The sequence below is a fragment of the Sebastes umbrosus genome, chromosome 3 (genome assembly GCF_015220745.1).
Source record: "Sebastes umbrosus isolate fSebUmb1 chromosome 3, fSebUmb1.pri, whole genome shotgun sequence".
Lineage (NCBI taxonomy): Eukaryota > Metazoa > Chordata > Actinopteri > Perciformes > Sebastidae > Sebastes > Sebastes umbrosus.
Window position 1 is genome coordinate 26,363,904 of NC_051271.1, and position 263,129 is coordinate 26,627,032.

Here is a 263,129-nt window from a genome sequence, read left to right on the forward strand (position 1 = left end):
ACCATAAATCATTTACAACATACTATTTACATACCATTTACTTTTATGGTACTTTTTTCGACATACTATACTATGATTTTTTTTAATTTCGACATACTATAATATGATTTTTTTTTATTTTATCGACATACTATACTTTGCCTTTTTTTACACATACTATTCTATGACTCTTTATTTGTTCGACATAATATACTATGACTTTTCTTTTAGATATTATACTATGACTTTTTTTGATGTCTTCGACATATTAAACTATGCCTTTTTTTCGACATACTAAACCATTAATAAAAAGTTCCTTGAAAAAAAGTCATACTAATGTAAGTCAAAAAAATTCCATGAAAAAATTCATAATATAGTATGTCGAGCATTTTTGTGAGACCAGGTCGTGGGAGCAGATTCACCTTAATCATCAAAGAGAGGAGTCTAGAGAAGAGGAGTTTATATAAAGGCTGGCTGTGTTCTGTTCAGATCCCTTTGGACTGAGACCATGCTGCCACACCAGCGAATTGTTTGTACAAACCCTTTTGTTTGAGACCATGCTGCCAACCCAGTAAGTTGTTCACAATGATTTTGATAATTTGTTTCAGACAACATATGGTTTATATTCTGAGTTATTTAAACATATTCTCTATCTTGATTTAATCTGTGTATCCACCTCCTCAATAGATCCTGGTATTGTTCTGGAGTAGTGTAATATAGGCCACTTAACCTGTGAGCTAAAGTCAGACCGAGTAAGTAAGGCAATCTCTTAATTTTGAGTGATTGGATATTTTGTTAAATGATATTAACTTATGTTTTTTACAATTAGGTTCCGGATGGAGAAAGTTAAAGTATTTCACTCTTAAGAAGCTGATGCATTAATAATGTAAGATGACATGTACCTCTTATTTTTATTTCTAATTGTGGTAAGCATGGCAATATATTGATTTCATTTGTTTATTGTGCAGAAAATCATCAACCGCACTATCGTCATCCATTATCCATCCTTCATCCTCCACCCATTATCCTCCCTGAATAAATGGTTAACTGGCTGTTGGATCCTGGTGTTTAATGTGCAGCTAGAAGTCCAATGATCCAGTATTAATACTCTCTAACAAGGCAACAATAATCTAATTTAGGCATAGATTAAGTTTTTTTCAGTCTATGAGAAGTTACAGTGGTCTATGTGTAAGATAGTGCTCTATAAACATGAAATATAACAAATATTGGTAAAAAAAAGTTTCTATTTTTTCTTAAATGTGTTTTTATTATTTATACTAAATTTACAAGCAATATGATTTTAATATACGGCTTAATCTGCGTTATATCCAGTAAGTGCCTGGTCGATAAAGACAAGAGGTATGTAGAAATGTTTGAAAAAACACCCATGCATCTAAGGGTTAAACAGATCTGTTTTTTCCAAGGAAGCTCATATTTTCTTATAATTTGTTTTCCAGGAAACTTCCTGGGTCATTATTAGGAAATTACAACCAAGAGGTTCCCAGTTTCAGAAGGATGAATCCATGGGAAACATGTGTTTACAGAGGTATAACCATTTAGAGAATGAGGAATTGGAGTGCTCAGTGTGCTCGGGGTCTATTTTAACTTACCTATTACAAAAAAAGCTCTCAGTACTAGAGAAATGCAGGCAGCTCCAATAATATTAAGACTTTAATTCACCAGCAGAGGGTGGGGTTTCACTGGAGCAGAGAAATACCATCTGTCATTACATATCCTGTAGTACACAGGCTATGTGATAACCACTAAAACCTGAATCAATGACTGTAACAGGATTATTGACAGATGTGAAAAAGGCATGGCTGTATATGATCTGTGATCAGGGTTGAAAAGAGAAGTGCAACAGCAAACATAAAAATGTCCCGGGACAGCACCATAATGCAAATTACTACGCCTTCATGGTGTTAGTTATATGACGTTAAAATTATTGGTCTAAATGATGACAAAAGATGTATATGTGAGAAATGACGCATATAAAATACAAATACTCCGGACAGTTTACTTCTATGATTCTCAGTAGTGTTTGCATGTGTATTCTCTGAATTATATTTTTGTAACTGAACTGGGGCTGATCGATAAAAGTATTCAATCGCAATTAATCGAATTATTCTCCATAATTAATGGCAATTAATCACAAATTGATTGCACATTTTTATCAGTTCAAAATGTACCTTAAATTTGTCAAGTATTTAATACTCTTATCAACATAATATGCTTCCTTTATGCAAATGTATGTATATATTCATTATTGGAAATCAATTTACAACACAAAACAATGACAAATATTGTCCAGAAACCTTCACAAGTACTGCATTTTGACTATGACTTGTCCAAAACTGCATGTGATTATCGTAAAGTGGGCACGTCTGTAAAGGGGAGACTCGTACGTACCCATAGAACCCATTTTCATTCACATGTCTTACGGTCAGAGGTCAAGGGACCCCTTTGAAAATGGCCATGACAGTCTTTCCTCGACAAAATTTAGCATAAGGTTTGGAGCGTTATTTAGTCTCCTTCCCGACAAGCTAGTATGACATGGTTGGTACCGATGGATTCCTCAGGTTTTCATATGTGTGTATATACAGTGGGTAAAATAAGTATTGAACACGTCACCATTTTTCTCAGTAAATATATTTCCAAAGGCGCTATTGACATGAAATTTTCACCAGATGTTGGTAACAACCCAAGTAATCCATACATACAAAGAAACCAAAACAAATAAGTTCAGAAATTAAGTTATGTGTAATAATGTGAAATGACACAGGGAAAAAGTATTGAACACATGAAGAAAGGGAGGTGCAAAAAGGCATGGAAAGCCAAGACAACAGCTGAAATCTATCAGTAATTAGAAAGCAATCCGGCCCCTTGTCAGTGCAAATTAATATCAGCTGGTTCAGTCCCAACTGATGGCCTATAAAAAGGTGTCTCATGACCAAGGTGTCACACAAGAAACATCTCATGATGGATAAAAGCAAAGAGCTCGCTCAAGACCTTCGCAACCTTATTGTTGCAAAACATCCTGATGACATTGGTTACAGACGCATTTCTAAACTTCTGAATGTTCCAGTGAGCACTGTTGGGGCCATAATCTGGAAGTGGAAAGAACATAATTCCACCATAAACTGGCCACGACCAGGTGCTCCTCGCAAGATTTCTGACAGAGGAGTGAAAATAATTATCAGAAGAGTTGTCCATGAGCCAAGGACCACTTGTGGAGAGCTTCAGAAAGACCTGGAATTAGCAGGTACAATTGTTTCAAAGAAATCAATAAGTAATGCACTCAACCGCCATGGCCTGTATGCACGCTCACCACGCAAGACTCCATTGCTGAAGAAAAAGCATGTTGAAGCTCGTTTAAAGTTTGCTGCACAACATTTGGACAAGCCTGTGAAATACTGGGAGAATATAGTCTGGTCAGATGAGAGCAAAGTTTAACTCTTTGGATGCCATAATACACACCATGTTTGGAGGACAAATGGCACTGCACATCACCCTAAAAAACACCATACCAACAGTGAAGTTTGGAGGTGGGAACATCATGGTGTGGGGCTGCTTTTCAGCATACGGTACTGGCAAACTTCACATAATTGAAGGAAGGATGAATGGAAAAATGTACCGAGACATTCTTGATAAAAATCTGCTGCCATCTACCAGGATGATGAAGATGAAACGAGGGTGGACATTTCAGCAAGACAATGATCCCAAACACACAGCCAAGGAAACTCTCAATTGGTTTCAGAGAAAGAAAATAAAGCTGCTAGAATGGCCCAGCCAATCATCTGACTTGAATCCAATTAAAAATCTATGGAAAGAACTGAAGATCAGAGTTCATAGAAGAGGCCCAGAGACTGTTTGTGTGGACGAATTGGCCAAAATCACACCTGAGCAATGCATACGACTAGTTTCTCCATACAGGAGGCGTCTTGAAGCTGTCTTTACCAACAAAGGCTTTTGTACAAAGTATTAAATAAATATCAGTAAGCATGTTCAATACTTTTTCCCTGTGTCATTTCACACTATTACACATAACTTTATTTCTGAACTTATTTGTTTTGGTTTCTTTGTATGTATAGATTACTTAGGTTGTTACCAACATCTGGTGAAAATTTCATGTCAATAGCACCTTTAGAAATATATTTACTGAGAAAAATGGTGACGTGTTCAATACTTATTTTACCCGCTGTATATATGCATATATTTAGTTTCATGTGATACCAGTATCTTACACACACTGCCTGCACACCAAGATGACAAACTCACACATTTTTGCGGTATCTTTACATTTTCAGTCACTGACCCTGATTTAGTAGATGTGAAATGGATTCAAATATTAATATTTTTTTGGGAGAGATGCCAGATAGTGTAAACAGTGACATTAACTGGATCAACTTCTGCTCTACATGAAGAGCTTTAAGTTTCAGCACTACAGGAGAAGTCTCTTTGAAATGTTGGCAATGAGGATTTGATGCAAATTGTAAGTGAAGTAAAAATGATTTTCATACTTATTCATTGTTACATTTAGCTATGTACGTTCCCTTCCATGTTTCTTTTTTTTTATATATATACTTTAAAGTTTTGTTTTCTATGATGGAAATGTGAGGACAGCAACCTAAGAATTTCACTTTAACATTCAATCTGTTTTCTGGGAATTTTGCCGAAAAGCTTTGATCATTTTTTCATCCCGTCAGCAAATGTCAGAATACTTTCCCAAAAGGAAAAATCTAAAAGACAAATCCATAAGTGATCAAATCTCAGTTAAATAAAAATGAAAATGTTATTAATTTTTTTTAATTGAATATCAACTTCACAAATTCTTAATTCTCAAAATATTGAAAATTGAGTATCTGTGTTTTAAATAACAAAACATTGTTTTTACAGAAAATCTACATTAACGGTTTAGTGAAATTGAAATATAGACGTGCAACACATCATAAACTTGTAAATATTTATCGGTTTATTACAGTTAAAAAGATGTATGTACATACAGAACTTCACCAAACATGGTCATTTTTCACTCATTTGCAAAGTAGCACTCTGCAGCTAGTTGGTTTCAGGATAACTGTCTTACAATGGGGCGGCATTGATTAAGTTTGTCATTTACAACCAAGCACACAAATTTTTCCTCTTTTTCATTTGCCAAATAATACTTAGTAAAGGCATATAACCAAAATAAAACAAAAGAAGGATGCTTAGTAAAACAAATTGTGGTTGAATTACAAGTCCAAATCCAAGCTCCTGCTGCCAACATGCGGCTTTGTATGTACACAGGTAGAAACACCTCCGACTGGATCTTGGTCACTGTGGTTAGCAATGAAGACTCACATAGAGGTAGTCATGTCTGCATCTGCTCGTCCAGTCAAGAGACAACTGACCCAAAAACTTTGCTTTCAACATCTGTTCAATCCGTGGACCCAGATCCCTTTACCCACATTAAAGAAATAAAAGAATAAAAAGTGATTATCTGTCTTTGTTGATTAAATCAAACGGTCATAAAGGTTTTGCTTGGTGCACATAAGGCAGTCAAGTAAATGTATGGAGATACTATAGCGGGGGTGTGTGAGTGGGTGGTTTTTGTGGGGGTGTGATTCAGGTAGGAGAAAGAGCGCGCGGCTTCACATTAAAAGGGCCTTTCCACCAAAAGTGACTTGGTTTGATTACAAAAAGCGGACATTTATGTAGTTATGTGCTCTGAAGATGAAGAACATGTCATCCTACAACATCGGCCTGAATTATCTAAAAAGTCGTGTCCGAAAACAACTCCATTTCTGAATAGATGTGGTAAAAAAATTTAAGTTTCAACAATCTCAGACTATTAAAGTCGATGTCACATCATTTTATTTCCCCTGATCTTGCAATCCTATTACTCAAACCTGATATGACTTGTGAGAAAAACTTATGAAAACCAAAAACCATCTTGGTAATTTGTGTTGAAAAAGCTCTGCAGTTGCAGAATAAAAATGCCAGTCAGTTTTGGTGGAATTCCCCTTTAATGCCAAAGACAAGTGACACGCAAGCTAATGCACATCCACTTGGTAGCATAATGGCATTATCTTCCATTGCACTTTGTCTTTTTGTAAAACTCTCATCACATTACAGATTTTGTAATACTGAGTCTACCGTAACGTCAGATTACTGTACAGAGTAAAAGGAAAAATAAGACAGAAAGAAACTAGACCCAAATTTACATTGTAATGACCAGTTGCTTGTCATCAAGTACAGTCAGTGGCCATAGACACAAGGAATAGCCAAACAAACACATTAAAAAAAGACCATTAAGGCTGCTTGTCAATGTAGATTAAGTAGGATAAGCATTGCCACACAATGCTTCGATACCCTTTGCAATATACAAAAAGGGAGCATTTGCAGATACACCAAATAGCCACTAAATCCAAGTTCTCTATGCAAAATCGCCCGATTCTGACCCAGACAAATCATGTCATATGTGTTCAACATGCTTGTTTCCTGTACAAAATAACCAGGCAAGAAAAAGACAAGTTGTATGATCCAGAATAAAAAGCAAAAGGAGCAAAATGACTTTGATTCTGCGATGCTCTCCACGGCCTAAAATCACAGACGATAGAAAAATAAACACCAATTATACTCCAATTATTTTGGATGCACCAGTATGCAATACGTCGTCATCATTTTTGATCCAACAAGTCACACCTTTAACTGAACGTCTCAGTCGGTGATCTCCATCTCCTCCACAGCACATTAAAACTACATTCCAGGATCCGATAAATGCTCACCGGTCGATTAGCCCAGTTCAGTTTCTGCCCCACCTCCCGTTATCCTCCGCGTGTTCACACACTGGCATTCTCAACCTTGCAAAATGGCACATGAAAAAAGTAAAAACAGAGAGACTGAATGTAAAAATGGGTCACAGCACTCTCGCTGCATACCTAATGCACGTCTCACTTTTGAGTACTCGTTGAAGGCATTTTTGACACAACTGTTTACAGCTAAAAGTAAATACACAAAAAAAAGAAAACTTCCAAAGCTTTTATAGAAAACCCAGGAATGCAATGCCTCCGGTGTGTTGTTGAGCGTGAACACAGAAAGCCCTTTTTACAATTTTTTTTTGTCTTTTTCCGACAGTCTTGTACTGTAACTGCGTTAAGCTCAAATATGCACCTTGTTGTGTTGTCTCATCGTTGTGTCCAAACGATTTGATCTGTGAGAAAACCACCGGGCCTGACGCCAAATCGAAAAGGTCAGTGGATTTGTCCCTCGTCAGGTTTTCGAGTGAAGTCTGTATCAGTGTTGGGAGTGGATCGTTTTTCCCGTCTCCTGCCCTCCCCGGCTCCCCCGTCTTGTACAGCATATGTTTCAGTCCACGAAAAGCAGCAACAGGTTCTGCTGGTAAATTAGAAGCAGCGTACATCGTTCCCCCGACCCAGCCCCACCCCGAGGTGAGCTGTGGCGCTCTCGTCACTCAGGCCTCCCGTGGAGGAGACCGAACCACAGCCCACTAAAAACACACCAAGCTGCTGCAAAGAAAAGTAGACCCACACGTTTCAATACAAAACAGAATCATGATTGAATATAGAGCTGGGATGCAACACATTTTTCAAAAAGAAAAAAAAAAAGTTTGGTTTGATTACCTTTCGTTGGGATTTTTAATGTACAGTCACTTGAAATAATACTAACTGAATACACATTTCATCATTTAGAAAAAAGAAAACACTCAATGTAAATTGATTTAAAATAAACAATGCTGATCTGAACTGCAATAAGCCATTTCACTTGCAATGGAGAAAGCAGGATATGGCAATCTTAAAACATCTCATAACCACACGGACCCTTTTACAGTTCAAGAGAGCAAGTTCCTTTTTAAGATTGACAGGATAAAACTTCCCCAAAGAAAGTTTACTAGTATATTCTGAGCCCGCTAAACTCAACATTTATATTTAATTGATACAAATTTACATGATAAACCGTTTGTTTAACAGATAAAATACTTTATGAAACAAAATGCCCCCATTCAAAATAACCAATGAGAGGCTACTGTGTGTTTTTCTTAATATAGAGGATGCCAATGTCTTTTTTCAAAAGTGCATAAGAGCAGCAGCATTGCTGGGACAGTGTGGGACAAAAGAAGATATATATATATAAAAAAAAAAAAAATACGAATCTAAATCAAGGGAACATTTTCCATCATGTAATAAAGATTCTTAGGAGACCCTGTCAAAAACAAAAAAACTACAGAAAAAATGAAGGATATTAACAAAAAAAGGAAGTGTTACCTGTCAATGTTTTATTACCAAACCTTATCGGATACACTCACCACTTGCTCAAGAGACCCAGATAACGTCTTTTTTAAAAATGCTTGATATGTTGGTCAATGATCAATTGAATGACAGCTATGCAGCCCAACACTGAAGATAATATCAAACCAGTAAACATAACTAAAAATTGCACTCAAGGCAACAACCAGGATTTTGTGTACATATATAAAAACATCTCCTTATCATTTATCCCATCACCTGTGTAGGTTTGATTTTTTTTCAATACCTTTTTGTCACACAAAAGCAATATAGACGGGGGTCACAGCACCACCCGTTTTGGAGAAACGTCCAACTTGCTTTTTTTTTTCAAGCATGTATGATTGGCATTTCTCATATGTATACATTACTAGCTTAATGTTTAACAACTACTGCTGCTATTTGTTAAAAAGATCTCCAATCACCCTATTTTACAACTGATATCGCTTGCTTTAACAAATTAATGCAACAGCAAAAAGAACACTAAAAATAAGGAAAAACTAAAGTAAAAACAGCAGTAATAAAAAAAAAAAAAAAGAATTATTGAAATAATTTATATCTTTGTATTCTCATGGACAATTGTGTTTAGAAATGAACCACTGGATCACTCTAAACATAGGCACAGTTTTTAAACATAAAAGGTAAAAAAAAAAAAAAAAAAAAAATACAAAAAAGAAATTATAAACACGCCATCATTAGACCTTTGTTCTCTATGGTCAAGAAGCAGTTAACATAAGTTATCTTGAGCGAAGGTGATGTAAAAAAAAAAAAAAAAAAAAAGAAAAAAAAAATTTAATATCAAAAGAAAATATAACAAGATGTCGAAGTTAAAATTACGGCAGCAGCAGTAAATGTGAAGTTCCAAAGACTTTTTTTGTTTGTTTTTGCATACAATTGTATCCTTGCTCACATAATAGATGCTTGTAATTACTGTAAATACATTGGCAATGGGAGCACGGTTTATATGGTTAAAAGACTTGCCACTTAGCTCACAGTTACTCAATATATATAACTTTATATATCTTCAGTTTTGGCAAAGAGATGGAAATATTTTCCTCTTGTATGATTCGGAATGAAACATGAGCGGGGGTGGCTGGGGTCCTAAAATGACCGTGATAAACTCTGGAGTAACACAGAAGTCTAGTCTCCAACGATTCGCCTCGTTTCTGCCCAAGGATGGTGAAAGAAACATTTTCTTCTTCTTCGTCCTCCTTGTATTTGCCCCCGACACTGATTGTGGCGAGTCTGTTTTCTTTACAGTGTATGATACACGTAATGGGGGCAGGCAGGCGAGAGGGCGCAGAGCAAAGTGGAGGGTTTGGAGTTAAGTAGGATTGAGCTGCTCTGGGCTCAGACCATGGCACGGTATGGTCCCTGCATCTTGAGGAACTGGATGATGAAGGAGGGGCCTCCCGCGACGATCTGGGGCGGCAGGTGGCTGAGGGGACAGTTCTCGATGCTCATGATGGACAGCTTGCTGCAGAGGGCCAACTCGAACGGGAGGCTGTGCAGGTTGGGGTTGTCGTTGAGGTACAGTTCCTCCAAGTTCTCCAGTGTACCTGAAGACAGACATCAGTTACTGTTAGTTGAGCCATGTACTGAAGCAGGTGCTGTCGTCCAGGGAAACAGGGTCTGAAATCAACAGCTTCCGAACAAAACATTAGAGCTGACAGGGCTGTTCGATATGCTCCTGTCGACCAAATTCTCATTGGTCAACAATCCCTGGTGTTACTTTAAGAAGAAAAGGGCCTCTTTATCCACTATTTGTTTGGGGTGGGAGGGACACGTGTGTGTGTGTGTGTGTGTGTGTGTGTGTGTGTGAGAAAGTTCATGCCTTTATTGAAGGGTTACCTGTTTTGCTGCTATTCAACAATTAAGAACGTGATTTTAACAGTTATTGCGACCAGATTTTCCCACTACTGTGGGGGGGAGAGAGAGAGAGTGCTCTGGACCGCTCCAGTTGTAGCTGCTCCCGGCGGGAGGGGCACCAAGTGTGACCATATCAGAATTGTCATATTATTTAATCTAATAAATAGCTTAATCATTTCGTTTATAATATAACTGCAAGCACTACAACAGCTTCGGCTGCTTGTTCCATTTTCGGAAATCACATGAATGTGCAGAAGCAGATGAATGATTTTTCTTTCATAAAGTCTTTGCCTCGGACAGACTCATGGCCGTTTTCATTTTGTTCTGAAGATTGAACCCGCGCTCTGCTGCCACACTGGAGACTGGAGTTACCAGACTTATGTGACTTCACCAGGAGGAAATCCAGAAGCATGCGCTCCTTCTGCACCGGCACCGCTCTGTGACCCAAATGGTCACGACGCACTACAAGGTCTCCAGTCCATCAAAATTACTTCTGATTTTTCCGTCATTGCTAAAAAAAATTCAGTCAATGACGGAAAATATTCGGGCACCGCGACCTGTACAGTGACCTATGACCACCAAATTCTAATCAGTTCATCCTTGAGTCCGATTGGATGTTCGCACCAGATGTAATGAAATTCCTACCGGCTTTCGGGAGATATCACTTTCACGAGAATGGGACAGACGTGATGTCACAGTGACCTTGACCTTGACCTTTGACCTTCATAATCAATCAATCAGCTCATCCTTGAGTGCAAGACGTTTGTGCCAAATTTGAACAAATTTCCTCCAGGCCCTCCTGAGATATCACATTCACGAAAATGAGACGGACGGACAACCCAAAAAAATAATGCATCTAGCAACGACTGTCGCTGGCGTGGAGGCATAAAAACACTGTAGCGGTCCAGTATATATAATGGCCTCGGGATCACAATGACGATCGGGATGATGTTTGAAATGAAAGACTAGTACTGGTACAGGTTACTGAATGAAGCGTGTGCATGTTTGGTGGGAGGGGCTTAGGACAGAGAGAGGAGAGCCCAGCTTTAAATGAGTTAGTCTTTTTCATAAAATTAATTTTCTTTAATGAATATACTGTAACTCATCAATTTCGTTAACATAAATACATATAGGTGCAGACTGAGCACTTGCCGTGTGTGAATGTTTGTGAGAGAGAGAGAGAGAGAGAGAGAGAGAGAGAGAGAGAGAGAGAGAGAGAGAGAGAGAGAGGTGGAAGGTGGACTATTGCATGCAATGTTTTTGTATTAAGTTATTAATAACTTACTCGTAAACACTGCTTGTCACCCGCCTGTCCAAACCAGTGATATTTTCTAGTACGTTTACCCAAACCCACCTCACACATTACTACTACGCAGCCACCGCTGGAATCTAATTCTACAAATAGTATTTTACTGATAATATTAGTGTAGCCTGATCTTTATCTGCAACTGTACAGAAATGCCGGGTTTAAACAAAATGAATAGACATGCAAAAAGAAAAGCTGTGCAGCATTTGAATGTTGATTTATAATTCAAATGTCAACATTATGAATTAAGTTTCAAACTATTTTATATGTCATACTAAAAATGTATTGAGATGTGGTTGGTTCTAATGGCAACCTAAACACCACCAAGCTGTGGGTGTTATTCAATTCTGGGTCCAGTCTGAATACTCTAAAAATACACCCACCTTTAGCTTCTTCCTCCACCCATTTTAATCTCTGGCTTAACTCTTAACCTCAGCACCCTAGCCATGCTGGACCAATCACTCGGAGGAAGGGTCAGAGGTGGGACATACTGTTAAGCTTTTAAATCCCAATGGTTAAGTTTAGCTTTTATCAAGGAAACAATGTTACACTTAAAATTAAAAAAAGCTACAACTCGTTTAAAAAAATTAGATTTTAAAAAAGGAGGCACCAACTTTTCAAATATTGTTGATAGCACAAATAAAATAGATGATGGTACATATTAGAGGTTAGCCAACTTGTGCCTTTTACTAAAAGACTAATTACGTGTCCATGAACATACAATGTGCAGGTCATACATGAGTTTTACATTATCACTACAGAATATGGAGTTGTTTGTTTTGATTAATATTTTACTCTGTTTTTGTGTTTAATAACACATATTTTGAATAATAATCAGTTTTGACAGAATTGTGTGCCAAAATTCAATATTATGGTTTTAGTCCAAGTAGTAAGAAAGTCCATTTCCATTTGTCTCCTGGACACACAGTTAATGAAGCATCACAGGATCAGCTCTGGTTCCCCACCATCACTGAAGGACTCTGTCCTTTGTGGAGTAAAGTAACATTTTTCTAGCCCTCAACAGATTAACTGAGCATGTTACTGATCCAAGTAGTTGGAGGTTTGAGGGATGTACTTACCAATCTCCTCTGGGAGGTGTTGCAGCAGGTTCTCCCCCAAACCAAGATGAGTCAGGTTGGTGAGGTGGCCGATGCCTCTGGGTAACGTGGTCAGCTGATTATTTGTCAACACCAATTTCTAATGAGAGAGTAAAAGCACAGTTTATAATGTGTTTAATAGTTGTTATTTCCCATAGCAACAGAGATACTACAGAATTCTTAAAAAAAAAAAAACTACAACAGAGACACTCAAGTATAATGGAGAGAACTGCATTTCTGGAAAACTTACCTGTAAATCTTTAAGATAAGCAATTTCATTAGGTAGAGATTCCAACTTGTTCTCCTCTAAGTCGAGCTCACGTAGCTTTCTCAAATTCCCAATACCATGTGGTAACTTCTTGAGAAGATTATTGGACAATATTAACACCTGTGAAGAGAAACGTTTTTCACAATAAGAAACAGGTCTAAAATGACAGTCGGGCATCACGATACAAGCAATGAAGAAATCACTCCTGACAGAGTTATCACATCTTTCTCACAAAATGTCAAATAACCCATGAAGAAATTGGAAAATTTTAAGTCAAGTGAAACCATGAAAATTTAAAAAAGAACAAAAAGGTATGTTTCTCAGACTGCACTGCACTACTAATGGAAAAAAGTGTGTTGTACTTTTCAGACACATTGGCATAGCCATTTTTTCAGCCAAAACTCAGGTTACAGGAGTTTTGAGGAAATAGGTCTGTGTAGTAGTTATTACCCAAACCCAAAACTTAATACCATGAGTGAGAGTTGCTGAATAAAGCCCATGCCCCATGTTTGTTGGATAACCATTAGCCTCAACGATAGGGATGCACCGATCCCACTTTTTAGGTCCCGATACTGATATCGATACCTGGGCTTTGGGTATCGGTCGATACCGAGTACCGATCTGATACCAGTGTTTAATTACTAAGCTGTATGCATCACTGTGTGGAAGTAATTGGGATCATTCTTTTATGTGTAAGGCAACATCAGGCTGGACTTAAACATCGCTTTCCTAACTTTGTAAAACAAAATGTGACAATTAAATACATGGATACAAATTTACTGAATTGTTATTTGTTATTAAAATAATAAATCGGACTTCAGCAACTTGGTAAAAAATCTTCAAAATTAACATGAATTACAATTCAGGAGTAAACCTTTTTAATGCAGCAACAAATTGGTCAAAACTTAAACAGGAATTAAAATTCCAGTATATAGTGTATAAACATTGAATTGAATAGATCGGCCCCATTGTCACCGATATCCAATCCAGCTATTTTAGTCAGTATCGGTGAATCCCTAATTCACACACAAGATAAAGGTTGTAATGTCTGGACATAATGGCTCCAACACTTCTATTCCTAATTACCATTTGCACAAAATCTACAATTTATGAAAAGAGACTTTCTACTTCTTCATTAAACTCACTGGGTAATGCAGTGGCAAGCTTATTTCCTACTATGTGTGAATGCAAGACTCACCTCCAGAGAGACTAAACCACAGACGTCCTCTGGGATCTTGGTGAGCTGATTGGTGGCCAGGTTGAGCTCGACCATGCTAGTCCATGTGCCAAAGTCCAATGGCAGAGATGTTAACTGGTTGTCCTGAAGAAGACAATGGCATACCTTTATTAGCAAAATAAGTGACAATTCAGAGGGTCAACACAAGGACAGTGCTGTTCAAGAGGCTGAGTAGACCAGTGCACTGTCAACTGTGTTACCTGGCACCAGGAACCAATGTTTCCAGAAGAGATCCAAACTACATCCAGTATGGACTTACACCAAGTAACAAGTTACTTTTTACTTGGTGTATGTCCATGCCTGGCTTAAGGCCAATACAAACTTTGACAAAAGGTGCTGTTCAGGCAGCCTTAGTTCTTAACAATTGAGATAAATATGAGCAAATAGATGTTTTTTTTGTTTTTGACGTAGTTTCACTTTACAGTGTTGAATTTAAGTGGCACAACTGGCATTTAACACACACACCAGGAGATGCAACTACCTGTGTACTACATGTAAATGCAGTATTTCATTTCAGGATGAAATGAAAGAACAGATTCTCACCCCAGCTTCAAAAAAAGACGCTCTACAAAAGTATACACAACGTAGCTTCTTTAAAATAATGAAAGATGCATCATTGGACCGTTTTCAGTTTTAAGTGTACGATTATATACACTGTTCTGCTATATTATTCACCTGCATAGTTTTTGTTTCTGATACAGTATAGCTCAGGTATGACAAGAAGGTCCAATTCAATCTCACAGGCATTTTTCTTTGCTGAAGATATTTTGATGTCACAGCAGGAAATTCACAGGCGCAAATAAAAAAAATCATGATGGCTGAATTTAGCCGCTTCAGTTTCAGGGTCCTGGTATTGTGCATGCTGGCTCACTGGGACACTTGAATAGAACAGAGCCATCAATAATGTTATTAGTAATCACTGTGTTTTCTATTATGAAAAGTCAAAATGTCTGCTTTGAAAAGGGCCCATTAATAACAGACTTTGATATCGTATGATGCCGTGATCACACTTGACTTTTGGCAGAAAATAAAAGTATCAAGCATACAAAATTTGTGTTGTTTCTACACCGTTTAGAAAATCAGCTGACTTAAGAATTCATGTCACTAATTTCACAGACAAACATGCATATATACCTTCATGTTAAGCTTGCTTAACACTTTGGCCCTGGAGAAGATACCAAAGGGGATCTTGTTGATGCGGTTGTGCTCCATGTTGAGGGAGTAGATGGTGGAGAACTGGGATGGTCCGCCCACAGGGTACGACTGGAAGCAGTTCCTCGCCAGTGTTAGACTGGTCAGGTTGACCAAACTTGAAAGTAGGCCCTGGTCAAGCACAGCAAAAGACATATGATAAGGAGAGGACTCTATCACTATAGGCTGCGATTTTTACTCCTGGTGCACTAGTAGACCTTGGTCATACACAAGAATTTAACGGGATTAGTATTATGCAAGGCAGACAATAGGTATGTTAAATGAGTGTGAATTTTAGAGCACAGGTACAGAGAGCTTGAGGCTCCAACATCAGTTTGTTGTTTATCAAGTTGTTTTTGCATGTTCAAGAGCATCGCAGGACATAGTTGATGTTAGTATAATAGAAATTAAAACGGCAAGTGATGATTATTATCATTATTAGTTATCATGTAGCAATTATATTTGAAATGTCACTTTATTTTTGGTTGCACTTACCTCTGGCAACACCGAAATGTTGTTGTTTTCAAGGTTTAGCTCCTCCAGTTCTCGACATTTGGCTAATGATCTTGGGATGGCTGACAGTCTGTTGTATCGCAGACCTAAGCGATTTATGCTTGCCAGGTTGCCTATAATGACAAAAGAAAAACATATTTATAATAAACTTACCTTTATCATAGACAATAGCTTTGCTTTGGAATCCTAAAATGAACTTAAATTACCTATAGTCTCTGGGAGGTCCAAGAGCTCATTGTGCTGCAGGTCGAGGTTGGTGATCTGTGTGCAATTCCCAATCTCCTTCGGTAGGTGTTCCAACTGGTTATGGGCAACATCCAGAGTTATGAGGTTGCATAGCTCCCCTGCAGAAAGATGCACACCAAATTCAGATATTTAGCTAATTCAAGATGACAGCACTTTAAGTACCCCGCCCTGTGCTATACTGAAAACATCCATTCATTTATCTCATCCCCTCTTTACAAAGTCAGAATGACACTGGTGCATAGCTTACAAAAACAGACCAAGTTTTATAGCCAGAATTCTCTCTTGCAGTACAATTAGACAGTGCACAAGCTACAATGGGCAGTTGGATTCATGAACAGTGAGATATGTTTTACTGCTGGAGCTGAATAAGGATGTGCACTCAATTACTATTGGTGCTAAGGCCCAGCATAGTATAAGAATATTGTACTGAACAGAATAAGATGTGCAAAATACAGTATGAGCACAAGATGACCTGCACTCTGTGTGGAAATTAATATTAGCTAAATGCTTTGAACCCAATGGTATCTGACTACCTCTCTAAATTATTTGATTTCTCGTGGCCGCGAGGCAAAAATGTTGGCTTGCCTAAATTTGAGGAATTTGTTTACATATAGGTTTCGCTCACCTATCTCTGCGGGCAGCTGTTTAATCTTGTTCTCACGAATGCTGAGCATGGTGAGCTTGGATAGGTTTCTGATGTCCTTCTCCACTGTTGTGATGCGGTTGAAGCGCAGGTACAGCGTGGTAAGAGATGTCAGCCGGTAGACGACAGCCGGTATCTCTCTCAGCTTGTTGTGCCGGAGGTCGAGCATTCGAAGCTTCTTAAGGGAGTCCAGGGAGTCAGGCAAACTGGTCAGGGAGTTCTCGCTCAGGGCCAAAGTGACCAGGCCTGATAGGCAACCCACCTCAGCTGGTAGACTCTGCAGCTTGTTGCTGTATAAGTAGAGTTCAGCCAGCTGCGTCAACTCCTTAATGGAGGTGGGCAGCATGTGAATGGACCGTTTAGATAGGTCCAGTCTCATTGAGTTCTCCTCCCGGCACTTGTTGAGCTCTTTGATCACCTCGGCATTGCTGGACTTCTTGCGCGTACCTGGTGCCGGGTTTGGCCGCTTTATCGTATTGTCAACAGAGAAGGCAACACCCGGTGTTGAGCTGCTGGTGTCCTTCTTTCCTTCTTTGGCATCTTTCCCTTTGGTCTTCGTTTCTTTGCCACCATCCTTGACTAAGCCGGCTAGAGCCTTAGCCTCCTTTTCCCTTTCTTTCCCCGCTGGACCACCTTTGGGGTCCTTTTCTTTCGAATCTTTTTCTTTGCCTAAAGTACTACTCATGTCGACGTTATCGGGCCTCCTGCAGAGTTGCTCATGGGAGTCTCTCTTGTCAGGTTACTTATTTGGGAAAAAAGGGACACAGACAGCCAAGGAGGCTTTTAAAGAAAACATCCCTGTACAGACCCACACATTTATGATTATCCCTGAAATAAAGGCCTTGTGATCCAACGGTTTTTTGGATACTTTTGATACTTTGTTCCTTTGTTAAAATGCCATGGGAGAAAAAATCCTTTGAAGTAGCTGGACTGTGGCACCCATGGGCCACATGCTTAAGTGTTTGAACCGCGTACAATCCCAGGACCTTCGGATATAAGTTCTTTCAGGCTGCAAAGGTCATCAAGGTTTTTTTTAATCCCTCGAAGATTTGCTGTTGGGGAAAAGAAAAGGAAATTTAGTTCACATTTAGAATTTAATTTCTACACTTTACAGACATTGTCAGCATTTTGAATTTCAACATTTGAGTGGTCTGCCTGAAAAGTTTGTGGTCTTCATATTTGTCACTTGTTTCTAATATTTCAGACATCTAACAATAAAATGATCCTAAGACTCATCCTTTTTGTTTTCTGCCAATTTACAGAGAGAAATAAACTGATCCGTCCCAAAAGGAACACATGGAACAACACAAATTTCCATCTGGATTTTCTGTCCTTTTGCATCCGAAACTTGTTACGTTTCCTACTAAAAGACACTGCTCACCACAATTTATAGTAAACAGGGTCTTCTTTTGGCGAACACAGATCAGAATATGATTCCACTGTTAGAAAGTGAGGAGGAGAGTGGGAGGAAAATGCAAATAAACTGCCTATATGAGATCAGAATCCCTCAGCTAAATGATAATAATAATAATACAAATAATATGTCCTGTATATTCCCAAATATATATTTTTATTTCCTTCTCCAATGCCAATCATACTCTGCTCAACTAGGCAAATGGAAAAACTTTGTGATTTTTTAAAAAGCACCAACTTTAATAATGTGATTTTTTTTAAAGTGACACTGATATGATTTGGCAGTGTGACAGTCTTAAGCTTCATGCACTAGATGATTTGCTACTAAGCAAATGTTTGATTGTTTTGCTAGAATGTAATGCATATTGTCTTAAATATATACACCTGTGTACCTTTTATTTAGGCAGCAATTGCATAGATTTAACTTTGCTGAAAATGTTTAGTGAATAAAGTGACTTCTTGCCATCAAGAGTGACCCTCCACCATCATCATGAAAAAAAACTTGACAAGCTCATCTGCGAAATCAATCATCACAAAATAATTTTTGATGGAACAGTATTGGCTATGTTAAGGCCAATTCTTTTCCGATCTGTTGTTAGTTTACTCTGGTAGGCAGCATTCAAAACTTCTCCACTTCAATCGGCTAAAAAACTGGTACTGCACAGCAAGTACGATGAGTGTGTGAAATCAAACAGCAATAAGCAGTTTCAAATACAAAAGACTGACGTTGTGCAGCAGTAAGTGATGCGTGCAGGGACACATCATTGGCAATTTCTTCGTTTGGGCCTATTTCAGCAACATTTTGCAGGTGAACCAGACCTTTAAAGAATTGCTGTTAATTGAAAAATGCTTGAAGAAAGTCTGAAAGAGAGCCTGTCCGAGTTTTCCTACCACAGCAAATCCACTTCTGTCTCTGCAGATATTATGCACTATAGGATACTTTACGAAATATTACAAATATATTTGACTAAACTATCATTTGAACTAATTTTAAGTTAGGCCTGCTGTGGGCCAAGGGAGCAATGTAAGCTGCATTATGTAGAAAGAAATTCACAAATACAATAAAAAAATAACCCCTAATACCATGACAATATTCTTCCTTATTCAAGAGACAAAAAAGCAAACAATTCAACAGGTTTGGTAGGTTGTCAGTACCACGATGTGCCAGTCCAAGCAAATCTGTTGAATGTACTGAGAGCATAACCTCACACCAACTTACTCCTACTAAACAAACATGGCCCAGCGGGTGTTGACATTACTGTAAGCCTACAGCCCCACCTAAACATGCATTTAGCCATTTAGCCATTCCCTATAAAGCCTGTAACGCAACAATCACATTGAATATTTATGTCTCAAAGACTGACACAAACTGAGCCAGAATGTCTCTGGCAGAATGTCTCTGTTTAGTCTCTGTTGCTGTTGTTCCTCTGTGACTTTGTAAAGCTTTCCTGCACTAGTAAAAGCTAAGCCATGGCAAAAAAAGAGAGGCAGGTTTGGCTCAGGATCAGAGCTAAGTGAAAAGGTTAGGACTGCTGAGAGTAATCTTTAGAAGTGGCCTTCAAAGCATGAAGTCCCCACAACAACAGGTCATATGACCTTTTGAGAAAAAGAAATGCTGGGTCAATAGCAGCACCCCTAACATGACAGAATGCTTGACAGTGTGTTCTGTAAATAAAAAAGGTATCCGCTGCTCTTTCAGACCATCATAAATAAGAGGGTGAACATCAAACACTGACTGTAATGGGCATACCTGTGTACAAAATTATTATTAACATAAAATGAGAATAACCAGGCCAGCCCAACTGCTGAGGCCATCTAAACCAAACTGTGCAAGCAACTTCCTTTTATGGTTATACTCTCTATGTCCCTGCCCTGGTACATCATAGGGTTCATAACAAGCTGCATGTAAACATTATCTGTATGGATTTATCTCTGTATTTAAAGACTTGACGTTTTCTGTATAAACCTAATGAAAGACCAAACAAGACCAGAAAAGTTTAACATCCAATTGAGCAAGACCATTTCCTGGTTATTTTTTACTATTTGTAATGACATTCATGACCACTGCATCAATATTGATAATTTTTGGCAAAGAAATCAAGCTCAGTAACCCATGACGGAGCTCTTGGTCATTGTTTGGCCAGGTCATGAGAACAATAATATTAACCAAAACAAAGCCGGCACACTCTTAGCTGCATCTTTTAAATACATGCATAGGTTTCTGCAAAACAGAACAGCCAAAAGCATTGGATACTGTCAGTTATACGGGCCAAGTGCTAAGACCAAAACTTGCAAGCATTTAATGAGTTCCATTAAGTTAATACTACTCATTTCGTAGATATAAATACGAGATTCAACTCATATACAGCTTCGGAGAAAAGCTAATGCATGTCCATCATCAACACTAACACAACACCACCATAAAGTGCTACTACACACTTGGTCTTCATTGCACTTGCAACCCACATAGAGACTAATGACGTTTCCATTAAGGATATCATGGGCCCATCTGACAATGCTAGTGCATTTAGGCCTTTAAGCATAACTATCAACTGTTCCCTTGCTTTTATTTGTCCATTACAATGCCTTTTTTGATTAATGAAGAAATATACCCATGTTAGCCTATCAGAGAATACAATAAAGCAAATGTAACAAACTGAAGTGCTATGATATGACAAAATGTACTATAGATTCGACTTCAGGAGATATCTAAATACCAGCACATGTGTTATTACTTGACATTGTACTACTTCCAAAGTACAAGAAATTACAAACAAAGGTATAACCTGGTATGTCAGTAAAAAATGGTTATCCGTGTAATATTTGGGAGGGTGGGGAATAGCAAACCAGAGGTGAGGTGGCAGCATCTGACAATGCTAGTGCATTTAGGCCTAAGCATAACTATCAACTGTTCCCCTGCTTTTATTTGCCCATTACAATGCCTTTTTGATTAATGAAGAAATATACCCATGTTAGCCTATCAGAGAATACAATAAAGCAAATGTAACAAACTGAAATGCTATAATATGACAAAATGTACAGGAGATATCTAAATCCCAGCACATGTCTTATTGCTTGACAGTGTACTACTTCCAATGTACAAGAAATTACAAACTAAGGTATAACCTGGCATGTCAGTAAAAATGGTTATCTGTGTACAGGGTCTGAAGTTAACCTTTTTCCTAACCTGTCACAGTGACAGGTCACTGAACATTTCTACCGGCCACTCAATTTCTTTGTCCTCCACTTCTGAAATCAAGGCAGAACGCTTTAGACTTGTAAACACTGAGTCAGTAGTACCAGATCGTAGAATTATGGAATCTATCATGTAACCTTAATGCATGACTATATGTAATTTAGGCTTTAGGGTTGCTTTTTAAAAATAATATTCCTTAATAATGGGGAAAACCTGTCTGCCATGGTGGCAGGTGACCTGACATTTTTTACCTGCCACAGCCAACATTTACCCTGTTCTGGCAGGTGGCAGGTGCTAATTTCATTCCCTGTCCGTGTAATATTGTGTTGGGGGGATAGCAAACCAGAGGTGAGGTGGCAGCATCTGACAGTGCTAGTGCATTTAGGCCTAAGCATAACTATCAACTAAATCCCCTGCTTTTATTTGCCCATTACAATGCCTTTTTGATTAATGAAGAAATATACCCATGTTAGCCTATCAGAGAATACAATAAAGCAAATGTAACAAACTATGAAGTGCTGTGATATGACAAAATGTACATGAGATATCTAAATCCCAGCACATGTGTCATTGCTTGACAGTGTACTACTTCCAAAGTACACGAAATTACAAACAAAAGTATAACCTGGCATGTCAGTAAAACATGGTTATCCGTGTAATATTGTGTGATAGCAAAACAGAGGTGAGGTGGCAGCTATCAGCTAACGTACTGCTAACACAGCACTCCAACAGGACGCAGCTAACAGTTAGCTTGATGTGTGCCGATGACAAATCCTTAGAAACAGATTACCGAGAAAAAACCGGTACCAGGTCGAGAAGTCAAGTCGCCTTTTCGAGATTAATTTACACAATAAGGACACCTAGGGGGAAACACAGCAGTGTTGGTGTCACTGGTGTGACAACAACAGTGAAGTCAAGTCAGATGTATTTAAAACAACATGAGCTGTAAAGTGCTTTACAGACATAGGAAGAATAAAAACAGGTCAACAGAGCAGACAACACAATCACACACATCCACAGACAGAGATAAAACAAATGAGTAAAAGACTGTTATAATGAGCATTAGAAAAGGCCAATTAGTAATCACAATTCAAGTACATTAAAAAGCCAAAGAAAGGAGAGCTGTGCTTTGTTAAAGACTCTGTAGATACTCAGCAGTGATATACTGTTAATGCTAAACGTGACGTTGTGACTGGTAACCAGCATCAACCAACAGCAACGTCACCTAACTGTTAGCTAAACCAGCTAAACAGTGACTGTGGAAGAAAATATCTACAATACATATCTCTAATCTCATCTTCAGAAAGAGGAGAACACACTGGCTCAGCCTGCTGAAGACGAGCTGACAACAAGGCAGGAAATAAAAGCAGCTAAAGCTAAAAGCTAAACGTCAACAGCAGAGCTAAACGTCAGTTGATGCTAACTCAGCTAGCGTCAGTTAGCTAGCGAAGTTAGCATCAAGCTAACAGTATTTTATCGATATAACGATTCAAAAGAGAACATGTGACGGATGATATGATAATAATAATAAAACAAACTTCTATTACTACGCGTTTTATACCATGCAAAGGGTGTGGATGCTCTCCTTGACATATGTTACTCACATCCAGTGGTTATCTTTGAGCTAGCTGTGTGTAGGCCTGAAGCAGAGCGGCTGTCGGACCGTGAGTTGGACCGAGCGAGAGGAGAGATCTGCTGCAGCCAGCTGAGCTCAAACCGGGCAGCAGAAAGAGACAACAACCCGGTGGAGAGACAGTCTGATGTCTCCATGTGCCACTTAACACACACAAGGTGCTAACTAACTGTATACATGAGCCCCCGTGTCCCCGTGTTATTGAATATGAGCGGAGGAGAAAAAGAAAACAGTGTGAAAAACAGCACAGCGGCCATTCCGGAGCTGAACAAAAGAGTGCGTTCATACTCACCAGCCGCAGGATGACACTGTACCGCCACACACGCTGCTAACGAGGGACTGGCTGAGTGTGTTGTCTCTGGTGGGATGTGTGACTGTGCTGTGTGAGGGGTAAAACGTCCACTGTTTTAATGTGGTATTAATATAAGTGTTTTACCTTCAGAGGTGTGACTCCGCCATCCTTGCTGCTGCTGCTTCCTCCTCTTTTCCTACACTGCTGCTCTCTCTCTCTCTCTCTCTCTCTCTCTCTCTCTCCTCCTCCTCCTCCTCCTCCTGCCACCAAACTGCGTCATTCACACGCCTAACCAATGTTATCACGAGACTTTGAAATACAATCACATATTCCTGGATAAACAATTGGCTTCATTTACATATAGAGTTTACACAAGTAAAGGACTTGGTTTGTTTGAAATCTTAATAATACGAAGAAGAAATAATATGTATACTCCTTTACAAGTAAAAAAAATCCTACATTTAAAATTGTATTTAAAGGCCCTACAGACTGGGGTGGATTAATGCACAGGCCGGCCTGGGCTGCAGCCTAGGGGCCCCAGATTAGCCAGATTATTTTTAATTATTTAAATGCACTTCAATAATAATAATAATAATAATAATAATAATAATAATTATGATAATTATAATAATAATAAACTAGGCAAATGGAAAAAACGTTGTGATTTTTTAAAAGCACCAACTTTAATAATGGGATTTGTTTTTAAAGTGACAATGATGTGATTCCTGCCACCAAACTGCGTCATTCACACGCCTAACCAATGTTATCACGAGACTTTGAAATACAATCACATATTCCTGGATAAACAATTGGCTTCATTTACATATAGAGCTTACACAAGTAAAGGACTTGGTTTGTTTGAAATCTTAATAATACGAAGAAGAAATAATATGTATACTCCATTACAAGTAAAAAAAAATCCTACATTTAAAATTGTATTTAAAGGCCCTACAGACTAGTAAGGCAAGGCAAGGTAAGGCAAGGTAGCTTTATTTGTATAGCACATTTCAGCAACAGGGCAATTCAAAGTGCTTTACATAAACATTCAAGAACATTGCGACAAAGTGCAAAAGAACATTAAGACATAATTAAAACAGTTATAAAAACATAAAAACATTAAAAGCACCAACTTTAATAATTGTGATTTTTTTTGTGACAGTCTTAAGCTTCATGCACTAGACGATTTGCTACTAAGCAAATGTTTGATTGTTTTGCTAGAATGTAATGCATATTGTCTTAAATATATACACCTGTGTACCTTTTATTTAGGCAGTAATTGCATAGATTTAACTCTACTGAAAATGTTTGGTGAATAAAGTGACTTCTTGTCATCATGAAAATGTAAAAATCCTACATTTAAAATTGTATTTAAAGGCCCTACAGACTGGGGTGGATTAATGCACAGGCTGGCATATAGGCTGCAGACTAAAGGGGCCCACGATTGGCAAGATTCTTTTTAATTATTTAAATGCACTTCAATAATAATAATATTAATATTAATATTAATATTAATAATAATAATAATAATAATAATAATAATAATAATAATAATAATAATAAACTAGGCAAATGTAAAAAACGTTGTGATTTTTTAAAAGCACCAACTTCAATAATGTGATTTTTTTTTTTAAAGTGACAATGATGTGATTCCTGCCACCAAACTGCGTCATTCACACGCCTAACCAATGTTATCATGAGACTTTGAAATACAATCACATATTCCTGGATAAACAATTGGCTTCATTTACATATAGAGCTTACACAAGTAAAGGACTTTTGTTTTTTTCAGTTTTGTATGAAATCTTAATAATACGAAGAAGAAATAATATATATATACTCCATTACAAGTAAAAAATCCTAAATTTAAAATTGTATTTAAAGACTCTACAGACTTTAAGGCAAGGTAAGGCAGCTTTATTTGTAGAGCACATTTCAGCAACAGGGCAATTCAAAGTGCTTTACATAAACATTCAAGAACATTGCGACAAAGTGCAAAAGAACATTAAGACTAATTAAAACAGTTATAAAAACATAAAAACGTTAAATATTAGAAAATAAAAACAAGCTAAAAATAAAAGCTAGGATCAAAGCTAAAATAGAATATAACACACAAGAGTAAAAGTTATAGTGCAGTATAAGATAATTATTTGATTTGAGAAAAAGCAGCAGCAAACAGGAAAGTTTTAACCTTTGATTTAAAAGAACTCAGAGTTGGAGTTGGTCCTGCAGTTTTCAGGGAGCTTGTTCCAGATATTTGGTGCATAAAAACTGAACGCTGCTTCTTCTGCATGTTTAGTCCTGACTCTGGGGACACTAAGCAGACCTGATCCAGATGACCTGAGAGGTCTAGATGGTTCATAACATAGCAGAAGATCAGAAATGTATTTTGGCCCTAAACCATTAAGTGCTTTGTAAACCAGCAGGAGTATTTTGAAATCAATTCTCTGAGAGAGACAGGGAGCCAGTGTAGAGACCTCAGAACTGGACTGATATGATCCACTTTCTTGGTCTTAGTGACTGGGGTGGATTAATGCACAGGCTGGCCTATAGGCTGCAGCCTATAGGGGCCCCAGATTGGCCAGATTATTTTTAATTATTTAAATGCACTTCAATAATAATAATAATACATTTTATTTATATAACGCTTTTCAAGAAACTCAAAGACACTTTACACAGTTAAAATGATCATAAAACAAGGACATCATAAAAATATAAAAAACACAACATTAATCACACATTAGAAGCAGTTCCACAAAGGTGAGTTTTGACTTGTGAATTGAATGTGGACAGGTTGGTGCAGACACTGATGTGTTTGGGGAGTGAGTTCCAGAGCGAGGGGGCAGCTATAAGGAGAATGCTTTGTCCCCTTACTTCAGAAAAAAAACAACCTATTGGCCCATAAGAAACATTAAAAGCAAATGAAGCAGGGGTAGATACCTTATCAGCTGACCTTATGAACCTGGCCCCATGATGTGACCAGGTTCATAAAGACAATTTGGTGTTCAAATACTACATCACTACTGGACAGAATAGTGGTAAAAGGAAAATATGATCACGGAGTACAAAAACAAAAAGCACAACAGCTGAAAGACACACATCTATACTAAAGAAAATCCCTAAATCCCTATATATATATATATATATATATATATATATATATATATATATATATATAAATAAAATATATATAAATCCCCAAATAGCCCATAAAATAAGGAATAATCCCACAACATTATTCATAATTCATATTCAATATTAATTATTATTAGTAATTCTCAGATGGATATCACTGTTTGTTGTGAAGATTTGCGAAGATTCAAATAATCTTGAATATTTCTCACCGAAGCTTCAAAGCCCAAAAAATGGTATTCGGGACAGCCCTATTATTATTATTATTATTATGTATTATATCATTGGAATTATGCAAAACTCTTAGTTATAAACAACCATCCTGGTGATGATCGTGAGGTGTGTTGTTGTGAGAGCCGCCTGTAGGTGTCAGTAGAGCCTGTAGAGGTCAGTAGAGCGCTGTGGCGGAGATAGAAAGCGAAGAAGAAGAAGGTCACGTGATTCTGGCGGAAGCGTTGGCTTGACAACCGCTGTAATCTCTTCCTGGTGCTAAAGGTAGGATTATCAAATCATGTTTTTATTTGTTTAACGAGGTCACAAACAACAACGGAGACATATTACACCGTATTGTCAATTGACTATATTTGTCTGGTAGTTTGATAGAAGCATGACTTCATAGCTGGGCCTGTAACTGTGTCGTTAAATGCCCAACCTAGCTACCTAGCAACCAACCTCCGATTTGTACTTCACATTAACCCAACGACCTAGTCAGTCACCTTAATCTAAGGTTAAAGGTAACATACTCTCGGACTAACTAAGGCAACGTTAACGCTGTCGTTACATCTAAAGCATCTTGTGGACATTGGGGTGTAGAAACGTGAACATTCAATGTGTTGCAACAGCTGAAGTTCACAAATACACCACCAACAGGACAGCACTGATCAAATACACCACCAACAGGACAGCACTGATCAAACACACCACCAACAGGACAACACTGATCAAACACACCACCAACAGGACAGCACTGATCAAACACACCACCAACAGGACAACACTGATCAAATACACCACCAACAGGACAACACTGATCAAATACACCACCAACAGGACAGCACTGATCAAATACACCACCAACAGGACAACACTGATCAAATACACCACCAACAGGACAGCACTGATCAAATACACCACCAACAGGACAGCACTGATCAAATACACCACCAACAGGACAACACTGATCAAATACACCACCAACAGGACAGCGCTGATCAAATACACCACCAACAGGACAGCACTGATATCTGGGTCTGACATTAACCTTATTCCTCACCTGCCACTGTGGCAGGTCACTGAACATAGTAATGTTCAGTGACCTGCCACTGTGGCAGGTCACTGAACATAGTAGTGTTCAGTGACCTGCCACTGTGGCAGCTCACTGAACACTTCTATGTTCCATGTTTTTTGTCTGCCACTTCTGATATCTAGGTATAACGCTTTAAAACTGTAAACACTGAGTCAGTGGTACCAGACTGTATAATTGTGGAATATATCATGTAACATTAATCCATGACTATATTTGGTAACGCTTCATTTTACAGGTCTGCACATTTCATGGTAATTAGGTGATAATTAGCAAGTAACCTATTTGAAATTTCTTTGGAATTACTGCCAAATTACCCCAATATTTACCTCAAAATGTATCAAAAATGACTTTATTATAAACATGATTTAAGAATTATATACTAAAATAGTATATAATGGTTAAAATAGGGCCCTTGGGCTTGAGAAGCGGCTGCTCTTCATTGGATGAAGACACTTCTGATCAGCACAAACCTCACCATTGTGTGACTTATTGTCTACACAAACTTAACCTGGTAGCTAATGTCATGATTCAAGAAGTTTTTCAAGAAATTTCAAAGAAGTTATTTGCTAATTATTATCTTTTACCAGCAGACATGGAACTAAAGCAAAACAAATAACTTTGTATTCTTTTCCTGGAAATTATTAAATAAATTACCAGCTATTGGGAAATAGCAGACCTGTAAAATGAAGTGCTACCATATATTTAATTTAGGCTTTAGAATTGCTTTTTAAAAACAATATTTCTTAATATAAGGAAAACCTGTCTGCCATGGTGGCAGGTGACCTGAAACTTTCCCCTGCCACAGCCAACATTTACCCGGTATTTGGCAGGTGGCAGGTGCTAATTTCATTCCCTGACTGATACTAAATTATTTTTTCCTCTAGGATGGTCGTGTTATCTGTGCTCTACAATAGTCTAACTGATATAACTGTTATTGATATATACTGACATGTAACTAAATGATGATATCACCTGGTTGCAAACCAAATTTTATTTCACAATCCTCCGTATTACTGAACCTGTAATATTATCAATGTGCATGTAAATAAATTTATGTTTAAGCTCAAACTAAGCTTGTACTCCAATCTTGCCTGAATGCAACCTCTCAATTTACTACTTTCTTGTAAAGTCAAGTCAGATCACCAATTGCTAAGAAAACTAAGAAATACCCAGCAACATTAGCAGCTATCTGGATGACCCCACAGTGTCATTTTTAAATCTTTGGCTTCTCCTCTTGAGCAGAGCTGCTTGCATTACACTGCCCATAATACCTGGGTTTCATGAATCTATGTCACATAAAACACGTTATAAGTGTATATATTATGTATAATGTAATAAACTAATATGTTTACTGTACCTTTCAGCAAGCACTCAGAAGACACAATGCCTGAAGTCAAGTCAATATTCAGAGAAGTTCTGCCTAAACAAGGTTTGTACCACAGCAGTTAGCTATTTGGACAGCAGTAGTTACAAACAAAAGGCTGTTTGTGGAGCTCAATACAACATGTGAACTGTTTAGAAATGTGCAAAAGCTTGCAAAATTAGTCAGTGGGTGCTCTGTGCTGTGTGCTTGCTCTTTTACAGTCTCTTTTACAGTCTCTTTTATAGCTCAACACCATTGGCATTGTTGCTGTATAAACAGTTATATAATCTGCATCAGTACCATAGCTGAATAAAAAGGTAGTTATGGTGTTACAAGTTTAATGCTTTCTAATGGGTACAAGCTGTTTAGTGACAGCGCACCAGATGTGTGAAATGTCCAATGTTTTCAAGCAGCGAAGGTGATTGGCAAAAAAAGACCATCAGTACAATAGAAATTAAAAACATTGGCAGGCAATTGCGTAACAAGTTACAACTGAGAGCCTACAGATGTTAACAAGCCTACTGATGTAACATTGGGCCCTTCTTTAAAATCCTTTGGGTTGTAAGCTACTAGAATGACACAATTTTTACTGCAGACCTGTTTGGCACTGATGCTCTCACAGTTGCATTTCTTTATTTAAAGTGTTTGTAGGTAGGTAGAACATTTCTCACTGCTAATGTGCGAGAGGCTTCTGTGAAAAATAGCAACAATCCAGCCAACTCTCATTATCTTTCCATTTAAGCCAAGAATAGTTGATGAGATATTAGCATTTATGTTGGAGTTCAGTGCGTTTTTTTTTTTTTCTCCTGTTTTGGCAACATTCACAGGGCAACTTTCCATGGAAGATGTCCCTACCATGGTTCTGTGTAAGCCAAAGCTGCTCCCACTCAAATCAGTCACCCTAGAGAAACTGGAGAAGATGCAGATGGAGGCTCAAGAGGCCGTCAAGCTGCAGGAACTGGCAATGAAGGAGCAGTTGCAGTAGACGCCCAATGGAGGATTCGTAACAGCAGGAATGGTCAAATTGGCAGAAAATTCCTTCGGATGGATGGCACAAATCCAGAGTTTTCACGCACTGGTAGAATAAGTATTTGCATGGACACTCAAGTGCAATGTCAGGAAGTGACTGATGTTTGGCTTCGTAGAGCAGATAAGCTAAGGAGGGAGTTGTCACCCGAGTTTAACCACTCCTCAACTCTTGAAAGTTTTACTGCTCACTAATCACTGTGGAATGATCTACTGCATGGCATTAGTAAGGATTACATCTATCGCTTGTAAGACCTGTGTACTTCTTCAAACTCTATTTGTATAATTGCATCTGTTATTTGGTAAAGTAAATGATGGTGAACAGCTTCCTTGTTGAGTGGATGTAGGGCAGAGCAATTGATGTGTTAGATCAAAGAGTGAAGTTGTAACATGTAGTTAGTATTGTGCGTTGATATAATGTGATATTCACGAAAACAGTCTTTAGATTATTTAAGTGATTTAATGAACAAACAAGGAGCAATACGTGGTACATTTCACTCACCAGTATTCCCCAGATATAAAAATAAACACTCTAAACAACACCATTTTGTGAAGTTACCCAACTGGTATTTGTCTTTGCACTGTACTCATGTCTTGATACCTTCAATAATGACATCTTTGTGTAATTTAAAGGGTAGAAAGAAAAAAAAAAAGCCAACAAAGTATAGAAACAGCAGCTAGTTAGGGAGCCAGTATTGCATTTAACCAACGTGCTCCCCTTTCTTTATTTTTTTAATACCCCTTTATAAAGCTTTTGACACAAACCAGTCATCTCTGTACAAACACTGCTTTCTACAAAAACACAAAAGGAGTGGCAGTGAACTCAAGAAAATACTGTACAAAACAACATGGAATGACTGACACTGCGAGGTGTGGCACTTTAAGGGTTAGCTTATGTAAATGTTTATATTGAAACACCTTGAAGAAAGTGATCTACTTCAGTTTCAATCAAAAGTGCAGTTGTTGTTTTGTTTTTTTTAAACCTCACCTCAATTTCAGAAATGTACATTCTTTTGAATGTTAAAAGGGGAAAAAATTTATCCAACTATTTTGAAAAATACGCAAGTACAAAAGTAGCTTTTCTTTTCAGGAAATCTGGCACATAAAAAGGGCTCCTCAGTAACTTTCAAGTTTGACAACACCACCGTCTCCCTCGCTGACAAATCTCTTCCGGCCTCTGACAAGAGACAGAACATATTCAACATTACATACAGTAACAACAACGAAAAAAAAACAGGAAAACACATCTCAGATGTGTGTAAGGTGTATGTCTGAGAAACCCAGTAGCGTGCACTTACCGACAGGGACAAAGATCTCTTAACTTTACGTCAATGATTCCCATACTGAAGCTCTGGTCAACAAATTGCTCCAGGATGAAGTATGCACGAGGGACATCAATGTTGATTTCAGCAATGTCCATATAAACTCTCTCATAGCCCTATGAAAGAAAAAAAGACACTGTGTATAATACAGCTTCTTCTAACACTAACAAACAAACGAGCTGCTGCTTGGTGAAATAATTATGTGCAGTGTATAATTCAAACACCAGGTGGCGCCTTACCCTTCTCATTTGGTCCACAGTGATGACGGAGGACACAGAGAGCGACTTGAGTAGCTGCAGAATCATTTTCAATGTTTTCTCTCCTTTGGACTCCAACACCATCACTATTGCCTGAGGGAAATAGAAATATTCACAGTCTTGTATTGGTACTCAAAAACCTTTTTGGTACTATCTACTAGAAGCACTTACTGCAGTACAAAACATACAGTTATTTGATCTACATATTTTAGTTGAGACCAAGAGGTGTTTACACTCCTCGATGGGGATTAAAAATTTAAATAGATAAGTGTTGTCACTTGAACACACAGTACTGTCTAGGTAAAGTATACACATGGTCCTTCTGTCTCAGTTTAAAGAGTTTTTTCTTATGTCTAGACACACCTGCTATGTGATGCTTTAAGGGAAGACTGACTTTGTGCTGTTCCGCTTCAAACTAATGCAAAGCATTTACCTCATAGACAAACTCATGGTGGAAGTGGGGAACTTCCAGGTCTCTCAGGCACCTCTCAGCCTCCTTGGTGTCTCCAGATAGGATGTACTCCTTCAGCAGTAGGTTCATCTGACAGCACAGAAAACAGGAAATGATTATTAACTGAAGATGTGCCAAGGCTCTCTAAGCCAAACGGATGTTTATGAATCATGGGATCACACCCAATAATCTTAGAAATCCCCTTGCGAAAAAACAGACAGGTAGTAAGCCAGACAGATACATTGATACCATAAAAAAATGTGAATGTAGTAATGTTTGTTGAGCATTTGAGAAAAAGACGTGAAGACCCTGTTTTCCTCTAGGGGTGCTGCATTGAAATAACTTCTTTGAAATGTACAAAGAAAATGCTGCATATGTTTTAATCTGTATGCTGTTAATTTTCCCAGCCATCAAAATGTATTTCTTGTCTACCTTGCCTTCTTCATGGTGGTGAATTTACTGAACCAGCTTTATAAACACAAAATGCTAACATTTCACACACAAAAAAAAAAGAATTCTCCTGAATTTTGGTTGGAAAAAGTGTTATGAAAAACAACAAGAAAATACAGAACTGAATAAACAGAAGATACTAGACTATTGCCCACAAAGAGCAGGTCTACTACTGGTGTCTTCTGAAGTCTGCGTTATGTAATCTACCTCTTTGATGAGCTGTTTGACAGGTCTCTGGCCCCCGCCTGTCCCCCACAGGTTGTCTATGCGTAGGCCACCCATACTCATCTTCAGCAGCACCGCTGCCCGGTCTAGTGATGCTCTGCAAGATAATAGAAACAGGCAAGGTTTGTGGGGCAAAGTTGTCACACTGCAACACTGTCTTTCATCAATAGATTCTGTACCGTCTCATCTCTCCTACCTGCAAGTGATTACACTGTCTCTCCTCTAATATACAAAAAACATTCAGTGTTTCGCATGTTTGTTTCACCTGTGTTGTGGGTGCTGTGGCTTTGATACAGAGCCCCTTTCCCGAAAGAAACCTTTGTTTATCACATTGTTGTACTCACTGAGAAACACTTCAGGTAGGGCTTGATTTCTATATGTGATCTAGAATACTCACAAGATCTGTTTCCTTCACCTTTCATACATTTCTACTCTTGTTTACATTAGGGCTGTCAACATTAACGTGATAACGTGTTAACGCAACTTGTGATTTTTTGTTGTTGTAGCGGGCTCATTTTTAAAGCTAGAGTGAAGATACTGGCATCATATGAAACTAGAAAAACCTAAGGAATTCATTGGCACCCACCATGTCATAGCTTGTTGCGAAGGAGGCTAAATAATGCTCAAAACATGCACTCAATTTTGGCAAGGAAAAACTGGCTTGGCCCTTTTCAAAGGGGTCCCTTGACCTGAAAACTGGTTCTATGGGTACCCTTAACCGATAATCACATGCAGTTTGGGGCAAGTCATAGTCAAGTCAGCACACTGACAGCTGTTGTTGCCTGTCGGGCTTGAGTTTGCCATGTTGCAATGTGTGAGGGTTTCTGGACAATATTTTTCACTGTTTTGTGTTGTTAAATGATATCCAATAATAAATATATACATTTGCATAAAGCAAGCATATTTGCCCACTCCCATGTTGATATGAGTATTAAATACTTGACAAATCTCCCTCTAAGGTACATTTTGAACAGATAAAAATGTGCGATTAACTATGGACAATCATGCGATTAATCGCGATTAAATATCTGTATCGATTGACAGCCCTAGTTTACATGCATTAACACACACCTCAAAGACAGCTTCAGATTCTCCTGCACTTTCTTACCTTCCTTCCTGAAGTGACCACTCTTTATGCTATATTTAATGATATGACTATTACATGTACACACAATCTCTATGATATTGTTGACTGAATACCCTCTCATCTTTAGGGATTCACTATAATCCCACTCACACAAACACTGACATAATATCTAAGGATTTTCATGATAATAAACAGGAAACTAAAAATCACAGCAACAGCAGAGCTCTGCCAACAATAACATACCTTGTGTATTGACAGTCAACTCTGCCTTTGTAGCCCTCAATGTAGCTCTTGGACAATATTTCGTCGCTGACAGCGCGTGCAATGAATTGGCCCACCAACTGGAAAACGAACAACACAAAAGAGGGGAAAAAATGTAAACAAACCAAAACAAATTGCCTAGCACCGTGTTGAACATGGCAGAGTTTGATAGAAACTTGATTCTTAGACCTGTTATTCTTTCTACTAGTCATAAAGCAGGTCCTCTTGTTTAATAATGTAAGTGAGTTAAAGGGTGACAGATGTAGCCAAAAGTTAAGGGCCTCATGTTCTTGGATGACTGACACTCAAAACACCTTGTTTTTGCTAATTTTTGTTCATAAAGACACTGACTTTTGTATGGCTCACTTTTCTTTTTTTTAAATCTGGAAATGTATTTGTATTTGTTATATAGAAAATACAGGCCAAAGCCATTTTCAAAAATTAATAATGCCATTTTTTTATTCCATTACTTTAAGGGCTCTGTCCTCTTAATGCAGTAAATAGAAAACATTTTTTTTGCATGAGAATACATCAAATTTAACTCCTTTAAGTATATTTTAAGTGAAACAAACAATGCTGTTGCACATTACTATGTCACAATTACAGGCCCCGCAAAAACACTGACATAACAGATGACTGGCAGTGGCCTCAGGGGCACGTGTGTGTGTGTGTGTGTGTGTGTGTGTGTGTGTATGTGTTAGTGCTTGTTTACAGTAGTGTGAGCACATGATCTAGGGAAACGAAAGAGCTGGCTTTGCTCTTCTGGCCTCCACAAAGCCTGGCGCTCATCACTGATCATTGTTCCTGTTCAGACAAGAGGCAGCTCCGTCTCATTTGACCCGTGGCTGTGGCTAGACTGGCAGGCACATGAGGAGAAAGAGAGGAGTGTGTAGTGTGTGTGTGTGTGTGTGTGTGTGAGAAACTGAGAAAGAGAGAGTGAAAGGGGTAAAGGGAAGGAGGTGGGGGGCAGGGCAGAGTCACAATGCCCCTTTAAACCCGCAGAGAACTGTGAGAGTGGGACAGAAATGACTAGTGAGCCCCAATGAGACAGTGGCAGGGGGAGTTGTTGGGGGAGGACGACCAAAAACCCTTTGAGCGTCCTTTGCTGAGCTTGCATTTTGCGAGAGCAGACAGACAATGGACAGAGATCTCATGTCTGTGCAGGCTGAAAAGGAAAGAGCTCAAATATACACACCCACGTCACGTCAACCCACAGTGTTGTTCCCCCTCTGCTACACCACAGACTGCGTCGAAAACACACCACCTCTTGTCTGTTTACTATAATGGGAGTGACATATATGAGCCAGTTCTGCTCATCAGTTTGTTCAAATGTCCTGGTAACAAAAAGTCACAATATCCTAAAACACAAATGGAGAAATAATATACGATAGGGATTTACTGAAGCTCCAGCGACGTGCTTTATTGTTTGCATTAAAGCTGAAGTAGGAGACATTGGAGCAACTATGATTAAAAAAAGCTATTTTTATAAAACGGTCACTATATCCTGACAGATAGCCAGCTGTCAGTCACTCGCGAACTCCGACCAAACGGTCAAACTAAGCCGCGCTCATCAAATATGAATCAATATTATGTTACGTTAATGCCTATTTCTCGCCTCAAATGTTTTCAGAATCATCTTGTAGTGCACGGTTTAGCTGTAAAATGAGAAAAGTTTGTCACATGGCAGCCATTGCGAAATTTCTTGAAGGAACGCCAAGTTCCAGTCACATGACCGAAGCACAGCCAATAGGAACGCTCTCTCTCTCTGAAATGACCTGTGATTGGTCAAAGTCTCCCGTCAAGGGAGAGTTTTTAAAGCCTGAAAACAGAGCCGTGAGGAGGTGCAGAAGTCTAGTTTTCTCTCAGAACACTTGAATTAACATATGCTGAAAGGTTATTATGGAATTTTTGCCCAATGATGCCAAAAATATACTGCCTACTGCCGCTTTAAATATGGAAATGTGTCAGCTAGAGCAACTAACCCATACCCCTCAACCGTTTTTTCAGTATTATAGTTTGGATTTCTAAGTTAATACCCATCCTGAATTCACAACAATTTAAAGTCATTTAAACGCGCGCGCACGCGCGCACGCACGCACCCACACCCACACACACACACACACACACACACACACACACACACACACACACACACACACACACACACACACACACACACACACACACAAGGCACTAGGGCTGTACAATTAATCAAATTTCAATTACTATTACAATTTGGCAGTTATTTTTTGGTATTCACGACATTGTAAGTGGAAAGTTTCTGAAAGCTCAGAGTTCACGACTTGTGATGTGTTTGTTGACGTTGTCAGAAATGGCGGAGGCCATGGAAGGTAATTTTTCGGTGCGTTATAAGTCGTATATTGTTTTTCTTCGTAATTTTAGGATAAGTCTGAGGTATGTCGGAAGTTGCTAATAGAGCTATGGGTGTACACACACATCTCCAGACCCTCAGGAGACTCACCTGCGGGGCTCCGGGTGTATCCAGCACCAGATCGGGCAGCTCTAGGAGCAGTTTGTCAAAGGAGTTTTCCATGTCGCTGTGGGACAGCACCGGTCCACACAGGTCAACCAGCAGCCTGGAGGTGAGCTCCCGGTGGCTGGCTTTGGCCTCCAGGGCCAGCGACACAGCCAGCGAGGGCACCTTGCTCTGCATGGGTCCCAGGTTCAGTTCTGCAAGCAGCTCCTGGATGTGGAGAGAGACGTTAACTTAGTTAATGATTGTGTTCAAATCTTTCAGGACTTTCTTTGTAGATTTCTGTTTCTGTCACACGCATGAGCATGTGTTTACCGATACATGGTTGTTTCCTGCACACTTACCGCTACTTCATTTGTGTCTCCATGTTCAAAGTATTCCTGCACTATGGGGGTGACCGTCTTCTCAAAGTCCTTCTCCTCCAGCGGGGGAACCACAGTCTCATACACACAGTTTTCCTGTCAAAACACAATCCCATTTCAGGTCTATTGTTTGAGATTAAATAAGGATGAGCTGCCATACATGCTGGTACTTTTATCAGGCATTAATATTTACAGTAAATGACTCACTTGTATAGTTTTTGGTATTTATAGGACAGATTTACATGACATTTGTTATTTTATCCAGCGTACAGACAAATAATAGGAAAAACGCACAGTATGATGCAAGTTAGTACAGCAACGCTGAAACTACACCTTCAACAATGACCACATAACAACAAAGTCTCAACAAAAATGACACATAATGAGCTCCACATAATGTTTTGTATTGCAGGCTGTGCATTGGATTGAATTAGAGTTTCATGATGATAAAACAGGAAACTAAAATCACGTTAACGGCAGAGCTTGGCCAACAATAACATGCCTTGTGTATTATTGTGTATTCGATTTTTTGCTATTCCAAACACTTGCATGATAAAGATGTACAATGTTAACATCACAGTCAGTACCTGAGCTTCGTCATAGTTGGGGTCTTTCTGATCTACCTCCTCCGGTTCATAAACTTCACCAGATCGGCCCCACACACCTTTTCCTCCAGCCCCACCTGCGGACAAAGGCAAGTGACAATGTTAGACGTGACATCTGATAACATCACAATCACTCATTTTAAAGCAATCTGGTAAAAAAGCAAGGCCATGAGCAGTGTCATTTTCAAAATATGTAGTGGCACACATTTCTGGGTTACATGAAACATGAGTTGTTTTGTAAAAAAAACAAAAAACAAGCTTTTGCTTTTATCTAACAATTCCCAATTTGGTTACTATAGAAAGAAAGTTAAGCTGCAGCTTTTGGAAGTGTCAGGTTCTCTGAACATGATGTCCCTGAAATATAACTGCTGAAATACTCCTTCACAGCCTTTTCAAAGCAGACATCATAAGAAGGTGGGGTGGTGAGGGTTACAGAGTATGAGGTCATATCTCAAAATATTGAGACGTCAGAAACAGAAAGCTGATGCTGATCTATAGCAGGGAATCTCAAGAGTTTTTCTAACATTTAACAGATTAAATCTCATGAGCAATTTAAGGTCAAACACCCACTGTATGGTGCTAGTTCCAGACAAATCTTCAGAATCCACTCACTAATAGCCTGACCACCCCCCATGCTGTGAGAGGGCTGGTACCCCCACTGGTTATTTTGTTGTCCTCCTGACCTCCAAACATCATTGGAGACATTGTTTTTCAAATGTGTGTGATATTTTCATTACAGGCCTTGCACTATCAAGTCTCTTTGATTCATTTTCAAGTGTAGGTACAATTTAGAGTTGCAATGGTTAAACGATTAGTAGTCAACTATTAAATTAATTCATTTTGATAATCAATTAATCGGTCATTTTTTAAGAAAAATAAAGTCAATTTCTGGTTTCTTTACTCCTCTATGACAGTAAACTGATTATCTTTGAGTTGTGGACAAAACAAGACATTTGAGGACGTCATCTTGGGCTCTGGGAAACACCGATTGACATTTTTTTTTTTACATTTTCTGACATTTTTTTAGACCAAACAACTAATCGATTAATCGAGAAAATACAGATTCAACAGATTAATCACCAATTAAAATAATAAAATAATATTTTTAGTTAGTTGCAGCCCTAGGACAGTTCTAAAGTCAAGAGGGAAAGAACAGTCAAGAAAAGTGAGATGCATTTTGACAAACGATCAACCAGTAGGCCTTTAACTTTACACTGAGTGTGCAGGCAGTTGCTTGGTGTTTTAGTCAGAACCACACAATATATTTTAACCAATGATGCTCTATGTATTGTATGATCTCTGTACCCAAAAAAAGAAACCATAAAAATTCTCTTTGAGACTTCCTTATCTCACACATCTCTCGGCTATAGTTTATAACACAAGTTAGACCTCACAAAAGTCTTGTCCAGTGCGGCCAAAAAATGTAATACTATAGTTGTTATAATAATAATAATAATAATATTACTAATGTTATATGGATCACTATCTGTACGTGTAATCTGTACTAATACCCATGCTATTTTTTTAAACCCAAGGACAGAACATGCTGTGATAAAATCCCTCTATCTGGGGAGTGACGCCTTTGTATGTGTACACTAACAAACATCTGCTATGTCTGAGGTCAGCACTATAACAGATTGAAGACAGTTTAAGATGCCCAATAGCAAGCAGCTTGTGTAACATGCTTTAAAACCTCCATTAGTCCCAACCAGTATGTGGAGTATAACATGCCACTATATTTAGCACGGCCCACATTGGTTATGCAAAACCGTTCCACTTCAGCATTTAACACATTGCTGACACTAGTTTGCTCTCGCCAGAGACTCTGCACATCCACTGCATTTGTCTTTCAAAACTGCAACGCGTGAACTTTTAATGTAGGAGAGCTCAAATAACAGGGCTCCACTGGCGTGACAGTTCTGTTATGCAACCAGAAAAACGGACAGACATCGTGCCAAGAGAAACTCTACTTCCTCTAGTTCCACTGCCCATGGAAGGAGCAAAGAGACTGAACTGTACTGCAGTCTAGAGACTTAAATCACTGAATAAATACCAGCAGTGAGAGACAGCTGGACGATCAGAACATGATGACATTTGCTAAATTCTGATCTACTTAAACATTTGTGATGTGTCAGTGTTACTTTTAACAGTTTGGAGCCAGGGAAGGCAAGTCGTAGGAGCTATCCTTGGTTTGATGATTAAATTGGATAAAGAAAGTAAGTCATTATGCAACATCAACTGAATGCCTAATGCTGTTATCAGTAGGGTCACATATCTATAGCTATCACTGTGTCCTTCAGCGACACAAAAACAGATAGCAAATGTCATACACAGGGTAAACAAATGCTCCATAAACCTTAGTAAGGTAACTTTACACTCAATTTCCCTTCAAATAACAGCCAGCTGTCTCCGTAGGCACAAATGGCTTTCCAAAAGGTGAAATACTCAAAAACAATTCTGGTAAAGTTCTGCTAAACACAAAGATTATTATTTAACCTTGAATGGAAATTTACGGAAAAATGTGGTTGAGCAGATGGTAAGAAAGATAAGGGTGCTTTTAAATGTGTGTGACCTGCTCAAAATCACAGAGCCATTTGTGTACATGTTAATTGGTTTATGGCTGCTTGATGGAGGGCCACCAGGTGATGACAAGTAGGTCGCACAGTGATGAAGGCCTTCCCTTTGAAGCACTGAACCACAGCTCTTTGATTAACTTTTACTTGCCTGTGGTAATGACCAGCAAAAGGTTATCCTTTGAAAATTTGAGAATCTGAGACATTTGATCTCTTTGGTATCTATGCTGACCCAAATGCTTCGAAGCTTTGACGGTTGCCATGGTATTCGACCTCAGAATTAGTATTTGAATGCTTTGTGTTTCATTTTTTTTAATTTTCTATACATAAGTATCTAATAATAATGTTTATTACACGGCTGTGTTGAATACTCGATTCTGATTGGTCAATCACGGCATTCTACAGTCTATTATTTCTTTATAGCAGACTGCTGCTATGCATAACTGACCGTTACTATGGGCGCAGTTCTGATGTCGGACTCTGGCAGACAGTTTTGTGCCAAATTATTGATTTCTTAACTAAGTAACTGTGTAATAAGCGGCATAATGTACAGCTAGTGGGTCATTTTTGTGAACTAAACCCCTTCTGGGCTCCCCATCGGGGTGCGGCATCGCCCTGTCAAGGTTTATTTCACAATAATTACCGGCTCGCTGTACATTATCCCTTACATAAATCCCAAAATACCAAATGAAATAATGAAAAATCCCACAACGTTATTCATATTCAACATTAATTATTAGTTAGTCTCAGACAGATATCGCTGTTTGTGTATGTATAGAGGTACGTGTGTGTACAGTAGTGCAGTTGCAGCACTCTACCGGGCACTGAAACGGGGAGATGGAGACAGGTAGACAGAAGAACATGTAGTTTGACAATCTGCTGCTCCGCGAAGCTTCGAATACCTTCAAGTATTTCTCACTGAAGTTTCGAAGCTCAAAAAATGGCATTTCGGACAGCCTTATTGGTATCACAATGTTACATGATAACTTAACATTATCATGCCGTCATATTTAAAATAACTGCTCTTCTTCATCTATTGAAATGTTAAATGTTCTCACCTTTCTTTGGCAGACCTCTGCCCTTGCCCAGTCGGGACTTTCTGTCCAGCAGCTTGCTCTTAGGGCTGGTGGGTGCCACCAAGGTTCCCTTGACCACGTCCCCGTTATCGCTGAGAGAGTCCCCCCTGCCGGAGTCCCTGGAAGAGTTCTTTCTCAGCCTCCGCTTGGCCTTCGCCTTGAGACGTGCTTCGTGGATGCTGTTGCTAGACGAGGACAGCCAGTTGCCATTGATCTCATTTTTGATGTTTTTGTTGACAACCGATCCTGCGTTGTCTTCCTCTCCAGATACAAAGGAGTCACTCAGGTCCTCCGCCTCTGTTGGATTTCAAGGAAAAATAAGGGAGAGTTTATGTTGACAAACTATGAGGAAGTAGCTATTATTTGCAGAACAGATCAGGGAGATTCTTCAGCGACAGGCTGCTCCATCCAAAGTGTGTGAAGGAGCGCTATCGCAGGTCCTTCCTTCCTGCAGCTGTCGGCTCCCAGTAGACCACTTACACACCAAAAACTGACAATAACCTGATATTTTCAGGTGGAATTTCATTCATTCATTCATTCTCACTGTGCAATATCATTTTTCCAACAATTTTGTCAATAGTCCGTTTATTGTCAATACTGTATATACTGCTCCTATTTTTATACTCCCTTCTATTTAAATGGTTCATATGTTGTTACACTTTGTTTAGCTCTTTTTTACTGTGTTAGTTGATGCATCTTGTTTTTTGCTCTATCCCCTTTGCTGCTGTACACTGCAAATGTCCCCACTGCGGGACTAATAAAAGGAATATCTTATCTTATCAGAGCTGATGCATGTATTTTTCTTTGTTGTATTTATTTCAGCAGGGGGCCATGTGCAAATACAATAAACTGAGGAAAAGATGCTTTATGTCACACTGAATTATACTACAGTCAACTTCTATCTGCAATCACCCGCAAAATGTAGGATGAGCAGCAGAATTAAAATCAATGCTTAAATTCACCACAAAACCTGCAGGCAGTGCAAGAAAATAACAATAACAATCACTTCCGCATGAAAAAGTCCCAAAGTGCCCCACACATCACACACATCACACACATCACACACACACACACATCACACACATCACACACAGCAGTTTGAGGCATTTATTAAATCACACTTACCAACGGGGTTGTTGTTCAGCCAGGCCTCGCAGTCAGTTGCCATGGTTTACAGTAGAAAAGAGGTTTTGCAGCAGAACAGTGCAAAAATAAGAGTGTCAAATGATACCTGCAATGTTTAAGAAGAGAACAGACATGTTATATGCTGACACAAGAGTTAATAGCATGTCCAGACATCCAGACACTCTGCAGCTCAGCAGCCTCCCATCCCCCCATCCATTCATTCATTCATTCAGTCAGTCAGTCTGTTGATCAACAACGACGAGCTGGTGTTAGCTTTAACTAGCTTAGCTTAGCTTCCACTGTCAACATAAAGAGCTGCGTCAGAAGACCAAACTACAGACTACCTAACTGCACATATAACACGAGTACTGCTCACACACATTATGTAAATATGTACAGTAATTAACCGTGTTTATACACCGCTGACTCGTTTATCTGTTGTTATTAGCAACAGTTAAATAAACCGTTATTATATATAACTGCTAACTGTCTGCTAAGCTAACTCATCTTTTAGCTTCAGTTAAAGGTAAAAACAGTTAAATCAAAGACATTTGTTATATGTCTTGCTCTGTTAAATAACTCACAGTATAAATATAAATCACTGACCGTCTGTTGCGTCCAAAGCTTCAAACTCTCTGACACCACCAGTCCTCCTCCTGTTGTTGTTTTTGTTTTATCTACCCAGCAACGCGAGCACGTAGGCGTGTGTACTCGTCCTCTGATTGGCTGGGGGTGTGTCGGGTTTTTAAACTGAGAGCCAATCAAAATGCACCACGGGATTTGTCTTCTCGCATGTTCCGTGTAGTTGATGTGGTTGATGACGTGCGTGCTGCCGCCTCTCTGTGGTGCTGCTGCAGAACACCTCCTCCTATGTGAGGGATGTTATCATCACACTCTGCTTCATTAATGATGATGATATATGATAATGATTGATTGACTCTGTCTAAATGATCCTGATTTGTTCTTCTGGCCAAAGCATCTTTTCTACTTGTGCAATTTTGTTAATAGTCTGTTTATTGTCAATACTGTATATACTTCTCCTATTTTTTTTTATATTTACTTATAGTTAATTGTTCATATTTTCTTTCACTTTGTTTAGCTCTTTTTTTTTTTTTTTTTACTGTGTTAGCTGATGCATCTTGTTGCTGCTGTACACTGCAAATTTCCCCACTGCATTACTAATAAAGGAATATCTTATCTTATCTGATCTTATCTTATATTATCTATTTTATTGTATTTGTTTTCTTCCTTTATCTAGTGTAAAGTAGTTGATATGTACATTTATATAGAGATTTGTAAATACTGTTTTCTATCTAGTGTAAAGTAGTTGGTATGTATATTTATATAGAGATTTGTAAATTGTGTTTTCTATATAGTGTAAAGTAGTTGATATGTACATTTATATAGAGATTTGTAAATACAGTGTGTTCTATATAGTGTAAAGTAGTTGGTATGTACATTTATACAGAGATTTGTAAATGCAGTGTTTTCTATCTACTGTAAAGTAGTTGATATGTATATTTATATAGAGATTTGTAAATACAGTGTTTTCTATATGTTGTAAAGTAGTTGGTATGCACATTCATTTGTAAATACAGTGTTTTCTATCTAGTGTAAAGTCTATCTAAAACCTATCTATCTATCTATCTATCTATCTATCTATCTATCTTAACCATATTCTTCACTTAATATGTTGTGTAACCTTACTGTGTGAGTAAGCAAGCAGACTGCATGACAGTGATTTTAATAAAAAATACAATCCCTTTGGACAGGATCAATATTAAATGTCCAAACAAACAATAATATTTAAACATCTATGTAGTTTTGGCGCACAGATGTGTTTTTTTGCCTCAACACTTGGGGGAGCTCTTTTACAACACTCCCTCTCAAGTCCCACCATAAACTGGTAACTTACAGAAAATGGATGGATGGATGGATGGATGGATGGATGGATGTATCGTGTACTGTACCCTGTCTGTGTCATGACTGTATTACCATTATTCACCACATAGCATACACAATATGTTAGACTCTACACAATGTTCATTTGAGGAAAAAAATACCAGTTGAAACAAGTTTAAAATGTTTATTCACGTTTGTTTGCATCAAAAATCATATGAAAAGTTTGTCAAAGAAAGCAACACTATCGTTGATGTCACAGGATCAGTATTCACAGTATACAAAAACAGAGTCTGGCTTGATAATCCCTCTGAACAAATCACTGTAACAGGAAACACTGCATGATTAACTCTGATAAATTAAACACATGGTCCAGTTTAAGGTCTTCAATATTTAAGGCATTACAAATGTCGGCAAATATGACTGAGATTGTTTTATTAATTCAATCCAACATAAAACTTCAAGAAAATAAATAACTTTTTCATAGTTGCATCATTATCAATCCAAATGATTTACATTTTTACCTGACAGACAGATATCGTCGTGCACAAACTGGCACAAGATTAAAGAAAAACAGCAAAAAAAACCCACATATAAATAAAAATGCAATGTTGTGTAATAAGCTATACACTGAAATCTATTAAATACAACAAACCTGAGAATCTGCCTCAGTTTTTTAACTGAGTAAAAACATTCCATGGCACATATTTCAAGTCATTTTGCAGCTGTTAATATATCATTGTTGCAACATAAGCCCATACTGTAAAAATGTGTCTTCTCAGTAATTAGACATTGTTGCAAATATATTTCCATTCCAAAACTAGAAGTACCACCTCGCCGTTGTATGCTTCCGCCTAACAGTCACATTGCAGTTTACATCCATGTCTGTCCAAAATGTCATCACTACGTAATTTTATCCTGTTAGACAGTTGTGTGAAATTGTCATAATTAGCATATGAAATTTTTGAGTTATGGCCAAAAACGTGTTTTCTGAGGTCACAGTGACCTTTGACTACCAAATTCTATTCAGTTCATCCTTGAGTCCAGGTGGACGTTTGTGCCAAATTTGGAGAAATTCCCTCAAGGCGTTCCTGAGATATCATGTTCGCGAGAATGGGACGTACGGACGGGGAGGCATAAAAATAATAAATATATTTTATCACACACAATCCAATGAAATAATAAACTGTAAGAAAATTGATAAACCCCAAAAAAAGAAGTTGCAATTAAATATTGTAGCCTCAGCTATGTACAACATTGAGAAACTTATGACTGGGATTGTATTCAAGACTTCCAAACATTCCCTCTCCCAAAATATCAAAACCAGTGCAATTGTCCACATACTCTAGCTTCCATGTGTCACATAATCCATGCTGTAGTAATCCATAGCCTTGCACCAACAGTACACATACATAAATCTTTCTTCTGAGTTTGCTTTACGAGTCGTGAGAGGTCAAGCTGGTGTCACTGGGCAGCTGAGGGTTCAGCAAGTACCCCCGACATACTCTCCTCTGCCAGATGGGACAGGTACTTCTGTGGACGAGTGGAAGAAAAGAAAAGAAAAAATTACAATCCAAAATATATCTAATATCTATATTTTATATACTGTATATTAGGGCTGTCAAACTTAACACAATAACGCGTTAACGCCACTCATTTTTTAAAATTCATTAACGCAATCGATCTTTTGGAAGTTGTAGCGGGCTCAGATTTAAAGCTAGAGTGAAGATACTGGCATCATATGAAATTAAAAAAACTTAAAGAATCCATTGGGAAGGAGGTTAAATAACGCTCCAAAAGTTATGCAAAATTTTAGCAAGGAAAAACAGTTCTGGCCATTTTCAAAGGGGTCCCTTAACCTGAAAATGTGTTCTATGGGTACCCACGAGTCTCCCCTTTACAGACATGCCCACTTTATAATAATCACATGCAGTTTGGGCAAGTCATAGTCAAGTCAGCACACTGACACACTGACAGCTGTTGTTGCCTGTTGGGCTGCAGTTTGAGCATTTTTTTAATGCTAAATGCAGTACCTGTGAGGGCTTCTGGACAATATGTGTCATTGTTTTGTGTTGTTAATTGATTTCCAATAATAAATATATACATACATTTGCATAAAGCAAGCATATTTGTCCACTCCCATGTTGATAAGAGTATTAAATACTGGACAAATCTCCCTTTAAGGTACATTTTGAACAGATAAAAATGTGTGATTAATTTGCAATTAATCGTGATTAATCATGGGCAATCGTGTGATTAAGTAAAATAAGTAAAGTGTTTTCTCCAAATTACAACCAAAACTAAAGACCTCTGTAAGGATGATTTGTGGCAGCTACACTGAGATTAAATATTTATTTTTCAAGAAAGGTCAGGACAAGACAGCAGCATCTTGATAAATGTCAGCATTGTAGTCAAACAACCAGCCGGCCAATTTTTTCCACGCATGTTGGATTGTACTAAACATTTTTTTAAAGCTACTTAAACATTTTTGTCAGTTGAGTGATCATAAGTGCATGCACCAATAGTCAAAATGCTTTTTGAAAGGATTTTCCACAAATACAATTATGAAGTGACAAATTATAATCATTCAAATTAAGATATTATGTATATGAATACAAAATTAGCGATTACCAGCTTTAGTCCCAATATTAGCACTAGCCCCCAAAAAGAAATGTTGGTAAAACCACATCCATTTAGCTCGACTCAAATATCATCTGAGAATGGGAGCCTCGCTCAATAGTAGCTGATGCTGAATTGATAATATTGTAAACAATAACTTACAAATATCTGGAAACTAATATGTACTGTACTTCTCTGTGTTGAAGTTAAACTATGTAGATGAGTGAGTAAAGTAAAAACAGAAATCTATGATCAACAAAAACTAAACACCAGAACACAAACACAGAGAGCTTTGACAGACAGCACAACTGTTTAAAACTGTTTGAATCGCTCCTCCTCCAGCCGGCCTCAGCTGTGCTGCCGGGGACGAGAGAAACGCAAGATGGCTCGATGCTGAGTGGCCAACAATCAGAAACCTTATACAGTTACAAGTTTACATACATGCAATGTGTATGTTTGATCACGTGTGCGTGTCAATCTGACTGCATTTGTACATTTTCTTTTTGATTAATCTGCTGATTCTTTTTTTAATGAACTGTTTAGTCTATAAAATGTCAACAAGAAAGTATTAAAATTGCTTTGTTTTGTCCAATAAATTGTACAAAGCCCAAAGACGTTTCATTTAAACTCATATAATCTAAACGCAGCAATTTTTGTTTTAGCATTTTTCCTTGATAAAGGATTTAAAAGTTCATCAATTAGTAATATTATTAGTTTATTAGTATATTCACTGTCTTTTGCAGTCCTGTTTAGAAAACGCCATTTTTATTTAACATCTAAGTAATTTGATTTAACCCCAAAATAAGACAAAAATAAGATGAAAGGCAGAAAAGAAACTTAATATACTGTAACACGAATGTGCTGAATGTATGTGAAGTCACCAACCCAGCAACAGGTGGTGATCTTGCTACCAGACCACATTGACTATGGACAACAACAGCAGTGCCCTCAGTACAGTGGAGTACGCGAGCATACAGATTACAATTTTTGATACTACATTTGATAGCATAAAAGATGTGAAAGGAAATGCACATGCAAACGTGTTGTACAGTATATGTACATACAGTATATACATGTCTGCAGAAACACCTGGAGGACCTGTGTGTCACCGTGCAGTGTGTACCTGTAGGTTCCTGTAGTGTACGGTGCTGCGGCAGTGAGTGGTCTTCGCCATCTCCTCGCTGTTGTAGAACAGTCCGCAGAGTTTACAGTAGAAGCCGGTCCTCGGCACGATGAACTCCACTCCTGTTAGACAGCGAACACAACTATTACACATCAGTCCCAGAAATCAGCACTTGACAGATGAGGGTCCTCACAATGGGGGAATACAGTGATAGATACATCACAGTTGCTGCCATTTGTCTTAGCTTTAAAATTACATTTGTTTTCACTGTATCCAAATTTTGAAAGTTAAAATATCCTGCTCTTTTTATTTACTGTATTATTGTTTTTTTTGGCATTCTAGTTTATTCAAATCGACATAGAGAAACTAAGGCAATGGCAGGCTAAAAAAATATTTTTTAACCGGTCTGGGTGAAAGCCTCATTACGCAACTCGTTTCTACTCCAACCACAACATACATAACAGGGACAATATGATTGATTCTAGTCAACATAAAACGTTTATTTTAATTTAAATTATTAGAATGAAAAAGGGACAACATATTACTGAAAGAGATTAAGCCAAAATGAAAACCTTTAAATTTACATTTAAAGGGTTTTATTGTTTTTAGATATGAAATATAATTCAAAGGAAACTCTATATGAACACACAGACAGCAAGAAAACGTATCTAAAGGCTAAAACCATGGAATTGGATGTTAAAATACACATGAAAAGTTTCCAGAAAAACATCACAATCTTATTTTCTCACATTTTGAATGAATTAAAGAGGGTATAATCATTTTTAATTTAGGTTTTATTTTTTTTACATTTCGATTTCATTGTTGTTTAATTTTATTTAGTTTTCAGAGTGCATTTGCTAGTTTTAGTTTAGCTTCAGTTTTTCAGAAAGGTTTAGTTTTAGTTTTTTTATATTTAGTTTTAGTTTTACAATAGTTTTAGTTTGTTTTTGTTGGAGCCAGCTATAATGTAGCTACATATACAAAATACATGGTTGGAGAACTGTGTAATGTAGGAATGGCCATAATGTTTAATGTTTAATCTTCGTGCTACCTTAGTGAAGCAAACGCAGCATAGCACCGTCTCCTGGAATGTCCAGTCCGTTCAATTTCTGAGGTTCAATGTCACAAACGTTGACGGAATTTCATGGTGTCTCCTTTTTTTACCGTAGTGATATAGCAAACAAAAAATAAACTGAAATGAATTTGTCTGTTTTAATTTTTTTTTATTTTTTTACTCAGGCAATATAGTTTCAGGATATAATTTCTATTTAGTTTCATTTTACAAAAAATATTTTTAACTGCTTATTTTAATTTTAGTTTCAGTTCTAGTTTACTCTAACAACCCTATTAGGCACACTATTTTCTTACTTAATGTTTTTTGCTGATAAGATGAATACCCTTTTACAAAAAAAGGTGTTATTTTAGTCCTTTAAAAGCACACTTTTCAGGTGAGTACCAAGGTACATTTCAACAACGCATATCTGGCAATAAAAAACAGAACAAAACGGCAACAACAACAACCAGATGACTCATCAGTGTTAAATTTGTCTCGGCCATGCTATCAATGGACAGTTTGCTCTGGACACACACACACACACACACACACACACACACACACACATTCTCGGGGAATCATACATCAGAAATAACCGCGCTCATGTGTCCGTACTGTGGTCTATTGTTGTTACACTGCTTATGTAATTCTCCATGCAGCCGGCCCAACGCTGGCCATGTGCTAGGCTGTGTCATTCCAGCCCTAATGATAATATAAATACCCATGTCTCAGGGGTGCATTTCACAACCTGCTCACGGAAATAGGTCAGCAAGTGGCCAAGCAATTCCAGTCAATTAGAGTGCTAATGCAACAGGTTGTCAGTACGCTTACTAATGGTGTACGTGATAACACTTTATCTTTATGACTAAAACCACAAGCTCAAGACTCAATGAACTTGTCTCTGTGACAACGATTAAATATAGAGCAGTTAAAGGACTCTCGGACTGGGTTTAATTCAGCCAGAGAAATCTGACACAGTTTTTACATAACCTGATAATTGCTGCCATCATCAAGGATCTCAAATATAGTGCGTATAGGTCTCGTTTTCAGTGTATTTTAAAACATTAAAGTTATAATCAGAGTGATAATAAAACGTGTCATGCTTACCCAAAGGGATGCTGTGTTCACTGAGAGCTTTGTCTTGCTCGTGGGATGGCGAGGGCGCCTCAATCTCTGTAAAAGGCACAAAAATTATGAGAAAAGGACAATCATGATAATCACAATTCAATATTTTAATCGATTAACAGCCCTAATATATATATATATACATGTATATATTAGGGCTGTTAATCGCGATTAATCGCAAATTAATTGCACGTTTTATCTGTTCAAAATGTACCTTAAAGGGAGATTTGTCAAGTATTTAATACTCTTATCAACAAATATGCTTTTTTTTTTCAAATGTATGTACTGGTATATATTCATTATTGGAAGTCCATTAACGACACAAAACAATGACAAATATTGTCCAGAAACCCTCACAGGTACTGCATTTAGCATAAAAAATATGCTCAAATCACAACATGGCAAACTCAAGCCAGGCAACAACAGCTGTCAGTGTGTCAGTGTGCTGACTTGACTATGACTTGCCCCAAACTGCATGTGGTTATCATAAAGTGGGCATGTCTGTAAAGGGGAGACTCGTGGGTACCCATAGAACCCACTTTCATTCACATATCTTGAGGTCAGAGGTCAAGGGACCCCTTTGAAAATGGCCATGCCAGTTTTTTCTCGCTATAATTTAGCTTAAGTTTGGAGTGTTATTTAGCCTCATTCGGGACAAGCTAGTATGACATAGTTGGTACCAATGGATTCCTAAGTTTTTTTGGTTTCATATGATACCAATATCCTCACTCTAGCTTTAAAACTGAGCCCGCTATAACCAAAAAATTGCCAGTCGCGTTAATGCGTTAAAGAAATGAATGGCATTAAAACAAATTAAAACACATAATTATCGGGTTAACTTTGACAGCCCATATACTGTATATACACACACACATATAATATGTATTTTGACACAAGTTTAGGACATTACATGACAGAGTTGCAGGAAATATCTGAAAATATTTCTTTTGGGAATAAAAAAAATACATAGCTGTTTGCAACAATCATTCCTGCAGGCAATGTATATACTCTATAGTTGTACATTACACTTAAAAACATCGAAACCTCTCCTTTAGGGTGCTTCATGTAACTGAACACTGAATTTCCACTGAAAACTTCTGTTTTGAAAAGTACCTTTTTTAAGAATGCCATCCTTGTGTTGAACCCCATCATTGATTGTTTCCGTGACCTGCCCTACTTCCAGGGATTTGCTGTCCTCTGATACGTGAATGTGATTTTCCATTAGCTCATCTGATGGCCCACTTTTGGTTACTTTATCCTCTAAACATGTGTCCTCCAGTGCAGCCTTGAACTCCTCACTGGGGAAGTTGCTAAGGTTAGTGATTGGTAGCTCAGGAGCTGCTGGACTGAGTGTCTGGTCTTCAGGACCGGTTGCAGTGAAAACATTCCCTGGTTTCTCATTTACAGACATTTCTGCCTGGTCTCCAGCATCCTCACCCAACTTTTCCAGGTTAGACTTCTCATCAGATTTCTCCTGCAGCGCTGAGGAGGAGGAGGTAGGTGGTAATATATGCTCCTCTGCTGCTTCTTTCTCTGCAGACTGTTTGGGGCAGGATACATACTCTTCCAGCTCAGAAAGGTCTGGCTCTATTATGGAATCATCTTCTCCTCCCACTTCATCTACGGTGACCAGTTCCTCCATGTTCTTAGGATACCAACACTCTTCATCAGTGTCATCTCCACTTTCCCACTGCTTCACCTTAGAAAATTGATCAAGAGAAGAGCTGTTAATACTATTGTCCAACAACAGTATTGGTAACCTGCAGCTTTAAAAGGGATAGTGCTTTTAAGTGGGGTTGTATGAGGTACTTATCCATAGTCAGTGTATTACTGACAGTAGATGACGGTCGGCACGCCCCCAGTCCAGTGTCTACATAAACAGACAGTAGTACTACTACTTTACTGTAGTAAACTGGAGCAAAGTAATGTAATCCAAACTGGGGGCGTGCCGACCGCCATCTACTGTAGGTAATACACTGACTATGGATAAGTACCTCATATAACTTCACTTCATAACACCCAAACTATCCCTTTAAAGAGGGTGTACACATGTTTACAGTTAACCTGTGGGGTCAAATAAGTGCCAGTGAGTTTGAATGTTTAATAAAGATCACAATGCTTACTCACAGTCTCTCTTTCTTTACTACATTCAGTAGACTCTTTAGGCACATTGCTTTGCTGAGGTGAAACAGATTTTTCTTTTGACCGGCGCTCCTGGAAAAAGAAATGACTTAGCAGCTAGAAGGATGTAAAACGTAAAGCAGGCATACAACAACAAATGATATATATTTACAAAAGTTACTCACAGTATTTTCAGTAGCATTTTCTTTCTCATGTTTTTCTGCAGTGATTTGCCTCTTGCTCGTCTTTTTGCTCCTGTCCCTGCCCGGTGAACCCTGCCTTTTATCGTCTAGTGTCCTGCGAAGTGGCTCCTCAGTTATCTCAAACTCAGAATGCCTCGGTCTACCGTGGTAGTCGCCGCCATCCCTCCTCTTTGGCTTTGTATCATGCCTTTGGTGTGGAGGTCTGGGCGGCTTGTCTGACTTGTACATTTGTTCCTTCATGTAGAAGTCGTCCTCCATGTTCCTGTAAGAGTTGAAGGACATGCCTTGAGGGCTGCCTCGTGGGTGCCAGTCTCTGTTGCCCCTCATCCCTTCACCTCCTCCTCCTCCTCCTCGTTCATCTGCAGATCTCGAGCTGATATGATCCAAGGGTTTCTGGTAAGCCTTCCGACGGTCAGCTGCCCGTCCATTTGGCCGATCGTCATCCACACTGCTCCCATTCTTCCACAGGTCACCCCTCTCCCTTTCGTCCTCACCCCTTCTTGAGTGTGATGACCAATCCCAAGAGCCCCGACGGGGGCCCTGGCCATTGCTGCCTCTCTCCGGACCCCTGCATGAAGCCCCCTGGGGGCTGTGTGCTGAGCTGCATGATGTGAAACTGGGGCTGTGGGAATGAGGGCTCAGGGAGCGGCTGATAGGGCTGCGGGAGCGAGCTCTCTCTGGCATGTAGCTGGAGGGAGATGACAGGTAGATTACATGGAGAAATCCTCTATGGCCCTGATTACACAGACCACAGAGCAGCCTGGGGTGGCTTTTTGTAATTGTTTTCAATGAAGCGCCTTGCGTTTTTACAGGAGCACCCTGAACGCCTCGACTTGAAAAAAATTCAACTCAGAGCAGGAAAGCACCCGACGTCATTAGCATTTTTTTTCTCATTGAGGTGACTTTTGCTGGATACCCGGAGCTATATAACATTAGCACTCATTCAGTTGTTGCCTAGCAACAATTAAAAAAAGGACGCAGAAAACTGAAAAAAAATCTCTGTCTGATCGGGCAACAAAAAGGCAGTGGCGTCTCGGGTATTCCACCTGCAAAAACACGGGGCCTAAAGCTGCACTTTCTGATGTAATTTCAGAGATCAGAAATATAACAATGTATCAGCATATAGTAATTATCTGTGACATTTTCACCTCGATGAATTTCCATTTTGCTTTCCTCGATTAGTGACTCAAAGAACTTCGCTACACAAAAAAAAGCATTTGGGACGGAATGTAGAGAGAAAAGTTGTCTTACTGTTCATGTTCTTGCATCTCATCCCTTTCACGCTGAGAGGCGATATCATGGATGATCAATTGAAGATCTTTACCTGGTTTCTATACAGAAAAGAAATTCACATTTAGTGATTGGCTAACGCAGCCTATAACCTGCTGTACGCTTTGTTCTTCGGTCTTACCTTGAGCTGCAGCTCCTTGTACCTCTTAGACATTCGTATGAGAAGTTTCTGACTGTTAATCATAGCTGGAGTGAGTTGGTAATATTGAACCATGGCCTGGGCTGCTTCAACATACGCCATCTCCAGAAATGCCTGATGGGAGAACAGAAAATTGCTATAAACAATAATCCCCTTCTGACAGTTATACGGTTTCTCTTGCATCTGCAGAAGCATGTTTCACATCTCAGATGTCAGACTGGATTCATGTGAATCTTTGAAAATTATCATGACATGGTATCACATTTCATTACCACAGTAAACCACAGTCGCTCAGTCCCTGTAACCAATACCAACATCTTAGTATGAATGCTTTAAATATGATAGGGGGTGATATTAATGTGGAGTTCAGTTCTGATAACTGAAACCTTTGAACCTGAGTGAGCTGTCATGTACTGGTAGTTAAACAGCCAGTAAGTTATGACAAAGTGCATGCTATCACATAACAGCTGCAGCAGAAAAAACAAGCGGTTGATGATCATAAAAATGCACATAGTTTATCTGGTGATAATATGTGAAAATATTCACAGGATCAACACCTTTTATGGAGCTCATCAGGACAGGAATTTATTGATTTATATGAATAACAAATAATGGTTAAATAATCATGTTCTTGTACCTGGTGGGTGGAGCGCATGAGGATGTAGTTGGTGACTTTGCCAAAGGGTAGTCCCAGGTTGATGACATCATTCTCTGTGCAGCTGCCTTCGGGGAGGTTGCAGATGTGAACGACTCGCCCTGCTGTGGCCTTTCTGGGTGGAAATGGCTGCAAATAAAACAGTTACAACAATGAATATATTGTTTTAAAGTATCACACAGATCAATGGCAAAAAAAACAACTATTGGACATCTGAAAATAACTGTTGTTGAATTGACTCAAGAATCTTCATACCGGTGTGTCAACATTTAAACATTCAAACTTGCACCAATCCAGAATCAAAATAACTTCATCCTGCTTACAGTGACATTAACAACATGAACAGTATATACTGGGCTAGTCATCTGGTTTTGTTCAGTGGTTAACTTTAGAGACAGGACTTGTGAGATCTTGCGTGCAATGAACCCATCATTTGTCAAGGAATCTAGTTGCAATGTGTAAGCTAACTGCTCCAACCACAGCGTCTCCTTTCCTATTTCTACATGGGTAACTAAAACGAGATATAACACGTAACTACGACAGTTGGGGAGTTTTAAAAGTTTTTTTTTTTTTCACTTTTGACAGCTAGGCTAGCAGTTTCCCCCTCCTGCTTCCAGTAATTGTGTAAAGCTCGGCTTAATGCTCGACTGGATACGCAAAGAAACAAACGCACTTCCATGTGTAGCACATCAGAGTCAATCATACCGTAGGAAACTAGTCTGTCTAATATCAATGTAACACTATAACATAGGATGTCATATCATTTTCCCTCCTGGATACAACCCACCTCATTCCATCTATTAATAGTTCCTTGGCAGCGGTGGAGCGGCGATAATGAAAGTTTATTTGTCTGGATTTAGAGACTTGTCAGCTGACTGGCCCCAGATATTTCACACATTTGACACAAATCCCTCTCGGCTGCCAACTATAGCGAGCTGCATTGCTTTCTTAACTTAAAGGAGAGTGGGTGAATGAGCAAATTATAGTATATAGAGTAAATCATATTTTTCTTCATGGAGACACACAGCGGGCTGCAGAGAGACAGTACAGAGATGGTGAAACTAATTTAGTCTGTTTTGGTTTTAGATATTGTATTATCACAATTTCTGACAATGTATTGCTTTTATTATTATTATTAACTTTTTATAGATTTATTTTAAGGCAGATAATGTTAACAGTTTTTAGTCTTCCTTTCTTTCTCTTTTATATTTCTTATTATTCATCCATTTTTTCCCCAGCTCAAATATTTTACACCCCATCTTTTCACACTCCCTATTTATCCTCACATCTCTGTCTTAACCTGCATCTTCCCCTCTGTAAACTCACAACCACCATGTTTGTCAACCTCTATCTCTGTCCGAAGCAGAATTTAGAGAACAGACATGCTAACATAGATAATCTAAAGGACTAGCTCCATCATAGCAGGGACTCTGGATGCTGTGGTTCAGAGGCATGTGGAGAAGAAGACTAGCGTCCATCATGCATCATGTGCACCCTTTTAGTAGTCGTTTCACCTTTCCCATTACTTCTCCTGAGCAATAAACGTATTACATTTCTAACTTTAAAAATTGCAAAGGCAAGTACCACTGACTGATTTAAACTGTCTATCTTTATTCATCATCAAACTAGCCAGTAGACATACCGTTTGACACCTCATGTTCCCCCTAACATCACTGCGGAAAGCGGTTGTAAATCAGCGCGTCATATCTCGGAGTCTTATTTCTGCAACCATTGTGCTGCAACTGCAAGTTTTCCATTGCCCCTCCTCCTCTTCCTGCTTCTCTGGCTGACAGACCTGACAGACAGTCCCATGTGTGGGACAGTCTGGGGTCCTAATTCCACCTCGGACCAGCAGCCAGGGTCTCGGTTTTTACAGGGGCTTTGTTCAGGGAAAACCCAACACTAACATACACTTCACACTGGGTCCAATAGCCGTGAAGTGTAGAGTGTATAAAGTCACTTGCATGTCGAAACATAATCAGAGGTGTGTCAGTATTCAAAACATACATGAAGCACTGATCACATATAATCCATAACTAACATGTGATTGACTGTGACTCACAGAAACTTAGTTCATAACAATATTTTTTTTAAAGGGTACTTTTGGCTAACAGAACTCTTTTACAAATCAGATACTCAACATTTTGGGCAGTTATTTCTATTCACAAATATTAATATTAATTAATGTGCTGCTAAGGAGATGTAAATACAAAGGAGAGAAGGTCATTTTTTAATGTGTTATGTATGGTTAATTGTGATGTGTTTTGTTTTTTGTCTGATGTGTCTTACTTGTCTGTTTGTTTATGGTAACAGTATATCTATTGTATGTGTACTTTTTCTCAAATTGAGCTGCCTATGGATGCAAAATGAATTTCAGTGCAAACTGACAATAAAGTTGTATCGTATCGTATTGTACAACTTAATGGTTTCTGGCCAGCAAGCTGACATCAACAGCTTAAGGTAATAAGAGTGATAATTCTATCAACAGCCCTGTGCCACCACCAGAACACTTAAAGGTCAGCGCAGGTTGGGCTCAATAAACAGATCCAGGAATAGGCTGTTTATGTCTTTGGAATATTAGAGAGAACAAGAGTCTTGCTCACTGCACTAATGTCTGAAAGCTCAGACAGTTTGACCGCAGCACTGGTATCACAGTCGAGGTTGGCTCAGGCTTTGAACGGTAGCTGTTCCTGTTAACTGCGAACCAGCACAGAGTTATGCACGTCATTGCCTACTCACAGGACAGGGAGGCACACTGACGGGGCCTCCTTTAATAGTCTATTTTGCAGATGGGACTTTTAATATATGGAACAACAAAAAGAAAACTATAACAAAAAAAAAATAAAAAACACCTTAGCTCAGGGGTCGGCAACCGTTTTTGTTATGAAGTGCCATTTTAAAATGTTTTTGTTAATCATTGTGCCATATCAACATTAAGGTTAACATTAAAGCAGCAGTAGGTAGAATTGGAGCAAATATGATTAAAACAATTATTTTTATAAAACGGTCACTATATCCTGTTATTTTACAGCTAAACAGTACACTACAAGATGTTTCTGAAAACATTTGAGGAAAGAAATAGGCATTACAGTAACAAAATATTGTCCATTTGATCGGAATTTGTGAGTGATTGACCGCTGCCTCCGTTGAATGAACAGCTAATAGGAACGCTTTCTCTCTCAGAAATGACCTGTGATTGGCAAAAGTCTCCCGTCACAAGCTAAATTTTTTAAAGCCTGAAAACAGAGCCATGAGGAGGAGCAGAAGTCTAGTTTTCTCTCATAATACTTGATTTACAATATGCTGAAAGGTTATTATGGAAATTTTGCCCAATGATACCAAAAACATTCTGCCTACTGCAGGTTTAACTTTAGTTGAAATATATCCTGTGTAATTAACATTTCTGTATAATGTTGGCTTCATCACACTTCCAAATTTTACTTTTCAGTTGTCCTTCTAAATGAAGCATAAAGAAAACAGGAAAAAAATACAGCACTTTTTGTCCCTTTAATGTATTTTCCCATAAATCTACTAATACACTGCAGTCAACAGAGACATTGGCTATACCTGCCACCGCGTGTTCAGACATACAGTATGTTCTGTTGCTAAAATACTCTCAACACCGTGACCAACTGAACTAAGGCCAAATGGTGTAAAGGATAACAACCCTTTCACACTGCAGAGTGCTTTCCTGTTTTCACTGACAGCGTGCTGACTGACATTAGCTGGAATCTCTCCTAACGACATGTTTGTTTATTTGTACAAAGCAGGATCCATGTTGGAGGATCCACTAGAGATAGTCAGTTTGGTTTCACAGGTTCTCCCCACGTTCCTACGCATGGCGCCCGCACGCCGATCCCCCAGATCGCTTTACCAATCTCTCACCAGTCTGAAACGCTACACCGCTGCCTGGGGGTGTGACCCGGGGGTCTTAAGGTCTGTGCTCCTGACTGCGGCTTGCTGTAATCCTGTGCTTATCTCTGTTAGAGTTCTCTTATCACATGAAGCTACTGTGTTACCTCAAGCTGGGCTGCTGTGAACTGCAGTCCAAACTAAGGACTGCTGTGTATGTGCAAGCATGCATGTGGTATGTTTGTATGTGGTATGTTGCTCCGTACAGATTGTAGTCATTTTTGTTTATTTTGATCACGAAATAAATTTTGAAATGTGCGTGTTTACCTTTTCATTGTCATGTATAAGCATTCACAAATAAAACCGAAATAAAAAATAAGCTCATAAATTATCATTGCGTGCGGTTGTGTGTGTGCATCTGTGAGAGTGCTCTCTGTTCAACACACGGATTTAAAGCCAGTAAAACCCCACCTGTTCTGCTTCGACAGGTGTGTGTTTATAGCGACCAACATTAGCTCATGTACCGCAGCCTATAAATATTTTCCCACTCGTACCATAAAACTCTTTGTCAATAACCGACCAATGAAGCATATGACTTTCACATCACTGAGTTCAGGCTCCTGTTAAATTGGCTCCCCTGACAACGAAGAAAAGAACAAATGGCTGATAAAAAAACAGCAGAGTCACGCATGTTTGTTGGAACGGAAGAAGTGGTTTTACTGTGGAGGGGATGTAATTTAAACAACATGGCTTCAGAATCTGGAACAGCCCTCGTCGACCGTGATTCAGTTTATTTATATAGCGTCAAATCAACCATAAAATTATTTATTCTCACATCTCAAAAGCCCGTCTTTATGAGGCCTAATTTGTCATGTGTATTTTAATCTTACTCTTCACTAGACAATTTTAACTTTTTTACTATATACTACGAGCTTTTGTTTTTCAGTTTCTTATTTGATCTTTATAAATGCATGTAATATTTATATATATTCTTTTTTGTGCATTTTACATTTCCGTGAAAATCCCCAAATGACACGAAATATATCAGGCTGAAATACAGGTAAAACAATGGTTATAAATTGATTCATGAAACTTTTTGGTTTTCTTTTAATACTATATTAAATATTAATCAATATTAAATAGCCTTGCAACATAAAAAAAAGGCATCCTACGTGTTTTATAGTGTGATTAGTGTAAGTGTATACTGTATACTGTGGCTTCAGTAAAGAGCTGATGTATTTTTTGGACATAACTTGAACATTTTCTGGAAGGGTTGATAGGGTATGTTTCAAAACTGCAGCTAAAATCCCAAATGTTATGTACAGTGTGTACGGTATGTATCTGTATGCAGGTATGTGAGTGATGAATTATGCCCGCTGACTGTTGAAAGCTGCGCGCTGGGCACCAGAGACGGCTTACCAAAGGTTCGCGGGGGCTAATTTTCACCTCGCTCATCATCTGCTGCACTGGGCTTTTCAAGGAACCTGCCTTAGTGATGGACGCCTATCAACAGCTGCTGTTTTTCAACCCCAGTCAAGAGCCAACACTATTGGAAACCAACTGTAGGGCAGCAAGTACTGACAAATAAGCTCTTGGGAATACTCTTATTCAATTGGATCCAAAGACAAAGTGATGAGATAAACATTGACCTTGTTTTCTTCACTATTGGTAACCCAACAGATTCTTACAATGTATTATATTTGCACTGTAATCAAAGTCTTAAATTTGAGTATGTTTACAGATAATGTAGCCTAGAAGAAAATAAATACTCATAAAATGAATAGTCTAAAACTTCTAAATTAAACTTCTGTCTATACAATATGGATAAAACGTTCTGGGCTAATGCTCATTCTCATCTCTTTCTTTTTGCCACGTGATGTCATGCAAGCGTCACCACAGCAGCTCTTCAGCAGCCTATTCAAATCCTCCATGAGCGTAAAGTAGAGCAAAAAAGATTAACACTTTCAGTTAGCTCTGCAGTTACAGTACATATGTGTGATGTAGCTGGAGCATTCGTCTGTACAGAGCTTATGTGGACAGCTGCTTTAACATGCGTTAACATGACACAATTCAATACACTGCTGAGTTGTGTCCGGACATAACAAATGTTAACAGTAGGACACACTTACAAATGTAAAATGTGTGTGTCCCTGCCTTTAAATGGAGCCATAATTATTTGCAATAAAAAGTATGATAATGCAGCATAGAACACATTATAAAATCCTAAAGTGTGAATAATATATGAATACAAATTCCCCAAATTAACATTTCTATACCTCATCTTCCTCAATACAGAAGCTATTTTGTCACATATCTCAATTTTACAGATTAAACTGTATCCAGGGCGTGGATAATTATTAAGTGGTAAAATAAAGATATTTGAAAAATCTCGACACATAGTTTCTAGACAACATATTAATGACAAAGTTTGCCAGGCTATCCAGTTGAGTGGTAAAAAGTTGTGAAGCCCAGAGACGAAGCCTGCTGTTGGCCGCAGCAGCTGTCAACGAGAGGATCTGGGTCCATTCATTCCACACCATATATACTTTTTCCTGCTGCTGAGCTACAAATTCCTTAAAGATACATGGAAGAAATGCAGTATATAGACCTTTTCAAACATTCTAAATGGACCCTTTTGTATTTCCTGTTGCAATGTTTGTTAATGTAGTAGCTGACAGGAATTTAACTTAGACAGGAAGTAATTTTGGCAATGAAAAGGACTATTGGAAATTAGTAATTAGAGATAAAATATAATAACACATCATCTTACTCTGCACCAAAGAACACCAAAGATAACTGGCCCTCCGAGTCTGTTATTGCAGCAGTCATTAATGAGTAAAGTATTATTCATTAATCACATTTAAACATTTCCATGAAACAAGATATAATCAAGGTATAGCTGGTTTCATGTTCAAGGATGACAGCTGTTCCTAATCACTAGCATTCTTTATAGCCTGCCACATAATTTGATTTATATGTCTAGGGTAAACTCTGATAATCCTGAGAAAACACCCATACATTTGTCTGACCTTTGACTCTGGCTGGTGTGAGGCGAATCCTGTATCTGACGTGGGATAAGTCTTCATGGCTGCAGGTGGCAAGTATGATGCATTGGCTCCTGCATCTGTGGAAACAGTTTGAAATTTGGATTTAACATTGTCCGCATACATTCAACCTAGTGTGGGATAAAGTTACATTATGTTGACTTGTTGACAAGGCTCAATGTTATAAATATACAAAGAGTGTCTTTCAAATCATTATTAGTTTGTTTTCCGCTTTTTATTAGTTTCTTTGTTGTATAATTATGGAATCTGAAAACACCAGGTTGGAATAATAAGACTCAAAGCATGCATCAGTTCTAAGAACTGACATCTTGGAAGTATAGCGATGCTCTATTGTGATGTCAACATACTCTCGGGTTCTAAGTTATACCCTATGTTGTTATTTTTCCCCACAGAGGATTGTTGTTTACAACGGACAGTTAAATAAAAGTTTGGGGGTACTACTATAATATTCATACAAACGTTAAATCAAGGTTTATTTTAAAATTCTAAAGACAAGATTTTTAAACTTACAATTAGTTGAATGTGTTGTAACTATAATGATATGGCTTGATTTCTCAATAATGGCCCATGATGCTGGCTTACTACTATACAACAGTTGTGTCCACACTTTTTCATTCTTATTTACAGCTATTTTTCACCAACTCCGAATACTTAACTGAAAGAAAAAGAATCAACAAAAGGTTACATATGAAATGGTAACCACGGTTTGCTGAGTGATCTCTCCAACTTCAGGCCGCTGAAAAAGGGTTAGGCGAAAAAGGCTCTTTCAAGCTGTCTGCAGCCACCCACAGTATTCATACATTATAGAGATAGGGTAGATAGATACTATCAATGTGATAGAGAACAGGTGCTCAGTGTGTTTCTGTGTAGAAAAGCACTACACATGTGTCATCAGCTCTGTGGGTTTGCTGTTATAATATGTACACCAAAAGTCACAAACCCCTTTGGCTTAGTGTTGTGGTCCACCATATTTTAGATATTCTAACAGCATACATCAATGTATCAAAATACACTGTGTCAAGTTATAAAAACTTGATGCCTCATGCCCTCACGTACCTCTAAAAATACTGCCTGACCTCCATCTATCACTCTGGTTCACATATTCCAGCGATCAGAAAAACATCGCTCTAACATCGGTAGCAAACGGAGGCACTCGTGGTGTCAAATGGGTTATCCTACCTTGACTTGCAGCGGAGTAGACCATGGAGTTCGTCCCTGCGGGGTTCAGACTTCCATCAGAAGGCCTACCGACAGCGTAGTGAACAGCTCCAGCCGATACCACCGCGGAGCTGCAACAATCAGAGAAGGCTGATTTTAGCTGCCTCTCCTCTGCCTTGCTCACTCATATCTTATGACAGAGCTCATATTCATAGAAACATAAGGCAGCTGTATATAGAGCAAGGAAAAGCAAAATAAAATGCTTCCAACACTCAAGTGAGATATTTTCTGTGAACTGACCTAAAGCAAAAACAAACACCCATTAAACACAGCTGGTAAGCGAGAGGAAATTACCCAACCACGGTGAAGGTTAATAATAAAAGCAAACATTTCTTTTTTTTTTTTTTTTATACATATAATTGGTGGAAAATCAACTAAAAACAAAATAAACCGTGTGAAGCCATTAGTTTTGTGAACAATCACAACTTACTTTCAACACTGTCCTGTGAATTTTAGAGTTGTAAATAACTCACCTTTCATTTGTGTACAAGGTTCGGTTCTGCAAGTGTAGTTTTCCCTTCACGTGCTGGTCCCAGTCCTAAAACACACACAAGCACCATCCAAACATAGTCTTAGACAGCTTGGAAACACTGGTAGCTCACTGCTTGCCCTCCGATGGTAGGTCTTACATACCCCTTGTATAATCTCATGGCTGAGAGCAATTAAAGAGACAACATCTTGGATTAGTTAGTTAGGGGCTGCCCCACAAATCAAAACATTTAGCTACAGTATATCAGCTATTTTCAGGCTGAAATGCCCATTTTCTCATCCAAAGCAAGGACATAGAGTGCTCCAGGGTATTTTTGTAGGCCAACCAGGAAGTTAGCATCAGCCTCGTTCCCTCGACAAAAGGGTTTTGGATTATTGCAGAAAATAAACTCTGTGGCAAACACACGTTTATGTTATTACACGTTTTGTTCAGCAAGATAATCTTCACAAATGAACACCACTTTTATGATTTTTGAAGTGTGAATGCAATCGCCAGAAGTAAGAAGCTAAAGTTAGGCTATAAACAAACTACACCACGGTCGAATGAGCGTGAGTATACATAGCAAGTCTGTAATGGTGGACGTTTAGTAGTCTCATTCAGCCCCTTATTAGCAACCGCATTTTATAAGACACATTAAGGCTTCAAAATTCACAGTCGGGGTATTTATTGATGCATTTTATGTCATTGAACAAAACGTTAAAATCTCTTCAGCTTGTGTTAACCACGGACCTTATTTCAGGCATCTAACTGTGGTGTACTGCGAAAACTACAAATTGCCCAAAACAGAGCTGCAAGACTAGTCTTACATTGCCTTAAGTATAGTGACATACTGTAATAACAGCATTTATTTTACTAAACCCGAGTTTTTATACAGTCAAATTACCAAATGCAGGGACTTTCAGTCATTTCACTAGAACAGCAGATGATGGCCAAATCATGTTACCTCACCCAAAATCGAATGCCTTAAAAAAGACGGTCATTTATCGTGCCATCAATCACTGGAATAGCTGCCCTCTTTACATCCGTCAATCCTCTAATAAATCCTCATTCAAATACCATCTAAGAATACATTACTTGCACAGCAGATCGATAGTCTAGTGTTGGTCATGTATGTTTTTCGTTGTTTTTCCCTGATGATGGGCCTTGAGGCTAAATGGTTGTGGATGATGTGAATGAATGTGAAATTGATATATATGTTTGGAAAATTTGAATGCTATTAGCGTAACACAAATATGATGTTGTACAGTATATAGTATGTACTGTATGTGATAAATGTAATGTACTTGATTTCGGATCCCAGGAAGACTAGCTGGTACCATTGGTATCAGCTAATGGGGATCCTTTTTAAATAAATAAACTAAAAAACATTAAAAAAAACCCATTAACTTCGAGATGAAGGAAACGGAAGTGCTAAAATGCTAACTCATTTCCGGGTTTTAGGACTCATTCCTGTAACAATCTATTGCTGTTGTTAGAAAATCTGATGAGCATCAAATCACCTACACTACATGGGGATTATAGTGCCTGCTTGTTTAATTACCCATTGTCACATGAGCTCTTGTTCTATTTGAGGACACTACATGGGGAATATATTGCTCGCTTGTACAATTCTCCATTGTCTATTATTAATTAAGGTGTGGGCTGAAAAATGTTAGACTTACAGGTGAATCGTTCTGTTTACTTTCAGGTGTTCTACAACTACAGCTATGTTTACATTTACATATAAGCATTTACTGTACATTTTGACTGATCAGTACACTCACCTTGAGGTTGTAGACCTTCTTGTCACAGATGCTACACTGGTGTGGCAGTTGAGTGGGTGTGACTGCGTGGTAATCATTGACTTGGTAAGCCTGAAGTGTCCTGGTACCTGAAGATAGTGTTTCCTCACTTCCATGCAAGGGCTGGTAGCCCCCAAACCCCTGCGTGCCACTTGAAGCAAAAGAGGAAACCCCACTAATGGGATTGAACTTGGGGTCAGGGGTTGGCTCCTCCGGGTTATACAGTTCCGTTCTGGACCGAAGTGGCTGCCCAGCTGCTGTCCACACATTGGCAGCATTAGAAACCGTATCCATCTTTCCAGCGTGACTCAAGGTAGTGGGGCCTTTCCATTGCTCCTTATGCCCGGTGGAGTTATAAACATTCATGTTCTGCTCATTGACACTAAACCCAGCTTGTTGTCCCTGCATATCATGCCCATAGAAATCTCTCTGAAAACCAACATTGTTCATGTTTTTTGCCTGAGTGTTAATCACTGTGTATTGTCCATCACCAGCAGTGGCTGACGCTGCAGATGTCCCCCCAACTAAGTTGTACTGAACACGCCTGTCAGTATCAGAAGGGTAAGTTGACCCTGATGTTTTACCATACTCCGCACCCTGTTGGCCCACTGTGCCCCCTCCACCAGGATGGTTCAGTCTCACATTCCCTTGGTTTTGGTTGAATCCCCCGCCAACCAAGGCACCCAAGGCTGAATTTGAAGAGGAAAAACCTAGCACACCCGTGGGGAAGGCACCTTGAGGGTTCCCAACCATAGTATTCCGTAGCTGATTGAACAGGGGTTGAGACATGGCGACATTGGAAAGAACCTGATTGAGAACAGAGGCGGTATTGCCCCCCTGAGCCAGTTTCAGGCGATGGAGGGTAAGCTGGGCCTGGAGCTGAGCGAGCTGGAGGCTGGCTGGGGTCAGGAGGAGCTGCTGGTTCTGCTGCTGAAGCCCCGCCTGCACACCGCCTGCCCCTACCTGGAGGCTCTTCTTATCAGCGCTGTCCACAGGCACCGCACTGATGCTATGGGGGACAAAAAAATAGACATCACATACCTCAGAAATCTCAAAGGGCAAATCCACACACCATGTTAGATGTCGCACAATAGCTGAGAATGTAGCTAATGTTTGTGTTTATGATAACAAGAATGCTCCTGAAGTGTCAATCAATCCTGTGGTCTCATTATAAATAGTGTAATGCAGATTGAGTCCGCCACTCAAGTTTGATAGACCGCAACCAGTTGCATGAATCAAGCCAATTTAAACTGTAGGAAACATAAATGCAGAGACAATGCCAGCAGGAACCAATGGGACTGAGTGGTGCCAGCAATATAAGTCATGCATGTTTATTTTGGAACTCAGCAATTAATGTTAAAAACATTTGTTTACTGGTTGAACAGGAGGTATGGTATTATGGGTGGTTGAATTGCGGAGGTAGAGCAAGTGTCTATTAGACATTTTAATCACAAATTAGACACACTTAATACTGTCTACAAGGAGAATTAGTGGAGGGTGGTTTTCAATTTTCAATTACTAGGTGAGAAAACTGGCATGGAAGAGCAATGAATGGTCATAATTGTGAATAGTATGCTATCTTAATATTGAACAAAAAAAAAAATTTAATTGTTCTGCTTTCAGTTAAGTCCACACTGTTTTCAATCATTACACCATTTCAATACCATTACTGATTGCTTATGTCACAACTGTGGCCCTGCATACATTTGAGCATGGCTGGAGAAAATGTTTATGCTTCATGCAGACATTGTATATTACAAAACTACCAAACAATGACCACATTTGTACAGTTGGAAAGGGTTAATGAGCTTTAATATGAGGCTCTGCGAACTAGCAACCATCAGCAGCTATATTACATTAGCTACTCCCACTAATCATAGAACTAAAGAAAAAAATATATCACTGGCATTACAAAGACACATTTACTCGGTACTCCACTGCTTTCCTATTCTTGTGGACATTAGCTGTGAGAAAGTTTCAGCTCCCCATATTCACACAAGTCTGTTCCTCACAGCTAGCATCTGCTAAGAAGGCGAATCTTACAAGTGATCAACTAGCAGATGGACCGGCAGTTGGGCACAGCCATCAGCTGGTTGTCAGTCCTGCTGGGTTTAGGATAAACTAAAGGAAATAATCAGTGCCAAGAGGTATTACTCAGCTGGTTGCTGTTATCTAACTTAAAAACGTGTTTGTTTATGGTAAACAAATTTATTTTCCTTTGGTTTTATGGCTGACGAAAGTAGCTAGGAAAGATGGTTATGTCAGCTGAGCAGAGCAATGCGCCCAGAATATCTTATATTTTATAATTTCATAGTTTCTTTTTTGTACACATGCTCTGGTAAGTCACCATCAACCACTGCCCATGAGCTACAGTACGGTAGCTTCCGCTGTATTGTGTGAACTACAGTGTGACAGTGAGAAGTCTAACTATGGCAACTCTGTTATATATGTGGTGGTGCAGGAATGAGTCCTAAAACCCGGAAATGAGTTAGCATTTTAGCACTTCTGGTTCCCTTGTCTGGAAGTCAATGGGTTTTTTGAATGGGTTTTTAGTTAGTTGCCTGAAATAAAGTCTGTGGTTAAAACAAGCTTAAGAAATTTTAATGTTTTGTTCTACAATATAAAATACGTCAGTAAATATCCCACTAGTGAATTTTGAAGCTTTTATGTCTTAAAGAAGGCGGTTGCTAACAAGTGGCTAAATGAAGCTACAAAATGTCATCACTCCGACACGTCCGCCTTTACAGCCTCATTGTATTCTCACGCTCATGCGACCGTGGTGTAGTTAGTTTATAGCCTAACGTTAGCTTTTTACTTCTAATGATTATCTAACGAAACAAAACTTGTAAGTATCATAAACGTGTGTTTGCCACAGAGCTTATTTTCTGCAATAATCCAAAACCCAATGGAAAAATCCCATTGTTTTTTTGTCGAGGGAACCCATACAATTCGGGGTTTGCCTACAAAAATACGTCATCCATGCACCACTCTTCTTCTCCTTTAGTGTTTGTTGGCGGTTGGCAAACCAACTTAGAGGTGCAAGCCTTTGCACCACTCTATTGAACCTGCTAAAGGGTACTATGGTGTAGCAAAAGTTGTGAGTATTAGGCTTCTCAACCCCTGTCCGTCTCCTGGTTTCACAAATATGATATTTCCAGATTACTGACAAGTAAAATCCCCTACTAGGTCAGTGAATTCCGAAAGAGACAATTCATCCTCAAGTTCTTCTCTAAGACCATAGAGATAAGTAGACAGTAGCCCCCTCAGACCAACCACTGTACGTTGTGTCACTAGACAGGCACATTTACCATGGACAGACTCACTGAATCTGCTCCACTAGTCAGTCTTGTTGCTCTGGCTACCTTTCTGGCTCTCTCACTATAGTCTGTTCAAACCAGACCTATCACATACTGTATATGGCAATGCAAACGCAAGTTAGTTAGTGAGAAATAACTTTCATGTTGCAAAATCTACAACAGCTCTTGCAGCTTTTAGTGTGAAATTGCATCACTATAACAAGCATACAGTCAAAAAGGCTACACAGAAGGTCAAGGACATTTTTATTCAGCCAGCTAAGTAGCTGTTTACACACAATATTGTAAAATGATATGACAAGACCAATTCTTTAAGCTCTGCAATCTTTTGTAGTTCAAACGTAATTCCTATGAATTCTAAACAACATGTGGAAAGTTATGGATTTCACCTTCCACAGAGAGGTCACTGCACATCTACCACGGACCGGGTGGTGTAACATAATTTAGATTTCTTGGACAAAGAGAGAGTAGTTGATGTATAAGAGGGACAGCTGTATAGAGCACGGCTCAAATATCGAAAGGTTAGCTGCCCAAGCGCCTATTTTCCTACTGCTATACTGTTCTGTACACCAACTTCATACAACCCAAACTGCTAATAGAACCACTTAGAACCACATCACCGATTGGTGCTGTGACCCTGTTTGACTGGCCTGCCCTTTTCTGATGATTGCTCTCACATGCTGTCTAAACTTAGTCGACTCAGCTATTCATCACATCATCTATGTTAAGCACCTGACACTGCCCTATCTAGAAACTGCTCCTACCAACCCTGCAAAACGTGACACACCAATCAGGTTAGACGAAATCCCAAATTGTTCTAGAACAAAGATTTGTCAGCCAGGAAGTTTTGCATGCAGAGACACTGATACAATGAATTATGGTTATTTGCAGTGGTGGAAGGTAACTAAGTACATTTGCTCAAGTACTGTACTTAAGTACAATTCTGGGGTACTTGTACTTTACTTGAGTATTTCTATTTTCTGCTACTTTATATTTTCAATACAATTCAGAGGGAAATATTGTACTTTTTACTCTACTACATTTATTTTTAGTTACTAGTTACATTGCAGATTCAGATTAATAATACTAAATATAATCAACAAATAAATTAATGTATTATTCTGGACAAAGATAGCCTATTTACTGATCGCTGCTACCCAGCAGTATCTAGATTAAAAAACAAGTCCCTCCTTTACCAGCTGGTACACTAAAGTGTTGAACACATTAATGCATTAATAATTATAATCCAAGAATATGTGTTATTTTGAAATGGGCCATTCTGCATAATGAGTAATTTTTGTACTTTAAATATATTTGAATGCTAATACTTTCATACTTTTACTTAAGTCAAATTTTGAATGAAATATTTTACTTGTCACAGAGTATTTATAGACTGTGATATTGCTACTTTTACTTAAAATGTCAGAGTACTTCTTCCACCACTGGTTGTTTGTGATCATGTTTACACAGATTCTTCTTTAAACGTTGTACTGCACATGTGGAGAGATGGATTATAAACAGGTTGTGGTTGTCTTTTTTAAATATAGAGTAAGAAGACGAGACATTTTCAAATATGAATTTATGCAACTGAATCTTCCGGAGTATTAACACCTCCAGGTCTGTCTTGCTACTGGCTGGCTTATGTGGTTGTGATGTGGTCTTGCGATTACGTTGCCACATCATAAAATCATCATATAACAACCATAAGTCATACTCTAAGCCAAACTGAGCTATAAACTATCCTGCTGTAGACATATGGTTCAGAAATCATACCCCTGAGATTGAAAATGAAAACTCGTGGAAACAATGTAAGTTTTGATGACTAAAAAACCTAAATGCTGTAACTGACTTAAGACATGATATTAAAATATTGTGTTTAATCATAGGTTTTTAAGGTTGTGCAATTTCAGTTGATTTCTATCACTCAACTTCAACGTGGTGTAATGGCTGGCAAATAATAACAGCATACCGAAGCAATTCTAAAACCTTAATAAAACCAATAATACACAATTAATTTAGAGACAACAGACACTAGATTCCATGTCTGTAGTTCTACATCACAATGACTTAGTTACAGCCACATAACTTTGCTTTCGGCATAGTTCAACTCTGAAAGAGACTAGGACTCACTTAAGACTTTAGGTTCTAAGACTTGGCAGAAGTCTGACATATACAACTTCAGATAACAAGATCATTTTGAATTTTGCGGGACTGAATACTAAAACAATATTATCATACAATAATAATATAATATTTTAGAGTAAAAGTGGATCCACTGAAGTTTATTATTTTTAGTCTGTAAAGCACCATGTAAACCTTGTTTTGGAAAGGTGCTGTATAAATAAAATGTGTTATTATGATAATTTTATCACTTTCATTTACTGTTGCCCTATCAATTTCACACATGATAACATTGCAACACAGATTATATGAAAACTAAATTTAGGGCAACTTCAGTCATTAAAAGTGTTGCTAATATGAGAGCTGAGTGATCAGTTTGTTTGCACTTATTCCTATTAAGCACTTTTAAGCAAGTTTTATACAACAAAAAGTTTATTATTATGATTTATAATTAGAACAAAGGCAAAATCAAAATTGCTGCCAAAAGTATGTGCATTAAGATAAAGGATCACATGGGTGTTTTTGCATGGTTTAGGTTTTATGGATTTGCGATACATACAATAACAAAAAACATAAAACAGACCTATATTAAAATCACATACCATAGTCTAAGGAGTTAATTAAATGTAATTATGATAACTGACTCACTTTGGACAATTGACAGTTCCAAGTTTCACTGCCGATTGTACACACTCTTAAGTGAGCAAGCATGCTGAGAGATACACTTACACCATTCCAGCTTATGACTCAGAGCTATAAATACTAGAGCTGCCCTCTGCCATCCAGACACACAGTGTCCTTAATAGACTAATATGGACTTTTGGGCTACTGGCACAGTGTGCTAGACACTTCAAACTAATCTTGTGATGAAGATGGGGACTATAGGTGTCAAGATGGATGGCAACAGAGTTGCTAATTAAAGTTTGCTAATACAATTATGAAGAAAATGAGTCCATGCAACAGTCCACACAGTCACATCACCTGGCCACATCCCTACTACAACTGCAGTGGAATTGATCTCTTTGAAAGAACATTATTGACCTTTTGTTATTTACATTTCAGGATATTCACTACATTCATTTATAATAACAAAGAAAAGTTCAAATGCGTTGTTAGAACATTTGTTATCAGAAAGTACCAGAGAGAGTAGCTAAATATGTGTAGTACCTCTAATGTATGTAGTAAATAATACAAAAAATAAATTGATTGAACTCAAGTGACTCAGATATTGGGCAAAACTGACAAAATCTGCAAAATCAAGCGTATTGTTTGGTCTCTGCATTTGGCCAGAGAGAGCAGAGTAGCCACGTTATTTCTGCATCAACTACTCTTTTTACCATACGCTTCAAGTGGGAACACAAAATGTTTTTTAAAAAATGTCATAACTGACATGTCAATTGTTGAGCAACCCAGACAGCTTACGTTCAAGAATGTTTGTTAATTTATTTAATTCAGGGGACCGGAGCTGCCATTAGGCTTTCAGTAGCAGAAAAAAGCAAATTATTGAAGAATGAAATCTGTCAGCAGTCAGTTAGATGAAGAAGAAAAGCAAATTTCAGAGACACATAATTTAAACTACATAAAATACACCTTAAAGGGGCACACAAAAACATAAATGTTTTTAGGAACTCTTCGTGGAAAATATCAAATTCAACAAACTCTGTGTTGCTTGAATCAAAGTCTATTTAAGTGTGCAAGTTCCCATTATTTTCCAATTCTGTTACACATCTCTATTGTTGCATCAAAAAGAGAAAAATTTTGCAAATATTTCATAACATTATGCATGAGATCTGAATATGATATACAGATCTTATTTTTGGCCGTGATGTTTTGACCCTTCTTTGTTTTTTTTTACCTTTCAAATATATTGCCAGTCTATGTGTAACTGTTGTCGTGCTCTTCGGGTCTGAACCCTTGACAGCCGAAAAAAAGTCTCTCACAGTCAAAGCCATGTCATAGCAGAGCTTATTAGCTTCATGTGGTCATTTAAAAACTCCTGCACGTAAATTTTTTTATAAATATACACACCTCAGGTGTTTCTGTTTTGTTTCACAATTCAATTTAAAAGTAATAAAATGCATAAAGCACGAAGAACAGGTTCAATAAAAAAAGCATGCAATATTTGTATTATTGTAGTGAATGTACGACATCCACGTTAAAGTAGGGAGTAGTAGAATTTGTGTCACAGCTCACAATTTAACCTGCAGCTCACGAGGCTTAGAAAGAATAATAGTATACTGTAGGTCAAGTCAAGTCAAATTATCTATAGATATCTTAGTTTCACACAAGAATGTACATTCGGTCTTTTGACCCGACTGAAATTGTATTCTTTCTGATTTGTCTCGGTTTATTTTGCCCTTTCTGTCTCAGCAATGCGACTTCTGCTGTTGCTACTTCTGCCTGTCCAAACTTTTTTTTCCTTACATTGATCAAGTATCCACTACAAGAACATGGGAAAGTGTACATTTTACCCTGCTTTTAAGTGATAATGTGTAGGCTTCTACATTGGAACTCAACTGGACCTCAATTGGAACAAGTCTAATGATCAATTTGCGAAAACACACCTAGAAATTAATTTTCAATTTAGGAAAAAAATTAAGTATCGTGGAAAAATGGCCGCGATCATTGAAATTACTTTAACTCCTGTCTCCTCCCGAGACTCGGCTTTCTCATGCAGCGCCCAGGCGCAGGTACAAAGACTGACAAGAAAATGTGATAGTCCTATTGTCCATCAGGAACCCTGCTGAACACATGCCTTAATAATTAGAACAACAAAATATTTGTGAAATACAACTTATTGATGTCATGCATCAATAAGAGATAGGGTAAAAATTAAAGTCTGTTTACATTGAGAAAAACAACTCTTAAGTATCACAAGACTTTACAATCAACAGACTAAAGGTAACTAAAAGTAAATGTGAACATTATTACAGACGAGAACCATTGCTGCATCATTCAGTTTGCCAAAAAGGAAATCATTTGGGATTCAATACAGTCTAAATGTAAATGATAAACAGCTGACATCAACATCAATAGATATTGATGGATAATGGTTTCCTATCATGTATTAAAAGCTTTTAGGACACATCAACTAATGTTAATGTTAGACATGCATTAATATTGCTAAATACAACTAGTCTGAAACATCTCTCTGCGCACATCTCAACAAATGTTTGCCCTGTGGCCTAGCAACACAATATAAATTATGATGACACTTTATGCAAACTAAATCAAATATTTTTCAGGAAAGTTTTGAAAAATAGCATTCTGTTTTGAAAGTCTAATTCTGAGCCACATTGTCCTCGCCAAGTCCAAAAAAAAAAAAAAAAAACACACACACACACACGCACTTTCACAAAGATCACAGGCAACTCCGTAGTCATAACAAAACGCCACATGGGCCCAATTCGTCCACAGAGCCTCACTGGAGGAAGTAACAAATTAGAGGAAGGATTCAAGTCCAGTCCAGCCACAGAATAGCCCTCAACTGAGTCCAATGAAACATCCAACAAAATATTCCACAATGTCCAAACACACTGCAGCTCCGTAGACGGCTATAAATCCTGCCTCTTTGCGGATCCCCCAACATAGTACAGCTGACAAGACTTACCACCTCATACACTACGCTACAACAGGCTTCTACTGAAAATCACACCTGGAGGTATTGCACAAACACACCAACCTTGACAAGACAAGCAGCGGAGGTCCAAGTTACACCTCTGACACTAAACTGACTGAGTGCTTCTCTGTAGCCTGACCTCTGCCCAGCAGCTGTGACTGACGTATGTCTCTACCCTCTATCATGACGACTAACGTATGACTAACACATGTACATTAGCATAACATCACAGCTAGTGGTCTTCACCCTACATGAGTTACGCTGCTCCCCTGCATTACTGACCACTGGACAGGGAGAGGAGACATATGATGAAAAGTCACAAGTGGTCAGCATGTGTGTGTGAGGACAGGGGTAGACCAACACAGGGAAGTATTTACAGAGAAGGTCTTGGGGTAATGCTGTGCAATCCTCAAGCTGCTGCTTCCTCAGCGGCAGCAGTTTGATCCACACAAAGCTTAATGTAGAGAGTTGTCAGGTTAAGTAATAGAAAACAGCAAAATGTCTGATTACTACTGACATACTACTCCATCTAGGGCTGTAACTAACGATTATTTTTCATAGCCGATTAATATATTGATTATTTTGTTTGGTCTATAAAATGTCCGGAAATGGCGAAAAATGTCAATCAGGTTCCCAAAGCGCAAGATGACGTCCTCAAATGTCTTGTTTTGTCCACAACGCAAAGATATTCCGTTTACTGTCATAGAGGAGTAAAGAAACCAGAAAATATTCACATTTAAGAAGATGGAATCAGAATTTTTTTAAACTTTTTTTTTTAAAACAATTACACAAACTGATAATCAAAATAGTTAGCGATTAATTTAATAGTTGACAACTAATTGATTAATGGTTGCAGCTCTAACCACATCCATCTTTTGTAGTATCATATGTAAAACATTAAGTCAAACTCCCCATCCCTCCTCTCAAAGCTGTATGAACTGCATATTCTTTAAAGAACACCAAACAATATGCCACTCAGAGATATAGCCCTTTTGGTTTGTGAGGCGATATGGTTTTGATGGATTCTTTCCCGGCAGAGATTTTCATTTTTTCCTGAGTGTGTCTGGTGATGAACGGAGACAGAGCATAAAGTAATGTCCGCACTCATCTTGGTCACGGCGAACTAGATGACGATTAGGCTTTAAGCAGTGGATTTTGTAGCTTTGTGGAAGTGTTTTATTGTACTCTTGTATTTATTTTATTGTAAGGGGCTTCTTCTGTACTTTGGAAAAATACTCTATCACCAACTATTCCAAAAGGGATAATGTAAAGGAGAAGAGTTCCCAAATGACACAAATCTATCAAGATATACTGGCATCATAGGTTTAAACAACTACAATAAAAAGTTAATGTGAAATGTATTAACTTGCAAAACATGAAGTGTTTGAATCTAATTTACTGACCAAGGTTTTATGTGAGATACATGTGCACTTCAGACATTCCTGTGCGTGTATCAAGTGTCAAGAAGCTTCCCTCCATGTAACTATATGCTACAATTATTTTTCTTTTGAACATTTAACAAATTCAAAAATGAAAAACAGATTATTTGATATACCAGAATTTACGCAAATAGAAAAAGGGTATTTTTTAAGCATAATTAAAAAAAAAAAAAAAATCATTTACAGTGAAAGCAATCAATAAGTAAACTGTTGAATGACTAAACAAGATACTTATTATTCCTATGTTCATAGTGTAGGAATATTTAACCTTCAACAGGGACATGATTTTAAATATCACATTAGGTAAGCTGAAGCTATAAACTTGTTTGGTAGGTAAAGCATAATATTGACGTCCAAATGTTTTTGTACAACCACATCTCTAACGACAATACAATTACATGAACATATGCAGTCGTTCTGACTTGACTGAAAGAATTAATTGTTAAAGGTACGTCCCTCATTTCAGCTTTCTCTTTAGGATGCTGCCTGAGGGAGCGCGGCAAGCTTGAAACACACTGCAATCAGAGTAGCTGCTATTTTAAACCTTATTTGTGTGTTCTTTATGTCCCTTACTAACTGCATTGTGTGAATAAATTAAGCACATTCAATGTTCTTTTTTTACATTGAAAGGATTTTCTCCTTTTTCATGTGTATAAAAGGATATGAGGCCGATTATTTCCAATTCAATATAATAAAATTACCAAAACAAAATATCTATTACATTTGTAATTAATTTCCTTTTCACTTTTTTAATATACCATTCTATAAAAGTGCTGTTTGGATTTATCACTCCTCAATTAAAGACGGTAATAAAATATAAATGTAAAATACTTTTTTTCCCCTTTCATTATTTTTTTCTCCATTTTCTTATTGTATGGCATGTAATCCCATTGGCAAAGCAACCTTATTCAGAATTACAAAATACAGTCTGTTGCAGCCAATAAATAAATAAAAACAAGTACACACTGTAAAACAGAATCAGTATCCCATGAAAAAAAATATCTCAAAGCAAAATTAATTTACGCCTACAATTTCATAAATTATTCTGCCCTCTTCTATGGAGCTCCATCTGTAGATTTTTAGCAGCTTTAAATGAGCGCTTTACCTAATCACACAAGCATTTAACTCCGAGGGAGGTATCACCCTGACAGATTTACAGTAACTCCATCTGTTAGCATCACACCCAGTCGGCAAAGAGAGAACAGGCTGCTTTTTTGCCAATACCATACGATAATCAAAAGAGATATCACCTGAATATATTATTATTATCATAATTATTTTTATGGTCACTAATACAGTGAAATGATTCAAACATAGAGAAAGGGGTACGGTTACATCAATAACAATAACAATCAAGCCTGGCCAAGTTTGATGCTGCCATACAGATAAGCGTCCACTGTATTAGTAGTATTTTTTTATGTGGGCTCACAGGAACTACGACATGGTCTGTCCAGTACTAATAATGATGTTAGAACAAATCAAATATGACCTTGTATGACCAATGTATGATTATAATTAATACATAATTATGTATGTCAGGTTATATTTTCATATCTACAGTTCTGAAATTGAGACTAGTAAGATATCTCACAAGAGCTGAGATCCAACTGACAAATGCAATAAATTATATTGTAATCACACTGTTTTGTTATATGTATTTTAGTTTGCATTGTTTAGTTTTTTAGTTTAACTTGGGAAGTTTTTTAAGCTTTTGGAGCTTGACATTATAAAACCGTCCTCCATTGATGAGCAGCTGTAAATGAAAGTAGGTGTTGGTGGGTGGATGTAAGAGTTTTTGATCTGAAACTACAGCTGGAAACAGAGATTTGGAAACCAGAAATCTTCAGTCAGTCACTGGTGTTTACCAAAAACTTTTCAACTCCTTGTTGATTTCACTCTTTTCTTTAAAATTTTATTTTATTTTTTGTTTATTTGTATTTGTTGTTTAGCAAATCTGACACAGTGTGGTAGGATAGGACAGACTTTATGATCACGGGAAGAGGGGAAAAGCACCCACACATACAGCATAGGTGTCTTTCAAAACACTTTTTCCATGGCCCACTAGGTGGTGCCACATATTGCCACAACTGTCTCCAGGAGGTCTGACAGGAATGTATCAACCTGCCATATGAGGGCACTGTACTTATTTTGATCAGCAGTCCAGCCTGCTAGAATGGGAGTCACGATGCTTACAAGAGATATTTTATGCTAATTCCTTATACATAGTTGACTAAACCTTATATATAGACAGAGTGCTCATTGCAGACAACAAATGCAAAGGCAAATGGGAGAGAGAGATATGCATACAAGCTCACATGAACTTCAGAATATGTGACTCGAGACACAAATCAAGAGGAGACCATCTTCCCAATATGGCAAAAGCAGTTACTGACATTCAAGAGCCTTAATTTAACTTTTCAACAAATCAGACACGTAGCCGCGGCCTGCATAGTCAACACATAGACACCATCATGCCATGAGAGATGGTTTCATGGGGCGAGGTATGGGTGAGGAAGCAGGGTCAGCTTGCCTTGCTCCGCATTTGGCACAGTTGCAAACGCAGTTGGTTCCTGATTTACGGCACCATAGCAATGGGTGAGGTATCTGGGCCACAGAGACACAGGGACTGGCCCCCCATGACCACCTCGAGGGTGGTACGTCTACAGCAAGGCATCACTTTGATTCATACCATGTTTCTCTGATGATGCTTGTAAAATGGTCAGATTTATGCTCTGAATCAGTCACGGGGTTTTATGAAGTAACATCAAAAGGTAAACTAAAGTTTGTGAGGTAACAAGAATCGCATATACCCGGCCTTGGCATATCACTGTCAAATAAACCTATAAGTTTGCATGCCTGACATTAAGTCACTGACTGAATCACACACAAACACAAGTCAGACCAAGAGACTTGAAACTAAACCCTGAGAGGCTACACTGGAGACACATTTTTCTGCATTTCTCTGTCACATGCACATGGTAGCTGGTGATCTTGTTTCAACCATAAGGACTGCGTAACACGGGATATTGGGGTCACAGAGAAACATACAGGTCAAAAGGAACCCTTTGACCTGACAGCTGCCGCCCAACTGTGAAACTTTAAAAGCATTCAAAAAAGTATGTCCCCTCGCAGGAAATCTGCAATTAGTCTTTAGAGCTATGCTGACATAGTGCCCACGTGAGGATTTAAGGGTGACACCTGTTTGGGGCATATGCTAGGAAGTAAAATATCACTGCAAGCTTGGTGATTAACCTCTAAACCAGCAATGCTTTCAAATGTAAACCATACATTGTAACACCACCGTTTTTCTGACAGATTATCAACACTTGCCCCTCTTTTCTGGCCTATCAGGTGTTCTGTGGTCAGTTTTTAATGCAAGAGTGCTGACAAGAGCTAAGAAAAGCCCTCCAGTTACCTGGGTTCCGCTGACATTGAGTGTCAAACTGGGTGCTGAGAGCTGGGGGCCAGGTGACTGAGTCGCCGAACAGTTTCCTTGGACTTTGGACAGAGAGACATCAGAGATCCATCTGGCTTGTCAAAGTTGCTGCCGGCAAGAAGAAGGATGGCGACCGCACATGCTGAAGGGAAAGTCTACACTTACAGCAGCTACTGTTACAGCAGCCACAAGTTTCACAAAAGAACAGTCCCTTAATCCAACAGTCAGTCAAAAAGCTCAGGAAGAGGGAACTACATAAAGGGAGAATTGCAGGAAAACGGTGAGTCCAAATCAGGTAAAAAAAAAAAAAAGAAAGAAAAATATTCTTTAGCAGGTTAATGCTTAAGTTGGATTTGACGGAGAAATGTTTGCCGGGTAAGGGATTTCAATTTCAATCATTTCCCAATTTGGGATCAATAAAGTACATCTATCTATCTATTTAAGCACAAGAAGCATCACAAGACTCAGAGGTAAAGTAACATGACGAGTGGGGGAGGGATTGTGTTGGCTTTGACAACTGAGTCTGACCAGCCATTTTTCTTGCTGCTCTGAAATAGTTATTTATAGCTGCTGCCTTGGTGTAGACAGTAAATTTATTTTTCACTAGCTGCTGCTGTGTCGTGCGGTGACTCAATAAAAGTCTATCATTTTTGTTTATGAAATTCTGCAGCTCCAAATATAAACATATAAAATGGACCATTACATTTTCGACATGCTACTAGTTCGTTCTATTCATGAGCATCTGCGGGGCAGAGTAAGGAACACCTAACTGGAGTCTTCCCTGACAGCGGTCAGCAACATCGGAGCTATATTGGTGTACAAGGTGACGTAGCGATGATTCCCACAACCCCTCCTTCAGTCCTTCTCCCCCTTCTCATATCCCCCTCTCTCTCGCCACTCTTACCTCACTCTCCTCCATCTCTGTCCAAACAAGTATTGCATTTTACCATCTGTCACTGCCGTCATGATTACAAACCCAGTTGTGTTGTCCCACTCACTGACTTCCTAGCCAATGGCAGTACAACTCCCTTCTCACCTCCCATCATTTAAAAAAAAAAAAATACTTCATTGCCCTTGAGCAGTAATCAGGCTATATAGCCTTAGGGTTTCCTGCTCTATTTTGATAATACGTATGTAAGGGGAATTAGTAAAACTGCACATTTTCAAAGCAAATCAAGCATACAGTATTGAGAGTAAACAGTCCAAGCCCAGCACCACTGCGACAGGTGGTTGAACATGATCGCCAAGGGAAGCCCTGTGGTTCAAGAGACTGTACGGGAAACAAAGAATCGCAAATATAATCCCTGCAACAGCAATCAATGCAATATACACCAAATAAGAGTGTTTTCTTAAAGCTAGGGTTGGTAATCTTGAGATACTAGCAAGAGTACGCTAGATTTTAAAAATGATCTAACTGAGAAACCCAGTGTTGCCAACATAACATATCATAATGCATGTAAACAACGAACATGGCTATTGTTAGGACTCACCAAGTCAGCAGCTTGTGGGAGACTCAGGTGACACGCAATGAGAGCACGGGCAGAGTGTGTGCAGGTAGGTAGGTAAACAGATAGGTAGCCTATTGCAGTTCTGCCACAGCCACCGGATTTTTCTTTTTTTTGTTAGAGCATTTGATTTACTGATTGTTGTCGGGATGTAATGTTATTTTCAAGAAATATAACAAAATCAACCCTAGCTTTAAGGCATAAAATACAACATACAGTAAAATAGTAATTTAAATATTTGTTTTGAATGACGCCCAACTTCCACATACTCCCCTAACATTGGATATGACATAATATCATGTCCATGTGCATAATAGACATGTTTCAATTTTGTCAAGTTATCAGAAGGAGCATTAGGTTGAATTCAAAGTGAGGGGAAAAAGAAAAGAGGACAAAACTCTACATGTCTATTGTATCGTATATTGTCCTCAATTGTCATGGGATTTTAAGGGGACAAAATAGAGTGATCTGCACTGAACTCCTACTTTGAAAATTACAGACATAGTAGAATGTGTCTACTATTTTTATGCATGTTCCTTTGGTAATATTAGTCCCATGCAACCAGGCCTTAAGGAAGACAAAGAAAGACATGAATGGCCTATTGTTGAGTCCAATAAAAAACTTCAATATCTGGCACATTTATGTGAATCAATGTTATTTGAAAAAGCAGAGATGTTATGAGGATTATAGAGTAAATAATAGATTGCTAATGCTAATATTTGAGAATCTGTTGATGGATGTCCTATGTTTGTTTCCTCTAAAGCTGGGGACAAACCAACCCGACATCAAAGAACTAGCAGCGATGAAGCCCACCCGTTGAGTTGCCTTACGTCGCCTTTGTCTTAGCCAAAAAGTTGCACTTGAACACACCGCAAAGACTACAGCCGACAGCCAGTTAGCACGGACGTTCTGCGCCTGAGTGAGATGAAATAACTCTCCCTACCAGCAGGCGGCAGTAGTCTCTATTCGTCATTCAAAAAAGGGAAACTGGAAGACGGAGGACTGAGGATATACAAGCCGCTGTTATGATACGTACATGAAACAAAGCGGCGTTTCCCGACCATTTTCACACCACTCTCACTCACCACTTAGCTTTATTACAGACAGCTATGTCGTTTTGAAAATATCTGTGTATTGGAATGATCAGATGAGATAAAATGAAAAATGAGAAGAACCTTTTGTGTTTTTCCTCTTGACTTTACTCGTTGGCTTGCTTTTTTTCTCTTCTCATGCACTGATTCGTTTAAGTTGAACAGCCAATCAGAGTGATTTCTCTCATTGATTGGCGGCGCCGCCGATTCAACATGCTGAATTAGCCGAAAAACCTCCAACACGGGCAGACTAGAGCTGGTGGTGAGGGACACACCAAAAAAACTAGGCCGATGGACGCTCACCGACAGCCCCAACCCAACTGTCGGCTTGGTGTGTCAGGGCCTTAAAATGCCTAACTGTCCAGTTAAGATGGATTCCACCCAAAATGTGTTGGGTATATTTCAGCGATCATTAATTAACAATGAAAATGGATTAATATGGTTGTCTCAAGTGTCTTGGAATGCTGAAATACAGTTTCATGGTATCACGTTAGCATGATAAATCAATAGGCACACCACAAGCCAAAGCAATGTCTTCGAAGTGAAGATAACAGATGGGTGAAATATTTTGGGAAAAACAGCGCACGCACACACATGGTGGACCCAATACAGGTCTCACAGAGACAGGGAGGGGACTGCAGCCATATGGCTCAACATGTCTCCTCCCAGGAAGCTGCTGGCATCGCAGGCTGCTCAAATAGTCATTAGTAGAAATTACCCAAACAATGAAAGCAAGTGAACTCTGCAACTTTTCCAACAGCTGCTCTGCAGAACCCCCGAAACGACGAATAAACAAAAGAGGGGAAAAGGGAAAAGGAGAAAGTCGTCCAGCGAAACCCCAGTGTAAGTGAGAAATCCCTCTCAAAGCCGGTGGACAGAATGGGTTGGCTATGCCCTAGAGTAATGACCAACAAGGGATTTCTCTGTGGAGCCTATTCATTGAAATAATACACACTCATAAAATAGAAACCATAAAATAAGACTATTCCTTTTGTGTTTGACAATTTTATGGCAGTATCAGGATCTGACTTTAGTTTCATGAACAGACAACTCTAAACTAAACCAAAAATTAATTAACATTTTTCCAAACAGCATCTGAGAATGGGGAGACCAGAGCTGCCAGGCGTAGGGGCAAGCGTATCAGATCTGAAGAAAAATGACATGGTATGATTTGACTTATATGTTCAGAAAGTGCTCATGCATTATATGGAAAGCATTCACACTCTCTGTGCAAGACAACACACTGAACCAATCCGACATAGAGAAGTTTTATCTTCAGTTTATTATCTTTAATGGGGAAACGGGCAAATCCACACACTGCATGTAAGCAGGAAGGTTACTGCCTCTATATCTTTAAAGTGGCCGTGTTTCCATTCAATTGTCAAGCGAATTTTAAGTACAAGTACTACAAGTTTTATCTAAAACAATTTGTGCTACTCAGAGAAATGTGGGAGGGAGAGAACAGATTCATATCATCAGTGCAATTATTGCCAATTACTTAATAACGGCTATCTCAAAGGGAAAGTCAGAAGCCACCACTTGTGCCCTCCCAACTCCCTGAGGTGCAATTGATCACCTGGGAGATTTATCAGTCTTCGGAATGGGTCTTGACCTTGTGCTGACAAACAGAGACCTTCTAGGCCACTTCCCTCATCACACTGGGTATTTTAGGTGGCCCATTAGCATGCCTGATTTCTAATCGGTTCCTCATACTGCCAGGCATGACTGCATTGCTCTCTCATTTTCTCTTTCTGTCTGTGCATCTGCACCCCTCTCTCACTTTCTCTCTTCCTGTTTAAAGTGTTTTTTCTGTTTCACCCTCTCTGCCTTCCAACCTTTTTCTTCTCTTTAGCCGTGTCTCTGCAGACACACACAGACACAGACATCTCTTCATCCGTCCCTGACACTCCCTGATAGCGGAAGTAGTGAGGCTGATAGCAGAGGCCAGGAATAGAGGTTGATGCAACACTGTTTCTACCTTGGAGCCAGCACCATGAGTTAATGTTGGAAATGTGGAGTTTAAGAACGCAAAGTTGTCTTAACGACATAGGGGAGTAATCTTATCAACCTCAACCTCTTCAACTTCCCAAGGACGCCCTCGTCCACGGCCTGATCCCCTTCCCTTTTTTCAGTTTGCCCATGCCCACTACGTCACTAAACATTGACATATTTGGTATCGCAGGATTCAGGAAGTCCTGGTCTTTGCAAGAAAATTACAGTAGTGACCAACTCATTCTTAAACATTTTCTCACAGTCTGGAGGACACAGACGACCCATCTGGGCTTCCATTCTTATCTTTTTATTTATTAGTTTTTTGTAATTTCAGCATTTTACGACATTTTATAGGCTACTGTAATATATATTTTTCTTATTTTTCACAATAAATCTGCTCCATTTGGGGTCAAAGGTATATTTTGCATTGGTGGCGGTTATTACATAGTTACGCACATTGGTTTGAGGTAATACCAAAAACTAAATGAAAAGTTGGAAATCGCAAATTTTAGCTCTATCGATGAAATATATAAAAATGTAAAGGAAAAAACACCTTTAATGCCTCAGAATATCAACTGCTACGCTTGGATCTTTTCATGAAAAAACACAGTAGAATGGTCATACTTTGCTATCTTCTTCAAATTGAATTTAGGTGTTCACTGATGGTGTGCCTACAGCCCCACACTGTATTTTACCTGTACAGACAATGCCATAGATGGTTATTTATACTGATTTTCTTTTTAATATTATTATTTTATACGGACAAAAATCTTACATTTTTACGAACCTCAGACGCCCACTGCTCTGTTTCTGTATCACCTCCAGGTTTTCTGACACCTTAACAGGAAACTTTAGGGGGTTGTCTTTCTGGCAAGACCTCATTCATGCATATAGTCCGTTAATTTGGGTATGTCATTTTAGGTGTTTTTGCTCCAAAATGGGGGGTCGGGGTGGAAGAGCTACAAACATGCACAAACTATGTCCATGTCAACACTAAGCATGATTTTAGCTGTTGGTCTGGTTAAGTAGGTAGGTAGGTAGGTAGGACAAAGGATATCAAACTAGCGTGACACAACTAATTCCGGAAAATAAAAAAATATATATTTGTGTCTGTTATTATTATTGTTAGTTGGCAAAAATTCATCAGTCTCAAACACGATCGTTTATCATTATATGCTTGTTTTGTCGGGTATGAAGACTAGAGAGGGTGAAAAAGTCCATCATGCTTGCCTAAAGTTGGATGGACTACACCCCTCACCAAAATCAAAGCACAACAAATGCAAATATGCAATTACATTCTGTAAACGTTTCCGACATGGGTTGGACCAAAGAATAGGTGTGATCACATCTCTATGCAGTCATATAATCCAGTGTGGGTACGTTTACGCAGGAGAAAATTAGAGAAAAGGGATGCTAATGGAGGAAAAACAACAATGTGTGAAAGACTGAAAGAGCAGGGATTAGTCAAGTGTAATGATAAAATGAAGAGGATTTTACTTTCACTCATTTGCAATTAACCTACATGACCAATGAACTGTAAAAACAATTAAAACACTGCTATTAAAGCTAAAAAGCTCAAGCAATTTCAATAACAATTACTACCTTCACCAAAAAAAAAGAAAAAAAATCAGATTTGCTTGTTACATTAACACAATGATGATGCATGACTTGTCCTAGTTTTCAAAGTAACTGTTTTAGTGTTATGCAAGGTTTGTGCTCACTCACTCCCACAAACCTTTACATGACTCACCACTACACACAAAATACACTAAATTGTGAACCCCTGCTGCTCCACACTTTGACGCACTCAATGGCACTTGAATTTGAGAGGAGGTTGACCAGATCAGACTCTTGCAATCGAGGGAGGATGGCAGACTAAAGGTAGATTTATGCTTCTGCATTAGAGAGGCACATACACATTTCTGATTACTGACCAACTGTGTGTAAATGCATGTTATAACCATGGTATTGCACAGTACATAAACACATTCTCTAATTTCCTTTTCCTGTATATTTATCCAAATAACCTGGAAACTTTCTTTGATGTTGAAGGCAGTCGATGAAACAACATTTGCAACACAAAGATGCTAAGCTACTGTTAGAGGGATGCATTGTGAAATTATCTTGATTCTTTAGTTTTGAAAACATACTTATAAACAACTGACTGCCATTAATTATTTTGCTATTCTGGCACAGAGAGTTTGGCAAAGTGCCATGGTTTTTGATTACAGTGAAGATAATACAAAGTGGGCTTGGTGACAGATTGAGTGTTTCTCACTGGAGGCAATGTGGTCTCATGAGAGTCACTTGTCTTAATACCATCCTGCTCAGCCCATTCAACTCTAATCCCTGAATATAAATCTGTTCCAAAGTCCTGTGGGATCCCACTGGTGTAAAATCTGGGGCTAAAGTGCGAAACAGTTTAAAGGGACTGTTTTTAACTTTTAAAGCGTATAAATGTACCGGGTCGGGACACATGCGCGCTCGCATATGCGCTCGCGTGTGGCCGGAGTCTCTTCTTCTCTGCCTGCTTGCCTTTAAGCAAAATCCTTGTCTTTCTTTTTCTGTAAAACAGTTTGAAATGTTTGATGACTTATCCAGCACTCAGAGGTGTTCATCTAATCAAAATCAAATGAGACTTTGGGCAACTAGCTAGCCACACCGGTTATATAAAACTGCATATCACTGTTTGTGGATAATAGCTAAAAGGGCTATATGGAGAGACAGGAAGAGATGTGTCTGGATTAGTGGGCAATAACTTTAATTTAATTTCCAAAACAATGTGGCTGAGGTCTAATTCATTCAAGGGAAACTTTGACAATTTTCAACCGGCTGGAGTTGGAGGTTTTTTTTTTCTGGTGGGTGAGCTGAGAGCTCGGGCGCTGGTGGCATGGAGGGAGGGCCTGCACCGTTCATCTGCATGTAAGTCCAATTTGTTTTAAGCATGTTTTTCACTAGCCAAAATTAGCATCCCAATTAATATCACAGTTAAAGTGAATTATGGAAGCAACTTGCGAACTAAGCTAGCGCTAACTGGTAATTTAGCATTTGCTATGCTAATGGTACCTGGCCCCGCCTGGCCTCACTCTTCCCCAGCTCCACCTTCTCATATAAATATGGTCACTTTTGGCTCCAAAAAACAAAGATGGCGACAGCCAAAACGCCAAACTCAGGGCTTCAAAACGGTAGTCTAGAAACCAATGGGTGACGTCACAGTGACTACATTCACTTCTTTTATACAATATATAACCTGGACATAGGGTGCTGTTCTGTAAACAGGACTGTGAACTATGGGAGCAGTCCTGTTAACCTGCTTCCTCTGTTGACAGATGGACTCCACAGTGGATATCAGCCATTATTTCTATACAACAACACTGGTGTAGATTGGAGTTGCAATTGCTGAGTAGCATATACCAAATACACCTGCTGGTAAGATGGGAAGGGCTGGAGGGTGTGTTAGGGACATGTCTGATAATTTATACACTGTCTAAATGGTGCCCTCCAGACAGCATATTTCTGAATGTGACAGACAAAGAGCAGTCTCGACCATCTACTGCCTCAGCCCAGCTTTCCCTTTCACCTCAGAAGGGGGAAAACAAATAGGAATGGGTCAAAAAGCAACATGAGCCAACTCTATTGCCCTAACTGTCTAACTTAATACCTCCACAAATCACCAGGCTTCTTCAAATTGCCACTCATTGGCACATATGGTCAAAAGCGTATTGAAGTGTGAACAGTGCTGATAAGCCTTCATCTGCTACATGTTTATGAGAGTCTTATACATAGAGTGTAATACTTAGGTGAAAACACAGAGGCAGTTAATTAGATTGAGTAAGACTAATGGTGGTAATGGCGTTCCTTCTATGTCCTTGTGGGACACTGCTGACCCCAGACCTATAAATCTAGGTCTGTTAGACAAGCAAAACGAAACACACACAAAAGCTTGTTTTAGGACCTGGACATGTTGCTTTACTACCCAAACAACAAACAAGTCAGTTTGGTAATGCTTTGCACAGACAAGATAGACATGTAAAAAAAATAAACTGAATAATCGAACATAGTCTGGAACCACTATGCACGATAAACTATTTTAATGAAATATCTACATACCTACTTCTAGAAATACCAGACTACTGAGTCCAATGCTGCATTCTTGTACTGCATTAGGCTAAAAATGCACACTTCCAGAAAATATGCCAAACTTATCTTAAGCTGAAAAGGTCTATGTGTTTGCTGACTGAAATTTACCTCCAGGAGCAGTCAACCAGAGTTCAGTGACACAAGCGTTTTCAACTAACACTACTTCTAAAGTAAACTGAACTCCTCCAGGCTATAAGCTGTTATATTTACAAGGACATGTGTCTATATAACATTGTTGAGAATCCTAAATTTGGATGGATGACATTGACCTGGATCAAATGGGCTTGGATAACATGTCGTAACACTTTTTAATACTTCAAAGTTTATGTATTACAGTACAGTGATTTGATAGTGGATCAACTTGTGTATAGCATTGCTCTGATGAAAATATGGCTTGGTGACCTTTATGAAAAAGTTGCCAAATGGCTGGGGATAAAACGGTTAACCTTGTGGCCAGATTATACTACTGAGGAAATACCAATGTTTTATCACCTTCACCCTTGGGTCACATATTCCCTTGATTTAAAAGCCAGCCTACCACAAACAGACTTGCTTACCTAAAGCCAAATAACATTCCCTCTTGTCGTACTGTTAGGTGTGTATCAATGTATTTATCAATGATATATGTAATATATATAATATATGTAAAATCTTAACACTTGACAAAGTTACGAGTAGGCTTGACATCATATTAACCATTTGATACAGCTAAAGCCAAGACCAGCTGGCTCTCTCCCTATGGGAAGATAATTAAAAGCCCCGTGGCCTGACGAACACACAAACATCTCCCTGGTCTAAAGCTCTGCCACTACCTACCTATTGATGTCAGGATGGATGAATCCTATTTCACTAAGTGATCATTTATCTGGTGATTATGAATAATTATAGGTAGGTCATTATCACCCCCCCGCCTTCCTTCTGCCTGTCTGGTATTCCCTCTCTTTCAGGGTCGAGAGCCTGAGCCTGGCATCTCTGCTATTAGGGACCTATACATAGCCGGCCCTGCTGATGGGATGGCGGCCATCTGATAGTGATAGAATTCAAGCTCTAATTCAATATAATCGCTAACAGTCTAGCTCTTTCGATTTATGTAACCAACTCATTTCAAATCCTAAACACAAATTTAGAGCAAATACTTAATTTATAACCGACTGTATCTGCGTCATGTGTCTTCTATCTGTTTTTCAGTCCGCCTGCCTCCATTCCTGTCATAAATTCTTGAGAAGGGATTGTATTTACAGAGATTATCACCATGCAGTAATACAAATTCATTGTTAGTAATAGTTTGTGCCAGATTAGTTTACAGGGTGTTACCTCTATAAGCTCCCACAGACATACAGTAGTAGACATACACACACACACACGGCAAACACAAGCACACATGCTAGTGCTTCACTGGCTCATGCCTTGGATATTTTTTATCCAACATTATTGCTGATATATTTTGCTCAATATACTGTACAAAAACAAGAAATATACTATTCACTCTTGCCAAGTAAGTGTCAGTTCAGCTCACCTACAGAGGCGCTGCCCCACACAAAACTCCTAAAGAAGCCTACATTAGTCTCATGTTTTACCTGTAAGCCACAATTAACACCAGAGCTGAGAGCGTTGGAGCAGCCAAAAGACACATGCCAGAGTGTTACGTTTAGTTGCAATCAGATGTGCAATCAAATTGGCAACTCTAAATAGGGCTGCTAGGAGGTTCGTTTCAATTGCACAGTTTAGAGTCCGAGCGAGTGTTTGAAATACATCACTCCAGAATTTTTCAAAGGTGGGGCACAGCCTGTACGGAGAGATGCATTGGTTGTGGTTAGGTCATTTTGAGACAAGACTCACGATGTAAAGTTTACAGTCTGCCACGCTGTTGCTTCTGCATTGTTCTGTGTACAATGACAGAGCTAAAAAAAAAAAAAAAGTGCAGTGATTCGACTGACAAAATGTGAGTTGACTGGGTCTTCAAAACCGATGACTCAAATCACTGACTTTTAAGGGGCAGCGCTCAAAAAAAGGTTATTGAATTATATAAAATATATATAAAAAGATAAACATTCGAAAAGGTTTTTTTTTTTGCTGAAAAAAAGTTTCATTGAATTGTAGAATGTGACTTTCTGTCCCCTCTGAGACGACGCAGATGATTCACGGAAGGCTAAATGTACAGCATGAAGCATTAGATGGTGTTGGCAAACCCATAGATCCAAAGGTCCTTTAATTTGGCAACAAAATATAATTCGGACCCTTCTGTGTGTGTGTGTGTGCTCTGCACCTGTGTGTGGCAGAGGTACTGAAAATTAAATTTCCTGTGTTCTGGCCCGGTCACCGCGTGGACGAAAGCAAAATGCCTTTGGGGTGAGCACACGTGCTACAATCTCCCTGGCCTCAGCTGTTGGTGCCGGCCTAACAGAGCAGAGCAGAGCGGCTGTGTGAGACTTAAAACAGGGGGTGGGTTTATGTGTCACTTAGACAACCTTACTGTCCTACTATTAAACCTGGAGGGCAACATGCTTTCTATACATTCCCCAAAGGCTTTTACCATGGCGTTACAGTTTATACCGCTACAGAGCTGAGAATAAAAACGTCATAAAAACATCTGAAATCCAGTTGATTTAGTCCCTCTGCATTGAATTAAAAATTTGATTGACAAAATATTAGGAGAATATATGACATATATAAATAAAATAATATATGCAAAGCCTCCCCAGGAGGCATCAAATCATTGTATACATTTTGTCAAAAGGATAAAACGAAACAAAGCCCAAGAGCTTATTTTCATTGTGGTTATAGTTAAGTAGGTAAGTGTGTGTTTGATGTTAGTGTTTGAGTCAAACTCAAAGCGCTTTAAACTAGTATGTCAACATTCACCCATTCACACACACATTCAGAGGCTGCCATCAGGGTCTAATCTAAATACTCATTCACACACCGATGGCACAGCCTTCGGGAACAATTTGGGTTTAAGTGTCTTGCCCAAGGACACATGTGACCGGAGTAACCGTGGATCAAGCCACCGACCTTCCTTTTGGTGGACGACCTGCTCTACCTCAGAGTCACAGCCGTATACAAGCTAGGGATGCACCGATCCAACGTTTTGAGTCCCGATACCGATAGCGATGCCTGGGTTTTGGGTATCAGCCGATATCGAGTACCGATCTGATACCAGTGTTTAATTAATAAGCTTTATGCTTTTTGTGACCTCTGGACATACATGCCCACCAACTGTGGAGCACGACCTTCTGTCTGCTTAGAAAAATAACTGGCTCTGCATGGCGAAGTAGACTCCAGGCCCAAATAGCAGGTTGCTCTTCTTCATAGCATTCTTTAATACTGTCCCCTCAGCTCAGCAAGGTCCTCTGTGTTGTTGGTGTATAACATAGAAAATATGAAAAAAAAGTAAATATTGTGTACTCAACTTAGACAGAAATGAAGCAACTACAAAATATTTTCTTTTTTGCCTAGAGAGGTTAAATGTTTTTACTGTGAAGCAGTAAAAAATGTCAGTATGGGCTTTTTCACACTTGTGTCAGAAAAGCAACTCTGTGTGCGTCATGCAAAGTAGCAGCAGCATTTAATCCTCCATCTTCCCTCCCTTTACTATCTCTTGAACAAATACCAAAAGCATCTGATTGACAACAAAGAGCAGAGGCCTCCTACTTATGTTAGCCTTGTCAGAAGAAAATAGCACAGCAGTGGCAGTCTTGACAAGATCTTAAAACAGTGTCTGACTCACGTATGAGTCATGGAACCTAATGTGGGAATTAATCACGCTGAATTCAAAGCAAAGAGCCCACGTACCCCAACCTATCTACACTACAGTACCTAGTACACATAGTACCTGATCAACAGAAAAAATGAAAAACTTGAGAAAAACTCAAGTGGACATTTTTGAGAAGGCATGTTTTTTAGCTGTATGTTAGCCAACTCCATCCTTACATTGCTGCTAAAAAGCCTAAATTTGTTTAAATTCATTTTTCAAGTGTCACTAAGAGGGGTAGGTATACGGGATTTACATATTTGAAAAATTATCCCCCTTTCAAATAAACACGAAATAAAAGACCCAAGAAAAGGAGGTTCCTGGCAAATCGGATAACTGCTCTAGACTACATCAACTATAGAACTTCATTTACTAACCTTGGACTCAGTTTTGATTTCAGGTAAATAACCATATTCATTTAAGAAATGATAGATCGTCAAGAATACCCCGTGTCAAAACAACACGGAGGAAAGCCTGGTCCTTGCTGTAATCACATATCGCTTCCTTTTATCTCAAGTGCAGACAGTTATCTTGACCAAAACGAGAAGCTTAGTTTACATAGCTTAGTTCTATTGATTTATTATTAGTGATGATTTATGAGATAATGGGAGGGAATGGGTTTAACAAAAGATGGCATCTAACATAGTAAAGTGTAAACCATAATTACATTTCATCGCGGAAAAAAGTTTAAATTGTTTTCTTTTGTTAAAATTAAGACAAAATATTTTGTTTAAAGTAGGGCCCCCATCATCCACTTCCTGCTTCCAGTTGTACCAACGGTCCTCTTTCAACACTGAAAAAAATCCAATGGGGGCACTAGTCCGTTACGGTCTGTCATTCACCCTGGAATGAGTGACTTCTGGTTTCCATTAATCCAACAATGCGTGAAGTTGTAAATGCCGCGTGAGGAGTAGCTACGCCATATGGTTTGGATGTGTGCAAAATTGTTGTGTGCCATTTCTAAGATCTTCGTATGCTTCTGACCTTAGTGCTATTAGAGTCCAAGGGGCTGGCACTTTGATGATAAATGCACAAAAATATGGGGTCATCTAATGTCCCTGAGAATGAATGGGTGAAGTACTACAGTGATATAGTTTCCCTTTCTATCTCCCAAAAAAAGTCAGCCAATGGAAAATTATGATAAGGTTTGTTACTCTTATAATCTGTAAGGAAATTAGTAATGATCAGGGCTGTCGTTATGTAAATTTGGACTGAATGAAATCAAAGATACAGACAAACACACATGAATTGAAAAAAAGAAAAATAGCACTTGAATATGTGTCTCATTTTAATATGAGTCTTGCAGCCTGCACTTAATATTTCCCATGGGGCAGTGCACTTCATTAGTTTCATATGAACAACCCTTTAAATTTAGATTGTGCTTACACCGTGACCTTTAAACTCAGCCAGCTCATATAATTAAGCATTAAGGACTGGTAAGATAGTGATGAAGAGCTGATCCCTGAGGACTTGATTGATTGTCTCCTATAGTTTCAGCTAAGGTCAACTCCTGCTTGATGTTCCAGGGAGTCAAAATGTCACAAAGTAAACAATTTTTCCCCATAGTTATAACTATACTTTCAGTCTAAAAGTAGATAAAAAATGAAGATATGTGCACTGACAAATTATTTCAGTGCAATAAAGTAAAACTCACTATGGAACAATATTGAAACTATCGGCTATTGTGCTAGACATTACAAACATTACATCAAAGCTTCTCATTTTATTAATATTGTACAATCTGACATTTTTGCTAAATCACATCAGAAGAACATCACGCCAACTGAGTCACATTACAGCTTCATTTATGGCGGCCCCAGAACAAAACCCTGAAACTGTGATGATTTCAGGATTAACTGGTGTATCCCACACAAATCTGTCCAAATTACATGCAAATCTATATTTATATCCACAGATGGAAATATTTGATAACACTCTTTCCTCATTGCTATCTTTTAACATTGATACAGTGTAAAAAGACATTTAAGCCTCTTTAACACTGTCCATTCCCATTGTTCCAGATAGTTAGCCCTACTAAGTCTACCAACTCAACGCCTGTAAACCCTTTTCCACTAGAACACAATACTGTATGCTGCAGGATCAGAACCACAGACAAAAATCTACAGTACTGGTGGATATTTGGGGAAGTTTACAAAGGAAATCTGACATCACCAGGTTGCACAATTTCTGGTATAACAGTAAAAAGAAAGCCAAATGACAAATACAAAATTGATTTCACTGTTTAACTGTTCTTCGATGTATGCAAAAATACAACAAACCAACTGATCTAAGCAGAAGAGTTACAGCACCTTTAAATAGGGATGCATTAATCCAACTTTTTCAATCCGGAAACCGATAGCGATACCTGGGCTTTGGGTATCGGCCAATACTGAGTACCGATCCGATACCAGTGTTTTTATTAATAAGCTGTATGCCTCACTGTGTTGAAGTGACTGGGATCATTCTTTTTATGTTTAAGGCATTACAGGCTTGACTTAACATTGCTTTCCTGACTTTGTAAAACAAAATGTAACAAGTAAATACACAGATACAAATTAAGTGAATTCTTATTTATTATTAAAATAAATCGTACACCAACAACTTGGTAAAAAATCTTCAAAATTAGAATGAAAAACAATTCAAGTGTAAAACTTTTTAATGCAGCAACCAAGTGGTCAAAACAGGAAATATAATTCCTGTATATATTGTACATAGTATGTAATTAAATTTAATATATCGGCCCCGTTGTCGCCGATATCCGATCCGGTATCAGTGCATCACTACCTTTAAAGCTGCAGTAGCCAAGATATCTATTTAAAAATGAACCTTGTATTTAACTATGTATAACTCTTGTATTTTCTCCCACCATTTGAGGGGTGTCACCCCAAATCCTGGATATGGTGGAGTTTTCTTTATAATCATATTTTACTGACCGTATGCTAAAATGGTTTAAGAATATGCATTTAATAGTTTTGGAACAATTCAAACTCAAAGGTTACGAAAGCTAGATGTCACCAAAATTAGAAACGCAACCCTCCCCAAATAAATGGCTAAAAGCGTTAGAGAGCTGTGTTACACGTTAATGTTTTTTCTGTTATGCTTCATCACTTTGAATTATACACAGAGATGTTTATGTACCTGCCTCCAGAATTTAATTTGGGCCAATAAGATCAGTTCACTATGTCTAAGTTGGAGGGAATGGGACCTTCTTCTTCTCACGGCATAATGTTGTGATTTAAGCTGATGTCATGGGTGTTTTTTACATAACAATCCTAAACTAATTTCCTGATGTAATTACAGGATGCACGTACTTGACTTATGTCACCACGAAAGAATACGCCAACATGGCCCTGGTAACTATCAGGCCTCAGAGGCCCCTGCCTGGTGCCATGCAACTGTCAGCTATTTAACATCAAGATTAGCCACAGTTGCTGCCACGTGTCAACACAGCAATGAACACATGCTTAAGGTGGTGGTGGTGGAGAGAGGTGGTAGTAAGACTACAGAAGGTGACACGATAAATATACAATTCCTGCAAGCAAAGGGGGAGAAAACTATTCTCACCTACAAATAAGGCAAGAGCGTAACTAATCTACTGCTTCTGTAGCTAACTGTTCTGATTACAACTGATGAAGAAGATAAGATCTGGTCTCTGTGAGGGTGTTATGTTAATATCACAAGCATCCTCCTTATGATAGTTCAAAGTACATTTTGTAGGAGGCAATAGAAACATTGTTTATACACTGTCTTTCCTTTTCGTACAACCACCTCGCCTGTATGGGTAAAATTATGAACCACTGTTGAGTCGCAGGATAAAAAAACATCTGCTTTTCTGACACAACTAAATTAAATCCTCACTGCAATTATTTTGCTCAGCCTTATTCAAACAAATTCCATGGATTTCAAAGGAGACTCGCAATGTCACAGAGCTGTAAAGCCGGCTATCTAATCAGTCGCCACATCTAAGTCCAGACAAACATTCGGGCAGAGCCATATGAGGTCCGGGAAAGCCCGCCAGATTAGCTCTTGTTAATGACCTTCGGTGGGATAGGACTTAAGCTCTCACTTCACCAGTCAGGTTAAATTTACCTGTCGAGATGTAAAATCACACCTCCTGCTCTTGGCAGAGATTCAACTAATAAATATTATTGGCTTAAGAAAGTAGAAAAGAATAACTGCACAATCAGTGACAATGCCACCACAGTTTTTGTTTTCAGTCAGCCGTCGTTATCCTTAGAAAATTTTAAAAGGAAATTATCATCACATTTAATTCTTGATGTCTAATTATCTTTTAATATGTTTAGATATATTTTCTTTTTTTCTTTATTCTCTGTACTGTTTTTTAATGTATTTCAATGTTTATATTGGATTGTTTTCCAATGTTTGGTTAGTTTTTCTGCTCATTTTGTGTGCTTCTTGTTGTTGATTAACTTTTGTTGTATATTTTAAAATGATGTTAGTTTAGTTCTTTCTCCCTTTTTTGTTATTGTTTTTTTTCTCTCCTGGGGTTGGGGTGAGGTCCTTTGTATAAGCCTGTGGCATCTTGACCTCTCCTGACACATTTCTTTTTTTTTTTTCATTGACTGGATTTTCTGCATTTTTATGTGTGTGCAAATAGTGGATAAATAAATAAAATTGGGTAAAAATATATATAACCAGGGGGTGGAGTGGAAATTTGAAAATAAATGTGTTCTTTTTTTATAATATGGTCATTACTCAATCATTACTTATCTGTTCCCAATGCTGTTGAAATTGGCATGAGACACAGGAGTGACTTGAAATAACTTACAGTTTTTACAACTAGCCACAAAAAGAAAAGGCAACATCTAAAGGATTTATTTTATAGGGCTTTACAGCAAAAGGCTGCCTTTACAATCGAGTGTCAGAAAGGCAATATAACAACGTTTGGTGCCTTCAGGTTACATCGTGAAATGAAGCCGCAGCTTTGCTGTCTCCACAGTTCCAGAAAAAACTCAACCCCGTAAAGACAGAGCGTGACCCCCAATAAAGCAGAATAAATGACAGAAATGTCCAACTCAGTGGGATTTACCTTTCCTGTGGCATTTTCACACATCAGTGTGCTGATGAAGAACTACAGGGACTGCGGTACAAGGTAAAATTTGCTTAGACAACTTTCCCTACATGCCGCCAGAGTGATAGAGTGAGCAGGTGGGGAAGAGCGGTACAATGAGGAAAGAGAGATAGGAAAAATAGGGAAGGGATGAATGCTCATGTGGAAATGATGACAATAACCACGCTTAACTAATCTCTTTAACCGCAGATCTGTTGAAGTACAATCCATCACAGAGTTTTCATCACCAAACCAAAGGAAAACCAAGACTATAACTCTAGCCACTTGGATCTTTCAGTCACATCATTATTTGTCATATCGTTGTCTCTGTCTAGCTTTAACCATACAACTTCCCCTGTTTTAAGTGTAGACACTGGTTCACGTTCTTAACAGTCACAGAAAGTGATCAAAGTGTATACGGACATGCTAAAGCAATGTCCAATGCAACATAACTTCTATAGGTAACGCACATACAGTAGATTGTCTTTTTAGAACGAGCTGTGCCTATAAAGTGACTACCCTGTATCTTACCCTGGCCTTGTATTATCTGCAGTTTATCCTGGGTAAAGTGGTATTTGAAAAAGTATTAAAAAGTGTATTTGTTTACTTGTCTAACTGTAATATTAATCCTGATGCAACATGTTATTTTTTAGCTTACATCTCAGATTCTGCTTTGTACTGTGGACTTCTACTTATTATATTAATTATATTCAAATTATACATGCACAGAAATGACAGCAACTTGGATTTAATATTTGATGGCCTGTTCAAAGAATGAACAACAAAGGAAAAGTTTTTTTTATCACTTAAGAGCAGAACCAAAGCACTTAAGACCACAACTTTTATCCTGTAACAGTATCACTGAGTTGCGGTCTCAACACCTGTTGAGACGGCAACTGATTACATCAAAACTCTGACTCAAACAGAAAAAAACAACAAGGTCTTTGTTATTCACTTAAAATGGACATTTAGAGAGTATTCAAGAAGCTTGTCCCTCAAAGCAAACTGCTATTGCACATTTTATGTTTAATGCAACTACTCCCTCTGGGCATATTTGATCTGACTTATTATATTGGTTTTGTTATATCTAAATTTGACTTACTATGATCCTACTCTTTGACTTTGTATTTCTATTATTGTTACAACTTTCTGTTTATTTTGATTTGTTGTTTGTTTGTTACTTATTTTATAATTGCCTATTTCTACCCATACAGCACCTATTGTACCCTTAATTGTCCAAAGCCTAGACCACAGTATCTCTCTTTAAGAAAAACAAACTCATTTTCAATAGGCTGTTTTTAAGGAGTTTTGCTTAGTAAGCTTGGGCTGGGACAGGAACCATTGTTACTGCAACGTGGGCCTAATAATATTGGACTATATTTATGAACTTGATGTAATTAGAAAGTGAAAAAACATGTATAGGCCTAATGTATTACACAGCAGGATAATTCAATTCCACGCTCTCTCGCATGAGGCAGTGCTGCATTTCGTAATCTATTCATTTTGGAATTTGTGATTTTCCAATACTTGTTTAGTATCTAACGAGCATTGGAAAATTTTGAAAACAAGAAGGGTCAAAGGATGGAGGATGTTGTATGCTGTACAGATTGTAAAGCCCATTGAGGCAAATTTGTGACTTGTGATATTGGGCTGTAAATAAACATGTAACCCGGTGTATATGGCTTTGAGAAGTTGTATATTAACAGACCTTTAAACATAAATATTTTCTCAGAAGAAATCTGATTGGCTAAAGCAAAATCGTAGAAAACCCTGCTGGATATCAGGTGTGGCAGCACATCCTTAGATGATCTAAAATAAGCAGCAGACTGAAAATCCATGTAGGGACTGCTGTACCTCCTTAATTTGTTGCTTCGCAAGTAATCCAATTAAATGTTGCTACAACAACACGTTCACACAAAATAAACTCTCGCAATTTGCTCTTATTCAGTGTCACTCCTGGGTCCATGACAAATCTTTGACCAATAAAGCTTCCAGTAGCATCCACTATACACTACACTATATAATAAGGCTGCAAAGGACTACACTGTCTTAAATATTCAATCTTTAAGGCAAATAACATGTTTGTCCCCATCACTGTTTAGTAATGTGGACAACAATACTAATTAATAAAAGGAGAAAAAATAACCATCCAGCCCTCACTTAATACACAATGCTGCAAAGCACATTTTTGTTGGATTGCGGTTTAGCTGTGAGATGTATTAACTTATAACTTCACCCAGCGCTGAGATACATATAGCGAAGCTGACAGACTGAACGTAGGGTCTTGAAATATTTTCACGGCAAGAGGCCCGACTTAAATGACTTCACCAGATGCATTTTTGTCTTAGAGACATTACGTGGTAATTTCCCAATTCCGAATTACCATTATTTTATTTACTATATTTATTATGTTTTAAAAATGTTGCCAAAATCTAAAAGTCGACAAGGTATGGTATGATTCACATGAATTTGGTGGTTCTATGCAGTACATCGTGAAAAAAGTATTTTGTATAATCATTTTAATTTACCTAACAGAAACAGATTTGTATTGATAACCACATTCACTTAAAAAAGGTTGCCTGTGTTTAACTAAACTATACAGATTCAATTATGTACATTGCTGTATTTTGAGAAAATACTATGTATTCCCCTGTGGGTAAAGATGCTGATTTTAAGATAGATAACAGCAGCAATTATTTCACTTACTGTTATTAAATTTACAAACACAGAAAATTTAAAAATCTCATGTGACAAGTGTCCAAACACATATGCACTTGTAAAATTTTTGTATTCATATAGCTTTTAAAAAATACTCATAGTAATTATATGTTATTCTCCTTCAAGTACACAATGCATGTAATAGCTGTAAAAATGGATAATTAAGATTGAGACATGTCCCAAATGTGTCTCTTTATAAAACAAAGAGAAAGCAGATAAAGTTAAGAATATGAATTGTTTTATTAAGAATTTATAGCCAATTAACATTTGCTGTGTTTACATAAAACCCAGTCACAATTTTTAGGTACTTAAAACAAGGAATAAATTAACGAATTAATTGTGCAACATTTATTAGTTGCAAGGATGTTTATGAATATTAGTGTATACTACTTAATAGAGGAGTACTCAGGCCTGTCTTTACTTATACACAAACATCTGTATGTTACATACCACTTAACATTTATTTAGTTTTAAATAAAATGAAATACTACTTTATAGGAAATATCCAAATACTAGTTTTAGACATGTAATGCAGATGTACGTTTTAGTGACTTATAATTCAGACCAGACACACTGCGGGAGATTTCATGCGGGCGGACATTCCAGCACATATATAATCCATCTTCCAGACATACTTCTCACCACCACAGCTACTTTTGGAGGTTAGAGTGTATTCATGAATGCCATCACCCAAATCCCTGTGGAACAAATTAATTTTTCATGCAGCCATGTGAGCACCAGGCATGTGCTTATACTGTATACACCTTCTGATATTGTGGCGGGCAAAACTTTCTCTTACCTCTGCAAGAGTTCACTCGTTGCCTCGGGGGGGTATCCGCCACTTTGTCCTTTTCCCAGCATTTTTGTATGGCCTCTCATGACACTCTCAGAGCTACTTGTTCGATCCCAAGCTTGCTGCATGGCAAAACAAACTCCCTAGCACCACCTGCAGCTTTTACACCCCTAACTTCCCCAAACACCCCCCTCAAAAATAACTACCACAGTCCAAAGACAGCAAATCCTGATGAGTCAACTTTCTCTAGCCTGCTGTGGGTTTCTCTCCCCTTACTGCATAGACAGATGACAGAAAGGCCAGCAGGAGGGAAAAGACCGGCTGCTGAGCACTTCAGCAGGGGCTCTTCCACTCAGCTACTCCTGATCGACAGCAGCAAAGGCAGCAAAGCGCCTTTTAGCCTCTTCTCTCCGGCTCCCTTTAAACTACGCAATGTACTCTTAAAAGACTTTCCTTCACTTCCCCTTTTCTCTCAAGTGTCAAAAGATGGGAAAATCAGATCAGAGCCTCTGCAAATGGAAACAGGAGGTTGACTGAGGGAAGTTTAAGAGGGAATAACAGAAGAGGTGGGCTCAGGGGACGGCAGAAGGGGGGTGAGTATAAGGGGACCAACTGGGAATCCCTGCCCGGGGCAGCTCCACGCGGCACAACAACAGGGACAAGAAAGTCCCTCCTGCCACAACTGATTATCACCTCAACAGTCCCACACAAATACACACCCACATACGACCGCAGTTAACGCAACCTCACTTAGTCTGGCCAATGAAGGGTTGCACTGGGGTTCTGGGAATGCAATCAGTCACTCAGTAGGTGTCGGGATCAATTTAGCTGCTGAATCATCAGAAGAGTCTGGTCTCCAGCTCCTGGAACACCATGTCAGATTATTCACATTTTGTAATGGCCTGGCAGTCTGAGGTTTCACATCTGTGAGCCAAAAGGTAGGGCGTGTTTGGTAATAAATCAGCATTAGGGGAAGAATAGTACTGAGTGAGAGTACATCAGCAATCCTTGAAGGATATACCACACCTCTAAAGGAAGAGACAGGATCTAGCTTGGTGTTGCCATGTTGGATTTTTAAATTATTTATCTATTTTGGTTGGATAGTAAATTGTCATTTGGCAAGGGGATTGATAGTATGATTGGGAGCATTGACTGTTTCCAAAGGATTAGTCTGAGAATCTGAGTTGTCATGTCTATTTCCAGAAACTGAAACTCTGTCCCCACGTAGAAACATAATAATTTAAACAAGATATTTGTTTAAAAAGGATTGTTTGACTTAGGATTTACAACAAATTGTAACACATTTTAAAGGTTAACCAGATAAGATGAAAAAATAAAAAGATGAATAATAGCAAGGATAGATAGATTATCCAGCTGTTCACAAAACAAAGACATTTGGCTACTTTGCTTTAACCTAGAAAAGTAGTGTAAAATCAATGAATGAATTTTACAAAATGTTCAAATGTGAACACTGTGTCCTTAGTTCACATAAGTCGCGCATTCTTATGGTGTAATCACTTCATAAATGTACAGTGATGAGAGGGGAAAAAGAAAGAGGAACTGGGGGAAAATAAAAAGAACTGGAGTTCCTGGTGATCTCTGAGATCAGTCAGAGTCTGAGCTCACACACACACACACTACACCCAAATGGTTGGTGTGTATGTTGCTTGCTACCTTACAGCTAGTGGCTGCATGGGGAAAATAAACAGACTAGACGGCAGTCAAATTAGAGCAAATAAGGCAAGACAAAGAATTTGCTTTGCATTCTGCCTGAACACAAGTTTATGGTCTTTCTGTGTTCAACTGTGTTATGTATTCCAGAGTTACTGTCTGCTATAGAGGGACATTGTTGATCAGCTTAAATCTCAGCTGACTGCAGACAAAAGCACGCTGCCTCTCTCCCGGCAGTGCACAAGGACCTGAATAATAAATCATGGTAAAACAGAGGGGCAATTCTTTATCAACCAAGAGAGGATGCATTCTGTCTATCTTCACATTGTCTGCTTCAATGATGAGTGGCAAAAATCAAAACATATCTGATGGATTCCTTGCTGACAACCACTTGGAAACTCGCTACGCACTGTGTGATTGCAAGCACGTGCATATGCGACAACTCTACATAACAATCCCCCCACTTATTTTTGGCCCTCTGAGAAAGCAGATACCACTGTAGCATGAAGGGGTTTCTATAATAGTGCACGTCTGAGTGACTCAGTGTTGAGCATGGCAGTAACAGAAAGTGAATTATTAAATTAAACTGTTTGTCCAGTGAATCTCCTGCAATCTTTCAAAACCATCAAACTCCATAAAACAAAAGTTACCTCCACAAATGTTCTGAAAGGATGTTTCTTGTACAAACAGTTTCACAGTTTCTTTCTCGTACATCACCATCCTCTGAAATTAAAAAGAATATGAGCTACTGCGCTGTAGCCGCAGTAATTTAGGGAATGGCAAAACGTTTTTGAAAGCGAACACCTACATACACACATAAGATATCGCTGCCGCTAATTCAACCTTTAAAAATGATCACAGTGACACCCATGTGAAAGAACTTCACAATCGTGCGTGTGAGTCTGTGTGTGTGTCCATCTGTGTGCTGGCTATGTAAAAATGCTGTCTAGTTCTAATCATTATGGTATTTGTAGTCAATCAGAATGTCAGTAAAGCCTTCTCACTACTCTAAAAGTGTGCCATTGAACCACATTTCCCACAATTCACCAATGCTGCCTCACCAGCTAACATTAGTGCGGTCGTGTGAACTGAGAACATGCTGAGACGTGATCCGTCATATTCAGTGAGCCAGCTGTGGTTGAAAAGCCGAGTGATGAAAAGTAATTTTTAATGATTGAGAGTGTCGGCAAGAGGCCTTGCTAAAAACTAACCAATGACAAAGTGTGGAAGTCTGAGTCACAGCTTCTCACCACTCAGAGAAGCCAGGTCTTACAGATACAGATCTCATCTGCAAAAGGATTTTCCTGAAGCTAGGAGTGCAAACTCTTGTACTTTATTCATTACTGAACATATTCATTACTCAACAATATTTGTCTGTAAATGTGTTTTAATTTGTTTCAGTTTTTCACTTATTAGTGCGTATATTGAGGGAAAAAAAGCCTTTTACTTTTGAAGCTTTGTGTTTTTTATAGGGCTGTCAATCGATTAAAATATTTAATGGCAATCAATCGCATGATTGTCCATAGTTAATCGTGATTAATTGCAAATTTATCAAAATTTTTTTCATCTGTTCAAAATGTACCTTAAGGGAGATTTGTCAAGTATTTAATACTCTTATCAACATGGGAGTGGGCAAATATACTTGGTTTATGCAAATGTATGTATGTATATTTATTATTAGAAATCAATTTAAAACACAAAACAATGACAAATATTGTCCAGAAACCCTCACAGGTACTGCATTTGCTACTGCAAAAAATATGTCATAACATGGCAAACTCAAGCCCAACAGGCAACAACAGGTGTCAGTGTGTCTTAATAACTTTGGAGCGTTATTTATCCTCCTTCGCGACAAGCTAGTATGACATGGTTGGTACCTATGGATCCTTTAGATTTTCTAGTTTCATATGATGCCAATATCTTCGCTCTAGCTTTAAAACTGAGCCCGCAACAACCTCTGAAAGATTGATTGTGCTAATGCGTTAAAGAAATTAGTGGTGAAAGAAAACTAATTTGCGCTAACGTGCTATTATCGCGTTAACTTTGACAGACCTAGTTTTTTACATTTGAAATTATGAACTCTAAATGTTATGAGAAATTCATCTTTTGAAGAAATGTAATGTTCAAAAGATTTATGTCAGTGCTACAGAACATTTGTGTATGCGACAAAACATCCAACTATCTTCTCCAACACTCCTGATACATATTAAAAATAGGAATGTACAGCCCTACTAGCTAGACCTGTAGGTTTTATATGACGGGACAATTTGGCTCTGTCGTGTGAAAATATATGATTAAATTTAACTGCCTGAAAAATTGCAAATGTCGGTATGAAAGAAACATTTGGCAAATAATCATGGCAGACTTTAAAGATATGAGGCCAGAACTTTGTATGTGTGTGTATGTGTGTGTGTGCTTAAGCTTACAGTGTGTCCCCAAATTGGTATGTGTGGATTTGAAAGCAGAACAGTATATCTTACCATGCATGCAGTCATTATCAGGAAATTAAGCGGTATTTAGAGTGTCTCTAGTTTTACGGGGATAAGGGAACAGGGAAATGGTTTGTCCCTAGTGCTAATCTTGTTGGAAGAAAAATGTAATGACACCAAAACCTCTCTGTATCAGTATCACCATTGTATTTTGTGGTACAATAATTCAGTGAAACAAAGACAACCATAATAATCCATACCATTTGCCAAATGCCGAAGTTAAGACTGTGCTAAGTAAGAACTCCCTTTCCAGGCGATCAGTTTTCCAGAAAATGGTCTGGGTGCAGCTGAGAATGCCACAAGAGAGCTGAGCATTCCCATGAAGACGGGAATGTTTATTTTGCAGTGGATTTAAGCTGACATGTGTGAAGTCATTAAGCGGGCTTAGTCTGTTAATTAAAGCCATTCTAATATTCTACCTTTAGCCTCATTAGAGCGGGACCTCTATGTCGAGAACTGAGCAGGCTATAGTATGTGCCAAACCAAAGCTCACAAATTCATTCACGAACACATGTGACACACTTACATATACACTGAAGGTCAAATGTTGCTATGGTCATTGCATGAGAAGAATGTATCTATTTCAGCAGGCCTCTTTTATAGGCACACCAGCTTGCACCAATGACATACAGAAACATACAATAGTGTTTATCTGGTTTTGGGTTAAAGCTCTTTAAGATGATTGTATTTTTTTAAATATAGTTTTTGTGAGCATTTACACAATCACAGAAAACTCAAATTCACCATTTATCCCATGCCAAGACAATTCTTAGGTTTCTTGTAGGGCTGTCAAAGTTAACACGAAAATGCAAATTTGTTTTAACGCCACTAATTTCTTTAATGCAACCGGACAGTAATCGATTTTCAGAGGTTGTATTGGGTTCAGTTTTAAAGCTAGAGTGAAGATATCCAGAATCCATTGGTACAACCATGTCATACTAGCTTGTCGTGAAGGAGGCAAAATAATGCTCCAAAATTGCACAAAATTTTTGCAAGGATAATCTGGCATGGACATTTTCAAAGGGGTCCCTTGACCTCTGACATCAAGATATGTGAATGAAAATGTGTTCTATGGGTACCCACGAGTCTCCCCTTTACATACATGCCCACTTTATGATAATCACATGCAGTTTGGGGCTAGTCATAGTCAAGTCAGCACACTGACACACTGACAGCTGTTGTTGCCTGTTGGGCTGCAGTTTGCCATGTTATGATTTGAGCATATGTTTTTATGCTAAATGCAGTACCTGTGAGGGTATCTGGACAATATTTATCAATGTTTTGTGTTGTTAATGGATTTCCAATAATAAATATTTACATACATTTGCATAAAGCAGCATATTTGTTACTCCCGTAACAGTATTAAATACTTGACAAATCTCCCTTTAAAAGGTACATTATGAACAGATAAAAAATGTGTGATTAATTTGCCATTAATCACGATTAACTATGGACAATCATGCAATTAATCACGATTATATATTTGAATTGATTGACAGCCCTATTTTCGTGATATCTCGTTAAAGGGTGTGCAGAATTTATTGGAGGTTTTTATGTCCTACGCTGCTTGAAATAAAACATTACGTCACTTCTCTCATATCATGAGTGCGGCAATTGATCAATTTACAGATCTGTCCAACCCAAGAACATGCATACGCCTACAGCCAGGAAGACATAGTCACAAGCACACAGTCAAAAATATTCATCTAAATTACTATAAAAAAAAACTTTTTCAGTACACACATTGATGCCCTTGTGGCTAACCCAGACTTCAGAGAAGTTATGACCAGCTATCAGCATTTGGCCAAGGATCTAGAGAACATATGACCTCATAAAACCAGCTTAAAAAAGGAATGAGGCACCACCAATCACTGACAACAACAGCCTGTAAATTCCTTTGACAGCAGTCGCATTTTTTTATTGTTGAACTAAAATTACACAGTGACACACAGCCGTGCCACAGCATGCAGAATCGCTATCGTCCAATCATGTGACTGGCTTTATGGAGGACAGACAAGAAAAAAAACAGTTTTAAAGAGCCGAAAATAGAAGCAAGTTTATAAACAGTTAACGTTTTATAGACCTGAACGACACTGACACCAGCAGTGGAACCTGCATCAGATCCTGTGTCAATGGATTTAGTCCCAAACCTGAGAAGCTTTAAACAGCTGAGATGAGGGAAGAGTTTGTTAACACGTTCACATTTTATAGACTTGAACAACCCCTAGACTAGCTTGCAAATAAGTGGTAAGTCTTTTAAAAGATTGAACAGATTCTTGTAATAAAATTGGTCTTCTATGCGTAAATACAAATTAAACTGGGAATTTACAACTTCACACTTACCTTAAAATTGACATAATAATCCTTTGATGGGCAAAGGCGAGTAAAGACAGCTTACTCAGTCGAGGTTCCTGCCAGGGATGAAGAGTATCATGACATTATTCTAAAGTATAAGTACTACTACTTGTCTTAAATATAATATATAATAATAATATAGTTATTATGTTAAGAAAGTAGCTCTGGCTCAAACTGCATTCAGTTACTTAGTTACATTTCTATGAAATCATCAAAGTGGAATTCTGACAGTAAACATTTCTATATAACTCTGTCAATCATCCCTCACTAATTCACAGATCTGTTCTCTATAAAAGAACTTTCTAAGAACTTTAATACTAGTGTCATGGAAAAGATGTTAACAACAAACTTAAATGACTAAACTGTAGAACTAAAGGCTACTCTGTAATTTTCACCTTTCAAAGCTATTGTTTAAAATACTACTCAAAAGTCTACTTAACGGTGAAGGAAAGTAGAAATTCTGATTTCAGAATGCACTAAAGTAGTGGTGAAAATGCCTCTCAGTTATAACGACACTACTTATAATTGTTTACTTATATACCACACACATATTATTAGCAAATCTATAGAAATCACTTACTGTGAAATTTAAGCCTTTAAAAGTAATATTTTAGAATAATAATCTACAGAATGATTAAATTAAAGGTTGCCGTTATGAAATACCTGGTATTGGGTAGGTCTTTCCCTGGAAAAATCCTGCGTCGTTGAAGACACTCAGCCTTTTTCTTCATTTCAAATTTCATCATATCAGTTTAGAGATGAACAAAGAGCCTAATATTTAGCACCAGCAGCCATAGACACCATGACTGATCACACACAGATTCATTCTGACTCTCAAATATGAACAAAAGAAATTTCATGACAAATGCCACCCATGTTTTGTTTGATTGACAAGTAACCTGTGGGAAGTGCAAAAACACAACATCACTAATGGCTTAGTACTGGAAAATAATAACTAAATCTTAAAGATTATCACCTCAAAATATTGCTCATAATTTTAAAGCAATTTTAGAGAGGGTTGTAAATGTAAATCACAGAATAAGCCAGCTTTTAAAACAACACTGATCTTTCTCGAGCATGTCCCACTTTTCCTCAGGCCAGCAGCTTGGGTCAGGTAGTGAAACCAAGGGCCAGATTGGCTGGTGACCTTTGGTTCCATGCAGTCTGAGCCGGGGCCCCCTGCAGGGCTCCAGCAGCTCAATGGCAGACCAACAGGGGTTAATGAGTGTCTCCCTGTCAGGCAGATTGATGTCAGCTAAATAAACATTAGCCCACTCTGAGAAGACCCCTGGAGTCAAAACTAATATTATTCTTTAATTTGAATCATACTCTGTATTTCTATCCATATGAATTATGGGTGTATTCAAATATAATTTAATTTAAGCTTCATGCTTATTTAGACAAAATGGTGAGAAATCAGATTAATCTTGGAAGGTCAAAAGCTTACTTTAACACAACAGTCACAGGTCAATATGGCTAATGTGTGTCTATGTGTCTAAATAGCTAATGTAACTAGGAAGGATAACCTTGGATGGGTCATAAGACTTGATAAATACTCACCTAGACAGTTACAGGCTGCCATGGCTAGTCTGGCTAACTAGCTAGCTTACTAGCTACATGATATTGGACAGTCAGAGGTTAACTAGTACTTATCTTTTTTAAGCTTGCACTTACCTAGACAGTTATAGGCTAGTGTGGCTGACTAGGAAACCTAGACAGCATTACCTTGGAAGGTCAACAGCTAGCTAAATAGTTTGCCAAGACACGTATAGCCTGGTGCGGCTGGACTAGCTAAGAGCTAACTCACTACCCAAACCTACTACAGACAAAAGGAAATGTTAAATACAAAAGAACTGTGTGAAATACTTACTGCCAACAAAGCCACGTAACGTACGGGACACGAACTGCGGCCTCCTGGATGAAAACCTTGTGTTTGATGGACCGATCCAACTCTCCTCCAGCCCATCCGGTGCGTCTTTTTCGCTCTTTATAACGTCACCACCACAGCACTTTCCCTGTGCGTTTACAGTTGCCGCGGATGGGTTTACATTGTAGTTAATGGAAAGCCTGGTGCTTCTCCCACCGCCGCAAAAGGCACCCTTTCGGGAATGTATGCCGACGGCTGTGGCAAAGCGTCAGTATTTGACGCCCTGGCAATGAGAATGATGGCCGACGCGGAAACGTGAAAACGCGAATGGCCCTATACAGAGCCAGTGTTTGGTTTGTCCTTTCTGGGCTACTGTACTGTACTAAACATGGCGGCCGGCTCCGTGAAGAGACCCGCTCCATATGTAGATAAATGTTACGTTATGTTTATAAAAAGCTCATTCAAAGCCAACGAAAACACAACAATTTGTATTTTCAGGTGATTATACACTAAAGAAAACATACTAATTCATATTATATTATATTTCTGCCAATAGATCCCCCTAAATGCTACCGACTGTTCCTTTAGCAGGTAGGGATGAGTAAATAGGAAGCACACACAGTCTACATTTTACATAACTGTTAGAAAGTCAACAGTCATCTGTGCAGTGGGACAATCAAGCCTGATAAAGCACAGACAAAACGTGTTGCTCGCTCTTCCACTTGCAGAAAATGTTTAAATTAATAATTTAAAGGGACTGTTTGTAACTTCTTACACGTATAAATCAATCCGGGTCGGTGTCCCATGCGCGCTAGCGTGTGGCTACGCTGTCCAGACTCAGACTCCAGCACAAACTACACGGAAACACCAAAACCTCATAGTTATATCTAGTGAAGCCCGTCTGTTAAACAGTGTTGGCGGCGGTCGCAGGACGCAGGGTAGACCGTAGCTTTGGACATTTGTGCAGAAATAAATGCTGCAGCTCCTCCAGATCAACAGAGGTTTTCCGTGTCTTGTGAAGTGACGGGGCTCCGCAACGAGAAACGTTATCGTCTCTGACCGGGTGCCGGTGTCTCCTGTTTCCTCTAGTCGCGGTCGGGAGGCTGAAGCAGGAAAAGCCAACACTAGGATCAGCAGTGATTCATGGAGAGACCTTCGTCTGGTCAGCTAACATTACTGCCAAGCAGGTGAAATATAGAGTGATATTGTGGTTTTAGCTGACGTGTGTCGCCTCACTGTTTTGAGCGATGCTCGTTCATGTCTATGTAGAGCGAGCACAAGCACGAGCCCGACGCTGACTTTCATTGACTTAACGGCCACAAGTATCGCTGTTAACAAGCATTTCTGATTCTTACAAACAGTCCCTTTAAATGTGTATCTATCTATTAGAAATGAGTTTTTAAGTCAGTGTTATTAATTAAACTTACCCAGGACTTGAATTCATTTCTCCCCAGAGTCTTTTCCTCGGCATGACTTACCTCTCATGAAACAGGTCAATTGATTATCTGAGGAAAAAATAACATTGTTTGGTTAATGGGCAGCTTCATTGTTCAGTCAGAAATGTAATTTTAACTCACCTTTAGGGTTTAAAATGTAGCCATTGTTTATTAGCTACCTGGCTAAGTGTCTGACCATGTGTCCTAGCTTAGCATTAGCGTTAGCAAGCTAGCTACTGCAGTTATGACGTTACAACAGGTAAACTAAAGGTACAGAGAATAGAAAATGTAGCCTGAGTAATTCAGCATATCACAACAAAGTGGAGGAATTCGACAAATTGTCTCTTAAGTGATTTAAATATGATAACTGGAGAGTTTAGAGTCAGTTAGTTACCTTGAGTTAAAAAGCGACCAGACGTCGTTACGTCAGATTCTGAGCAGTTGACGCAACAGAAGCGTCATGCTGCGTTCACAGGAACACGGAAATGTGGGAGTTCTTGCGTATTACATATTTTATCACATAACATTGTACTGCATCAGGACTTAGAGGACATTTGGGTTTTCTCCAATCTATAAACTAAACTGGTATTTAATACGCCAACTCACCCCAACCAGGAGGTTACATCTCCCTGGTCCCTTCGTCAAAACGCCGATGGGATTTTTTGGTTTATTGCAGAAAATAAACTCTGTGGCAAACAAATGTTTATGATACTTACATGTTTTGTTCAGCAAGATAATCTTCACAAATAAACACCTCTTTATGAGATTCTTGAAATGTAAATGCAATCGCCAGAAGTAAAAAGCTAACGTTAGGCTATAAACAAACTACACCACAGTCGCATGAGCGGGAGTATACCAGTATACACCACGAGGCTGTAGGTCAGGGGTCAGCAATCTTTACTATCAAATGAGACATTTTAGGCAAAAACAAAAACAAAAAAATCTGTCTGGAGCCACAAAACATTTGATCATTGTGATGGAGGTAACGCAGCTGTAATATTACAGAGATAAAGTCATAACTTTACAAGAAAAAAATTCGTAATATTACAAGAATAAAGTCATAACTTAATGAGAAAAAAAAGAAAATGACACGTAAAATTACTACTTTATAATATTATGACTTTATTCTCATAGTACTATGACTTTTTTCTCTTAAACTTATGACATTATTCTCATAATATTACGACTTTCTTTTCTCGTAAACTTCTCACTTTATTCTCATAATATTACGATTTTTTTTCGTAAACCTATGTCTTTATTCTCATAATATTATGTCTTTATTCTCATAATATTATGTCTTTATTCTCGTAATATTATGTCTTTATTCTCATAATATTATGTCTTTATTCTCGTAATATTATGTCTTTATTCTCGTAATATTATGTCTTTATTCTCATAATATTATGTCTTTATTCTCATAATATTATGTCTTTATTCTCGAAATCTCCGATTAATTTTTTTTTCCCTCAATGTGGCCCTAATACTCCATCGTACCATAGACCTACAACAATGATAAATAAAAGTAAAAATGTAAACAAAAAACAGTTATTCATTTCCATTTTAAAAAATCCCCAGGGAGCCACTGGAGAGGGGCTAAAGCGCCGCATGTGGCTCCGGAGCTGCAGGTTGCAGACCCCTGCTGTAGGCGGATGAGTCGGTGCGATGACGTTAAGTAGTCTCATTTAGCCACTTGTTAGCAACCGCCATTTTTAAGACACATAAAAGCTTTAAAATTCACAAGTGGGATATTTACTGACGTATTTTATATCGTAGAACAAAACGTTAAAATCTCTTCAGCTTGTGTTAACCACAGACCTTATTTCAGGCATCTAACTAAAAACCCATTAAAAAAACCTATTGACTTCCAGATGAGGGAACCGGAAGTGCGAAAATGCTCATTTCTGATTTTTAAGACTCAATCCTGTAGCACTCTATAACTCAGAAATATATATTATTATTTTTAAATAATGCTGACAATAATTCAACCATAATATAATAATGTGTGAGAATGATATAATGAAGTCACAGCCAGGGGTTAATAATACATGGGGGGGGGGGAAACTAACATAAGGTGGCCACACACCACCACTAAAGGCTCATACTTTTAACTCTATTAGTCAGGAATAAACTGTGCTTATTGAGATATAACTTAATGAATGAGATTATTTTTCCGCAGAGCAATAGGATGCCCATAAAACCACAACTCTCATCAGTGATCCTTTGCTTGGCAGCCTGCAACTCATCTTTCACCACCATGTTCAGGCTCCAGCTCAGGCTTTGGGACAGTAACATGTTTATGTAGGAACTTTAACACAGACCAGAATCACATGTCGGTGATAGGCAGCGAGACAAGCAGACAGATGACAGACCGGCTGATCATCTGACAGGCAGTTAAAACAGACGGATATGGAGACGACTTTGGAGCAGCGAGAGAGTCGGTCAGCCTGTCAGGCCTGCGTGGCAGATGGACCACCGTGAAGTGCAAGGACAGAGAAAGTCTGTTCACAGGGTATCCTCCTCCTCCCGCTCCTCCTCCTCCTCCCACTCTCCACTGCAGTTAATAAGCACCTGTTAGACAACAAATTAACTTGTTGACTGTTAAAAACAGGACAGTTTTATGCCTGTTTTTATGATAAGGAGTTTGATTATGGGAGCTATATTATCTGTATTACTGAACTCCGCATTCTGATACCAGAGGGCAGAAGGCCACGTGGATGGTTGAAAAGATATGGTGTTTATTGTTTGAGAGTGGAGTGAAGAGGGGATGCCAAGGAGAGAAGGGCGAATTCGGTAGTGGAGGAAATCCAATACGGGGCGCGAAGAGAAGGTGTCATCGTTAAAAAACAAAACTTACAAACCCACTTACATTGACAGATTTCCAAGCAATGATTTAAGAATGACATCAATTTATATAGGATATTATTTGGTATATTTTACAAATTACAATCAGAAGGTTTAGAGGAAATGTAGCCCTGATTGCCCTGAATGCTTAATTGGTGCATGATTACACTAATTTAACTGGCCATCTGATTGGTAAAAGGGCTGATGGGTAAAACAATTATCAACTTAGCCTTCAGCCTATACAGTCGCTGTAACAATTGTCCAAATTACTACTAGTGGCGCTTAAAAAAATGTATAGCTATTAAGCTACAATGGGCCAAAGACACCTTAATTTCCTCTTAAAACCCCTGAGAGCCACAGGATGTAGTAGGTGCAGTTTTAGAGTTATAGAGTGAAGATACAGATATCATATGAAACTAAAAAACCTCAGGAATCTATTGGCAGCTTGTCGGGAGGGAGGCTAAATAACGCTCCAAATTTGGGCTGCTTTTGGCATGACCATTTTCACAGGTGTCCCTTGACCTCTGACCTCAAGATATGTGAATGTAAATGGGCTCTATGGGTACCCACGAGTCTCCCCTTTACAGACATGCCCACTTTATGATAATCACATGCAGTTTTAGGCAGCAATCATGTCATTTTATGAAAGCAGTATAAATGTTATTTTTGTCGATTCTAAAATGTTGTTTGGATATTTTTGCATACTGGGGTCCCTAAACAGTCTTGGAATTGCATACATTTGGTATCACTGTAAAGCTGAGACTCTTGTGGATCCAAAAGTGACCCATTTGTCTCTAAATAAGCTTCAACAGACCAGAAGATATTTTGACATGTCAGAGTAGAAAAAGCACTAAAATGAATGATGGCTGATTTAGCGGCTTCAGTTTCAGGATCCCGGTATAACGCATGGATGGGCTGCACTTGATTTTATGGGATGAATTGTCCACCATGAGCTTTTACTTTTGTGTACATACAGAAGAGAGAAGACATGTAGGATGGAAGGACGATGGGAATGAACCGATATGAAGCACAGGTATTCCTGATCCTCATCGCCTGTCAGCTGACTTGGCGACAGATAGCGTTGCAGGGTTGTTAATATCTGGCAGCCAGAGCAACAGATCTGCTCTCAGCTGGCAGGCCCAGAGGGATGAGGTGAGTATATGACACCAGGCTCACTAACTTGTTGGCACCAGTTTTTTTTTAACCACCTGACTTTGAGGTTAGTGTGGTTCACATTTAATAGAATCATAAAAACATCATGTGAAGATATTATGGGTGATAACTTTGAACAACAGTGTAAAAGGACAATGTCATGTTCTAACATTATCTCCGTTCGTGACTTCTTGTTTTTATGTGTACCTTGTTTCTTTCAATGTTTGCTGTTGGATGCAAAAAACATTAATAAATGTGGTAAGTTACATAAAGGATACCAACATTCACTCTAATTAATTCAACCAATTAAATCTGCTTTACATTCTAAAATACAGTACATCTGGTAAAAGCACCTCTTTACTGTATATACATAATCTTGTTATTTTTGTATATACTGGTGAGTTTCTAGCACACATCAATAAAACACCAATACTTTAGGATCTATATTTTATATCTGAAATCTGTCTTTCAGCTGGAGAGTGTGTTGCATTGTACAAATCATTATGACAAAATGTGGGCATCCTGTTGGACACCATGTAACAATGATATACTGGCCTGGGTTTGTTTTGCTTATAAAAATGAATAAACAGTGTATAATATTGCATCTCAGGCAATTGAAGCTCTTATTCAGAACGTCGTCATCAATCATTGCCATTGTGTAATAAACTTATGACAATCAAACAGGAATGGAGAGGTGCCATATAAACATGTAAATTAGTGTTCCTTCCACCCTGGGGTGTAAAAATGTAAATAAATGTTCCTTATATAACAGAATAATGTGCATGACAGAGACATTCGCAAAGCAATAACAGCTAAGAAGTGAGATGGGGGGGTTGTTATTTCTATTTTTCACTTCAGAAGTGTGAATTAGTTGTGGAGCAAGCTGTTGGAGAGCAGTATAGCAGAGTGTGATGTGAAGCAGGTCTAGGGAGTATCATGTAAAAATACACCAGTTATCTCCCTCCGACAGCAGGCCACAAATCCGTTTCTGCTTTAGGTGACATCTAACAACATAACTGGTGTAATACAGTAGAGTACAATTATGAAAGTCCAGTTGCGGGTACTTTACTTTTTTAAGGTTCAAAACCTCTGACGTAAAGTACCATGTGAGTCCTGGTGAATACACCGGGCAGAGATGCTCTGGAGGTCTGCGGTATTGCAACAGGGATCCACAAATCCATCTGAGGAGGTCACCTTTCAGATATAGCGCCAGTGCAAGGCGATGTTACACCAGAATGACAGCCACGTTATGTGTGACATGTGGGATCTCCCTGGGCACTGTGATTACACAGGATCATTGATATGAAAAACAAAATACAACGGAGGTGTAAAGGCTGTGTAATGAGTGTCGCTGTCCTTGTTGCCACACAGTCGCTGACCTTGTGTCCACTGTTCCTCGACACTGGCTCTAAAGCTGGATAGTGTTTCCTTCCCTATATATTTCAAGACATTTTAGGATTAAATACAGGCACAGACGTGATATAGAATAGGTCACAAAAATACAGAAATTATAAAAATCAATATGAGAGAAAACAATCATGGAATATGAGGACAATATTTGTAAATACAAGTAAAAAACAGGATAAATTCAGAATATATTTGCTATGTATGCATTTTTTAAAATCCTTTTCAGCAATACAATTAAAGCTTAATTTTCTAATAATTATCCTGTAAAATCCTCTTAAATAATGCATCATATATTCCCTCACCTTGCATACCTTTTCTCTGTATAAATGCTTCTTTGACCGTGTGAGGATGGCAGGTATCAGTGACACAGCACCACCTAGTGGTCTTACTAAGTGGGATGTAACACTAGCAGTGTTAGACAGTTTATTTTTTAAATCTTTTATTATTTTTGTAAATTTTCTAGTTACATAAAAATACATTTAAAAAGCAGAGTTGAAACTAGGTGCAACATATGAGGAGTTTAATCCCAAACAATATATCCAGTAAGGAAATAAAGAAATGATAAATTACAACTTGGCATTCCAGAAAAGCGCAACTACTTCTGAAATCAGGACCCAAATAGATATGGTTATTATCCATCACTGAATCACTTCTGCTTTTGATGAGCTGTGTTGATTTCCACAATGGATATCTGTTTTTTTGGAATTAAACCTTTCATATATTTAAATGACCCAAAAACAGGAAATTACACAATACAGTAACAACCATAAAAAGGAACCACAACCTTTAAACATTTTAAGCCACGGGGCTGGTTATGACAGATACAAGTTAGCATTGTTTCATGAGTATAAAGAGTATACATTACAGAAACCTCAAGAGTGAACAAAACCTCTGTTTCCAAGGGTGGCAACAAAAACAAGAATCCAGATCAGCTTGAGAGCCTCCCGTCTCCACTGAACTTTAACAATCTTCATCTAAGTCATATCAAAACAGGCTCAACTGTACACAAGAACATTTGCTTTCTGAAAAGGTCCTGAAGGTTTGCTACCTTTCAGAGCGTCTCTGGCACTTCGCATTTCAAATGACAAATTACCAAATCTCAGCTCAAAACTATTGTTTGCCAGAAAAAATGACACACTAACACAAAAAGGTTGTGCTCTCTTCAGGACCTCTTTACACAAAATTAGTTTATTTTTCAGTGTAAAACAACTACACTTCTGTTTGTCTTCATATCCAGCGTGGTTGCTACGCACAGAGGCGATGCAGGAAAATGAGACAAAACATATGTCCCCTGCATGCAGATTTTCAAAACCACATTTTTCTCAAAATCCGTAGTTTTATCAGTGGAATGATGTCAAAAGTAAACAGTAAATACCAGTAATTTAGAGCTGGGGTGTCAAAACAGCATATCCAATTACATTTCAACTTGGAGATTTTCTGAGAAGTGTAAGACTTCTGCTGATTTGTTTATCTTTAACAGAAAGACAAAAAAAAGACTGGTGGATTGAGTGAGATATTTCTGTCTTTGGGCCCTATTGAGGAAGGTTTCAAGCTACGCAGTGCACTGTAGAGGCGGAGGAGGAGGATGATGAAGAGCTGAGGACCATTAACCATGGGTGGTGTCATCCTCCACAAAGTCTTTGGCCTGCTCCGCGGTGATCACATCGATGTGACTCACCTAAAAACACACACACATACATACACACAGTTAATGACCAATCAATGCCTCCATGTTAGCCACTCTGACTAAGCAGTGATCAGTTATGTTATGAAACCACAAAAACTCAAGAGGAAATATTTTCTTTTCACAAAGGCAGCCAAGCAGAAAACCAACCTGACCTGCGGGGTGAAATTGTGAATCGACAGAAAAATAGTGGACTGACAGAAGAATCGGTTAACGGCAACAAGGGACCGCTTTGACAATTGTGGGTCTGTTCAACCTTAATTTACAGGAAATAATGACCTTCCTGTGAAGACGCTTGTGATGACAAATCAGAACAGAAAGGTGGAAAACTTACTGATTTTTTTTCTGTTCACATTGATGAAATTAAAAACAAGTGCATTTGTTTTTTGAGAAATATCGTGGCACTGTTAAGATCCTCCACAACGTGTCTGTGAGAGAACCTCTTCAGACAAGATTAAAACTTGAATGGTCCTTGTGGACAACTGAGCAAATCCTGTCCTTTAGCAGAAGGCTCACCTTGTTTCTGAATTTGACGCCGTAGAACTTGTCGGCGGACTCGAGCAGCTCAGGCCGGAAGGTAGTGGTGATGAACTGGGCGTGGCCTGCCAGCTCCACGATCATGTCTGAAATGGGCGTGCAATACAAAGAGAAAAGAGATGATGACTTTCTTACATATGCTAAAGCGTTCTCACAAAGAATGGAATTTTCTGAAAATATTTTACTTTTTAAATAAAAAATATTTATCAAATACAACTTCACCACAAGCAGCCACAAATTGTCTGACACAATAACAACAAAACTGATCATATTAAGATTCATGAAGATAGTATTTACAGTAGCCCTGTGGTATAGATTGTATAAACCTGTACAGATCAGGGATGTAAGGGTACACAGAAGTCACAGTTCGGTTCATAACCCGATTTCAGAGTCTTGAGTCAAGAGCTTGCTGCAAGTTCAGCAGAAAAAAACCCCAGAAATACACGAGGATACGCTTTTATTTTGAACAGACGGTCGTGAAAGTGTCAAAGACTAACAAAAAAACGGACACAGGCAGCATTTTGCCCACTGACAACTATGGTAAACTATTTTCATCATAAAAATAAGGAACATTTCAACCACTTCTGTATCACACTGAACAAATACTTTCCCAAAAGGCAACAGGTCACAATAGACCATAAAACTGAAAAGTATCTCTTTTGCTGTGAAATTGAAAATGCGAAATAAATATAGTTGGTTACAGTGATCAACCGATACTTTGCCTCGTGGACCATCTGCTTTCCGCCTGGATACCTGAAGCTGATGCTGCGTGCACATTGAAATCATAACGGCAAAAAGAAAGTAATTTTCTCTGAATAAAAAACGAATGAGCACGGGGAAAGCACCTGTTGTTGAAGCCGCCCTCGTCAAGTGGATTGATAATGCAAGGTCACGTAATGCCCCCAAAGTGAAAGTGAAAACAAAGTGACGATCCTCAACCAGCTCTGCAGCCCACATGCAGACCGGCACCCGTCATATTAATCATCTGCTTATAGTGATTAATTTGACCCGGACAAACGTGATCACTATAACCTGTTTCCACTGTAGAATAATAAAAATAAAACCTGTGCATTAGGAGGAGTGTTGATTGGCACATCTGGGCGATGCCATCGAATGGGTGTTACAACAGTGGAGTAACGCCGACACACCGTCCTCCTCTTATACACTACTCTCTCTTTGTTGTAGCAAACCGGGAACCTGCTGGCGTATCTTCCAGCTCATTTGCCCTCGACACAGTGTGACTGACTCACAAGCAAATCAGCTTGTTGTGCTAACCTCAGCACATGTTGCTAACGGCGTACGGCTAGAAGTTTCTGGGCGGCCTCGTGCTTGTGAACTTTGGTTCCGCATTACGTATAGTGTATTCTGCGTGCACCGGACCGTGACAGTTCGGCAAGAATATACGAACCATTACAGCCTTAGTACAGATGTTTCTATTGTTCTTGCTACTCAGTAAAATGTATTCAATTTATGAGATTCTCTCAATTCCACTAGCATTTTACCTGAGACAGCCTTCCTGTGCTGGGCGTCGAGGGCCTGGTCGATCTCATCAAACAGGTAGAAAGGAGCGGGGTCACACTTTTGGATGGCAAATATCAAGGCGAGAGCCACCAGAGACTTCTGACCTCCAGACAGCTGCTGCATCTCTCTCATCTCACCCTGCTTCCCTGTGAACGACACCTACACAGGACAGGGGAGGTGGCGTGTTAGACACGAGGCAGAAACCCACAAAGAGATTTGTTATTTTCAATTAATGGTTTCATTATTATTAGATTCTCTGTTTTGGGACGGATGATCCAACAGATGACCAGAATGCTTTCAGCTGTTCTGACAGCTTTGATAATGATAGATAAATTTAGCGTGAGGAGAATCGGGTATTACTCATCGCATTATCAGCTTCACCTTGGTTCGGCTGTGTGGGGATGGATCAGGTGTGTTGACCAAACTCCAGAAATACACATTCACGTTTCCAGGACAAAAAGCTCAAGGAAACTCTCATACACTACTGGAGGGTACACTGTGATTTCATTTTAACGCTTACCGTAGCTCAGTGTGAATTATACCATGTGAATAATTCAAGAAATGCACCAGAGACCTCACTTTCTGCATTTTCTTACCATTTTACACAACTTCTAAATATAGTGACTTTAAAAACTAAATCAAAGAGGTATTGTCATTTCAACACCTTTGACTCTGATGTAAAAAAAACCATAATAAATAATATTTTGTGTAAGAAATTGCATTCACCAACTGTTGAAAAAGGGAAAGCATTCTCAGTCAAAAGGGATAAAATGGAGAACATAAAAAGACTCTTACCCTGATGCCGACTCCAGTGAACTGGTCGACTGAGGGAACGCTGCTCTGCGAGCCGGAGCCCCTCTCGCTGTCTCCACCGCCCTCACCCTCATCTTGAGACTGGCTGCCTTCAGCATCACCCTTCTTCATCACCAACGTAGCTTTGCCACCTGGCACCAGCTTCTGGAAAACCTCACTGAAGTTCTTCGACACCTGAGGGAAAGAAAACAAGAAGAGGAACAAAGTCGCATTAGAGAACGAGCATCGAATATGAGGATGCAGCAAAATATTATTCATCTCTTAAAGTACAACTATGAGAATAAATATGAATTAAATATTAAGAACAAATAAGTGATTTTATTGATCAGATTGTCCCAAAACATTTTTTAACACTAATAAAAACATAAAAGCATTAAACTGCTATACTGTTTTATTTCCATGCCGGTCGTGTTTGAACAGCTCAAATTGTTAGAAATCAAACAACTACTTCACATTTTTACACCTGGCGGAGATAGCATGCATTCGCTTGTATGTGTGTATCTGTCTATCTCACATACTACTGGACCCATCGGCCAGATGTTTTTTGTGCCCATATATGACTTTATGCTTAAGGACCTCTCGTGGTTACGGTGATTCACAATTTTTGAATTTTTCTTTATATTATTGACTGTTTTATTCAACCAATAATTGCTGACTCCTCACTCCTCTTAGCCGGCCGCTAGGGGCTGCAAGTGATCAACAACCGCTTCAGTAGCAAAAAGGCATTTCCAGCAATCGGCTAGGCTAAAAACAAGCCTTACCTTAGTCGACTGCAGGCCACATTTTGGCCTTTGTCGTGGCTCAAAAACTGACATCCATAGAAACATTTGGTCTCATTTTGAACCGCAGTATCTGCAGATTAATTCCATACCTGATATGTTATGATACACTTAAGTTAGGCGCCATATACGATGAATAAAACCCTGTTTGTTTGTTTTTTACTTTCACCGCCATCTTGACTGTAATGGAGCCGGGAGGGAGTATTGAGTGAGACTCAACTCTTCTTTGTTTGGAGGGGAGAGAAAGTAACACCCGGCGGAAATCTGCACTCTACTGAGTGCACTTTTTCTCGTTTTACATATTTTATTAATATACAGGAAGGCTGATAGCTTGTACAACACAAAGAAGTAGTTTCCACCTGTACAAATTAAATGTTATACTATTAACTGTGAGGCTTAGTGCAAATACAATTGTCTAAAATCTGTTTTAGTAGAGCCTGTATTACTGTTAAATAGTACAGAGTTTCCAAGTGTCTGCAATCACTGAAGGGGACCAAAGATTTGTTTATACATGTACACAACAGTTGGATGACTATACAATGCTGACTGGCAAAACTGACATTAGTTCTCTTTTACACTATTCTGATATTTCCCAATTTAACTCTAGGGGTCATATTTCTATAAATATACCGGATTGCATTGCCTCTTATATCCTATGCCACAGCCAAGGGGATTAGAAAACAAGCATGTCTAAGAAAGATTCAATAAGGCACCTACAGGCTTGTCTTGTTAAGCACTGAGTACCAAATACTCATTAGCTAAGTGATATATGACAGACCTTTGTACGAGCTAAGTGATGTCCGTGGATGTATGCACCCATCTGGAAACTCTGAACAGGGTCGGACATGGCACGTACCTGTTTGAAGGTGAGCTGGATGGCCTCATACTTGCGCAGCTCCAGGACGTTCATGAGCTCCATGATGGATTTGTGGCCACGGTCCAACTCATCCTGACGCTTGATTAGCTTTTCCTTCTGCTCAGAGAAGTTGACAAACTGATCCAGAGCTTTCTTGTTGACATGACTGTACTTCTTCAGCTCTGTGTTGCACTGCTCCAGTTTTCGGAACAACTGTTGGAGAAGAAAAAAGGAAAGATTGAATCATCGTTAACTTCTGGGTAAATCAGACAGGCAGTCTGTCGGGATCTTAAAAAAAAAACTTGTTTTCAGAGCCGTGTCTGTATTGTGGCTGTTAAGTATAATAACGAGGAATGAATTTGTATTTATTACATTCTTATCCATATTAGTAAGACTGTTTTGTGGTTTTTAAAATACACTATAAAAACCTAAGATCATCATTAACTACATAATGTTTAAGATATACACATGCTTGATTTAAAGATTCCCATCGAAAGATTCGAAAACTTCTGAAATCATAATTCATTTCTTAATTTAGCAATTTTACTGTCGCTACAATTGCACTGCCAGCATATCTTGCACTAACGATTGCATTATTTTCAGAGATTTTTTTCCCACTGAAATATGCGAACAAACCTGTGTATCACCACCTTGACAGACAAGTTTTGCAAAGCTAGAAAGTTATCTGTATCCTGCTGGTATTAGAGTGTGCATTGATACCACTTAAACAAGGACATGAATTCAGATCCATTATTCATTTCAGTATTAAAAAGTACTCTGCCAGATTCTATTCATATCTGAAGATGACCCGATTTAGAACCAGCTTAGTCTGGATCAAAAGTGACATGCACTCTACAAACTCTCAAACTATAAATTCATCCATCTGAATCGCTAATGGCCGAGGGAACACAAGCAAGTGCCATTATTACTTGGCCCACTCATCCACTTCTGCAATCAATGGCACCATCTTGCCCCCGAGCGGTGTCCTGTGGAGAGCGATTAACTATGTGGAGTGTTTATGAGAAAGTGTGAGGCTATTTTCAACGTTGTCAAGGAGGGGAAATGACACACACACACACACCAGACACACAATGTACATGCTCAGACTCTTATGAAAGATGCAGCCAAGTCCACTCAACTCACAGTCTCCCACAGGCAGCTGGCTGGAAAAAAAAATCTGAGACAGAGCACTAACTAGTGTCTGAGTCACTGGTGAGTGGGTGGGATGTGATGGCCCCAGGTCTTATTCCTTAGGAGAGCTGGGTCTATCCGTTTGTGTGTGCGCGCACACACACACACTCAAGCTTGATTCAGGTAGTAGGACTGGATGCACAGAAAAACTGACCTTCAGTAGATCTTCATAGTTATTGTTAGTGCTGCTGTGGTTATGTCTTTAGTGTCGATGTGAAGTCAAACAGTTTGGCTTTCTAAATGTCTGGCACTCCAATAATTTTCCTTCATAGCACCTTAAAGGAGTCAACGCTGCACTATTTCTTATATCCACAACTTTATATCAAAAACTGCTGAAATGACTGTGTTATGTAAATGTTTGTAGTGACCAGTGTGTCCCTGTCCCTTCACTGTAGCTCATTAAGGAAAGACAAGGAAACAAACTCTTTAGTACACATTTCTCACTTTGTAACTTAAAGGTAGAGTTGGTACTGCTCTTCAAAACATTTATTTAATTTGTTAAAATTCTTTTTACATACCAACAGCAATCAATAATTAAAATGCTCTGACAAAAAAAAAATAATAATAAATATATATATATATATATATATATATATATATATATGTACACATACATATATACATATACATATATATACACATATATATATATATATATATATTCTTTTGAGTTGAATCAACTTCCCAGTACAAACACTTGAATAGCCCTTATTTAAATCACTAGGTCGTAAAAGTCATACAATGTACTAATAGTGGAATCCAGAGTTATTTTCCTTCCTCCATGTATGTGAATGAGGGCTGGGAGGCGGAGTTAAATGAAATGCTACTGCGCCTGCCCAATGGATATGGAAGATCGCCGGATGATACGAGTACATTTATACTCAGAAGTCAAGCTTTTTTTGCTTCATGCACCACTGAGCAACTTTCATAGGAATTAATGGGAGCCCGCCTACAATGCTGTATCCAGTTCTCTTAATACATCCATGGTCACAGGACTGTAAGAAGCCTGCCTGTCTACCTACCTGTGTGCATAAATCTCCCTTTAAGGTACATTTTGAACGGATACAAAATGTGTGATTAATTAAAAGACAGTATCTGCTGCAATATATAAATCCACATTAAACAATAACATTGTAGCAGTGCACATCTGGATGATGCTGATGTTGACAAATGAAACTAAAAACCATCATGTATCATCATTAAGCAGTGTGTGTGTGTGTGTGTGTGTGTAGATTGTTTACCTGTTTGAGTGTGAGGGTCTGGTACTTCTCAAAGGCCTCCTGAGGCAGCGAGCCGAGCTCTCTGATCTTCTTCATGCACTCTTCTTTCTTCTTGAGCAGCATGCCCTGCCTGTTGGTCATCTTCTCCAGCTCCTTGGTGTCGTGGTTGATGGCGTCATTCTGCTCCTTCTCAATGTTCTTCCAGCGCTCCATGCTCTTTATGTGGTCCTTGATCTCCGCCTCTGTCTTGTCGCACAGAAGGTCCAGATCTGGGAGAGACATTTGAGGAGGTGTTGAGGGTGGTGCAGTAGAACTCTCATTCCAAATGAGACATTAGTGCATAAACATAGAGGCCAAGTCACTGGCTCAGAAAATGATAAATAAAACTCTTAAAAGTTACTGAAATTAACTTTTCAAAAGCAGACTACAAAAAACGAAAAAATAAAAATAAACATTCAGTTTCATCTTCATTCAGTGGCCAAAATTACTACATGTGGCTTTAAAACCGTCACCATCCTACCAACATGGAGGCTATTCCTAACACTTTGTTAAAAGAGAGAGACAAAAGAAAATCAGATTGTTCACCGAATCATAAATGTAAAATTGACATGCAAAGAGTTTAGAACAAAAGATTGAATATAATGCCTACTTTAGAATAAGGTCATGCTGTGAATGTCTTTAATTAATTATTGACGATGATTAAATATGAATCCATGCAAATTAATTCTATTCAGGACGACTGCCTTCTATCAACCTCATGTGAGTCATAGCACCACTAGAACATTTATACAACAGCTAAGCTGTCTCTGGAACAACATATTATTCACATTGTGAGTCAATCGCATCGCAGCAGTTCTCACCATCTGCAGTCAGGACAGTCTACAGTTTCTGAATTTAGACTCCTCAATGACAGATCCTTCTAGGCTCAGTAGATAATAAATCAGTTAAGATTATTGATACCAGACAATAGCGAAAAGCTTTGTTTTGTTAGTGAAACAAAAGATACCCAACGATACAGCTCTCAAGTAGAGACGAGTACATTAAAAGGCTGCTAAAATCCTAAAATTATACAATCCAAAACTCATTATATCTGTCTCTTAATGCATTTTAATAAAACATTTTCTGGCCATTATTAAAATATTAGTGCAAATGTGTGTGTATGTGATTAGAACGGCAATGATTAATCGACTAGTTGTCAACTATTAAATTAATCGCCAACTAATTTGATAATCGATTAATTGGTTTGAATAATTTAAGAAAAAAAAAATTAGTCAAGATTCTCTGATTCCAACTTAAAAGTGAATATGTTCTGGTTTCTTTACTCCCCTATGACAGTATACTGCATATCTTTGAGTTGTGGACAAAACGAGACATTTGAGGACGTCATCTTGGGCTTTAGGAAACACCGATTGACATTTTTCACCATTGCCTGACATTTTATAGACCAAATATCTAATCGATTAATCGAGAAAATTATCAACTGATTAATCTGCAATGAAAAAAATTGTAAGTTGCAGCGCTTTATGTGATGATCTGGATGAACTATCAGAATTTATGTTTTGTTTAAGGATCCTGAGGGGAAAGTAGGGCTGTCCCGAATACCATTTTTTGGGCTTCAAAGCTTCGGTGAGAAATATTTGAAGGTATTTGAAGCTTCACAGAGCAGTGCAGCAGGCTGATATGTTCTTCTGTCTGTCTGTCTCCATCTTCCCTGTTTAAGTACCCGGGACAGTACTGCTGCCACACTACTTTACACATTTAGCACATTTCATGGGCTATTTTGGATTTATTCATTATTATTATATACTTGTATATAAAAAAAATATAGCATATAGCATTCGAATACTGATTTGGAGGTTGAATACCATGGCAACAGTTGAAGCTTCAAAGCATTCGAGTCAGCCCTAAGGGAAAGCGTGTTTTTTTTTGTTTTTTTAACGGTTCACCTTCAAGGCTACCTTCACCACCCCAGTGTTGTGTCTAGTACAATGCGTACCTTCTGATCTCGCCAAAGTCTCTTTGACACGCTTGTTGATGCCGTCCAGCTCAGACGTTGTGGCTGTGAGCACTGTGCCTCCCTCAGTCTCTCGCAGCTCATTAAGCTCCTGTGTCAATGCAAATTAGACAACATAAAAAAAAGAGGGTCATGCTAATTCAAACACCTCTCTTCTGACTTGTATGAATGAAAGCATTGAATCTATTTACAACTGCACACAATGTCAACACATTACATTCATTGAATCATCGATCAGCTGAAAATATAAACCTTGAACGTGTTGGTTATGCGTGTATGTATAATTTACTTTAAGAACAACAACAAAAAAGAACAAAATAGCAGTTATACATACATTTTATATTATGCTATGTAAAAAATATTCTGTATGCAGAGCCGTACTATGAGACTTATGAGTCTAGGGAGTTTAAAAAGGAACAGCGTACCTGCTCCACTTGGTCAAGACGCTTCCGTAAGTTCTCGTTGAGATATGTTTCCACTCTTGTCATTATGCCCTCCAGCTTAATCCTCTCATTCAACAGCTGTCTGTTGTCCTGTGGGTGGATAGAGGGATCAACGCACAAAAAACAAACGGTTACTCTTTGACAAGTGCAGACAAACAAGACATTTTGTACATTCATAGCAACACAATATCTAAAAGAAGTTCTTAATACAGTTTTCTCTTGCTCTGTGTATCATATGTAAGAAATCTGCTGCATAAAATGATGCCATCAGAGAGCTAGACATGTTAGCAATAATACATCTAAAAGACAGTTTTGAATTATATCTGCCTTTGGCAGACTACTATATTGTGACAACGATATCCACTTCTCACTCTGCACTGGATAAAACTGTTGCTGTGTATAATACAGTCTCTGGTTAATATCTGCTACATCTGTAGTTATCTGTGAACAACATATACGGACACTCGTGCATTCAGTCTCTGCCCAAAAATGGTACACAAACACCTCTTTGTGTGTGCATTCACTGAAGTCCAGGCCATATTAATAATAACTCCTAACAAAGTGTTATGTCACCAGCAATATAATTTGACAACCGCAAACACGGCAGAACCAAACATGAACGGCTCCATGTCGCGGGGGCGGATTTGTTGTGCAACGATAACAGGAATGGTTGAGAGTTCATTGAGGTGAGAGCAGCTGGCAGTGAAAGAGAAGAGGGGGCAACGCTGGATCACAGGAACAACCCACATACAGAGGCTGCCTGCTACTCTCACCTCAGTCAGGTCATTTGAATACACTAGTAGGAGGCGGCGAGGGCGGGGAGACACGCAAACAAAACGTATTCTCTGAACTGCATACGAGCAGGTGGAGGGATGTGCATGCATCCACTCTTTCAGCTTAACAGTGCAACTCTGAAAGGTTTCTGATCCAAATGATCCTTCAAATCCACGTCCCACATTATTGCTGAATCAACATAGTAGTTTATGGTCGCTCCATATAATTGAGATGTCATATAATCCTAATGTCAAAAAGGTTCACGTTTTCAAATCTGAATTAGTAATTACATTTGACCAATATCTTAGATGGACCTCATTGACTGGTTTCCAACTATCAAAATCCTTTGAAGCAAAGCATACATCTGTGGCTAAACAACAACAACAAATGTGGATTCTGTCAATTTTGAATCCAAACATAAATAAAAGGAGCAGCACTGCTCCTTAATATCAAAGAAATGGACAATTTAATTCAGAAAAATCAAAATTGTACTGTGAATGTTTATTGGAAAATACTCAAATGTTTTAACGTGGTTGATAATTTCTCTCAGAAATAAATATATGAATAAATATTAGGACTATCACAGTTAACACGATAACAAGCAAATGATCTTTCGGAGGTTGTACCGGGATCAGTTTTAAAGCTAGAGTGAAGATAGAGTGATGTGAGGACTAGCATCATATGAAACTAGAAAAACCTAAAGAATCCATTTGTACCAATCATGTCATACTAACTTGTCAAAAGGAGGTTAAATAACGCTCCAAACTTTCGCTAAATTTTGTCAAGGACATACTGGCATGGCCATTTTCAAACGAGTCCCTTGACCTGAAAATGTGTTCTCTGGGTACCAACGAGTCTCCCCTTTACATACATAACCACTTTATGATAATCACATGCAGTTTGGGGCAAGTCATAGTCAAGTCAGCACACTGACACACTGACAGCTGTTGTTGCCTGTTGGGCTGCAGTTTGCCATGTTATGATCTGAGCATATTGTCTCATGCTAAATGCAGTACCTGTGAGGGTTTCTGGACAATATTTGTCATAGTTTTGTGTTGTTAATTGATTTTCAGTAATAAATACATACATTAGCATAAAGCAAGCATATTTGCCCACTCCCATGTTGATAAGAGTATTAAATACTTGACAAATCTCCCTTTAAAGTACATTTTGAACAGATAAAAACGTGTTTAATTTGCGATTAATCGTGATTAACTATGGACAATCATGTGATTAATCACGATTAAATATTTTAATCGATTGACAGCCTTAATAAATATATATTGTAGATTATACAACTATATGCGAGCAGCAAAAGAAAGCATCAATATGAACTAATCCTACTCTCAGGTAGTCTTTTTGAGGTTGGTTTTAAATGAATGGTCCAGGGATGAGCAGTAACTCATTGCACTGGACCACCATTTCTTTTTTTTTTTTCTCGTTCTAAGACAAATCCATACATATTTCAAGGTTTGACAAACTGCGCCACAGATCCTGTGTATAGGAACAGACACAGATCATACGTCTCTGTCCAATCCTCCTGCTGACCTGCTGAAGTTGACGGATCTCGTCATTAAGGTCATCGACGCGCCTCTGGTCCTCCAGGCTGAGCTGAGAGAGCAGATCTGTACCGAGCTCGGCCTTCAGTGACTCCCTGGTGGACTCCATGGCGTGGAGGCTGGCCTCCAGACTCTGGAGACTGCGTTGCTGAAAAGGAAGAAGGAGTCAAACATCAGCGGATAGCACGGACAGACTGTTAGCTGGGAACAGGTTGAACAGTCATAGATCATGAGAAACAATGAAGAATTTTCAATTCAGTCAGATCGTAGTGACCTTGAACTCTTGGCTTGTATACAAGTGTAAACAATGATATTGTGACAACATCAGTATTATGATCACCTTGGGCATGAACGTCTTCTCTGACTGCTGCCTCTTCTCCTTCAGCATCTTCATCTCGGACAGAATACTGTCTCTGGATGCCTTAAACTTCCTCTGTTGTGTCTCGATCTGCTGCATCTGGTTCATCAGTTGGTCGATCTCATTGTTGATGCGTGGAGGCAGCGATTAAGGAAGTATAAGCCAATGTTTATTACGTATTTTCATTTTTCTCTCAGTAGTCATTTAGCAAAGAAATTTCAAGTTGAGTTGACTAGTCAGACTTTATCTGTTCATAGTTTTCCCAACTTGATATGACCCAGCAGACTACAGCTGTCCACATTACCTCTGTCGCACTGCCTAGCAGTGAGAGTCAAGTCAATATTATTTATATAGTCCAATATCACATATTAGCCTCATGGACTTTACAATCTGCACAGAATACATCCAATAACAGTAAAGACAATCAGGATGAGAACATTATAGATTGTAAACATATATGAAGAAGGGGTGCACACTGCATTTGCCTTTTGCAAGACTCGCACTTCTTAAACTGCAAACTGTCCTTCCCCTCAGCATAGAGTAGGTCAAAAAACACGATACATGAATTAACTAAAAACAGAAGCAACAGAGACCTTTTCTGTAGAGGCATTAGAAAATAAAAGGTCGCAGGACAGCTAGCTTGTAGGCTTTTCAGTGCAACTTCAATAACGTGATTGGCCTTCCGAGGGAAGACTGTGTCATCATTGATATCAAGGCAGAGGATTAGGGAGGGCTGAACATCACATCATTAATCTAATTTAACAGACAGGCTTATTGATCGTACAATAAACATGGGCCTTTGAGGTTTAACAGGACTCAATAAACACTGAAGCTAATCAATCTGCTGATTTAAAGAGCTGCTGAAGGTCAGAGGACTGCCCTCTCCGTTGCCCAGAGCAGATGGAAGAAATAGATGGGTTAAGGTCATCTGATTATTTTCTTGAATGGGAACAGGTGACATCAGGTCATTAACTGCCCTGAATTGAATGATTTATAAACCTGCTTTAATCTCTGTGATGACCACTTCAACTCTCATGAATAAAACATCAATCAGGTGCATTTCACATAAGTCAACAAGAGTTGTAGCAGTTATGAGCAGTCACAACGCAAGCGCACACTGCGTGACCTTAATACTTCCGCTGCAACATGGCGCTGATGTCAAAATGAAGATGGCAACTTAAAATAGAAGGGATGGGCGAGGTGCATCAGCGTAATCTAATGCTTATCGACAGGGCAGAGGTGAAGAGTGAACAACAAGAAGCCTTTAAATAATTGACCTGTTCTGACTCACCACTGCAGGAGTGAAGGACTAGCACCATGTCATCGGCTCAGTCATCCGTTTCCCCCGCCTACTCACACATATACGTAATCACCAGGTGCACACATTAACCTGCATACGCAGTGCGGGCTGCGAGTGAGAAGCTGCACGCAATCACACAGGTGTGCAAACACACACATAATCATACCTGGGCGGAAGTGACCATAATCCATAAACATGCCATCCATGCAAACGCAAATCCTCTCTGATCCGCCTGTTTTGCCTTCATCGGCTGTCCAGAAGTGAGTCATGGCTCTGGCCGATATGACCTAACATACACTAATCCTTTTTGACCTGCTTAGATCTGCTCTCATTGCCCCTCAGTCAGCCTCCAGCTGGCTGAAGTAGCTTCATAACCCAGATGGATTTACATCAAAACACAGACACAGCCATGTGACATCACACTGTAATTGAGAGAAGGCTGCACTAAAGGGTGTTATAACTTCTTTCAATAGAGTTCCTAGAAAGGAGAAAGGCTCCCAAACACAGCACGATGGCATATAATGAATCAAAATACTTCATTATCAACAGAACATGACTGTGTGAAGGTCGACATTTTTAAGACCGATATTTTCGGTTTCCAACACACTCGCTAACAAAATATTGACTGCGCACGACTATGTTTCCTCCTCCATGTCTCCAAGGCCGAGTGCAGAATGCCAGTATCACAACCTGCCTACGGTTTATCACACTTGCTGTTTTATTTCAGTGTACTCCAGACACCAGCAAAGTACAGCTTGCCTTGTACTGCCTGCTGTCCTTTAATATGTAAACGGTAAAAATAATTGGGAAAAACTTGTTCCAAGTGGAACTCATCATTTAACATTTCAGGGGTGAAAAAAAAGCATTTTTTTTTTATAAATATAACAATATTTCAAAGGGGATGAAGTCTGTTTAGTTAAATTAAAGGTGAATGATTCATTTTCAAATGTAGAAATATTTCCTCTAATGTCCTGTACTCCTACTACTTCCTGTATACCCCATGGAATGACCACTTACATAATAACTGTATTCATACGTGACTCAACCTATTTTGTAATAATCACTTGATCTGTCTCAATGTGTGTTCTTCCGTACTTACATTCGCTATTTTGAGTTCACAAGTGCCGTTCACACTGACAAGTATGGCAACATGCAGTGCACTATGAGTACCCGGAAAGGGTACTCATAGTGCTCATAGGTATATTTTCCACATCCCTTGAAACGGGGGGCATACCAGTAAAATAAAAATCACGTTCATCTCTATTCTGTTTTAATACAATTGTTAAGTGAGCAACCGGCAGCTATTTTGGTGAGCGACAATCACGATCAAATGTAGGCAGTAATGCTCCGTCCAATTGTTGTGATCGCCATTTCCGATAAGTGCACAACAGTCATGTTCAATTGGAGACAACACTACCCTGATGAAATTCACGCACGCTATGTTAGTAAGTACACAGTGTACACAGTGTGCTACATGGAAGTATCCAACTTGAGACACAGCAAATATAACGTAATGGGGGAAAAGAATCAGTCCCTCTGATGGAGTGATCAATTGGTGAAGCTTTTACAGTAACTGCATGACTCACTTCTGAGTAAACTAGTCCTGAACTCATTCAATCAGCCAACAGAATGAGACCTTTCAAATAAATTGAAACGCCTACAGATTTTCATTGTCAGTAATGCTGCAACAACGTGTGCAGCACAGCTAGCCATACAGGGGCTTTTTGAAACTCTAATATAAATCTCACAATGAAAATGATTTCAATTGTGTGTTCTGACTCCCCAATGGAGAGCACATGGAACCAAAATGTACCTGAGGGCATCAATGATGTAACATTATCTTGATGAGACGAAACTGAAAGGATATGTTCAATGTTCCTGCGCAGGTTCTCGTTGAGCTTGGCCTCCAGCTCACCCAGCTCCTCCTCAGCCTTCCTCATGTCTTTCTGCAGCTCCAGGCGAGACTTTCTGGTATCGTAGTAGCCTCCTGTCAGAGCTCCACGGTGGCTCACCTGGTCACCTAGAAGGTCACAACACAATGTACTGCATATAAGAGAGAAAAGACTTCTACGGTACTGGAATTATGATAATATACTGTATACTCCTAAAAATAAAAAACTGAACCATGATGCACAAGGCTCAGTGTTACAAAGGCAAGTCAAAGATCCTGATTTAGAGCACCGTCAGAAGACACTGCAGAACCTCTGAACAACACAGACAGTTTAACTGGGATTATTATTCAGACAGGGTGGATAGTTCAAATAATGACACAGCTCATACTTATTCCACAGCCTGTACTTGCACATGGGCCCTCTGGAGAAGAGGTTTTACACAATAGGATTGGTCCATTATACAGTACAAACTGAAGTACTAGCTACGTTTTCTGTCAAGGGATGAGCAAGATACCACAAATATTGCTGATGCTGTCAATATAAAATGTACTAGCCATGTTAAGTTACAAATGCCAGGTTTCCACCAAGCAGTCCAGTTCAGTTTGTTACACATTAGAACAGTTATTTTTGCGTTTTCATTAGCAAAAGTTGTGGATGGTAACAAAAGAATCACTACACTTTTGGTACCACCTCGGTTGAGGTTCCAAGAGTGCTGAGCCGGTACTAGAAGGTGGAGCCTAGCGCAACATGGGACATCCTGCATAGTGAAGCTGCTGTCAATAGCGACCGCAATTTTTAATCCACTTGACCCCGATTTTTTTAAAATGACAGCTCGCAAAACTATGCCGTACAATTGATGAAGTGCATACTTTTCTCCATTTGGTTGCCGTTTAAATGATTCAGTGTCCCGTTGAAGATGATGTCATGACAGTTTAATGCGCTGCCGCTACGGCAATCAGCTGAGAATCCAGCCTACTCTGAGGGGGTATTATCTGCAGTGGAAACTCGGCTAGACAAAAGGACCTGGTACCAAAAGTGAGTCGAGTCAAGTAGAGCCGTACCATTCAGTGGAAACAGGGCTCAAATCACCAGGTAGACTGGTACCAAGCTGTGTAGTGATAAACCTACCAACTAACAACTCTTTAGATCCAATGCCTACCAATATCTTTTCATACATACAGTATTTGTTTATTTTAACAGATGATTGCGGACTCACTTTTGGTCTGAAACTACACATGATTTTCTTTTTCTTTTTATGTTCTTGTGGTAGTGGTACATAGTGTACTGTGTATCACAAGTCAGCTTACCCTCCAGAGTTATACAGTCCATGGTGAAAGCTCTGGCCAGCTGGGTGGAAACTTCCATGCTGCGACATATCAGGGTCTTCCCAAACACATGCTTGAAGGCCTTGTCGAAGGGGTTGCTGTAGCGCAGCTTGCTGATCATGGGGATAGCGTCCTTATGGGGCAGAAACATGTCGGTATGAACACAGTGGCAAATACTACACACCTCATTGTCAAACAAGAACTGTCTGCCGTAGAATGGTTAGGTGACAGTGGAATATATGTTTGGTGTAACTGGAGTTTCTTTTATGACAACTGTTCCAGAGATAGTTATATCCATTTGCTCTCAGAGAACAAATTTACTGCCTACATTATCAGATGCAGTTTATGTATGTTTCTTACGTTGGTCTCTGGGTAGGCGGTGTCCCTGACGTCCAGCTTGGTCAGGGGCAGGAATGTAACTTCTCCAGGCAGGTTCATTTTGTTGAACTCCATTAGTATTTTGGTGCTGACCTCGTCAGTCTCCACAATGTGATAGAACAGTCTGGAAAACATGGGAGCAGGTAGAAAGACAGAGTTACGACAAGGAAAAAATATGGATAGCTTAAACCACAAATCAAGGCTGTGTCACTGTAAACAACTAACAAACATCTGTATATCTGTGGCAGCATTCAAAATGTATACAACATCTGTACCTCGTTTGGTAGTGACACTTTCATTCAAAACAACACAAGGAGCAAGCAGTGAAAATGTAAAACGCGGCCCTCACCTGGTGCCAGCAGTCACCTCCACACAGGTGTAAAAGGCGGGCTCACACTCAAAGTTATTCATGACGATGCCGTGGTAACCATTGATGACATGCTGGTTGATGCCCTTCCGACGGAAATGCTCAAGGACTTTGTTGATGCTGTCGATGCCGTTTAGAATCGCCTGGATGACCACAAGAGAAAGAAGAGTCTCACTTCAATTGGGAAGCAAAAAATATTGAATTTAATCCTAAAATCAATCATTTTAAAACTTCAGATAGGAAAATAACATATATACTAATATATAAAAATATGAATATTAATGCAATTATTAACACAGCATAAAAACATACCAAATCCTTATTATAATGTTCTCATAATAACGGTTGATTTTTTTTTAAATCACAAAAGCAGCCATAATCTTTTAGTAGAACATTATTACAGATAATCATGAAGATGAGGAAGATGAAATACTGTGCTGTGAAAAAAATGTGAAACTTAAGTTGCATGCTGGAGAAAATCACAATGAAAGATTTGTTTCAAATATACTGTAGCTCAAATTGTGAGGTATAGACATGTTAATATTGTGCAGCACTAGGAACTGTACTATAAATAGAAAAAGGTACGAGAGGATAGATAACAGTCCATCCTGCTCTCCGTTGCCAGTCCTGGAGACAGGATGAGTCAGCCGGGACCAATGAAAGATAAATAAAACGCAGGACATTTGTCCATGAAGCTACAAACAGCCTTTCATCTCAGCAGACATTATTCAGAAGTGATATTTGATTGATTTATCTGCCCAGAAGAAACGACTGGCAGTTACTGGATGAGGCAGCAAGGAGTGAGTCATATGTAAATTTAGACAGTTATGATAAGGTGCCAGAAGCGACGCAGATGAATGATTCCATTTGATATACCTATCCTGACAACTGGCTGAGTCACAAAGTGAGTCCTTTGCAGTATTCAGGTGGGCTCATATGGAGAGAGAGAGAGAGAGAGAGAGAGAGAGAGGCACTTTTTCACTTGAGGTTTGATTTATCTTCACTTGCCAGCTCTCTTTCCTCTCTCTCACAGTAATCCAGCAAGTAAGTGCATGTGTGCAGGTTTAATAGATGTGTGGCATGGCATGTCTACCTCTGCCGTACAAGTATCATCCTGAGAAAAAGGCAGGTAAAGCTAAGTTCACACAACACGACTTTCAAAGTCGTCAGATCGCTGTACTGTTCACACTACAAAACTTGCTGTCTTGTAATCAGGAGTCTTTAAGCCGTTGTGGTTTTCACACTACATGACTGACCGGCGACAGAGGGTCACACAGTACAAGGTCTTTCACCAGGGGGAATCCCTGATGACGTCTCCAAACTACATTTTGTCATGAAAACACATGCGAGAAATACACAGTAAATGACGTGATACTGAACGTGAGGCATATTGCTGATGTTGTCGGCTCATGAGTTTACAAAAAAGCCTGTTTCCACACTCTTTTTTACTATTTATTCTTCTAGGTGCAACAACAACTTTGCACCGTGCAGCACATACAGTAAGTTCCTGTTGTTAGAGGCGACCCCTCCTCCCCCAGGTTTCCCCTCAACCCGTGTCTAGCGTCCTCATTGGCTGTAGTTCGTAGCCAGAGTCTCCGACAGGCATGCTAGATATCTGGAATGTGTCTGCGAGGCATCGGCAAGCCACTCCGCTCGCGTCTTTGAGCAGCTCACACAAGATGCTTGAGCGACAATGTGTGAGCGACGAGCCAACGCCGATTTGCCTCTGATCTGGGGTTTTTGTCGGGGAGCTCCAAAAACTGTTGGGGGTGGAAAATCAGGGCTACAGTCATGTAGTGTGAACTAGGCATAAGTGTGTGTGTGTGTGCCCGTGCAAGTAAAGTGATTAGCATGATACCCTGTCAACAATTTCAATCCTCTGAAAAAGAATTTACATTTCTGTGCTCTCTCTCTCTCTCACACACACACATGGCACAGACACAACTTTCCCTTTTGTCCAGACGGAAGCATTAGGTACATTAGTTATCCTGTAGCTGCGTTATGCAATCAATAATTACGCAGGCGTGTATGATGACACAGACCTTGCCGGTGGCGGCTCGGAGGAGCTGCTGTTTCTTCTCCAGGTCCTCTCGTTTGGCTGCCAGGGCCTGCTGCTCTGCGTTCTCCTCACGCCACAGGTAGCTGGACAGACACAGACAGTCACACACTGTTACACTTATGTCACCAGAAAGACCAAAACCCAAATGCAGCCATGATACTCACAGAAGAAGTCAATCAGGGATAAAAACACCCTAAAACTAGGATACACTGTACTAAAATGGTTATGTCCTTTAGAAATATTTTTGATGTAAATAATTCATGAATAAATACAAACGTCTTACAAGAAAGAAAAAGTCTTTGTATTTGAGATGTATTTTTCTTCTTAAAAATTAGGAAACACAGTAACTTTAACAATAAGGCTCCTTTTTCATAACTGTAGATTCATTATATGCATGTATGCATTATTAAGAGATTTTCACATCATTTCAAATAATAAATATTTTTGATCCTCCAGTGAAACATAAAGTCACTTAATTCTTGTTAAATAATCACATTTAAATAATCAAAACAGTAAAACTGACAAAACAGTCTCCCTCTTGTTTCCATTAGGGTAATTTTGTTGATATTTTGAGATCATACACTACTAATAGCTTGCAGCTGTGGGGTCTGCATGTTGTGTTCCTTCTATCAAAGATGTCATTATGCTGCTTTTTCACCCACTACACCTAAACAATGGATCACAGTGAACTGGAGGCTGGATTCAATATCAGACAAACACGAATATATTCATGAAATCTGTTTCATTTAGTGGTGGTACTGAACTGTTTTAATTTAATGGCATTTAATTAAAGGTCTTTATCTCTTTTTTTTAAAAAAATAAATAAATAACACATTTTGCCTTGAGCATGGCGTCTCAATTAACAGTTGGAAATTGAATTTGAATAGAAATGCTCAGTTTGTCGCATTTCAAAAAGCAGGAAAGCAGCTGTCTTGACTAGATTTTCACAATTAACCCACAACACAATTCACCCAGCCTTTTAAAAGCAAAAAGGTGTCTGTCAGCAGAGGCCCGAGGCATCATCCTCTCTGTTTTATAAATATATCTCATTGTTTAACTGGACAGAGAAGGCCCGGTGACATTCACAGCACACAACACTCTGCTATGTAACCAAAGTTGCCAAGCGGAAACAGCATAACGGCTTAAAGGAAGGGTGAACAATTGTGTTCAGCTTAATGCAAGATGCAGGCATGACTCATGTAAAGATTCATTTAAATTAGAGCTTTACCAAATGTCTTTTTTTTTTTTTTTTTTACATTTGAAGCTTCTATTGAGGTTTTCAAATGAAGCTTTGAATGTCTGGCGTCATATTTTATGACGTCATGACCCTAAAAAAAAAGAAAGAAAATCCTCGAACAAAACCCTAAAGTTGAATAATGTGATTAATCCAATTAATTTTTTTATTAAATCAACTTTCTTTAAATGAATATAAGTCGTCAGTGCCTCCCTTTGTGTGGAGCAAACACGCAGTGAAAATGTTTTTTTAGAAAGGCTCAACTCCATCAAATATGGATTGAAGCAGAATATTTCTTTAAATAACATTTTGTGAATTTATCTTTTTTCAATAAATTTGACTTTTGGCTTTTACAACGCTCTGGAGTTCTTAGAAATGTCTGGATCACATGAGTTGGAAACAATCTAACGCAGTCACCACTGGAATCTAATGCTACATATAGAATAATTCACAGGCTAAGGCCCTCACCCGGTGAAACACGAGAGCAGGAGATATTAATTATCGTGTGAAATTTTACCAATAGGGAAACTCTGATTAGTGTAGCCTGATCTTTATCTGCAACTCTGAAGAAATACCAGGTTTAAACAGAATAACAAGACAATAATGCAAAAAAAAAGGCAGTGCAGCATACGAATTTCTAAATCAACATTCGATTTAGAATTTGAAAGTCAACTTTGATTGAAGCTTCAAACTATTCGGTACAGCCATAATCTAAATAAAGTGAAGATATACTCTGTGAAACTCCGCACAAAAATAAAAAGTATGAGCACAAGGCAAGGCTGATCTTTAAATTAAGTCCAAAAAAAGACATGGTTCTTACTTTCTTTCGCTCTGCAGCTCGTCTTTCTTGTTCTTAACTTCGTAATACTTTTTGTCCAGTTCCTCAACGCGGGTCTTGACCTCATTTAGATCTTGATCGAGTTTCTAAAGAAACAAGTTGAAAGTTGGTCAGATACACTCACCTGTCGAGAGGTTAGAATAAAACTACAGGAAGTTTTTACAGAAATTACATCATACAGCGACATTTAAAAGTTCCTTTAAACAAAGTATTTACATTAACTTCAGTTAATAAAAAAGAACCAAATAGGTTATCACTTTACAATTATCTTTAAAGAAAACAAACATACATTGTACTGCTCTAGGTTCTTCTCCTTGTTGGTCTCTGTGTCCTCCAGGTCTTTGTGGATGGCTGCGATTTGCCTCTTTTTATCATTGATGGCCTGGTCCAGAGACTTCAACTCCTTCTTGATCCACTTGTCCCTCTCTTCCTTGGAGGTGAACTGGCTGCCACGGCCCTGCTTGGCGTACAGGTCTGTCCTCTCCTGTGTAGCCTGGGCCAGTCTGGAGGGAGGTGAAACCACAGAGGGAGTTACGTTTTTTAAAAACTAAATCACTAGTTCACACAGGAGGCCACATCAATGAGCTATCTTAATTCTGTTCATTTTCCAACAAACTGTGCATGTAGACATGTGCAGTTAGCAACCTTGTCAGCCACAACTACACATTTACAATTCCTCATTTCTCTACCCATGTGCCTTTTCTTCTACTCAATTACAGCCATGTAATACAGTGTCTGCTGCATATAAGGAAGTAAAGGTGTGACTGATTTCCTCAGGGTCACCTTCCTCACACCTGCACCAAACTACTTTGTAGGAGAATCCACAAATATCTCATTTGCATCCACCTCTTGATCTCTTGCTATCCAAATGCATTCAAAATGTGATGACTGACTCATCGAGTTATACCTGGCCGTCAGGTGAGAGTGAGTCATCCCTACCTGGATATGCCCCGCTCCTCTTTTTCCTTCACCATGTTGAATTTGGGTTCAGTCTCCTGCAGCTCTTTTTGCTTCTCCTCGATTTTCTCCAGAAGCTTCTGCCGCTCCTTCAGCAGGCGTTTCTGGAAGAGCGAGAACGGGGGATTTTACAACAAATCTTCAAAATGTAGAACAAATTGGTGACGAGGGGAACACTGTGGGAAACTGGATAAGCTGTTGTGAAAGAAATACGATGGATGGGTGATTTTAAAAAGTACCTATATTTATTTTCATATTTTTATCTATGTATCTACATGGTACATTTTCTCCTTCAACCGTATCTAACTCCAAAAATGTAAACAGTTTAAGTTTGAGCTTTTGCATAATTTGTGTGCTACACGTAATGCTAAAACAAAATTATTGGAAATAGTTCAACAAATAATATCCTATGCTGCTCAGATGCAATTTTCATATTGGGTTTGAATTCTATAATTAATATAATTAATTAGCTTCTGCCATTAAGCCAACAGAAGTTGAGAACAGATCTCATACAATGTCAGTGTAATATGGTGTAGGATAAATATAAATTCAGAAAACAAAGGCATAGTGTGGAATTCAAATTCACTTATGCACAGCTTTAGAGTCCAGGGTAAACTAAAAAAAAAGTGTGTACCTAATGTGTAGATTTTTTATTTTATTTAGAATAATAATTAGCATGCATTTACTTTATAGTAAATATATATGTATAGAGCAAATACTGTAATTAATGACCATAAATTCCCAATTCCCATCACTATAACTGACAATGCCTGTAAACCACTGTCACAACTGAAAAACCTGGGATAATGCAGGGAAACTACAACCTACTTTGGTCTGTTTTACTTTACTTAATAACAGTAATAACAGGAAAAAAGCAGCAAATGCAGAGGAGAAGACATAATTTGAAAATATCCTTATCATCAAGATTTAAAAATCATTCTTAAAATCATTCTCCTCCACCTTCAATAGGAATCTTATCTTTCACCTGGATCTCCCCAACAGTATACCTCCAGTGACTACTGATTTTGACAGTGTGGGTGGTGATGGTGGTACGAAAACCTCTACTTTCCCTCTTGTATCAACGCCATCTCAAATCAGAACCATCAGCAGCTAATGACGCAGTTCTGCTTCCCTTGCTTTTCATTTTGCTCCAGTAACTTTTGGCTGATGCTCCGCCAGCAGTAGCCAGGTGGGCTCCATCCAACCAACAGCCAGCATGCTGCCTGGGACCCATCGTGGGTCATACACAGACTGAGCCAATAAAGCCGGTTCTGTATGATTATCGTCTTCATACTCACACGTGCACGCAAACACACACACTAAGGCCATACGGAGAGTGACTCATGCCAGCTCTGTACACACAACCTCATGCCAGGAATGATGTATAGTGGAGCTGATTGCAAAGAGTCTGTATACAGGCTTGTGCTTCCTCTGTTTTGGTTCTAAATGCACCCCAATACTGGACCAGCAAACAGTCTTCTGAAAGATTTAGCACTAAAACTGTCAACTCTATACATTAGGCCAAACTGCTTTTTGATTAGTTAATGAATTACATCAACAGGAAATTCATCAATGACAATTTTACATAAAGTTAAACATTTGCTAGTTAAAGTTTTCAAAAAATAGTAAATACAATTTTAAGATATAATTTGAGTTCTGGTAATCTCACTTCTCTTTTTTTAAACATTTTAAAGACTGCATAATTTATCGATGAATAAAAAAAATTTACAGAATTGTGAGGGTAGTACCCCTCTTTCCGAAAAAGACTACCATCCTTCTCTACATACAGTGATGGTGCAGGGGAAGGGGGTGGGGGAGTGTTGCTGGTGCAGCATCACGTGTGCAGAGTGACGCAGATGGGAGGCTTCCGTACCCTCTGTTCGCTGTTGCCTGCCAGCTCGTCCTGCAGGTCCTTGGTCTTCAGCTCAAGCTTGGTCCTCTGCTTGATCTGCTCCTGGCGCTCGGCCGATAGCTGCTCCCTCTCCTCCTTCATGGCAGAGATCTTGGACTTCAGCTCTCGCACAACACGCTCTGTCTCCTACAGAAAGGAAGCCAAAATAAAGAAACAGGCTGTGAGATTTTATTCAAAAGGAGTGTAAACACAATAATTTCCTCTTCGGTGATTAATCGACTATCCACTTATTCACCAAAGCCACATACTGTCAGGAGAGTTGGAGACATTATTCCTATAAAAATATGTTAAATTAATTATGTATGTATTTATTTGGTGGCAGGTAGTCTGCCTACATTAGGACGTAAAAAAAAAAAGTTTAAATTATTCAAAAGTAGTATCGCATTTCATTTCTGGTGCCTTAAGTTTTTCAGCCAAGATATTGGATGGATTTACGTTCAGTGACTTTGTTTATCGTCTTCCCTTACAATCACATCCTGACAAAATTCCTATAATGACACTGATTCACAAATCATGCTTGCATGATGAGTAAGTTAAATCTTATTACAATCTGTCACAGTGGGAGATAGTCAGAGTAACCTTGTTTTTAAAAATTGACAATTCCGTACTTAAAATTAGGGATGCACCGATACCATATCGGATATCGGGCTGATACTGACTCAAATACCTGGTGACAACGGGGCCAATCTATTAAATTCAATTCTATGTTTATATACATTACATACTTGAATTTTAATTCCCGTTTACGTTTTGATTGTTGCTGCATTAAAAAGGTTTACACTTGAATTGTAATTCCTGTTAATTTTGAGCTTTATTAAAGCTTATTATTTTGGTATCGGATTGGTACTCGATTGATACCCAAAGCCCAGGTAGCGCTATCGGGACTGAAAAAGATCGGTGCATCCTTACTTAGAATAACTAAAGCACTATTTAACTATTTGATTTGGTTTTGTGAACACTGAATATCTGGAATTTGACCATGTGCTTGTTAATAATTCACTAAATATTGTGACTCTTTTTAAGAGATAATGGTGTGATAATAATTACAATGTTTATTTTCACCCATCCTTAATCCCAGATATTAATACTTCTTCTGCAAGGTGGAATTATTTACCTCTACTTTGTCTCGGGCATCTTGCTGAGCATCACGCAGCTGTCTGGATTTGTCTCCACAAGTCTCTCTCTTGCTGGACAGCTGGAAAAAAAAAACACAAAAAGTTTTTATATTGAAGCTGTACACAACAGAGTAAGGAAATCATTCTTTAGTGCACAGGCTGTGATAAATTTCCCACCCTTGCACCAAAACAGATGTCAATAACAAAAAGTCTAACATGTTCAGTCTTTTTCTCGGTATATGCAGAGTACATAATTTGTTTTTCTTGAGTGTGTTACCTCGTCCAGTTTGGCGCGGGTTTCATTCAGCTCTTGGTTGTAGATGGTGTACTCCAGGGCTCTTCTCATCTTGTCCCACTTCTGGTACTGAGCCAGCTCCTCCTTCTCATCCTCCAGGGTGTGCAGACGCTCCTCAATGTACTTCAACAGCTCATTGATCTTCTCTCGCTTCCCCTCTGAGGAACACACACATCCGGTTGTTTATTAAAACATATAAACCACTACTAACGGCACACTTAATTTTCTTTCGATAGTTATAATTAAATGGCGAATGCTGTGTTGTAGGAATCGAAATAAAAACAGTAGTCTATGAGACAGTGATGTTAAGAAGCTTTTACCTGTCTCCTTCATGAGAGAAATACTCTCCTCTTTGCGCTCATCATACACTCGTGTCCCTGCCACCTCTCTCAGCAGCTTCAGACGTTGGGAGTCGGGTGCTGTGGCCATTTGGTTGATCTGCATGAAACATTGAAATAATGCGTGAGTTGGAACACACTGCTGTTCAAGGTAGTGCTGAGACTTTCCTTCCTGAAAAATTATTTATTTTCTATTAAGGCTGTCAAAGTTAAAGCGATAATAACGCGTTAATGCAAATTAATTTTGAAGAGGAAAAACTGGCATGGCCATTTTTAAAAGGGTCCCTTGACCTCTGACCTCAAGATATGTGAATGAAAATGGGTTGTATGGGTACCCACGAGTCTCCCCTTTACAGACATGTCCACTTTATGATAATCACATGCAGTTTGGGGCAAGTCATAGTCAAGTCAGCACACTGACACACTGACAGCTGTTGTTGCCTGTTGGGCTGCAGTTTGTCATGTTATGATCTGAGCATATTTTTTATGCTAAATGCAGTACCTGTGAGGGTTTCTGGACAATATCTGTCATTGTTTTGTTAATTGATTTCTAATAATAAATATACATAGATTTGCATAAAGCAAGCATATTTACCCACTCCCATGTTGATAAAAGTATTAAATACTTGATAAATCTCCCTTTAAAGTACATATTGAACAGATAAAAAATGTGCAATTCATTTGCTATTAATTGCAATCAAGTATGGACAATCATGTGATTAATCACGATTAAATATTTTAATCAATTGACAGCCCTATTTCATATACATTTTAGCAGATGTTGATTTCTTGACACAAATCCTTAAATCAGTCCAAGAAATCCAGCTAAGTAGAGTCGGCAGTCTTTTTACAGCCGTGCTTAAATAATGCAATGCATTACACTACACTGAAAAATAAGCTTTTATGTCTTAAACAAGTGTGAAGCTGGCACCCACTCCTTTCTCACCTTTCCCTGCTTGACGATGTAGTAGGGATTACTGCGGGAGAAGCCAGCACTCTCCAGAAGGTTCATGACGTCGTTCTTACTGCAACAATCACAGACACCATCAAACAAGGGATTACTTGGATTCACAGAGTTGTTATTTCCTGTGATTAAATGGACAGTCCATCCACAGAAATACTTACGTCACCATTTTCTTATCTAAGAAGTACTGGTCCTTTTTTGCGCCAATGACGCGGCGAAGGGAGACTTCCTCTTTATCAATCTGAATGGAGAGACAGTTATCACTGTTCAAGAGGAGAATCATACACAGCAGCAGCAGAATTGGCAGGTTATGTCACAGTATTATCAGGCTGCAATTTTAGGATTTCTAGAGTGGTTATAACACCAGGCCTTCATCATCAGAATAATAAGCACTGTGTGTACTGGGGGCAGTGTGACTACAATCACTGGTCATAGCAGTCATCAGCAGTCTAGGAAGACAGTTGAACATGAATTCAACAACATAATATAGTGATAATGTACCACATCCACTAGTAGTCTGGACTAAGATGTTGAGAAAAGATATTTTAAAGCCGATGCCAATATCTGGAACTTTTGCCACAGGTATTGATGTATATCTTTAAGAATCTTGGTACAAATGCAGGTGTAAAATGGGTTAAGTGGTCTATCCTCAAATCTTTTTTTAAAATTCTGTGGCTAATTTGGTAGTTAAGTGCTATACTTTTTTATGTTATGTTAAATTTGGCACAAGTGCTGTACACAAAAGTGCTAAAGCTTACATTGGCCAATCCAGACGACACTCCAAAATGACAGTACACCTCTAGATTTAGCTTATAGTGACTACAACAATTAAGACAACCAAGTATTTATCACATACACACAGAAGACAGGGTATTCTTAGAGAGGCTTACTGAAAGGTTTCAAGAGTATCAAGTTGGAAAGAATCGATCAGTGTGTCTGTGATTACAGAAATAGCATCAATATGAAATGTTTGCCATTCCTACCGGCAGTCGGTTGTCAGAGTTGTCAAATATAATCTCCACAAAAGCCGAAATGACACGAGGACCAGTTCCCTCCTACAGTGACAGAGGAGAAGAAACATGATTGAATGTTTACATTTATCAATAGCCTAGAATGTTAAAATGTGTTTTCCCCATTGTGTTTCAATCTCTTACAAAACTTCACATTTTTAACAGAAATGCAACTAATCCCATAAAGACTTTTATAATCCACCAGTTATTAGGAAGTTAAACAAGCTTTTGTTAGCCTAGAACATTTCTACACACAACCACTGTGTCACAGAGCCATTTTCATTACAGTAGATGAGATCTGAGACTGAGTGTGAGACATTAGCCTGAACTTACATGGAGCAGGGCCAGGCGCTGTTCAGGTCGCAAGTGGCTGAACTCATCACTGAGCACAAACTGGATGGCTAACAAAGCAGAATAGAGACACAGTTTTAGACAAAAACAAAAAATAACTACAAAGAAGGGAAAAATGTTTGACTGCTGTATGGTAAAAGAAATTAATTGAGGCAGACATACCATAGAAAAAGTTACTTTTTCCTGATCCATTTCTTCCAACTGTAACAGACAAAAAAAGACACAAAAAGAGGACATGGTGACATTATGCACACAGCCACCCACATGAGACAAGTCTTATGTGCCTTCATTCAAAGTACATACCTTTACACACACACACATACATATCTTATCAAAATACTCATGCTGGTTTACAAAGCACTAAACGGTTTGGGGCAAAAATACATTTCTGATCTTCTGATGTGTTATGAACCATCCAGACCTCTCAGGTCATCTGGATCAGGTCGGCTTAGTGTCCCCAGAGTCACAACTAAACATGCAGAAGCAGTGTTCAGTTTTTATGCACCAAATATCTGGAACAAGCTCCCAGAAACCTGCAGGACCTCCAACTCAGTTCTTTTAAATCAAAGCTTAAAACTTTCCTATTTGCTGCTGCTGCCTTTTATTAAACCAGATAATGATCTTATATACTGCAATAGAGCTTTTACTCTTGTGTGTTATACTCTATTTTAGCTTATATTCTAGCTTTTATTTTTAGCTTATAACTATTTTAATGATGTCTTAATGTTCTTTTGCACTTTGTCTCAATGTTCTTGAATGTTTATGTAAAGCACTTTGTTGCTGAAATGTGCTCTACAAATAAAGCTGCCTTTCCTATTGAAAAATACAGTATAATAAAACAAAACACGAGTGAAAAGGTGAGAGGAGCACATACTCACCGATGACATTGTGCTTTGGACTAAACGGGTCTACTACAGTTTGGTCCCTGTAACTTCTGAACCCCTGGATGATGACCTGCACAAAAACACAAAAACACAATTCAATCACCTTTATCAATCCCTCTAGGGGCAATTGGTTTGTAGCAGCTTGTACATAAAAACATAGTGACACACAACAACAAAAACAATATATGTAAGCTAAAAAACATATATAAAACAGGACCCAAAACGATTACAGATGTGACTGACTGATAAATAAACAGACTGAACAAGAACAACAGAAGGATCAGTCTAATACAGGATTAGAGGACCACCCTCATCACAACATCCTCCTATTCAGCCACATGCTACACAAAGTTATGTAAATAGACTTCAGTAGCAACTATTTCTGAATGCATAAATATTCCTATATGAGATATCAGACAGACTGAATCTGTAAACGTGCTGTGCTCAGCTCACTAACGGTATTACACATGATGTATCCAGCAGGGCCTTCTGACTGTCGGCTACTCTGTATGACCACAGTGTTCATTCAGGACGTCATGAAGGTTTACAAGCTTGCTAACCAGATAAAACACGAGTTAGACAACCACAATACTACCAAAGTTCATATTTACATGTGATGTAATCAACTATAGTATTGTCTCGTGCAACCTTAATAGAAAACCGACAAACCGTTAGCCTCACGTTAGCATGGCGGTTAGCTTAGAGTCGACAACACGCTGAGCTCATCTTACCTGTTTGATGTACATGGCTGTCTAAACAGGGCTGAGTCTGGAGATAAAGCTCCCCGCTCCACTATACTGGAGAAGCCGGGAATTTAATAACCCCTAAACGTAACAAAATAATAGAAATTAACGCATTTAAAATGTGTAAAACAACCGTGAGGCTGGAGAGAATAACATGGAAAATGGCGGCGGGGGGCGGGATAGAGTGGGCTGTACCATTATGTGAAAACAGGATTGTAGCAATAAACATTATACAAAATTATGTGTGGTAGAGAAATAAATTAGACAGAATTAGACATTAGGAGAAATGCCTTATTTATTAGTACGGTATCTTCAATCTTTGATCGCATGTGTTTGCGTGTAAATGAGAGGTCGGACACGTTTGCTGTGTACTTATCTCCCTATTTTGTGCAGTTGGTACAGTCCTGGCTGTCTTGTCTTCTAGGCGCCAAAGACAGAAAAGAGTCGATAGAGAACAAGATGATGACCTGAAGAAACCAACGTTAGAAAACAATGCTGTTAATGATCAAAGACAGAAAAGAGTCGATAGAGAACAAGATGATGACCTGAAGAAACCAACGTTAGAAAACAATGCTGTTAATGATCAAAGACAGAAAAGAGTCGATAGAGAACAAGATGATGACCTGAAGAAAACAACGTTAGGAAACAATGTTGTTAATGATCAAAGACTGCTGATAGTCCTCAAACAATAAGAGTTATTCTTCCTTTAGAAAGCTAAACGCCACTCTGTTCCAAATGGGAAACTTTACCTGTGGCTGGTTTTCATGTGAGCACAACTTTTCATTAACAGTTTGCTTAGTTACTGGTTACACTTGATGAGGTTGCCCTGGTTACACTTGATGAGGTTGCCCTGGTTACACTTGATAAAGTTGCCCTGGTTACACTTGATGATGAATCTAGACGTGATGCAGTCAGCTTCACTGTTCAGACCCAGAGGTTGCACCACTGGTCTGAGGTCTGACTAGAACTGCTCATAAAGGCCAACTCTGTCACTGCAGGTGTCACTGTTGCCTCTTCTGCTGTATGGTTTTGTGTTGCAAATGTAGACCTAACACAGGGGTCAGCAACCTTTACTATCAAAAGAGCAATTTTAGGCAAAAGCAAAAAAAACAAATCCGTCTGGAGCCACAAAACATTTGAGCATTGTGATGAAGGTAACACAGTTTATAGTCTAAGTATATAGTATATAAGTCTAATGCAGTGAGGGCCCATGTGCAAACGTACTACGGAGTATTAGGGCCACATTGATGGAAAAAAACATCTGAGATTTCAATAATGAAGTCATAATGTTATGATAAAAAAAAGTCGTAATATTATGAGAAAAAAAGTCGTAATATTACGAGAATAAAGTTATAACTTAATGAGAAAAAAAGTTGTAATTTTAAGAAAATAAAGCCATAACTTAACGAGAAAAAAAGAAAATAGCACGTAAAATTAATACTTTATAATATTATGACTTTATTACCGTAATATTATGACTTTATTCTCGAAATCTCAGATTTATTTTTTCCTCAATGTGACCCTAATACTCTGTCGTACCGTCGTACCATAGACCTACAACAATGATAAATAAAAATGAAAATGTAAACAGAAAACAGTTATTCATTTCTATTTTTAAAAATCCACAGGGAGCCACTGGAGAGGAGCTAGAGAGCCGCATGTGGCTCCGGAGCCGCAGGTTGCAGACCCCTGGCCTAACACATCACATCCTTTCAGAAACCTGGATATGCTATCTGGATTAGGCCTACTCTGACAGGATACTGTGGTGTGCAGTGGTTGAATGTAGCTAAATATTTAGGCCTCAAGTAGGCCTACTGTACTTAGAAATTCAAGGTAGGCCACTTTACCTTTGTAGGCCTATTTCCATTTTATGCAGCTTTTTAGCCTACTTCTACTAGGCTACAGCTCAGAGGCAAATACTGTAGGACTATTTCTTATTTCACTAAATTGGTCTGACAGTTTTGTTGACGATCGAGTTACTTTTAAAATTATAATTGTTCCCACTCTTCCTGTCCAGTGAAGACATGCATCTCCAAATTTGGTGAGAAAATTCTCCTACTTCTTAGGATAAATAAACTGAATGCAGGACTTTTACTTGTTGTGGAGTATTTTCACAGTGTGGTAGGCTATTGCTACTTTTACTTAAGTAAAGGATGAATACTTCATCCACCACTGGTGGCATGTAAACACCTTATCCAGGATTCTTAGATGGTGAGAAACAGATGATCAGAAACCTGGACCCAGGGGCGGCTGTAGTTCAGAGAGTGGGTCGACCTTTGACCGCAAAGTTGGCAGTTCGATCCCCGGCTCCTACTGTCTGCATGTTGAAGTGTCCTTGAGCGAGACGCTGAACCCCAAGTTGCTCCACTGCCCTAAATGCTTAGGATGAGTTATATGTATGTATGTATATGACAAATGTCATACTGTTAGAGTTTTTTAAAAAAAAGGGACATGAATAACCAGGTTTCTCATGTTCCATGTAAACATAGGTAATACTTCATTTTTCAGGTCCGCAAATTTCATAGTAATTAGGTGAAAATTAGCAAGCAACCTATTTAAAAATTCTTTGGAATTACTGTCAAATTACCCGAATATTTGCCTCAAAATTGATCAAAAATGACTTTGTTTGGCTGTCGTGACTTGGGATTTGACTCTGGACTTTTATTATTACTATTTTATATATATTATAAACATTATTTAATAATTATATTCCACTGTTTCCCAGTAAGCAGTAATAAATAGCTGGTGATTTATTTAATATATCCAGAAAAATAATACAAAGTTTTTGTCTGCTGAAAAATAGATAATAATTAGCAAATAACTTCTTTGAAATTTCTTTAAAAATTCCCTGAATCATGACATTAGCTCCATGTTACATTTGTGTAGAAAATAAGTCAAACAATGGTGATTTGAGATTTGTGCCTGATCAGAAATGTCTTGGTTTTCCACCTCCGATGAAGAGCAGTGCAAAGCCGCTTCTCAAGCCTAAGGGCCCTATTTTAACCATGATATGCTATTTTGGAATATAATTATTAAATAATGTTTATCATAAAGTAAATTTCAATACATTTTGAAATAAATATTGGGGTTATATGGCAGTAATTCTGAAGAAATTTCAAATAGGTTACTTGCTAATTATCACCTAATTACCATGAAATTTGTGGATCTGTAAAATGAAGTGTTACCTCATCATAATCTGAATAAGCTCTAAACCAGGATAGGCTCAAGAACGGGATACTAACATGCATTTAGACGCACTCATTGATTTTTCCTCTGTTATGTTGTTTGACGGAATAGGCCTGAAGTAAATGACTGAAATGAGATGAAATGGTCTAATTGTATTCCCATTTGACTTCTTGCTTAGCCTATAGACCAGTGCAAACACAATGCTAGAAGGATTACATGACAACAAAGTGATTTCTGTGGTGAAAACATTTATTAAACACATATTAACATCCACATTATTGAAAAAAATTCAGACAGACTGTAATTTTCAAATAAATTAGGTTTAAATGCCTGACTGTATTTGTGAATAGGCATTAATCACAATATCAACCTAAGGCATGTATATTGCAGTTTATCACTGTGCTGTGTTATTTCATCACATCAGTGCAGAAGACAGAAAACAGCATCCATGTCTGTAGCCCATAGTTTTCATATAGGCCTCAAGTCCCATGAACTGAATACTATTATCTTTTGTTCCTGTCTATCTGCTCTGCTGGTTTCAACACCAGGCACACAGAGAGCATTTCTTTTTTATTCTTTTCAAGTAAGACTACAAGCAGTCACAGTTCATTTTAAGGCAGTGCAGTTATTGGGCTCAGTTTGAACTGGTGGTGGACCGGGGACTGCAGGCAAGAGGTAGGGAGGGTGAACACAGATGGCTCAAAGTTTTTGGTGTTGAAGGTGGTGTTGAAATCATTGGCAAAAAAGGAGGCAGACTCCGGGGCGCAGGGTGTGGCGGGCTCAGGTGTGGCAGCGTCAGCCGGGGCCGTGGAGAGGACCTCTGACTCAAACTGCAGCAGCTGACCCATGAAACTGAAGTTGGGTGAGATGACTGCGCGGCGCTGCTTGATGACGTCGAAGGCCGCGTCAAGCCGCAGCCGCTGCGTCCTCATGATGTAGGCCATGCAGATGGTAGGTGAGCGGGAGATGCCTGCCTCGCAGTGGACCAGGACCTTTCCACCTGATTGCTTCACATGATCTGGAAGGAGAAGAAGAAGAAGGGGACAAGCCAACGTTAATCATTTGTGGTTACATGGGGGTAAAATTGTTGCACAGAAAATTTGCATTAATTTCATTATTTAAAAAAAATAACCATTTCAAAATAGAGGCCACGGTGTTGTGTCAGGTTTTATTTTTTGTTTTGTTCGTGTGTGTGTAATTGATAATTTTTAAAGTCAAGTTATGTGTTGAAGAGGTTGCAATGAATCAACAATGAGTTTTAAACAGTGAATAATAACAAATGGAAAATCACATTTTAACGGTGTAATCATTGCCTACTCCTAACTCCCACTCACTAATTAATGCAAACATCCATCTAGTTTCTTTCTCTCTCGCACACAGCAGCAGCAGCAGCAGCAGGACATAATGGACAAACATTAACCTTGTCAGTCCACCTCATCTGCAGGTACACAGAAAGGTACACACATCTCATACCAGTTTCGGTTGGGCACCCACAGACACTCGTGAGGCTCGTCTGAATCACAGAGTGCAGCTGCACATGAGCCTTTCTATCTCCCACACTGCTGTGGGGGCGCTGGGTGCTGCTGCTCACTGTGGTACAGAGATGTTTGTCCTAATTTAGAGCTGCAGCAGCAGCACTCCTACACTCGTTCTAATGCCCACACACAGATCTACTTTCTGTCATCTGTATAAGTGTAGCTCACGACACATTTCAAAATTTTGTTAATTCCTAGAAGTACTGCAAACACCTACACGTCTCCTTTTCTGTCGGTCTGTGGTGTGCAAATTCAAGACATATAGTTCCACGAAGTCACTGCAGACGCCCACATGCAGTACACGTCTCTCTCTCTATTAAATAGAAACATTGAGGGCCACTTCTGTCTGGTCCTGAGAGCCACTGCAGGGGGGGGAAACGAAGACTTGACAGCTTCTCGATAAACCACATGAATGAATCATGAACTTCCCATCTGGAGCGGAGGATGGTGGGGTGACGGCAGCAGTGGGTCAATAATATTTATCACCTCCTCCCTGACTGTACGTCAGCCACCAGATCAAAAGGGTTTCTGATTGCTGATTGATTTGCGTTTGGGGGCCAGCTGGTGATTATTTGTGTGTGCACCGCATTTGGAATAGTTGATACATTTTTGGTGGCCCTCTCTCTGCATGTAGGCTAAGCCTGCCCCCTGGAACAATTTATCAGCCTTATGTAATAATAGACACCTCAAATGTAGACTGCATCCCCAAACAATGCAACAATAGCAGCCACCCAATACCGGTCAGCCAAGCTGCTCGTGGGTGAGTTTCGTCCTTGGTTGTGCCCGGCTATAAATAGCCAAGAGCACATTATGTACATCTTTTGCTGCTGCTGCTGCTGCTGCTATTATCCAGCACCTCTCTCCTCTCCTCTCCCACACACTCGCTCTCCTCCTCTGCAACACATTCACTGCCCCGCTGCCCTCAGGCCCATCAATGATTCCCACCTGCCAGCAACCGATGCTGTCTCATTATGTGTCAGTCAGCTGGCTTTTCCCCTACACCCAACCATCATAAACAACACTGTGTGTGTGTGTGTGTGTGTGTGTGTGTGTCAGTCAGCCCCCGAACTCCTCCACCCGGTCATTACTAAACACGGACAGCTCACCCAGTTGTCACACTGACTGGCCACACCCGGCACAGTAAGCCACTGAGATTAGGCCTCGGAGGCGATGACGGCATGGGAGCGTCTTTTTCAAGTAAAGACGGGGGAGGGAGGGAGGGAGGTCGGAAGGGGGACGGGGGGGGGGGGAAGTGAGCAAATCCTGAATGAAAGCAGCCTGGCTGGATATGTCGGTGGAGGATTGAAGGCAGGCGATCAAGTTAAACTGATTATAGCTTACAGCCCTCTATTAGTGAATGGCAGCAGGTGAGAGGCAGTGACCTAAGGGAGCTTAAGACGCAAAAATAAACACACCTATGTATAGGAGACTCCTTGGGGTGATGTCGCACTATAAATATACAGAAGTTGATGTCTTTCCAGGAGAAGACTCCATTTCGGTGGTGGTGTATTTATTCCCCTTCCTAGTTTGAGTGACTGAGCTATTTGGAGTATTGAGCCAGACACAAGGAGCGCAAACCCTGCACCCCCATAAAAGCACAATTCCCTTCAACTCACCAATAAAGTCTATGGCCTCCTGGAAATGGGAGCTGATGTCGGCCATGTGGCTGTCCTCCACCGGGATCCACTTGTAGTCGTAGTGGCCCTTGGCCGGTTGCTGGTCCCTGCGCGACACATTGAGCAAGGCTGTGATGTGAAGGTCGCTGAGATAGTCCTGTCTGGAGGCGTGATAGGCACTACCGAGGTAGAGGAAAGGCAGGATCTCTACGGGTTTACCCTGAGAGGAAGAGAGAGAGAGAGAGAAAGAGATGTGAGTCCACATTGTGATTTCACGGCCACCTAACAAGACATAATACTGGACCCCCAAGTCTTGATGCATCTGCTTTAATCCAACCCTGAGAAAAATGGCCACAAAGCCACAACATCCAAACACCTGTCAGCTCAAGAAGCTGCAGAGCAGAACATTATGTCCATCTGCAGACAAAACCGCACACGAATGCACGAATGGATTCCCCCTATTATGTAAACCATTAATAACCCACAATATGTCAACCAGACACAATAGAGTGTTCTTTGAGATGTGAAGCAGCAGCCACATGCTTTCTATTTGGGCAGCGGAGGAGATAGAAGAAAAGGTCAGACATGAAAGAGTGTTTTTCTCTATGGGGTGTCCTGATGTCAGCTGGGCATCATTGGAGTGATCTCACTCTCTCTCTCTTTGTAAGCCAAATATGGGGAGCAGTGAAGGTCAGAGAATATCATATGTGGCGTTGAGAAAATGTTTTGATGCCAAATATAAATCTCTCTCTGGTGTCAGCAGGAGGTTTTTTGGGGGATAAAAATAAAAACAGGCAGTGGATGTGTGTGTGTGTGTGAGAGTGGGAAGTAGGCCTGCTTGTATTGTAAAGGGTGTTTCCATACCTGATCGTAATCTGGTTTGCGGTGAGAAAGCTTCTCGCTGTGGCTGTTTGTGACTCTTTTCTCGGTTTCAGTTCCGCTCTGGTCGATGGTTTTCACCTCTGTGCAAAGTTCAGGGTATTGAGAGTGGAAGTTCTCGTATCCTCCTGAGAGAGAAAGAAAGAAAGGGGGAAAAAACCATGAGCTAATAATTCTACCTCAGAATCAGAATCAGAATGGTGTTTATTGCCAGGTGTAAGAGGTATACTCTAGGAATTTGCTTTGGTTTTGTTGGTGCAAGTTAAACAGTATAATAACAAAAGAATAGATAAAAACGTTAGAATAAAATAAGAATAACAAAATTGAATTTCTACCAATATACAATACACAAAATAAAGAATCCCCCCAACACACACACACACACACACACATCTTGTGAAATGGCATCGTTTATACAACATGTCTTATAGCAGCCTGATTATACCTGATTATTATAAGCGCCTAATGAACTACAGGAGAGACTGGTAATCCTTTTACAGAGAGGTGGCAGACGGAAATGAGTGTGTGACCAACACATTATCACGATTTGGTTTTATTTAGCTAACAGAAATGGTTCATTTTAATTTCTTTCCTTATTTTTTTTATGATATGAATGGAAATCATTGCACCACCAGTTTGCCTGCGTTTCTCTCGCCCTGACTCATCCGCTCCGTTGACGCACGCAGGACATTTATCTCTCCAAGAAGTGAGAGAGAAAAATGTGGATGTGCTCTCAACACAAGCGAGAAGGATCATGGGGGAAATATGACTTGGCCTTTAAATGTATCTTGACTATATCTTGATACTATATTAGGAAAAGTAAAATAAAATAGACTATACAGAACATGGGTTAGTCCAAGAAATTTGGAGATCTGAGCTCTGAGAATAAAAAGTGGACTTCTTTATACCCCACTGACTCAAGTTTATGAAGATTTACATGAATAAATATAAATATTCTACTACTTTTAAATAAACTAGACATATGGCCTACACCACCTGATGTTAGTTTATTAAAAAGACACTCATAAAAAAGCTAAAATGTGAAAGCTGTAAATCCTTGTGCTGGCTTTCTTATAATTAGACTATCTCTATCCAGGACAGACAAACTGGTTATTTCCCCCTTCTTTTCTGGATTATAAAAACACATAAAGCTCTCACCTTTCAGGAAGCAGATGTTGGCCCCGCTGGCCAGATGTGAAAGGGTGTTTATTACTATTTGTGCTACACTGTCCTTCTTGAGTTTCTGCCAGTGGGCCGTCCGGTCATCCAGAGCTATGATGGCCGAGATGCTGCCCTCTCGAAGCCGGAGAAGAGAGCTCTCATCCGGGATGACAAACTGCAGAGGCACAGGTCCTCCTCTGGACCTCCGGACCACCACGGAGTTGAGGTTCACATTAACGGATCCTGTGATGTTGGAGTTGGTGAATGAAAGATAAGGTCTGCAATCCACAATAAGGCAGCTCCCACACTCCTTCCTGATGATCTTCCTCAGACGCCGGCAGTCAATGCTGGAGACCTTCATGGTGGAGTTTGTTATTGTTGTTTATTATTGCGTAAAAAGACTCGAGCTGGATGAACTCCTGAGCGGTGGATAACGAGGACTCCCGTGTGCGTCCGTGTCTATATGTCCTCTAAGGGGATTCCGGCAAGGCAGTTTTATCTGAATGGAACCTCCGGCGCGTGACGTCACGAACCATATATGGACACCGGCGAGGTGTGATCGCGAACAAAAGGACCCGCCCACATTCTATGACGCTACTGTGACTCCGCCCCCTGGTTCTCTGGTAAATAAGGAGAAGCCTACGATACTACTGCAGTGTGTGTTTGGTTCAACTAGTTCAGTCACTGTGTGTCCTCTACCAGCAGTCCTTTCATTTCCATCTTTACAGCCAGAGTGTTTTGATAAGAGACTAACAATACTGGACATCCCCAGGACTAAAAAAAATAGATGCAAAGGTTTTGGAGGGATGCAGAATTACAAATCTCTATAGGAAAAAAATCCATAGTAATAGAGATGATGTGAATGATGAAGAATACAACACACACACACACACACACACACACACATACAGGCTATTACAGGAACACCATAAGGATACCATGAATACCACCATCATTTCGTACACCTGTACCTCTGTATCTGCACTTGCTTTGACACCGGAATTTCCCCCCGGGGATTAATAAAGGTTCATCTTATCTTATCTTATACAATAGTCTAAATGAAATAGGGCGACAACAGTAGCCATTGTTTTTATTATTTATTCATCTGCTGTTTATTTTCTTGATTATGTCTGACTGATTATTTGTTTGGTCTGCAAAATATCACAAGATAGTGAAAAATTACCCCCTGATGGGGACATCTTCAAATGTCTTGTTTTGGGCTGTTGGTTGTTTCCAACCAACAGCCCAAAATCCAAAAGGTATAACCAATTAAACAACAACAACAACAACAACAGATGTACTGATCATGGTTTGTTTTCTTTTTTTTCTCTCCCTCTCTCTCTTATTTGACCCGTGGGGAAGTATGTTTTTATAATTAAAGCGGAATAAGAGGAACTATTATGATGACATACCCTATAGGCCCTCCTCTCTATTACTGTCTCACAATCAGCTTTCATCTACCTATACATTTGTTAGTACTTATTTTATTATAATATTATGTATTTCCTTTCTTTATGATCATGATTAATTACTTATTATTATTATTATTATTATTATTATTATTATTATTATTATTATTATTATTATTATCATTGTTGTTTGGGTGTTTGTTCTTGCTTTTATTTTATTTTTCAATTTATTTATTTTATTATTATTACATTTTGTATATCCTCCCTAAACGTTAGCTGTGTCAGGTAAAAATTCCAGGTCACCAGCCACCATGGCAGATTTAAGAATTTTTTTTTTTTTTTTTTAAGCTCTTCCTACATTAAAAATGGCCAGGGATTAAAGTCTCATGATATATTCCATAATTCTGCTGTCTGGTAGCACTGACATAGATTTCAGAAGTGGCAGACAAAAAGATTGAATGTCCGGTAGAAATGTTCAGTGACCTACAACAGTAACAAGTGAGGAAATAAAATAATTTCCAACCCTGCATAAACTCATTATTGTGTGCCAAACACACAAACACACTGTACACCAACACACAAACAGACACGTATAAATACACACACTTATGGGGGGAACATTACAGAATAATATTAAAGTGATAATACAGGAAATAAATAAGCCCCCATGACACACTTCCAAAAAATTTAATTTACAGTGACAGAACAGCAAATGAAAAATGCCATATAATATAAACCCATTCGTGAGTACCACACTGTACTGTGAGTGTTTTGTCTTTTTAAGGCTACTTATGAATAATCTTCCATGTAGTACACAGTACTGGGGGTTCTTTTAAGGAGAGCTCAGCGGCTGGATGACAAGTAGCTGACAAAAGCAACCTCTTACTTCTGCTCGGCCCCATGTTTAGCCAAGTGAACCTGCCTTATATCCCTCTGCCTGTAAACCTAATCCCCCAAATGAATTAACAAGTTTAAACGCTCACATGATGTGCAATCACCCCTGATACACGCAGCCCTGTACTCTGTTCGGGTTCTGTTTGCATGTGCATGTTTGGATTTATATATGTAACTTTAGCCTGTAATCCAACAAATGACAATAGCAAGCAGCCCTTACAGTTGCTCCTGAACTACCAACTTAGTTAACATTTTCTCTGTTAATGTGAATATCTGACTCATTACTGTATGTATTGACATCATTTTTGTTGTATGAGAGCGATGGAAGCTCAAGGTTCAAAGGCCAAGCCACGCTTAAAATGCAGACTATACATAGAGTAAACAAGAGGCATTGAAAGCCTCTTTGGTGAAATGAATCCAAAGAATATGTGTTACATCATGTTGTGTCTGCTGCATGAATGCGTGGGAATGATAGGAGCTAAACAGAGAGAGAGAGCGAGAGAGAGACACTGAACAACAGAGCAGAAATGTGACGAATGGACAGACGCAGTGACAGACACCAGACAAAAAACAACAAAAAAACAATAACAAACAAAACAATAGATATCCCTCTAGGCCATGACAGTATCATTCAATAATGGAGGAAGGGCCCTGCATGTGGCACTGTACATCGCTAGCTGCTGGTCTGTGATTGGCTGAAAAAAGAGACGGATGGATGGACGGACAGACGGACAGACAGATGGATAGATGGATGGATGGATGGATGGACGGATGGATAGATGGATGGATGGACAGATGGATAGATGGATGGATAGATGGATGGATAGAAAGATAGACAGACAGGTAGATGATGAACGGATATATAGATAGATGGATGGATGGATAGATGGACAGACAGATAGATGATGGTCAGATAGATGGATAGATGGACAGATAGACAGACAGATGAATGATGGATTGATAGATAGATGGATGGATAGATGGATCGGTGGATAGACAGACAGACAGGCAAATGATGGACAGATAGACAGACGGATAGATAGATAGATGCACTGGGTAGAGAGATGCCTTGGTGGCGGCGGAGGATTAGAGGGACAGCCGGCAGCGTGCCATATGGTCCAGTCTAATCTGGGCTTGTGACATCATGGCTGATGAGCGGGGAGGCCCACCATCGGCTTCCGAGCCCTCGTTTCATTATGAGGTTTGTTTGTGTCAGCTGTAAATAACAACAGCAGACCCAGATGAGCCAGATAAACAAGATGTGTATTCAACTGACTTATCACTTTTATTTCTTTATACTGTATATAAATACCTCCCCTCTGTTTCTTTCTCTCTTTGTCTCTCCTCTGCTCTCCCTCCCTCTCCGCCCTCGCTCTTTGAGCCCATACACATTCTCTCTAACAGGATTGCCTCAGTTTATCAGTGGCTCTGTAGTATCATTAATATATTTAGGAAGCAGGCAGGCAATTTTTTTAAGCCAGCCACAATCCTGCTCGTACAGAGCCCTGTAGTCAGCTGGTTGACTATTAGGACCGTTGTGTCGGCCGTGACTGTGTCCCACGCAGTATTTTCATAAAGTGTGTCATCTGTGTGGTGATGTCATCAGCAGGTCACAAGTGCAAAAGGTCAATTAGGATTTCTGTTTTGTTTTTATTTGTTCGGAGTTCGAGGTAAAAACATGGGAATTGCAGTGTCATGTCCTATTGTTGTCGACCACTGCTGAATAAAAGACATTAAATATGAATAAACACAAGATAAAAAATGAAAAACATAAAACTATAGAATAACCACAACCAACTAGAAGAGCACATGCTGTGGGATGAAGCAGAGGCAGAGTAGAGCTGAAACAATAAGTTAATTAATTGATTAGTTGATCAACAGAAAATAACTATTTTGATAACAATAAAAAAGTATATATTATTTAAACAAAGTGGCAAAAATTCACAGGTCCCGGCTTCTCAAACGTGGATATCTTCTGGTTTTCTCAGTCCTCTATGAGTATATTGAATATATTTGGATTTTGGACTGTTTGTCGAACAAGACAAGACCTAAATAAATGAATCGAGAAAATAATCAATCAATAATGAAAATAATCCTTAGTTGCAGCCTTAAATAGGAGAAAGTACTGTGAACGTGTGCTCACTAGCCAGCGTCTATCTTCTGTCATGCACATGCAAGTCATTAAAACTTCCTCATATGATGACAGAACAATTGAATTCTTCTCTTGTAATGACGTGGTTTAAATGATCTGTCATGTGATCTTTATTATCAATTCAGGTCAACTTACTATTAAAAAGTATTTATAGTATTTATTTTTTACTTTAACGACAGAACCTCTAATGAGAAATAAGAATAATGCTTATTTAACTCTAGATTATGTCCACATTCAGTGGGAATGTATGTAACATATATCATTTCTAAATCATGTATTAAAGTGATCTTACATAATGATTTCATCTAATTCACAACATCACAGCCAGCTGTTTTCACCTGTTCTCATTAACGTAACATGAGATGATGAGTCTTGTTACTCCCCAATGGAAACACAATAACAGCAGATTGGGTGGAGGCTTTGAGGATGTCCACAAAGGAGGATGAACGCAAGAAAATGTTACACTTGTAGATGTCAACAACATGTGATGTTTGATGCTTTCCAAGAGCTTCACTATGGAGAAATGTTTCCGTTTAGTTTTTGTGTGGTTTAGTACCTGCTTTGCCCACTTCCGAGCAAAAAGTTTAGCAATTTCCTGTTTTTCTTTTTCAAGAAATACTCCATCTATTTTGTCAAAGATTCACAGAAACAGTTTTCTGGTCTATTGAGGCCTTTGCTAGTGGAAAAAAAAAATGTTTTTCTGCCTCAACTATAACTGATTTCTTGTTGTTTCATTGTTGAACACTGATCCACTGGTCTAGAAAGAACCACTCTGTCTTTTATTGCACCCGATTCGCCTGTTATCAGGCCATTAAATAGGCGTTATCAGTCGCTATAAGCACCATAGATGTGGGTCATTAGAGGCCTACTACACCTACTACATTGTAAAAGTGAAAGTGAAACTTAAAAGCAACACATTCTAACACGTTGTAAAACTGAATGAAATGTTTTGAATACAAACAAAAAGGCTTCTTTATGTTTAGGCAAAAAAAACAAACAGTTAAGTTGAGGGAAAAAGATTGTGGTTTGGGTAAAATAACTACGAACACAAAGACAACTACATATTGTTGGTTTCACACGGGATGCAAACTCCGGTCTCCTGGGTGAAAACCCTGCGTTTTGTGTCCTATCCATCATCCTTGATCTCCACCCCTCATGGAGTTTCACACTGTCTATACTTCAGCACCTGACTTCAGTTTCTGCTCCTGTCATAATTACTAAGGTCACTAGAGGTCGTGTTCTTTTACACCTTCTTTCGGTGATCTACCATGTGAATAGATGATAAAACCTACTAGTGGGTGTAGTAGGCCCCTATTCACTCACAACTATGGGGCTTACAGCCAACTGATAAAGCCTATTTAATAGCCTGACAACAGTCACATCGTCTGTTTATTCTGAGGGATAACTCCAACTGTCTACTGTTATTGTGTACTATTAACAGAGTATAAATATTTCCTGTCAAACTTCACTGTAATGTTCTTGTATTTTGATATCAAGTCCCACAGTCAACATTTTGTTTACAAAAAAAGGAATAAAAATACAAAAAACTACAAAGATGTATCTTGATCTGAAGGTGTAAAACTGTGTATAAGCGGATGTATTGTATAAATAAAGACGCATGGTTGACTCAAAAAAGCAAAGAGATTTCTTCTGCATGTTTCTTGTTTACAGAATAGTTTATACTGCAGCCATCTTTATGTGTCTGTGTTTTTAAACTCCTGTCACAAGACTTTTTATTTACACCAGACACTGTTGGCCAAACTACATTAGTGTGGTATGCAAGTGCGTCAAGTCACTTCCTGCCCAGAATGTCCCTTTTTTCCACGTGACTTATAAAAAGCACCAAAACACAATAGGTCTCCTTTGCTGGGACATGTGCCCCCTTCGCTCTTTCCTCCCCCCTCAGCTACACAGGTGCTTCCTGATTTGCTGACTGAGCCTCCAGATGCTGATACGGTTTCCTAATAAGGCCCACATTACTCATATCACCTCAGCTGACCACTGAGTGCAGCCCGTTGGAATTCAACTCGGGTACCAAAAATGACTCAAACAAGGAGTTTCAGTGTTAAGCTACAAATCATAGTTTGCAGTGGATTTCTTGTAACAACAGCAGTCATTTCTGGTAATGTCCCCCGGAGAATTACAAAGAAAATCTTCACTGTGTTAACACAGTTTGTTTTAATGGGCAACAACATCCTGTTGCATCGAAATTGCGAAAGAGATGTTATGATGAGGAAATATCTGTGGACTCTGGTGAATAAGTACAGTTGGCAGACAACAGTACCTTTGGCACTTTAGGGTTTATTTTATTTTTATCTTTTATATCTATGGTATTTTGATGTTTTATTTATATGACGGTTTTATGTTGTGTTGAATGTTGTTCTGTCTGTCCTACATTATGAACTCACTAAGGACAGTTCAATGTTTGCTGTAATGGCAATAAAGTAGGGCTGCCAAAGTTGACACAATGATAAGGTGTTATCGCAAATTCGTTTTAATGCCACTAATTTCTTTAACGCATTAACACAACTTGCAATTTTGTAGGTTGTAGTTTTAAAGCTAGAGTGAAGATACTGGTATCATATGAAACTACAAAACCTAAGGAGTTGTTAATGTTTACTAATATTTTTTGGACTGTCTTAGACCATAGGAATAACATGTATGAAATTTCAAAATGGGCTTAGTTCCCCTTTAAAAGACTAAAGCTGACATGTTGAGTGAACATTTTTACCGTCTAATGTGATATTATCTGAAAGACTTCTGATTTCTGGCTTTGAGAGAGACAAACTCATGTTCACAAATATTGATTGAACTTTCCTTGGCCATGGAAATAACATATTGGAATTTTTAATTTGGGTTGTGCTCCCCTTTAATACAGAGCTATGACAGAATATTAGGGATAGGAAAAACAGAATTACAATATCGAGAAAAAACATTCAATAAATAAAGCATATAACACAAGTATAAGTAAGCATATAGGGACTGCATGTAGTCATGCACCAGTTTTTGTTTTTGCTCATGAGCAGAGACAGCAACAACCAATGTCAGCGCTGTGAGTAACCACACACTCTAATCATATTACATCCAATGCACCAGTCAACCTGTGGCTGCCAAATTCAATATGAAACAGAAATGTTTGGCATTTCTGAGCTCAAGTCATGATATGATGGCCAGGATGACACATGCTGAACATACACTCAGACACACACACACACACACACACACACACACACACACACGGCTGCCTCAAAGGCTTGACTCACCCCACGATTCCCGCCCACTGCTCACCGTCATGTCATGACTCTTTCAGGCAAGCCAAACTCTTAGGCAAGACGGGGAGAAAAAGAGAGAGAGTGAGTGTGTGTGTGTGTGTGTGTTTGGCAGATTAAACAGAAGGTAATTCACACATTAACTGACCCCTGTTATTGTTGGGAAAAAAAGTCACTTTGGGTGTCCGGGTGAAAATCCCATTGCATAAAAATAGCTGAGGCCTCAGGTGGTGATAAATGTGGCTTGCCCTGTTTATGCCGCAGAGGTGAGACAAAGCGCCGTGGGGATTCACGTGACGCTCGAGGCGTTGTTGTGCTGCTCTGTGACGTGTAAACTATAAAGAAAAACACACACCTGGTTATTTCTTTTACCCATGTTGTCATTTTGTGTCCAGATGTTCCACAGAACAGACAGCATTTACGGTTGAGAAGACGCTGTAACTCCAATGGAAAGCTGGGTTACATTGTGTACTGTACTGTGAATCACAGCGTGGCCTGGTTATCGTAGTTTTATAGAAGAGCCCGCGTCTCTCAAAATAACACAAGTACGCATGTAGATCTGTGAACATTATTATGACAGATGACAATACAGGAACGCTGACTATATGCTCTTCACCTGCTTCACACTCACACTTACACACATCTATATCTGGAAGTAGCTCAGTGTACTGTTCCCAGTCAGAGCTGCTCATAAAGCCAATGGATCACTGCATGAAGTGCTCTGTGTTCTTCATCCCTGTTCTTTACCAAAGAAATGAGGAAGTTATTCACAGCAGAGATCTAACAGAAATTTGGTGAAAAAGTGATATATCACCACATAGAACAGTGCGGCCATTTCCTGTTCTGTCTTGTCAACAAGGCTATTTGGCTTTTTGCCTCTAAAATGCGTTGCAATGCTGATTCTTTGTTGGCAGCACTGAGCTCTAATCCCGTTGAGAGCAGGGTTACAGGAAGTGTCTCGAAAGGCCAGTCGATGGGTATTTTGTTTCAAGACAATACAAGCAGTCAGGGCGGTTAAAGGATGAAGATAATATTCTGTATTTTTTATTGTCAACAAATCAAATAAAAAGACTAAACCAAAATTGATCCTACTATCTTAAACCCGGTATCATGTCAGAGCGTGTAACAGACCTGCCTGTCCACCAGGATAGCATGTTAGTGTCACGTTTTGTCTCGTTGATGCGTGACTATTCAGCCTTGTTTCCTTAAAATTACATTCCCATACAACTAAATGCATTCTCAATTACTTTTTTTTTTTAGACGTCACTGTTGTCCAAAAACTATTAAAAACACATCAGTGAGCCACATCGTTGCATTAGGTGACACTTTGCTTCATTACCATGAACAAGGGTATTGTAGTTTATCTTAAATCAGTCCTATTCCTGATGCCATAAATATTCACTAGAGCAATGTGTTTTAATCCGCAGCTGAAAATAGTCCCTGACAAATGCACCATTTACTCCTATTTGGGTAACGTTTGCTGAAAACTACAGTGCCCAGCTATTTTGGGAATTTAATTAGAATCCTTAGAAAATAAAACTATATATTTATGAACCGTTTTTTTAGGATTTAAACATTTCCGTAGGACCGAATGGGCTTGTGACCAAAGACAGGATGAAGTCAGTATTGAGATGGACTAACGCAACAAATAAATGGTTGTTTTTTGCATCGGATTTGTTTACAGTAAGAAAAATATAGAATGACACCAGCCTTATCCTTTTAGATGAGAACTATCATTGGCATCAATCAACAATGCAATCAAACCCCTTCAGATACTTTAGTGGTTATTTTGTGTAATGGGAAAGTAGAAAATCATACTCATGCCCATTGATGTTTGTGAGATTAACATTAATAGAAATGTCTTCGTCTCTTGCATCTGATTATTTCTTTTATTTAGAACAAACTGGTCTTTGCTATATTTTACATGCTGCGTTTTTTGCACCGTAGACACTATGGCGCTACAGATGTAGACTTTTTTGTGCTACTTTAGTTCACATGACCTCTTTCTTCTTCAGCGGGACGTGTAACATCTGGGCAGAAGAGCAACTTGAAAACAGCTTCTGTAATTAATCAAGTTGAGAGTTTGAACAAGCTCATAGCGTTTACATCCAGTCACACTTCTGACTGCTCTGTCTGCTCTGCATTATTCTACCACATCCTCAGCATTATATATAACAATGCATTTGCAAAAGCTGTGCCTTCCTCTTTGCTCTCTAATTTTAGTGTTTATAAATATCCATATATGTCACTATATTGTTATTTGTCTTCACTTCCGCTGAGTACAGTGGATCACAGGACGAGGAAGGAAGACAGAAGATAAATAAACGCAGGGGCAGCACTGAAAGCTGGTGTTTGCCTCTCTGAGGGTGTTAATGTTACTTTGAGGAGGCAATAAATATCACTATAAGCCTTTGGCGATGAGTCAGCCAATGGATCATCAACTTCAGAGCCCTGCAGAATAAATCCCGACATGCACTTAGTATGATTGTGTACGTCAAGCTTTTCTGCATAAAGAACAAAATAATCCGGGATGTATGAATGCAGACTGAAGCTTGTAATGTCCTGGTCACCGTGAAGGACTCGTTCCAGTCACAGAGGCTGTGAACCTGTCTCAGTTCACCTTTGTTCGTGCATTAAATTATGAGATACGCAGTTGATACTAACATGGAATACAGGAAACAATGCAAAAAAACAAAAAGTTGGAAGAGTTACATTTGGAAAAGTCCCCGGACTTTCACTAAGCCTTGGGAAGACGCTTTGTAAAGTGTTTGGGTGCATTATTTCCTTCTTCCATTGTCACTTAACAAAAAAAATTTAACTGATTTACAATCAGAACAGCCTTCGGCTTCTACTGAGCATTTCCCGATGCCTGGTAAACCGGCCTTTGTTGTTCAAGGAAGTACGCTCTCTTGCAAGCTCAAAAACATTCCTTTAAACAATTGAACATTTGTATCTGCAGCTGTGTGTGTGTTTCAAAGGCGAAAGTGTGCAAGCAGTGACATGATTTTAGTCTTCAGTCGAAGAAATATCTCAACCATTAAAACAACGTCATACATGTTGTCAGGCTATTAAATAGGTGTTATCAGTCAAGCACCATGGGCCAATAGGGGCCTACTACACCCACTAGTAGGTTTTTATCATCTATTCACATGGAATTTGCCGAAAGAAGGTTTTAAGTATACAGTACAATCAAAGTCATATCAGCGTCACAAGTTCCCGACAGTTTACAGTAAATAAGACTGATGTGTTTGTATTTTACACATTAATGTGGCTCACCACCTGAACAGTCCAAAACAGGATGAATCTTAATACCGAGGGGGATAGAATAATTATATAAAGAAGGTAAGAATACAGAGTATACTGAATATAATACAACAAATACAACACTTTGAATATAAAACAAATAATATGCAACATCTTAAAAACAGGAAATGTGTCTGCAGACATGAATGTGGATTTTATTCCTCTGGTAAAATACAAGTTTGTGGCTGCAAACCAGCTGTGTACAACAGGGTTCAGCTTCACAATCTATACACAATAGATTTTCAAGTCAATAGGACCGTGGCTCATCATGGAAACAAGTAGTATGTGACCTCCATGAGAAGCCATTTCAGAAATACTCCCCCGCGCAGATGCACTGAGATAAGAGATTTTCATTTTTTTTATTAAAGATAGGAACTTAAGAGTCACTCCTTCACCCTCTGTCTGTCTGTCTGTCCCCCACTTGCCCTCTGACTCTTTCTCTGTTTTTCTCTCATCCCCTGTTGTCCAGCCTGTTTCCCCCTCTCTCCCATCCTCCCATCCTCCTCATCCTCCCCTCTCATCACCTGTGTAGGAGGCACAAAGCCGAATCCACTCAGCTGGAATTAAACTCACTGGGACCTTACAGATTGCACAGCTACGCTTTAATCACACACATCACACACATCACACACACACACACACATACACACCTGCACATAAACGCATCAGACACTGACACAGACGCTCTCCCACTCAGCGAATGGAAAGACAGAGGCAGGGATGGAAAGATGTAATAGATAGGAGCGCTGGGAGGGGGTGGCGACTGGGGAGCGCCCACGTCATAGGAAGTAGGTATAGACATTGCTGTCACACACAGCGTATAGAGTATAAATACACACAAAATGTTATCATTTGGAGCAGGTGCCAGAGTGTCGGAAGAATAGAGTATAAACACAGCATCAAACAAGAAAATGACATTAAACATTAAAGCTGTTTTTCAGCAACGTGTTTTAGGGTGGATTTTTCCTTAAAGGTGTTATTGATAACATTTTTATGTAGACAAATATTTTTGTAAAAATAAAACATCCACAGAGCTTTTAGAAAGGTGCCGAATAAAAGTATGGCTTTTCCTAAAAAAATTGTATGATTGTGAATTAATCATTTAAAAAATGTTGGTGAGTCCAAAATGAATGTTTGTTTATCTCTGTGGAAGATATCTGATGTTTGGTTCCCACTTCTAACAAGGCTTGTGAGTCAATAGTAAAATGACGTTGGTGTCATGTGGTATCTCTGGGTCGCCAGTTAGTGTGGAAAAAACGGATAAATGGCTGAGATTGACGGTAAGTGCCCGGCAACGATTTTATGTGAAGTGAATGTGATGGAAACGGGGTATGTTATTAATAGCACCTTTAAGATGAACATTTCTAGAAGGTTAAGGACAGTTTGTGTGACCATTTTTTCATTTGGTTATATAGACCTACAACTCATGAAAGTTTCATTATGACAACTAGGGGTGTGAGAAAATATCGAAAATATTGAATATCGCAATATTATGTTTTGTGATACTGTATCGATTCTCAAAAACGCTTTATCGATTTATATTTATATATTTTTTTTAATAATTAATTAATTAATATTTTTTTTAATTCACATGCAAAGATGAACTCAGTCAACACTTTATTTAATTTGCAAACATATGTGCCCTCTCAAAGTAGTAGTAGTATGATGTTGGATGTTACAGGGACTGTGATAAATGCAAATAACGATTCCACTGTTCTGATTGCGTAAAAAAAGTTCTTTCTTTTCTTTGTTCTTTATACTATGACAGTTTTTCTAAAATCAGATTTAAAAAAAAAATCACAATATTTCACCTTGCTTACAGTATCGCAATACATCGCAATATATTGAATCGTAATCCTTGCATCATGATACATATCGTATCGCCAGATTCTTGCCAATACACAGCCCTAATGACAACAGTTACAATCTGAAAGAAAACGCTCCCTACTGGACTTCTTGTCATTGAAAAGGTTAATAAAGTCTATGAGTTGAATAACATCATGCAACCTACTGCCTTTGAGGCCTAAATATCATATAATAAACCATTCACACAGTGTCTTTGTGAATAGAAAGAACAACCCACATTTCACTGATCAGACTCCATATGGCATAAAACACTATGACAGATTATCAGTGGGTGAGGGAGCACTGTGTAATTTCATCGTCACGGTGATGCCCCTGCACACACACATATATACTGTATATTTATCATGCAGTGCATTGTTCTGGTGTTTGTAATCATGATGGTTATATTTAAGCTGATGTGACACTGGAGCTGGTGGTGGTTTAGCAGGCACGCTGACAGTGAGCTGGTCTTTCTATACTATCTCTGTAACAATCACTCAGAGGAGCTGAGGGAGGGGCTGAGCCGATGACTCATATTGTCTGTCTTCATCTAACGTCCCACAGTCGGTGACAGAGGGAGGGAAGGATGTGGGAGGTCTGACTCTCAATTTCTTGTTTTTTTTCTTCCTCATATTGAGTGCCATCTCAACCAACTGACTCAGGGGAGAGTTCGGTTGTTTGAGAGGATGCATCCCTAATTGCTGGCATCATATACCTTCCCCTCCTCTCATCCCTTCCGTCCTTCACGTAGAGCTTACAAACACAAGGAAAGGACACATTTTATCTGGATAACACACTGCCTTGATTACGAGGAACCGCTGCTTCTTGATTAGGCTGGTATGTGGGTGAGGTGTAGGGACGGGCAGAGGAGGAAAGACACATAACGACAATAAACGACATCCCAGCTGTGATCAAGTGGCCGCATCCAGACTGTCAGTTCTGGGTTGGTCAGATGACAAATTGAGAAATGTGACATGTTGCTATGATTTCACTGACAAATCAAGTAAAGGGGGTTGGCATTCTGATCTGTGTTCCTCTGTCCATTTCATTTTGGGTCCATGTGGCCATGAGTATCCACCCATCACAGCAAAGTTGCATGTAGCACAGATGCTTTGCTGGAAATAAATTACATGGACATTAAAGTAAATAGTAAAGCACAGAAGGTATACAAAATCATGTGAAAAACTAATTGCAGGCACTGCTACAAAGATGGTTCATTTCAGTTTGATTGCCAATTAGCAGCATTTATCAGAACTTTGATATAAGATACTAAAAAAAAAAAAAAAACAGCAACAAAAATATTGTACAAGAGTATATGAAGGGAAATAGTCTGGAAAACCAAAACAGAATATGCCAAACACACTACAAACTGTGGAGAAAGCTGTGTTGATGGGCAACGGATGTGCATGGGGTTAACAGCTTTCCCGCTGTGGATTCCTTGCGTAGGCTTTGATTTATAATTCAGCGTCAAATTTCACCTACAACGGATGTATCGTACATGATAAGGCATCATGCTATAATTACATTCCCCACTCCCCCAACTGTGTTAGAATTCTTTCATTTATGTTGTGATATAGAGCAATACTCCATACGCACATACAGTAATTCTTCTTCTTCTCTGTGTTTAATTGCTGAATATTACTCTGCTGCTGTTCATTCGTCATATTTATGTTGTTTCATTCACTTGGATACAGAACAGGGATCGTGGTAATGTAGCAGAAGCTTTGCAGCAGAGATGAGTGTTACTGAAAGCTTCCTTAATGTTGTCTTCCCCATCAACTATTGCCATCAGTAACTTGTTGGAGAAAACACAAGCAGCCCAGGCTGACTGATCACAGTTCTTACGGTCTCCATGATGTATCTCCATAGCAGTGTAGCACCCCGCCCACCCAACACCAGCTACTCTGTAGCCTACGCCATAGGCATACAGTGGCTATGGCGTAGGCTCCGAAGCTACGGCGTGATGCCTTCATACAAAACTATAAATCCAGCTTTACATGTAAGAGGAAAGGTGGCAACATGACTGATGTACAGCACACAGTATAGTGTACATGTTGTTACCAAATATTGGTAATGGCCATACAACCTTACACTGTAAAATAACAGAACTTTTCCGGCAGCAGGGGCGCCAGAAAATGTCTTTTAAAAAACGGAAAAAATACTGTCCGTTAATTAACATAAATAAACTGTAAAAAAAACAGAACAGTAATTATCTTTATATAATTAGCCTTTATTACTGTAATTTTTACAAGAAATATTTTACTTTTAACATATATTTATTGTTAGACTAGTCATACACTGTAAATCTAGGACCATTAACATATAAATCACAAATGAAACATATAATTTTATATTGCAAAAACCCAAATTTACATTAACTCAGAAGTTTTGCAAAAAAAATCTGTATTTTTACAAGAAATATTTTTAGAATTCCATGAATTCCTTTTCTTCTAACATAAATTAATTGTTAAAATAGAGTCATAAACATCTAAAAAACAGAACAATTATCTTTAAAAATGATCAAGAAAAGCTTAAATACAGATAATTACGACTGTGATTACAAAACATATTGCAAATCTAAGACCATTTACATATAAATCACAAATGAAACATGTAATTTTTACATTTTTTTCTGTCTTTTAGAATTGACAAAAAATGTAAAATTTCTTGAAAAAAACTGTAATAAAATGTTTTTTTTTTACAGTGTATACAGTATGATCTTTGTTACCTACAGTGAGGAAAATGTATCATTCACGGTGGACAAACTTGTTATGGCCACTTTCATTGAACAGTGTTTTCAAGACTGCTAATGGGGCAATAAGGTCATTCAAATGTGTGTCTTAATTTCTTGTTTACATTTCACAAAGGGACACATTGACCTTTGCTGCTCATAACCCTGAGACCACACCCAGCATGGCGTAATATGAAATGATGCACGCTTCAGTAATGCTAATGGCTGACTGAGTCACAGGTGATGGAGCGGGGCTATGTGGGCAGTGGACAAACTAAAGCACATCTGGGCCGATCTGTTGCAACCTCGATACTATACTGTACACCAAAACTGTGTAATCCGACAGATACTGCAAGTGTTGACCTGATATAGTGAAACTGTGGTGAGAAGTTTGGACTTGCTTATCTCAATGACACACAGTGAAAACATCAAAGTGTTGTCTTGAAATGTCAGTGGGAGGTATATTTTATTTTTTTGTTCCAGGATGTTCTAAAAAATGAGTTTTGAAACCAGGAGATCTTGATGTTGAGTCACATGTATTGACCAACATTATATGTGATGGTTATTTTGCACCACCAGGAAGTACATTTTCTGTTTTTGAAGCTTCACGATATAAACACATTATTAGAGGCAATATACAATATGGGCAGTAGTTTTTAAAGTGTACAGTATACAAATAATGACAGTTTGCTATATTGGCAGTTAGTATATAAGCAGAGTCACGTTCAAATTATCTTATTGGCATCAACTGCTTCATTCTTGCTTCACAATCACTGGCTCATTCATCAGCTGCTTGCATGCAGGTGTACGACGCGGCTATAACCTGACACTTCTTGCTATTAGTTTGCTGATACGCTCCTGGCAACACTGTTTGTTGCCAGAGCTCCCTCCACCACCCCAAACTCCAACTTAAAGCTGCATTAGGCAGTATATTTTTGGCATCATTGGGCAAAAATTCCGTAATAACCTTTCAGCATATTGTAATTCAAGTGCTCTGAGAGAAAACTAGACTTCTTCACCTCCTCATGGCTCTGTTTTCAGACTTTCCTATGTTTTTGTTGGCGCGATTGCACCAATGTGCACAGTATGTTCACTTTGGCTCTGCTCTGAGCAGCTCTTCAATTTCAGTTGTGTTGTGTTGTGGGAAATAGTGTCCATTAACAACGCAGTCAAAAATTAGTGATATTAGCGCATGCTAACAGTTTCATGTATGCTTATTTCTGTCATTTTTTTCCAGGGTGATCGCTCTGAATAATCAAAAGACGGTTAGAATAAGTACATAGGTCACAGGTGTTCTCAATGAAACATTAAACAGAAAATGGATCAGTCCATCGATACACCACTGTTGATCTGTTCACACTAATCAATAGGTCGTTTATCTTCTTTGTCCACTACAAGGTTACCTCCTTGGATTAACCGTTACACTGACGAATAGATGTCAATTGACAAATCACTACAAATTTGAATGTAGGTGCGTGTTACACAATGATGTTGAAAAGACTGTTAAGGCAAATTTATGATTCTGAGATATATGAATAAAATAAAATAAAATTGACAAAATATCAAAGATAAAACAAAATGTCATGATAAATACTGACTTTTAAATCCCTGTCGTGGGATAATGTTGCTTCCAAACGCTGTTAATGAGAAGATTATTGCCAAATTTTATTGGGAGGCTATTAAAACGACCAATAAGAGATGAAACAGAGCAGAAACATAGAAAGTGTGAATGTCAGGAAGAACGACCTTTTCATTCGCCCAAAAGTTCATGACAGTTATTGAAATGGTGATCAAAACGCCCTGGGTGAGTCAGCCTGGTGAAAAATAAATGTGACTCCTGAGTCACTGAGACAGAAATGATGAGCAACCAAAGGATAGATAGGACACAGAAACATATACAAAGCAGTAGAGAATAATCTTCAGGGAATACCACGGCACAGCCATTTCCGTTTCTACAGAAGGACAGCGGGCCAACGGCTCCCCTGGGTATCGAAGCAGACGGAAGGGACCAGCAGCACAAAGAGTTCAGACGTCAAAGGAAAAGTCCATCTTGATGCACACTGACACGTTTAAAAAGCTGCTCCTGGTGATGCACCTCTCAATTCTTTGCCCAGATTCTTGGTTTAAGGTGAAGCTTTGTTGTCGGCCCTGCAGAATTAGAACGCAAGGGCATTGACTCGGACTTAAAGGACCAGTGTGTAACAATCAGGGGGAACTATTGGCAGAAATGGAATATAATATTAATAAGTATGTTTTCTGTAGTGTTTAATCACATGGAAATAAGAACTGTTGTGTTTTCGTTACCTTAGAACGAGCCGTTTATATAGGGAGCATGTATATGTGTGTATATATATATATACACACATATACATATATACACTGTAACAATTGACAGCCCCATTAAATTATGTGAACTTATTTTTTCACTTTCACACTCTATTGAACTCAAGTTTATAAGTTTTCAAAAAAGTGAAACGGGGAGTGGGTCGGAGTGAGGTGATGCCAAAGAAATACAGAGACGTTGCCGCCATTTTTGAGTAAGACAGAAAGACGAGTAAGACAGAATAAGACAGAGCAAGAAAGTAACAGGACTATTACTATAAAACGGTAATAATTAATTCATTAAATAATTAATAATTGAAGTGTGGTGCTAACCGGTTATCCACAGTTTCCCGCTGAGTAACACAAAGACAAAGAGGAGGTGAGTAGGCCTAATGATGTAAAAGATTTACAAGTGTTTTGAAGCCTCAGATGACCAGGATGAATTTAGTTTTTTTTTTTTAATGCTTTACTGTAACTACTCGTCTCTCCACCCGCCCAGTCTGAACAAGTCCAGGCATGTTCTCGCAGAGATTTTGATTCCCATTTAGGGAAGGATATGAGATCAGTGACGGAAGTAGAAAAAGATGAGGAAAGTTGTTGCAAAGTAGACACACCAAAAAAAGAAACTTAACGTTATAACAAAATAACTCCCAGAACATGCCAAAGATGACGATGACTAATGATGTCCAAGCATCCAAACATGTTTTCCCTTTAATTATTACAGGGAACATTGCTTCCTTTTCTAAGTAACATCCAATTGTTCTGGTTCACCTCCTCTTTCCTCATCCCATCTCCCTCTGACACACATTATAATGACTTGGCATGAAGGTCTAAATGAGAAATGCACTTAAGTGTCTCATTCTGGGTAAATATTGTCAGCTGGATCAGAGAAGAGCATCTAAGCATCAACAGTAGTGACTGGTCAGCTGGTAAATTGTTGCTTGGGATAATTTGTTTTTCCGCTCTACCAGCCACTCAGGCCGCCAGCAAATCATCATCATCTTGTGTTTGTTTTCATGATGTTAAAATCTATTTGCCTGGTAAAAAGGTAAAAGAAAAGATCAGAAGCTAATTTCCTGTCTCCTGAAAGTCAAGCCACTGACGCACACTAATGGTCATTTAATCTACCGCTGCTGCTGCTGCTGCTGTTGCTGCTGCGGGAGCGCTTTGCTCCGATTCCTTCCTCGATATAAGTGGAAGCAGATAAACACTAAACCAGGTTATCTCTGTTCCTTGTTTGTCTGAGTTCTAAATGTAAAGCTATAGGAGTCTTGATAGGAAAGGCTCCGTGGTGTCTGTTCATTAAGGAAGCGATCAATGCTGGAAATGAGCCCTTCTACCTGAATTCAATCAGTGACGGAGCTAAAGCCTGTTATCAGGAAGTACCTCTAACTGGCACTGATGAAAGGGGACGAGGCAGGCAGACGTCTCCCAGCAGAGAGGAGGCGGGCGGGGCTGGATACCAGGCATTTCCCCTCCGTCGGGAATTCCTGGAGGATCTGGGAGCAGAAAGCAAAGAGCTGTTCAACGGTATCCCACAATTCTGTGTGGTTGGGTTTAAGGGTTTTTGAACACGAGACCAGTGCTGCAGAAAATCACCCAAAGTCAAATCTGATACCAAAATAATATCTAAGATAGATATTTGCATAAATATTTACTCAAATCTGTAATCTGGTGATAACCCACATTCAGTAATGTATTCTAGTTGCTTTTGTCGTCTGAGGTACAGAGGAGAAAGCAAAGAGCAGGACAGCTCTGCAACACTTCAGTTTGTTATACGAATAGAAACTTTATTTTGCACTAGGTGCTCCAAGTCAATGAACACCTGTCACAGTTTGAACAGCCGTCCAGTCTCTCACATATTTTCTCACACACACAAGTTCTGACAAGTATTTTCTGACCCACAAATACTAACCCGTTATCATTAAATTTGCTAAATAAAAAATACATATAATTACTTTTTTATATTTAGATTACATAGTGCTACTGCAGTATAGCCATGGCTACATGTAATTCACCGATATTCAGATATTCAGTTGGTATTCGTATGAAGAAGTGATAAAACACAAAAACACAGCCACGTTAACATTTTATTTGCTAGTTGCTGATGTAAATGTGGTGATCTGGTAAACTCGCTAACTTCCCAGTGATCATGCTTCAGCCCTCAATGGTTACTGAGAACTGTGTCTGCCCGAGAACCACAGTACACAAAGCAGGACCACAATTACATAAGTTGACCATGTCTCCTATAAAGTATGTTCATATACAACTGCAGTATTTCAAAAATATGTTAAGGAAAATAAGGATTACATTTAATCACCTGGATTATGTTCATATTAGATGGTTAAGACAGAGTTAGGGTTAGATGGGTAAAACCATTCAATGAAGGTCATGACAAAAGGATGCAGGCAAATGTGAATCTGTCCACAGCACTGTTCAAATGACTAAAAAAACACAAGTATATTTAGGTTTACCCAATGACCAATTGCGATCACCTGACTCTGCAAAACCCCAGATTTGTCACGGTTTGGAGAGCAGGCAGCAGAGGAAGGAGCCAAACGCAGATAAAAGATGAGGAGGCAGCAGGAACAATGCAATGATTTATTTTAAATGGCTTACAGGCTTGAGTCAGGCAGCAACATCTGGGTCTGAAAAGTGAAGCCAATGCTGAAGTGCCTTAAGCTTGCATTCTTTCTAACGGCCAGCAGGGGGCGACTTCTCTGGTTGCAAAAAGAAGTCTGATTGTATAGAAGTCTATGAGAAAATGAGCCTACTTCTCACTTGATTTATTACCTCAGTAAACATTGTAAACATGAGTTTATGGTCTCAATCGCTAGTTTCAAGTCTTCTTCAATACAGCATGATGTTCATTTAGTAAATGATGGTCCCATTTAGAGTCAAATAGACCATAAAGCAGCGGATGCTTTAGGGCGTGGCTACCTTGTGATTGACAGGTCTGGGAGTTGTCCGTGTTTTCATCTTACAACTTTAACCCTTTCACAGTGGGTTTTCTGTTCACGAAAGTTAAAATGTCTTATTCAGCGTTCCGTTGTACTTAGCTCCACCCTCTTGTGTCACTTCTGGTTCCAACAAACCAAGCTGGCGACGGCAAAAATGCCAAACTCAAGGCTTCAAATCTGTAATCCACAAACCAGTGGATGACGTGAAGAACAGAAGACAGAAATGAAGACAAACCGACAAAGAACAAAGGAACCGGGCTGGTATATAGTGACTGACTGTCACATGTCAACTGTGGTGCGGTTAAGGTGGGGGAAAGATTGCACTTATGGCAAACACACTATGGTAAATTAAAGTATGGTTAGGGTTAGGCAACAAAAACACTAAGTTATAGTTCGGGAAAGATCGTTGTCACGGTTAAAGAATCCACAATTGACGGCTGGTAGGAAATGGAAATAGTGGTTTCTCTTGTCAAAAGCCTCACATTTTGTATGCCAAACCTGTCACATTACATTATCGACTTATCGTACGATATATTGACATGACCTTTATCATTGAATTGGACACAGAACTTAGGCGTTTTTTCACAGCGCCTAAGCCGAATGAACAGAAAAAAAACCCTGCTCAGACACGCTTTGCTGTCATTTCTGGTCGCGCTGCTTCCGTCCCCTCGTCTGTACTTGCATTATTATGCTATTATACTGTATTATCATTATATCAGTGGCATAAAATGACAATAATATGGTTTATTGCAATTATTTCTGGAACAATATATTGTCCAAAAAAAGTAGTTATTGTGACAGGCCCCGCCAAACCACCCACTCTGACCTCCTTTTAGGTTTTATGGAGCTATAAAGATTAGTTCCTTCCATCTTTCCTCAGAGGACAGACATCACATGCATGGCCACAAGAGATCCTTGTAAGGTCAACCAGCCCAGTATCACTAGAAATGATCTTGATATTGGACAAATCAGCACCTTGTGATCTATGTTGAGTGCCAAAAGTCATTTCTGTGCCTAAACAATCAAACCAACTTTGATCATCATGGTGACAATAATAAACACGTGGTTAAGGTTAATGGACGATGGTAGTCATGCTTTAAAAAAACAACGCTGACAGTTGGGAAGAAACGGTCTGATATTTAGTTGATCCTACCAACCACCCGGCCTCCGTCCCACACTGACTTTTGTCTCTCTGCAACAACGTCACCTGACTTCCTACTTTGCTCCCACTATATTTTTCTATATTTTACTGCTAGGGCTTTGTCACTCCGTCTCGGATTTCCACACCTTTACATTTCACTGGAATACATGAACTCCACGCTCCTTCCTGTCTTGGCACTGAATGTTGCCACTGAATATAAACTGCTAATGCAGAGTATTTGCATATAAATTAATTTCGTAGGAGACAAGGTTGAACCATATCAAATACCCTCCCCCACACACACACACCTTAAGACACTAATGTGACTTTCAGGTTGACTAATACGTGAAGGAGGTGATTAGAAGAAAGAGCCTCCCCACACACAAGCTTCAGTAGCACGGATAAAAGACCTTTATGAACAAAATGAATGAGTCAGAGGAGTGACCACCCCCACCCCACCAACCCTCTCGCTCAGTGACAGCTGATGCTTTAAAAGCTTATTTTATCCCATTTGATGGCAATTATCTTGCCTCTTGACTCATCCTCCCAACTTGCACTTTGTGCCACCCATCGCTCCCGCTGCAAACCTGATAAATGTCAACTCAAATAGAATTCAATCTTCTCGCTCCCCCCTCTCATCTTCCAAAGTCATCTTCACCTGCTGTGCGCTTGTTTCAGCTTGCCAACTCCACCTGACGTCAAAACGCTCAAGTTAATTGGCTCTTTCTCAGCTGTGATTGCAACCCTGTCCTTCCCTCTCTCTACACACACACACACACACACACACACACACACACACAGCTTTCCTATAGCCAGCGGCCATTTTATTTGGCTGTGGGATTCGGGCATCACCCGATGAGTCACCGCTGAGCCTGCCGGCCGCCTGCATTCGCACTCTTATTAGCTGCTGCCGTCGTCAATGTGGTAATGATGCTGCTGACCTCAGTGGCGATGACCGTCGGAGGTCCCGTTGAGACTCCACTGAGCTGATTGCTGTGTTTTTAGTGTGATTTCACTGCTGTCGAGGAGGCAATGTGGTGACACTCTGACAGCGTGAAAACACATGAGATAAAGTGGTTGATGTGATGCTTTGTTGGTACAGTCTGTTCCAAACATCTGGAGCCCGGTTACACTCATGAACTGAAATTAAACCTGAAATGAGAACTTTATTGTGACTCAAAATGTCTTCCCTACATGGACTTCCTAAGGCAAACAGCAAATGTAAATATGCTTTCATTGGTTGTGGTTCTTTGAACAATTTGCATGGCCCTGCAATGTGTGAAAGGCTAAAGGAGTATTTGGGTTTTCTTGTAGTGACCCTATTCATGTTCTCGTTTTGATCGGTCATGCTTGACAGAAGAAGCTTTCTAGGAATGTTCCGAAGTGTAATTTCACTAAATATAGGGGCGGCTTCGGCTCAGAGGGTAGAGCAGTTCGTCCACCAATCGGAAGGTCGGTGGTTCGAACCCCGGCCGCCCCGGTCTCATGTCGATGTGTCCTTGAGCAAGACACTTAACCCTAAATTGCTCCCGAAGGCATGTGAATGACCTTCGCTACGGCGATCATGAACCAAGCTTTAGTGCGTCTTTTCGCTCTTTAAACTACGTCACCACACTTACTCTGAGCGTTCACTGTTGCCGCGGATGGGTTTACATTGTAGTTACAGATGCTAAAGGGTGCCTTGTGCGCCAGTATCACAAGCTGAAGGCCGTGATAAAGTGTCGGTATTTGATGCCCTGGGAATGAGAACAGGCTGGATGAGTAAACTGATCTTCATGTGTAAAATCAGTAAGGTTAGTTCAAATTTAAATGTAATTTTATGATTTATTGTTCAGATTACAGAATATATCATTGAGGCACATACAGCCTGTTGATTTTATATTTCTAGATCTTAAAAATGTCTTCTCTATAAAAATTGCAAAAACCTGACTTGTAATTGACTAAAACCCAAAACTACATGTCCGTAATATGAAACACATTAATAGATAAATAAATAACATTAAAAGGTCTTATTGATAACATTTTTAGTTAGACGAATATAAAAAAAAAATACATCCATAAAGCTTTTAAAGGTGCTGAATAAAAGTATGGCTTTTCCTCCAAAACATTATTATTATGACGAATTATGATGAAATGTTAAGATTTTAATGTGTTGCATTATTTTTATTGTGGTAATGGAATGCACCATGACAGAAAAATACATATATTTTTCAGTTTCTGTGCTTGAACTGTACTGTGGTTTACTGAACTTCCCTTCTCAATCAAGGTGTTAGTTTCAGTTTTGAAGGTGAAGTCCCCCGAAGAGAAAACAGATGCTACATCTATTGTCATCTTTTAAAGAGGACCTATAGTGCTTTTGTGCTTTACCCTTTTCCTTTAATGTGTTACATAGTTTTTTGAGCATGTAAAAGGTCTGCAAAGTTACAAAGCCCAAAGTCCACGCCAAAGGGAGTTAATGTCCTCCACAGAAATACGGCTCCTAAACTGCCTGAAACGCCGTGATTGAAGTCCCGCCTTTTCTTCCGTAACGTAGTGATGTCACCAAGTAACACATTTTGCCTTGCAAAAGCGTTAACGTTTTGCCATACTTACCAATCAACTTAAAAGTATAAGGAAAATAATTTAGACCCCTTTCAGAATTTTGTTCCTGAATAAACATGATTAACTTTTCAGGAAGAATATTCTGTTTTAGTTTGAAGAAAAAAAAATACTTTATGGAAAATTGTTGTGTGTCTTTTTAAATGTTAAGATAAATTATGTTTCTTTCTGATAACAATGAAAACAATACGAACCATTAAGACAGTAAAAAGCAACTGCATGTGTGCCACTGCTGTCCTGCATAAGCAACAGGACTGACAAGTTCAGGACTTACCATGTGTAAAACAAAACTGTGGATTCAGCACTAACAGCTCTGATTAGGGAGGTCGTGCAAACATGTCGAGGGGAACAGTTTCCTGTTGGCCAGCGTACTTCCTGTCCCCACTCTGACAAGTGACACAGAACCAGCCATGCACTTCCTCTACAACAGGAAATGGTCCTGCTCTTATCAGGAGGACTGAGGCTGGGTGGTGAACCTTGCAGATACGCAGCCAGATGCATGGGTGATTGAAGTATTATAGTAACCATTATTTATCCAGAGATTTGCTGCTTTAACTTCATATTGAGAAATATTCTAACTTTGGAGTAAATATATAACAACCTTGTGTTTTCAGCCTGATCAGCTTCACTGTAGTAATTGGAGGCTGAATATCTGGCACAGTAGTAAATGTTGATGTTGAATGCTCCATAGTCATCCTTCCCATTTATTTTCCAAGCCTTTCTTGGAAGAACAACCATGACCTTCCAGTTTCTTACTTTCTAGCCTCTCCAACATTTCAGCTATGCTGCTCATCAAGGCTACAATCCAAAATGTTTTTATTTTTCAAGGCTTAAAACTTCAGGCAAATAATCAGATGCACTTTGTACAACGTTGAACACTCACAGCTGTCTAAAGGGGAAATCCCTAAAGTCACAGGGGATCAAATAAGTGTTTTTCTCTGGAAATAAAGGCAAAGTGTAAGAGATACAGAAGATGCAGTACTTTTGTTTGAGTGGGTGTGGTCAGTGGTAACTGAACTGCAATCAGTAGATGAATTTCACCACCACAGGATGCGTTTGAGTCATCCTGTCAAGCTCTCAGGGACTGTCAGCATGAATGGTGTTTCTTAAAGATGAATGCTTCGTTCATAACAAGACTGAAACTGTGGCAACAAAACTCCGTCCGTTCAGTGAGTTCACATACATCTGCGTGTGAGTTTGGGGTGTGTGCACAGTGTGATTAGGAAGATGACAGAGAAAGCCTTTGAACAATACTGTATGTATGTCAGCCTTATGAGCCCAGTCTATGTTTGTAGGAATTAACACCCCCATTTAGCTCTCTTTCGGCGAAAGACAAACATGTCATTGTTGATCTATGATCAGGAAGGACTGTAGTTTCCTGAGGCAGATCCTGTTTCTTTGGAAGAAGTGTCACTTCCTATTGTACACTTGCTTAGTCAAAGTAGTCTGTTGAAATCATTTTAATATGCACATTGTAACAGCGTGGAGCAGAAAGTCACAGGAGCGGTCACATGAGTCTGGGGGGGGGGAGTTTCTGAATGAATGGTGCAGCTTTCAACAAACATTGAGCCGTGTCATGAAATGTTCTGTTTCAATCATGGCAAATAGATACTCTTTCATAATGCACATGCAGCTCAGTTAGTGTTAGATTCATACCCAGGCCACAATGTGTCTGACTAACCTGTGCAACCATGGCAATGTGCTAAAACAGCACGGCTTTATCCTTCAACCCTTATTGGTAACACTACAATAAGGGATACAAACTCTTGAGTATAGTTATCAGGGAACAAATGAGGATCAAATGAGAAACTAATTGCTTGTGAACCCATTAACTAATGGCTCACTAGCGGTTAGTTTCTCATTCGTTCCTCATTTGTGGTAACCACTCAAAAATTTGGTGTCCTAAAGTGTTACCCACAGAAGTTGTAAGGAAGCGGTCGGGGCAGATGGTGGGCGTACAAAGCACAAGACACTAGAGACTGTGGTTTGCTGCCTCCATGGGAAAATTGTATTTACCAAAATGTCAAACTATTTGAAAGTTTGGGAAAAATCATGGTTAAATATAGTGACAGTAACACGTCCTTCTTCTCTTACTGTGTTTTTTTATGTTTAACTAAGACTACAATCTTTCCCTAACCTTAACCAAGTACTGGGAGTGCCTAAACATCAAAATGTTAATCACTCTTTAGTTGCTATGAGTGGATATTGAAGGGAAAAACAAATGAATTACATTGTAAGTGAACGTTTTGCTGATATACGTTCAATATTTGTTCATTCAAAAAATCATGTTGACAAAAAAACATTTATGTCAAAATGTATTTGCGGTTTCAATTAGTAGAACATAAATGTAATTTAGGAGAGTTTTTTTTTTTGTGTCAGTCTTTAAGTGCCTAAATATCTGTCTACCCAGATAAGAAATGTTGAAGAAATGAAACATTTACAACAATATAGATTGCTTCCAATCATCAACAAAGATCCATAGATTTTCAAATTAATAGCCAGTCCACCTTAAAGGCCTTTACACACAGGCGGCGTTTTTACTGTGTGATTAATTCGCACGTCAATATATTTTTTTAACTGTTGTTTCTGTCATGAGTACTTTCACCGCGAATATTGCGCTGCGCTGTAATTGTTTGTCAGAACGAGGTCGATTTTCTGAGCTTTTGCACTTCTAATAAAGGCATCAACCAATCACGTTGTGCAAAACCGGTTGAGTTGCACCTGTATTTATGAAACAACAACACAGAGGCTCCATAGTCCGAATCGGGACGGCAAACTTTATTAGTCCTTTCAACCTTCAGAAAGGCAGCGCAGACCAGATCCACTCCTTCTGTTCTTAACTTTCACAATAAAAGCCCTAGACATAATAGTCGCAGGCGAGTATTTTGCTTTTTCGTGTTGTTTATTCATCACGCCCTCGGTATGCAAAGGCCTTAATGCACAGACGTTTTGGGCCCTGCCTCCTTAAATTAATAATTCGGTAAAAGAAAAGGCAAAAACAAAAATTGTGAGGCTTTGCCCTGCCTTGAAAGAAATCTAGAAATGTTTACCTGTTCTACAATTGAGCTGAGTTACATTACTGTAAAGCGCTCAGGATAATATTGTGAGCTATACTTATAAATTGTTGCTTAAATCTTATTTCTTTCTGTTACTGACTCGCTTCGTAGCTCCTATCACACGGTGAAACACTCCCCGTCAAACTGTCTGTATCCCGGGGGGTTTAAAACAGACGTGGAGGGGGGTATCTGGGCCTGACACTCTACGCCCCTTGTTCCTCCTGTTTACCCACCAACATCCTGCACAAACAGGCCTGTCTCTAAGACAACAGTGAGTAATCTTGCCCAATCTGTTCCTCCACTCCTCTGGCTTCTGCTTCCTCCCAGCAGGCCGCAGCGCCGAGCCAAGAGCTCAACTCTCGTCACGCAGGCAACCTGGCTCATAAACTAGGTGCGATCTGAGAGGACGATGATAACGGGGACGAGTGTGAGCGAGGATGTTGATGACGAGGCTGATATTATACAGTAGCAAATGGGATCCCATCTGGGGTAGAAATACTGATTAGAGTCAGAGCTGGCCGGCTGGTTGGCGCTCCAGTGGAGCTCCAGTTTGACAGGGAACAGGTTTCTATGTGATTCATCCTGAACATTAACGGTTTACTTTGTGATTGCAGTTGGAACAGCAGTGTGTATTGAACAGCAGAGTGGCCAACATTAACAGAGGATGTGGTTATACTGTGGCAGCTAACAGGTGTGATCAGTGTCATTTTCTATGGAAAGAAACTCAGTATATTTTAATACAGAACATGTGTTCTCTGAGAGAAATGTATAAAGAGATTAAGTTCAAGGAAACACAAGTTTGAAAGTGAAACACCCAGTGGAAAGCACCTATTCCTCCATCTCCCCCCGCCCCCCACTTCTGCGGGTGTGGTTTGGTGTTGGAGAAGAAACTTTCCAACTCAACTTGAAAGTTCGGCAGGTTCAAATGGTCCAGAGAAGCTATTCTTTAATTGAGTTTGCCATGTTTTTCTTTCTCAAGCATGACCACAAACTCACACAAACTATAAAGGAAATTCAACATTTTGGGTAATATGCTTATTTGATTTCTTGCTGCGAGCTAGACGAGAAGATCGATACCACTCTCATGTCTGTCCGTTAGATATAAGGCTAGCATTAATACCCGAGTAGTAATAGTCCCGCACATAACCCTCTGTAAAACAGCAAAGTGTATTTTTTTACACCTTTGTTTTTGCGCGTATTAAACAAACAAGATATGGCGTGATAAATAGTGAGCTTTAGAGGTGCTGGTAGGCGGAATGTTTTTTAACGTAGGACAGACTCTCAGACAGAAACTCACTGTTTCCCCGTTTCCAGTCTTTCTGCTAAGCTAAGCTAACTGCCTGCTGGCTCCAGTTTCATATTCATGTATATACAGTATATATATATATATATATATATATATATGCATGTCTGTAAAGGGGAGACTCATGGGTAGCCATAGAACCCATTTTCATTCCCATGTCTTGAGGTCAGAGGTCAAGGGAGCCCTTTTAAAAGGGCCATGCACGTTTTTCCTCGACAAAATTTAGCATAGGTAACGTTTGGAGCGTTATTTAACCTCCTTTGCAACGAGCTAGTTTGACATTTATAGTTTCAAATGATACCAGTATCTTCATTCTAGCTTTAAAACAGAGCCCACTACAACCTTCGGAAGATCGATTGTGTTAATGCGTTAAAGAAATTAGTGGCGTTAAAACGTATTTGCGTTAACGCATTATTATGGTGTTAACTTTGCCCTAATATATATATATATATATATATATATATTATTTTGCTTGTTTTTTGTTTTGTTATCTCTTACCATGTTACCACCAAGGGAAATTCCTTGCATGTGAAAACTTATTTGGAAGTAAACCGACTCTTACATAATGCTTTCATGAGGAAGTTATTCCACATTGTTCCTGCTCATTTCACCAAAACTTTTTGAGACTATGTTTGACGAGATAGTGCCGGGAAAGAGAGAGTGTGCTCGGCAAACATCCCCAGCTAAATAAAGATCGAAGTATGTATTTAGTTTAGTTTCACATTAGGCATTTACTTTCATACCCTGCAGGCAGGAGCGATGACACCTTCATTAACAACACAGGGAGTGCTGCTGAGAGGCGAGGCTGAGATCTGACTCAGCCGTGACAGCTCTGTGTCATCAACGGGTTCCTACAAATTACCGTACCTCAACCACAACTAAATTACCTGTTTGTTATGTATTAATTCTATCATTGTCTCTTGGTTTCAGTTACATAGTTCTGCTATGTACAGTTATACTCTAAAGACACTAAGTTTTATAGCATTCATGAATTAAATGTACATTAAAAGAATATAATCACTACTGATTTCTTTGTTGTTGTGAGTCACGTGACGTTTCTCAGATCAGTCTGAGTAAACATCTCTCTTACAGACAGACAGGGTTGATAAGTGACACATGGTATTTATTTGTTGGACAACTGCTCTGAACGTCACAAATCTTTGGACTTGAGATAATTTGGGTTAAATGCAAAAGATAACCAGTCAACCGAGCAACCTGGGGACGTCATGGTGGTCTATGGGTCTCCATGTCTACCATGTAACCACAACATCCCCAGTCTGAATCCGGCCGGCTCCCTTTGTTGCATGTCATCTTGCTCTCTTTCCCCACACATTTCCTGTCTTCCTCTTGACTCGACACCATCAGTTCAAAGCAAAAATGCCCAGAAATAATTCAAAAGAAATACTTCTTTCATGGGGCATTCTGACATTTTCAAAACCCTTTAAACCTTTCTTTTCCATGAGAGTAAAACAAAAACTCTTCCACAGATGTTGTGACGTCTATGACAAGTCATAATTGTGTCTCTGTGTACACAATAACATCATACCTCGTCACTGTGTGTCAGATACGCACCCTCAGATTCTGATGCCATTCGTGTCCAGTGCCGTCTTTGTCAACACTGACGACCTGCTCTGACGCCCCAAGGCGCCAACCCTACTCCCTTGGGCATTGCGATGACTCAAACCCAGATACAGTCGTCTCCAGCTGGGGACAGTTTTGTTATCTCAGCCTGTCCTTGGAGCAGGCTGGTTAAGGCCACAACTTCCCATGAGCCCTTGTGGGGGGGTTAGGGGGGGGACCTTTAAGGATAGTTATGTCGATAGATGAAGGGCGGGCTGTTATTTTGAGTTCCTTACTTGCGTATGGAGGTGTATCATCATGTAAAGCAGCTTTAAGTTGATGGTGTTAGTTGGACAAAGACAAGGCGGAAGAATGTATTCGCATACGACGACCTCTTTAGTACCGGCGACTGAATCATACACCACTAAACACGCCTCTACATCTGGTTAAGACGGCTCTGTGAGTAAGTGGGTGCGTGTGAGAGCATAAGAGAGCGGGCGCCTGCACGTGTGGTCTGTGCATATGCATGAAAATATGTGCGATAGAGATAGTGAGGAATGACAGCGGAAGGGTGTGTGTTTCTCTGTGTGAGTCTGTGCACATGTGGGTGTGATTCCTGCCTCACATGATCTGCATGAATCTTCAAAAGGTTCTCTGATGACGCACATCACAACAGGCGCTTGGTGGCCTTTCCGGATATGATAATTTACTAACTGTGTAACCAATACAGGTTATACTGTATTGTTTTGCTCATCTTGTTGAAGAAATGTGAGTGGACGTAGTCTATCTCAGATACTGGAATTTGCTCAGTGTCTGCTCTGATAGGTCAGCTGGCCCACTGTTGTGATTGGTCAACTGAACCAAACTCTTTGGACTCCGCTCCAGCTCCGCTCTACCTAGCTTTGTCTGAGGGCGTGCCAAACTAGCCGCTAGGCAGGTATTATGCAAATGTGTTACTTGGTGACATCATCACGCTACGGAAGAAAAGGACTTTAAGCAAGGCGTTTCAGGCAGTTTAAGAGCAGCGTTTCTGTGGGGGAGAGTAACTCCCTGTGGCGTGGACTTCTGGCTTTTGTCCTCTCTAAAGCTACAATCCAAGATTTTCATGAAATCAAAACCAACTTTTCATTTTGTCAGCTATAGCCATTAGGGATGTTAATAATTAACCATTAAACCGTGAACCGACATTAAGCATTTTAACCGATTGACGCTATCAGTCAAGACGGTTAAAAGAAATATTAATAATTACTTAAAAAGCTGAGCAGCTCAGAGGAACGGCTCGTTACTTGTAAGGAGAAAAGCTGGTCCACCTTAACAGCCCACCTTAAGAGGCGAAGCCGGAGTTGCAGGATACAGGAAGTTGGCTCCTGTCTCTCGTCTCCAGCTCGCTTGAGCAAAGCGGAGGAGTTGTAGCATTTATTCACCGACAAAAAAATAATACACACACTGCTATGTTCAAATCAACCAGGACCAAAATCTTGAGGACTGACTTGACTTGTCCAGTTCAATCAAATGCTAAAACAAAGACGAAGATAACTTGAGAAAACCAAAGGTATGGCTGAAGATCGGTCGTGTCTAGAAGGTAACCCCCAAGTTGTGAAACTCCTGTGAGATGGTTAAGGTTGACCTCATTGACCTTGAATATTTAAGGTTAAGTAGTTTGTCGGGCAGCGAGTCTCGCGAGAGTTTTCGCAACTTGGGGGTTACCTTCTAGACACGACCCTGAAGATCAGGACCCTTGTCATAAAAGAAAGATTTCACTCAGTTTTAGTAAGCCCTGGTTACTGCAGCCAAAATATGGCTTGTTATTCTGTTATATAATGTGCATGGCATTTATTCATTGCTCAATATAAATGACTCACACGCACACACAAACAATAACACACTGGTTGTGCAATTTCATACCATAGTAAATCGCAGGTAATGTGCTGTAAACAACAACAATAGTATGTTGAAACCTCAGGGAAGGCTGGAAACATCTCAGCACATGGCACACATTAGTCACGTGTGAAGGAACAAAAGAAGAACAAACCTCAAAAGTAATTTCTGTCCCACTGACGCAGCCGGCACAAAGCTGTGGTGGCGGTTGCTAGAAGCAGTTTTTCACAACGATTGAAGAAGTAGTTGAGTTCCAAAAACCTGCGTGAATCTCACACACCTGTCGCTATTGTTGAGGCCATTTTTCTACTGCTATTTTTCTTGCGTGTAGCTTGGTATGCAACATAGTACACAATCCTTAGTGAGCACAAACCAGACCTGTTTGCTAAACAAACTGGAAATGTGGCTGGTGATTCAGAGGTCTGGTACAAGGCTAATAACTGCCCATAATTAGTCATTAAAAAATCGCAATATGAAATGTCCTCATTTCATTAATCAGGGATTTACAACTACCACAATTTGTTGAAATTTGGGCCGCCAACCATATTCTGATCTTCCCTAGAAAGGCAAAATGTTTTTTTGTTTTTTTTAATTATTATTAGAGGTCAAAGGTCTCGACTTATGATTACATTTCAGAACAAAAAGTATCCTCATAGAAAATATGGATTTCTGTGCCACAAATATTTTGACATTTTCTCTCTGGAGTTTTTTAAGTAAACACGGTGAACACTTCCAAGATGTCAAACTGTGGCTCTATCCACCAGCGGCTGCAGCCTCGCAGACGTTCAACACCATCCAGCATCCGAGTCATCAGTGACATCATCGTAGGACACCTGCCTGCTGGCGTCACGGTTTATACTAACAAGTGTAATGACAAGTCAGGCGTCAAAACCCCGCCTCATAATTTAATTCCAGAGGCGTTTCGTCTGCGACTGGTTGCCTCAAAACCCGTCTTGGCTGAATATCAACGTCAGGCAGCATGACGATTATGCTTGTGTGTGTGTGAGTGTTGGAGAACAGTACTGGGCTGCTTGGCACACTCGAGAAATTAAATTTAATACAGGTTAGGAAATTTCGTCTTCACACAAAATGAACAACATTTGTTAGGGGCAGAAAAAAAGCTATTATCAAAAAAGATATAGTATAATTATAATAATTATTATCGAGTATAACATGTAATTTAACAGAATAAAATAGACCTTGTACCAAGATACTGTGATTAAAGGTCTATCTGGTGACATGAAATATATCATAATGGGAAAGAGAGACTGTGACAAATCAGTAGGCACTAACACACATTCAGAAAGAGAGAGAGACAGCTAATTAGATAGAAAGAGAGAGAGAGCGTCTTCAGGCACAAACACAAAGCAAAGGAAGGAGAAGAGAGCGAAGCAGCACATAAGAAGAAGCTTTAATATATAATCCAGTGGTGACTCATACTCTTTTGTCAAATCCCTCTCACACACAGACCACAACACAAAGCTCTGGCTGCCTCTCTCCCCGCTTCTTTTCAAGCAGTGGCTGAAGGAGGCACGATGGCAGGCAGGGCGACCCTACCACCCCAAATTGGGTTGAAATAACACAATGTGACCCTCTCAGCTGACCCTCCAAAATCACAACCTGCCTCCGAGCACCACCCCATCTCTCTGTCTTCTCGCCTTAAACAAAAACTGCCCATCAAGTCAGGCTTGGTCCCGCTCAGTGTGCCAGATGTGGTTGTGTTTAGGGGGACAGCGCATCATCTGATTAGCTTCCTGAGTAGGAACAGATAGTCACTGACTCCTAATTGACTCATTTGGTCTGACTTCTTTCTGTACTTTGCCTTAAAGTGACAGTGTGTAGGATTTGGTGGCATCTAGTGGTGTTGTTGCAGATGGCAACTGAGTACCCCTCCGCTCACTCCTCCCTTTCCAAGACTGCGGTTACGTGAGCTGCCGAGTGCAAAACCGGGGTAACGACGTTCGCCTCACTCAGAGGCCATGCTTACAATAATAACACTACTTTGGGAGCAACGGAAGAGAGACGGCGGCTGGCGGTACTACAGTTTTGCACTCTGCGGCTCACGTCACTGCAGTTTCACTACGGCAGAGCTACAGCTATTGATTATTTCAGTAATTAAGTATTCTCTCGATTATTCCATCAATCAATCGAGTAATCGGATAACAAATTATTTTGCTTTATTAAGGAGAAATAGTAAATATACAAAAGAGAAAATAAGACAAGTGCTGCAGGGATGACGTATGTTTTTAGGCCAACCAGGAAGTTAGCATCGTCCTGGTTCCCCTCGACAAAAAGCCAATGGGATTTTTCCATTGGGTTTTGGATTATTGCAGAAAATCAGCTCTGTGGTAAACACACGTTTGTGATACTTACACATTTTTGTTCAGCAAGATAATCTTCACAATTGAACATCACTTTTATGATTTATGAAGCGTAAATGCAATCACCAGAACTATAAAAGCTGACGTTAGGCTATAAACGAACTACACCACGGTCGCATGAACGTGAGTATACACAATGAGGTTGTAATGGTGGACGAGTCGGCGTGATTAAGTTTAGTAGTCTCATTTAGCCACTTGTCAGCAACGGCCTTTTTTAAGACACATACAGACATTTTAAGTCTACAAAATTCATACGTGGGATATTTACTGACGTATTTTATATCGTAGAACAAAACGTTCAACAAAATCTCTTCAGCTTGTGTTACCAAAGACTTTCAGGCATCTAACTAAAAACCCATTCAACAAAGAACCCATTGACTTCCAGACGAAAGAACCGGAAGTGCTAAAAACTCATTTCTGGGTTTTAGGACTCATTCCTGCAGCACTCTGACTATAAAGACGAGAGGAGCTGTAGATTCAGGGGAACATTTTCTGTAGGTTCTTCACTACAAGCGACCCCTTTCACATTGTCATTCGATACCTTGTTATTATAAAAACATTGATTATATTCTCTTTAATGTGAGATGTTAGTACAATGAATAGAATCAGGATAGATGTGACTTTATGAGACTAAATGTCCTTCAATATATAGTAAGCATTTACTGCAATGATAATGTTAACAGATGCACTTTCAGACTCTTATCTTCTGTAATAGGCCGCAGTTTATTCTATAACTGTCTTCTATAACCAAGTTTTTGATTTAAAAGTGCTCCAGCAGGCAAAGTAATACAAACAGAAGAGACACAAGGAAGACTGATTATGAGAAGTCACTCCTCCACTCATAGTGATTAATATGAAGTGGTGGAGACTTCTTAGAAAACACATCAAGTCTTGTCACAAAGGCTTCATTAAGACGTGTGGTGAGGACACTGCAGTGCTCCCAGTGTGATTCACCCCTCCTCATTTCCTGTTGACCACAGTCAGGGAGCCACAAAGCGCCACATGGATCATGGCGGACAGGAAGCAGCCCAACTGCAGATCAGAGGGAGATAGAGCGGGCCGAAAACGTGACTCTCCCTCATCATCATGAACACCATCACCCCGGCGAGTTCTCATTAGTGGCCGAGTGTGATATGATAAGGTGTGAATGACGCCGGGTGTCAGGCGGACCAGATCTTACACTGCCACAGTCTCACGTCTAATTGGACGGGTGGCAGTTTTACTCATGATGTTGTTGTTGAGGGAGGCGCGGCTGGTTGGAGGATGCTCGGCTAGAAAGAAGCATGAAATAACAAAGGAATGTCTGAGATACTGTGCACACTTGCACATGTGCATGCTTCAAGTACACACACAAAAAGCGTAGGCACAAAAATACACACCAACAGGAGCTCCAATTTCACAAAAGAGCTACACACTCGCCATTATAAACACACACAAACACAACACACTCATGCACATACCCACACACTGTGAGGTCTGTACCTGCAGCGCACTGAGACGACACACTGAATTTGAATTCCACTCACACAGTTTCTCCTCCTCTACTGTAAGAGGGGGAGCGGTGCTGCTGCTGGTGTTGACGTAGCAATTATCATTCTCGTGCTCCAGTATTATAGCCAATCCTCGAGGATTAAGGGCGCAGAAGAAGAGGAGTTAGTCATTATCCTTGTGTGAGCGTCATCTCTAACATCATACCAGTCATCTGCTGTGCAGATACGTTAATAGAGGGGTTGGTGCTGCGATGCAGCTGATAAAGTCAGACACCTTCACTTATCAGACTGTGGGTGATGACGGTGGATGAAAACTTTTAAATTACCTCCACAGCGGGTGAATTCCTGGAGTTTCCTCCGTCCAGTGTGTGAAGCAAGCTGCAGCTGACGAAGTGGTAAGACCTGCAACACCACCGAGCAGCAGGTCCATAATGATGTATGAGAATACATGTAGGCTCTGTGGCACGCTCCACCTCCCGAGCATGTGCGTGTGCGGTAAGGCCCGAAAGATGGTGACGAGAGGTCAAGGTCACGCTGCCGTAAAGTGGTATCGGTGCCATTGTATCGGAGCCCTTTGCGAGTACGAGTACAAGTACATGAGCACAGTATCGGACCCGATACCGATACCAGTATCGAGTATCGGGTCCGAAACTATGTGCATCCCTACTGTACACACACTGTCTGCTACACCTATGTTCACAGCTATAAGACCACCGACAACCACACACTCACCGCCGCTACACACACATGGACACTCGCTAAAGTTACGCCGCGCTGACAGACCGTATGTGTGTGACAATGGCGTGCACGAAGCCACCGGCAAAGCTAGAGCTGCTAACGTAGCACAAACACACACATGGTTTGTCAGACACTCGCTATCGTTACGCCGGGCAGACACACAGCTGACAACCTGCTAAACTAAACTAAATGTGTGGTGGAGAGTTACTGGGAAAGTGGCTGCATGTCCGCGCCACTACACGCAGCACCGTGGCTACTAAATTAACGCTCCCGGACGGGTGAACTGAGGACTCAGTTGTCTGTTGTGCTCATATACTGCAGCTTGCGCACCGCTGCATGCGAGGCACAAATCTTGTCGATTAACGATTAATAATCGGCTAACTAGGGTCAATTATCGGTTAAAAAAATTTCTAAATTAGCATCCCTAGATTGTATAGAAGTCTATGAGAAAATGAGCCTACTTCTCACTTGATTTATTACCTCAGTAAACATTGTAAACATGAGTTTATGGTCTCAATCTCTAGTTTCAAGTCTTCTACAACACAGCATGATGTTCATTGAGTAAATTATGGTCCCATTTAGAGTCAAATAGACAAAAAGCAGGGTATGCTTTAGGGCGTGGCTACCTTGTGATTGACAGGTCGCTACCACGGCGTTGTCCGGTCAGGGTGTTGTCTATGTTTTTGTCTTAGAACTTTCACAGTGCGTTTTCAGTTCATGAAAGTTAAAATATAACCTTTTTGGTCGCCTAAAAATGTCTTATTCAGGGTTCGGTTGTACTTAGCTCCACCCTCTTGTGTCACTTCTGGTTGCAAAAAAACAAGACGGCGACGAACAAAATACTGAACTCGAGGCTCCGAAACCGTAGTCCACAAACCAATGGGTGACGTCATGGTGACTATGTCCACTTCTTATATACAGTCTATGGTGATACCCAGTCATGCAAATAATCTTGGTACTATTTGCCCAAGAACAAAAACCTCCACGGATAAAACTGAAACTACCTGGATGATCAGACACCACAAGGGCTAAGTGAGAAAATGTGTTTTTTTGTAATATGGGTGAACTCCCCCTTTAACTGTCTCAGGTTTCAGTACATCACACAAAGGGAAAGGTCTCCAGTACACCGCTGCAGTTTACTTGCATTTTCTTTCATCTTGAACACAACCCGTGCTCTGTATAATCTTAAAAGTGAAAAAGATTCCCCCACACAGCTTGAATTTTTATAAGGTGCTGCCAATACCGCGGATTACTTTTCCACTCTTTCAGCTTTTTTTTCTCTAAAATTTCGACATAAATCATTTTCACACTCCCCACTTCAGTCCAAAAGCATGTTATTCGCACTCCACAGTTGTTGAATAGCTCAAATACAAATACATAGTTGCAACACTGAACAGATGTTTGTAATAATATTTCAACTGTATCAGAAAAGTCAGATGATGCTTTTTAGTGGCCCATTAAGCTGGTTTCTCCAGTCGAATCAAACCGGTCCAAGTTGTTTAAAATAGTTGTGAATTAGAACTACTTAAATGTAGAGCTCTGAAGTCTGTGTAAATCCTAACATAATATAGCTGTCACATGGCCTGGGGCTCGGCGCTCTGCCCTGTCATGTGGTGGTCCTGCTAACCCGGATCAACGCCTGGGAGAGAGAGAAATACTGAGAGAGAGAAAGAGAGACAGGCTGATGGAGGCATGGCTGGGCTAATGCTCCGTCTTGTCATACATACCAACAACATGGTGACTCATCAGCCCCCCCCCCTCTCTTTTTATTTCATCAGACGATACCACATTTTCTCTGTATGCTTTTTTTCTCTGTTTTATTCTGTGTCATCATGTTGTTCTCTCTATTGCCCTCCGATCTCTTTCACCCCGTCATACACACAGTAAGATGCCTATAGAATATGTGACGCTTTTCCATGATGCATTCCTGTCTCGGCGCTGACATATTTGCTGTTGTAATCAGATTCACTCCCCTGTACCGCAAACACAGAGAGCTACATTGATAAATCTGCTTTCATAAAAAACAAACCAGGTGCAGTAGCGGTGGTGAATCAGCCGCAGCGTAACCAGGTGTGAGGCGGCAGGGCTATTGCTGCCCTAGAAATAAGATTTGCATGTTCAGGAAAGTCAACTTTTTTGGGGATTATTGGGTCATTAAAAAAACTCTCCTGTGTTGAGAATAAACCAAAACAATTGGGTAATTAGCATCAGCAGAAATTAGGCTGAATCATAGCAGTTCTACTTCTATATATCCTCGATGTTCTTTCATTAGGGAACAGAAACTATGTGACATGATGTGTTTGACAGAGCGCTGTTCACTCTCCAAAACAGGCTTGTGGTTGCACACATCACCTGACAAGCCCTGAAAGTCTGAGTCAACAACATGAGTGTGGATGATTATCGTCTGAGACATCTCCAGGGCAGCTGCTGCAACTGGCCCTCCCTCTGCTTGCCGTGCCCTTTTAAACTATACAGCATTTTCCTCGACCTCAGCGGTCCCAATACTACACGCTAAAAGTACGCACACAGAGAAAGACACACAGATAGGAAGTTAGATTTCTGTTATCGTAGAGACCATGAACCATGTTAGAGGATATCCCTACATTGAAAGTTACACACAAAGGAGATGTGGACAGAGACAGACATTTTGGCTGGGTCTCTAGTGTAAAAGTGAAAATATATCTAGTAAAACACAGAATAAATAAAAAAGCAGACCATGTTAAATTGCGGAGCACATACGAAATAGAAATACTAATTAGTTGATGGGTGTGAACCATAGACTGTATATAAGAAGTGGACGTAGTCACCATGACGTCACCTATTGGTTTGTGGACTGCTGTTTTGAAGCGTCAAGTTCTGCATTTTGGGCGTCGCAATCTTGTTTTTTTGCAACCAGAAGTGACACGAGAGGGTGGAGCTAAGTACAACCCAACACTGAATAAGACATTTTTAGGTCACCAAAATATTACAATGAACTTTCATGAACAGAATCGCCGTGGCAGCGACCTGTCAATCACAAGGGAGCCGCGCCCTAAAGCATCCCCTGTTTTATGGTCTATTTTACTCTAAATGGAACCATAATTTACTAAATGAACATCATGCTGTGTTGAAGAAGACTTGAAACTAGAGATTGAGACCATAAACTAATGTTTACAATGTTTACTGAGGTAATAAATCAAGTGAGAAGTAGGCTCATTTTTATCATAGGCTTTTATACAATCAGACTTCTTTTTGCAACCAGAGGAGAGGAGAACCAATCCGACTTTTTCAGTCCCGATGCCGATAGCGATACCTGGGCTTTGGGTATCGGCCGATACCGAGTACCAAGTACTGATCCGATACCAGTGTTCAAATAATAAGCTGTATGCGTCACTGTGTGGAAGTGACCGGGATCATTTCTTTATGTGTAAGGCAACACCAGGCTTGACTTAAACATTGTTTCCTTAACTTTGTAAAACAAAATGTAACAAATAAATACATAGATATACATTTTGTGAATTGTTAATTATCATTAAAATAATGAATCGTACACCAGCAACTTGGTAAACAAATCTTCAAAATTAACAGGAATTACAATTCAGGTGTAAACCTTTTTAAAGCAGCAACAATTTGGTCTTTAAAAGTAAACAGGAATTAAAACTCCAGTATATAATATAAGTTATATAGTAAATAAACATAGAATTGAAAAGACCGGCCTCATTGTCACTGATATCCAATCCAGCTATTTGAGTCAGTATCGGCCCGATATTCGATCCGGTATCGGTGCATCCTTAACCTAAACTACTTTTTTAATGTCCAAAATCTGAATGTTCATGTGCAAAGCTGAGACAAAGTAATTGTTTTGTAAGTCACAAGTAAGTCTCAAGTCTTTGCACAGAAGTCCCAAGTCAAGTGCCAAGTCCTAAACTTTGAGCTACGAGTCCTGAACAAGTCATAATGTGCTCTTCACCAAATGCAATGTCATTTACTTCTCCATCTGTAATTTTTGCCCCGCACGTTTTCCATACTGCAGTACATTTTTTGTTGACCACCGAGTAGTTTTTGTATGAAAAATAAATTATCTTCGGTATCATTTTTTTCCAACTGGCGCCTAGTAACGTAACGACAGTTCTTCATGGTTCTCTCTGTCTGATTGGTTCAAACAAAGTGGATCTGGGGAATTAAGTGTCTATCTGCTGGGAATGAATAGTGTTAACGTTAGTTGATTCAGGAAATTAATTGATTTGTGGCACACTTTTTAAATAACATACTTTTTAATGTTTGGGCTTGGGTGAAGGTATCAAGTATTTTCAAGTCAAAAGGCTCAAGTCCAGGTGAAGTCACGACTCACTGGTGTTGGTGTCTCTTATGATTTTGTCAAGATGAGTCTAAAGTCATCAAATTTGCAACTGGAGTCCACACCTCAGTTAATGTTTATAAGATATATATACACTCACCGGCCACTTTATTAGGTACACCTTGCTAGTACCGGGTGGTCTTCTGCTGCTGTAGCCCATCTGCTTCAAGGTTGGACGTGTTGTGCGTTCAGAGATGGTATTCTGCATACCTTGTTTGTAACGAGTGGTTATTTGAGTTACTGTTGCCTTTCTATCATCTCGAACCACTCTGCCCATTCTCCTCTGACCTCTGACATCAACAAGGCATTTCCGTCCACACAACTGCCGCTCACTGGATATGTTCTCTTGTTCGGACCATTCTCTGTAAACCCTAGAGATGGTTGTGCGTGAAAATCCCAGTAGATCAGCAGTTTTTGAAATATTCAGACCAGCCCGTCTGGCACCAACAACCATGCCACGTTCAAAGTCACTTAAATCCCCTTTCTTCCCCATTCTGATGCTCGGTTTGAACTTCAGCAAGTCGTCTTCACCACCTCTAGATGCCTAAATGCATTGAGTTGCTGCCATGTGATTGGCTGATTAGCTATTTGTGTTAACAAGCAATTGAACAGGTGTGCCTAATAAAGTGGCCGGTGAGTGTATATTCACATTATAGCCCTGTGAATGATCATCTGAAATCTCAGTTTACAATAGAGCAATAGAGCTTTTTCACCCAGGAACTGAATGCATCCATAAGTAATGTTATTAGTTACATTAGTTTGTCAGGTTAAAATGTCCACTGTGAGAAAGGCCTATTGTTTCTACCTTCTCATCTGAAGAAGAAAATAATAATCTGACACTAATGGCCTACGTGATCAAACATAAGTTGTCAGGAGAACTCTCCATAAATCCCTTTGATTTGATAGACGCATTTATATAATATCCACTTCCCTGCCCCCCCCCCCATTCAAAATGTGCCAACTATCATGCCTCACTGTCACATATTCATTCAGTGTGGATGAAGAGTGATGGAGCAATGAGAGGAGAGGAGACACATTCAAGGATAAGTGAAGCGAGCAGGGTGGACCCCCGCGGCCGTCTTCCAAAGGCTGAGCAGTTGTGACCTCTCCAGAGGCGACCGACAGTGACAAGTCACACTACTGTGACGCAGAGATGGAGACAGACAGACAGACAGACATGTGAGAGAGACATGGAGAAACAGAGGGGAGGAGGAAATCATGCCAAAGAGAAATGGAGGGAAAAGAAGGGAGAAGAGAGGAGGAGGAGGAGGGTGTAAGAGGAATAGATACGTCGACGGTCCTTTCATGATTGTACCGACAGCTTGACAAAAATACTCACAGCTAACCTTGAGTTCTACAACAAGGGCATCCTGTCTGTGTGGCAAGTGACATTGTGACCGAGTCAGCGCAATGGAAGTGTGTGTGTCACCTACATGTGTCAGTAGTTGTTATCTATGTAGATGTGTGTGCGCGTGTAGAACAGGAAATAACACATCACCCCATCAGCAAAGTGCTACTTCCCATTTTTTGCAACAATCACATCTAAAGAGACGGTGCTCAGCGAAACCGGCAGACAAGGACCTTCCTACTTAACCACGCAGGCATGCGATTCGTCATGGCTGCCCATCCGTCACGCTGTGAGGACAGACAGGAAGGTAGCGAGCGCTGGTTGTTAGTCACGTATGAACTGATTGTGTCCGACTGTAACCTGTATGACCTCGACTTGCTGCGGTTGCTCATCTGCATTTCTTTGCTGTAGAAGTCGCACAGTGGAAAGCAGCTGGTCAAAGACTGTCTTTGACATGTAAAATACAAAGGATATACTGCGCAGTATATGATAAATAAACACCCGGATGCTTTTAAAGCATCAACTTTTCACCTTAAGTCCCCTCCCACACGCTGACAAGCACTCCCCCGCTCGATGCGTCACGTAAACCTGCAAGTATAGCTCCTGAAGGCTCCCTCCACATCTTTCCCACTTTGGATTAGGGGATATGTGTCCGACCATTTATGTAACTTTCCGAAACCGACAATCCGACTTTCCCACCATCTTCACGCTGTGATTGGCCAGCTGTGCGAAGGTGAGAAAGGAGTCAGGATTCGAACTTCTCTCTCTAGCTGTCTTTTTTTCACTTTTGTGTGAACACTCGAGTGCAACACTATGAATGTCTTCTAGGAGAGGTTGTGAGAAAACGTGCACCGTTATAAATGATAACTCATCCCCCCCTCATAATGCAGGTGTCACCTGGACGTCCCTGTAATGTCAGTTTATAATATGATTTAGTGGTGCATACAGTAATAACAAACACATTTAGAATTTATCAAATTACCACAAACTAGGGCTGCACGATTTTGAAAAAATATCTAAATGCGATTATTTTTGACTGATATTGCAATTGCGATATGATTCGTGATACTAGAGGGAATGATTATCATCATTATAGTCATTTTCATTGAAATACATAATAAAATGATTATGGTGTGATTATTGTGGGGATCTTTATCAAACAAAGATGTTTTCGTAAGTCTGTAGAATATGAGGTTTAGGCCAGGACATCTCTGCAGCTTGACAATATCTAATTTAAAATGGTATTTTGACACACATTTCGCATTAAACAAATATTGCAATTTCCTCCTCATCCTGCAATTTGAAAATTGCAGTAGGCCATAATGGGATTTCTTTTTTCAATTAAAGCAGCATTGGGTAGAAATGGAGCAAATATGATTACAAAAATGGTCACTATATCCTGACAGTAGTGCTTGAGACAGGTAATCTGAAAAAAAAATCATGTGCCTCTCTGTCCTCCGGTGCTCCTAATGGCATCTGCAAGATTTCACAGAAAAGGAGGATAAAAAACAATCAGAGCCGAGCTGGAGTCTGCTGTCTGAGCAGCTGTCAATCACTCACAAACTCCGATCAAACGGTCAAACTAGGCAGCGCTGATCAAATATAAATCAATATTCTGTTACTGTAATGCCTATTTCTCTCCTCAAATGTTTTCAGAAACATCTTGTAGTGTACTGTTTAGCTGTAAAATGAGAAAGTTTGTGACTCGGCCGCCATGTTGAGATCAGTTGAGGAAATACCAAGCACCGCCCACCAACCGGAGAAAACTTAAACTTAGAAAAACTACCTAATTTGACCGTTTGATCGGAGTTTGCGAGTGATTGACAGCTGCCTCTGTTGAATGAACAGCCAATAGGAATGCTCTCTCTCTAAAATGACCTGTGATTGGCCAAAGTCTCCTGTCACGGGCAATTTTTTAAAGCCTGAAAACAGAGCCACGAGGAGTTTCAGAAGTCTAACTATCTCTCAGTTTACTTGAATTACAACACAATACATTACAAAGGTTATTATGGAATTTTTGCCCAATGATGCCAAAAACTTTCTGCCTACTGCAGGTTTAAGTCTGTAGAATATGATGTGTAGGCCAGGACATCTCTGTAGCACCACGATATTTAATTTAAGAGTGGACAGTTGCCCAGTTGGCAATCCAGCTCTGCCTCCAACAGGATCTTCTACAGCAAATGGAGAAACATCTCATCATCTCAAACACAACGTCAGGTAGCTACAGACACAGGGAGATGGTGCCTCTGATTTATTATCCTTATTTTATGTCAAAAAGTTTCACAGAAAGGGACAACTCAGGTAATATCAAACAGACAACTAACATGCTTCATTTGGAGCCCAGGAAGAATACTGTAGAAACTATAAAGAGAGAGAGCTTTGAGTCGTCCCTATGACGTACAGAGCACTAATCTATTATGCAATACCATGTCTTATAAATGTCTTAAGACCTTTGTGGCATGTCCTCCCTATCTCTCTAGCCGTGTTTCCTGTCAACCTTCACAGTAATCTGTCAAATACAGGCGTCAAAGAAAAGGCAAATTCATTTCCTGGTGCGTAGCCTACATAATTATAAATATGCATCTTCACAATGTTTGAAGGTGGAAACATGTTAATAATGTGTGATCACGCAGCTGAAAGCATGCAACGCATTTTCCGGTCTTCTCAGCGGAAATTCAGTGAAGGCCAATGAGAAGGATGAAAGACACAGGTCTCAGAGTCGATAAAGAAAGACATTTTACTGGTGACTGATGTAATTATCTCCACCAGCCAGAGTCCCTGCTTCAATGAGGTTCAGATGGGTTTCCACTGATAACATGGAAGCAGCTGTCAATTCTAGTTTTCTATGTCTGCTTGCAACGCCTGCCTGACAGTGTTTGAATTACCTGGTGAATCACAAATACCACGATTGTCCCTTGTGTTTGACGAAAAGCAACACAGAAGATGGAAAAAAAGTGCAGAAACATTATTTTTTTTTCCTCAATCAAATTGTGTCTCGCCTTAACAGGCACAAAAGTCATAAAGCGCTTGCAGAGCTGACGTTCCTGGTGCTTCTGTGGTCATAATAAAGGAGAAGCATGCATCTCCTGATTCAAATATACTTGATATGCGAGTAAATCTCCCTGAGGGAGATAGGAGAAATAATTTGCATGTGTTTGACAGCATACTCTACCGCCTTCCTTCACAACAACTGACAAACGGTCCACCTGTCTCCTCAGGCTTCCCCACCTGCTAAACAGGAAATGTATTTATGGGAGTGTAAATGGCATACAGGCACCAGTTGTTGAGTTATTAAGCTGCTCCGCACTTCCTCAAGCACTTTTATAGATGCTCAAATTACAGAAATCATATTTATTACAGAAATACATTGAGCACTTTTCTGTACAAGACGCTTGTCCAAGCAACAAAAAACAGAAAAACAGAGTGCCTTGTCTACTTTCTACTACACAACAGTGTTAAAGCTGCAATAGGCAGTTCATTTTTGGCATCATTGGGCAAAAATGCCATAATAACCTTTCAGCATATTAATTATATTAATATTAATAATTCAAGTGTTCTGAGAGAAAACTAAACTTCTGCACCTCCTCATGGCTCTGTTTTCAGGCTTTAAAAAATCTAGGGAGACTTTGGCCAATCACAGGTCATTTCAGATAGAGAGAGTGTTTCTATTGTCTGTGCTCCGGTTGGTGGGCGGTGCTTGGTAGTTCCTCAACTGGTCTCAACATGGCGGCCGAGTCACAAACTTGTTTCTGAAAACATTTGAGGAGAGAAATAGACATTACAGCAACAGAATATTGATTCATATTTGATCAGCGCTGCCTAGTTTGACCGTTTGATCAGAGTTCGCGAGTGATTGACAGCCGGCCCATAGACGGCAAGGCTCCAGCTCGGCTCTGATTGCTTGTTTTCCTCCGGTCTGTGAAATCTTACAGATGCCATTAGGAGCACCGGAGGACACTGGAGGACATAGCGGCACATGATTTCTTTCACATTACCTGTCTCATGCACTACTGTCAACTACTTTTTAAATCCTATTTGCTCCATTTCTACCCACTGCAGCTTTAACATACTGTGCATCAGTCACGATCAAGGGCCGGGAGTTACAATGGCTCTTGAAATGAGTTTTCAAATGACCCCAACGCCCTCAGCAACTACACATTTATACAATCATTGTTTTGTCGTGCTGAAGAAAATGGCATAATCGGCCTTTTTGACTTCTGAGGCACTGTGGAGAAATCAATTCGAACGCCCTCTCAAAAGCTGTGTGTCAAAGTGCGAAAGCTCCTTCTCATCTACTGCTGGATGTGCTGCTTGAATGCAAACTGGCAAACAAGCTGCTAACGAGAAACCTTGCCTGAAACCTCTCGACGAATTCTCTTTTGTCTGTGTGACTCATGGGTCACAACGCACACACTATTTCCGTCCGGGCTTTTGATTTTGTGTTCAAGGACTGAAAAGGCTGGACTACGTGAGTGGGGGTGGGGTTGGGGGAGGACCTACGTGCCTGCTGGGTCTCTTCATCCTGACAGCATGACTAACCCCACAGCAGAGAGAGAGAGAGGCTGGTTACGACTGGGCGTCCTGGAGCCTGGTCAGGGCGTGACGCCGACCGGCCTCCAAACCAGTCCTCCTTCTCCCTGCAACTACAATTACTCTCAGTGTCCGTCACACTGATACACACAGACGCACCGCTGCACACACACCTGCCTCCTCATTTCAGAATTACAACACACCTCAGGTCTTGACTACATGCTGCCAGTCACCTCGGGGACGTGATGCATAATTTGTTGTGCTGCGAGCCTCATCCATCAGTAGTCAAGGACATTTGTGGGGAATTGCTTCCCTCCTCTGATAAGGGCGCCGTGATGTCAGAAGCCCAGTCACCGTGGGGACGATGACTCATGCGCGTCACTGGAGGAAACCCTCCCCTAGCATGTCCCCACTGGCCTGCTCCATTTTACCCCCTCACGGACTCCTGCTGTTGCAGTAATTGGTTGCATGGGCTCGCTTCTCTGCAAGGGAAGTGGAGAGGGGGCTGAAAAACAACAACAACAACTATGATATGGAGATGAAGTCCGGAGGATTAGTCATGAAGGGAGTGAACGCCTGCGACATTCTTCACAAGCGGCAGAGCCAGCCAACAGTCGTCAGTCTCTCTCGTTTCCATGCAAGAAACCAAAAGCATGCCAGAAACATTTTAATTAGCCTACATTCTCTTGTTTGCACACATTCAGTTGTTAATGTTAATGTGACCTCAAGGACCTTCATCCGTCAGTAGATGTGCATGCTCCAATTCAAGCGCAACCAATCCAAAGCGCTTTGTGCAAAAAGCTGCCTCAGTATTTTTAGAAGTCCATCCAAACTGGCTAAAAAAAAAAAAATGTTATCCAAAAGGACTCGATGACTTTGGGTGTTGAAGGAGCTAGAGGTGACCTTGACCAAAGTGCAACCCACTAGGAAATAAAATCACACTTGTTTACTTACAAATGCACGCAAAACATCTACTGTATGTCTCTTGAATATTTTTGCTTCATGTTGACAGACTGTTCTACCCTAACTGCAGTGGTCCTCACTCCTGGTCCTTTCTAAACTACTGGTGTCTTCAAATGGGGTTGTGTTTACCGTGTTCACGAGAAGAGTCCATATGAACGGCCCCCTCTTGTGGTATTCACGACCCCGTAAGTGGAAAGTTTCTGAAAGCTCAGAGTTCACGAGTTGTGAAGTGTTTGTTGACGTTGTCAGAAATGGAAGTTAATAATAAGTTAACATGTTGATATTCCCAATGGCCATTATGCCTTTGCATTTCCTGCCTTATGTTACCCACTTACTAGCTTGCTAAATTGCTAGCCTCTGTGGCTTCTAGACGCCGACAGTAACGTTAATATTGCAGTTGCTTAGCAGCGGTGTTCTCACGACTTAACCACTTGAACGCCACGCATATCGTGTACAAGACTTCCCTATCATCAACAGCAGCTCATTGCGTTCACCTGGGCTACGTTCCAAATCACATACTTTTTCATTTTACTTTTACTACATACTGCAGCTGCCCTTACAAAGTACGTACTGTTGCATGCAGTATGTATACAGTTACTATTTCCACATAACATTACCGCTTGAACTTTGACCCTCTTGCTCATACGTATATCTGCTGCACACAGAGGAGTCAGAATAGCCAGAAAAGCATGCTGGCTTGCATACTGCAAAATATGACCGGATGTATTAGGACATCCTGGTATTTTTGGCATTCTGCATTTGACATACTTTTGCTATACTATTGACATACATGCTATTTAGTATGCTAAAATAGCATGTGAGATATTTAAGTATGTCCGAAACCTTAGTATGAAACCAATAGGACGCAAAATGCATGCTATTTCTGGTGAAATATTACAGTACGCAACGCCGAACATTACCGTGGCATAAATATCCCACAATGCAATGCGGTAGTGACGACAACATTCATAACGGACGTGTCAGACAGCTCTGTAACATCATTAAAGCTTTAATTTAACTGTAAGTATAAGATTTCACTTTGCTAGGCATATACAGTATATTATGCGTAGACTAGCCAGATTCTGACTCTCACAAATTACCATTTGGTCACATGAGGTTGGCACAAGTAACCATGGTTACACGTCTCAAACCGGCAAGGAGGCTCTGTGACGACGTAAATTACTGCTCAGTACATCCGAATAGATAAATACTACTGTTTACTGACACAAAAGCATGTTGAATGATAGTACACATATTGAGTATGTTTTGCATTGTATGCGATTTCAGACGAAGCCTCTGTATTGGGACATACTAAATCTATTTCTGGCATAATAACTAGTGTGTTAGTATGAGTATTGGAACGCACAGCTAGATTTAAGTGCAGCACAAACTGACTGAGTTATAATGTTTTTTTCGTCATGCGAGTTCTATGTGAATAACAAGACTTTTCATACAATATAAACCATGCAGTACATTAACATATTTAAAACATATAACTCTGTATATTTGCGACTGCAGGGCTCAGTTCAGTGAAAAGACAGCAGGGAAACGGCAATTATAAATGACATTTCTACGAGCCGATGGCAAGATTAGCGACACAATTAATACGTGATTAGTTAAAAATTCATGATTTTGAGTTTCCCGTAGCTTTAAGCTGATTCTTTACTACAATATGGTGTGTTGATGGTCAGCCTAGAAGGCTGTTTTTTTATTTTAAAAGTTGTTGCCTACTTTTTCCACATTTCCCCAATTTACTGACAACCCCCTGAATATGAAAAAGTGGAGTTATTATGGAGGTGCTTTGTATTATTTCTGGTTATAATTAGCAGTGGGCTCTCTCTCTGTGAAAAAGGGTGTCTCTTAACTTTCTGAGGAAACAGTGTGACAGTGATCAGTGTTTCCTGTGAAAGCTTTGCGTGGGTTTTCTACTTCCAATGAATAATAAAATCACACGGGGCTCACTGGGATTCCTCTGATGTTCGGAGCACGACACAAAACACTGGGTTTCCTTTAAAAATGAAGAAACCTATGCTATTTTAGAACTGTGTACACTTTCTGTGACAATGACAACGTTTTTTCAAACTTCAAACACATTTAACCCCCACAAATAGCTTGAGGGTTTTATGGACTGAATGGATTAAAGTCTCATTTTCTGTTCAATTGATGGTTTCCTCTGATCCTCTGATGTTTTTTCTTTGCAGCTCCGATTGGAAAACATAAATTGACAGAGTTTAGCATGAACATATTTATAGTCCGGCTGTTTTTTCACACAGCAATCTCTCTCACACAGGCACAGGATCTTCAGTTTACTCAGGATATTCAGCCATGAGATTCGCAGTGCTTTTGTGCAGCCTAGTGGTGCAAAAAGATGTAGCCAACTCCTCCTAATGTTCAGATGGTCAGAGCCTTCAGGGTCTGAATGCATCTTATTTTCTGTATTACACATTTTCACTTTAAAGATATAGAAAGATATATTCTATTTTTCTACCTTACACAGAGCAGCTTTAAGCATCACATGGGTTAAACCTGCAGTTACATCATTTTTAGTTTTTTTTAACACCAGATGCAAATATCGCATCCAGGTAAGGGGTGATGATAATGTGATACTATTACTGTATGATACTACTGTTAAATTAAAGAATAGGCAACAATGTATACATTGCATCAAATGTCAACTTGCAAACCAACAGACAGACACTGCAGTCTGTGCATACAACTGATTATGTATTATAAATATAAAACTGCCTTCCTCAGTGTAGCCTCACAAGAATTAACCAGAAAAGAGACAAAACTCAGACAACTAAACAAAATAAATAATTAAAATGAGCTTCTTTTTATGAACTAAAACGTCACCAAAGTAGACAATGTGGACATGTAAACATTATAAACTCCACAGTGGCTGCAGGCACTATCACACATGTTACAGCTAAGGAGAGACTGCACAATTTACACACAAGTGTGTTGTTGTACTCACCTGTCTGAATGGTCCTCCAAAACTTCTCTTCTCCTCTTCATTCTCAAAGCAGAAAATAGCTTTACCAATCGGCCTCTCTGTCCCAGTATAACCAGTACACTCGGCCTCTCTGTTCCAGTATAACCAGTCCACTCGGCCTCTCTGGTCCCACTGTGCTCCTCAAATTCAAAACGTTTTGAGTATCAGGGTCAGAAACAGCAGAAAGTCCTCACACACACCTCACTGAAGGTAGAAGTTCCTCAATGATCCATCACTAGCATGTTAGCATTTAGCATGTTAGCCAGACCCAGCTTGCCCCTACTGGACAGGTAGGAACATTGTGGGTCTGTCACTTAGCGTGCTAGCCCCATGGTTGGTGCATTAAATCAGTCATTAATTAGATAGATGGAACATGTTTTTAAACTATGCCGAAGTACAATAATGCTTATTACAAACCTTCCTCCGCCCCCCCTTTTTTATGCTTTCTTTATTGAACAGTGCTCATTAACAGAGGTACAGATACATAGACAGTTGAACAAAAAAAATAAAAAAAATAAAAAAACAAGACAAAAAGAAGACAAAACTAAAATGATTACATTTCATAATACCAGGGTTTGTGTTCATGCTATATACATAATATTATAATCATTTAATAATTTATGAGTCTTAATGGCTCTCTTGTTTTTAATATAGGTTATGATGTTGCTGTACTGTTTAAATTCAGTCATAAAATGCAGGAAAGTTGGCTTGGTTCTTGACCATTTTTTCTTACGGATATGAATTATCGTATTACATACAGCATGTTGTATCCAATCTTATCTTGATTAAAATATATCATACTTTTGTTTTCACTCTGTAATGGATACAACTTGAAATGTGATGTAGTACAATACTTGTGATAAATAGTAGGCCTGGACTACCTAAGTAAAAGTCAAATTACAGATTTTTAAAAATACTCAAAAACGAACAAGTAGCTACACACAAAAAACAACAACAACTCAGTTACAGTACAGTACTTCCACCCGTGGTGTTAAAATGGCACTTCAATGCACATTTTGCTTTAAGCTCATGGTTTTGTTTATAATAATCTGTAGCGTCTTAGATTCCCAGCTCGTGCAGAAAGATAACAAATAGTCAGTGAAATCAGAACAACTTGCATAGAAAACAACACAGATGTTGGTCTCTCCAAAATATTTAAGTGCAGGTTGATTGAATGGAAATCTTTGGGACCACCTGCTAGGCTTGGTTGAATTACTGTGAATAGAAAACTCTGCCTCCTATAGTAGCTTGTACTGTGTTGTGTTATAGTGGAGTAGTGCTGTCACACTGGAGATGTATATATATTTTCAAAAGTTCTGGAAAATATAATAAATTGCAGCAGCTTACTAGGTTTATTCATTACATTATGTCATTATAGATATGGTTTTATGCATATCGTTAACTGTGTATAGTATATCATATCATACATATAAAATACACACAATCACTACTTTTTGTTATTAAAGTAAAAGATTAGACATTGTAGTTTTATCTGTGAGTGGATGGCATGCTGATCAACAGGAACCACTGTCTGTTTTTGTCCTCTAGGTGGCAGCATCTCTCTCAATATGACACTGTGATGAAGCAGCCTGTTGTCACTGCCTCCCACAGTCACTGCACTGCAAGTTCAGCAGCTTTGGAGAGGACAGAGAGGACATCCTGTATGTCACAAACCACCCCATGAACACGAGTTTAATGCATAATCTTCCCCTTTATATTTGAACTTTTATTCAAAGTTATGTGTATAATGTAAAAAAACAAAAAACCAAACACACTCATGTATACATGGTAATTACTGCTATGAAAAACAGGTAGCTTTGTCAGAGAAAGTACATATAGCCTTTGCTGGTGTTTTATTCAAGGTTACCTATGATACCAACACATAAATACTGATACTGTTGATGTATTTCAGCGTTCAATTTATGAAACCACTCAAAACATTTGAATGGGAACTTTCAGACATTATTAGCAATGCAGTTGAACACAGCCAATGTTCGTCCGTGTTATTGAGCTGTAATCTTAACCAGACTATTTGTAGTTACAGGGAGTTCTTCAGCAACGTCTTCATTATCACTGCGTCTCTCACCGCGGTGGAACACGGCGGTTTTGTACAACTTGGGAGGTCGAGCCTCTTAACCATTTTTCACAAGCTGTGATCACTTGAGAGGAGTATTATATGCGGTGGATGCTCATGTGGTCTGTTAAAGAGAGAAAAAAAACAACTGTAAGTCTCCCCACAAGACTGCTTTGATCACAGAGACATCATGTGATCTTCGACAGATTTGTGGACACGAGCGGGCTGCTGGAGGTCGTCTGACACGCGGTATACACTGTTTTGACTCATGTGACACCTGAAAACAGAGAGCAGTGGCTGCTGACCTTACAAATCACATGTTTTTTTATGCTAATATTAATCATTTCACACAAAAAGTTCACATACATATTTTCATTTACCAACATGATTTTTTTGTGTGTGTGGTTTCCTGGGTCACTTTTATTAATTTTCTAGGTTAACATTTTTATTCTAACACTCAAATCTATAAAGGCAGATCCTTCCATGTAATGTCAACTGCTATGAAATATTTTCTTTTCACCCCTTTTTATGTTTATAGATTTATGAAGCTCTCACAACTATTTGAGGGGTCCCGACCCTCCTTCACTGAGATATTTTTTAGATGATTTTCACGTTTTTCAAACATTTCTTTCCAATCCTTTTTGAACAAGATTGTACGACGGAGTATTAGGGCCACATTGACGGAAAAAATAAATAAATCTGAAATTTCAAGAATAAAGTCATACTGTAGGTTTTCGAGGAAAAAAGTCGCAATATTATGAGAATAAAGTCATAAGTTTACAAGAAAAAAGTCATGGTATCATGAGAATAAAGTCATAATATTATAAAGTAGTAATTTTGTTTGCTTTCTTCTCAATGCTGTTCCAGCTGTATCCTCTCGTCTTCATCTCTCCTTCGAGGGTTCGCCTCCAGGTTGTTTTGGGCCTCCCTCTTTTGTGTTTTCCCTCTGGTGTCCAACGCACTGCCACTTTTGTCATGTCATTAGACGGTTTCCTTAATACATGTCCAAGCCATTTCTATCTTCTTCTTATCAATATTGTTTCCACGACCCTGTCTTTTTGTGTAGTTCATGGTTTGTAATCTTCCTAGGCCAGAATATCCTCATGATCTTTCTGAGGCGGGTATTGTGAAAGCTGGAAAGCTTGCCTATGTCTCTTTCAGTCATTCTCCAGCACTCAGCACCATATAGAAGGACAGATAGTACACAGCTGTTGTATAACTTTAACTTGGTGTTTTCTAGTTGTATGTGTTGACTTCCAGATGTTTCCAAGTCTTAGAAATGTTGTCCTTGCTTTTCCTAATCTGGACATAATGTCTTGGTCAGCTCCACCATCTGATGTTACCCGGCTTCCGAGGTATGTGAAAGATGACGTACATGTCAGTTGTTGTCCATTTAGCTCTATGACAGGTTAGTTCTTTCATGTTGAGGGGCATGACTTCTGTTTTCTTGATGTTAATCTTAAAACCCAGCATGCTTGCATTCTTCTTTAGTCTAGATGTTTTGTCTTGCATGTGACTTGGTAGATGTGATAGGAGATCGAGGTCGTCAGCATAGTCCTCTAAGTTGGAAAAGAGAGTCCATCTGACGCCAGTGTTTGAGTTGTTTAGGGTTGTTCGCATTACCCAGTCCACAACAACAATGAACAACAGCGACGACATCACACACGCTTGTCTCACTCCTGATTTAATAAGGAATCTGGTGTCATTTATGCTTCCTACTATGCATCTGAAGTCAGTATAGAACACTTTCACAAGTGATACCATCTTTGCTGGTATTCCATAATGTTGGAGAATTTTCCAAAGACTGTCCCTGCGGAGGCTTTCAAAGGCCTTCTCAAAATCAATGAAGTTGATGATGAGTTGTCTCTGCCACTCTGTACATTGCTCGATGATATTTCTTAATACAAAAATATGGTCATTGCAGCTTTTCCCTTTCCTGAATTCTGCCTGTTCTTTCATTAGTATGCTGTCCACTGCTGTTTTCATTCTGTTCATCAATATTTTGCAGAATATTTTGCTCGTGATGGAAAGTAATGTAATTCCCCTCCAGTTGTTACGATTGGTCAGGTCTCCTTTCTTGGGTCGCTTGATGATGGTTCCTTCTTGCCAAGTATTTGGGATGGTCTCATTTTGCCATATCTTCTCAAACAATGGATGTAGAATGTTAGCCGCAAGGGTTGGGTCGGTTTTAAATAGTTCTGCTGATAATTGGTAATTTCCTGGAGCTTTTTTGTTCGTTAAACTTTTTGATGGTTAATTTGATTTTTCAACTCTTGAGGGTGCCTCGGTGCTGATTTCTAGATCTTCGTCAGCTTCGGATATATCTTTTGGCACATCAGAACCACATTATCATTGGTATCAGGACCGTAAAAAGATTGTGCAAGAAACCACGTTTATTCCGAAGAAAGAACCACATGGACCTAATGGGGAAGCTGCCTCTTTTGTGGAGGAGAAAATTACTTTTTTTCTCGTAAAGTTATGACTTTATTCTCGTAATATTACAACTTTTTTTTCTTGAAATAGTATGACTTTATTCTCATTAAATTACAACTTTTTCACATAATATAATGACTTTATTCTCGAAATCTCAGATTTTTTTCCCCCAATGTGGCCCTAATAGTCCGTCATACTATTTCCCCTCTAAAATAACATACAAAATTACTACTTTATAATATTATGACTTTACTCTCATAATACTACGACTTTTTTCTCTTAAACTTATGACTTTAATCTCATAGTACAAGGTTTTTTTTCTTGTAAAATTCTGACTTTATTCTCGTAATATTATTACTTTATTCTCAAAATCTCAGATTTATTAATTTTTTCTCAATGTGGCCGTAATACTCCGTCATAAGATTGAGACCTTTGACAGCAACAAAAAAAAACAACATTTAACTCAATGCAAATTCAACTGTGTTTTGAATACAGGATGTTTTGCAGTACATTCAGCATTGACACATCGTATAAAGACGCCGGTTGAGTCATTCAGGTTTGAAAATCTTGGTGTTTTTATTGTAAGTATTGCATCTTCAACTTACATGACTAGAATCATCATCATCATCAGACTGCATGTATTACAAAGGATGGCCACATGTTCAGAACAACAGGACGACTCCCTACGGGACTGCTCGTTTGGTTGGGCTAACTCGACTTCGTGGACCCGTTTGCTCAAAGCCAGACGCCAGAATGGAGCGCGGTTTACAAAAGACACTGCCAACAACGTCCACTTTGTCGTGGCTGGTACACTTCTGGCCAAGCTGCACAACTGGAAAGTTAACCTGAACCACCGTCAGGACCGCAAGTCTACACCTACAGCTTAAAACACGGAGGTAAAAATATAGCTTTGTGATCACCAGCTTATGAAGATATGCTATTGTTTTGAATCTGCAGCATTGCCAGAAACTCTTTGTCAGACATCCCAACTAACCTGGGCTGATCCAGGACCAGTCTGCACTGAACTCAGAGCTGAGCTCAGTTAACTTTCAGTGCAAAATCATAGCTGCAAATGATGTGAGTCAGTTGTTATATCTGACGTTGGCTATATTTGTCTTTTTATGACAAACACTCTCCAGAAGTCTGATATTTACTGAGTAGCAGGTGGGAATGAGCCCAGCTGAGATCGGTGCAGACTAGTCACGGAGCAGGTGCCTCTCTAAAGCTCAGCCTTAGTAAGAACATGGAGCACACACACTCACTCACTCATTCACACACACACTCACACACACACACACACACTGTACACTCACATGAGAGAGGACAGACCTGGCTTCAGTAAAATCTGTTCTTATAGTTTGTTTTATCCCGTCTGGGAATACAAGATCAGAGTAGTTTTGCCACATGAGACAACACAACGACTGCCAGACAGTTTTCACACGTTTCAGTGATAAACAACAAAAACCAACACTATCAGAATCGCCCCGATGCAGTAAAAATATATTGTACTCCAAGCAGGTTAAAACAGCACTAGAGTAGGATGCGATCCAGGAGTGGAATTCATTTTGTCGTCAAACATGGGACCTTTTTTTTTTTTTTTTTTTTCTGTCAGCAGTGGAGGTTCATAAAACCAACATATGAAGACGAAAACAAAAGAGTTGAAGGTTAATAACTTAAACAGGGGAAGAATAAATGTAAACTGTCCCTCAGAGAGAGAGAGAGATAAAGAGAGAGGACACTGAGGTGTTCTGAGGTGGTTTTGGCATATATACTTTTTTAATAATCAAGCACCAGAAGCGGTGACTTTCTGATTCAGTGCCAAGTCCAACAACCTCGACGTAGCTCCGCAGAGAACGTACTTGTCAAACTCTACACCTTAATGATGTCCTTCAAAGGAACTGAAGGATTTGTTCTTTTTCTGTTTGTGTTTTTCTTTAAATCCTCAGTCGGAGGCGTTGAATTGTAAATGTAAGACACATTTTGTCAACTAGAACACATGTCTAATAGAGACTACGATCCTCCTAATAGAGGAAAGTGGAGTTTTAGACCCCTTTTATTGTGTAGTAACTGGCTCAATAATTGCCAGTAAAGTCTTGGCTATCAATAAGCCATGTGCAGAGATAACCTCCCCCTCTCAACACCCAAAAACAACCGCACAGGAGAACTTATGAACAAGATGGCAAATGTTTCACCTTGGAAGGCATTTTGTCTGTCAGCCTATGCGGTTGTTTCAGGTCTGCGTTTACGGTAAGAGGCGTGTTGTCGGGGTAGTCGGCTCCGGACAAGGCCGGCGACTCTAAACAGGCGAGGCTCAGCACTAGGAGCAGCTTAGGGGCCCAATTACATTTCAAGTGTCCATTGAATAAAACATCAGAAAATAAAAAAAGAAAACAAAAATGGCTACATTTCATATCCCCTCCCGCCCTCCCCACCCGAAACAAATGAACAAAAAGCAATAAAATATACAATTCTTAAAATACGGAATGAGGAATAAGCATGAAAAAAGAGGAGTGAAGTAAGACAGAACCAAAATAAGTTAACTTCTTTCTTTCCCCATTGCTTGTGTTCTTTGAGGGAAATGAGAAATAAATATTTAAAAAGGGAGGTGTTTTTTTGTTTTTTTTCATTCACATACAAAAGGATTCATGTGAGCTCCATGAGAGAGAAAGACAGTGGGGAAAAAAGAAAAATAAGATACAGAGAACTGTGGTTGAAGTGCAATTCTTAATGCCAGTGGAGTTGGGATGGCGAACATTGACATCATACAACCCGTTTTCTTCTTTTCCTCCACAGATCACCTGACCACCAGTGGAATGCCATATACAGCTTTTACCCCCCCCCTCCATTTCATGAACATTATAAACAAGAGAAAAAAGTCTAATAAATAAAAAGAGTGCCACACAAACTCTCCAACAGAAGTCATACTGGATGGGAAGTTGCTCCGTTGTTCGTGTTTTTTTTTTTTCACTTTGAAGAGTAACTTTTTGTTTCCTTGTCAGCGCAGCAACAGAATGAATAACTTCTTTTACACCAGCAAACTGAACAAAGTAATAGCGTCCGTGCCACATCCACTGTCAATCTGAAGAGGATCAAATCTTTCTTTTTTAAATGCACAATAAACACAGGTCAAACAGCAACAGAGGCAATAGTTCTATCCATGAGCTCTAACTTTTTTTCTTTTTAAAAAAACTCCTTTTGAAGGTTTAATTCATTAAGCTATTTGTATGTACAAAACAAAAAAAGAAGTAATTTGGACGGTCACACAGTCTTTAGGGGAGAAAAGAAAAATAAATGTGAAGGAGTTGGAACTGACGGGACGAAAAAGGACTACAAGAGTTATTGCTTGTTACTGCTGGAAAGAGGATGGACATCTATTCCAAAGTTTGTTGTTGTTTGGACTTTTTCCTTGTTGCTGTTTTTGTTTTTTTTCTTGGTTTGTGCCGTTTCTATGGACAGCTCTAAAGTAGGCAAGTGCAGGATAGCTTGTCGTAGCTGCTTGTCGAGGGGGAGAGAAACCAAAACAAAACACACACACACACAAGTTACAATTTCCACTCTTTGAAAAAGCACTGAGCACCCACATTCGACAGGAATGTTGTTGTTTTTCTTTTCCTCCATTCTCTTTTTTTGGTTGTTTTCCTCCGTGCTTGGTTGGAAACAATCGTTGCAGACACACTTTGTTTTGCTTTAAAAGCTTAGTGGTGGTAGATCTGATCTGCTTCCCCCGTTGGTTTGTTTCACAATAGCACCAATTCGAGTGTCCGAGCGTCTGCGGTGTCGAGCAGAGGAAATGAGAGAAACAATAAGACGAGGGTTGAATTCAGGGCTGAAGGGGATGTTCATCAGGGCCACGCTGTGTTGATATGGCAAAGTTCACCCACGGTGTTGATTATAGTCCAGATTAGATGTGCTACTGTTTATCCAGGCCCGACACCAGAACGTTAAGAAGGGATACACAGGACCAGCTCAACACACACACACACACACACCACAGGAGAGAGAACCAAACTACTTCAATATCATATGAGTTTAAGTGCATGTTGGATCAAATTAGGGGTTGTGTGTGTCTTTCAAAAATTCAGACATTTGACAGTTCAAGGAAATAAAAGTAAAATCATTCATTTCGTGGGTTTAAAAATCAAGATGATGTGTATTTTTTTTTATATCAACCAGGTCTCTGATCTCCTTTTAAAAGAAGATTAAAACCAACTGGCAGTTTCACATCACTGTGTTTGGGTCCCTGGTGTCGGTGTTGGTCGGGGCAGCTCAAAGTTCAGAAGTGAGGAGAAGCTCTCAGCGAAGCTCCTCCAACAGCGCAGGAGGGAGCGCTGCTGAGAGGCAGGAGCGACAGGGACGCCGTTAGCTGGGGGGCGGCGTGGCCGTCATCGTCGGAGGTGGCATGGCTGGATGGATAAACAGATGGGAGGGCAGGTGGGTTTGGCAGGGGGGTGGTGGTGGTGGTGGTGGTGGTGGTGGCGGGGCTCTAGGAGGAGAAGGCAAGTTTGACACTGCAGGAGGAGTAGCCCTCGTCGCTGGCCATGCTCTGCAGGCTGCTGTGGTCGTCCAGGTCGCTGGTGCTGGCTGTGCTCACACTGTCCAGCTCTCCATGGGAGAACTCCGTGCTTTCCACGTCCACTTCGATCTCCTCTGCAGCCGAGGATGGAGAGATGAACAGAGAGAGGGGCGGAGAAGTGGAAAAATACATTAGTGTCAGCATAATGGGGTTGCTTTAGGTATAAGGCTGACAATATTCTATTTTCTTAAAGCCATTTCTCGCTAGTGCGATGCGAAAATGCGGTGCGTGAATACGGAAAATGTGCGTGCGAATTTTCCGTAAGACAGCTATGCAGTTCCAGCGTGAATTATCCGCATCATCGATCATCTATCTACCCAATGAGTTTCCTAAGTAGTGTCTGTGCCGACACAACAAAAACCTAACCAGACGTTAACTACAAATTAAAATACAAAACTAATCAGACCCCAAATTTGATGCTAACGCTAGATACGCTAAATATTTTTTCCCCTGCATGAATGCTCTGCAGGTGTGTAAGCATTCATAAGAACCCACAAAATCACTTTTTCTAAATTTCCATGCAAATTTTTTGGACGGAAATCAGTGCTTGGTGTGAAACAGCTTTAAGAGTTAAAAGACCAAAACCAACAATGTGTATAAATCGCTACACAATGAGTTATCTTCTAGTCAAACACTTTATATCATTATTTACATGACTATATTGCAGCGGTCCATGTAAATAAATATGTATCCAATAAACATGGTTCAGTTCCACTTGGTTGAACCAGGATGGAATCAGGTTGGAGTGACAGAAACTAACGAAGGCTTTAATTTGTTACTTCAACTAACCAAAGTTTACTTTAAAACTTTTAGGAAGCATTCACATTTTAAACCTCTTTCCAGGGAATTTGTGTTGATTGTTTTCAGCAACACTTCACTTCACATCCAGTACCAGAGAGACTCTGACGGGTACAACCTCAATGTGGTAAATCTAGGTCAGGAGCAGCTTGAGGGTTTGAGGTCACTAAATTAAAATCCTGTTTAAAGACTGCGGCCTAACTCACCTTGGTCAGAGTCAGAGCGGTCGGAGCAGAGGGTGGAGCCCACGCTGTCCATGCGTATCCTCTCCCCCTCCCCTGGGCTGCTCTGGGCGGCAGCACCGCTGCCTCCCCTCAGCAGCTCCAGCTGGCGATGGAGGTGCCTCTGCTCCCGCTCCAGAGACTCCAGCTGGTACTGGCTCTTCCTGTCTGCCTCTTCAAGTTTCTGGTGGAGAGAAAGGGCAGGGGTAGACAGAGGGAAGGTTAATTGTGTGCGTCAGGGGCCAGGGTGAGACGAGGATGTATAGATAAAGTGTAAGAGGAGAGGATAGCCAGATAAAAATGACGTTAAGAAAAAAGGTGAGACACAAGATTAGTAGGTGGCTGTGAGAAATATAGAGGAGATAAGAGAGCGAGAGAGGGAAAGCTGGAAGAACAACTTGAGCAACAGTACTGAGATACGAAAGAGATAGATATTAGTCTGTAAGGGAATTCTTTTCATATGAAAAAGACTGTCAGAATACAAACGCAGCACAAAACAAACAAACAGCACCTGTTTTAGAGTTCAGCCACTAAAACGTTTGTGTCCCTTGGACTTTCCTCCTGCCAGCTCTGAACCCCCTAAATGATTTCCCTCACCTGCCTTGTTTACACCGTGTCGCCTCCTTTACTCGCTGCCTCTGTTCACGCCTCGTGCCTTGACAATATAAGCGAGGGCCGTGGCAGGGACCGATACAGCCGCATGTTGTGCGTCTAACCTTGTAGCCTCATGTCACGGTCGCCGACAGTGACGAGCATGACTCCGGCGACGTACCAAAACAATAGGCCGTCAATAAGAGATGGAGAGACTCAAGTTGACAGCAGCAGAAGTGCCGAGTGGTGACGGCAGTAGTGGGGGGGGTGTGGGGGGGCACACAACAACAACATGGGCTTTATGCATCCCATGAATACACGCTACGGCCGGCCCCACGCAGGCTGCTCAATCTCAGGCAGTCACATGCCTGTTTATTAAGTGGATGGGAAAGCATGAAACGGGATGCCTTAACGTGTTATATGCTCAGGCAGGGAAATTATCACCAGTGACCAGCTGAATACTGGATACATTCTGGCTGGAGTTTGTTTGCATAAGACAATTTTTAAGGCTGTGGGGAAATGTATTATATTTACACACCAAAACGGTGTTTTTGTCAAAACATTTGGATGGAATCCAAGCAGGGATTTATTTTTTTTATGGTAGTGTATGTTGTATCAACATATCGTGACCATAACTGTCTGGTTTTCATCATCAATACATCGTGTGTGCGTCATTGTCATATCTTTTATTTCCTATGCCACTACCGGTCTTGCTTAAATGATGCACTTTCTTCTTGTGCCCTGTGGTTCATATAGATATTTATACGTCTTTAGCGCTGTGTGGGTGAGCTCTCCTATACCTTTATGTGTGCTTTGGCTTTGTTGAGCAGGCCCAGGGTGGTGTGGCGGTTGCAGTCGGGTCCCAGGGGTATGAGGGTCTTCAACCTCTCGAGACACAGCCGCAGGTGAGCTCGTCTGCAGAGGAGAGACAGGAACGGAAAGAGAAACAGAACCATTAGATACATGACAATGTACAGTAGGGAAGGACTACAGCCTGGGCAGTAAAATGTGAAATGCATTGCATGCTGGTAGTTAAATGTCTTGCTCAATAGCACCTTTATATCAAAGGTCAGAAGGTTCTTAAAGAGAAAGTTCACCCTAAAATGCTATTTAAAAAGGGACTGTATGTAAGTTTCTACAAGTAAAAAATTTTTTTAATGTGTGGACCGGTAGGAACTTAACCTAAAAAGTGAGACCTTCCGCAACTTTCTGGATTTCCTCTATCAGCCAGGAGACTGCTTTTAATGTAAAGAATGCGAGATGTTTTTTCCAGGAAAATCGAACGGATGTGACGTCATGCGCACTCGCGAGTGCCTTTACCCTCTTCAGCTCTGCTACAGAAATGGAGTCCGCTAATGCCAACAAACAACCAGCCACAACCACAACTCAGACTCCAACACAAACTCCACGGAAGCAAAAAATAACCAAAGTTATATCTGGTAAAGCCCGTCTAGCAAAACAGGAATGTGACCGACGTCGTGGGGGAAAACTCGGATCAACATCGGCCGGGCCTTCGATTCATGGAGAGACCTTCGTTTGGCTTTGGGTATCAAAACGGACCCCAAGCTGGCAAAATTCCTACTGGACAGGTTAGCCAACATTACTGTCAAGCATGTGAAATATATAGTGATATTGTGGTTTTAGCTGTCAGTCATGTTCAGCCTTGTGTGTGTCGCCTCACTGTTTTGACCGATGCTCGCTCGTGTCTACGTAATACCAGCAGGACGCTGACTGTCGTTGACTTAACGGCAACAGGTGTCACTCTTAACAAGCAATTTCTGATTCTCACATAGAGCCCCTTTAAACCAGCTGCCCTCTATGTTATTCTGTGGTATTCTCTATTTTCTCATGTGCAGATAACTGGCTAAACACAGATGTCAAGCTATTTACATGACATTACACCCACCCCTGGTAAAAGCAGCAGCTGTTCTTAGTGGGTTCTGAGCATCTGAGGGTGGATTTTTCCTTTTAAAAAAAGATCTACACTTCAGCACCTAAATGCAAGCAGCATTCTGTCATCTCGGGACGCGAGCTCATTAAGACACATTGTAATTCTTACTTTGTAAGAATCCACCAGCTGCAGACCCGGCGCATGTATTGTAAATCCCGGCTTATAGTTCAACAACACAGCAGGTTGCGTATGATTCACGTCTCATGTAAGCCTCGACACGATACATTATCCTCTGCTGGTATTTCTTTGCACCCAGCTGTAGTTAGTTACCCTTCTCGCCTACATTGCAAACAACAAGTTTTAGCTAAGGGGAGAGGGAGTGAGGTGAGGTGTAATGGCATTTCCTGGACCCTGCTCGGCTCGGACGCTCCATCATCCTGACAGTCCCTTATTCCGTGACTGCAGACAGGCCAGGCCTGCTATCTATCCTGCTAATGGCTCTGGGTTGAGAGGTAACGGGTGATAATTGTGGCTATAACACAATCAGCGCTCCATTAGCGGGAGCTGCCCTTTCAGCGAGCCTGAAGGGAAAAGTGGAGAGACATTAAGAGTCAGTGGACTCAGCGGAGCCACCCAGGACCTCCAGAACAATCTCTGGGGGGAAAGCCCAAAAGAGACGAGCCCAGGGGACCGGACTGTACTGATTACACCGCTGGGCTAGACTGCTCTCTGCTATGCTCTGCTGCTTTAAGACTGGTGGAGACATGTGAGCACCGGCTAGACGTATATCTGTCTGTGTGCATGTTTGTGTGCGAAGGGGAGGCTCAGCTATGCATGGATGGTGCTGATAAGAACACGAGAGGCCATTAGGCCACTCCAGTACAGTATGTATTTATATAAGAGTGTGTGCTTAAACTACGTGAACAAGACAAGAAGTGCTGCGTGTCTGGGGAGTGAAAGAGGAGGTCTCCTGATTCAGTCTACAGCTCTAAAAGGTTGGAAGTCACAAGACATGCACACGTGGTGTTTTTTTGTGATTCTTTGTGGAAAAACTCAGTTTCAGATCTGTCAATTAAATCAACTAATCGATTAGTAGACAAAATCGTATGAGTCTTAGTCGACTTTGCTAGAGGACAGTAGGGCTGCACAATTAATCGAATATTAATCGCGATCACAAGTTTGGCTTCCCACAATTAAACGAACATGATGGACTGTGATATTGACGTTTAAAATGCTCCACTCATAGAAAACTCTGCTGCACAAATCAAGTGCTTCCTAAACTAACAGCTAGAGACGCACCGTGAATCAGCAGTAGATCGAAGCCAGACAGTTTTCAGCTGTCTCAAATCAGATCAACTGCAAGTCCAAAATAAGCCGTGAAGGAACAACCTTAAAAATACTGGGAACAACTAACTTAATCAGACATTTATTATGCTGTCATTCGTTCCCATGCATGTTGCTCAGACGTCTGGGAGACGTCTAGGACGCGCTACAGAGAGGACAACATGGCAGAATATCCGTCCCAGTACATCCAGTTCTCACCATTTTTGTTCAACACTTGATCATGTGGAAATGAGGCGTTTTACTGCAATTTGCCATGTTTGCCACATAAGCGTTTTCAAATTAAGTAGGCCATGTACAGGGAACGTTTCAACATTGCTTATAGGCCAATAAATTATTTATTGTGTGCAGCTGTAGCTGAAGAGCTGACACAAATATAATTTCACGTTACATGCAAGAACAAACTCGCACTTGCTCGTGAACATCCTATCTGTAATCCTAAATGCTCAATTTTAGGATCTCGTATGCGCTTTTTCCTTAGTCACAAATGCAAAAAATGTTCCGTACACAGGAGTGCCTGATAAGGGAGGCTGAGAGGGCAGAGCAGGACACACTGATCATGTACGGGCCTGTATGTCTGGCCTGTCAGGCGTCTAGTTAGCAGACACCGGAGCCCACGATCTTCTCCTCCACTCCCATCGAGATTAAAACAACCATTTTAGCAGACAACCTCAGATAACCCCCACTTACAACCACTCCAGTCCTCCTTCCCACCCTCCCCTCTCCGTGACCCAGCTGACATGATGAATGTAGGGAGGAAGCAGGGGTACGCTGACCGCACAGTCAGGCACCGCAGAGTATCACCACATGGCTAGGACCGAAATATCCCATTATGGGTCTCAGCGCTAAGACCTCTATTAGTGAGTGCGGTGTGAGGCGTCACTCGTCGGGCTGCTGAATCGCCACTTTTTTGCAGAGTCAGTGTTAAACCACAAACACCCTTTCACACTCATATGATGATGAGGAGGAGTCTGCCACGCTGGCATCTCTTTAAGCACTTTGAGTCCTGGTTCAGCTACCTTATGTACTGTGTGTATCTCCTCTAACAGCAACACATGCTACTGGGCACTCAAACACCCTCATCGTGCATTGATAGACCGACATGTGAGACGTACAGCGTGACATTTGTCCTAATCTCTGGGGCCATGACGTGCTCTGCCGTGGAGCGCTCTGATAACTGCAGGAGGTAAAAGAAGCGGAGAAGAGGGAGTGACGGAGGAACAGTGTGTGACTGTGAGAGAAGGAGAAGAGAGAGTGAGTACTAATGTGTAATTCATGGCCATCACATTGGGCTGCCTGGTTACGGGGAAGTCAAACAACTGGAACTCTTATTCTCAGCTGCCCAAGCATTTCAGAAAGAGCGACTAATGGCAGAGACCGGTTTATCATGTTAGTCTGCACCACCAGCACTATCTCTAACTGTCTCACTAAGGGGTTAAAGGTCATAAGCTACCTGCTACCGGAGATGCCCCCAAGACAGGCCCTTAATCTCTGAAAAAGGGCTTGTTTATCATGTCGACCCACAGCCAAAGAGCTTAAGCCATCTGCAGCTTACGATATGAGTGGCGGCTTGTGACCATAAATACCTGCGTGCTGCAGCCAGAACCTCTCTTTGCCTCTGCCCTCTTGTAGCCACGTAACCAGCAACCTACCGTTTCCCTGAGTTCTTAGAAAAGACTGGTGCCAGTTACATAAACAGCAATGGATTCACTGTGCAGCCACCATAACTTCATGTCCTCAAGCTGCTAAAGCGAACGATTGGTAAAGTACACTTTGTTAAAGGATGTGACAATCACAGGATGGCAGGCAGTGTCATCATTCATCTGGTGTTAAAATGCTCCCCTGAGAGGAGTCCTAACAAGCAACAGCATGTAAGAGCCAAAAGTAGACCGAATGGCGATGTTAGCTGTACTATTAGTTAGCTATGTTTAGCTCCGTTATAAAAGTATTTAGATTTAAAAAAATCATATAGATGCAATGATTATAGTTGACATTAGGACGGCAACCCAAAGATATTCAGTTTACCGTTATAGAGGAGTAAAGAAACCGGAAAAATATTCACATTGGAATCAGAAAATGTCGATTTTTTTTAAATTACTCACACGGATAAATCGATTATGAAAATAGTTGGCGATTAAGTTAATAGTTGACAACTAATCATTGCAGCTCTAGTTGACATATTGAGAAACTCAATGAGTTATCGAAAAAATAATCAAAACAACAAAGCCATAACTGCAATGAATGACAGGATCTCTATGACAAGGTGACAAAGGAGTATATAATAGAACATTAATTAAAATATCCCTACTGCAGACTAATACTAGTGAAGGCTTCTTTGTTTTTCCAGCATCTAATGAATGGCACAGCAAGCTGTAGGTTGTCTGAATGGGGAACTCTTCATCTGTGGCGGATTACATAACAAGTGGCCAGTTGCTACCAGGACCTGTGCTCCAAACTGTCACGCACAGCGGGGATATCAAATCCCTTGCTGACAATGTATTCAGCGGTGGGAGGTTCCTGGGAACGCTAGCGAATACAATAGCATGTTTCATTTTGTTTTTTGCTGCCTTGCGGGTATACCTTAGTAAACAGCTGTTTTTGCAATCCCACGCTCTCTCTGGTAGTGAGGCAGTGAGTCTACAACACAGGTCGATTTATAATGTACCTGGCTATTCAAAAGGAAACCACATCTAAAACTGCTGCTGATCTCTAATCTAAAATAGCTTTTTAGACGGGAGAGTTTAGTCCTCATTTGTTAATGATGAGTTTATTTTTTTTATACTTCTCCTAAACAATGACGTCTCAATTAATGCTGGCTCGGTTCAGAAATTATTAGTTATTTTTGAAATAAGAGCGAAACATGCATTTCAACAGGTACATTGCAAGTATTATTAAGCATTTACTAAAATTGTCGCAAGAACAGATCAAGGCAAAAGAGGTCTACTAAAAAAAACAATAATAAAAAAAATAAAACGCCAGCTGATTTATTCCCCTGCTCCACACCCATGAAAAACAGGAGAATTAAAGTGTGCAGATTCTAAAGACACCACCTGCAGGCTCAGGACAGACACAGCCGGCCTTCCCTTTCCTCCTGAGACAATGGGGCACTTCCACTCTACCAGTGTGTGTGTGTGTGTGTGTGTGTGTGTGTGTGTGTGTGTGTGTGTGTTCCTGATGGGCCCCAGATGGGTACGCAGGCAGGCAGCTCTGCCTTTTGGCTTTGACATGTGAGCGAGCAGCCAGCCGGCCCCGGGTCACTGCACCACACCTTTCCTCCTCATCCACCCTCCTCTCTCTCATCCCCGCTCTCCATGAATCACGTGCAGCACCTGCCCTTTACTTCCATATCCAACTATACTTCCAGTCTTCTTTCCTTGCTTCAGTTCAGTTGAATTCAACTGCAAAGCTCTGCCTCGTTTCTAAGGTTAAGTAACACTGAGTAACATTTATACTCAAACAAATCTGTTGTCATTTCTATGCAGCTCTTCCTCTCGCTGTAGCCGTTTTCACTTGTTCTTGAAATGCGTCAAAAACGGCCTCCGATGTGAGCGAAGCAAAGTCCTTTTTAAAGCAGCACTTTGAAGCTCTCCCTGTTGGTATGGGAGAGCTGCCCACCACAGCTCTCACTGAACCTACGCACATCATATGTACATCTCTCGTCAGTACAGCTTCAACAACAGCTCTGCACTCAACCTCCCTCGTCCTTGTATTATCACACTCACACACGCAGAGTGCATGTGCCTTTGTAAGGGCACTGAAGGGCACACACACCTCTGTGTGCATGCATACACTACATACACACTGATACCTGACATCTCTGTAGTCAAAAACTATCCCTTTATTTTTTTGTCAGTGTGACTTGAAACAAGTGTAATGGCAGCAACAAGCTGTAATTCCATCAAGGTGACAGGAGCAGTCAGCAGAGTATAGTGTCTTGACAATATACCCATGACTCTGGAGGGATAACGCAAGAGAGAAGTGTGATGGGATTGTAAACATTTGCATTCAGACAACTTTTGAGCATATCCTTAGTCTTGTTAAAATACCAGAACGTAGACCATCTGGTCTTTTGCGGTGTTAAAGTGTGTGTGTGTGTGTGTGTGTGTGTATGTGTGTATTAGGCCTTTGCAAGCTCACAAATCTTTTTTTATGAAACGAAGGAATGTCACATGTATTTCAACTGCAGGAGCAGCATTCCAATACTTCAGCTGTGCCATAATTGTTGTTGTCCTGCAAAAAGTCTGCCGATTGGTCAAACACAAGCCTCCAGACTGCAACAACTTGTGTACAGAATTCCTTCATTCTATAAAACAAGCACTGGTAGTCTCTGAAATCAATATTAAGACTTACTTTTATTCATATTGACACTAAATGTAGCCGAGCTCCTGACTTGTGTTAGAAAGAAAAACAAAATTTAAATTTGTCATATGTGCAAACTTATTTCTCAAACCAAGCTCCATGTTTTCAATCCATTATCAGCAATTTGCCAAATATATTTAATGGCCTTAAGCTGGGAATGAACTGTACGATTTTAGAAATGTTGCTGTGTAATTCCCACTCCTACTGTAGGAGTAGATCGTTTGTGATGTAAAGACAAATATAACGATTTATGTGCTCACACTGTGCGGTCCGATCGTCAGCCACTGTATGTGTAAAATAGAAAAAAAAACACGGCCCGTTGGCCCCTGCGGTCCGTTCTGGCTGTTAACAGCTGTCAAAGATTCGTTTGAAAGCTCCGAGGCAGGTAAAGTTTGTTTGCCTGCAGAGGTCTGTATGGGTCACAATGCTAACAAGGCAGAAACGTGCTGCATTCATCATCTGTGCCATCCTGTCTGCTGAAACGTCTAAGAAAAAAAAGAAGAAAAAAAAGGCGTATATGGATTTGCAGGCAGCTAGGAATATGGTTTTGCAGAGAGAATTGGAGGTAAGCTAGCTATGTTTTACTATATCTAGTGTACATTGTTATCTTGATAGCTACGCTCTGATTACTGGAAAAATCTGAAAAAAGGCAGTGACGTTGGGGAATCGGCTCGTGGCTCTGCTTCAACTGTGCGAGAGCCTGTGGACAGCTGACCAAAACTTCTGACATGTCAGAAATTCATCGGTTGGGAGGAGTTAATCGGCCCTCGGGCCCCTTGCACTTCACGGCAAACGACGCCCGACAAAGCTGAAATTTGGGCCGATTCTAAAATGAGTCGTGCGGCTCCAAATTAAACTCCGGGCCAGAAACGGTCTAAAATCGTACAGTGTATGCCCAGCTTTAAGGATTCTATAGTCCTGGAGTTAGTTCCTGAGATGATTTGGTTTTGAAGTCCTACATTATGTGATGCTAACAACATCTAATCTTCCAGTATTTTCCTTTTCACCCCTTTTTTAATAGGGGCACACATCATCTACAATTTCTGTTTGTTGTGCAGTGATGTTATTTTCAAAGTAATTCTTAAGACTAAATGACACGAGACATAATTTTTCTTGCTCAGATGCATCCTTTTACTTAGAAGACATTACTTGATGTAAACAACTAGGGAGCCGTCAAGTTTTTCAGATGTTACTTAAAGCCTCACTTGATTATCTTACGTGGCTAAACTGACAGAAATATGTGCAAATCTGATGTCTGGCGTTTCCTAGGTGGAGTGAGTATTGAGAGGGGAAAGGGCTGAGCAGAGAAAAAGGAGTGTGAATAAAAGAAATAAAGAACAGCTGGGCCTGGAGTGACACGAACAGAATTGTATTTTTTCTTCTTCTCAGCCACCAAATGCAACTGCAAACAGCGCTGCCAAAGCTACCAGAGTTTCTGCTTATTTTTCATTCAAAGTCCTCTGGAATCGACACCATTAGTTGAAGCGCGAGGAGCGATGGAGAAGAAAAAAAATATGGCTGCCCTAGATTCCAAACTTGTGAATACATAAATAATGGATAACTTCTCAGGCCATCCAAGATGTCTGACATAATTACTGGACGTTCTCTTAAAAGGGGAGGGTCAGATTTCCAACCCAGATACCAGTCAATACACTTCTCTTTGGCAAATCCCACACTCTCTCAAACCCATTTAACACACACACACACACACACACACACGATTTGACCTACTTCTAATACGAGCAGAGGGGGAGGAAATTTGACCCTTCACCCAGTTATTACACTAATTACACATCACCAATGACCGTCTCAGCGGTAAATCTCCCAAATTGACATGCGAAAGGAAATTAAGACATCATTATACCCTCTTAGGAGAAAAAAAAATAAAAACTTGACTTTGCGAGGGAGTTCTATTGTTCCTCTCCTGCCTCACTCCTTCTCGAGTGTCGAGGCTCATTTAAAGCAGCCGCGAATCATGATTCACAGCGATGTCAAAGATTATTGGAGCGATTAGAGTATTTTGTAATGCAAAGCCTCATTTAAAGCAGACTAAGCCATGTCCATCGAGCACTATATCAAATAAACGGCAAATTATCTCTCTGTGTGGTGGAGGGCAATTAAACCAAACAGAAATTGTGGGCACAGATGTTTTTTGTTCTACGCTTTGAGCATCGTTTTCCAAAAACATTCCAAATCCATTATTTCACGGTTAAAAATAGCGAGCGTGAGACGCTGGGTTGCTTAAATGGACCGGACCAGTCGCTACATGTAAGGCTTCCTCTCCCAGATCATGTCTAGTAAAACAACATGTGAACATGTGGCACAGTGATCCATACTCTGCAGATGGTAACATGCAATATACATGGAGAGGAGAGCAGTGCTCAACCCACATGGCAGCCCATACATTTGCTTCCCATGATGCTTTGCCGTGAACACACAAAACACATTCAAACTGTTGAGGACAGATGATCACAGCTAAAAAAAAGAAAAAAAAGAGAGAAAAAAATCACACTCCCGATTGTTTAGTGAATCATTGGAACAAAATTATTTTATTGCACATTTGGCATCTTGTATCAACACCTGGACCATTTTCAGCTAATTTTGTTTTCCTGGCAGTGAAACAATGAAATAAAGTACTTGCATTTGGCTTCATTTATAGTGAAAGTGATTAGGAGAATAAACTTGAAATGTGCCCTAAGTAATGTAGCCCATATATAGGCATTTACTGTATAATGCACAGAGCACACCAAAGTCATAATAGTTTAGAGTTTAATTAGTTTTAATTTCATTTTAGTTTTGACTTTTCAAATTCATTTTAGTTTGGTTTTAGTTCATTTTCAGAGGGCTTTCGCTAATTTTGGATTCAGTTTTTCAGAAAGGTTTAGCTTTAGTTTATATTTTAGTTTCACAGTAGTTTTAGTTTGTTTTTGTTAGGGCCAAGTATAATGTAGTTACTAGGGCTGTCAATCAATTCAAATATTTAATCGCGATAAATCGCATGATTGTCTATGAATAATCGCAAATTAATCACACATTTTTTATCACTTCAAAATGGACCTTTAAGGAAGATTTGTCAGGTATTTAATACTTTTACCAACATGGGAGTGAGCAAATATGCCGCTTTATGCAAATTTACGTATATATTTATTACTGGAAATCAATTAAAACACAAAACAATGACAAATATTGTCCAGAAACCCTCACAAGTACTGCATTTAGCTTAAAAAATATTGTCCATAGTTAATCGCGAATAATCACAAATAATCACACGTTTTTGTATCTGTTCAAAATGTACCTTAAAGGGAGATCTGTCAGGCATTTAATACTCTTATCAACATGGGAGTACATACATACATTTGCTTTATGGAAATCAATTAATAACACAAAACAAAGACAAATATTACCCATGGAACCCATTTTCATTCACATATCTTGAGGTCAGATGTCAAGGGACCCCTTTGAAAATGGCCATGACAGTTTTTCCTCTCCAAAATTTAGGGCAAGTTTGGAGCGTTATTTAACCCCCTTGACGATGAGCTAGTATGACATAGTTGGTATGGATTCCTTAGGTTTTATAGTTTCATATGATGGCAGTATCCTCACTCTAGCTTTAAAACTGAGCCTGCTACAACCTCCTGAAGATCGGTTGCGTTAATGCGTTACAGAAATGAATGGCATTAAAACGAATTTGCATTAATGCGTAATTATCATGTTAACTTTGACAGGCCTAGTAGCTATATATACATAAAAAATACATGGTTGTAGTACTGTGTAGGGATGGCCATAATGTTTAATGTTTAATCTTCGCACTACTTTAGTCCGATGTGAAGCAATTGCAGCATAGCGCCACTTCATGGAAAGTCAAGTCTGTTCAATTTCTGTGGTTCATTGTCAAGAGAGTTGATGGAAATTCATGCCGTCTCCTTTTTTCTGTAGTTTTTATTCGTTTTTAACCAAGAATTATAGTTTCAGTTTAGTTTTTCCTAAAGGCTATTGTTTTTATTTAGGTTCAGTGTACTTAAGATATGTTTCACTGCTTATTTTCTTTTTAGTTTACTATAATAACCCTGGAAAAACACACCAAACTACAGGAAACACATCGGTCCTCTGTGTTTGCTCACCACCTTTGTTTACTGGATCGCTGAGTTAACACAAAGAGCAGGGTTGTTATTTCTGCTAAAGATGCCTCTTCTAGGATTCTCTACTCTTTATGCCCCCTATGTCTTTCTCTCAGTCTCTCTTTCATGGAGGGGGGCGGTCATTCTCCCTCTCTCACATGACTGCTGTCGGGTTGCAGCCAAGGTCACATGTTTACCCATACAGACAGTGGCACCTGACTGAATAGGGTTTTTTTAATAGGGGGAAACTACCACTCACTAGGTTGACTGCTGGAACAGTCATCAAAGAGCCAACAGCCTGACTGCAAAAACTGGCGCCTGCCGTATGTGCTTTAGCCAACTCCAGCCTTATTATCTGAGCTATAAATGGCAGGTTCAGGAAATGACAAATGCAGATGGAGACAAGCGTATATGTTGAATCGGTCTGGATTAGGATGGTGAAATCATTATTCTGGGTTTCCGTTCATGTTGAAAACTTTGTGTTGATGATTTACGATTTTGAAAGATGGTTACAGCGTTAGCCCATGTCTGGCACATACTGTAATAACTTGTATTGTAGTGTCACTGCTACTTGGCAATGCATTGGGCTGTGCCACTAACTGTAAGTGGGACCTTAAGACTAACCTATGGGACTTTAAATGATATCCTTGTTACGGAGGCAACATTTAACATGGCGTACATTTAATCTGGTGTGGTGAAAGTTAGATTTTGTCCACTGCTGATGCGTCAGTTAGTCTGTTGCTTCTCTGCATGCACACACAAGATTAAAGCCATCTTTGCCCTACAGCAACTGTAGGCTCTCTTTTTTTCTGACAGACTGATGCTTCCCTCATCTCCTTTATGAAACACGGACAGATGGGATAGATGCAGAGAGTCAGAGCTAGATAGAGAGGGTGAGATACAGAGTGGGGGAGGAAGGGGAGTGCTCGGTCTGTGTAATCTGCCCAGAAACTAGCCGTGGGCACAGACGAGAGCCGGTCTGTCAGGAGTTCCACTGGGTTTACCGATGGCAAACGACGGAAATCCACTCGCTCCTTTAAAGTTCTGGCTCAAATTTTTTTACATCAATGCCGCATGTTTAGCCAAATACTATGAACTACTAGAAAACACATGAAAGACGTGCATGCGTGCTTTCTGTTGACCACATTCATCCAAAGTGCGTATATTTTATGCATGGGGGACACCAGTGGAAATTTAACCCCTAACTCTGAAAGATTAAGAGCTATGCTCTGCTCATTTAGCTACAAAGGACACAGGACTTAGTGAATAAGCCAGTTATAGTGTGTGCTTTGTTTTGACAGTGACAGCAGGTAAGTGTTAGAAAAGTTCTGTTTGTCTCCAAATCTTCATCGTTCACCTGACAGAGAACATGAAATGAGCAAGAATGCATCTATTGATAGAAACATACTCTAACACCAGCAGAAATAGAAAACGCTCTCACTCGGGTGCCGCCTTCCTTGCGGGGTGTGATAGCTTGTGGCCCACGTGCCGACGATTCAATCATCCACTGAGGGTTTTACTACACTGTCCAAACTGACAGCCAATTGTGAAGTTTGACAAACAGGGCTGAGGATAGAGGGGAATGCTCATCTCTCTCCCACACACGGCAAACGCTTTCTCGTCTGAGGAATTAAACCATTATTAACAAGTCTTGGGACTCCACGGGAACTATGCTGGATGATGACCCATATTCTGGTTAGATGGCAAGGAACGAAAAAAGAAATGCAGAGGGGGTGAAAATGCATTGCCGCGTGTGGGTGGGTGGGTGGGAAAAAGGGACTTTGATATTTCTGAGCATTCAGGCAGTTGTGACCTCAATCCCAAAAAAGAGATTCAGCATGTGTGGAGGAGAGAGAGAGAGAGAGAGAGAGAGAGAGAGAGAGAGAGAGAGAGACTTTCCTATTGGCAGTAAAGCTCACTGTAAAACGCATATGGATTCGGGGGTTGAAACCACGCTGGAAACCGGGGGCAATAAAATGCAAATGGGAGTTCAAAAATCAATTTGGACTCGCGGAAACCCACACCACCCCTGCTCAACCAATCCCAAGGCCACAAGTGGTAAATAAAGCGAAACACAGTTGATTACTAGGCAAACCAATGCTGTTGTCACACTAAACCTGCCGAAGCCACAAACGGCATCCGCCATGCATAGCAACAGAGCAGAGGAGGGATGGAGGACAGATTGGAATAAAGTGGAAACAGAGGAGACGCAAAAGACTTTTGAGTTTGAAAGGAAAGGGATGAAAGAATAGTGCAGATATTTGCCCTCTTCAAGCAGCAACTACAGACATGAACACGTGCACATACACACACACACACACACACACGTGCATAGTTCATTGGAGTAGAGAGGGAGCAAGGGGGGGGGGGGGATGCGCTTGCTGTGCGGCGGGGCCAAGAGACTCTGGGGCTGAAGCCCATCACTAACACACGGATTAGTTCACACGTGCACACTGCCTTTTAATCTGCTCCACTGACAAAGGTTGGAAGAGAGAAATGGAGAAAAGAAAGAAGGCGAGAGACAAAGAGATGGAGTTAACGAAAGAGATGGCCATAGAAACAGAGCCAGAGAGGGGAGGGAGGGGGATGGAGTTTGTGGGACAGAGGGGGAAAAAGATTGAGGGAACATGCCTTTATGTGCACTGTACAAGAACCACCTAAAAGTGAAATGTAATCAATACACAAACGTCCCTAATCCCTTTAAAACACACACATACGAATCATGTGACTGGACTCTCTTCCTGAATCCCACTCCGCACAATGCCGCCCAACGCCACTGACCCACCCACAACCCTCTCTTTGCCCTTTAGCCCTGTGTGGCTCGAGGGGAGAGGGCAGAGGATTGGGATTAAAACTCCAATATGGCCCGGCTCCTAAAATGAGCCTGGCGTAAAGCCATGGAGATCCAGCCAGATGTTGGCTCTGGGGGCAGGGAGGGGGAGTGGCTGGATGTGTGTGGGAGGGGGGGTGGGGGTTCGCCTTGTCAGACCACATCCTCTTTACAGCTGTGGATGTGTTACGGATGTGTTGTGTGAAACTCCACTAATTTTCTTTAACGCATTAACACAATCGATCTTTCGGAGGTTGTAGCGGGCTCAGAGTGATAATGCTGGCATCATATGAAACTACAAAACCTAAGGAATCCATTGGTACCAACCATGTTATACTAACTTGTCAAGAAGGAGGCTAAATAATGCTCTAAACTTACACTAAATTTTGGCAAGGAAAAACTGGCATGGCTGCTTTCAAAGGGGTCCCTTGACCTCTGACCTCAAGATATGTGAATGAAAATTGGTTCTTTGGGTACCCACGAGTCTCCCCTTTATGATAATCAAATGCAGTTTGGGGGCAAGTCATATTCAAGTAAGCACACTGACAGCTGTTGTTGCCTGGTGGGCTTGAGTTTGCCATGTTTTGATTTCAGCATATTTGTTATGCTAGATGCAGTACCTGTGAGGGTTTCTGGACATTTTTTGTCATTAATTTGTGTTGTTAATTGATTTCCAATAATAAATATATACATACATTTGCATTAAGCAGCATATTTGCCCACTCCCATCGTGATAAGAGTATTTAATACTTGACAAATCTCCCTTTAAGTTACATTTCGAACAGATAAAAAATGTGGGATTAATTTTAGATTAATCACGATTAAATGTTTTAATCAATTTAATTTTAATACATCCATCAGAGGGCAGGGGTAGGAGTGTAATCCAAATATTCTACATCAACCTTTAATGTGCAAATATACGTTAATGTGTCCAAACACATACACACACACACTCACTTTCTCACTCAACTCACTGATTTATCTCGCCAAGTCACTTAACCCAGTTGACACAGAGGTTGCTCCACAGGGGGTCAGACGTCAGTTCTCACAGAAATGGCCCATAATAATTCAGCATACGCACTGATGATGAGAAAGCTGTTACAAGAGTCAGGGGTGGGGACTTCTCTCACTGCTCCTTCATCTCACAGCTCTCATTGGTGAAAAGCTAACCTCTGTGATTGGTCAGAAGGCAGCGGTGTTTCCCCATTTTCCCCAGCTGTACGGCTAAAAATAGAATAGTAGTCAGATTTAGCCTAATTGAGTCTGTCTTGTTTCTCCATCAAGCATCCTATTTCCCCCCTTTCTATCTCCGTCTCTCTCTCTCTCTCTCTCCTTAAGGTACAGATTAAGTTAGCTCAGCTGCTAACGGGGCACGCTGCTCCAGGAAGGAGGAAGGAGAACAGCAGCATTTCTTCCAGGAACAGCATGTAACCGCAGCCTCATCCATAAGTGGGCTTATCAACAACCCTGACACAATGCCGTTAATGGATGTTGAACAGCACACTATGTGGGAGGAACTGAACACTTAGCAGAATATTGCAGTACAGCCTGAACACACAGTCCCCGTTTCAAGTTGATTCATTTGAACACCTAAAAACAAAACACTGAAAATGTTCCCATTTCAGTCATTTGAATTTAAAACCAGCCCAGAGAGCCCGGGTTTAAGCCTGCTGACTAAGGCTGTGCGTCCATCCAGCCTTGTTCCGTTTGGTTACGCTGTCCCTCTACAGAATGCTGTGCAGATGCACTTTTGCAGGATAAGGGCACAACAACAAGGCGCCAAGATGACACGAGTCAAAGGGTCAGAAGGGCGAGACAAGGCTGGAGTGATGGGAGAGCCTTCAAGTGCCGACATCCAATCCCCTGTGCGGGGCCTTCTTTACACCTGCCTACAGAACATCTGTGAACTTCTGAGGATGGGAGGCAAAACCATGGTGACCTCTAATTTTACACTGTCTTCTACCATCTGACAGCTAACTATTGGGAATACTGAGATCTGCAGTCCTTGCATCAAAGTTCTCCAGTAGCTGATAACAATCTCAAATTATGGCATATGATAATGAAATTACAGCAAATAAAACAAAAAAATTGTTAAATGTAAATGATAATAAATGAGATGCAATGATTATACTCCTTAGAATTAGGGCTGGGCAATATGTGGATATATATCATCATAACAATATAAAAATATATATTGTATATATTTTCCATATTGTTTCTATTGCTCTATCTCTATGTCCATTTTGCATTTTGTCTTTACTAGGATGTTAGAAAACCTGCTGTATTTGATCTACACTGTTTCTCTTTAGGAGATGGATTTTTCACTTTCTTGAAGGCAAGTGCCTCTCTTAAAAAGGTCTGTAACTGGTCACCCTGAGGGTGCCAATCCACAAAAACGTTCTAGTGTCAGAAACCTGGCAACCCAAGCAGGTAGGTGCTACTGAAAGGTAAATCAATGCAGGATAATTCACTCCTCCTCAACCTCGACTCAGAGCTACACACCCACATGGCACAAAGGAAAACGCAACTATCTGGTCTTGGTTGAAGTGGGTAGATGCTTTCCTGGTGTGCAAAGTAAGCATTTTAAAGAAGTTACTTTCACCATCTTTAAGAAACAGAATATGACCTTGTCATTATAGCTGAGCACCTGCCACCCTGGTTTTAGAAGAAGCAGACTTCTGGCCACAAAGTTTGTCACCATCTGACTGTTTGTGGTGATTAGTCCCACCCTGATACTGGCTCCTGTGTCACTGTGTTAATTACAGGTCAGCAACGCTCTCGCTGACACAGTGGGAGTGTGGATAAGGCTTGCGTGCTGCTCAAGGCTTCCCTTAGTCAGGTGTGTTTGACCTATCCCTCTGCTCATCTCATCAGCCTGTCAATTACTTCCTCGTCCTCTGACACCGTCGTTAGCTAAGGATAAGCCGAAGCCAAGCTAGGCTATTAAGGACTTGCACCGGGTGGCCTACGAGAGGGGGATGTGGGGGGCCTGCCCCAGCACGTGTGCGTGCTCTAGCTGGGCTCACCAGACCAAAGATCAAGTCCCTTAAGCTGCTTTTCTGAGCCAAGAAAAGCTTACAAGTCGTCACGTTGGTCAGAACAAATGGTCCCAGTTTTGGGCCCTGCAGCAGAGCCTGAGAATAGGCTGCACTCACTGGGCAGACAACAGAAAGACTGGGGAAGCAGTTTGGCTTTCTTCACGGAGCATCAGCACAGCCAGAGAAAATGTAGCCCAGGCTTTATTCATGTTTGACTGCTCATCCAACCCCAAGGCTGGAACAACAGTGCTGAGTTTATAGCCCACTGGTTAAAAAGAATGGAAATACATGAAGGGCTTCAATCCCAACAGAGTTATGTACCATTTGAAAAATGTGACACCTATTCAATGATATTCAGTGGTGAGTTTTACTGCCTGGAGTACATGTTACTAAAACTACTGTCTATCACAAGGCCTGTGGTTGTAACGGTTACATTCAATAGGGCGTTTTAAGATAAATAAGAAGAGCTCTAAAATCTGACCAAATGTCCTGACTACTGATGTCAGGATAGCAGAAATTTAGTAATTGATACTAATACCATTGGAATTCCATGATTCTCGATACCAATTCAATACTACGGAAAAAAACAAAAGTAAAACAATAAATCCCATGTACTTCCACATCCACTCCTTTATTACCGTTTGCTTACTGTTTTTGTTGTTAGGAAGTTAAACTGGTCATAATTCCTTCTCTATTATCTATTTATATTGCTGTTTATTGCCAAAAACTACATTTTACAAGATTACATTTGAACACATCATGATAACGTTAGAATTTACCTTCGCCCAGTACTTTTCATTTACATTTTTACATTACATTTTTACTGAATAGAGCCTGAATGCATCATAATGTAACCTCCCGTTAACAATAGCTGTTAGCTCCGTGCAGGATCGTGCTGCTTACCGGCTGCTAACAGCTAATGTTAACTGGCTCTCCTGCAGATTTCAACACTGATTTGTTGTTCGCAATGTAGCAATATCAGGGAAAAACTAGGCAGTGTCCCCTGAGTGCGTCAATAGTGAGTTTACTGCGTCCCAAACACATTTTCTATCGTTCCTGGGACGACGTTAGTCTCGAGCCCTGACGGTACTACGGTACCTGCAGTACTGTAGAAAAAGTACCATCACATTTTCCGAATTTTGGCATCGACTTGGTACCGAATTATCGGTTCTTGTGACATCCCTAGTCCTGACAAGCTCATATACTTTGCAGCCAGAGAAAGAAATATTCTCACACACACAAAAAATTAAATCACTGACAGTCGAGAACATCTACACCAATCCAAAGTTGATTGTAAAAGAGGCGTAATTATCTCCTTTTACCATTTCACATACCACTGAGCCAAAACAAACCCAGAGAGGGCAGACCTCATGGATGCTCCTTACATGTCACCCAAGGACAACCGATCTGACTCCCAACTCTAATGGACAAGACTGACCCTTTTTAATATTCCACAGGCACACACTGAAAGGTGTTTAACCGCACTGTTTGCCCAACTCCCCTCGTAAAAAAAAAAAAAAATCAAGCGGAAAAGCTAATATTGCTTCCTCTGTCTGGGCGGTGGGGGAAAAATAATTTGTTGTGTGTATCATAAGCCTGGCCTTGATAAACAATATTAAAATGAATAGGTTGCAGCAGAGGAGGAGGAGGAGAAGGAGGAGGAGGGTAAATGATAAGCGACAGTTCCTGTGGATTTACTGTAGCAAGTAAAATCCTGCTGTATTGATCATCCATAAACAGAGTCATCATCCAAAAGGGAAGAAGAAACAGGTTGAATAACAACAGACTAAACCCTGGGCCATGGAATATCTTTTACTCTAAAACTCTTTAACAAACAAGCATCGCCTGACAACTAACCCGATCTGGGGGATTTGTTATCAACATGTTTAAAAGAAAAAGGGCTAATAGGCTGAAGGCTTCGAGATCAAAGTGGTGGAACTGCAACGTGCGGGCATATAAGCCCTTTACTGTTAAAAATTACTGAGGCAGTGTAATTTAGTAGTGACATGAGGAAGTGAAATAGGGCTGTTAGGAGGTACATGATCAAAGCGGCAGAGTCACCACGTTATCTGGTCCCGCCGCACAGTGTGAGCATCTGGAATGTGGGTTTTCAGCCCCCCTGTTTCGGTCCTTTTTATCCAGCGTCCTGTGGTCTCCGCTGTCACGACGTCTCTACTCGTCACAGAGGTTATCAGGACCTGTGGTAGCCATGCAAGGCAAATCGTCTCGCTGGCGGCAGATATACAGGGCTGATAAGGGCCCCAGTCAGGCTGGACCATAAAGGAGCTGCCTCCAATTTACACAACTTGAAAGTCTGCTGGAATGAAAGCTGCTGCTGCTGTTGTTGTAGAATCATGGTATAAGCCTGACACACTTGGGTGAACAACGACGCCCGATACATATGACTTACAGTGAAGCATTTGCTTAAAGGGAATTGGATTAACTGCTGACAAAAAAGGGGGGGGGATTATAAACGATTCTGACTTTAAGTGTGCTTCTAAAAAGATGGATTACCATTTCAATTTTTTGCCCTCTTTCATTGCTAATGGAAATTTGAATTAGTCTTGTGCTGTTCAACTTCCAAGCAACAACACCGCACTCACTGAAAGCAAAGACAAGAGGGGGAACAAAACCCAGGTGTCAGTATCTGGATTTGGTATAGTGGTGTGGTACAGGACGACCTGTTCCCGGCCCACTCTGTTCTGCTGCAGCTCTCTGAGTCGGCACGACCCAGCAAGGTGGAGCCAGGAAAAGGAGGAGGGAGAGGATGCAAGTTTCAATGGATGTTGTACACATAACAAGAATGAAAACCGCTGAGTGCTGATGCAAAACTTATGCTATCAAATGCACAAATGAGTGGGTAAATCACTCTTTTTACATTTGGCTTTTATGCATGGAGTTTCAATTCACTTAAATTCAATTAATTATCTCTCTAATGATTCATAACTCTGCAGTAACCATTACTCATTTCTGAACCAAGCCAGAAGTGATCTCTTCTGTTCTGCCATCTACAGGCTTTACACTAGTCCGCTCTGATTGGCAGAGATGACTATAGCCCATAAATGGCCATAGGAACAGGCAACATACTACAAAGTGCCTGGCTGCGTGATTGTGGAAGGAGTGACGAAAAACAGCCTTCACACTGTGTTGTAGGAACAAACATCTGAGCCGGCACCTTTTTTTTTTTTTTTAAATGTATTTGTGTGGGTGGAACACTGGAAAAATGCAACCCCGCATGGGTGCTGCAATCTGCCGAGGCCAGTCAGCCGACCGGCTGGCCTTGTGCGGCATCGCGTATGAGCACCAAGATGACACATCAACTCTCCGTCTATATTTAACTCGCTGGACGCCTCTCCTTCCAATGTTCCCATCCTTTTAGAAGAGGCTGCCAGGGAGAATGGTGAGAAAAACAGGCCGAGGTGATATGTAATTACGCTGAATGGATCCAGCCTCCCACATCCTTTCATTGTACCCACACCCTCGGAGATAATGAAATGGAAGGCAAGCTTTTTTTCCATTTACCATAAATCTTGCTAAGTCTAGCCGCTCTTATTTATGGTGTCGAAGAAAACCCTTAACGGCTTGACTCTCGAGGCCTGCAAAGTCACAGAGCATAAACACCAGCGAGCAGCCGATGTGGGTGGTGAACTCAATCTGATAAGGGCTTCTAAGAAACCAGTGTTCGCACGCTTCAGAAGGCGGTGTGGTAAACCATCACAAGCAAAGGTCTCCCTGCACACCCCACACTTCTTCTACTGGAGATACTATCTTGGAAGCAGAGATATAAGTCTGAATAGAACTATGATCAAGCTGGAAAGCTACTGAAAGGACATTTTGTTCGGATATCGGGCTGACACTGGTGCCACTGCTGCATACAAATCAAAAAACATCAAAACAAGCACTGAACTTTTGACTTACGCTCCAGCTCTGCCTGCACGCACCCTTGCCTGCCCCTGTAACTCGAAGCCCTTAGCCCGGCAACCAAACTGTTGCATAACTCTAAAAAGGTGCAAAGAGTGTGTGCACGAGCGGAGGGAATATCTTTAACTGAACACAACTGTGTCACCCCTTACTTTTGGTTTTAAGGACCTGTTGAAGAGGAAGTGCTTTCTTGAAGAAGAAGGGCAAGAATGTTGTGGGGCGAAATTAAAAGTAGGACATGATGGACGTGTTCACATGTCAGGGCAGGATGTGCATGTGCCTGCAGGCTGTTCTTTATGATTTAAAAGGTGAAATGTTTTGAAAATGCAATGCCAACTCACCTATTCTTCTCCAGCTCATTATGTGTGGACCTGCAAAGACAGAAAACAGAAGTTGTCAAATGAAGAGCAAATGTAGACTTTTGCATGTTCAACAAGCTAAGACCTACAGTATCTGTTCCTCCTGAAAAGGCAGTGCACTGTGTTCGGGGAAATAAGGCATAACATTAAGATAGTAACTATATGAGCTGATTTGGGCCGAGATAGGCACAGTGAATCACCTTGTCAAATCTGATTTATGAATTTATTAATTAATCCCAAACGAGACCAACTCTGGGCTCAGCGCTCTGGAGCCTTTACACCAACGAACGTCAATGTGACAGCCTCTTCCTCAATAATGCACAGGTCACTCCTGTGTGTGTGTGTGGGTGTGTGTGTCTGTGTGACACTGCAGCCACTAAAAGTTCACACTGTGAATGAATGTGTGTGTGGGTGCATGTGCTGCTGGGCAAGTGGGAGCCTGCACACACACATACGCACACACACACCCTGTGCATGCAGCAGTCAGGGTTCAGTGCTCTGTTAATAATGTAAAGTGAATCAGCTGGTTCCTAAGAGTCTCTTTGTATGGCAACATACTGAAGGGAGACAAGCCCTCCTCCTGATGCTTAAATGGCCAAGTTCCCATCCACACAAACTGCACTCCCGATCGCCTCAAGGGCGGGGGGGGGGGGGGCAGGTTTTAGGCGGGGGGTGATGGACTCAGCCTCTCCTGTGTCATGTACAGAGCACTTCTTTATATTGTGGGTTATCAATACTGCAATATGCTTTCCTCTGTCGTCCATTTTTTCTTTTAATACTGAGCTGACAAAACTGACGTCTTCTTAATACGGAAGCAGGAAATAAGGAGAAAACAGTAGATAAGAATGGGGGCAGGAAGAAAGGGGGTAGAGAGGGATAAGACAGAGGGACCGGTCCGAGGCTGTAGTTCAAAAATGGCCCTGCCTCAGAGGAAATTATTTTTTCAAGTTGAATTATTTACACCAATAAAAAAATACCACATGTCTCTATTTTAATACATTACATCCCATGTAATTGGGTATGCAAGACTGGATGTGAAGTCAACTGTGGCAGTGTATTTGATTTAACATGACATGGTGTGTATGGCCGGGTTGAGTGGCTGCCATCACAGCAAAACACAGGGCTCACATGTAAGCTGGCGTGGACCACTTTCTGGAAACCTGTGAGAGCCTAAGTGCTCCCACGTATGCTCTTTTGATGGGTTTCAACTTACATATTCTACAACTCTGTAGTAGTCATGCATGACTGTGCTCTGCATCAGCCAACCAGGCACACATGAGAATCACAAAAATGATAAATCTGAAAGCAGCTTGATCTCTTCTGTTCGGCTGCTACTACCCTCATGAATGCCATCTCAAAAATGGACTCACAGTTCCAAAATGATTTCTTTGTAGGGAAAATGTATAGTCAGTCTTGTGTTCAATGCAGGCTTTTACATGAATATATAATTATTGTCTAATGGCAGTGAGTCCATTGATTTCTCTAACTGTGAGTCAGAGCAATAGTTTTGCTAACAGAAGATGAATACTTTGGAGTGCAGAACTGGCGTCATCAGCTGTCACCATGCTTGCACTGTGTCTGTGTTGCTTGGAAACCCTCATCATGATTTGTAATTTCTTCCAAACTGAGTATTTCACCACAATGTGACTCTGTGTGTTGTGTAATTATGTACGGTTTTATTATTATGTTTAATTATGTGGGTTTTTGTCAATTTAAGAATGATGATTTTACAAGTCATTTTCCAATGGAAGCCAGTGACATGAGGCTACAAACTGACGCCCGAAACTTGGCGCTGCGTGACACGCTACAAATAAAGTTGAGCTGGACGTGGTGAAGCATCAACTAATCATATGTTTTTGTTTCCCCTAGGGCTGTCAATCGATTAAAATATTTAATTGCATGATTGTCCATAGATAATTGCAATTAATCACAAATTAATCACACGTTTTTGATCTGTTCAAAATGTACCTTAAAGGGAGATTTGTCAAGTATTTAATACTTTTATCAACATGGGAGTACATACATACAATTGCTTTATGGAAATCAATTAACAACACAAAACAAAGACAAATATTGTCCAGAAACCCTCACAGGTACTGCATTTAGCATACAAAATATACTCAAATCTTAACATGGCAAACTGTAGCCCAACAGGCAACAACAGCTGTCAGTGTGTCAGTGTGCTGACTTGACTATGACTTGCCCCAAACTGCATGTGATTATCATAAAGTGGGCATGTCTGTAAAGGGGAGACTCGTGGGTACCCATAGAACCCATTTACCTTCACATATCTTGAGGTCAGAGGTCAAGGGACCCCTTTGAAAATGGCCATGCCCGTTTTTCGTCAACAAAATGTATTAACGAGCGCTTGAGCAACACTTCAACGATGAGTCGCCGACCCCACTGGGTGGTTTTGTTGCTTTTGGCAATGCTGTGTCACTTCAACTATTTGTTACTCCAAAAATGAGAGAGGCCTTTGGTCAGCCCTGGTCCAAGCAACACACACACGCACGCACGCACGCACGCACGCACGCACGCACGCACGCACGCACGCACGCACGCACGCACGCACGCACGCACGCACACACGCACGCACACACTACATCTTAGTATGGCCTCTCATTCAGGCAGATCAATCTAAGTCAGCTTGCTTTCCCATTGGCTTTTATCATCACAAACCGCTTTCCCTGTCGCCTGAATCAGATATCTCTGCGTCTGGAGCTCAACAACAATGCAATACAGATTATAAACTGGCTCAAGGCCACACACAACGGCAGCATACTTCCTTCTGCAGGCACGCACGCATATGTGTGTGTGTGCATGTACGTATATGCACACACAGAGTGGGTCAATGAGATAAAGCAACCCTGCTATAAACGGTAGGCAAGAGAGGACAGAGTCAGATAAGCCCATCGCTTTAAGCCTCAACACGCTACTGAGAAGGTATATACTGTAGCTACTGTACAGCTGGAGCAGGCTAGTACCAGACAGCAAACTGGCTTTAAAGAAAATGTACGATTGCGGTTAATCCAATCATTATATTATCATATTTCAAAGAAGTCAGTTCAACCTTCATTTCCTCAAAGTGATTATAAATGAAGAATGAACATGAACATTTATATGACTGAGATGTATGATCTCATTTAGACGCCATTATTGGTCAATCATCTCTTTTTGTCATTCAGAACGCACACATAGAAAATGATGTAGATGCGAGTTGTAGGTGTTTTGTTCAGACCTCTGGCTTCTGTGGAAATTGTAATAGGACATTGTGAGGTAGTGAAAACGGTTCACAACTTTAACTAATTAGCAACATTCCTCCTCATCCTATGTCAGCAGGCCATAAATAGTGCTGTTGGATAAAGTAGACCACTAATGACGCAAACATGTGCCCCATCAGTGACCCGCACAGCACTAGGGATATACAAATGATGCTGTTTTGTTGGTTTGCAAGGTGTGCAATTCCAGTGGGAATGAAATAAACTGCATCACAACACGAGGCTGAGAAATGGTGTTAAATACTAAATGGTGTTACCTCACAGAGTGAGTTGTGAACGTGTCTCTGTAGAGAGGAAGACCAAACATCATTCCTCAACAGCCTTTTATGAAAAACTTTGTGTTGCAGGGCATTGGGAGAAGATTTCTCTTCTCTGTGCTATTTTCTCTCATGCTTATGAAAATCTTTCTAAAAGTGCACCCTCCTCCTACTCCTACTCCTAAAGAGTTGTTCACCTTAGAAGCTATATTAAGGGCCAAGATGCTTCGTGAAAAGCTTATTCGTTTTCAGAGAGGATTTCATTTTACATTGAAGAGGATATTGTTTGCAATACATCATTATTCTGTGTACTCGTGAAGAATTCCCCTATTAGGAGCAACTCTTTGGAAGCTTTATGAAAGCGGCCTCAGACCTATATCTGATCATGACTGTTGCCATGCAGAACTAGGCAGCGTTCTGCGCTCATGATGAGTAATGCGCAGTTCCTGTTTGTGGCCCGCTCTTACATTAATATTAAAAGGCTCAGAGAAAGAGAGAGAGAGTGGGGCTTGCGTTTGATGTATGAATGTCAATGGATAGATTATTGTAAGCAGCCTAGCACCAAGAAAAAAACACAATACCAGTGGGTCTTACCCTTGGAGATTCTCGCCTGCTTCTCCTACTACTAAATGCAAGTTTCTGTCATCAGTGAGAGCATTGTGTTTGACAGTGTTAGATCCAGCAACGCAATATAATAGACTATTAAACATATGCTCCAGAGCACACATCAACAGCTTGATGATGCATACAAATGGAGGAAAACATGAATGGCGCCAACATGCTTTTCTTTATAGGACATAGTTGTATATAAAAAAGGTGTAACAGCAAATTACAGATTACCCTAAACACCATTAGTCCTGGAAAAAAGGCTCCACATATTCACCTTTGGAAGTCTGCAAACAACAAGGCCATAAATAGCAGTTTTTCCCCTTTAGGGTGCAAGGCAAAACTATCCCTCTCTCCCACAGTGTATAATACATTTGGTAAAGGAAAAAATGAGCATGACTACCACCAAAACAAAATACAACTAAATTTAAAATAAAGCAAAAGCCAGTGGGTTTATTTAACCAGGTGTGAAAGGAATGCACAACATTACAAAAGACTTTTTTTTCGTTTTAAAGCCGTCACTTTCACCACGATCCCTAACCTCAGCCACTGCAGTCCGTTTGACAATCAGCTGATGAAAAGCTAGCAGAGCCATTGGTGCTACCCCCTCCCCCCCCAAGCCAGCACAACAGCGGTCATATGGTGCACTATGTATTAAACACGTCTCTACAAGTTTGAGAAACATCCATGCAAAGTTTTTTTTTTTTTTTTTTTTACTAAAAGACATTTCTGGACCGTGCAAATGCTGCCAGCACTGTATTCACCCTGTGGTTGACAGCTCGCTTGTTTACCAAAACGTGGCTATAAAAGCGTTGGCAGCCAGTATAATCGCATGCTGTCTGCAACACGTAAACATGTAAAAAGACTGTTTAAATTATCCATCAGTAGAAGCATTTCATGGCGTGAATTCTGGGCACTGTTAACGCTGCATATAGAACAGCGGACACTGAGTACAAATATAACATCAATATCATGTGCAATACTACTTTTTACATTCTCATGTGCAATATCACTGTTCATTGTGTGCAATATTAATGTCCAACATGTGCAATATTACTTATTTTTCTGTTTGTTAGCTTACTTTACCTTTTTTATTTTACTTATCTTATTTACTCATTTTACTAAATGTATCTTACTTAAATTGTTATTCTTTTAGGCACTGGTGCTAGAAATAGTATTTTTTTTTATTTTATACACTTGAACTTGTAATTTTGTTGTATTTTTGAGCAATCTCTGGCACAAGAATTTCCTATCTTATCTTATATTATCTTATATATAGATATTATAGATATGTTATATATTTATATGCAGCGTTAACAGTGCCCAGAATTCACGCCATTAAAAGGAGGGCATGTTTCTTACCTATTGTGGTTACTGCTGAACTTCTTATTTCGGAATTTCCTTTGCCTCTGGTAGTTTGTGTCCTGACTCGATGGAAACGTCGAAGCATATCCATGTTCACACTCTGTTGGAAGAGAAATGTGTGGGTTAACAGTCAGCTATGGACACTTTTTCTCGACCCTTTACAACAACATATCATTCATGGTTGACGTGCACATACAGGTAGCTAGGTAACGGTTGGGATGACAACACTTCCTATTTAACGGTAAAACAGCCGTTATTTCAAAAAGCAGTCAGACGTTGACGCTGTTTGTTGCTAGACCTCTCAGCTTCACACACATTCATAGTACATAATCACCTCTTTCTCTCCTTTCGAGATATTCCGCAGCTTCCAATAACCGCTGGATATTGATTAGCTGAACAGCCGTCATTCTCTCCTAAGGCTCGGTTATTACTACACTGAGTGATACTTAATAAAAACGTCGTGTTGTTATCTTCGCTGGCTCATCAGCAGCCTTTTGTCGAGAGAAGAGATGGGTGAAATCCAGTGTTTCCAAGCTGCAGACAATCCTTGACCAGGCTCTCGTTGTTAGAAAATGTCAAAACCAGTGTATCAAAGTATTAAAAGTTTCTAGGAAACACGTTATTAAATTTGTACAAACATATAAACAATATAAAATTCCTCAGAGGGAGCCCAGAGCCAGCAAAGTGCCCGCTGCTGCTCGTTTCCTCTCCTCTCCTGTTTGTTTACCTATAGCTGCACACAGCTGAGAGGCGGGCACCGAGCGGAGGAGAGAGGCTGGTCGATACGCGGTGCATTCTGGGAAACCGAGTCTTTAGGTTGCATTTATAAACTACTGTCATACATACACAATGTTCATTATTTTCTATTTTTCTGCGGTTTACCAAAGGACTCTCTCTCCTAACAGAGACTTGGCTCTTTTTGGATCCTCAGAGGACTCCTCAACTCTCCCTTTACATATTCAAACAGCTCTACTGATGGTCATCAAAAAAACGTATTCTCAAAGACTGGAAGATACCAACTCCACCGTGCTTCAGAAACTGGTTGCATGAATTGGTCTCAGTTATCCACATGGAGAAATTGTGAGCCAATAATTTGTGTCAACAGTCTTTAGGTGCATTTATAAAACTACTGTCATACATACACAATGTTAAGATAAGATAAGATTAACCTTTATTAATAATTATTAGGGAAATTCAGGTGTCAAAGCAGCAACATCAGCAAACATCAGCACACAAAGTGAAACACATTAACACAGAAACAGTTTTTAAAGCTAGTCACATGTCAAAGACAATTTTTGGAACAGTAATGCAAAAAGCACTTTACTATGGACATAAATGCACTTTTCTCTGCTGCTAAACGACTGCAAATTGGGTGACTGACTGCAAATTGTATGAAATTGTGTCGGAAACGTTTACTTATTTTATTCTTTTATTGTTATTTTTAGGTAAGTTAATTTTAATACTTATTTATTCTATCCTTCTTAATGCACTGACGGGAGCTGGAGAAACAATATTTTGTTTCCTTCTGTGTATGCAAATACTCAGTGAAATGACAATAAAGTGAATCTTGAAACACAGGAGAGGTAAAGGTATACAAAAATTATAAAAACAATAATAGAGATATAAAAGATACAGAGTGAATGGGTGAACATAGTATGTGCAGTCCGTCAATAAACAAATGTAGTATGTACAATAAATAAATGTAATATGTGCATATGTGCAGTCTATAAAGTGGTGTATAGGATGTATAGTGTAAAGTTAGTGTAAAGTGTGCCATTGGTTTGAGTCCAAGATGGTTGCAGATAGTGCATGTTTAAAGTTCTTAAAGTCAATGTTCATTATTTTCACAATTTAGCACGCATTTCACCTGCGTCTTATCAGGTAAAACAGTGTCAGTTATTACTTTATGATTTAACTTTATATCTATGGCAAGTCAGTTTTAATGAGTAAATACATCTGTTGGACAGTGCTACAGTACACCTTGTGCCTCCTTGTATTTTTATATCTGGTATATTTGTTTGTACTTTGTACTTTGCACTACTAACTTTTTTACTGCCTTTTTACTAACATGTTTTGCACTATGGGACTGTGATGCTGGAAACTTGAATTCCCCTCTGGATCAATAAAGTTACTATCTATCTATCTATCTATCTATCTGTCTATCTATCTATCTATCTATCTATCTATCTATCTACACAGGTCAACATGCATTATTTCAAGTTAATGTGTTGGTTATTATTATCATTGCAAAGTTTAATTGAGGTTATTGCTGCTACTAATGACAATGAAGAAAATGTTGAAATAAAATTATAAAGAAATAATGAAATGCCCACCAGTATTCTAGATCACATGCCTGTAATAGGTATGACAATTTTGTTCACAGGTCAATTTTGCAAAAATAAATAAATAAATAAATAATTTAGGCCATCAATCATTACTGGATCGTTTGAAGCGGTTGTTACTGACTAAAAATTGTGTATCGTTTATTCCTCTCATTCATTCTTCCCAAGCTCCTCTCTCTGCAAAAAAAACCCCCTACAAATCCCATAATGCACCGGGACCATAGGCGTGTACTTGCCGGCTGAAGCCAGGCCCAGCAACACATGACGTCGCCACCGACCGGGCGTCTGATTGGTGGACGGCTTTGACAGGCGTCGAGGGTTGAGCTCGCATCTGACCAATCACAGAGGAGCTTTGCGCCATGTGGAAACCAGTGCGGCAACGCCCACAAATAGCAGGAAGCAAACAATCGTGAGAGGAGCTGAGTGCAGCTGCAAAATACCCACGTTATACATTATAATAGGCTATATTACAAAAAAGGTCTTTTCTGCAACGTACATCAGCATAAGAAAGCGATGGAAAACAGCTTATTTTTTATTTAAATCATGACATTAAAAAGGAAAAGGGAACATTATTAAGAATAAAAAAGTCGTTTTTAATATTGTATGTATTACAAATGATATATGCCATTAAATATAAGCCTATAGGTCAGGATGTATTTGCAATTTGAGAGGCCAAATTGCGATAAATCGAGTTATAAGTTATAAAGAAAAAATTAAAAGACATTTCTATGTTTTATATACAGTATCATACACCGATTCACCATTCAGTTGTGTCCTTTCCGTTTTATCTATAAAGTTTTTTTCGATCGAGTCTGCGGGGGCACAATGACATCATCCTAAACTGAGTTGGAGGTTCGCTGCAATGTGGTCAGATATTTATCATATCGGAGTGGTAGCCAACATGCACACCCACACACACACAATCGTTATGTCATATAATGCTTTATCTAGATGCTGTATAAGGGGAAATTACAGATTCCTGGGTTGAGAGTTGTGCAGGTGCAAAGCGATGCATTGGACATGCAGATAATGCAAGATACACAAATAGTCCAGAAAACAATGAAAGCATATATGTTAATACTCTCCTATAATCTATAATTGCAATATTTATATCACTCATATTAGTCTGGTGCAGACTGTGCTGATAGCAGGCAGTGGTGCTTTTAGTTGAATGAACTCAGCCCTTTGTTGTCTGAGTCTATTGACAATGAAGTCTTGTTTTCCTGAAATTCACAGGCAAAATGACATAAAGGATCAAACACAGCAGCACATTAAAAAAAAAACTCACTTCCATCCTTCCTCTCGGCGCTCTCCAGAAACCTCGCAGCTTCCAGCAAAACTTGCACGTTTTTCAGAAAAGTGTTGATCTGCTCCATGTGAGAGTCTTTGGAGTTGAAGACGTCATTGAAAGGGCAACTACTAGACATCTCGAAATCTTGCTGATCCAAGAGAGACGCCTCGGAGTCGAAGAAGAACTCCTCGCTCTTCAAACTTCCTCTCTGCATCTCACTTTGGGCCATTTCTTTCTTTTTCTTTCCTCTCTTTTAGTTTTGGTTGGCTTCGGTTGTGTGCGACGTGCTGAGCGCTATAAACAGTGAGGCAGCTACCAGTGGATGCTGCTCTTGTCAGATGGTTCCTCTTTTTTTTCTGTTTTTTATGAATGCGGGGTGTTTAATGTGGAGCAGTGGCCAATGTCAGTAGATGCTGCTGCTGGGAACACCAGAGCCCTCCCTCTGGCTGAGCAGGCTGCACGGTCCCTGTGCACGACGTGTTTCAGGTTATATCTTTACAGGATAGAGTGCTCCAGGGATGACGTATTTTTTTAGGCCAACCAGGAAGTTAGCGTCGCACTGGGTTCCCTCAGGGGTTCCCTCGACAAAAAGTCAATGGGATTTTTCCATTGAGGGTTTTGGATTATTGCCGAAAATAAGCTCTGTGGCAAACGTTTATGATACATACACGTTCCCTCCGTTTCCGTAACATAATCTCCACAAATGAACACCACTGCTATGATTTTTGAAGCGTATAAATGCAATCGTCAAAAGTAAAAAGCTAACGTTAGGCTTTAAACAAAACTACACCACGGTTGCATGAGCTCGAGTACACAGTGCACTTTCATAGTCTAAGCTACTGGAGTTACCCTGCACTATACTCATTTTTAACAGTCTCTTCTGTACTATATTCACTGTTTCAATAGTCTCTTCTGCACTATATTCACTTTTTTAATAGTCGTGTATCACAGCTGTTACCCTGCACTATATTCAGTTTTAACAGGTTTCTTCATCTCCTTGTATTTTTATATCTGGTATATTTTTTTGTACTTTGTACTTTGCACTACTAACTTTTTTACTGCCTTTTTAATAACATGTTTTGCACTATGGAACTGTGATGCTGGAAACTTGAATTCACCTCTGGATCAATAAAGCTACTATCTATCTCTCTATCTATCTAGTATACACAACAAGGCTGTAAAGGCGGACGTGTCGGCGTGATGACGTTTAGTAGTGTCATTTAGCCGCTTGTTAGTAACCGCGTTTTTTAAGACACAAAAATTCACGAGTGTGCTATATACTGACGTATTTTATATCGTAGAACAAAACATTTAAATCTCTTCAGCTTGTGTTAACCACAGAAAATATTTCAGGCATCTAACTAAAAAAACATTCAACAAACCCCATTGACTTCCAGGCGAGGGAACCGGCAGCGCTAAAATGCTAAAAACTCATTTCTGACTTTTAGGACTCATTCCTGTAGCACTCTATAAAAGAAAACAAATAAATAGGCCCATTCACATGACAATGTGACATTATAATCACACAGTTTAGTACGCTATTTTATACACAATCTGAGTTTGATATATTTCAATTTATTAGTAAGTACAATGTAGCCTAATGATGGTAGCAGAGGTAGACTAATAGTGAAGAAATGCTATTATACTGTAGCAGTATTATATATTATATAGTAGGCCTATTTGTAATATTAGCCTAGTATTAGTACTGTTACTGTACTGATATTTTACTTAAAGTAGGCAACTGATAAACAAACCTACATGAGTAATTAAACAAATAAAAAGTTGTTTTTTGAATGTAGGCCTAAATAAAAGTTGCTCAAAAGTTGCATTAAAATGTAAATGACATTACTTAAAAAATCTTGTTGGCTGTTTTATTGATATGGTACAATAGGTATGGTATCCTATATATGGGTCATCACACACCTTCCTCACAGAAGGTGGTGTAACACAGGAATAGAAAATGAAAGTAAGGGTGAAGGGTGTGACCTGTATGACATCAGGAGGATGAGTGGAAATAATTCAGACTAGATTGTGCATTTACTGGAAATAGTGCCACTGATTTCCTGTTTTCAATGTAGCAGCAGTAGTGGTAATGCTAATATTATAGCAGCAGTAGCTGGTAGAAGAGGCAGTGAAGTTGCTGAAGTCGCAGCAGTATTAGTTGTGATATACAGTAGTTGAATGTTTGCATTCTTGATATTTTAGACTTGAAAGACATTGAACCCAGGATGGCTTTTCAGAAGTGCTGTCAATCGATTAAAATATAGAATTGGGATTAATCGGATGATTGTGCACCATAGGGTACCCATAGAACCCATTTTCATTCACATATCTTGATGTCAGAGGTCAATAGACTTGAAAATGGCCATGACAGTTTTTCCTTGCCAAAATTTAGCGCATGTTTGGAGTGTTATTTAAATCTCTTTCGCGACAAGCTAGTATGACAGTATGACATGGTTGGTACCAATGGATTCCTTATGTTTTCTAGTTTCATATGATACCAGTATCTGCACTTCATCTAGCTAAAATGAGCCTGATACAACCTCTGAAAGATTGATTGTGAATTGAAAATGAATATGCGTTAACGCGTTATTATCGCGCAGTCCTACTTTTCAGTAAAAAACCCCCCACTAATCTTGAAGAGGGGTGAGAGAGGAACGTCAATGACTATGTGTAGGATAACGCTATAGTGAGTCTATAGAAGCTCCATTATGTGACAGCAATGGTAACAGAGAGATAAGTCGTTAGCCTTGATCTTGTGCCATTCTCAGCAGACCTTTAGCGGAGCTGTTTTTACACCGCTGCAGAGTCTGTTTTGAACCGGAACATGTCGAGGCAGACGCCTGTATTCAGTTCAGATACCCCCCCTCTGCTACTTCAAAGAGCCAGCAGCAGCATGACTGTTTGATGTAAAGTTCACAGAGACAGAAACTTTCAAGTCCAACGCACAAGGGAATCTCTGAAGGTCCCAGCCGCCCCTGCCCCACCTCTCCACCCACAGTGAGGGGTAGCTATAGAGGAAGGAAACCCATTTGAGAGCGGGCCCGTTTGGAGTTTGGAAGGTGACAAAATGAATGGATTTTGAAAAGCACTCTGTCACATCCTCTTTAGGATTTTAGGGCCAGCTTCCCCATTTGAGGTTACTGGGTGCATCTTTGTAGGCCGGGCTTTTTAGGTTGCATAGCTTCAGGGCAACTTTCCCCTCAATGCACAGACATGTAATGCAACAGCAGGGATTAAAAGTATAGCACAAGAAGTTGTTAAGGCTGGATCATTTTCTTCTCAGCAAGGATCACTCGGGGTCACAAGCCCAACAGGACACGCACCACTGTTGGACCGGTCAGGTCACATGCTGCAGGGAGGGAGAATAGAGGAATGCTGAAAGGAGGGAGTGAAGTGTCCCAGTAGGCAACGCTGGTCACAGTATGAAGGTAAAGACTTCAGAGAGACCAGAGGTATGGATGTCCTACAGACACATTGTTTGTAGTCTCCCCCTACACTGACAGGTCAAACCATTCCTCTTCACGCCATTCTCCCGATTAAAGGATTTAAAGGCAAACACTCATGTCAAAACAAGGAGACAACCTTAGTCATAAAGCCAAGGGGAACCGGCTCGGGCTTCCAGAGGAGAGACGGGGGACAGAGGTCAAACATTTTCAATAAGACAAGCTCATTTTTCTGAGCCTGAGGGGCAAACCACAACAACCACCCGCTCATCTGTATGTCAAAGGAGAAAGCAGCTAAATGGCAAAACGAATGCTAATGTCTCCCAAATGGAAATGAAATGATGTACTGCAAAAAGGATTGCCCTTTAACTGTAATGCCCTTTGATCATCAATCAAAATTAGAACTGCAACTAATTTAACCTCTTAAGACCCACCCTTTTAAAAAAAGAAATAACCCTAACCAGAATACCATCATTCAAAACATTGTTGATCATCATTTTACCCCCAACCTGCTGGCGGGCAGGTGGGTTTTAAGGGATTAATTATTGTTTAATCTGTTGATAATTAAAAAAATAATAATAGTGAAAAATCGTTACAAATTCCCCAAGCCCAAGGTGATGTCATCAAAATGCTTTCATTGCACAACCAATTGTTTAAAAATATATTCAATTTAAAATAATATAAAACAGAGAAAAGCAGTGAATCTTCACATTGGAGAATCTGCAACCAGGGAATATTTGGCATTTTCAAGCCATGCAAGGGTCTCTAGGGTTTGCCCTGTTGGACAGTTGGTCCATTACTTTGGTCCAGACTGAAATATCTATAACTATTGGATGGATTGCCATGAAATTTTGTTCATGGTCCCAAGATGAGAAATCCTACGGGCTTTGGTGATCCCCCACTTTTCCTTTAGTGCCACCAGGAGGTTGACATTTGTGGCTCAGAGGATATCTTGACAACTATCGGATGGATTACCATGAAATTTGCTCCAAATATTCAGGATCCCTAGTCGATAAAGTCTAATCGATTTGGTCATCCCCTGACTTTTCATCTAGTGCCATTATCAGATCAAAAATAATACATGCATAATAATAATAAAAAACCTGCAAAACTTATGACATTGGGTTTAGTGCTAATTAGCAAATGTTAGCTTGCTAACCCGCTAAACTACGCTGGTGAACAAGATAAACATCAAACTCACTAAACATCAACAAGTTAGCATTGTGAATATGAGCATGTTAGCATGGTGACATTAGCATTTAGCCAGGGCCGGCTCTAACCGTTTTGGTGTCCTAGGGCGAAAATCGGATTTGACATCACAATGGTTTTAAGACAAAATTTAAGATTTGTATTTTCATAAATAACTTTATTTCTTATACTATAAATAAACAATTGGTCCCTGATATTTTTGGCTTAAAAGTGTTTGGTCAGTTTCACTACAATTTACACTTTTATTAACAAATAAGTGCGGCTGGGCAGATGAAAAATTGTGAGAAAGAGAGTTACGGCGGTGAAAAGTGTATTTCTTTGTTTCTTTTTTTATTTGTTCATTTGTTACCTCAATGCAGAAAATGAAATTAAATGGGTTTTTTTGTTTTTTTTACTGCATTTAGCTCAAGACTTATAGTGTTGTTTGATAAATTATGCATCAATAAATGTATCCAAATTGCTGAAGATGATTTTTGTTTGCTCTTTTAATTGTAGTAGTGATATGAGGATGGTAAAGCTGATGTTGCAGCTGACAAGGATAAATAAAGATCATAATATGATGATGATGACAATGCCAGCTCATAATTTATCATAAGCATCTGTGTTTTCAGAGGGTATAAAACCATTTTGGAGGCATGGTGAACATTGATCTAATTGCGTTTCGCCTGGGAGAAATTACAGAGATTGTTTTGCTGGAGCCATTTTGCATCATCCCTGAGTCAACATCATCTAGTCAGTCTCTGTGGATTGAGGATATATTAGAGTACCCAGCAAAATTAAACTCTCAAATCTTCTGACGTTGGAATGGGAGACACATTGACACAATAAAAACGCTCAGCTATAATGGCTCGCCCGTTATTGCTTCCTCTGAAAACTCACTGACATTTTCGGAAATGTCACAGATTTACATCATTCTCAGAGGACCACTTCAGCTTCTGGTGTTCATGGGTAATTAGGCAACGTCCACAACGTACGTGCACCTCGGAAGGGAAGAGCAGGAGGAAACTAAAAAAAGGGGAGACTGAGGGATATAAAGAGGAAAGAGGGTCAAAAAAAGTTTAAAGAAATTGAGCGATAGTTGAGAGAACATCATCGAATCTCTTCACAATAAACATGCACGGCCCTCCAGAGTGAAACCTTTGTCCTGGCAGCGAGGCGTAGAGATTTGAAGAGTGGTCATTCATACTGCTGACCTTTTTACAGCCTTGTATTCGTGTCTGTTTAGCTTTCCAAAACACCAGAAGCACCCTTCTGCTCCTCATTCACCCAGTTGGCCTTTTGACCTCAGCCTTTGCCGTTTTCTCGAGGTTAATGAGTAAAAGTATGAACTTTAATTGAAACTAAAGGATAGATAAACACAGCAACATGCCTCAAATGTAAAATACTAGCATGTCGAATTAATAAAATACATTATACAGTAAATGGTTATTTCTAAAGATTGAAGCATGTGAGTGTCGGCTGCAGGGTGGCACCGCCCTAAATCAACCTCTCTGTCGCTTTTGTTTTGGCCTCTGTCCACTGGTGTGGTTAACAAGACCTCTGAAAGAGACCCTCATCCTTAACCTTTAGGTCCTCTCCTCATCAGTCACAATAGGTATTTGTTCTCCATGGGAGGTCAAGCCTGACACACAAACACTGAATACATGTCCTGCCTGCTGTTTTTTCCCCCTCCACAGATCAATTACTGTAATTGTTGGCTTACATGTGAACCAGCCATGGTGGCTCTTTACATTTACACACACACGCACGCACATCTGCAAATCCCAGGTTGAATTGTCCCAAGACACACAACAAATAGCTACCACTGTGTTTCGGTTATTTACAAAACTCACTGAGCAAACTGACAGCAAGCTAGCACAGGTGCCTGAGCGTAATTACCACCCGCTCAAACACCGTCCATCAGATAGAGGGAACGCTGGTTGAAGGGAAAAGGACCAGGCGAGAGTGACAAAGCATTTTCTTTCCGTGGGAGCCATTTTCCTCGACTGACCTCATGTTGACACCGCGGGCTACGCTACTGTCAGTGTGCTGATTTTCCCAAGGGCCCCCGGGCTGTGTGGTTCTCTGCTTTGTCAGGGCTTTCTGGCCAAGATACTAATCTGTCTTCCATCAAGATTGCAGTCAGGCTTTTGTTTGGCTCGAACCGTGCGGCCGCTTGGGGAAAGGCTTCCTGGGTATTATCTCCATTCCAGGATATTCTCAGCCCCTTCCTTGTGATACAGTATCAAAACAACACATTATACAACTGCACCCCGCCCTGTTCCTCAAAATCACCGCTGCTGATGCGACTACTTCTGCACCTCGCAATCTCAATTCTCACTTCCTGTGAGTCACATTTTCACCATTTTTTTATTGCACTTCAGTGTACTAGGGTGAGAGAAGACACCAAAACAGCCACAGCACCAAGCCACTTGCAAACATGCTGATGAAATGACAGGGTGGGTGAAACATAAACCTGTTAGACGACAGACTGGTGTTGCCCCTCCCTAGGCGATTGCCCTTTGGCTCATGGTGACCATTGTTTGCCTCTGTTCCCAGGCACTGACATCTGGTGACAATGGCCACGGCGGGAAAGAGGAAAGAGAGCCTGCGAGTGCGCACTTACACAAATACATACATATAAACACACTCAAAGAAACGCACATGTATATTTGCAGACATAAGTGAAACAAATTTGGGTGTGTACAGAACTGAAACAAAAGGAAAAACTGAGTGAACACACACGTGCACATGCGTACAAACAACACAGTCTCACAGCAGTTCATGAAATAGTCACGAAATTTTGCCTATATGATTTGTGTACATTGACACAAATTTCCGTTTTTTGCCTCGTGATGCTCAGCACGACTTTCAACAACACGTGATGCACTTGTCGATTTCCGCTCCAGTCTTTTCTAAATAAAACTACTTAGTAAGGTTTAGGAATAGATTGACTTGGTTAGACTTATGCAACAGAACTACCTAATTAGGTTTAGGAAACAAATTGTGGTTTGGGTTACAATAACAACGGAAGTGCCATAACTTAAGTACGAAATTTACTTGACAAAAACTACTTAGTTAGCTTCAGAAAAAGATTGCAGTTTGGGTCAAAATAACTCTGGAAGTGGTGTAACTTAAGTACGGAAGTTACAAATGAATCAACATTGGCTTCACACGGAACACGAACATCAGTCTTGTGGGCAAAAGTCCCGTGTTTTTTGACCCACTCATCTACCCTGACCTCCTCTCTATGCGGTGTTTGCTGCTCCTTATACTTCCCCGTTTAAAATGAAGTGGATTACATATAAAGTGATTTTGTGCTGACCATCACATTTAAAATGTGAAATTCGTGTCTATGTACATGAATCAATACATTCAATTTCGTGACTATTTCACAAACTGCTGTGCGACTGAGCTGGTTCAAATTTATGAACACACAGAAAAGGAAGCATCTCTGCACAGAAATGTACTCGAAGGCAGTCGAACCAAAAAGAAGAATGATAACAAACAAACACACATGCAGAGCCATGCAAAATATTGTCAGATGTGTAAATGCTTATTAAGAGTTTAAGGGATCACATAAAACCAGCACACACATGTACACGCACACACACACAAACACACATTTTCACCCAGGTAAAGTTACAAAGATGACTCAGAGAGCGGGGGGACACACCTACATCCAGCATGTCCTTTCTCTCAGCAGTGACACTCCAGTGTGAGCATTGTTTGCTTCAGGTTTCCGTGCTAACCTGTCATTTATCTACAAGGGCCTCAGACTGCTGTCTCTGTGTCTCTGCAGCTCCTCTGGAGGTGTGGCACAGCTCTCACCTAAAACATTACAACAAAACTCCAGCCCCGAGCCTCTACCCTGTGACTCTGATGTGGGACGCTGCCAAATTAGACAGGAGGGCCTTGGGGCAGTGTGTCTCCTCTGCAAATTAGAGAGTAGAGGAAGACCAGAGAGAGAGAGACAGAGGGCGTACGCAGGACAGAGAGAGAGATTGCAGGTTCAAAGAGCTAATGACCTGCATAGGAGGGGAGCAGTAATGGGAGTCGGTGGAGAAATAGGACGAGAAAGAGACATGACCTCATCCCTGTTGCTTGTTTGGCCTGATCAGACCAGGAAGTGGGACAACATCATTCATTTGCCAGTCTTCACAAAATAGTAGCCTATATACTGGAAGCATGTTGACAATGACGACAAGCTCTCTCTCACACTAACCAGACAATAAGTTGACATAGGAATTCTTTGCACCATCCACTTCTGTCTCAACTGTCTCTTTTGTGGAGCAGTCCATACTCCAGCGGAGCAGGGTTATAGGAAATGACTTGGTGTGACAGAGACAGACAAAGTATAATAGCTTTGTCATTGAGCCCTGAAGCTGGTTTAATATTTTCAAGTATTTATCAAAACAAAAGTTTACTACATATCTTAAATAAAAATATCCTGGTGATTAATATTTCTATATTGTCAACAAATCCCATGAAAAGGCAAAAACCAACAATGTATGTATCTATATGGGGCGGCAGTAGGTCAGTCTGTAGGTTCAAGTCAGCGGTTCAAGTGGACTGGTAGCTGGAGAGGTGCTAGTTCGCCTCCTGGGCACTGCCGATGTGCCCTTGAGCAAGGCACCGCCCCCCCAAACTGCTCCCTGGGCGCTCTATAGTAGCTGCTCATTGCTCCTATAGGATGGTTTAAATGTAGAGATTACATTTCACTGTGTGCAGTGCTGTGCAATGTGTGACAATAAAATCTGATTTACATTTTACATTACATCTCAATACTTTCTGACCTCCCTACCCTGTTTGTGTCTCTCACCCCTAAGTCCATTAGTTCCTACTGATGACGTAAATCTTTAAAAAGGTGCTAAATATAGGATTCAGAGCATTTCTATTGCCTCTGCACGGCTCTCAACATGGTGACGGCTGGGCCGGCAGCTCGCAGCTAACGGTGCAAAGGGCTGCAAAAGTGCTGACAAAGCTAACAGTGGGCGCTACACTTCTGCAACAACGTCATTGGTCGGACAGCATTATCAGCTGTAACCGCTGTATGAGTGCAGTGCAGAGCGGCGGCAATCAGCTAGCCAGTGGGGCACGCTCACATGCATGAACATGTACTGAAAACAAACTGCCAGACCGGCGATGTCAGCAAAGCACGGAGAAGCTCAAATCACAACACACACAGAGGAGAGCGACTTCACTCTCTGGTCAGGTGGACATTACTCCTCTATATCTTTACATAGCAAATAGTTGTTTGCTATATTAATGTTCTGAATATTGTATAGAGAACCTTTAAAAACAAATCACAAATAAGTACTTGGATTTCTTTAAAAGGCTAAATAATTTCCTAAAACAGCTGGACAATGTAGTGTTGTACTCACACAGCAGTAAATAGTGCATTAGTTTGGGATTATTTTCGGCAGAAAGATGGTGTATGTGGGCTTGACTAAAAATAAACTACAGCACCGGTGTTCATTGTAATGAAGGAACATGTCAGCCAGTGCAACAGTGTGGCTAAATTATGTATTTTCAATAGTTGCTGGACAACAATATGGCTCTAAGGCTATACAGGATAAATACATGCTTTGGTTTTGGTCTTTTCATGGGATTTATTGAACAAAAATATACAGTCTCATCAGACCTGTCCTTTATTTAGATAGTTCAAAACTCCAATTTGAAGCAGATTTTCTGAAGATATGATGCCGTAAATAGCGTTGGAGTTGGCCAGTAAATATTCATACAGGCTTGGCATGATTTGCATGACAAATGGTCCCACTTCTTTGTGGATTTTCTGGAATGTTGTCTGTAAAAATGTCTGTCAACCAGAAATCTTAGATGTTGCTTCAAGTATAATTTGACCGTTGCGATTGCATGATCATTAGTTTAGGCTACATTAAAATGCCGCCAAGTGCATTTCTTTGTTTTACATCTTCAGATAACGTGGCCAACATTATCCTATCCTCAAAAAACTCCAAGCGCTAACACACAAACCACGGAAATGCCTTTTGTCGCCAACACACACACACACACACATGGCAGCACAATAACACTCTTGCTCTCATCTTTCTTGTAGCTGTAGATGAGAAGCCTCAGACCTCTGGAGACACCGCGGTGTGAAGATCGTGTGCACTTAGAGAAGCTGGAGGGGAGGTGAGAAGAGGAGTCAGAAGAGAGGAAGGAAACAAGAAGAAAACAGAGGAGAGGACAATACAGCAGAGGAGTTGCTGCATGTGGGAATCCTCCCTCTGTCGTTTTCACACTGGCTTCCTGTTGTCACCGCTCCCATTTCCTGTCCCAGAGGAACTCCGCTCGCACATCCCACAATTCTCCCTTTTGTTTGTGTTTATGTCCCCTCCTGGTCTGCTAAACACATTCTTATTTTGAATACCTGTGGTATTTCTGTCCGAATTCATGAGTTAAAAATAGACGATTCTAAATTTCTGTGTCAGGAAGCTGAGTCCTGAAGGAGCCACGTTGATCACATATGTTCAGACTGACCATTCCCTTGATAAAATCCTTGTCGTATTTACCAATCAAGTGACCTGCAGTAGGAACAAGTGACGCATCCTCCTCTCTATGTTATCTTGCTTTCACCTACGTACCTCTATTGACGCTCTCTTTTCTGTTTTTTTGTTTTTTCTTTTCCTAGTAACTTCTTCCTTTCTCAGGCCTTCACCTTCCTCCCCCCAGGGTCTGTCTGCGAATCTCCTCCTCTCCCTCCCATCCCTCTCCCTCCAGTATTTTTCTGTCTGTTTTCCAAGGTGGGGGGGGGGCGTGCAGTCTGGCTGGGGGTGCTGCCTGCTAGAGGAGCAGTAACCTTTCTTTGGGTCCTTGCTGATTTCATTATTTTCATTATTGGGAGACTTCCACCGTAGCAATCCCATTAGGATGAGACGGGGCCCAGCAGGAGAGGGCGCGCTGCCTGGGGGTGTCGGGTGTGTGTGTGTGTGTGTGAGTTTATGGCGTGGGTGTCCCGCAGGATAAGAAACTTAAGCACGGCTACATTTAGCCGGATTGTTGGGGGGGCTAAATTGTAAATGTCGCAGTTGTGATATTTTCCTGTTCAAATCTAATAGCTATTTCTACTATTCATCAAAATGAGTAGTATGTGATCATTTAGACATACCTAACATCACGGAGTTCAGTCAAGCACCACAGGCTGGCTGATACATAACGCTGACAACAAGATCTTCCATTAACTAAAATGAGCATCACAATAATGTCTATTATCACTTTGTGATATTGCTAGCAATCCACCAACAATTAGAAAAGGAGGCCATATAAACATATATATACATATAAAGATGACAGGTGATTAATTTGTGCAGCCATTCAATAAATCCCCTTAGATGCAATAAGCCATAAAAAGAAACCTTCCAGTATATTAAGTACAAGTCTTAAAGATGTAGTCCTTTTATTTGCCTCTCATGTTTATTTGCCTTGTCATCTTTGCATCTTGTTAACTCGTACATAAGTGAAACTGCAACCAGTCCTTCTTCGACATTTACATACTGCTCTTTCTGCTCCTTCTGTGTCTGGTCAGGCCCAGTGAGCTGCTAGATGACATGTTGCTTCTCTAATCAGTTACTGGTGGTGTAAATCAGCTCAACTGCAGTAATGAGGAAGTCCTACAGAGATGCAAAATCAAAGCGTTTTTTGCTGCTCTTAATATTTGATTGATTGAACTTTTTAATCTCTTTTCCAGTTTGCATATTGAAATTTATTTTCATGAACTCACAGATGTCTGCTTTCTGCTCAGAAAGATAAACCATTTTCCCGGGGCGACACCAATAGACCTCCCAATGGCAGACATATTGATTTAGCATAGAAGAAGAAGCACAGGTGTAACTGATGACATTAACGACGGCTCTGTTCCATTTAGTGTCCCAGCAAGCAAACCCCATGAGCCAGCAATCTATTGTGCGTGCCTATCTGCAGGGCGGATAGCGCCCGTGCTTGTCCTGCTATGACATGTCAAAATGAAATGAAATGTAAAAAATATACAGACTGCTACGGCTACAGACCCTCACTGCTACCTTATCCCAATGTCCCTGAACCTACCCCTGTAAACTGGACAAAATGATTCTGATATAAAATGGGCCTTGTGGTAATGTTCATAATCAGTCCCCATGTTAAAAAAAAACCCTGCCCCCTGTGGTTGATAAAATGTGATGAAATGCCCTTCCAGTAGAGAAAACATGATAATGTGCCCTCTGGGTGCCATTCCAGTAGAGAAAACATGATAATGTGCCCTCTGGTTGCCCTTCCAGTAGAGAAAACATGATAATGTGCCCTCTGGTTGCCCTTCCAGTAGAGAAAACATGATAATGTGCCCTCTGGGTGCCATTCCAGTAGAGAAAACATGATAATGTGCCCTCTGGGTGCCATTCCAGTAGAGAAAACATGATAATGTGCCCTTTGGGTGCCCTTTCAGTAGAGAAAATGTGACAATGTGTCCTCTGGGTGCCATTCCAGTAGAGAAAACACTATAAAGTGCCCTCTAGGGTGCCCATCTAGTGGAGAAAACATGATAAAGTGCCCCTTAGGTTGCCCTTCCAGTCTTGAAAACATGATTAGGTGCCCTCTAGGGTGCCCTTCCAGTGGAGAAAACGTGATTAGGTGCCATCCAGGGGCCCTTAAATGAAGAAAACATGATAAAGTGCCCCTTAGGGTGCCCTTCCAGTGGAGAAAACGTGATTAGGTGCCCTCTAGGTTGCCCTTCCAATAGAGAAAACATGATAAAGTGCCATCCAGGGGCCCTTAAATGAAGAAAACATGGTAAAGTGCCCTTTAAGGGTGCCTTAAAATTGAGAAGATGCGATGCAGTGCCACACAGGCTGCCCTACATGCTATAAAACCTTCTGCGCACTTGCGCCCTTTTAATTCTTTTCACCCCTGTCCCTCAGACAGCCTGAGTCCGCAACTGTTTATAATGTTATAGCCGCTCACCTGTAGTCCATCCACACAGGTGCTTTCATTTATGTTGCCTGATTAGACCCCTGCTCAGGACTGTGTGACTGTGCACAAAATAAGCCCTTTTCACAGCAGCCGTTTTGACATGTCATACAGGTGTAATTGATACAATTATTAATTATGGTACCATTCTATTTATGGCCATTCCAGTGAGCCAGCATGCACAATATCAGGGCCCTGGCCCACCTAAATGGAACACAATTAATGTTATTAATCACACATGTGTTTACCCTGCAATGACATGTCAAAATGGCTGCTGTGAAAGGAGCCCATTGGCTTGACAGTCATCTTCCTCATTCTCCTGTTGCACCTGTTTGATAAGGACAATTTAAGAGTTATGTGATCTCACGTCATTTCCGGTGTATAGCTCCACCCATCTTCAGCTTAACTAGAGGTCTAATTGAAAACACCAATGTGGGCGTGCAGGACCTTTAATGGAAATACCACCACATAATGCAATGCCACCTCTCAGCCGCCCACTTTGCCTTTGATGAAGCTCTTTGTGAGCTGCTGAGGATCAAGTATGCTTTCCTTTAGTGGCCGTCCATGAATCACTGAAGGCTGGCTCAGTGGCTGAAGCACAACTTGATGTTTATAGAGGCAGTGATAACTGCACAGACACTGGTGCAATCTCTATAAAAGCCAATGTGGCCGTCACCATGGGGGACACTAAAGAGGAGCAGAAAAGGAGGCACAAACACGTCATAAATACTTGTATGCCTCCAGATGATAAGCATTTAGGTTAATGTTCAGGAAGTCTTGTTTATCTAATAGATCTTATCTGGTTAATCTTCCTGCTGGCATCTTGCCTAATTTTATACCAACAGGGAGCAAAGTTCCCCAGCACTGTGATTTTTATAAGACAATCGTAGCTCTTTAAATGAATTCGAGAGCAATGTTTATTACTATCTTATGACAAACAACGCTAATCTCTCACTTAACTATCATTTACGGCCACGTCTCTTAGCTCACTTGCGTCTCTGATGAGGCTCAGAGGGTGCGGAGGAGCGTAATAGCCAATGAATCAACTTGAAAGTGAGGGGGTGTGAACCTCGGCGGCCTCCTTACAACATCATCATCTGGAGCCGAACTCCCGCCTTGCACTCATCACCCTGACAGCTTAAACGCCCCATTTAGTACCTTTTTTGTAGGATGTGCGTATAGGGGAGCATGAGGAGGTGAAGGGCCTCATTTAAACTTAAGGGAATGTTGACACATATGCATACGACATACACTCATTCAGTACATACCAGACATATTCACATACTACACACACATAGCCACTTAGCCCTATAATGTCTTTGGCACAAACAGACCCCTGTCCCCTAAACTCAGGACTCCACATTGACTCTACATGACTCCAGCATCTACAGTAAATCCTTATCTGCCTATTACTTCAATGTTGCCGTCAGCAAAATACTGTAAAT

The 263,129-nt window shown here is 39.9% G+C and overlaps 6 protein-coding genes and 1 long non-coding RNA gene across 14 annotated transcripts; all 7 read right to left on the bottom strand.

Moving 5' to 3' along the window:
• Positions 1 to 5,557: 5,557 nt before the first annotated feature.
• shoc2 (SHOC2 leucine rich repeat scaffold protein) lies at positions 5,558 to 23,435 on the bottom strand. 3 transcript variants are annotated; one of them, XM_037765554.1, is made up of 9 exons: positions 23,310 to 23,435; positions 16,614 to 17,683; positions 15,949 to 16,086; positions 15,725 to 15,855; positions 15,173 to 15,361; positions 14,000 to 14,122; positions 12,784 to 12,921; positions 12,516 to 12,633; positions 5,558 to 9,820 (listed from the first exon to the last, which is right to left on the bottom strand). In XM_037765554.1, the coding sequence occupies exons 2-9, from the start codon at positions 17,314 to 17,316 to the stop codon at positions 9,612 to 9,614; spliced, it is 1,749 nt and encodes a 582-aa protein (XP_037621482.1). In that variant the 5' UTR covers positions 17,317 to 17,683; positions 23,310 to 23,435; the 3' UTR covers positions 5,558 to 9,611. The 3 variants fall into 3 exon arrangements, with proteins under 3 accessions (XP_037621482.1, XP_037621483.1, XP_037621484.1); XM_037765555.1 differs by lacking the exon at positions 23,310 to 23,435 and adding an exon at positions 23,166 to 23,303; XM_037765556.1 differs by lacking the exon at positions 23,310 to 23,435 and adding an exon at positions 22,845 to 23,143.
• Positions 23,436 to 30,433: 6,998 nt separating this feature from the next.
• pdcd4b (programmed cell death 4b) lies at positions 30,434 to 43,031 on the bottom strand. The gene is made up of 12 exons (XM_037764920.1): positions 42,884 to 43,031; positions 42,278 to 42,383; positions 41,135 to 41,449; positions 37,486 to 37,580; positions 36,881 to 36,994; positions 36,525 to 36,746; positions 34,025 to 34,122; positions 32,677 to 32,791; positions 32,002 to 32,109; positions 31,551 to 31,661; positions 31,288 to 31,427; positions 30,434 to 31,166 (listed from the first exon to the last, which is right to left on the bottom strand). The coding sequence occupies exons 2-12, from the start codon at positions 42,318 to 42,320 to the stop codon at positions 31,106 to 31,108; spliced, it is 1,422 nt and encodes a 473-aa protein (XP_037620848.1). The 5' UTR covers positions 42,321 to 42,383; positions 42,884 to 43,031; the 3' UTR covers positions 30,434 to 31,105.
• A 1,317-nt stretch (positions 43,032 to 44,348) lies between these two features.
• rbm20 (RNA binding motif protein 20) lies at positions 44,349 to 109,769 on the bottom strand. Of its 5 annotated transcripts, none has more exons than XM_037764724.1 (15): positions 99,908 to 100,623; positions 99,744 to 99,806; positions 64,894 to 65,920; positions 63,114 to 63,178; positions 62,602 to 62,711; positions 61,387 to 61,481; positions 54,488 to 54,634; positions 53,833 to 53,964; positions 53,673 to 53,752; positions 52,404 to 53,109; positions 52,225 to 52,311; positions 51,535 to 51,796; positions 50,080 to 50,145; positions 47,919 to 48,040; positions 44,349 to 45,709 (listed from the first exon to the last, which is right to left on the bottom strand). In XM_037764724.1, the coding sequence occupies exons 1-15, from the start codon at positions 100,027 to 100,029 to the stop codon at positions 45,641 to 45,643; spliced, it is 3,153 nt and encodes a 1,050-aa protein (XP_037620652.1). In that variant the 5' UTR covers positions 100,030 to 100,623; the 3' UTR covers positions 44,349 to 45,640. The 5 variants fall into 5 exon arrangements, with proteins under 5 accessions (XP_037620652.1, XP_037620647.1, XP_037620650.1 ...); XM_037764719.1 differs by having other exon boundaries at positions 51,211 to 51,796; positions 99,908 to 100,619; XM_037764722.1 differs by lacking the exons at positions 99,744 to 99,806; positions 99,908 to 100,623 and adding an exon at positions 109,711 to 109,769 and having other exon boundaries at positions 51,211 to 51,796.
• LOC119485266 lies at positions 105,600 to 108,445 on the bottom strand. The gene is made up of 3 exons (XR_005206231.1): positions 108,287 to 108,445; positions 107,080 to 107,315; positions 105,600 to 106,472 (listed from the first exon to the last, which is right to left on the bottom strand). It is a non-coding gene; the product is annotated as an uncharacterized LOC119485266 (long non-coding RNA).
• Positions 109,770 to 115,541: 5,772 nt separating the features above from the next.
• On the bottom strand, positions 115,542 to 147,011 carry smc3 (structural maintenance of chromosomes 3). The gene is made up of 29 exons (XM_037764500.1): positions 146,819 to 147,011; positions 146,082 to 146,157; positions 145,366 to 145,404; positions 145,186 to 145,253; positions 144,826 to 144,897; positions 144,004 to 144,083; positions 143,825 to 143,903; positions 142,861 to 142,978; positions 142,523 to 142,698; positions 142,245 to 142,325; positions 141,092 to 141,256; positions 139,201 to 139,322; positions 138,551 to 138,764; positions 138,244 to 138,347; positions 136,173 to 136,272; positions 134,113 to 134,273; positions 133,746 to 133,887; positions 133,368 to 133,518; positions 132,036 to 132,188; positions 128,851 to 129,002; positions 128,500 to 128,658; positions 126,160 to 126,267; positions 125,717 to 125,825; positions 123,742 to 123,989; positions 121,310 to 121,522; positions 119,657 to 119,848; positions 118,843 to 119,020; positions 117,320 to 117,426; positions 115,542 to 116,797 (listed from the first exon to the last, which is right to left on the bottom strand). The coding sequence occupies exons 1-29, from the start codon at positions 146,831 to 146,833 to the stop codon at positions 116,726 to 116,728; spliced, it is 3,654 nt and encodes a 1,217-aa protein (XP_037620428.1). The 5' UTR covers positions 146,834 to 147,011; the 3' UTR covers positions 115,542 to 116,725.
• Positions 147,012 to 150,244: 3,233 nt separating this feature from the next.
• dusp5 (dual specificity phosphatase 5) lies at positions 150,245 to 155,685 on the bottom strand. The gene is made up of 4 exons (XM_037765285.1): positions 155,205 to 155,685; positions 154,032 to 154,174; positions 153,168 to 153,387; positions 150,245 to 151,034 (listed from the first exon to the last, which is right to left on the bottom strand). Exons 1-4 carry the CDS (start codon positions 155,566 to 155,568, stop codon positions 150,628 to 150,630), a joined length of 1,134 nt encoding a protein of 377 aa, XP_037621213.1. The 5' UTR covers positions 155,569 to 155,685; the 3' UTR covers positions 150,245 to 150,627.
• Positions 155,686 to 211,464: 55,779 nt separating this feature from the next.
• mxi1 (max interactor 1, dimerization protein) lies at positions 211,465 to 248,497 on the bottom strand. Of its 2 annotated transcripts, none has more exons than XM_037764100.1 (6): positions 248,090 to 248,497; positions 244,457 to 244,559; positions 238,936 to 238,965; positions 217,897 to 218,011; positions 216,491 to 216,689; positions 211,465 to 215,560 (listed from the first exon to the last, which is right to left on the bottom strand). In XM_037764100.1, the coding sequence occupies exons 1-6, from the start codon at positions 248,319 to 248,321 to the stop codon at positions 215,397 to 215,399; spliced, it is 843 nt and encodes a 280-aa protein (XP_037620028.1). In that variant the 5' UTR covers positions 248,322 to 248,497; the 3' UTR covers positions 211,465 to 215,396. The 2 variants fall into 2 exon arrangements, with proteins under 2 accessions (XP_037620028.1, XP_037620029.1); XM_037764101.1 differs by lacking the exon at positions 248,090 to 248,497 and adding an exon at positions 244,794 to 245,221.
• Between the last annotated feature and the right edge of the window lie 14,632 nt (positions 248,498 to 263,129).

What these genes read in the sequence shown, in the direction of transcription:
- shoc2 (XM_037765554.1), bottom strand. Translation starts at nt 17,316, where the DNA reads ATGAGTAGTACTTTAGGCAAAGAAAAAGATTCGAAAGAAAAGGACCCC. An exon ending in ACATTTCGGTGTTGCCAGAG is followed by an intron (nt 15,362 to 15,724) that starts GTAAGTGCAACC and finishes GTGCTTGACCAG; the next exon opens with GGCCTACTTTCAAGTTTGGT. An exon ending in TAAGCAAGCTTAACATGAAG is followed by an intron (nt 14,123 to 15,172) that starts GTATATATGCAT and finishes TGTCTTCTTCAG; the next exon opens with GACAACCAGTTAACATCTCT.
- pdcd4b (XM_037764920.1), bottom strand. Translation starts at nt 42,320, where the DNA reads ATGGCAACTGACTGCGAGGCCTGGCTGAACAACAACCCCGTTG. An exon ending in GCTGAACAACAACCCCGTTG is followed by an intron (nt 41,450 to 42,277) that starts GTAAGTGTGATT and finishes GAAATCCAACAG; the next exon opens with AGGCGGAGGACCTGAGTGAC. An exon ending in ATACACCCGGAGCCCCGCAG is followed by an intron (nt 34,123 to 36,524) that starts GTGAGTCTCCTG and finishes TTCGTTTTCCAG; the next exon opens with TTGGTGGGCCAATTCATTGC.
- rbm20 (XM_037764719.1), bottom strand. Translation starts at nt 100,029, where the DNA reads ATGCAGCAAGCTTGGGATCGAACAAGTAGCTCTGAGAGTGTCATGAGA. An exon ending in AGTAGCTGTGGTGGTGAGAA is followed by an intron (nt 65,921 to 99,743) that starts GTATGTCTGGAA and finishes TGTCCCCCATAG; the next exon opens with CATCAGTGCGGTGCCTGTGG. An exon ending in GTAGTAAAGAAAGAGAGACT is followed by an intron (nt 51,797 to 52,224) that starts GTGAGTAAGCAT and finishes CAATTTTCTAAG; the next exon opens with GTGAAGCAGTGGGAAAGTGG.
- smc3 (XM_037764500.1), bottom strand. An exon ending in CCTGCGCAGGAACATTGAAC is followed by an intron (nt 129,003 to 132,035) that starts ATATCCTTTCAG and finishes CGCTGCCTCCAC; the next exon opens with GCATCAACAATGAGATCGAC. An exon ending in GCACAGGAAGGCTGTCTCAG is followed by an intron (nt 117,427 to 118,842) that starts GTAAAATGCTAG and finishes CGCCCATTTCAG; the next exon opens with ACATGATCGTGGAGCTGGCA.
- dusp5 (XM_037765285.1), bottom strand. Translation starts at nt 155,568, where the DNA reads ATGAAGGTCTCCAGCATTGACTGCCGGCGTCTGAGGAAGATCATCAGG. An exon ending in CAACATCTGCTTCCTGAAAG is followed by an intron (nt 154,175 to 155,204) that starts GTGAGAGCTTTA and finishes TTTCTCTCTCAG; the next exon opens with GAGGATACGAGAACTTCCAC. An exon ending in GCAAACCAGATTACGATCAG is followed by an intron (nt 153,388 to 154,031) that starts GTATGGAAACAC and finishes TCTTCCTCTCAG; the next exon opens with GGTAAACCCGTAGAGATCCT.
- mxi1 (XM_037764100.1), bottom strand. Translation starts at nt 248,321, where the DNA reads ATGGCCCAAAGTGAGATGCAGAGAGGAAGTTTGAAGAGCGAGGAGTTC. An exon ending in TTCAGCAGTAACCACAATAG is followed by an intron (nt 238,966 to 244,456) that starts GTAAGAAACATG and finishes CTGTCTTTGCAG; the next exon opens with GTCCACACATAATGAGCTGG. An exon ending in AATGAGCTGGAGAAGAATAG is followed by an intron (nt 218,012 to 238,935) that starts GTGAGTTGGCAT and finishes TCTCCTCTGCAG; the next exon opens with ACGAGCTCACCTGCGGCTGT.